Consider the following 288358-nt stretch of genomic DNA (forward strand, 5'->3'; position numbering starts at 1 on the left):
ATGGTGGAATCCCACGTGGGGCCCATCTTATATATAATATATATTTACTTATTAGATATTTAAAAAAAAAAAAAAAAACTTGCCATCATCGGCCTGGATGCAAGGCATATTCATCACGTGTGGGTTTCCACACGGATGAACGGTTTGGATACAAAACATGCCTCATAATCGGGGCCCACAGATCTTGTTAACGTGGATGCAACAGTTGTCCACCTACTGGACTGCTGGGCTGCTGGCCCAGCATCCAGCAGATGGACGGCCCAGATATGACATATATCACGGTCAGCCTCACAGATTTTGCTGGCGGATAGAGGAGATATAAGGGATATGCATTAGGTGGGTCCCATTGTGGGCAACAAGGTGGCTGCCACTAATGGACGGTGTGGATCTAATCCGTTCATCAGGGTGGGCCGCAAAAAGAAGAGAGAGAGAGAGAGAGAGAGAGAGAGAGAGAGAACGATGATGATGGGAGGAGCTTCACCACTATGAGCTCCTTTATGATACAATGCATACATCAAGATGGGCCTCACCACAAGTGGGCCCTCAAATCATCAAATCCAAGCAAAACATATAAACTTAACCCTAAGAAAGCACACACCTTTAATCTCATCGTCCTTCTTCCACCTATAGCCTCTAGAGCTTCAAGGGAACAATTTCAATGGTCGAGATGATCTTTGGATGGTGGAGATGAGAGGTAGGAAGTGGGCCACACTAGCTTGTTTGGGGAGCTTCGACATTCCTCACATGGAGTTACTTGAAAAATGAAGAGAGAGAATAAGAGAGAGAGAGAGAGAGATGATGGGAGAGAAGTGATGGGAGAGAGGGATGGTGAGTGATGGATGTACCTGTTGTAAGAGAAAGTTGACTTTGGGGAGGGTGGTTGTACTTGGGGATGGGTGTGAGTGATGGGAGTGATGTGTACTTGATTGATGGGATTGATGAGATTGATGTGATATTCTCTTGGGTTTTGCAAATGCGCGGCGTTTTTCTCAAACTGAACACGAGCGCACATCTCCTGTCCTGGGTATCACCTCGGCACGCAAGACGTGGCGTCGGAACCGCAGTGATGGCGCGGTTGCAAGGGTACAAGTTTCGAGTCGATCCGACTCTAATATATGAGACACGACTCAGGATCGTGCACAAACACCGATAACAAATCGTGGGTCACCGAAATTTGACCGGGAGGACCGCAGAGGCCTATGGAACGGTACAGGCTATGATACGGGTCATACAGCTCTCCCCACCTAATAAAAATTTCATCCTCAAAATTTATAGAATAGACAAGGGGAGACGAAACATCATCAAGTCAAGGCACAATCAATCTACAAAAGGATAAAGCTAGCGCTCTCTAATCTCAACATCGCCCTCCCAAGATGCATCATCAACACTATGGTGATCCTACTGAACTTTAGATCCTGAATCAGAAACGATTGAAACTAGGATACCTTGCAGCTTCAAAATTTTAACAAACTATTAATCTAACAAGATGATCCCATAGCCTAGTCGCGCAAATCATCGATGATTCCTTCTGACGACTGAGGGTCCTGCTGAGCTGCATAAAGTCTACCCTGTGCCTATTGGGGAGGTGTGTGTCTTCTCTGTGGTTGTCATTGTTGCGATTGCTGCTCGGGTCCCGATGCTAGGAGCTTCTGTTCGCTGCTACTGGTGTTGAATAGCTGTTGGAAAGTTGAATGGTTATTGCAGATAAGGTGCATGAAGTGCCAAGGCAAGTCTGAGAAGCATGAACGGATGATGGATCTAACTGTTAAGATACATGGGGATATTGGAACTCTTGAAGAAGCACTTGTACAATTTATGACTATTGAAATCTTAGATAGAAACAATAAATACCACTGTAGTAGTTATTTGGTGCTTGTCTGTTTTGACTTAAGATGTATATTGCAGTCAATAGGTGCTAAGAATGACATAATGCCAATCATCATTGTCTAAAGATTTATGTTATAAGTTATAGGTTTAGGTTAAGGTTTAGGTTTAGGTTATAGGTTTTGGGATTTGAGAATAGGTTCGGGTTTAGGTTATAGGTTTAAGGATTTGAGAATACACTTAGGTTATAGGTTTAGGTTTAGGTTATAGGTTTTGGGATTTGAGAATGGGTTCGGGTTTAGGTTATAGGTTTTGGTTTTGGTTTTGGTTATAGGTTTTGAAATTTGAGAATGAGTTCGGGTTTAGGTTATAAGTTTGGGTTTTGGTTTAGGTTTAAGTTATAGGTTTTTGGATTTGAGAATGGGTTATGGTTTAGGTTTAGGAAATCGGGTTTAGGTTATAGGTTTAGGTTTAGGTCTAGGTCTAGGTTTAGGGAATTAAGTTTAGGTTATAGGTTTAGGGAAAGGTTAGGTTTAGGTTATAGGTTTTGGGATTTGAGAATAGTTTTAGGTTATAAGTATAGGTTTAGGTTAGGTTATAAGTTAAGGTTTAGGGATTTGAGTTTAGGTTATAGGATTAGGTTTAGTTTTAGGTTTAGGGATTTGAGTTTAGGTTATAGGTTTAGGTTTAGGTTTAGGTTTAGGTTTAGGTTTTGGGATTTGGTTTTGATTATATGTTTTGATTTAGGTTATAGATTATAGGTTTAGGTTTTAGGTTTTGGTTTTAGGTTTAGGTTTGGTTTAGGTTATAGGTTTTGATTTAGGTTATAGGTTAACGGTTTAGGTTATAGGTTTTTGGATTTGAGAATGGGTTCGGGTTTAGGCTATAGGTTTTGGCTTTGGTTTAGGTTATAGGTTTTGGTTTTGGTTATAGGTTATAGGTTTAGGTTTAGATTATGGGTTATAAGATTTGAGAATGCGTTTGGGTTTAGGATATAGGTTTTGGTTTTGGTTATATGTTTAGGTTATAGGTTTAGGTTATAGGTTAAGGTTATAGGTTTAGGTTAAGGTTTAGGTTTAGGTTTAGGTTAAGGTTATAGGTATAGGTTAAGGTTTAGGTTTAGGTTTAGGCTATAAGATATAGGTTTAGGGAATTAAGAATAGGTTAAGGTTAAGGTTTAGGTTCGAGTTTGGAATTGGGTTTATGTTTGGGTTTTCAAGTTTAGGTATAGGTTTAGGTTAGGGAGTTGAGATTAGGATTAAGTGTAGGTTTAGGTTTAGGGATTTGAGAATACATTTAGGTTTTAGGTTTAGGTTTAGGTTTTAGGTTAAGGTTTAGGTTTAGGTTAAGGTTGAGGTTTAGGTTATAGGTTAAGGTTTTAGGTCATAGGTTTTGGTTTAGGTTAAGGGTATGGTCCCTGCAAATAAAGACATAAACACGGCCATCCGGCGCAAATGGCCAGGCCCTTCCAATGTCGTCCATAGAAATGGATTCCTTCATCATGGTCATAATAGCGGTTCCCTCTTTCCAGGGAACCCCGCTCTTCGAATAGCTCCGACGCATATTCGGGTTTGCTCCATTAATTTTGATCAAATATATAAACACGGCATGTCCAAATGGCCGGGCCACTCCAATGTTGGTCCATAGGAAATGGACCACTTCATCATGGTCATAACAATGTTCCCACCTTCCAGGGACCCCCGCTCAACATCCGGATAGCTCCGACGCACATCCGGGTCTGCTCTTTTAAATAAAATGGATTATCAAGATCATTTAAATGAAATCAGGTCCAATCAACAATCTGACCTGGAGGATTCTATTAGTATTGTTGAGTATTGTTGATGACACCTCAAACCTTGTTTAAATCCAAGTTGCAATCTGTGGCCACTGATGTTATTTGTCTTTTTGTGAAGTTGGCAACGATTTCTGCATCAAACCCGGCGAAAGCAGCCCAAATGATAAAGAACATTTCTTTTCAGGAATTCATTATCTCTCTCTCTCTCTCTCTCTTTTAATTTTTTAACTTTTCATTACAATAATAACTACCTAAAATCATGGCATTTTCTCAAGATAGAAGTCCAATCCATCCCAACTTGTGCACCTATTAGGACAAGTAATTCAAACAACATCCTGCAACACATTTAAATGCCTAATCAGTCTCACTCTAGTCTTATATATTGAATGCCTAATGTACAGTCTCTTGAATTGGTGCAAACCATACCTGAATTGTTGTACACATCATTTGATTTCCAACCTCCCCAGGGAGTAGATTGATCAGATTAAACGGGCTGCTTCATTGCTTACTTCTTTTTCATCAGCATCTGCACCTAGACATTCATTGCTTACTTCTTTTTCACTAGAAATGGTGCTTACCAAATGGAGGAAATCATACACATCTGTTACGACATCTAGATTTGATGCCACCTAGCAAAAAGAAGAAAGAAGGTGATTCATATTTATGCTTATGAAACAAAGTCTAATAGTTTACATAGCTAGGTTATTAAACTAATAAATTCTAAGAAAAATAGCAAGTGCCAAGACCTATGGCATAAAAAAATAATCGTTGCATGGATTAACAATCAAACAACAATGGTAAAGGGAAGAAAACTAACTTCTTTCTTGCTCCACATAATCTAGTTGGGGCGTCGTATTAGTTCATGTAAGATCCGCGGACACCACATGCATATAAATTAGTTCATGTAAGACCTGAGGACACCACATGCATATAAATACAATCATTAAAATCTGAAAAACATTAAAATCAATCAATGTGCATCAGATAACTAGAAAAAGCCCCTAATTACCTTAGTTCCAATCAAAACACCTGAAAACAAGTACCCGGCATCCTCAACTCCCATTGATTTTCATCAAATAAACACAAACTTCAAAAACTAATAAACAGAAAAGTATCTACATGACCACTCCATTTTTTAGATAATCCAAGTATGAAGAACATTTGGGTCAATACATATGCATCAAATTGCTTGAGAACATCCCAAGTTCCCTTTATTTTGGTCCCAAAAAAAAAAACCCTGGAAACAGGTACCCATCATCCTAAGTTCCCATCAATTAATATAACATGATCACATAAACTTCAAAAACTGCCAAATGCAAAAGTACCCACATGAGCTTCGCTTACATGTAACATAAATGATGTGTACAACACTCCATTAATTATGCCAAGTCCAAATAACTTGAAAGTGCCCCAAATTCCATTGGTTTCAGTCCAAGAACACCCAAAAGCAACTACTAATCATCAAAAACTCCCATTGATTCACATCAAGTAATCCCACAAATTTTAAGAATTGATAAATGCAAAAGCACCCACACAAGATTCCATCATCTAAACCACAAAAAATTATAATAAATCTGCAGAACACTTCATTTTTCAACCAATATGCATCAAACTGCTTAAGAACATCCCAAATTTCATTGGTTTTTCATCCCAAAACAATTGAAAACTGCCCACACATCATCCTAAAGTCACATTGATTTTCACCAAATCAAAGAAAGTTCAAAAGGAGAGATACCCATATGAGATTTCCTTCTTGACAATAGAAAAATTATTATAGTAGAATCCAAATGGATTCACATCAAATGATTACACAGACTTGAAGAACTGATAAATGCAAAAGCACTCAAATGAGATTCTATTACATATAATGGAAAAAACCCACATAATACTCCTTTTTTAAACTAATCCAAATCTGATGAACTTCAAAATCGAAAAATATGCATAAATTGCTTCAAAACATCCCAAATGTCCCTGATTTTCCAAAAAGAAAAAAAAAAAACAACTACACATCTACTAAAATCAAATTGATTTTCACAAAAAAAAAAAGGCATGTAGAATTTTGTCAATCTTGTCTATACCCTTTGCAGGACCCTCAAAAGAGATGGAATATCAGTAGGCAAGTTGCTGCTACTACCAAAAAAGAAAATAAAAAAGGGAAGCAAGGAAGCAGATGGAGAATGCCCATCCACTTGAAGGGCATGTTTGGATGAACCTCCAAATCGGTATTGGATCAGCATCATTAGTGAAACCCATCCACTTTATGCTTGAGGTGACACAGAAAATGGAAACCGCATTAAGCAGGTTATCATCTCCAACGACTCCTAAATTAGTCCTACAAAGAAATGATGAACTATTCAATCCAGCAAACTGAGATGTGTAGAATCAAGATTTAGAAATGCATATGTTTAGGACTAATATCAGGAAAAATAAACAAATAAATAAACAAAAGAAAGAAAAATATAGAACCTCAAAAAAATCATGCTGGTCCACCCATATTTATCAGCTTGATATCCCAGAAACCTTTTTAAAAAATACAAATCATTATAAAAACTATATAAAGAAGAAAGAAAAAGCTACTTGGAATCAATAGTAAAGCAACATAGGAAGGGAAAAATTAGCTTTGTTTCATGCATAAAACCTTTGTGATTGTCCAATTTCAGGCTTGGATATCATCTCCTGCAGTCAAATAGAACAAATGAAAATAAGGTTAAATAGATGTATCTAAAGAATCTCTTAGTTCCAACACAATTCAAAGCAAATAGGAAAAGGAGTAGAAACTTTTGAGAGGTAGGATCTTTGGTAGGGCAAATTTTGGAAGCATGGTCCATCCACGATGAAAACCCATCTCAACAGTCTAGATCACCAAGCAATGGGCCTTTCTAACTCATCGGCTATTTGAAAATCAAAGTGTAAATGTGTAGGAAATAGAAATGATCCTATTCATCAGCAATATACTAAGATTTGGTATGAAGCCCCGTATACCATCCAATCAACATCCTCATTGACTCCAATTGTCCAATCAATGGGTTACCTCTATGATGGGTTAAAACACAAAAATCACGCACAAAGTTAATTGTGAAATTTCACTTTATTAATCTATAGGAATGGGCAAAAGTAATCGACATTTTCTAGAATTCATGATGAGGAAGCAACCCACAAAATTGGTAGTTATTTTTTATTCAAGTCCAACTTGGAAGCAACATAACCACAATTTGGAGCCCAAACAGTTGCTGAGGAAATCACAACTTGTCTAATTTCCACTCTATTAGACTAATAGCTGCAATTCAGTTCAATAATGCATCTAAACACACCTTATATGTTCCTAACCACAACGAATTATTTTATTTTATTTTAAATGAAATACAGCACTTTGGAATTCTTATGATGCAATTGCTTCATCATGTTTCATGAAATTTCATTTCCAATCAGCTAAAGTATCACAATCTCTCTAAAGGAAGATAAATATTTTACCTGATCAATACATATCTGAAACTTTCTAGATGACATTTTCTTTTGGTTTTGCATAAGAACACATCACAAAACACATTAGATAAGTTTAAATATTTGCAGCTGTCAGTGTATAACAAGCTTTGCCTGTCTGGCATCTATATTATGAACTAATACTAGAGAATCCACACGCCAATATTACATCAAAGATTACGACTAATTCAATGCATAAATACTGCTGATGTCCAAATCTCTGATCTTTACATTCCATCTTAAAGCCAGTGGCCACATCAACAGAGTTCTAAGAATTTTTAATTTCAGAAAAAATCTGCTACTTGAAAGATGTTTGTGTACATGTGTATCATTCACTAAACTCTGCCAGAGTATCAAACCCCTTTCGTGGAACAGGCCTGCAAAAGAGAAACTTTGATACTCTCATAAGCATGCATGGCCATCTCACACATGTCCTCCAAAAGGCTTTCCGAGTGAGATAAAGCCCTAAAATGATCTGTAAAAATAGATGAATGGCATGGATAAAATATATACATCATGGTGGGGCCATAGATCATGGTGATGCTGCAGAGGAAATCGGATTGCATACTGAGTTACTCAGTACGCTCTTATTGTACTGAGTAAACTCAGTAGGGCCCACCTTAATCCCTAAATCCCTAAATCCCCAAATCCCTAAATCCCCAAATCGTTTCAATCGGTATTGAGATTGAGAGAGATTGAGAGAGAGAGAGAGTGAGAGAGAGAGAGAGATACCTCGTGTGGATGCATGAGAGAGAGAGCACCGAGAGAGACAGAGAAACAGAGAGAGGGCGCGGTGAAGAGAGGACCGAGAGAGAGAGAGAGGATGCGCGAGAGTGAGAGAGGGCGGCGAAGGAGGGCAGGGGTGAGAGAGAGAGAGGGAAGGGAGCGTGCCGAGTGAGAGAAGGGCGCGCGTGGCTCTGTTTTGAGCGCGCGCCCAAATTTGGGCTAGCTGCTGGTCGGTGCTCTGTGGGCCCTACCATGATGTATGTGTTTCATCCATTCCGTTCATCCATTTTTAAAGATCATTTTAAAGCTTTATGCCAAAAATTAGAGGAATATAAATCTCAGGTGGTCCACACCACATGAGAACAATAGTGATTGGATATCCACCATTAAAATCCTCCTAAGGCCCACTGTACTGTTTATTTGACATCCAATCTGTTGATTTGGTCATACAGGACCAGATGAAGGGAAAAAACAAAAATCAGCTTGATCCAAAACTTTTATGGCTGCCAAAATGTTTTTAATGGTCGACGCTCATTCAACACTGTTTCCTATAATGTGGTCCACTTGAGATTTGGATATATCTCATTTTTGGTCTCATATTGTAAAATTATCTGTAAAAATATATGGACGGCATGGATGAAACACATACATCATGGTGGGGGCCACAAAGCACCCACCACCAGCCATTGGCTAGTGTCTGGGGAGTAGTCAATCCGTTCCCAAGCATACTAAGTAAATCCTTTGGGGCCCACCATGATTTTTTCATTTTATCCACTCCATCCATCCATTTTAACATATAATTTTATTACATAAGCTCAAAAATGAAGCCTATAAAAATCTGAAGTGGACCACATCATAGGAAATAATATAAACTAAACGTCTACCATTGAAAATTTTTGGGAGGCCACTGAAGTTTTGGATCAAGTTGATATTTTAGTTTTTCCCTTCATCCATGTATTTGTAAAAATACATCATGGTTGGGCCCACACAGCACCAACCACAAGCCATTGGATGGTGTAGGGGAGGAGCCAATTCGTTCCCCTTATTTGTGGTGTGGTCCATTTAATCTTTGGATATGATTCATTTTTTGGATAATTCTATAAAATGATCTCGAAAAATAGATGAACGGTGTGGGTTGATCCCAAATTTTTGGTAAATCCATAATTCAAGTGGACCATGCCACACAAAACGGTGTGGAATAATGATTTCCACCGTTGATACCTTCCTTGGGCCCACAGTAATGTTTATTTGTCATCCAACATGTTCATAATATCAAAAAATATATATATATGAATGAAGGGAAAACACAAACATCAACCTAAATGTGGGCCACACCACATAATATAATGGAGGGGTTTCCTTAGAACATTCATAATCATATATTGGGCCTGCCTAAATGTGATTCACATATCCAACCCACTCATTATGTGTGTCCCACTTGGATGAGGGGTCAGACCAATTTTCAACTCCATGTCTGTATTAACTTATAAACAGGTTGGATCTCAAATAAACATCGCGACGGGCCCTAAGAAGGTTTCAATAGTGGGTGTCACTATCCCACTCTTTTCTATGGTGGGCCCACTTGAACTTTGGATTTGTCCTGTTAGTCAGATGCACCATTCCATGGTGGCCACGACCTTAAAAATAAAGTCAATCCATGACTTGGGTGGGCCACACCACATACTATAGTTGAGAGGGCTACCCTCCCATTAAAACATTCATAATCATTTATTGGGCCCACCTAGATGTGGTTCATAGATCCAACCATTCATTATATACGTGTGTCCCACTTGGATGAGGAGTCAGCCCAAGTTTCACACACATCCAAAACTCATGTGGGCCCCACTAATTGAATGCTTTTATATGTTTTAGGGATGTCTTCACATAGTTTTAGATGCTATGGCTCACCTGAGTTTTATATACGACTGATTTTTGGACTTAAATGGGACATATCAAATGCATGGTGTTGATGTTCTACATACATCATGGTGGGGTGCACACAGATTAACCTCATGAGAAGTTCCCAAGAGGTGACCTTATAGTACCATTTCACTATTTAGATAACTCCTTCATGGGTGTTACTCTAACCGTGTATGGCCCACCTTGATATATTTTATGTATATCGACATCGTCCATATATTTTTCCATCATATAATTAGGAAGTGATTTCGAATCATAAGAACTCAATAATCTCAGGTGGGTTATGAAATCGCTCTTATGATGATTTTTTCACCTTTGAATTTTGTTGTTTTGATGAGGCTGTATGTTGAATTCCAGGGGTTGTAGGGTTTGATTTTGTTTTCTTGTTAAAGATTGTTCGATTCTACTAGTGGTGTTTGGAAACTAACCTCTGATATTAATTTGATTCCATTTGAAAAAAATTTTGTTTGTGTCAATGTCTTGTGTTTCTGCAAGTTCTAGGGTTTCTAGTGAGACTTATGTGTTGTGTTTTACTGTTTTAGAGTCCTTGGAGCTAATATGTGGGGGCCGACTATGGATGGGTGGAGAGCTGAGAATGCCTTTCATGGAACAATCTCTGCCACCTGATTGGTGGACTTGGTATGATTGGATGGATGTCGGTCGTCTTTTTTTTTTCTTTTTTTGAGATTCCATTTGGCTTAATTAACTATATTCCAGTTCCTTTTTAATTAACAAGCAGCTTAAACTATATCTAAGTTGTGCAAGTTTACATCTCATTGCTTTGGAGACGAGTTAATAGCCGAAAAATGATAACATGAGAATGGCTTATACTAATGTATGCATTTGGTACCAATTCTTAATGTTGGCAACACCTGGCATACCTGTACCCTCTCCAAAGCTCACACTGATTGGATGATCTTAACTGTCTGAAATTGCCGTTGGATTAATTTGGACCATTTTCTTTTTGACTATCCTGAGGAACATTGACTTGTACTATTCTTTTTAAACATCTATATGATTCAATCTTCTTTGGTCTGCACTTGGGTTGAAGGGCACAACTATTCTGTTGGGTAGAACACTTATTTTAATATCACAATGATTGGATAATCTCAACCATCTGATATTACCGTTGAATTTAGACCATTTTCTTTTTTACCAAGGTATTGAGGAACTTTGATTTGCACTCCTCTTTCTTAAACGTGTATATTTTTTTAACCTCGAGTTAACACTCTTCTTCTTCTTTTTCTTTTTTCCTTTCACGTTACATGTTTTTAATCCCACCTTGTGTATTGTAGGCCACATCCATTCAATTTGGTATAGATCCTTTTTTTTTCAATTTTTCTTGTTAAAATACAAAATCTAGTTTTCTTTTTTAAAAATACATTTTTTACATTTTTCAAAATTTTCACAATTTTGTTTAATTTCTTATTTTTGTCAAAATATCATTTTTAATCTCACTTTTGTTATATAACCTTTTAATTTTTGTTGTCAAAATACAAAATCTAGTTTTCTTTTTGAAAAAAATATTTTTTTACAATTTGTCTATTTTTCACAATTTCATTTAATTTTTTAAATTTTCTTTTTCAAAATATCATTTTTTATCGAAATCTTGTTATATAACTTTTTAATTTTTCTTTTCAAAATACAAAATCTAGTTTTCTTTATATATATATATATATATATATATTTCACAATTTTGTTTAATTTTTTAATTTTCTTTTTCAAAATATCACTTTTTAAATATCACTTTTGTTACATAACTTTTCAATTTTTCTTGTCAAAATGCAAAATATAGAATTCTATTATAAAATATATATTTTTTTCAATGTGTTAAATTTTTCACAATTTTGTTTAATTTTTTAAATTTTCTTTTTCAAAATATCATTTTTTAAATATCATTTTTGTTATATAACTTTTTAATTTTTCTTTTCAAAATACAAAATCTAGTTTTCTTTTTTAAAATATATATTTTTTTACAATTTGTCAATTTTTTCACAATTTTGTTTAATTTTTAAAATTTTCTTTTTCAAAATATCATTTTTAAATATCACTTTTGTTATACAACTTTTTAATTTTTCTTTTCAAAATACAAAATCTAGTTTTATTTTTTTAAATATATATTTTTTTTGCAATTTGACAATTTTTTTACAATTTTGTTTAATTTTTAAAATTTTCTTTTTCAAAATATCATTTTTTAAATATCACTTTTGTTATACAACTTTTTAATTTTTCTTTTCAAAATACAAAATCTAGTTTTCTTTTGCAATTTGACAATTTTTTTACAATTTTGTTTAATTTTTAAAATTTTCTTTTTCTAAATATCATTTTCTTATCGATTTTTTTTTTTTTAATTATCAACATTATTAAAAGTTCTTAATTTTTATTTAAAAATCTAGATTTTTTCTTAAACATTGTTAGTTATTTTTCTAAGCTTTTTAACTTTTTTTTTTTTTTTTTCGAAATTCATAATTTCTTTTATTCTTAATGTTTGACTTGAGCATTAGAGACGGTTTAGGACTGTCTCTAATGCAGACGGTCCTTAACAGTCTCCAATAACCATAATAAGACGGCTAAGGACCGTCTCTAATAGAGACGGTCATTGACAGTCTCAAATAGAGACTGTTAAGGACCGTCCCTAATACAAGCTATTTTTGACTGTCTAACGAAGCTTGTAAAAGACGGCCGATGACTGTCTATAATTGAGACGGTCAATGACAGTCTCAGATTACCAATACAAGATGGTCAATGACCGTCTTTAATAGAGACGATCCTTGACAGTCTCAAACAGAGACAGCTAAGAACCGTCCCTAATACAGAGTCTCTTTGACAGTCCCAAATTATAGGAAAAGACGGTCAACGACCGATTAGTGTAGGGGAGCTGAAAAAATTATCCGTATTTTCGGTAAAAAATAATTTAAGTACTTAATAATTTGGATTTGCCAATTGATTTGAATGGTATACAATTATTGTAAATATCAAATTTCAGTGATAAGCATTGAAAATAAGTTTTTATCAATTCGCTGTTCAATATTTTGTGCCCCAAACTACTCCGCATGGGCACAAATCCATCGCATGGGCTTTAGGCTTTGGTTTCCCATCAATTTGATTGGATGACCCTAATGTAAACATTGTCCTTAAATGTGGACCATTCGTGGCACCTGTGTCCAGACAGTGACTCATCGGCGGTTTGGATCCACGTGATGAGCACTGGTGTGGCCTACAAGGTTGTGGTCGCAAAAATGATTTTATAAGCTTTAATTGTACCATAGTCTTTACATGTGGGGAGTTAGAGGTAGTGTGGATACTCTCTCTCTCTTACGAGAGGTGGGGAGGAAAATCACAGGGTGTTTGTTTATGGGTAGGACACTACCACATTTTCTTTAAAATCTAGCTCTTGGTTCCCTACTTTGATCGCAATCTAGCATATATGGCTTTTCACATGATGGGTGCATCTGGGTGATGGAGGAGAAGGAAGACTAAAGTAGCTCCATTATTATTCCCTTGGGAAAGCATTAACAATGGCAGATCACAAAGGTTTATTTAGTTTCCCTTTTTCAACCTGATCGGATCACATAAATCTTGGAGGATACGGCTTACATTTGATTAAAGAGCCAATTGTACTCCAACAAAAGTGAAAAGGGACATGTTAATATATATATATATATAGATATATTTCCTCTTGACGATTGTTGTCAATGCAACACAAACCTACATGTGCGAAAGAATTGTTTATTCATGATAACAGAAAGTTAATTGATGCCTTTATATTGCACTAATTCTATGCATTTCACTCTCTCTCTCTCTCTCTCTCTCTCTCTCTCTCTCTCTCTCTCTCTCTCTCTCTCTCTCTCTCTCTCTCTCTCTCTGTTTTTTTCTTTCTTTCTTTCGTTCTTTCTTTCTTTTTTTTTCTTTTTTTTGTTACAACATTGGAGTTGTGAACGCCCATTTATGTAGGTTAACGAAGGGATTCATGGTAATAATTTTTCTCTTGATTCCAATGTGATTATATTACTCGGTCATAGATTTTGGTGTGCAATTGGTTCCCGTTTCATAATTGTTCCAAATCTCTTAAAATCCTGATTGAGAAAATAACCATGATAAGATCCAAATCAGTCAAAGATGATGAGAGGCTGATCTTAGCCATGGATGTTTCTTTCAACAACATGAGGCACACATGGACCTGTGTCCAGACTATGGGCTTGGACAGTTTGGTGATAAGCATCTGGTAAGGCCCATGAGGTTATGATAGCGCACATAGTTTTATAGGCCTTAAGTGCACCATACTCTCCACATTTGAGGAGTTAGAGGCCGCCTTCTCTCTCTCTCTCTCTCTCTCTCTCTCTCTCTCTCTAGGTGTGGAGAAGCAAGTCGTGGGGTGTTTATTTATTGAGGTGTGGAAAGGTAAGTGGTGAGATGTTTATTTATGGGTACGACACTACCATTTTTTCTATAAATTTTATCTCTTAGTCCCAACTTCGTTCTCAATTTGGCATACATGGATTTTCCATATGAGCGGTGCATCCGGGTGGTAGTTGAGAAGGAAGACAAAAGTAACTTTGTCATCATTACCTTCCACAAGCACTATCAATGACAGATCATGTAGGTATGTTTAGTTTTCATTTTCATTATGATTGGATCACAGAGATCTTCCATATTACAGATACTAAAAAAGGTCTCCAAATTATCACCATTATGTAGAGAAACCTTATGTTCCTTTAAGAGAATTACTATGATCTAGCAATCCAAATCATCTAATTAGTAGCTAAAAACTTAATGGCCCAAACTTGGATTATTTATCATGTAGACCCGCCATCTATTTCTCATGAATGTCAAGAATCACTTTGAGTGTTATTTCTATTCATCTCATCAATGGCAAAGAAAATATGATATCTTGATTGATGATAGGACTATTTGTCGTGTCATCGTTCAAGACAATCTATCATGTCAGCTACTCATTTTATCATCCATGCCCATTGAATACTACTTTGATCATATGATCTTCCATCTAATCAATGCCATAAAATGGACAGACGTGATTGATCATATTGAAAAGGTCCAATCATCCACCTACTCTGTCCATCTTGTGTGTCCTACCTCTGTTTGGGTATAAATATTATAAATCAATTTAATTATACCATGTAAACTATCATGTTGGTAGCTAAGAAAATGGATAATTCAAATTGGTAGCTAGACCATCCATCATTTGGGCCCTATTTTCAGGTCTCCTAAAACAAAACAAAAATTATCACTTCGATTGAATAACCATAGCACTCTGTTTAATGGCCGAGAAAATGATTCGTCTGCTTTGGTTATATTGATAATGTTGTGATTATTTATTTGGACCATCTATAATGTAAGGTTCAACTCTGATATGACTGCCTCTTAAGAATCAATTGATCCAATAATCCTTTAAAACATCTCACTCTAGGAATATGGATGATCGAGTTTGATTAATGTACAAAAGGTTTGGTCATCAACCGCCATTGTGTGGGTCCTACCTTTGATTTCCCGCTAATCTCAAAATCAATCAGATGATCAAGAAATCTATGCAATGGCTTGGAAAGTAGGCGTTTCAGAATAATTTTATTTAAAAGTTTCTATTGATATAGACCATCTATCAGTGGTGCATAGCTTTCATTATTTGTATCTCATAGAAATGATAGTGACCAGATTAACTTATCCTTATGATCAATTCATAGAGAAAATGGATGATCTAAATTTATTATACTATAAGAGTTATACTCACGTCCATCATTCAGGCCCTCTATTTGATAGAACATAACTCACAAGAATCACTGTATGAAACGATTTTGATCACCCCCATCAATCCATATTTGCTTTTAGGGCCTGTTTGGGCGGTGGGATTAGAAGGGTGGGATGGGATTAAAAAAACGTAATTATTACACGGCGTGCCAAACAGACCCAATGAACTTTTCCCGGATATAAGCAATCCCATGGATCTTAAGACAATCCATTGACACCACCATCATTACCTTAAAATTGATCCCATCCCTCCTAATACCATGGGATCTACTCACCCAAACAGGAGTTATACTCACGTCCATCATTCAGGCCCTCTATTTGATAGAACATAACTCACAAGAATCACTGTATGAAACGATTTTGATCACCCCCATCAATCCATATTTGCTTTTAGGGCCTGTTTGGGCGGTGGGATTAGAAGGGTGGGATGGGATTAAAAAAACGTAATTATTACCCAGGGCTGGGATTGTCCCGTGTTGCCATGGGATAAGATTAATGCCATGCTTTGTTGGTAATACGGTGGTACATTGAATGGATATACCCACCATCATTTGAAATTACTGAGAGTAACACACGTGTTATATCTGAACCGTTCATTTGTTTTGTAACCTCATTTTATGGCATGGGCCTAAAAATGAGGTAGATCCAAAACTTATGTGGCCCCAAAGAAGTTTTCAACGGTAAGTATTCAATTCCCATTGCTTTCGATGATGGGGTCCACCTGAGCTTTAAATTTACCTGATTTTTTGGCCCATGCTCTAAAATAATTTCAAAATGGGTGAACGGTGTGGATATAGCCCACACATCATGGTGGGACCTACAAAACTTGCTAACATTAAGTGAAATTGGCACGAGACCCAATGCAATTTCATCTAATCTAATTCCAAGCTTCTCCATTCTTCCCAAACATGGAATGGAATTGGCACCGGACCAGATGAATCCCATCCCACCTAATCCCTTCTAATCTCACCGCCCAAATTCGTTCATTGACATGCATTGCTATTCATTACATGCTCTTGTTCGGCAGTTGATTGCGCATGGCCCTTAAGAGTCAAATCATGTAATTATCCAAGTCGTATGACCAGCGTCCAGGAAAATAGGTGTCCAAATCAATCATGTGGGCCCTACTTGCAAGCCATCCATCATTGGTAATATAAATTTCATAGTTCTAAAACTTGTTGGCTCAACTCAGAATTCGGCTTAGTCGGCTTAACTAAGAGAATCCGAGTGATTTACTCCGAAACACACTGGCCTATGCGACTCGGTCTAGAATGGACAAGAGTCATTCAGTCACGATTTCCAAGTCAAGTCAGTTGAGCGAAAACATGAGCTGTGAGTTTGAGTCACAACTTTCGCGGCTAATGTATTCACCTGTATGCACCGCAATGACGACCACATGAACGTTTTGTTATTTTTCACGTTTTATTTCAGTTTTAAATGCTTTTAACTATTTTAAATATACCTAATTTAATTATTATATACTGAGTTGTGACAATTAGACTTGATCAATTCTACCAGTGAATTGACCTAGTTCTGGATCTGAGTCTAGTCAAGTTATTGAAATACACAGCTCATTCAATAGGATGGACTCGGAGTGATTTATGGGGATTTGCTATTTTTTTATTTTATTTTTTTAGACATCTGATAGTAAGATATTATAACGCTTTGGATTTTAAAGGAATTCAAAATCTTCATAAAGGCTCTTTTTAAACTTCCACCTCAAAGCTACAATTTTAAATGCACACGATTCTGTATAAACTAAAATCCACTCAATCCCATCAAATTTCAAATCCATTCTGCTAAAAGATAGCGATCTCATACAGGTATTATGCTCCTTTCAAACTCAAATTTAATTTGAACTTCGTAAATTTAGGTCGATGAACTGTTAGTCATGCCTTGGGTCTATTCCATTTGGCATGACGCTATAGTGGCTGTAAGATTTGGCCTGCATCTATGAATGAGATCACAATCATCCATCTACCTTAAATGCTAACTCGTTAACTGCTTTGATAATCTGATTCCTTGCTTGGCAGGAAAGGAAATGTATTATATCACGTGGGTCTTGCAATTCTTGACGCTACTTCTTGGGTACATGGGATTCATCCTTCTTGGAGGCAGAGCTCTCAAGGTATGGCTTTTTAGGTATGGATTTTTTTTTTTTTCCACATGGTGTGGATTTTCACCACCATGGGTACTCGAACCCATGACCTCATGTTAAAACTCTTGTGAGTCCACCATTGAGGCATGAGTAAGGACGTGCAAACCCACTTACAGACGCCTGTACACATACACGGTCAAGTCTAGCATCACATGAGCATACACATAACATGCAACTTAAGTTATCACATGTCTTACATGAGCTAAAAAGACCTTACCCATATCCATGTATCTACACGTTGACATGCATAAACAAATAAAGAGAAATAGTCATACATAATAGGGGATCAGTGCCACTTGCAATGCACATGAAGAGGCAGAGAAAATTTGAGAAGAACAATAAGAGGTGAGAGAAAAAAACCAAAGGAAAGGATGTGAAACGTGGGAGAAGCATGATATTTGTGCACAAGTTATATATTGTTGGAATTAGTGCTATGGAATCACACAGATATGGATCTAAGATAGTAATCCAAGAGCACCAAGCAAATACAAAAGAACACAAAGATTTAACGTGAAAAACCTTTACGAGAAAAAACCACAGTACAAAGCAATAGAAATTCTACTATGAAAGCACAGATTACAAAGATGGAGGACTCACCCGACTTGAGCAATCATCAAACCTCAACTTCTTTCCACCCCTTGAAACCCTAGAATCCTTTTAAAAATACTTAAAACCTCTTAGAAAAGCTCCTTGTCCCATATACATCCCTATTTATAGGTTTAGAAATAAACCTAAACAAAATCAGAAACAATATTTGCAGAATCTGCGATTTTACAAACAAATCTGCGTAAACCTTTGATGACATCGAACTAGCTTCGATGTCATCGAAGAAGGACAAAAACTGTCCAACAACCATAGCCTAAAAATACCAAAAAAATTGATGACATCGAGTTTTCTTCGATGTCATCGAGCTGGCTTCGATGACATCGAAGCTTACTTGGAGACATTTCTGACAACAACAATCTCCACCATGTCTTCAATCTTCAAATATATAACTTTTTCTCCTCTTCTTTTACTTTACCTCACATAGCTTCATCAACGCTTCTTGTGCACACTCCGTCCTTCTATTATGTCATCGCTAAGCCTAGAGAAGTTACATAGAACTTGAACTTCTCTGTAGGAATAACTTTGGTAAGCATGTCTACTGGATTCATGCTGGTGCGAATCTTGTCTAGCATTACGTCTCCTTCCTCAAGCACCTATTGGATAAAATGGTGATGAACATCAATGTGTTTAGTACGTGAGTGATAAATAGAATTTTTAGCCAAATTGACAGCGGTCTCGCTATCACAGTTAACAGGCACAACCTTTTGCTGAAGTCTCAACTGATTTATCATGACTCTAAGCCAAACACCTTCTTTAAATACTTCGATCATTACCATATATTCTGCTTCAGTTGTGAAAAGAGTCACCACGGACTAGAGCTTCAACATCCAACTGACTGCTCTACCCGCTAGTACAAATGAGTAACCTGAAGTTGACTTTTTAAAATCCACACTGCCTGCGTAGTTTGAATCCGCATACCCTACCAACTTTGCCCATGTCTTCTCAAAAGTTAAGACGTAGTCTTTCGTACCTCGAATGTATCAAGTAGTCATTTCACTGCTTCTCAATGTTGCTTGCCGAGGTTTGATATGTATTTACTCACAACACTGACTGCCTATTAAATATCAGGTCTTGTACAGAGCATGACATACATTAAACCGTCAATTGCATTCGAATAAGGCACATGAGACATAACCTGCTTTTCCTCATTTGATTTAAGACATTATTCTGAGAAAAGCTTGAAGTGAGTCGCATGGAGAATGTTCACTAGCTTTGCCTGGTACATCTCATACTTGATCAATACCTTTTTAAGGTATTCTGCCTGTGATAACCAAAGCCTGCTCATCTTCATATCTCTATAAATATCTATCCGAGAACTCTCTTTGCATCCCCCAGATCTTTCATCTCGAATGTCCCTGATAACTAAGTCTTCAGTATGTTGATTTCAGACATATAATGATTGGCGATCAATATATCATCAACATACAATACTAGGATGATAAATCTGCCATCACTCAGTATCTTGTAATAGACACAGTGATCATATTCAGTCTGAGTATATTTCTGACTTGATATAAAAGAATCATTTTTTTATATCACTGCCTAGGCGACTGTTTCAGGTCGTACAATGACCTCATTAACCTGCAAACATTTTTCTCTGACCCTTTAATTTCGTAGCCCTCTGGTTCTTCATATAGATCTTCTCTTCTAACTCCTCGTGAAAGAATGCAATCTTGATATCCAGTTTTTCCAGCTCGAGATCGTATTGGGCAACCGGCGCCAACACGAATTTGATAGATACCTGCTTAACCACTGGCGTGAATATCTCTGTGAAGTTAATTCATTCTCTTTGAGCATAACCCTTCGCTACCAATCTATCTTTATATTTATCATGTTTTCTTTTGAATAATCACTTGCATCCGATCGCTTTTCGACCCACTAGAAGATCCACCAGCTCCCATATGTGATTTTTGTGCAACGAGTCCATCTCATCGTCCATAGTCACCTTCCACTGTTATGCATCGGGCTCACTAAGAGCCTCCTGAATAGTAGATGGGTCCCCCTCATCTATAATAAGGGCATATGTAATATTAGAGTCGTCTTTGTATCTTGTTGGTAACCTACAATCACATGCTAGGTTCCTTCTCACAGGTGGCAGCTCCACCTGATCATGTACCTTTGTCTGCACATTTGTTTCTGCCTGAGTATCATTTGTGTCAATCTGGACGTCTATGATTAACCTTTCTGGTTCCTCTTGCTCCTCTTGATCATTTTTACGGAATAGAGAACTTTCATCGAATCTGACGTCATGGCTAGTGATGGCGTTGCATGTGACCTTATCAAATAACTTGTAACCTTTCACACTAACACCGTAGCCAACAAAAATATAATTTTTTTTCTCTATGGTCTAACTTATCTCTCTCAAGGGACAGTACATGAGAGTAAGCTTTACAACCAAATATGTGCAAATCTGAGTAGTCCAGCTTATGACCAAACCATACTTCCTCTGCGATTTTACATTTAATCGTCGTAGACGTGGATTGATTCACTAAATAGCAAGCCGTGTTAACGTCCTCTATCCATAGGTCTTTGCCTAACGCAGCATTACTTAACATGCATCGGGCCCTCTTCAAGAGAGTCTGATTCATTCACTCAGCCATACCATTTTGTTCGGGTGTGTAGCGCACGTATTGTGTCTAATGATTCCTTCATCCTTGCAATATTCATTAAACTCAGTGAAAGTGAATTCTCCACAATTGTTAGTCCTTAAAACCTTTATTTTTGCGCTGGCTATTTTTCCACCATTGTCTTCCATTATTTAAATATGGTGAAAACTTCGGATTTACGTTTCATGAAGTAAACCCAAACTTTTATGGAGTAGTTGTCAATGAATGAAACAAACCATGATGACCCCCTAATAGAAACTTCTGTTGATGGCCCTCATATGTTAAAGTGTACATAATCAAGCACTCCCTTACAATATATTTTCCAGTTTTAAAGGATAATTTAGATTGTTTACCAAATATACAATGCTCGCATATATCTAAATCAGAATTTTTAAAGATAGAATTAAACAACGATCAGATAATACCTTCATGCCTCACTCGCTCATGTGGCCCAAACGAGCATGCCACATACATGCAGACGTGGAATCTGCAATATTCACTGCCGCTCCACCCTTTGAAGTGCTTCCGATCATCCTGTAAATGTTTGTATACCTTTGCGCTCTCATAACCACAAGTGCCCCTTTTGAAACTTTAAGGACACTATCAATACCAGTGAACTTGTACCCTATAGCCTCGAGTGTACCAAGAGAAATCAGATTTTTCTTCATATCAGGAACACGCTTGACATAGTCAAGGTACGCTCCATCCCATCAAACATCTTGATGCTCACTATACCAATAACCACAACATTACAAGCATTATCATTGCCCACAAAAACATGTTCACCATTGCATTCCTTGTAACTAGTAAACCAACTCCGATGAGGAGTCATGTGATATGATGCTCCCGTATCAAGTATCTACTCGTCTTTATGATTGTCGTATAAGTGACCAATCATGGAAATAGATAGAACATCACCACCACTTGTCTCTTCATCAGATGTGATAATATTGACTTCCTTTGAAGAAGCCGCTGAATTTTCTTTCTTCGCTTTAGAATTTTTACAATCCTTTTTCATGTGCCCAGACATCCCACAGTTCCAACACTTTAATTTTCCTTCGCCCTTACCCTTGGATTTGGATCTAGGTCTAGAAAATTATGTACCTCGCTCAGAATCTCTGCCCCTTGTAATTAGTGCATCAGAACATATCCCCATGTCGCCGTTTAGCTTTCTCATGGCCTTCTCTTGAAGTACTGAAATAACAGTGTCGACACTTAGTGTTTTATTTGCAGTGCACATTGTGTCCTTGAATGACTCATAAGATGTAGGAAGAGAATTCAACAATATACATGCATGTTCCTCATCTTTGACCGCTTCCTCCATATCTAGCAATTTGCACATCAATTTATTAAAGTTGCTGATATGGGCTTCTAAATCTCCACCATCTATCACCTTAAAGGTATAACACTGTAACTTCAAGTGTATGTGATTTTCAGAGGACTTTTTCGCATAAATGTTCTCTAAGTTCGCCCACAAACTAGTTGCAGTTTTCACCTTCAAAACATTACAGCGAACCACATTCGTGAGACATAAATGGATGGAGGCTAAAGCATTACTATCAAGGGTTTCTCATTCTTTGTCTTTCATAGTAAATTTTCGCTCCTCAAGAGCCTTAATCTCGCCTTAATTGGTTAATAAGTTAATCATCTTAACCTTCCATAACTCAAAATTATTTTTATCTGAGTACTTTTCAATATTAAACTTGGCATTACCCATTATTGTTAATCCTTTAGATTCAGATTTGTGCCCCAACGATTGCTCTGATACCACTTGTTGGGATTTGTGTTGCAGAATCACATAGATATGGATCTAGGATAGTAATCAAGAGCACTAAGCAAACACAAAGATTTAATATGGAAAACCTTTATGAGAAAAGAGCATAGCACAAACACTACGTGAAAAATGGAAAAAAATAACGGATTTAGAGATGGTTCTGGACCGTCTCTAAAATTGCTTGGTTTAAAGACGCTTTAGAGACGGCCGTAGACCGTCTCTAAAATTTTAGACGGCCCTTGACCGTCCTTAATATTATCTTAAAAATTTGAACGTCCACATATCATTTAAGACGGTCATTGACCATCTTATATGGGTCATCTGAGACGATCATTGGCTGTCCGCATTAGAGATGGTCCTTGACCATCTTATATACGGTCATCCGAGACTGTCATTGGCCGTCTCTATTAGAGACGGTCATTGGCCGTCTTTTACTTGTAATCTGAGACTGTCAAAGACCGTCTCTATTAGAGACGGTCCTTAGCCGTCTTACAGACTTGTCAAACACCGTTTCTATTAGAGACTGTCAAAGATCGTCTCTATTGGAGACGGTCAAGGACCGTCTTTATTAGAGACGGCCCTAGACCATCTCTATTAGAGACTGTCAAGGACCGTCTCTATTAGAGACTATCAAGGACCGTCTCATAGCCTTGTCAAAGACCGTCTCTATTAGAGACTGTCAAAGACTGTCTCTATTAGATGCTCAGGTCAAAAATGAAAAAACTCAAAAAAATTATGAATTTCGAAAAAAAAAAATTTAGTTGAGAAGCTTGGAAAAATAATTAAAAATGTTTATGAAAAATTTAAATTTTGAAAAAAAAGACTGAATTTTATAAAAATCTAGATATTGAAAAAAAAATTAAGAACTTTGAATAATGTTGATAATTTTGAAAAAAAATCGATAAAAATATGATATTTTGAAAAAGAAAATTTAAAAAATTAAACAAAATTGGGAAAAAATTGATAAAATGTAAAAGAAAAATATATATTTTAAAAAAAGAAAAGTAGATTTTGTATTTTGACAACAAAAATTGAATAGTTATATAACAAAAGTGAGATGAAAAAAATGATATTTTGAAAAAGGAAATTTAAGAAATTAAACAAAATTGTGAAAAAAATTGACAAATTGTAAAAAAATATATTTTTTAAAAAAGAAAACTAGATTTTGTATTTTGACAATAAAAATTGAAAAGTTAGATAGCAAAAGTGAGATTTGGATGATTTGTTATATATCCTTACCACCCATATGTTTCTCCAACTCATTTTTGGGCCAGGTATAAAAAATTGTGTAGATTTAAATCTAAGTAGACCACACCATTGGAAATAATGATAATATAGTACCTCGCCATTAAAAATTATAAAGAGCCCATCGTAAGGTTTTAGTAATATTTATTTGCAATCCAACTTGTTGATAATGTAAAGGAGATCTAGATGAAGGTAAACTACAAAGATCAAATTGATCCAAAACTTTTGTGGCCTTCAAAAGGTTTTTAATGGTTATTCATCATTGTTTTGATTGGTATGGCCCACCTGAGATTATTGAGTTCTTGTGATTTGAAATCACATCCTAAAATATGATGGAAAAATATATGGACAGTGTCGATATACATAAAATATATCAAGGTGGGCCCTAAACGGTTAGAGTAACACCCATGAAGGATTTACCTAATTAGTGAAATGGTACTATAAGGTCACCTCATGGGAACTTCCCATGAGGTTAATCTGTGTAGGCCCCACCATGATGTGTGTAGAACATTAACACCATGCATTTGATGTGTCCCCTTTAAGTCCAAAAATCAGTCGTATACGAGAGTACTTAGGTGGGCCATAGCATCTAAAACTATGTGAAGACATCCCTAAAACATATAAAAGCATTTGGTGGGGCCCACATGAGTTTTAGATGTGTATTAAACTTGGTCTGACTCCTCATCCAAGTGGGACACACATAATGAATTAATGGGCTAGATCTATGAACCACATCTAGGTGGGCCCAATAAATGATTATGAATGTTTTAATGGGAGGGTAACCCTCTCAACTATAGTATGTGGTGTGGCCCACCCAAGTCATGGATTGACTTTATTTTTAAGCTTATGGCCTACCATGGAATGGTGCATCTGATTGACAGGGTAGATCCAAAGTTCAAGTGGACCCACCATAGAAAAGAGTGGGACAGTGACACCCACTATTGAAACCTTCTTAGGGCCCGCCATGATGTTTATTTGAGATCCAATCTGTTTTTAAGTTAATACAGACATGGATGTGGTTGAAACTTGGTCTGATCCCTCATCCAAGTGGGACACACATAATGAGTGGGTTGGATATGTGAATCACATTTAGACAAGCCCAATATATGATTATAAATGTTTTGAGGAAACCCTTCTCTATTACATTTAGGTGAGTTACTCGTTACCCTTACTAGAGTAAACTCTATGGGGTCCACTGTTATTTATTTATTTTATCCACTCCATTCATCCATGTTAACAGATAATTTGAGGTCTAAAGAACAAAAAGGAAGCATATCCAAAACTCAAGTGGACCACACCACAGGAAATAGTGTGATTGAACCTCTACCATTTAAAATTTCTTGGAGGCCATAGAAGTTTTGGATCAAGCTGAAGTTTGTGTTTTTTATTCATTCATATATTTTTGATATTATGAACAACCTTTAACCATTTTTGGATAGTCTGATCAATCCAGATTGAAGAGTAATAACTTCAGATGTTTAAATCAAAATTCACTCAAATTGTTGATCAATCTTGTTTGCCCAGTATCTTTCTCATATGTAACATGATCAGGGCGAGTAACTAGTCAATTTGAGGGTAATGATCAGTAAAATACAGTGAATGGACCAGACATGTAAAATGGGTTAAATATTCTAGTCAAAATTGTGACCCAACTTATTGACACCCTGAGACTAAGAATTAATGTTAGTAAGTTTTGTAGGGCCCATCATGATGTGTGTCGAACATCAACACCGTGCATTTGATAGAAGTTTTGGATCAAGTTGATGTTTGTGTTTTCCCTTCATTCATATCTTTTTGATATTATGAACATGTTGGATGGCAAACATTGTTGTGGGCCCAAGGAAGGTATCAACGGTGGAAATCATTATTCCACATTGTTTTCTGTGACATGGTCCACTTGAGTTTTGGATTTACCCAAAATTTGGGATCAACACACATCGTTCATCCATTTTCAAGATCATTTTATAAAATTATCTAAAAAATGAATCATATTCAAAATTTAAGTGGACCACACCACAAATAAGGGGAACAGATTGCTACTCCCCCTACACCATCCAATGGCTGACTAAAAGCATTTGGTGGGGCCCACATGAGTTTTGGATGTGTATGTGTAATGCCCTGAAATTCGGGGGTCGAGCATAACTCAGCTCCCGAGTTCCAAAACATCACTTATGCAACATATTTAATGATGGATGTATGTTGACTATATTAGTGCATAAAACATGGAATAGATTAAGCCAAAACATAGATATGATTTAGGGATAAGTGAATAAAGCAAGCGGAAGACTTATTAGAAAACTAGGTGTACAAGTGTAAATCCCTAAAGTACATATATAAGCCAGGTCGCATGAAAGTGTTTCTTAACAAAATTATAAGTATTAAGTTACATCATTTAAGTTCCCAAAAATAATCCCGTAATCCCGCACATCAGACCGAGGCTCGCTAGAACCCGTCTGAAAACTGCATATAAGAGAAGGCAGCCTCATCATCATCCATCTCCCGCTCTGCCTCAGAAGTCGCATCCACATCTGCAACATCAGAACCTAAGACAGAGTCTGGTGGGTGTTTAACACCGCCCCAGAACGTGGGAGTGAGTGATCAACTCAGTGGAACAATAAGGCACTGGTTAACATGTTATCAGTTCAATCAAGCAGTAATGATAAAGCAGAACAATTAAATAAATCCTAAGTACTCTTATTAATGCAAGGATGTATGCAAAATGATGCGTGCCCTCACGCGTACACCCTCAGCGTCTTCATCTTACGTTACGCATGACATCGCCTCAAAGTGCACCACATCTACAAAGCACATGCAAATGCGGTGCATGGATATGATTACCAAGTTGTTATTAGTCCATTTCCACACAGCAGGATTGGGAAGCTAAGATACCTTCCTCATATCACCATCCAAACAGTGATCCATATTAGGGTCGTCAATCCTAGACATCTCATACGATCATATGTTTGAGGTCGTAGCAAAGGGCTCGTCACCAATCAATGCACGCCTTTCATACCTTTACAACCACAGTTTGGCTCGTCACCTCCTTGCGGTATCCAGGTATGCTCGAGGTCACTACAAAGGGCTCATCACCAATCAATGTAGGCCGACAGCATGAATATAGTGTCCCATACCACCATAATCGGCTCACGAGTTTAGTTACTCACTGGTCACTACGGGGAGGCTCGTCACCCCAGCGTAGGCCGACAGCTCGACCACGGTGTCCCATACCACCATGTCCGGCTCATGAGTCTTAGCAGATCAAGTACCATAATTAATAGGATTTCACTGGTAAGTTCGGTACCCTAGATTCAAACAGTAGCGTCCATACATGGTGAACATACATCGGACAATCGGGTTACTTGACGAAATCGACTAGCACGAGCGCACGTTGAATTGAGCGACATAGAGTGCGCAAACACTCCGCGTGGCCAAACCACTGCCGACAACTCTAATACGGCTCGGGTTCGTCTAATACGTCCTACGTGGCGAAAGCAATCTCAGCCACGAACATAGGGTCAATTACCGATTTCCTGGACTAAGGCATAGTCCCAAACACCTTACACTACAACAGATATTCATGTTGAATGTAAAACAGTAATAGAACAACAACTTAAATCATGGTACATGCGCATCTGAAGAATATCAACTTAACATAAATGTAAGCATATGGAATGCTTGAATTTAAATAACATGGAATGTAATTGGCATAAAGGAAATCATGCACATCAAAGGGAGTGTTGAGAATCACTTCTCAACGCCCGCAATTAGTGTAAGAAGTTACACTTTAGATCATTCATGCATTTCTACAAACACTTAGCATACATGGAACAACATACATGACGTATGTTGAAATACATGCATTTAGACAATTCTTTTTACCAAGGAGTTGTCATACATGCATCTAGCATACATACATGACAAATAATCATGGCAAACACAAGTGCATATTTTATACGTATACGGTACTTTATACATACACATAGAATACACAAATCTCAATATAACACATGCATATCAGGAAAGCAACGTAAACACAACATTTGGCATATAAAATCTCATCCATAACAAGGATAAATCATTCACTGACATTGAAAGCCTTGAAAACCATATCCTATACACTTAAAGTCTGCACCTTAAGCAAGGAAAGAAACACCGAATTGATTTAGACGAGTTGTCTTCGTCAACGGCGATAAAATACCCTAAAACAAGGATAGAAATGAGATACAACAACACCAAGACTAACCTAAGCTCTAACACAGATTAGGGTTAGATTAACTTACCCCAAAATGAACTCAGAACCGTCAGAATGACGATTCAAAGTGAAGGTTCAAAGATGAAGAAGAACAAGGAAGAATCCAAGATGATTCACCAACTTATCTCTCTCGCTTTCTCTCTCTTTTCCACTCTCTTTCCAAGCTAGGGTTAGAGAAAATTCGTATGGAAAAGAGGGCTAGGGTTTAAGGACTATAAATAGGCCTAACTTTGACGGAAATAACCCCAGGGACAAGGTATACTTAGGTTATAACCAAAGTAAGCCTCTCTCGATCCAACGAAGCACTTCTGGTGGGCCAAAGACCACGAAAGGTCGGACTTAAGCTCATTGACCATGGATCTAGGTCAGGCTGAGTTTTCGTACCGACCGACTCTTCAGATCAGCCGTGGCGGACCACACTCAATTCAACAGTCACTGAATCTCGATCAGGTCCACAAGCACTAGGATATGCCTGGGCCACCTTCCCTGATCAGAGGGTGAAATTGAGTCAGAATCCAATAGTCAGAATGCTTACAATCATCGCCCAAGCGACACGACTTAGATTTCATAAAATCTTAATAAATATCCAACCGTTCTCACACTCTTCACTCCGAACTCAATCAAATCGACCCAGAACATCACATGGACTTGATTTTCGAGGTGATGGTCAAGCCCAACATGGTAACCGCAACAGCCTAAGATCATCGCCATCGGACTTTCGACGCGCGGTCTAGGTCCGATCCAGATCTTCCAAAAATTCCCCAGAACAACTGGATTTAGCGATAGATCCCAGATTTCAGAGTAACGTAGTGCTAACTAATCTACAAGTTTTGAGCCATGCAGATACAATTTAAAGTGATTGATGCGAATTTCACAAGCAATCGAGTATAGCACTAATTATTCCAAAAACAACTACTTAAGGAAAGATTAGCACAAAAATTCCAAGGTCGTTACAGTATGAAACTTGGTCTGACTCCTCATCCAAGTGGGACACACATAATGAATTAATGGGCTGGATCTATGAACAACATCTAGGTGGGCCCAATAAATGATTATGAATGTTTTAATGGGAGGGTAACCCTCTCAACTATAGTATGTGGTGTGGCCCACCCAAGTCATGGATTGACTTTATTTTTAAGCTCATGGCCCACCATGGAATGGTGCATCTGACTGACGGGGCAGATCCAAAGCTCAAGTGGACCCACCATAGAAAAGAGTGGCCACATTTCACCTAAACAGTGTGGAAACAGTGTTGAAAGATCATCTTATGGTATGATTATAAATGTTTTAAGGAAACCCTTCTCCACTAAGTTTAGGTGAGTTACTCGTTACCCTTGGCAGAGTAAATTCTATGGGGTCTACCATGATGGGTGTCGAACATCTACCTAATTAGTCAGATGCACCATTCCATGGTGGGCCCGGGGCTTAAAAATCTAGTCAATCCATGACATTTTTGGGTCACAACACATACAAAAGTTGAGAGGGGTTACCGTCCATTAAAATATTCATAATCATTTGTTGGGACCCACCATGATGTATGTGTTTCATCCATTCTATTTCATCCATTTTTACAGATCATTTTATGGCTTGATCCTAAAAATGAGAGGGATATAAATCTCAGGTGGACCACACCATTTGAAAACAATAGTGATTTGATATCCACCATTAAAATCCTCATAAAGCCCACTGTACTATTTATTTGACATCCAACATGTTAATTAGGTCATAGAGGCCTAGATGAAGGGAAAAAACAAAAATCAGCTTGATCCAAAACTTTTATGGCTCCCAAAATATTTTTAATGGTCGACACTCATTCAACACTGTTTCTTGTAATGTGGTCCACTTGAGATTGGGATATACCCTATTTTTCGTCTCATGCCATAAAATCATTTATAAAAATAGATGGATGGCATGGATGCAACACATACATCATGGTGGGTCCCACAGAGCATCGACCACCGTTTCCCAAAATCGGGCGCGCGCTCAAAACAGAGCCGCGCCCAAAAATCCCTCCATTTCTCTCTCTCTCTCTCTCTCTCTCTCTCTCTCCCGATCTTTCTCCAGCTCTCCTCTTTATCTCTCTCTCTCTGTTCCCCAATCTATCCCTCCCTCTCCGTCTCTTGCGGTCGGTTGCCGAACGCCCTACCCACTCACGCCCTACCCGTGTGGACGCTGGAAGATGGAAGATGAAGGACAACATCTGCATATTTTTCGGTGATACGCGACTTGGTGATTGGCTGGAATCTCCAGTAGGACGCCGATTAATGGAAGAGAGGGAAGATCAAGAAGAGGGTGGTCAGGCCTAAGATCGAGCTCATGTTTTCTCTATCTCAGTCGAATATCAGTGGCAACAGAGGATGTAGGTTCGAGTAAGATCTGGAATCCCTAATGCTGAGATTGGAGTTTGATAATGGCAGTCGGCTCCCACAATCGCAGGTAAGGGCAAGCTGAATATACCGATTTCGAAACCCCTAATCTTTGGATTTGGGGTTTGAAGATCCCTAATTGGCATCTGGATTTGGGGATCTAAATTCAAAATCCCTGATTTCACAATATGGGATTCGAATCCGAAATCCCTAACAGCTGATTTGGGATGAAAATCCCTAATTCCTAATATGGGGATTCAAATCCCTAATACCTAATTTGGGGATTATGGATTACGAAATCCCTAATTGAGTGATTTAAATCCCTAATCCATGAACGAATATAGGGGATTAAGGATCTAAAATCCTAATTACAACTGGATTAGGGATCTGGGTTCCGAAATCCCTAATCGGAATTTAGAATTGGGAATGGGGATCTGAACTTCCCAATTTGGGATTTGGGATTCGAAATCCCTAATTACTGTATCTGGGATTTAAATCCCTAATTTTCTCAATTTGGGGATTTGGGGATATAGGGCGTGTTTGGGCAGTGGGATTAGAAGGGATTAGGTGGGATGGAATTGCAATTGGTCCTGTGCCTAACACTAGTTCCACACACGTGTAAGATCTCAGCCGTTCATTTGGTAGGTGGTCAAGTGGTGAATGTGCAGGTCCACATTCAACTGGACTACCTGATGAACTAACCATCAAGATTTTATTTTATTTTTTTTGTGGTAGGGAACATACCCATGATGGCCCACCTAGTGAAAGACTAGGATCTCACGCCATTTCCCCTTGAGGGTTTAAGCAAAGCCTGCAGTCGCAAATTGGTGAATGCTGCTAACAGAGAGGAGAAATGATCAGATACAACAGCTGAATGTGAACTTCCACAGCCATTTCTTTCACTCATTGGGTGGTCTACAATGTCAAAATCTATCGGCAGCTGATGGAAGGGATGAATGTACTGTTGTGATCTACATCATATAAATCTGAGATGTTGGTGATAAGGAAACAGTTGGATCAGATACAGATGTTGTATCTGACCATTTCTCCACATAAAAAAGGAAAGTGTATGCTACTGCCCATGTATGCATGCATATGCATATGAATGCATGTATACATACATACATACATATATATACATGCATAGAGGTGTGTATCTATACATACATACATGTATGTATGTATATCTGAATTGGAGAAGGTTACTAAAAGCGAGAAGGTTAGCTTATCTGGAAACTTATGTGATAATCGTATTTGTAAGTTAGATAATTAGTTACTCGTTTGAGGATGATGAATGTTTCAATTTCTTGGATGGATGATTAATGTATTTGTGAATGTAAATGAAAATAAAAAACTTATAATATATATATATATATATATATATGTTATCAATGGAGGATACCTTGCTTAGGGGGACATGAAATTCTTGTAGCTTATGGTATGGTGCCCCAATATTGGTTGTATATTACTAGTATGTAGTAGATAATAATAGGTTCAATAGTAAATAATACTAGAGAATACCTAAACCTGATCCAAACTCGAAACCAAACCTGATTCCCTAAACCTAGACCTAAACCTATAGCTTAAACCTAAACCTAAACCTAAACCTATGACCTATAACCTAAACCTAAACCTAAACCTATAACCTAAACCTATAACCTTAACCTAAAACCTAAACCTAAAACCTAAATGTATTCTCAAATCCCTAAACCTATAACCTATAACCTAAACCCAAACCTAAACCTATAACATAAACATAAACCTAAACCTAAACCTAAACCTATAACCTAAATGTATTCTCAAATCCCTAAACCTATAACCTATAACCTATTCTCAATTCCCTAAACCTATAACTTATAACCTAAACCTATACTTTAACCTAAACCTAAACTTAAACCTAAACCTATAACCTTAACCTAAACCAAAACCTATGACCTAAAACCTTAACCTATAACCTATAACCTAAACTTATAACCTATAACCTAAAACCTATTTGGTTTTCATGTTTTGACAAGATCAAGTTGACCCAAGTCTATTTTTTTGGGTTTATGCATAATGGAAATCAATGAATTTAATTCCCACACTGGTTTCTACTGAAATCAGTGGGAATTCTCTTTTCACGCTGGAAAGCCAAAGCAGTTTGATATAAATGACTGTAGAAAGAATTCATTTATAGAACAAGCCTAAACCCGATGATTATGGCCTCAAACAAATGTGACCTCAAATGAGTTCCTTCTTGGATTATATTTTTTATTATAAAAAAGGTCATGGTGAATCTAACTGGGATAAGGGGGATGTGTGCATGGGCACTCCACCTTCTTCATCTTCTTTTTTTTTTTGCAATGATTCAGGTAGGGGTGCCGTCACTTGTGTGCTTTCTGAATAAGGTTGATGCTGTTGATGATCCAGATCTAGTGGAACTTGTAGAGATGGAACTCCGTGGTATGTACTATGACTGTTGTCATTCATTAATTTATTTATTAATGTTTTGGTTGTGAGACATCCTATTATGCTTGTTTGAGAGAAACTACTTTGTTTGTTAAACAGTAGTAGCTACTTGTAATATATGATTTTGTTGATGGTTGTTGCCACATATTTAAAGATCTGTTGTATTGTATTTATATGTGGCGTCCTCAGGTCTTACTTGAACTAATTGATGACTTCAATTGGACATGCCAAATTTGGATGATTAATGATTAATATACTATCCTATCAAGCATTTCTCAAAGCACTTGCATCCATTAGTAGCTATCTATTATCCTTAGCTTTTAAGCCCTTCCAGTGGGGTTGCAATTGGTTTTGTTCCACAATAAACCAAACTTTACAACTAAGCTATCAATGAGCTTCTTTCAAAGGATCAAAATTGATAGCACTCTAACCTAAAAAGTATTGAAGGTCTTTAAAGTCCTTTATCTTAAAATTTTGAAAGAGATTTTTCAAAAATTTCACATATCCTACAACACCACTTGTGATGATCAAATTATCTATGTCAACAATACAAAGTTTCATTTATATATTTCTTCACAAAAGTGCATGTATTAGTAAAAGGGAAAATAAAATCACTTGAAGAAAGTATTCTCTAACCTTTGTAACCAAACTTTAGATGCTTGTTTTAGATTATGGAGTGCCTTTTTTGGTTTGCATGCATGCCTCAGCTTCATATGATCATAAAATTCCATTGGTTGATCAATATATATGAGAATAACAGCACTCCAGATATGTATATCTTTTATCTTTCTTGTATGTAGTTACGTGTCAAAACTCTTTTTGTAAAAAAAATGATTTCATTTAATTATTTTGGTATGGATGCATCATGCATGGTTTTATGATAAAACACATGTATGTATGTGTGTATATGTATGCATGCACACATGGATGGATGAAATGTATGCATGCATGCATGGATGGACAGATTATGCATGTGTGTATGCATGCATACATGCATGGATGAATTTATGTGTGTGTATATGTATGTATGTATGCATGCATGGATGGAAGACTGGATGGATGGATCATCACGCATGTGTGTGTATGTGTGTATGCATGCATGGATAGATGGATGGATTGTTATATCATGGATGGATGGATCATCATGCATGTGTTTATGTATGTATGCATGCATGGATGGATGGATGTATCATCATGCATGTATGTATGTATGCATGATCCCAAACCTAAACCCGACCCCAAACCCGAACCCGATTTTTTAAACCTAAACCTTAACTTATCCTCAATTCCCTAAAGCTATAACCTATAACCTAAAACCTACACCTAATCATGTGCATATTTTTGCGTATATATATAGATCTATGTATCAGTTGCATGGATCTATATATAGGTTGCATTATAGGGAACATTTAATGATGTGTCATACAGGTTGTGGCTATCAAAGATATAATATCACCTCCTTATAGGGAAATATCTAATGATGTGTACAGGTAAATTCATTTTTTTATTCCTTATATTATTTCCCAGTTATATTTGTGTTGGTTTCAGAGTACAGGTAGCAATAGAAAGTGTTGGTCGATTGTGGCTTATAGACAAAGGGATGAGTAACCAACAATACGAATATGGGAGGCCTTCCCCAGGTATCCAATTGCTTTTAGATACAATTATGTTGTTTTTAAATGTATTAGATCGAAATTGATAGAGTAGACCCGGATGTGCGTTGGAGCTATCCGGATGTTGAGCGGGGGTCCTTGGAAGGTGAGAATCGCAGTTATGACCATGATGAAGCTGTCCATTTCCTATGGACAACATTGGAGTGGCCTGACCATTTGGACAGGCCATGTTTATGTATTAACTCGAAATTGATGAAGCAGACCCGGATGTGCGTCGGAGCTATCCGGATGTTGAGCGAGGGTCTTTGAAAGGTGGGAACCGCTGTTATGACCATGATGAAGCTATCCATTTCCTATGGACAACATTGGAGGGGCCTGGCCATTTGGACATGTCGTGTTTATGTATTTGATCGAAATTAATGGAGCAGACCCGGATGTGTGTCGGAGCTATTTGGAAGAGCGGGGTTCCTTGGAAAGAGGGAACCGCTATTATGACCATGATGAAGCTGTCCATTTTTTATAGACAGCATTGGAAGGGCTTGGCCATTTGCGCCGGATGGCCGTATTTATATCTGTATTTGCAGGGACCATACCCTTAACCTAAACCAAAACCTGTGACTTAAAACCTTAACTTATAACCTAAACCTCAACCTTAACCTAAACTTAAACCTTAACTTAAAACCTAAAGCTAAACCTAAAACCTAAATGTATTCTCAAATCCCTAAACCTAAACCTACACTTAATCCTAATCTTAACTCTCTAACCTAAACCTATACCTAAACTTGAAAACCCAAACATAAACCCAATCCCGAACCCAAACCTAAATTTTAACCTATTCTCAATTCCCTAAACCTATATCTTATAACCTAAACCTAAACCTTAACCTATACCTATAACCTTAACCTAAACCTAAACCTAAACCTTAACCTAAACCTATAACCTTAACCTAAAACCTAAACCTATAACCTAAACCTAAATCAAAACATGTAACCAAAACCAAAACCTATATCCTAAACCCAAATGCATTCTCAAATCCTATAACCCATAATCTAAACCTAAACCTAAACCTAAACCTAAACCTAAACCTATAACCTATAACCAAAACCAAAACCTATAACCTAAACCAAAGCCAAAACCTATAGCCTAAACCCGAACCCATTCTCAAATCCAAAAACCTATAACCTAAACCGTTAACCTATAACCTAAATCAAAACCTATAACCTAAACCAAACCTAAACCTAAAACCTAAACCTATAATCTATAACCTAAATTAAAACATATACTCAAAACCAAATCCCAAAACCCAAACCTAAACCTAAACGTAAACCTAAAACCTAAAGCTAAACCTATAACCTAAACTCAAATCCCTAAACCTAAACCTAAACCTAATCCTATAACCTAAACTCAAATCCCTAAACCTTAACTTATAACCTAACCTAAACCTATACTTATAACCTAAAACTATTCTCAAATCCCAAAACCTATAACTTAAACCTAACCTTTCCCTAAACCTATAACCTAAACTCAATTCCCTAAACCTAAATCTAGACCTAAACCTAAACCTATAGCCTAAACTCAAATCCCTTAACCTTAACCTATAACCTAACTTAAACCTATACTTATAACTTAAAAGTATTCTCAAATCCCAAAACCTATAACCTAAACATAAACCTTAACCTAAACCTATAACCTATAACCAAAACCTATAACCTAAACCCGAACCCATTCTCAAATCCCAAAACCTATAACCTAAACCTAAACCTTAACCGAAACCTATAACTTATAACATAAATCAAAACCTAAACCTAGACCTAAAACCTAAACCTATAACCTAAAACCTAAATCAAAACCTATTACCTTTCCCTAAACCTTAACCTAAACCTATAACCTATAACCTAAATCAAAACCAAAACCAAACCTAAACCTAAACCTAAAACCTAATGTATTCTCAAATCTCTAAACCTAAACCTACACCTAATCCTAATCTCAACTCCCTAACCTTAACTTAAACCTAAACTTGAAAACCCAAACCTAAACCCGATCCTGAACCCGAACCCGATTTCCTAAACCTAAACCTCAACCTATTCTCAATTCCTTAAACCTTAACCTATAACCTAACCTAAACCTAAATCTATAACCTAAACCTAAACCTATAACCTAAGTGTATTCTCCAATCCTTAAACGTAAACCTACACCTAATCCTAATATCAACTCCTTAACCTAAAACCTAAACCTATAACCTAAACCTAAATCAAAACATGTAACCAAAACCAAAACCTATATCCTAAACCCAAATGCATTCTCAAATCCTATAACCCATAATCTAAACCTAAACCTAAACCTAAACCTAAACCTAAACCTATAACCTATAACCAAAACCAAAACCTATAACCTAAACCAAAGCCAAAACCTATAGCCTAAACCCGAACCCATTCTCAATTCCAAAAACCTATAACCTAAACCGTTAACCTATAACCTAAATCAAAACCTATAACCTAAACCAAACCTAAACCTAAAACCTAAACCTATAATCTATAACCTAAATTAAAACATATACTCAAAACCAAATCCCAAAACCCAAACCTAAACCTAAACGTAAACCTAAAACTTAAAGCTAAACCTATAACCTAAACTCAAATCCCTAAACCTAAACCTAAACCTAATCCTATAACCTAAACTCAAATCCCTAAACCTTAACTTATAACCTAACCTAAACCTATACTTATAACCTAAAACTATTCTCAAATCCCAAAACCTATAACCTAAACCTAACCTTTCCCTAAACCTATAACCTAAACTCAATTCCCTAAACCTAAATCTAGACCTAAACCTAAACCTATAGCCTAAACTCAAATCCCTTAACCTTAACCTATAACCTAACTTAAACCTATACTTATAACTTAAAAGTATTCTCAAATCCCAAAACCTATAACCTAAACATAAACCTTAACCTAAACCTATAACCTATAACCAAAACCTATAACCTAAACCCGAACCCATTCTCAAATCCCAAAACCTATAACCTAAACCTAAACCTTAACCGAAACCTATAACTTATAACATAAATCAAAACCTAAACCTAGACCTAAAACCTAAACCTATAACCTAAAACCTAAATCAAAACCTATTACCTTTCCCTAAACCTTAACCTAAACCTATAACCTATAACCTAAATCAAAACCAAAACCAAACCTAAACCTAAACCTAAAACCTAATGTATTCTCAAATCTCTAAACCTAAACCTACACCTAATCCTAATCTCAACTCCCTAACCTAAACTTAAACCTAAACTTGAAAACCCAAACCTAAACCCGATCCTGAACCCGAACCCGATTTCCTAAACCTAAACCTCAACCTATTCTCAATTCCTTAAACCTTAACCTATAACCTAACCTAAACCTAAATCTATAACCTAAACCTAAACCTATAACCTAAGTGTATTCTCCAATCCTTAAACGTAAACCTACACCTAATCCTAATATCAACTCCTTAACCTAAACCTAAACCCGATCCCGAACCCGATCTCGATTTCCTAAACCTAAACATTAACATATTCTCAATTCCCTAAACCTATATCATATAACCTAAACCATAACCTAAATTATCACCTAAACCTATAACCTATAACCTTAACTTAAACCTAAACTTAAACCTGTAACCTATAACCTAAACCTAAACCTAAAACCTAAATGTAGTCTCAAATCCCTAAACCTAAAGCTACACCTAATCCTAATCTTAACTCCCTAACCTAAACCTAAACCTAAACTTGAAAACCCAAACCTAAACCCGATCCTGAACCCGAACCCAATTTCCTAAACCTAAACCTTAACCTATTCTCAATTCCCTAAACCTATAGCTTATAACCGAAACCGAAACCTAAACCTATACCTAAACCTAAACCTAAACCTATAACCTATAACCTAAACATAAACCTAAAACCTAAACGTATTCTCAAATCCCTAAACCAAAACCTACACCTAATCATAATCTCAACTCCCTAACCTAAACCTAAACCTAAACTTGAAAACCCAAACCTAAACCTGATCTTGAACCCGAACCCGATTTCCTAAACCTAAACCTCAACCTATTCTCAATTCCCTAAGCCTTAACCTATAACCTAACCTAAACCTAAATCGATAACCTAAATCTAAACCTATAACCTAAGTGTATTCTCAAATCCTTAAACCTAAACCTACACCTAATCCTAATCTCAACTCCTTAACCTAAACCTAAACCCGATCCCGAACCCGATCCCGATTTCCTAAACCTAAACCTATAACCTAAGTGTATTCTCAAATCCTTAAACCTAAACCTACACCTAATCCTAATCTCAACTCCTTAACCTAACCCTAAACCCGATCCCGAACCCGATCCCGATTTCCTAAACCTCAACATTAACCTATTCTCAATTCCTTAAACCTATATCTTATAACCTAAACCTAATCCTAAACCTAAACCTAAAACCTATAACCTTAACCTAAACCTAAACTTAAACCTGTAACCTATAACCTAAACCTAAACCTAAAACCTAAATCTATTCTCAAATCCCTAAACCTAAACCTACACCTAATCTTAATCTCAACTCCCTAACCTAAACCTAAACCTAAACTTGAAAATCCAAACCTAAACCCGATCCCGAACCCGAACCCGATTTCCTAAACCCAAACCTTAACCTATTCTCAATTCCCTAAACCTATAGCTTATAACCTAAACCGAAACTTAAACCTATACCTAAACGTAAACCTAAACCTATAACCTATAACCTAAACATAAACCTAAAATCTAAATGTATTCTCAAATCCCTAAAGTTAAACCTACACCTAATCCTAATCTCAACTCCCTAACCTAAACCTAAACCTAAACTTGATAACCCAAACCTAAACCCGATCCTGAACTCGAACCCGATTTCCTAAACCTAAACCTTAACCTATTCTCAATTCTCTAAACCTTAACCTATAACCTAACCTAAACCTAAATCTATAACCTAAACCTAAACCTAAAACCTAAGGGTATTCTCAAATCCTTAAACCTAAACATACACCTAATCCTAATCTCAACTCCTTAACCTAAACTTCAACCTAAATTTGAAAACCCAAACCTAAACTCGATCCCGAACCCGAACCCAATTTCCTAAACCTAAACATTAACTTATTCTCAATTCCCTAAACCTATATCTTATAACCTATACCTAAACCTAAATCTTAACCTAAACCTATAACCTATAACCTATAACCTTGAACTAAAAGTAAACCTAAACTTGTAACCTATAACCTAAACATAAACCTAAAACCCAAATGTATTCTCAAATCCCTAAACCTAAACCTACACATAATCCTAATCTCAACTCTGTAACCTAAACATAAACCTAAACTTAAAAACCAAAACCTAAACCCGATCCCGAACCCGAACCCAATTTCCTAAACCTAAACATTAACCTATTCTCAATTCCCTAAACCTATATCTTATAACCTAAACCTACACCTAAACCATCACCTAAACCTAAACCTATAACCTATAACCTTGACCTAAACCTAAACCTAAACCTGTAACCTATAACCTAAACTTAAACCAAAAACCTAAATGTATTCTCAAATCCCTAAACCTATAGCTACACCTAATCCTAATCTCAACTCCCTAACCTAAACCTAAATCTAAACTTGAAAACCCAAACCTAAACCCGATCCCAAACCCGAACCCGATTTCCTAAACCTAAACCTTAACCTATTCTCAATTCCCTAAACCTATAGCTTATAACCTAAACTGAAACCTAAACCTATACGTAAACCTAAACCCATAACTTATAACTTAAACATAAACCTAAAACCTAAATGTATTCTTAAATCCCTAAACCTAAACCTGCACCTAATACTAATCTCAACTCTCTAACCTAAACCTAAACCTGAACTTGAAAACCCAAACCTAAACCTGATCCTGAACCCAAACCCGATTTCCTAAACCTAAACCTCAACCTATTCTCAATTCCCTAAACCTTAACCTATAACCTAACCTAGACCTAAATTGATAACCTTAACCTAAACCTAAACCTATAACCTAAGTGTATTCTCAAATCCTTAAACCTAAACCTACACCTAATCCTAATCTCAACTCCTTAACCAAAACCTAAACCCGATCCCAAACCCGATCCCGATTTCCTAAACCTAAACATTAACCTATTCTCAATTCCCTAAACCTATATCTCATAACCTAAACCTAAACCTATAACCTATAACCTTAACCTTAACCTAAACTTAAACCTGTAACCTATAACCTAACCCTAAACCTAAAACCTAAATGTATTCTCAAATTCCTAAACCTAAACCTACACCTAATCCTAATCTCAACTCCCTAACCTAAACCTAAACCTAAACTTGAAAACCCAAACTTAAACCTGATCCCGAACCCGAACCCAATTTCTTAAACCTAAACCTTAACCTATTCTCAATTCCCTAAACCTATATCTTATAACCTAAGCCGAAACCTAAACCTATACCTAAACCTAAACTTAAACCTATAACCTATAACCTAAACATAAACCTAAAACCTAAATGTATTCTCAAATCCCAAAAGTTAAACCTACACCTAATCCTAATCTCAACTCCCTAACCTAAACCAAAACCTAAACTTGATAACCAAACCTAAACTCGATTCTGAACCCGAACCCGATTTCCTAAACCTAAACCTTAACCTATTCTCAATTCCCTAAACCCATAGCTTATAACCTAAACCTATACCTAAACCTAAACCAGTAACCAAAACCTAAAACCTAAATGTATTCTTAAATCCCTAAACCTAAACCTACACCTAATCCTAATCTCAACTCCCTAACCTAAACCTAAACCCGATCCCGAACCTAAACCCAATTTCTTAAACCTAAACCTTAACCTATTCTCAATTCCCTAAACCTATTGCTTATAACCTAAACCGAAACCTAAACCTATACCTTAACCTAAACTTATACCTTAACCTATAACATATAACTTAACCATAAACCTAAAACTTAAATGTATTCTCAAATTCCTAAACCTAAACCTACACATAATCCTAATCTCAACTCCCTAACCTAAACCTAAACCTAAACTTGAAAACCCAAACCTAAACCCGATCCCGAACCCGAACCCGATTTCTTAAACGTAAACCTAAACGTATTCTCAAATCCCTAAACCTAAACCAACATCTAATCTTAATCTCAACTCCCTAACCTAAACCTAAACTTAAACTTGAAAACCCAAACAAAACCCGATCCCAAACCCGAACCCGATTTCCTAATCCTAAACCTTATGCTATTCTCAATTCCCTAAACCTATAGCTTATAACCTAAACCTAAACCTAAACCTATAACCTAAACCTAAACCTAAGCCTGTAACCTATAACTTAAACCTAAACCTAACACCTAAATGTATTCTCAAATCCTTAAATCTAAACCTACACTTAATCCTAATCTCAACCCCCTAACCAAAACCTAAACTTGAAAATCCAAACCTAAACCCGATCTCGAACCCGAACCCGATTTCCCAAACCTAAACCTTAACCTATTCTCAATTCCCTAAACCTATAGCTTATAACCTATACCTAAACCTAAACCTAAACCTATAACATATAACCCAAACCTAAACCTAAAACCTAATATATTCTCAAATCCCTAAACCTAAACCTACACCTAATCCTAATCTCAACTCCTTAACCTAAACCTAAACCCGATCCCAATTTCCTAAACCTAAACATTAACCTATTCTCAATTCCCTAAACCTATATCTCATAACCTAAACCTAAACCTATAACCTATAACCTTAACCTTAACCTTAACCTAAACTTAAACTTGAAACCTATAACCTAAACCTAAACCTAAAACCTAAATGTATTCTCAAATCCCTAAACCTAAACCTACACCTAATCCTAATCTCAACTCCCTAACCTAAACCTAAACCTAAACATGAAAACCCAAACTTAAACCTGATCCCGAACCCGAACCCAATTTCTTAAACCTAAACCTTAACCTATTCTCAATTCCCTAAACCTATAGCTTATAACCTAAACCAAAACCTAAACCTATACCTAAACCTAAACTTAAACCTATAACCTATAACCTAAATATAAACCTAAAACCTAAATGTATTCTCAAATCCCTAAACTTAAACCTACACCTAATCCGAATCTCAACTCCCTAACCTAAACCTAAACCTAAACTTGATAACCCAAACCTAAACCCGATTCTGAACCCGAACCCGATTTCCTAAACCTAAACCTTAACCTATTCTCAATTCCCTAAACCTATAGCTTATAACCTAAACCTATACCGAAACCTAAACCTGTAACCTAAACCTAAAACCTAAATGTATTCTTAAATCCCTAAACCTAAACCTACACCTAATCCTAATCTCAACTCCCTAACCTAAACCTAAACCCGATCCCGAACCTAAACCCGATTTCCTAAACCTAAACCTTAACCTATTCTCAATTCCCTAAACCTATTGCTTATAACCTAAACCTATACCTTAACCTAAACTTATACCTTAACCTATAACATATAACTTAAACATAAACCTAAAACTTAAATGTATTCTCAAATCCCTAAACCTAAACCTACACATAATCCTAATCTCAACTCCCTAACCTACACCTAAACCTAAACTTGAAAACCCAAACCTAAACCCGATCCCGAAGCCAAACCCGATTTCTTAAACGTAAACCTAAATGTATTCTCAAATCCCTAAACCTAAACCAACACCTAATCTTAATCTCAACTCCCTAACCTAAACCTAAACTTAAACTTGAAAACCCAAACAAAACCCGATCCTGTACCCGAACCCGATTTCCTAATCCTAAACCTTATGCTATTCTCAATTCCCTAAACCTATAGCTTATAACCTAAACCTAAACCTAAACCTATAACCTAAACCTAAACCTAAACCTGTAACCTATAACTTAAACCTAAATCTAACACCTAAATGTATTCTCAAATCCCTAAACCTAAACCTACACTTAATCCTAATCTCAACTCCCTAATCTAAACCTAAACTTGAAATTCCAAACCTAAACCCGATCTCGACCCCGAACCCGATTTCCTAAACCTAAACCTTAACCTATTCTCAATTCCCTAAACCTATAGCTTATAACCTATACCTAAACCTAAACCTAAACCTATAACATATAACCTAAAGCTAAACCTAAAACCTAATATATTCTCAAATCCCTAAACCTAAACCTACACCTAATCCTAATCTCAACTCCCTAACCTAAACCTAAACCTAAACTTGAAAATCCAAACCTAAACCCGATCCCGAACCCGAACCCGAACCCAATTTCCTAAACCTAAACCTTAACCTATTCTCAATTCCCTAAACCTATAGCTTATAACCTAAACCTAAACCTAAATCTAAACTTAAACTTTAATCTAAACCAATAACCTATAACCTAAACCTAAACCTAAACCTAAAACCTAAATGTATTCTCAAATCCCCAAACCTAAACCTACACCTAATCCTAATCTCAACTCCTTAACTTAAATCTAAACCTAAACTTGAAAACCCAAACCTAAACCCGATCCCGAACCCGTACCCAATTTCCTAAACCTAAACATTAACATAATCTCAATTCCTTAAACCTATAGCTTATCACGTAAACCTAAAGCTTAACCTAAACCAAAACCAAAACCTATAACCTATAACCTAAACCTAAACATAAAACCTAAATGTATTCTCAAATCCCTAAACCTAAACCTACACCTAATCCTAATCTCAACTCCCTAACCTAAACCTAAACCTAAACTTGAAAATCCAAACCTAAACCCGATCCCGAACCCGAACCCGATTTCCTAAACCTAAACCTTAACCTATTCTCAATTCCTTAAACCTATAGCTTATAACCTATACCTAAACTTAAACCTAAACCTATAACATATAACCTAAAGCTAAACCTAAAACCTAATATATTCTCAAATCTCTAAACCTAAACCTACACCTAATCCTAATCTCAACTCCCTAACCTAAACCTAAACCTAAACTTGAAAATCCAAACCTAAACCCGATCCCGAACCCGAACCCGAACCCAATTTCCTAAACCTAAACCTTAACCTATTCTCAATTCCCTAAACCTATAGCTTATAACCTAAACCTAAACCTAAATCTAAACTTAAACTTTAATCTAAACCAATAACCTATAACCTAAACCTAAACCTAAACCTAAAACCTAAATGTATTCTCAAATCCCCAAACCTAAACCTACACCTAATCCTAATCTCAACTCCTTAACTTAAATCTAAACCTAAACTTGAAAACCCAAACCTAAACCCGATCCCGAACCCGTACCCAATTTCCTAAACCTAAACATTAACATAATCTCAATTCCTTAAACCTATAGCTTATCACGTAAACCTAAAGCTTAACCTAAACCAAAACCAAAACCTATAACCTATAACCTAAACCTAAACATAAAACCTAAATGTATTCTCAAATCCCTAAACCTAAACCTACACCTAATCCTAATCTCAACTCCCTAACCTAAACCTAAACCTAAACTTGAAAATCCAAACCTAAACCCGATCCCGAACCCAAACCCGATTTCCTAAACCTAAACCTTAACCTATAACCTAACCTAAACCTAAACCTATAACCTAAACATATGCCTAAAACCTAAACCTAAACCTAAAATCGAAATGTATTCTCAAATCCCTAAACCTAAACTTACACCTAATCCTAATCATAACTCCCTAACCTAAACCTAAACCTAAACTTGAAAACCCAAACCTAAACCCGATCTCGAACCCGAACCCGATTTCCTAAACATAAACCTTAACCTATTCTCAATTCCTTAAACCTATAGCTTATAACCTATACCTAAACCTAAACCTAAACATATAACTTATAACCTAAACCTAAACCTAAAACCTAATGTATTCTCAAATCTCTAAACCTAAACCTACACCTAATCCTAATCTCAACTCCCTAACCTAAACCTAAACCTAAACTTGAAAATCCAAACCTAAACCCGATCCCGAACCCGAACCTGAACTTGATTTCCTAAACCTAAACCTTAACCTATTCTCAATTCCCTAAACCTATAGCTTATAACTTAAACCTAAACCTAAACCTAAACTTAAACTTTAACCTAAACCAATAACCTATAACCTAAACCTAAACCCAAACCTAAAACCTAAATGTATTCTCAAATCCCTAAACCTAAACCAACACCTAATCCTAATCTCAACTCCTTAACCTAAACCTAAACCTAAACTTGAAAACCCAAACCTAAACCCGATCTCGAACCCGTACCCAATTTCCTAAACCTAAACATTAACATATTCTCAATTCCCTAAACCTATAGCTTATGACCTAAACTTAAAGCTTAACCTAAACCTAAACCTAAACCTATAACTTATAACCTAAACCTAAACTTAAAACCTAAATGTATTCTCAAATCCCTAAACCTAAAGCTACACCTAATCCTAATCTCAACTCCCTAACCTAAACCTAAACCTAAACTTGAAAATCTAAACCTAAACCCGTTCCCGAACCCGAACCCGATTTCCTAAACCTAAACCTTAACCTATAACCTAACCTAAACCTAAACCTATAACCTAAACCTATAACCTAAACATATGCCTAAAACTTAAACCTAAATCTAAAATCGAAATATATTCTCAAATCCCTAAACCTAAACCTACACCTAATCCTAATCTCAACTCCCTAACCTAAACCTAAACCTAAACTTGAAAACCCAAACCTAAACCCGATCCCGAACCCGAACCCGAACCCAATTTCCTAAACCTAAACCTTAACCTAAATCTATAACCTAAACCTAAACCTATTACCTGCACTTATAACATAAACCTATAACCTAAACATAAGCCTAAAACCTAAATCTAAACTTAAAATCGAAATGTATTCTCAAATCCTTGAACCTAAACCTACACTTAATCCTAATCTCAACTCCTTAACCTAAACTTAAACCTAAACTTGATAACCCAAACCTAAACCTGATCCCGAACTAGGACCCCATTTTGCTAAACCTTAACCTTAACCTATTCTCAATTCTCTAAAGCTATAACCTATATACTGTAACCTATAACTAAAACCTAAACCTTAACTTAAACCTAAAACCTAAGCCTAAACCTTAACCTAAACCTAAACCTAAACCAAAACCTATAACCTAAACCTTAACCTATAACCTATAACTTATAACCTATAACCCAAACTTATAACCTAAAACCTAAAACCTAATCCTAAACCTAAACCTAAACCTAAAACCTAAAACCTAAACGTAAACCTATTTTAATGATCAGTTTTATTTTTAAAAAGTGCCCACTTTTTTGGAAGAAGTTTATGCAATTCTTTATGATTCTGAATTATAATGTTTTGTTGGTTTAATATTTTTTTTTTCAGGTGAAAGACACAAAAAGAAAATTATTGTTGATTTTTTTTTCTTTTTTTATTTATGATGTTAAACCTATATGTATTTATGTGTGGATGAATGTAATGTAGATAAGATTTCTTGTGTTTGGATAGATGTAGTTTATGTTTGGATGAATGTAGTTTATGTTGGATTTACGTAGTTTGGGTTGTTTAGATGGATGTGAATGTGAATATGATGAAATATATTATATAACAGGTGTATATTAGGAAGAATACGATGGAATATATTGTAACAGGTGTATAGTGACCCTCTTATAAAGGACGGTTCATGACAGTCCTTTTTAAGGACAGTCCATGGCCGTCCTTTTAAAGGACGGTCGATGGCCGTCCTTTGAAGGCCCATAAGAGACGGTCCATGACAGTCCTTTTTAAGGACGGCCCATGACCGTCCTTTTAAAGGACGGTCTATAGTTGTCCTTTGAAGACTTATCAGAAATGGTCTACGATAGTCTTTTTTAAGGACGGTCCATGACCGTCCTTTTAAAGGACGGTCGATGGCCGTCCTTTAAAGGCTTATAAGAGACGGTCCAAGACCGTGCTTTTTAAGGACGGTTCATGACCGTCCTTTTTTAGGACGGTCCATGACTATCTTTTTTTCGTCAATAAAAATGACGGTTTTCGACCGTCCTTTAAGTAATATGACACGTCAAAATTTGACGGCCCTTGCGACGATCCATGACCGTCCTTTTTGGTCATTTCAGACGGTTTTGGACCATCCTTTTTTCACAGTTTTGCCGTAGTGAAAGCAACAGAAATTTCACTATGAAAGCACAGATTATAAAGATGGAGGACTTACCCGGCTTGAGCAATCCTCAAACCTCACCTTCTTTCAACCCCTTGAAACCCTAGAACCCTTTTAGAAATACTTAGAACCTCTTAGAATAACTCTTAATTCTGTATATATCCCTATTTATAGCTTTAGAAAGAAGCTTAAACAAAATTGGAAATAAAATTTACAGAATCTGCTATTCTGTAAATGAATTTGCGTAAACCTTCGATAACATCGAACTAGCTTCGATGTCATCAAAGAAGGAAAAAAATCGTCCAGCAACTGGAGCCTAAAAATACCAAAAAATTCGATGTCATCGAGCTAAAAATCAGATCGGAGACATCCCTGAAAAGAACATATTTATGGGTCTAAACAGGGTTGGATTCTAAGTGTTTCTAAATTGTCCTAGGATTTCAAAGGGTGTAACAAGGGAGAGATTTGGGGTTGTTCGAATCAAGTAAGCTCTTTCTCTTTGTAATTTCTTCTTTCATAGTGATCATCTATCATTTGTGCCATGGTTTTTTTTTTTTTTCTGAAAGGTTTTTTTCCACATTAAAATCGTTGTGTTCTCTTTGTGTTTGCTTGGTGCTATTAGATTACTATCCTAGATTTTTCTCTATGTGCTTCGGCGGTCCCCCACATTCAAGGCATATTTTCATAGAAAGAATTGAAAGGTTATTGTGAAAGATAAAACTCTTGAACCTATGGAGTTCATTTACGTTAATGTGTGTAGACTGATTAAAGGAAAGCAAAGTAAATGCACAAAGAATGGTGCTATAAGGAGTTTACAACTTCTCAAATTAATACTCAGATATTTGTTGTGCTTTTCCTAACACATGCTACGGTGGATGTGAAAGTACTTCAGAACATTATAAATAATGATTCACGCTTTAGGTATGTCTACCTATTACATTAGAAATTTGATACTCTTAAAGTCCTTAAAAGTATTCAAGGTTGAAGTGTAAAATCAACTTGATCAAAATATCACTGTTGTAAGATTGGATAGGGGTAGTGAATTCTACAGTAGATTCAATTAGATCATCTGTAATCCAAGGCCATTTGCTAGATTTCAAAAAGAATATGGCATAGTTGCTTAGTACGTGATATTAGGAATGCCACAACAGAATGGTATAGCCAAAAGGCGTAATTGTACATTGCTAGATATGGTTGGGAGTATCATTAGTAACTCCACACTACTCAAATCGATGTGGTGTGAAGCTCCTTTGACAGGTGCATATATCCTAAATAGGATTCCTTGTAAGGCCATTCCTAAAACTCCTTTCAAGTTGTGGAAATGTAATAAACCTAGCTTATTATATTTACATATTTGTGGGGATGCCCAACTAAGGCTAGACTTTACAACCCACATGAAGTAAAATTGGACTTTAGAACCTTGGTGGATATTTCATTGAATATTCATAAAGATCCAAAGATGTATGTTTTGTTATCTTACCCATATTATGAGAATCATTGAAATTGAAAATGCCAAAAATCCTTGAAAGTGGATAGATTAGTGAGAGTGATGAATCATGTAAAGTGGTGCTTAAAGAAATATGAGCTTTAGTGTTGTTACTTGTAAATTTAAGGAATGTTAAAGCCTCACGACTAGTTGATTATATAACTCCAACAACTGGAACATCCACACATGATTGTCACTAATCTACCCAGTTAGAATGCACCTCTTCTGAAGTTTTAAGATGATCTCAAAGACCATGAAGACCGACCATTCTAGATGATTAGGCAGTGCATGTATACAAACATGAAATTGAGATGAGAAGTATATAATGTGTGAAAACATTTTCACAAGCGATAAAATGTCGAGATTCTTCTAAGTGGATCAATATTATGAAAAAGAGTTCAAATCTATGAGCCAGAATAGATTTGGGATCTCGTCTAGTTACCTAAGGGTTATGAATTTTTCGGTTGTACATGGGTCTATAAGACCAAATGCAATACCAAAGGTGACATCAAACGATTCAAGGTCAAAGAAGGATGAGTGGCTGGAATGCAAGATCGACAAGGTAAAAGAAGGATGAGTGGCTGGAATGCAAGATCGACAAGGTAGAAAGAAGGATGAGTGGCTGGAATGCAAGATTCATATCCCAAGCTGGCAGGACAACACTGACAAACACATTCTCAGCAGCATTCCCCTCAATGTCTTCGCTGCTACTCATGTTCCATGTCAAGTTCTTCAAAATCTAGAGAAGAGTTTTAATCATTTCTTTTGGGGAAGAGCCTACGGGAGAAGGAAATTCCGCTGGTTAGCCTGGAATAAAATCTCCTCCCCTATGGACAAAGGAGGTCTAGGCATTAGAAAACTGTCAGAAGTTATGTTGGTCCTCTGCATGAAGATGACGTGGGCATTTTCCTTTGGCAAGAATGTAGGTCCGTGGGTAAGCCTCATTCAATTCAAGCACCAAGCTGAACTGAATGACCAGAATGGGAATCACGTGTCTACTAAAGCCTCTCAAATTTGGAAGAAAATTCGTCTCCTCCCTACTCTGTCAGAGCAAACTCAATGGGATGTGGAAAAGGGGGACCTATCCTTCTGGCAGACCAACTCTTGGCCCCCTCCAGCGTCTGGCTTCCTCACCTATCCTAACTGCTATGATGTCCACCAAGATTAAAGACAGTCTGGGACCATCTGGCCCTCTTCCCCCGTCCTCTGTTTGGTCCTTCCTCCCCCATTCATTGGTGAACCTCATCTTCAAGGGAAGTTTTGCCACATCGGATGAAGATTCAGTCACCTTCTGGCTGCTCCATCCTTCAGGTTCTTTCTCTGTTAAATCAGCATGGACTGTGCTCAGACATCGTTGCCCCTCCTCAGCATGGTCTAGTTGGATTTGGCACAAGTCGCTCCCCCTAAAGATCTCCAATTTTATATGGAAATTACTGTAAGGTGTTATTCCAGTGGACTGCAGGGTCCAATCAAAAGGGATCCACATTGCTCCCAGATGCAACTGTTGTGAAGGTGAGTAGCCTAATCGCCCCAAGGTCGAGTCCATTTCGCATCTCTTCCTCTATGGACAGCATGCCTCCATGGTTTGGCGTCATTCCAGCTCCTTCAGAATTCCCATCACTCAACTTCAGATCGTTGAAGCAAGACTAGCCCAATAGAATTGTGTAGATGCCCCTGGGAACGCCCCTTCTTGCCTCCGTAAGATGCTACCCTTACTGATCTTGTGGGATATATGGAGATCCAGAAACGGTGCAAGGTATGACAATAGGCCTATACAGGTGCTAAACTCCATATCTCGCATCAAGGGGACCCTTAATTTGCTGCCCATAGTTAAGTCCCTACCACTTCCCCCTCGCCTTCGCTTATGGGATGGCTTGGGCAGATCGTCTCCCCCCAACGTACAATCTAGGCAGAGATCATTAGGTGGTCTAAACCTCTTGCGGGCTGGGCCGAGCTCAATGTGGACGGTTCGGCTAGAGGGAACCCGGGCCTATCTGGAGGATGTGGGGTGTGCAGAAGGAATAATGGGAACCTAATCTTCGCGTTCGCGACTGGCTATGGAGTGGGATCTAATAACTTTGCTAAAATCCGCGCTATCCACGATGGTATCTTGAAGTGCCTGGAGTTGGGACTTCAGAAGGTTGAAATGGAATCTGATTCTCAGGTGGTGATTGATCTACTGCTAGGGAAATCCTCCACTCATTGGCATTGGAAACCTTGGGTCCTTAGGATTTGGAAGCTGCAAAACAAGGGAACTTTTGTCTTCTCCCATACCAAGAGAGAAGGGATGGCCCGGCTGACGATATGGCCCGGTTGGGTAGCGATCGCCAAATGCCATCCTATTTTGATAATGTTAACGACCTCCCTAGGAAGATGACGGGGATGTTGTTTCTGGACAAAGTTGGTATGGGGTCCCTCAAATCTCTCCATTCAGAGTCCTAAGCCATTGTTTTTTGTTTTCTTTCTCTATTTTTAAGTCTATATGATAGGTGTGGCCAGATGTCTTTTTGTTTAGTGCCCACCTAAAATCCAGAGCTTTATATCCCCTATTCATATCATCAATGGAAAGCTTCTCTTTTCAAAAAAAAAAGAAAAAAAAAAGAGAGATTCAAGGTCAAAGTAATGACAACCCAACGTAAGAGATTGACTAAAGAGTATTTTCTTTTATTTCTAAAAAGAGTTCGATTAGAATAGTAGCTCATTTTTACATTGAGTTTCACCATATGGATGTGAAGACAACTTTTTTTTTTTTTTATAGCAAGAATCTAAATGAAGTAGTCTACTTGGAAAATTTTGAAGGATTTTCAATAGATGAACAGGAACATCTAGGGCATTTTTGGAACTCGAGATTACATGGTATTGAATTGCATGAGGTGTAATTGACGCCATTATTACACAATGATAATATGTATGGAAATACCATGGTATTTCGACCATTGAATCCAACATTTGGGATCAAAATTTTTCTTTGGAAAAAAATATTATATCACATGAAACCTACATTTGGTGGACTATGGAATTGTGATCAATGAAACAAATTCACAACTGATGTCGGTCACTCGTATGCATATTCAACTTGATCATCATATGTAAAGGGCACATATTGATGGACGAAGTGGATAAAACATATACATCAACATGGGGTCCATAGATGTAGTGGATTTAGAAATTCACCAGAAATCCTATCGCATCTCCTATTGGGATTGGATGATATGATACTTGAAAATTAATCCAATTCTTCCCATTGTTTACTAACACTAGATGGAATTTACATTGGACCAAATACAATTCCATACCACCTAATCCCACGTTCCAAATAGGCCCTAGTGTCTAGGCTTAAGAAATTCATATATGGAATTCAATAAGCCTCTTAACAATAGTAATTTAAGTCGAAGGATATCATTATATCCTTTAGATTTAAGAAAAATATTGTTGATAGATATCCACACACACATGCGCGTATGCACACTCACTGACTCAGGTTAATGAAAGTAAGCTTATATTCCTAATATTATATATGGATGACATCCTACTAACTACTAATCACTTTGGATTATTGTTTGAGACTAAATCATTTCTTTCTAAGTACTTGGAAATGAAAGATATAGATGAGGCAGCTTTTATGGTTAGCATGGATACGTGTCATGATAGATCACAAGGACTAGTAAGATTTTATTAAAAGGCCTATATCAAGAGAGTTTTAAAGAGATATGGAATGTGAAATTGTTTATCCATAAATGCAATCAAAAGAGGTGATAAGTTTAGCATGTTTCGATGTCCAAGATATGACTTAGAACCAAGTAAATGAAACAGATGTCATATGCTTTCGCAGTTGAGAGTCTGATGTATACTCAGACAAGCATGCATCCTTAACATTAACTTTGCATTTGTTATGTTGGGAATATAACATAATGATCCCATTATAAATCATTGAAAAGTTGCAAAAAAAGTAATCTGATATTTACAATTAAGAAAATATTATAAGCTCACATATAAAAGAACTAGAGAATAAGAGATGACTTGATTTTCATATTCTGATTTTGTTGATTGCAAATATAAGAGGAAGTCCACCTCAGGCGTTTTGTTCCTCCTAGTTCGCGGAGTGATCTCCTGAAGAAGTGTAAAGAAATAATTATAACTGCTTCAGCTATAGAGGCTAAGTTTATGGCATGTTTTGAGACTTAGAGCAATGTTATGTTGCTGTAGAATTTTATCTAAAGACTTCGTGTTTTCGGCTCTATTGTTAAGCTACTAAGAATGTATTGTGATAATGCCAGAACAATTTTCTTCTCTAAGAATGACCGGTACTTGAGTGGTTCAAAGCTCATAGAAGTGTGAGACCTACCTTAGATTTATAGTTACGCATGGATCCCACCTTTAGTGGACATAGGAACACATGTGACCCACCTTAGATGCACCATCAAGGAATAAGGTTGAAAATCACTCTCCACCAGTGTAGAATTTTTTTTTTCCTTCTAAAAGGATAAACTTCAAAAGGCATGGGACCCATGTTGTGATATTATAAATGGATGCATGTGTAGGCATAGATGTCCATGCATGTTATGGAGATGCATGTGTAAGCATGTGCTTGTGGTGTGTCCAAGGTGGGCATGGATGTCCAAATGTGTGTGGGCAAGCACATAGAAGTGATGAATAGATGCACATGCAAGTGTAGGGCCTACCTTGGATAAATGCATAATTACGCATGGACCCAACCTTGGTCAAACACCCAAGCACGTGTTTGCGCCACCTTTGACCCACTATCAAGGGATCACACTCAAAATCACTATTTTATGGTCACACAAAAGTTTTTCTCAAAAGATAATTAATATCACTTGGCATGAACCCATGTTCTTATGTCTTTGACCAACCACAACGATGACACCTTCATTTTAAAATCTTATCTCTCAACCACACATAAGAAATAAAGATCGTTTGGCTATGGGAATACATGTATGGTGGGTCCATGATAATTTGTAAATAATAATGCATGAATGATTAGGACATCTGGCCAAGGCACACGGTCCACCGATATGGCATTTGGAGAGTCCGAACATTAGAGTCATGGAATAAAAATGACATCTATCAGATTGGTTAATAGATTATGATGGGTGAGTGGACACCATTGATCAATTGCTCTCAGTATCTTGTTTATGGGCCACAAATAAGAACTTTATGTCTGTTTGATGAGTACGAGTTCTGCACCTTTCCGCCATCATGGGATGGGTGGTCCCACTAATGCCACTATCATGTTGAGAATCCAATGGATCATGCATGTTGGGCCTATATCAAGAAACTTAATTGATTGACGGCGTGATGGAGCCCATAGAAAAGGGAAAGGAAAAGGCAACATAGGTGGCCCCATGGATCAATTAGGAGACAAAGCAGAGGGTGTGTGGGCAAACCTAAGAGTCAAAGGGACTGTGCTAGCAAGATTGACAAAGAATAACGAAATCTTTTAGGGAGGAATTTTGTCATTTTGTGTGTAAAATGACTATTGATTTTAATTGGGAGATATGTGAATAAAAAAAGTAAAAATGACCAAAGAATTGAGCAATTATTTAGATTGTAGACACATTCTAATAATATATACTAGATTATAGAGGCATTTGGTAGTTTTTTTCCTTTCCCATATGTGTGTATTGTTTATATAAGTCACAAGAAGCTTCAATTCCATTTAAGGAAACATAATGCAATTGATTCATCCATTTGTATGTATGTACAAGTGGATGCAGATGGCCGACATGTCCAAATGAATAATCAATAGTATTATATTTTCATTAGGCTCCATCCCGCAAAGCTACAGGTGGCCCAATCAAACCTGCCATGTCAAGACACCACGGATATTTGTGGTGGCAAGGTAACAATGCAATCCAAGTCTTGCACAAGTTACTCAAAAGTGAGCCCCCATCTCTTATTGATGGATGCCACCTAACCACCAGGTGGTCCCATTGTAGATGTGCTATATAGAACTTATCGTAATTGTGAGCATAAACATACAACATTGAAATTAAAAGCAGTGGTCCAAAAAATGTGCATATAACCTAATAAAAAATGGTAAGGATATCAAGTCAAATTATTTATTTATTTTTTTCACGAGGGTCAATATAATGTGGAACGCTCACTAGGTAAATAGTATTGATCAACACTATGCTGTGCAAAAAGAAAACCTCCTAAGAATTTTTATGGAGATAAAAACATGTTATCAATTTGATAGCGTAATAAATTATGGTATCATCTCTTAATGAAATATAAACAAAAAAATAATGTATTGTGTGAGAAAGCAAGTAAATATATTTTTATATAATAACTTAAGTTTTATTTTTTCCACAAGAGATCTTCATAAAATCTCGAGAAGAATTTAGACTGATCACATGTGCACAGACGATATGAGTAGTGGGTTGCTTGGATGCCTTCAGCACCTTGTGCATGAGCATCATTTGTACAGAAGCTTGAGTCGAAGTTTTAGTAAGTTATTCAGATGCATCTGAGCAATGGTGCTATGTTAATAAGTGATTGGATGCTTAGCACATGGCATGCACATGGCATGGTTAGGCTTGCTAGAATCTAGGTGACAATGACGTGGTGTTACCTTTCTACAATTAAAATAATTGCGCTATCAAAATCAATATAGAAATAATTATCCATGTTTAAAAGAGAATGAAATTATGACCCAAGTGAAAGGCATAGTGTGGACAGTTTACTGGGTAAATGGTATAGATCAACACTAGGCTGTGCAGAAAGTAAACCTCCTAAGAATTTTTATGAAGATGAAATTGAAAGTGCCATTGTTTGTCAATATATGTGAATGTTGAGTTCGTGTGTCAATTGAGCCCCATATGAAGCCTACAAGACCAAGACTCATCAAGCTGAAGAAGTTTGAGTGCACTTTACAGGTATATTAAGCCTCACTTCCCAAACCAAACCCTATCAAGTAAAAGACCCACTTGGAATATATTTAAACTTGCCCAAAACCATTTTTGCAAAACCCTTGGTAAGCTTATATTAGAAATTTTTTAAAGCTTACGGAGACAGAAGCAAAATAGGATACTTTCATGTTCTATCAATTGCAATCGAAGTGCAATCGAGACAACTTCAATGACATTAAACACATGTTCAATGGCATTGAATCAGAACCTTACAAGTCTAGCAACCAATTGTGAAAAACCTAAATATATTCAATGGAATCAAGGGTAGTTCGATGCGATTAAAACTTAAGTTTTGATGGCATCGAATGCATTTCGATGACATCAATATAATGCCTAATATCTCCAGGAATATTTGAAATACTCTAAGTATACTCGATGCAATCAAATCACTTTCGATGGCATTGAAGTAAGTTAGTCAATGGCATCGAACATACTTTGATAGCATCGAAAAGAGGACCAGTTTGTCCAGCAAGCTTACAAAGAAAATCATATATTCTCAATGGCATCGAAGACCATTCGATGACATAGAAATTCAAATTTTGATGACATCAAAAGTCTGTTTGATGGCATCAAAATATGGACCAAACTATCTAGAGTGTTTTCACTCGAAGGCATCGAAAATAGTGCTTAATATGTCTAGCAACCAAGTGGTATCTTCAAAGGAAAATCCTGATGGTATCGAGCCATCACTCGATCACATCAAAGGGCCCTTTGTTGGCATCGAAGGATGTTTGAAGGAATTGGACAGAATCTGTCCTGCACTTATTTAAAAATCATAGTGCAGAGAGTCGATGCAATCGAAGATGGTTAGCTGGCATTGACAATGACAGATTTCTGCCTGTTTTTTTACCATTGGGATTTGACTCTATATAAATACTTGGTTACTTCTTGGATATTTGAGTGAGTAATGAAGAGAACTTTGAGAGAGTTATTACCCTTACTCTCAAGTCCTACTTCCCATAGGAGCTCATCATTTAATCCATGGCCTAAAGGTATTTATTGGTATATTCATAGCTTGGATTGAAGAATGAACTCCGGCCTTCATTGATCATCCAATAGCACTTTTTAATGGCAAATCATTGTGTTACGATATTTAAAGGCTTAACTCATGGGAATCTTCTCTACATCTTAAATGCATATCATTAACTAGAGTAGAATAACTATACCTTAACCCATCAACCTCAGTACCTCTATTAAAGTATCTATAAGCAGTTGCAGTTTAAGGGAACTAAAGACTCTTCACCACTAGGAAGATCTTCAGCAATATGTGCTGAAATATGGCTCACTCACTTATAAGTAAGTCTAAGAGTCCATTAAGTCTGAAGCCATTTCCTTGTATAGGATTGAGATTCAGAGTTTGAGTTGTCAAACTCATTAAGACCTTTTGTAGGCCTCTGACAGGAGAATACGTGTAGTGTCCTTCTATAGGACATACTGCCTTGTGTAGGCATATAGGTCCCTTGTGTAGGCTCTAAAAGTTTTCTTGTGTAGGACACATTGCCTTGTGTGGGTATAAAATTGCCTTGTGTAGGCACCTAAGATTGTCTCGTGTAGGCTCCGTAGTTTAACATTGTGTAGGTTGTAGAGGTTCATGGTTAACCTAATTTAAAACCATTGGATAGTAAAATCCGGTACACTCATGGTTTGAGTGCGTCCACCGGGAGTGGAGTAAGCATGTAGTCGAACCACTATATATGATCCTATTTAGGATTGTCTTTGTGCATTTGTTAATTATGCTTATATGATTTAAATGCTTAATTATAATGTATGATTAGATAAATGTTTAGGATTGATAGGAATCACATCCCACACACTCATATACACTATCTCTATAAGCTAGTTGCTTATTTGCATATTTTTCATAATCTATGTGATTGGCCCACTATTGGCTTTAAAGTCATAGATTTAAATTGCTTTGATTAATTTCATTTGTAAATAGTTTAAGTTAGGCAATTTAAGTTTTTAACAGAAATATTTTTAAAAGTCCTATTCAACCCCCTTTAGGACACTTGGGCACAATTTCGTACTTCAGTGGGTTACTGCAATTTCAGAAATCATGAACTTCTCAATTTAATAGTGTAAAAAATTGCGGCATCATCTCTTAATGAAAAATAAATTATAAAATAATGTATTGTTTGAGAAAGTAAGTATATATATTTTTTATATAATAAGAGATCTTCATTAAATCTCAGGAAGATTTACACTGAGCACACATGCACACGCAATATGAGTAGTGGGATGCTTGGGTGCCTTTAGCACCTTGCACGTGAGCATGATTTGTAGAGAAGCTTGAGTAGGATTATAGTTTTGGCAAGTGGTTCGAACGCATCTGAGCCATGGTGCTATGTTAATTAGTGATTAGATGACTAGCACATGGCATACACATGGCATGGTTAGGCTTACTAGAGTCTAGATGGCAGTAACATGGTGTTACCTTTTGTAATTAAAATAATTGTGATATCAAAATCAATATAAAAATAATTATCCATGTTCAAAAGAGACAATGAAATTATGACCCATGTGAAAAGCATAGTGTGGAACGTTCACTAGATAAATGGTATTGATCAACACTAGGTTGTGCAGAAAGGAAACCTCCTAAGAATTTTTATGGAGAAGAAAACATGGACTTCTCAATTTGATAGCATAATAAATCGTGGTATCATCTCTTAATGAAATATAAACGAAAAAAATAATGTATTGTTTGAGAAAGCAAGTAAATATATTTCTATTAATAACTTAAGTTATGTTTTTACCACTAGAGATCTTCATTAAATCTGGAGAAGAATTTGCACTTAGAACACATGCACACACAATATGAGTAGTGGGCTGCTTGGGTTCCTTCAGCACCTTGCACGTGAGCATCATTTGTAGAGAAGTTTGAGTAGGATTATAGTTTTGGCAAGATTCATGCGCATTTGAGCCATGGTGTTATGTTAATCAGTGATTAAATGCTTAGCACATGGCATACATGGGGCATAGTTAGGCTTACTAGAATTTAGGTGGTAATGACATGGTGTTACCTTTTTACAATAAAATAACTGCGCTATCAAAATCAATATAGAAATAATTATCCATGTTCAAAAGAGAGTGAAATTATGACTCATGTGAAAGGCATAAATTTTGAAATAACATGTGGCCTAGACATATAGTTGTGTGAATATAATGTGATTATGTTAAGGACAAAAGTGACTTTTCAAAATACCCACTTAAGTGTATAATTCCAAGACATCTTATCCAAGAGAATTTATTAAGAACACATTATTCCCATACCCTTTAAACCCTTAGTTCAATTCATTCCCACCCTAAAAACGTGCACTTGAGAGTGTCTTTCCTGCGTATCAATGTTCAATTCTTAAAGTTCAACTTGACACTTGGAAGTGCAAATATTTGAATTGAAATATCCAAAAGTGTGAGTTCATTGTACCTAAGAAAATTTGTACATTTCCATTTATTCACTTGCTCGAATATCCCGAAAAAGGATACCAAATTCATCTTAAGATATTAAATAAATAAGTCATGGTTTAACTAACTCACAAATAGTTTATTTTTATACACATAATATACTTGCTTCCTCCATTGTGTACTCCCTAATTTCTCCTCCATAACTATCACTAATCTATTTTGAATCTACACAGGAGATCAATTCAGAATTTAGTCCCTCCCTATTGAGGCTTCAGGTGTTCATCATCATAACAGGAATAGTCTTCTTTATTTTTTCTTTTGTGGTTCTAAACATATCTGCAATGAAAAGTTGGTTATTGGCATCAACCATCCTTACATTCACCTACATTGCTACCCTCCTTGGAATTCTAATAAAAGATGGTACATATCTTCCTCCTAGCTACATTACATTATAAGTTTGGATATAGAGCATTCTAGGCCCACATGTTTGTACAAGATGCACCATTTACATGCCACCACATGCCAGCATAGTAGATTAGTACATTTTCCAATTCATCCATCAAGTAGGTTCTATTGTGTAGTTGTTCACTCTAAATAGTAAAGTTATTCCGCTTACCAAGTTAGTAATGAAAAAAGTAAAAAGACTAAAATTTCATCATTTTTTCTCATTTGTGCACTTATTTCATAAATTATGGTGAAACTAACTAGAAAACTAAATTGATTCTCTAGTGAGGGCATGCATTAACACCTCTGATAGATGGATTAGAACTGATTCATATTTTCTATCATAGCACATGTATTATGTTCATTAGCTTCCTTATATACATGTGGGCTTAACAAAGATCATTACATGCACACATATATACAAATATACATAAAGAGAGAGAGAGAGAGAGAGAGAGAGAGAGAGAGAGAGAGAGAGAGAGAGAGAGAGAGAGAGAGAGAGAAGGTATTGTGTTGAGTTTATGGTGCATTCAAATTGCCAAGGGGCCATCGTGATTTGTATGTGGGATCTTAACCATACAACGAGTGCTAACCACTAGGAATATGGGACCCTAAGAATTAGTTGGATCCAAAATTCATGTAGACCACACTATTGGGTATAGTGCCAAATTATGTGTAAAACCTCTAAAACCATAAGGTTTAAGTTTTGGAATTGGTTGATTTACAACACATCAAAGTGGGGCCCAAACTACTAGTCATTACTAAAATTATGATATGGATGTCATTTGTGTCCACACACAAAGATGTAATGGTTGATAAATAGGAACTAAGAAGTTGCACAAATGGAACAAGGTACCTTAACTATCCATTATTCTTATTGCAAATTTAGCTATCCTATAAACCAAATTTTACACTTATTTAAATTATTAAATGGTTGATTAGCAAACACTCAATGGATGGTCAAAAAGACAATAATCAATGGTCATAATTGAATAAAATAATACTTATTAATTATATGGTATGATCATTTGATGAATACAAATTTTGAACAAATATCTACTTATTTTATTCTTACGCTTGAGATTATTTACTTTTTGTAAAAAATTAAAATTAACTATTCTATTTTGTATGTTAGAAAAATAAAATAGTACATAATAGCAGAAATTAAGAAACTTGAAATAAAAACACTTGGTTTATCGGTTCAAATCTTAACTTGAATAGCCAATATTTGAACAAGAAAGATTGTTGCCCTTTTTTGAATACTTCAACAAGCTTAAAAGAAGAAAATGACAAATTATCTTCAAGATATAATGAACTCATAAATCTATAATTCGACATAAAGATTTGCACATCTAATGTTAAATAGATCTCCAAGTGTTAACACTAATATGCCTCACTAAAATGTTCTTAAAAGGACAAGAGTAAGAGGGCAAAGATTGAAATTGCGTGAAATAGTCTACCACGGCATACGAAAGCTTGGCGGAGCTAAGAAATGAATAGTTATGTCCTGCAGGGGGATGCTTGAGACCAAATAAATTTTATGCATTTTAACATTTAATTACTTAAAATAATATTTCAATTTAAACTAAGACAATTAACACTAATGATTCTAAGCCAAAGTGGGTCCAATCACATAGACTACAATACATGCAACATATTAAGTAACTAGTCTAAATAAGATAGTGTGCATGTGTGTGTGAGATGTAATAATTATCAACTCTTAGCATTCATCTAATAATCCATGCATATAATTCATAAATTAAATTCACATGCATAATTAAAAATGTGCTCAATTGACAATCTCAAACATAAGATGTATAGTGGTTCGGTTTCCTTACTCCACTCTTGGGGAGTCAAACTCTCTCTTAGACTGTATTAGAATTCATTGCTAGAGGTTTTAAATTAGGTTTATCTCTAACCTTTACAACCTACACAAGGTTTACACGTACACTACCATCGGATGCTCTTGTAAGAGATTTTAGTTGGTTTTCTATCAGCTAACTAACAACCTTGGTCTTAGTACAAGGACTTACGTTTACTCTCATCGAAGAGTGCCATGGAGACTAACACGTACACACTCATGTCTGATGAATTCGACCCTACACAAGAGGCCAGGTCCTACACAAGAACCTATTGAGTTTATGTCACAAACATTTACCCTTAATCCTACATAAGGAAACAGAGTATAGACTCACTAATTCACACTTATTTCTTGAACTACTTGATCAATGCTCTCCTATGCTTTAATTTGCTCTCCTTTTTCTCACCCGATCAATGATGACGATGCTTTGCTAATGCTTCAGCTCTAAGATCAAATATGTTGCTTGAAATGCTCCATTGAGGTGAGCAAGGTGATGGGAAGTTGGGTGAATCTCTTACAACACATGAGAATGCTGTAACTCATTCAAGATTCACCTAGATGGGTGTTCTACAGGATTTAAACAATGATTTTAATATGAGTTCAAGTCAAATCTTTAGAACAAGTTGGAGATCAAGTTCATCTTCTTCAGTAAGGTTGGAATCCTCTTTCAAGTGATTAATCACAAAAAAAAAAAGATGAGTTAAATCTCATGAACTTAGAGGCTAGGAATGTGGGATATGAGTATGGAATTGTATAAGCTTCTGTTACACCAAAAACTCGTTCAAATGCCTAAAGATCGGATGCTCTATATAAAGAATCAAGTTCCAATAGTTATAAAACGGACAAAAAATGACACCGCCGATTGATTGATTGAGGGCCATCGATCGATCGAAACTTATGGAATTAGTCTAGAGAACTCGCTAGACATATTTGACAGAGTTTAATTAATCGAGTCTGATTGCTCAAGATCGATTAAGGATTGCTCAACTAATTAATCGATCAATCGAACTCACTCTAAGTTAGTTGGTTTTGAGTAATTTATTTTTCAGCCACTTGAAACTTATATAGCTTATCTAAGCATGTTCAATTGGTGCTCCTAATTCTCATGGATGATCAATCAAAGCTTTATATATTAGGCCATGATCATCTAGAGGTTCAAAGGTTATGTTGGGTCAAGGTCAGGGTCACCAAGGTACCTCATTTCCCTGTTCTTCACTTCCTTGATACTACTGTCTTTGTCTGTCTTCGATCTTTAGCTTCCAAGGGCTCAACTGATTCCTTGACACATAGACAAACGTGATTGATAAATAAGGTATTCAAATAAGTGCACCAACAATCTCCCCCTTTTGTCAATTATGTGATAAAAATCTAACCAAAATCTTGTCATGGTCTTTACCAATGACAAATCAAAACAACTCAAAATAGTACATGTCAAATTATAAATGATTTAAACGTGATACAAATAACACATGTAATACTTTCATGCTCCCCCTATCTTTATCTATCCCTGAAAGAATTAGAACCTGCAAAACAGAATTCACATTGCTTTCGTGGGACTTGATCTTTCCCACCATTTTTCTCAATATTTTAGAAAGAGTTAATTCCAATAGATATACCAATAAAAATATAGCATGGACCAACTCTATAAATCATGGATTTACCAATTAGAAGGCACATACTAACAAGGAAATAAATTCTTCATATAACTATTAAAACATTGAGCATGCTTATTATGGTCATTCAAAAGATATATCAATCAAAATAGGAATGACTAATGATAGTCAAAGATAAAAATATATTGTACTAAAATTAAGCAATTTTAAAGCTTAAACTACAGAGATGAAAGAGGCTTAATCCTCAAATTTAACTATTAAGCACATGATGAGGCTAACATCATCTGATTTACCTATGGTGCTCACATTTGGGACTAGAATCCTCTTATTTAACTATTAATCACAAAAATGAGGTTTAATTCTCAAATATAATCATACAGCTCATAGGGACCTTTTAAGGTCACCCATCTAAGGTGTTATTGTCTCATGATTCTCTGGAGAGGAAACTAGTGGTGGAGGCCCTTAAGACACATAAGTTACTAAGGTCTTCAACCCTAAAGAAATATCCTGAATAGAATTTAGACTCCTCTGTATCATCCCATGTTGTTGTTGTAGCCTTGCATTTGGATCTTACTTTGACAGTGCAATTAGTAGCAATTTGTACATAACCCTTACAATTGTAATATTGGACTTATGTTGTTTAACAGATTTACCTTTACGATTATCAACCATATTTATCATCTTATCACAACTCTTCCCTCTATTCAATTTGAGAAATTTCTTTAATTTTCTTTTAAAATCATCATCCTTATTAGTACTATTGTTTGCCCCATTTCAGTCGTACCCTGTCGTGACCAATCAGAGCAGTCTATGTGTTATTTGCACCCCAAGTGTACGGCCGTGATGTAGTAACAATCTCGGTGGTCGTATCCTGTCGTGACTAATCAAATTAGTCTATGTGTTATCTGTACGGGTGTTCACAACCCCAAGTGTAGGGTCATGATGTAGTAATAATCTCGATGAGACCGAGGTCGATTCCACAGGGAATGAACTTGTACGCTTCTGAATTTAACTAGAATTAAAACTAGGAGAAGAGAAATCTAGAATAACATTAATAATTGTGATTAAGGTGAAAGCTATCAATTAAAAGGAACTAGGGTACCAAGGATCCACTTATACCTTCTCAGGATGCTACCTTGCTTGATTTAGGAAATTCAACTGGAATTGGAGTCCTATCCTATCTAATTGTAAAAGAGAGATAATTGAATCTCTGAACTTCTCATGAACCTAATCTCAACGGATGAGAATTGTGAGGATTGGAGTGATTCCATCATCCAACCATGCCCAGGAGACAATGGAAAACAATAGGATATACCAATCCCACAACCAATGATAGGAGAATTATGAAGATTAGGAAGGATTCCATCATCCTACCATGCTGAAGGGACGATGGTGAACAACGGGACTTACTAATTTCACAATCTCAAATTAGGAAAAGTTGATATTCAAAGCAATTGCAGATCTATTGTAATTTGTTGCAACAAACTATTAAAAACTAAAAATATTCCTTAAATAAGAACTAAAATCCATAAGGTTCAATAAAAATACGAATCAAAGAAAAACAAACATCCCAATCACATTATAAGCTTCACCTCTTGGCCCTAGTTAAGAGGTTTAGCCTATCATAGACATGATTAAATTAAAATCTCTTATAAAAAGCAACTTAGGAAGACAAAGAAAGACTCTTAGTGGCAGCTCTCCATGCTTTTTCTCTACTCCTTAAACCCTAGAAGATGCCTAGGAACATCCTAGGGACTCCTATTTATAGTTGTGCCACACCCTCTTACGAACCGACCTTGAAAATTCGCAAACCGACCTTGAAACCGCCTTAAATTTACGTAATCCATACGATGTCTACATAACCTTCAACAAGTTGAGGATCACGGGAATTTAGAGGATAATATTGCTGGAGTTCAAGCTGAAGTTCCTTCAACTAGTCGAGCTAGAGCTTAGACTGGTCGAAGCAGGGCTTAGACTAGTTGAGAATCACACAAATTCACTTCAAATCTTCGATTTTCTTCATTCTTCACTTGGTTTTCTTGGATCTTTGGCATGTGAATTCTTCATTTTTGGTCTTCCAAGATCCAACCTTTAGCTTGGTGATTTTAGAGCATTAAATCCATGCTTTTAGCATTCTTTTCAATCCAAGCTCTCAGATTCACCTTGCAACATAAATATGTATAAAATATACCATTAAGCAGTATCATGTTTATAAAATCAAGATATAAATGGGGAAAAATATGTAATATTTGACACTCAACAATGGGCATGCATGGTGCGCTTAGAGATCTGCTTGCAGATATGTACAGAGATCTCTCAGGAAGTTAAGTCACAACGTCTCAGTTAGTGCCATATAGAACAAGAGTGGTCCAAAGTAGAGGGGTCAAATTCGAATGATCGAATAACAAATGGTGTAAGGAGAAGCGACCGATCTCGAGTAGTCACATGATAGATGGTGAAAGGAGAGGCAAAGAAAACATAACGTGGGAAGCATCCAAAAGCCAAGTAGTGGAGAGCGGTTACCATGACCATTAGAATGTAGGAAGGATCTAGAACAACTAGATCAGAAGTATAAATGGAAGAAGATTACAACAGGAAAAATCGTCTCATACCAAACATAAACAAACCAAATATATCTTTCAATTACCTTTCAAGTTATCAATCAAGTTACATTATGTAGTGTAATCTTTTACCATTCCTGTAAAGAAAATTACATTTCTTAGTTTAATCCTTTATTTTCTAGCCTACTGTATACATTTCGTAGTGTAATTTGTAGTAGTAATCAAGTAGCTGGTAGCGTTTAGCTATAATTTGAGTTCACGCTCGTGCTTTGGATTCAGTTCATCTATCGGAAATGAGTTTTTTCAATTGTTCTTCACGACCAACTGTAATGATTTCTTTCTCTTTTAATTTTATCTGTATTGAAAAGTCCTTTTATATGGAAGGCAAAGGTAACCCATCATTAGAGGATGAACCCCACCCTCCAAAAATCGCCTGATCTAATTTACACATCAAGCGAGTACCTGAATAGGTGATTGATCTCCTCGGACCTCGGTTATATATAAACGTGTCCGCCTACCTCGGCGCTCGAGGTCATTGTTGTTCTGTTCGAAATGGTGCTAAAAATCTAATTCTGGCATGCACGCATACATAGTGTGAGAAAATAATGTCTAACAATTTTTTGACACGCTCGACGAGGCCCTGTCTATTAACTATCTATCTGATTTTTGCCAAAAATGCAAAGTGTCTGTATTGCCGGGGTCAAATCCTCAACACCAACCGCACCACCTCCAGGTGAGGATGTGCCAGTCCATGTTCCCCCTGAGGCATCAAATATGAATAATAACCTGACTACAGATCAGACTAGGCTGTCCACATCCCAAGTCATACTGCCGAATGAGGTATCCATTGTGCTTCAGGATGTTCAGACGAGCATCCAGATAGTGCAGGAATATGGAAGAACCCAAGCCAAGCAATTCCCTATCCAGGCTAAGAGCACCAATCGCTTCATGGCTACTCAGATCGAAGCCATGCAACAATTATTGGTTAAAATAACGAAATGAACATCGTTGACACCACAACATAATATTAATGGAAGCTCAGATGACAATGCAATTCCTTATCCTCCTATACCACCTTTACAACATAACTTGCCTCCGATTACTCCTCTAGAGGTTAGGACTGTGCCACCTCCTATAAAAGATAGGTGACTTGAGAGGGAGGTTAGGAATTTTGTACCTGAAAATAAAAATCATGAACTACCAGTCAGATTCAATCAGTAGCATGGCCTTAGATTCCAAGATAATCTTAAATGGTTTGGTTTGGATCACCCACCAATTGTAGAACCTCAGCGAGTTGACTGTGACCAGATAATACAACTTGTTTAATAAGTTGTTGGTTAAGTGCTTAGCCGTAACACCATCCCCGTAATCACAAACCATACCCCAAGTGGGTAGATCAGCAACATCCATTGCTGAGAAATTATCGATCGGATTTCACTCTGTTCTCGGGTGAGCCTGGTCATTCAACTATTAAGCACATCTGCCGGTTCACCATGTAGTGTGGCGAATTGGCCAATAATGATTATCATAAGTTACAATTATTCGCTCACTCGTTGACTGATACGGCCTTCACTTAGTACTCAAATCTACTAATAGACTCAATACATAATTGGCAAGAATTGGAAGAGAAGTTCTATGCTCAATTCTTTTTCAAAAATAATGAGATAACCATGGCCAACCTCGCACAATTCCAACAATTGCCTAGGGAATCATGCGAGAGTTATATTATGCGATTCAAGCGGGCGAGAGCCGCTGTAAAGTATTCATGACTGAGGCTGAATCTGTGTAAGATAGACTGGATTATAAGCTCCGTAAAAAGTTCATAAGCACTGAGTTTTTTCATCTATATGACCTACCTAAAAAGGTTTCTCGTTATGGGGAATTCCTATAGGAAAGGGCTAAGCGAACAAATTCATCATTGGGGACGTATTACAACGACCCTAATTACGAAATTGTAATTGTTAAAGTAGTGGCTAAGAAGCCATTGGTATGTTCAGCATTGGTTAAAGCGGAGTTGACTGCCCCGACCACACAAAAGGCTCAGAAGGTGTGCACCTTTGATATCACTAGACTCGAAGAAATATTTGATATCTTATTGGTGGGATAATTTATTAAAGTTCATATCAATCATAAAGTACCTCCAGCCGATGAATTACAGAAGATTGAGTACTGCAAATGGCATGAAACTCGGTCCCACTCGACTATCAAATGTGTGGTTTTCAAGAACGTCATTTAGGACCACATCGACCGTGGGCTACTGAAGTTCCCAAAAAAGGGTGAAGAGGTGATGTTGATCGAACTTGATCCATTCCCAATTAATATTGAGGTGAACATGAGCACCGCCAATTTGAGGGATCACCTGAGACCAAAGATCAATCCTAACTCGGATGATCCACAAAGAATGTCCGGCCGACCTGCGTGAGGACGCCGCTGGACTCCTCATCCTCAATATGATCGGTCGATCGCCATAAGAAGAAGGCACCAATGTCCTTGAATATGCAACTAGTGTGCTCAAAAAATTGTGTCCAAGTAGAAAACTCTCTAGAGAGGGGAAATGGGGATCACAATAACGGTCAAGACCATTACTAGTTGATACAGTCAGCCTCCAATCGTCGTTCACGATGGGGACCACCCTTGTCAAGGATGGTCAAACCTCTTACCATACAAGAGGGGATATAGAAATGAATTGTTCGTCCAAACTTTTCAACGATACCGAAAGCTTTAACAATGACCCAAAAGTGTTGATGGCAAAGATAGATGGTTGTTACAAGAAGGGAAATGGAAGAGGAAGGGACACTCCCTCAACTAGAAGCTAAAATGCCTGCACTTTTTGGAAGGCGCTTGTTCTTGATAAGTAGTTGGCGATAAACACAATCAAAGCAGTACTAATAGTCATGATATAGAAAGACCCAGATGCCCTCAACAATATGGCTCGGTCGAGGGACCTCAAAGAGCAAGATAGTTGTGGTAACTTGTCAGAGTATCTCACCGAAGACTACTTTTAAACAAAGGAGTGGATAGCCAACAAATTCTTGTCGACTACCAACACTCTGAAGATTTCCTCGCCCATCGACTTCTCGGTCAAACCTGTGGCTGATGAATACCCTAGTCAGATCGAGGAGATCGAATCTGAAACACTAGGGGGGCAAAGTTCAAGTGGTAAAATTGTGTTTGGTTCGTTGTTGCCCGTAACGTTTCTTTATAATATGGTTTTCACATTGTCGTCCAGCTTTCAGGCAAGGCCCACTCAACCAAACAAAATGGTGGAAGACGTAAAAGAATATGCTTCTCCAATAATCATGCAACATGCTTCTTTCCATTTAAAGAAGGCAAGAAAAATGAAGCCAAGGTTAACAAAGCACCACATGTCGATACAATTACTGTCGCGACCAGGAGTGCATCCGAAAGGGTGATTTTCGACAAACCCACCAACAATATGACACAACACCTTAAGCCATTGTACATATCGGCTCATCCGGATGGATGCCTTATTACCAGAATTCTGGTCGATAATGGGGTTGCAGTGAATTTGTTACCAAGGAGAATGATGGTCAGGTCAGGGAAGACAACGGCTGATTTGATCCCCTTAGAAGTAACTGTTAGCAATTTTGTCAACCACATCACGTACACGCATGAGGTCTTTCCAGTTAATCTGACCATTGGTACCAAGACATTTCTAGCACCATTTTTTGTGGTAGACACTTCGTCAAGCTATAATGCGTTATTGGGAAGAGATTGGATCCATTCTTTTGCATGCATCCCATCTTCTCTCCACTAGCTTGTGATTTTTTGGAACCAGGACAAGGTCGAGCTAGTCTTGGCTGACAATAAACCTTTCTTGGCCACGTTGAATGCCAATGAAGCTTATTATTATGGTGAAGAAGTAGGACCTATTAGATTCACCAAGAGAAATAAGCTTGGTCGCCCTACTTGGATCACAGTAAGAAAGAACCCAGACAACACTGTGTGGGATATTTTGGAAGCTACTTGAGCTAATGGCGCCTGGCCGAAGGATATTGTCCTCTATCAGCTGGCCTCTCACTATATCAGTGAGGAGGTCCCATGATCAAGACATCAAGAAATAAAGCAAATGGGGCCGATTTCACTGCCACAATAAAGAGGCTCGAAAAGAGCCTGAATGAAATCGATGAATCTTGTTTTATAAATTTGGCCGAGTTGGAAGAATCGGTCTAGGGAGACAGTAGCATCAGAAGAAAAAGAATATACTTGACTGCAAGTCCAACATCCGTTGGTTGAGATCAATCTGGGGACAGATCAAGATCCAAAGCCAATGTTCACAAGCGACTTGTTACAACCTCCTAAGAACGAGTTAATAAAGTTGCTTTTAGAATTTGTTGACTATTTTATGTGAGATTACCATAAAATTTTAGGGCTTGATCAATCCCTGGTTAGGCATAGATTACCCACAAAAGAAGGGTATCGGCCATACAAATAGCCATTAAGGCGGATGACGGCCGAAGTCACCCTTAAGATCAAATAGGAGATTGTCTGACACCTGAAAGTTAGGTTCATCTGACCTATCAAATATGCGGAATGAATGCCAAACATGGTCCTGGTGATGAAAAAGAATTGTAAACTAAGGATGTGTATTGACTTTAGAAATCTAAACCTGGCTACACTAAAGGACGAATACCCCATGTCAGTAGCTGATCAACTCATTGATCGGGCCGCTAGACATGGGTTTGTATCTTTTATGGACAAGTATTCTGGATATAATCAGATCTATGTAGCATTTGATGATGTGTTGAAAATGGCATTGAGGTGTCCAGGCCCATTTGGAACTAATTGATGGGTATTGATGCCCTTTGGATTAAAAAATGCAGGGGCCACATATCAAAGGGCAATGATACAATCTTCCATGATATGATCAGCCACTTCATGGAAGTCTATGTGGATGATATAGTAGTCAAATCGACTAATGCAAATGAGCATCTAGCCCACTTGCGCAAGTCCATTGAGCGGATGAGGCTCCATAAATTCAAGATGAACCCTTTAAAATTTGCCTTCAGGGTCATGGCCGGTAATTCTTGGGATTCCTGGTACATCAAAGATGAATAGAAGTCAGCTAAAACAAGGCCCATGCCATGATTAATGCTTGGCCGCCAAGAAACGAAGCTGAACTATAAAAATCCTTTTGCCATCTGAATTTCTTAAGGAGATTTCTATCTAACTGCGCTAGCGAAACTAACATCTTCCCTCCATTGTTGAAACTGAAACAGGGATCTAAATTTGTTTGGGAAGCGGAACAGAAGATGGCTTTTGACAAGATTAAAGAATATCTAATGAAGTGGCCTATGTTAATGTTGACAATCAAAGATCGACCACTCAAGCTATATGTTGCAACTTCAACAGAGTTGGTCGAAGCCCTTTTAGCGCAGGATGATGACATTCGAAAGGAGCGAACGATTTACTATCTAAGTAGGACGCTACTCAATGCTGAAAGACGGTATTTTGCCATGGAAAAGTTATAATTGTCTTTGTATTTTTGCGGCCACTAAGTTAAGGCATTACTTATTGGCTGAGAGAGTGAATGTAATAGCAGTTACTAACTTAAGAAAATATATGTTGAATTGATCAATTTTAAGCGGATGAATTGGTAAATGGTGTTCGCTTTATCTGAGTTTGATCTCCATTATATACCACAAAAAGTATTGAATGGTCGAGCCATAGCTGACTTCTTGGCCAACTACCCTTCGGATCTTGAGGAACAAGTTCCCCCGAGTATCCTTGACCTATATTGTGTACAACTTACACCATGGAAATTAATCTTCGATGAATCAAGGACACATGACATGTCCGAAGCTGGGGTGATCTCCATTGCTCCTAATGAGAATCGGCTGGAATATGACTTCTAATTAGAGTATGATTGCACTAAAAATTAGGCTAAATATGAAGCCATGATAACCGGCCTAGAGTTGTTATTAAAATTACACGCAAGAATTGTGACTATTATTAAAGATTCACGATTGGTGATAAATCAAATGGCGGGATTGTTTAAATGCACTCTTGAGGGTTGAATATTGCATATCAGACCCCGATTACTACCTGATTTTACGTACATGATATTGCCTAATATTATAATTTAATCGTGTTTTTGTTGCAGGATGTAATAAGGAGCTTTGATTGAAAAAGAGTATTAAAAGCATGGATTTAACACTCCGAAGTCACCAGAGCAAGGAATGGACTCCAGGGAATCGAGATCGATGGATATACACGCCAAAGATTCGAGAAAATTGAGAAACTGAAGCTTAAGTGGCCTGAAAGTTAGTCAGAATGCAAGATCACAGGGTTTTCACCATCCACTCGGCTCGAAACTTCATACATGGCCTGAGGACCATAAATTAACCGTACACGTCAAATTTCAGCAATTAGATCCTCATAGAAGTGGCCCAACAGAGAGATCAGAGGACAATAACCATTAAGAAAGCATCTTGGACATCCTTGGGAGATCTGGACCCAAACTGAACTGATGGAAAGAGCACGAAAAACGGTGGATATTTACCAAATTTCACTTCTTTTGGATGGTGCAGTAGGGAGGAACGACCGACGGACGTTTCTAGAAGGCAGAGTGGCAATTCTATAAATATAACGAAATCCATATGCATGCATGCACGTAAGCTAGAGGTTTGCTTCAACGTCCGGCATCGACTCATCACAGGTTGATTGTGTGGCCCACCTAGAGTTTGGATCTACTTCATACTTTGACTCATAGGCTCATACTTTATTAAGAAAATGATGAGCGGAGTAGATCTTCGAAAATACCATCAGAAGTGGGCTCCACCTATTTTTTACAAACTTTCCAAATAGAGCCGTGCGAAACGTCCAGTGACGGATGTGACCTCCACTGGGTTTTTACAGTGGGCCCTGCCCATTAGTCTGATCACTGATCCAGACCGTCCATGTGACTCATGTGGTTTATCTTCACTAAGAACTAGGTGACAGAATTTCACAAGGGAACGAGTATGGGTTCTCGGCTGTTCAAACGCAGGTTGGACGGTGGCATAAAATATCCCATGGGCCACGTGAATCCAAGTCCAAACGGACCATTCTCAACTGAAATTCTGAGAGGAATCTGGTGGACGGAGTGGATTTCCCAAAAGTCATCTTAAGTGGGCCCCACCGAGAGTTCAGTATCGGCTCGTGTATAGAGCCTGCGTCCGTGAAAGACGGCCGTTGTGGGCCGGTTCCGTGATCCCGATCACGGTCGGATTAATAATCCAAACCATCCAATGTGTATCTCATCCAACAACTCCCCCCAAACGTTGTGTTTTTAGAAGGATATCAAGGAAAATGGTGTTGTTTTGGCATGGTTTTTTGGGCTGTGTAAATAGAATTACACAAGGAATATTTGTGGTGCGCTTCAAAGTCGGTTGCTGTGTATTCCACTGACTACTTTACGCACAGACTCTCCACCGACTCCAGCGACGGATTGCAACACTTATAAAAAGGAGAAGAAAAGAGAGAGTTAGGGAGAGCTGGGAGCTTGGATGTGAAGCACAGGACAGAGTTTATTTTTTTTTGTTTTTATTTTTTTTCCTTTTCTTTTCTTTTGAGATTTAGTTATTCAAAATTATGCTGGGCTAAACCTCTTAGCTAGGGCTAAGAGGTGAAGCTTGTAGGGAGATGGGTCCTGTATTTTATGCTTTTAATTTAATTTAAAGTTATGAACCGAATTTGATTTTAGTTTGATTATTAAGGAATGTTTTTAGTCTTTAATGGTCTGTTGTGACTGAAATTACAACGGGTCTGCAATGGCTTTGACCGTGTTCCTTTTCCTTATTTTGATTTTGACATCAGGAAGCCCTGTTGTTCGCCATCGTCTCCTGGGTATGGTTGGATGTCAGTTCCCTTCCTAACCCTCATATCATGTTGATTGGTTTTTAATTAGTTTAATTCTGTTATTTACTTTGTCTCCTGGGCAGGGTTTGGTGATGGAATCCATTCTAATTCATATACCTTTCATCTCGTGAAAACTAGATCAAGTAAGTTCAGTTAATTTTCATGATGCAGGCATAAGATCTCTCTGATCTCTACAAGTGGATCCTCTGAATCCCTAGTTTCCTTCCTCTGAATCTCTAGTTTCCTATCTTTGATTTCTCTTAAGTTTTAGATTAATCTCTCACCATTATTCATCACTTTATATTAGATTTAGATTTTATCTTAAGCTAGTTCTATTTCTACCTAGTTTCAGATAACGTATAAGTTTCAGTCCCTTGGGATTCGACCTCAGTCTCACCGAGTTTATTACTACATCATAACCCTATAGTTGGGGAGTGAACAAGTTTTTGGCGCCGTTGCCGGGGATTGACGGTTATGTTTTTCTGAAATTAATTAGTTTTAGAATTAGGTTAGGATTAGGATTTTATTAACTTTGGGTTAAAGGTTTTTATTTTATTTTATTTTATTTTTAGGAACTAACCTGTTTTCCTGTTTTGTAGGATCCTGAAATAACTTCTAAATTGGTAATCCCTTTCTAATTCCTCCACTTTTTCTATTTTTAGAATTAGTTTATTTTTAGAAACTTTCATCTTTTGTTTTTATAGAATTAGTTAATTATTTCCCTTTATAGAAATTCTTTCTAATTTTAGAAACTAACTCATCTTTCATTTATTTTATTTTTAGGCTTAGATTTTCTATTTTAGAAACTTTCTAATTCTAGGTCTTCTTTTTAGAAACTAACTTAGCTTCTAGGTTTAGAGAACTTTCCTTTTTAGAAACTAACTTTCTATTTCAATTGTAGGAACTTTCTAACTTTAGACTTTCTATTTTAGAAACTAATCTCTTTTGTTTTCTTTTACAGGATCGTAACATAGGAACTTCTCATTTGGAACCTTCTTTCTAACTTCTCCTCCTCTTACTTTACACATTACTGTAGGATCTTTTCTTCTATTTTTCTTAGGATTAAATTCAGATTAAGGGTTTCATCATGTATATGCACGAGTGGGAACGTCAGTATGCTGAGAAGAATAACCTATTTTGGGATGATGAAGATATAAATCAACCTATGTCTCAAAACTTTTCTGAAACTATCAGTGAGAACCGATCAGAATATAAAGATCCACCGGCTAAGAAGTCCTTACGTGATTATATGTAGGAGAACAATTACACCCTACAGATTAACAAAACAGTAAGTGAGTGTTGGGGTTATCATAATTATGGTTGTGAGAATTATTATCACCCATCTGATAAAAAGAAAATAATGCGTGATTATATCATGAGTGATAATAAGTATTACCAACCAACAGATTCTCCCACCTATGATCAGTATGACTATAACCGGTGGGAACATCAAAATTGGGTAAATGAACCATCAACATGTTATAATAATTCTCTTGGATCCCATACCTTTGAAATCCAACCAGAAACGACCCAAGAGGATTCACTTCAACATGACATGGCCTGTCTTGCAGAAATTAGAAAAGCAATGGAAACACTCACTTCGCGCCTCGAAAGGATAGCGGAAGCTTTCTCATCCCAACCACAACCCAATCCAAAAATACAATACAAAGAAAGTGATCCTCACTCACTTTTGAAGGAATCTGGAATTTGGAATGAGGAGTTGGATTCCATAAATGAGCATGCGGTTCAATCTCCTGATGAAAAGATCTCGATGACTGTTCAAAGGTATGGTGAAGATACATGGGTGTCTTTTAAATATAGTGATGATGACACACCTTCCTTACATGACACACAGGATTTCAATGATGAGGTAAAGGTTAGTTTTGAACCTCAACCGAATTTAGGAATAGAATGTGAGGAAGGCGATCCCATCCCAAATGTGCACTGCACTGAACTAGAATATGATGAATATTGGGACGGCGATCCTGAATGTGCAGCCACAGTTCCCTTGGAATCTATCTCAAGTTTGGTCCAGGTCAATGATCAAGATGTACACAAAGTGGTCGGTCATAATGAGTCACTCCCCTTACCTGACATGTCTGATTTAAAGGTAGAGGATGAGCACCTTACAAACAACCCTTCTAACTCTTGTAAAACATGTTTAGACCACACCTCTGAATCGAATGATGATGTGATTCAGGAGAAGGACAAGTTACTCGCTACGACCCTGGAATTTGAAACCACTCAATTGAGGCCATCATCTGAGTTGTACACGTTTAACAATTCAACGCCTCGATTAAGTAGTCTCAATAAATAAAGTGATCACATCGATGCTTACCCTATTGATTTTCAATCTGTCTATGTAGGACTAGAGGAAGAAAGCGTACATCTGGTTACTTTCAAGGATGATGGTTTCCTTAGGCAGATCATCGTGAGCTACAATGTGAAAAATAAGTCACACTCAGCTGAACTTCTCAACTTTTTGGATGATTGCTTGGCATACCTTGCAGATTCAAACGATCCCATGTCAAAAGATAAAGTGGATGCCTTGCAAGACGACATCTCGGTAGTCATCACTGACCGAGAGAACCCTTAAACGTCTACAAGTAAAGGAAGAGGAGCTAAAAATTGAACCGAAGTTTGAAACTTCGGAATGTGTTGAGACTACATCACTTCTTAAGAAGTTTTCTAAACTTTATTTACTTGTAGTCTTTGATTCACCATGGGATACTAACGTTGAAACTTCTTCTGTCACAGGTGAATCGTATATACTCTGGATACCTCAAGCAATTCAATGGAAAATTTCTTATGAGGTACATAAGTTTCTCTGGAAAGTCATGCTCCAGAGCGTCCAAGCCTATTGCAAAAAGGGCTTTTGGATGATCCTGTTGAGGAATTTACTAAGAAACTTATCAAGATATTAGCCGAAAGAGGAACCATGCGGTATGATCGAGTAGTTTTTCCCTGCATTCATAGGACCAGGGTAGTTTTCTTCATGCTGTTCTAGGTTAATTTGTTGTCTGGCTGAAGGCTTAAACTTAGCGCTCCTGGGAGGCAACCGAGCTTTTCATTCCATTTCATTTTCCTAGTTAGTTAGTTCAATGTTTGTAGGTAACATTGCTGCAAACCCTCATGAGACTACAACTCGTCCACTAGGGGTAACTTAGGGGTTTAAAGGGTTGTTGCATACACTAAATGCAATCGAGAGCGCCTGCGAAAGTGGTGTAGGTAGGATTTTATTTTTATTATTTTTATTTTTCTTCCGTTGGTTTCTCTCTTGTGTTGACCTGCTCTTACGTAGATATCTTTGGAAAGCCTCTTGATTCTTTCGTTCAGGTACTATCTTTCCATCACTCCTCTTATATTTTCGTTGTCCCATGTGCATTGCATGCTTATTTCTTTTACATTAAGGACAATGTAGATTTTTAGTTGGGGGTGAGAGATTAGGCTACCTAATCAGTGTTTTCTTGGTCTTGAGCAAAAATTGTGAAAATTTTTAAATTTTTCTGGAATTTCGTAGGAATTCGAAGTGATTTTGATGGCCATCTTGGATTTAGAATTACAAGATAAGTGATGTTGGTAATTTATGACTCTTGGATTCAGTATCTTTTAGATTTCACAGTTAAGTTTGAATTGTTAATCCATGATTAGAGGTTTTAAACATTGATTGAGTCATGATTTCACAAGACACATCTTGCTTTCACATAAAGGTTTCAGTTTGATATGGAAGGGTTAATTTGGTAATCACTAAGATGTAAGGAACCAGCCTGAAAAATTTGCCCGTCATGATCAATTGAAGAAAAAGAAAATACCTATAAAAAAACAGATACCTTTGTAAAGGGTTGTACAAATAATCTTCACCATAAGTTTGCTCCCTATAGGTGTAGATTTAATTCCCCATGGATGATATGTGAAAAGGGTTGGGTGTACGATCTTTACCATAGGTTTGCTCCTTATAGGTGCGCATTCGATTCTCCTATCCCTCGATGGAAAAATCAAAAGCAAGAAGAATGAAAAGAAAGAATTGTAAGGCAAGTTCTGGTTTAGGTTTTGAGTGTCCTGAATGCTCTTTTGATTATCAATGTTATCATAGAAATTATCTATTGGATTTCTTAATGATGATAAGCCGAGATTTCATTATACACTCATGGTACTCATTATTTAAAATTGCTCTAATTAATGCATAAATACTTTAAACTTAATTATGAAATTTATTGTGCGCTTGATTCCAGGAGGAAGTAATGCCCAACAGTCATGCATCTTAGAATGTTCATATCTAGATTGCTTTTCAAAAATCACTTGAGTTCATAGAGATTGTCCTATAATTCTCGACTTATTTTTCGTATACTTTGCTTGGGACTAGCAAAATGCTGGTTGGGGGTTGTGTTGAGGGTCAAATATTGCATACCAGACCCCGATTACTGCCTGATTTTACGTACACGATAATGCCTAAAATTATAATTTAATCGTGTTTTTGTTGCAGGATGTAATAAGGAGCTTTGATTGAAAAAGAGTATTAAAAGCATGGATTTAATGCTCCGAAGTCACCAGAGCAAGGAATGGACTCCAGGGGACCGAGATCGATGGATATACACACCAAAGATCCGAGAAAATTGAGAAACTGAAGCTTAAGTGGCCTGAAAGTTAGTTAGAATGCAAGATCACAGGGTTTCCACCATCTACTCGGCTCGAAACTTCATACATGGCCTGAGGACTATAAATTAACCGTATATGTCAAATTTCAACAATTAGATCCTCCTGGAAGTGGCCCAACAGAGAGATCAGAAGACAATAACCATTAAGAAAGCATCTTGGACATCCTTGGGAGATCTGGACCCAAACTGAACTGATGGAAAGAGCACGAAAAACGGTGGATATTTGCCAAATTTTACTTCTTTTGGATGGTGCAGTAGGGAGGAACGACGGACGTTTCTAAAAGGCAGAGTGGCAATTCTATAAATGTAACGAAATTCATATGCATGCATGCACGTAAGCTAGAGGTTTGCTTCAACGTTCGGCATCGACTCATCACAGGTTAATTGTGTGGCCCACCTAGAGTTTGGATCTACTTCATACTTTGACCCATAGGCTTATACTTTATTAAGAAAATGATGAGTAGAGTAGATCTTCGACAATACCATCAGAAGTGGGCTCCACCAATTTTTTGCAAACTTTCCAAATAGAGCCGTGCGAAACGTCCAGTGACGGACGTGACATCCACTGGGTTTTTACAATGGGCCCTGCCCATTAGTCTGATCACTGATCCAGACCGTCCATGTGACTCATGTGGTTTATCTTCACTAAGAACTAGGTGACGGAATTTCAAAAGGGAACGAGTATGGGTTCTCGGCTGTTCAAATGCAGGTTGGACGGTGGCATAAAATATCCCATGGGCCACGTGAATGCAAGTCCAAACGGACCATTCTCAACTGAAATTCTGAGAGGAATCTGGTGGACGGAGTGGATTTGCCAAAAGTCATCTTAAGTGGGCCCCACCGAGAGTTCAGCGTCGGCTCGCGTATAGAGCCTGCGTCCGTGAAAGACGGCCGTTGTGGGCCGGTTCTGTGATCCCGATCACGGTCAGATTAATAATCCAATCCATCCAATGTGTATCTCATCCAAAAACTCCCCCCGAACGTTGTGTTTTTGGAAGGATATCAAGGAAAATGGTGCTGTTTTGGCATGGTTTTTTGGGCTGCGTAAATAGAATTACACAAGGAATATTTGTGGTGCGCTTCAAAGTCGATTGCTGTGCATTCCACCAACTGCTTTACGCACAGACTCTCCACCGACTCCAGCGACAGATTGCAACACTTATAAAAAGGAGAAGAAAAGAGAGTTAGGGAGAGCTGGGAGCTTGGACGTGAAGCATAGGACAGAGTTTGTTTTTTTTTTTTTGTTTTTTTTCCTTTTCTTTTCTTTTGAGATTTAGTTAATCAAAATTATGCTGGGCTAAACCTCTTAGCTAGGGCTAAGAGGTGAAGCTTGTAGCGAGATGGGTCCTGTATTTTATGCTTTTAATTTAATTTAAAGTTATGAACTGAATTTGATTTTAGTTTGATTATTAAGGTAATGTTTTTAGTCTTTAATGGTCTGTTGTGACTGAAATTACAACGGGTCTGCAATGGCTTTGAGCGTGTTCCTTTTCCTTATTTTGATTTTGACGTCAGGAAGCCCTATTGTTCGCCATCGTCTCCTAGGCATGGTTGGATGTCGGTTCCCTTCCTAACCCTCATATCATGTTGATTGATTTTTAATTAGTTTAATTCTATTATTTACTTTGTCTCCTAGGCAGGGTTTGGTGATGGAATCCATTCTAATTCATATACCTTTCATCTCGTGAAAACTAGATCAAGTAAGTTCAGTTAATTTTCATGATGCAGGCATAAGATCTCTCTGATCTCTACAAGTGGATCCTCTGAATCCCTAGTTTCCTTCCTCTGAATCTCTAGTTTCCTATCTCTAATTTCTCTTAAGTTTTAGATTAATCTCTCACCATTATTCATCACTTTATATTAGATTTAGATTTCATCTTAAGCTAGTTCTATTTCTACCTAGTTTCAGATAACGTACAAGCTTCAGTCCCTTGGGATTCAACTTCGGTCTCACCGAGTTTATTACTACATCACAACCCTATACTTGGGGAGTGAACATGCACTAGCCCATCATTATTGCCATATTATGCCCTAGCAGTTCTGTTACTCGACTTATTTGAAGAGGTTGAGTTAATACATGTTACTAGGGAGCATAATACAGACGCAAATGAAATGACACAGTTAATTACAGGACTCGATGCCTTGGGAGGGTCAGCTAAGCGATTGATCACAGTTTAAAGGAGGTTCTTGCCCTTTGTTTTTTCGAGATAAAGTACAATGGAAGTCTACTATTTGCATAGTCCCTGTACCAAGACTAACAGATACATACGGAGATTGGCTGTGAATTACATAATGGTTAACAACAAGCTGTACCGAAAGGGGGTTGATGGAGTTTTACTTTTGTGCTTGTTGAAGAAAGAAGCCATGATAGCCATAGAGGAGGTCCACAAAGGGGTATGTGTGGCTCACCACTCTTGGAGGAAAATGAAACTCACACTCAGGTATTATGGATATTTTTGGCCAAAGATAATGGCCGATTGCTTCTAGTACATGAAGGGTTGTGAAGCTTGCTAAAAGACCGGACCGGTCCAGCATGTGCCTGCGATCGAAATACATCCCATAATAAAGCCATGGCCACTTTGAGGATGGGCGATCGATTTAATTGGCCAGATCCACCCACCTTCAACCTGCATGGACTCATTCATGATCGTAGCGACTGATTACTTTACCAAGTGGGTAGAAGCAAAACCCATGAAGGGAATCGGCCACAGATAAATCATTGGGTTCATTAAAACTAATAGTATCCATTGTTTTGGGATACTAGAGTCCATTACCATGGACAAAAGTGCAACTTTCTTGGCCAATGAAGTGCGGGCAATGGCCGATAGATACGACATAAAAATTCTGCATTCGACCCCGTACTATGCCCAGGCTAATGGCCAGGCCAAGTCCAACAATAAGGTAATCAAGAACATCCTGAAGAAGATGATCAAAGAAAACTGTCTGAGGCTCTCGGTGCCTATAGAACGTCACCTCAAACTAGTACCGACGTGAACCTAGTTGTGTTAACTTATGTACATGATGCAATCATGCCCCTAGAAATAATGGTACCATCACTACAAACTGCATATCAGGGCAAGTTAACTCGTCTAGAGTTCACAGAGGCAATGTTGGCTGACCTCGAGGATTTGGACGAGGTCCGTATTAGAGCTCTGGACTCGATCGTGGCCAACAAAGCGGTCGTGACACGTGCATATAACAAAAGAGTGAAATGAAAATCTTTTGAGATAAGCAATATAGTCTGGAAAATGATATTGCCAATTGGTCAGAAAGACCGATCCTTAAGCAAGAAGTGGTCACCCACATTGGAAGGGTCGTATGTCATTGAGCAAGTCCTCAAGGGAGAGGCATATGTCCTCAGGGACATGGACAGAAAGGTTGCAAGGGCCCCTATAAATAGCAGATTTTTAAAAACTCGCTTCTCTTCACTATGGAAAGTTTTTAAAGATTGGATGAATGAGTTAGAAAAATAAATATTTCATTTGAATAAAACCCTGGAATAAGGGCCAATTATTTATAGGATATATATATATATAAGAGAGAGAGAAGGGTAAGAGAAAAGATTTGGAAGATTAAACGGTCGAGTTACAAGTGGGCCGACTTGAGTTCTTCAAATCTTTTTGTAGTCAAGGCTTTTGGCTCCTTCATTATCTTTTGCCTCTCAGTCCACAAGGCATGTTGGCTCACGAGCTTTGTGGAGGAGTGGTCGATAAATGTGAGACCTCAGTCGAGGGCCATGTACTCCAAATTAGTCAACTTCTTTTCCGCTTCACTGGATTCTACACAACCCCAATAAAGTGCTATCTGGGACTCGATGAATGTAACCAGCTCTTTATTTTCAGGTCGATCATGGTCTAGGTAAAGCTGATGGATCTCTACCAAAACGACAGACAAATTGTTCCACGCGATATTCATCGACCGCAACCTCTCCTCATTAAAGTGATGTTCAAGCCTCCATATGGAAGGTCACAACTGAGGATATAACTATCCCAGGCCTGATGCATTTGATCAGCCACCACCTCATCATCCTGCTCAAACTGGCCAATGAGTTAGCCAGTCTATACACTTCTCCCTCAGAGAAAGGCATGAAAGTCTAGTTGTTCTTGGTTTTATGGAGGATGAAGAAGCCTTGGAGGTAAGACTCGATCGTGAGATTCTCCAAGAGGCAATTGAGAATTTGATCACCAAAAGAGGAATAGGGCTTTCCTTCCTGCATGTCATGGTGAAACAGAGAAGGGAAAAAATAAGTATAGAGCCAGATCTACAGGAGCCACAGTGGCCCTCCTGCAAAATGCAGTCCTTTGTTGATGGTCTCGTAGAGACCTTAATACAAGTAGCCAAGGACGAAGGGTGCTAGGGCGACCTTAATGCCCTGGGCAAGATCCTAGGCAAAGAGACGTATTATGTGGTGCCTTCTTAAGCGCTCACACATAGAAGATAACGACATATCCAGAGGAGTAGAAACATTGTATGCTCATCCTCATCTATCAAGCCTTTGAGTTTGCGGTAGGCCTTCATAAAATGGGTGTAGGCCTTGACAGACTTGCTTGAAAATTTTTTGCATTGTTTGGAACAGAGCCTGGAAAGAAGGTTATGCCAAAGGGTGGAAACTTGGTCATGTGGGAGATATCTTTAATGGTTGGGCTCATCGGACTGTAACCAAACAAAAATGAGTTGGTTTGCGTGCTCCATAATGCTAATAATGCAAGCAAAAGGGGCAGATTCGCCAGATACTCTCAAATGGAGAGTTTGATGCATTTGTAGATGCCAAGTTCCTTCAATATCTCCCCATGTTGTGAGGATACCCACATGCACCAGGCATCCCAATCTTGAAGGGACTTCAGCCAAATCCATGGAGTTTTTAAGGTGTATATTAGGTCAGGAATGGAGTCAGATCGAATCAGGATTCTCTCCCTAGGGCAGATGGGAAGGAATGGATCTAATGACATGATTTCCTCCTCTTCTACCTTGGTGGAGAATGTCGGTCCCAAGTAGACATATTCGCTGCCCAGTGGCAATTCAAATATCAATTTTTTCAGCACATTTCTTGCAAGAAGATCCACCACTGCCATGATATCCATCTGGTTAAAGGAAGGGGTGGCTAAAGAAGAAGTAGCCATTGCAGATTGAGCAGGAGGAGAAGAAGGTTTTCACGAAGAAAATTAAAGTTATGAGAAGAAATTGAGAGTGTAAGAAGAGGAAGTAATCAAGTAGCCTATAGCTTTTAACTGTAACTTGAGTTTACGCTCGTGCGCTAGATTCAGTTCATCTATCGGAAAGGGGTTTTTAGCTATTCTTTGTGACCGATTGTAAGAATTTCTTTCTCTTTTAAATTTATCTGTATTGAAAAGTTCCTTCGTAGGGAAGGCAAATGAGTAAACCATCATCAGAGGATGAACCCCTTGTGGAACTCACCTAATCCAATTTACACATCAAGCGAGTGGCTGAATAGGCGGCCAATCTCTTCAAACCTCGGTCATACGCTAATGTGTTTACCTACCTTGGCACTCAGGGTCATTATTGTTCAGTTCAAATTGGAGCCGTAAATCCAATTATGGCATGCCCGCATACACGGTGTGAGAAAACAATGTCGAACAACTATCACCATCAAATTCAATAATCTTAAATTGATGTGAATGCCAATGAGATGTTTTAATGATGGCTTATTTCTTCATGCTAGAGGGGCCCTTAAAGTGTAGTTCATAAGTTTATAGGGAACCTAAGAGTTCTTTTACATTCATCCCATCTATATTCCTACACTTATCTATTGAGGTTATTGTAGAAGTGAACCCATCTATAAGGAATCTAAGAATTTTCTTACATATATGATCATCTAGGATCCTCTTTCCTAAACACCGCATGCAGTGGCAAATACCATTAAGTTTACAATAAAACTCCATGAAAGTTTCATACTCTTTCATTTTAATATTTTCAAATTAGGTCATTAAGAGCTGAAGATTTAATCTCTTTACTACGCTAGTTCCCTGGTGTGTGATTTCTAATATGTCTCATACTTCTTTATGCATTTCATATGTGCAAATACGTTTAAATTCATTGAGAAAAATTACATAATAAATAGCATTGAAAGCTTTAACATCATAGGTATACTATGCTCTCTTATTAGCACTCAATTTGGATTTATCTTTGAAGGCATTAATGGTTTCACCATCAACCACAATTTGTTCTATAGACATAGTTCATCCTTGTTTGACAATAACCTAAACCATACGGTCAAGGGATCGTAGAAAGACCATCATCCTAGCTTTTTAATAGGCATATATAGACCCGTTAAAATAAGATGGTCATGTGATGGCACACCCATCTTAGGCAGACATCATTTCAAAGCTTATTGGATCAACTCAAGGTGGTTAAATCCTTCAAGAGTTACCTACTCTGATACCAATTAGAAAAGTCTATCATAGCACGTAGAAGCTTGGTGCAAATAATGAATGAATGGTTGTCCTGGAAGGGGGCAATTAGGATCAAACAAAATTTATGCCTTTTAACACACAAGTGCTTACTTAAACTAATATTCTAATTTAAACTAAGTAAGAAAATTATCACTAAGGCTTCTGAGACAAAGTCAGTCCAATCACTTCAACTACAATAGATGTAACATGTTAAGAAACTAGTTTAAACAATATAGTGTACATGTGTGTGTGATGTGCTAATTATCAACTCCTAGCATTCATCTAATTATGCATACATATAATTCACAAGCATAATTAGAAATGTGCCCAATTAACAATCCCAAACACAAGCATGTATAGTTGTTCGGTTTTGTCATACCCCAAATTTGAGAACCAGGCTCACAAAATTCTCGATCACCAAATTCAGTGCTGACAACCTCCGTAGTACCCCATTCTTGGCTCCCAGCGCACATACGCCATATTTCGATCCTAGGATCCTACAAGGAGGATTCTCAGTATGATTTTTTATTGTAAAGGATCATAACCACAAGCATAACCAAGTCACAACAAGATCATCACCACATATCCACTAATAAAATTATTTGAGTACAATGCTAAAAAAAATACATATATATGAAACAAAACTCCAAAGTTTTAGCACCTGCTCCTGTCTCAACGCTGCTACGACCTAATCATTACCTGTACGCAACAGTCATGCATAAGCTTACTATGAAGCTTAGAGAATGGTGTACGTATGTGCACAAAGCATGTGCCAAGCATATAATACCAGCGTAAGCGGAATCCTAGCGAGTCTATAAGTCATACAATACCAGAGTATGCAATGCAGATCGGCTACGCAATGCGGAGTCATAGTGAGCCAAATATTAAATGCCGAGGATGCAATGCAATATGCAATTCCTGACGAACCACGAATACCATCAGCCTCATCTAGGCTATATAAATGCAGAAATATAGCAACCCAAATTCTATATGCCGCGGATGTAAAACAACATGTAGATCCTAGTGACTCCATAATTGTAAGGCCCATATCCTAGTCCGTACCATTCCGTAGCTTCCGCAGTCCTTCCGGTCAAATTCCGGCAACCTTCGCACCGTATCTGACGATTGCACGTGATCCTAAACTAGGTCCCACATACTAAATTCAGCTCAAACCGAAACTTGCATCATAGCGACCGCGCCGTCGCCGCGGTTCCAACGCCGTAACTTGCGCACCGAACCGATACCCAGACCAGGAGATGTGGACCTGCGTTCATTCTGAAGAAATGCCGCATATTGCGAATTATGAGGTTATCTCTACCACATGTCCCATCCATCAATCAATCAATCAATCAATTAAGTATACTCCATACCTCAAGTACAAGTCAAGTACATGCAACCCATCTCTCTCTTTTTCATAAGTCAACTCTCTCTCTCTCCCTACCCATCCCTCTTTTACCAATTTTCAAACTAAACCATACCTCCCATCACCTCTCCTTACATCACCCATCACTCCATCACCTCTTATCACGCATCACTTCTCTCTCTCTCTCTCATTTCTCAAATCTCCTAAACAACAAAAAATTTCACACGTCCAACCCCTCTGTCCCAAACCACAAGTGTGGTCCACTTTCTCATCTTCCATCTACACTCTCTCATCTTTCATCCACACCATCAATCTCCCATCAACCTCCATCAAAAGGCAAGCTAAGGAGCATTGAAGTCTAAGGGACCAAGAAGAAGGAAGATAAGGTGGGTGATCTTTGAGTTTTCACCATTCATTTCCTGATTTAGGGGCCCACTTGTTGGTGGGACCCATTTTGATGTATGTGATTAAACCAAGAGGGGCCCATAGTGGTGGGGTCCCTCCACTCTACCGATCTCTCTCTATTGTTCTCTTTTTGTCTCTCTCTCTCTCTCTCTCTCTCTCTCTCTCTCTCTTTCTTTGTGATGGTGTGGATCCCACCAATATGTGTTATATCTACCCATCCATCTACATCAGACGGTGTGGCCCACCCTATTGCAGGTGATGATCCACACTATCCACTGTTTGGATGGGCCCAATACATCCTTCTTTATATATGTTATATTTTATATAATATATATATATATATAATATATAATATAATATGTATTGTATATATATAATATAAGATATATATTATATGTATATATGTTGGTGGGCCACATTCACATGGGACCCACCACAATGATGTGTTTATGTATGTCCAGTGTCCAGGGGACGCTGGACGTTGGCAAACAGTGAAATGTAAATTGACATGGGAGTGTACTACTGAGCTAGCCAAAAGAGAAGGGAGAGGCGGGCCACTCATACAGGCCCCACCTTGATATTTTTATATAATCCAAGCTGACCATCCTATTTCCCAGATCATTTTAGGCGTTGAGCCGAAAAATGATCTCAATCCGAATTTATGGTGGGCCATAGCATAGCAAACAAGTTTCTTACCATTGAAATACATTCTGATGTTGCTGTACATCAAAAAACATTCAATATTGGTCTCGATAGGTTTGTATCGAGCCACAGGGGCCAATGGTTGGTGTGGATCTTGCTGATGCGGGCCCCGCCTGTGAAAAACCACAGAAAAATAATAATTTAAAAAAAAATAAAAGAAAAACAGCAGCAGCAACTGCTGCCGCTGACAGAAGGCGCAGGCAGCGCCTACGCTGGCTGCTTGACAGATGGACCGGCTAGGCCTCACGGCTCCAGCTGTGGGCCCCACGTGATGCGTTTCGAACATCAGCACCTTGCATTTGATGGGTCCCCTTTGTCCACGGGACGTCCCCAAAAATCAGCCGTAAACGAAATTCAGGTGGGCCATATGTCACGCCCCAGACTCGGTAACCGGACTCACAAGGAACCCGATGGCCGGTTCTGGCCGCAACAGCCTCCGTAGTACCCCATTCTCGGCTCCTGAGGTAGGTTCCGATCCTGGGATCCTACAAGGAGGATTTTCATAACAATATAATCACTTCCAATGCGAGCATACCCAAGTTCACAGCAAGTACATCTGAGAATAACAAAGGCACACATCACAAAATCCACTAAAAATTTGAACTTTTACAATCATCCAAAAGGTCCAAAAGGACATACATGAGAATAAAAGGAAAAGAGAGAGAAATCAGCAACACTAGAGTCCTCACTGCTCAACTCTACTCCACGCTCTGCTGCTACGGCGCCTACCTAGAGTCTCCTGCATGTATCAATCGTGCATAAGCTTATAGAAGCTTAGAGGGTGGTGTAAGTGTGTGACAATGGTGCACAGAAGAATAGTAGAAGGTATAAGGAGAGAAGCATAATCAATGAACATATCACTAGTCTTACCAAGGCTTATCATGAATGTGATGCAATAAGTAATGGGTGCCATACCAAGGCAATGTATGAAAGGGGGGCTTGTACAGCCAATGCTAATGCGATGTAAGTGATATCAGTGCTCATGTCCAAACCATAAGTCAAGTACATTTTCAATCATAAGGAAATCACCGGGGTCCATTACACTGCTGAATGACTGCCGCTCTGCAGACCCCGCACAGTCAAACGAGCGTAAGAGACCTCACTACCCGCCTGTGGACAACCAATCACCAACAAGGCCTGAAGGTAGCGGACCCATTTACGAGCTGGTCAGACTCAGCCTAGCAATGCCTCCTCACACCAGGCAGGTAAGGCCACACCCCTATCCAACCGACTACACGACAGTGGGAGTCGCGGCCTAACGGTATAAGGCCCTCGTGCGCTCATGTATTCCACCCGGTCACGGCGTTGGAGCAGATCCTTGGTACCATGGAAGTTTTGGAAATCTCACCCATGGGCATCCTATGCACCCAGTATGCTCAAGTAATATTTCCGGTGTCCACACATGCAGCCATCCACAAATGTCCCCGTGGTGGCATGGCCCTGATGAAGCAAGGGCGGTATCCTCATGAAATGCGATGCCAATGCATGAGTCGCACACACAGATCATGCACAAGTTTCAGGCACTCAATGTGCAAAAGGGGAGAAACTCCATCCCTGAATGACCACTATACAATGCAATCAATTCATACAGATGATGCATATGGGTCGCAACAATGTAAGTGTGCTACCTGAGGAATATGAAATCGTCTGTCCCAAGGAGGGTCAAGATCTAGGCACATCGACAGGTATTCTAAGAAGAAGAGAAGTCCTCTAGTGGGAGCCCAGTACTTTGGGATGACCCACAAACTAAGAGAGTCAAAATCCTAAGGAGGAACAGTCCTAGCCAGGCCTAAGGTGGGCCTTTAACCACCTATAAGGGCCTCTATGGGCCTACCTTAGGGCCACCAAGGAGGACATCCAACCTCAACTGGGTCCCAAAAGGTAGCCTACTACATATGCAAAGAGAGGTCCAAGGCACAATCAACCCATGGCCTAGTGGGCCATACACTAAGCCCAAAAACAAAGGCAACCTGGTGGGCCCTTAAGCAAGGTTAGGGCCCAACCATGAGGGTCATAGGTTCATTCATTGTGGTGGGCCTAATGGGCAGCCCAGTATCCCAACATATGGGAAATTCTTAAATTTTTAACACATGTAAGTTGGGCCTCACATCTCGGCCCAAGTATGGATTTATTATAGTGGGCAAACAAGGGCCCAACTACTTGAGTATTTGGCCCATAAGGCCCATCACAATGACATGGTAAATATAGGACCCAAAGGTTCAATGGGCCTATCAAAAGTTCCAGCCCAACCAAGGCTATAAGGCCCATACTTAACTGAGAGACTAGCCCAATAAGAATCCTATTTGGGATGGGCCTTTAATTATACACTAATTAAGCCCAAAAAAAAATAAAAAAAATAAGATGATAAGATACTGACATAAATCCTCCTCAAATCTAGTGGGCCATATTGCCCCAAAGAACATCTATAGGCAACAGTTATTGGGCTCAATGCCAAATTCCAGCCCACCCAAATTTCTGGGTTGGTTGGAGTTCAACATTAGAAGTATTTCTTAGTATAATTAATCCTGGATGGCTCACACACATCACTGTGGGCCCCACCAGATGAGAGAAGATATACAATACATATATGAAATGGGCCAGACCGTTAGAATGCAAACCCAGCAGTAGCCTAAGGCAGGGATGTCCCATGTGTAGGCAGCCCTATGGGCCTGGGGTATATGGCCCAAAAATCCACCTAATGTGTTCTAATTGAATAAAAAGGGGAAAAGTATGATCAATCCCCTAAGTACCCTACATGGATGGGTGGTGGGACATTCAACACATCGAGGTGGGCCCACGAAGAAGGCTAGATGCCCCAGCCTGGGCGTCCCTGCCTAGCAGACCACTTCCAGCCATACCACGGACAACTCAAATGTATTTTGGATCTGAAATTTTACAGAGTGATACTTCCATAGGTGACCTACACCCCCACAAAATTTCAAGATTTTTGGACACTTAGAAATATTTTAATTTATTTAAATAAAATAGACTGTCCAGAAAATCGGACTGACCTGGAAGTCCCAACGTGGTGGGCCAGTCCGGCCCTTGCCACGGTGTACACAGAGGTCCATTGGCCCTGAAATTTGGTAAGTAGGTCCTATAATGGGCGGAACATATCTCTACAAAATTTCAAAATTTTAAGACATATATAAATATTTTAATTTATTTAAAGAAATCAATCTGTCCTAAAAATCGGACTGATCTGGACACCATATTGTAATGGGCCAGTCCAGCCACCACCATGGTGTGTACAGGTGTCCATTGGCCCCAAAATTTTGTAGGTGGGTCCTACCATAAGTAAAACACCTCTCTATAAAATTTTATGATTTTTGGATACTCATAAATATTTTAATTAAATTAGGAATTTCAATCTGTCCAGGAAGGGATGTTGCTGTCCATGCATGCATTGTTTACCCAATAAGGTGGGCCCAACCTTCATCCAAGAGGGGAAAAATGGAGGTTTAGTATTTTCTTCATAAAATAAAGTAAGGTGGGGTCCATAAAAGTGGCCCATCCTTCAGAGAAACCAAGCTGAAGTGTATGTTTTCCCTCCATACATGTGGGTTGGACAGCCTAACAAGGTGGACCGCCCACCCCTATGGGCCTCCTTTTTGGGTACCATATCATGGACCATCTGAGGTATGACCCATCACACCTCATGGTGGGGTCCACACCTTCTCATTACACTCCATACTTATAAAGAAAATAATGACAATCATGATCCAAAAATCCATGCCAAAGATTGAACATGACAATCCATGCAACAGTCCAAGTTTTTGGACAACAATACATGGCTGGACACATCAGCCTATATCTCAATAATCCCAGCCATAAAAAGGGTGTGTGGCCTTCCTCATTGGGCCCCACATAAGTCCAGATCACATACTAGAACTAGGACACTTGCATGCATTTGATTAAGGTGTCCGATGATCATGGAGTTAGGTGATAAGAGCATCCCACCTTGCTGGATTTTTATTTTTATTTATTTTGGGACATCCAAGGCCCACTATAAATGGGCCACACACACACTATCATCCATACATCAGAGAAAGAAAAGAAGGAAAGAGAGTAATCCGGCCATGGGGGTAGGGCCCCGCCACTAGTGGGCCCTCCCAAGAGTGAATCATACCTATACAACTACATTGATTTTACATGCAACATAAAATCACTACATGCATGATATATAATTGTTATGGATGGTTGGGATGCCATCCCAACATGATCCTTAGGGTTTAGATGACCTTAAGATGGAGTGGATTATAAAATACATCATGATGGGGTCCATGGAGAATGGCCCCATCATGGATCATGACATGCATGTAGGATGGGCCAAAGGGCCACATCCATGGGATCAAATGGGATCCCCACCATGGATTAGTGGGTCCCATATGATCCATCTAGAAAGAAAAAAAAGATCAAAGGGTAGAAAATAAGATCAACAATTATAATCACCCACCTTGAATCTTCAAGCTACCACCAACACTAGGTACTCCAAGCTCCAAGCTTAAAGGTTCAATGGTCAAGATGAGTTTGTGGTGGCTAGATGGAGGAAGAAAGGAAGGGGAAGTTGCTGGAAATTGGGAGAGGGAGGGCTGGAAATTCTTCCATGGAAGAGGAAAATGAGAGAATGAAGGAGGAGAGAGAGGAAGGGAAGGTTGTAGGAGAGTCATCATTACTCTCTCTCCTTGGTTAGAGAAAGAAATCATGACCTATGGTGATACAAACAATGCTTGCTAGGGTAGGTTAGGTGTGGGTAGTGTTTAAGATGGGTAGTGTTTATTCCATGGAAATTGTAGTGTGTGTGGGTGGTGTGCATGGGAACTTGTGCCTGAGAGTGGTCCATATGCTTTTGTACAAAAAGTGGGCCACATGATGAAATGCTCACAACTTTTGATCTATAAGTCGGATGAATGCACAAGACGCGTCGTTGGAATCGCAACGACGATGCGGTCACAATGGTATAGGTCTCAACTCGATCCGAGTCGGGTCTTCATGACTGGGCTCACGGATGACCGCAAACACTATCCAAGGGTCACGGGTCACCGGGATTCGACCGGTAGGATCGCGGGATCAAGATGGACGGAATGCATACTCACACACACATGCACACATGCGAACTCGGGTCGGGTCTCACACCATACTATCTAAAATCATGTGAAGACATGCCTAAACATATAAAATCATTTGGTGGGGCCTACCTGAGTTTTGGATGTTGCTGAAACTTGGTCTGGACTGTCAGCCAAGTGGGACTCACATAATGGGTGGGCTAGATTTGTGAACCACGTTTTGGTGGGCCCCACGCCCACCCCCAGGTCCAAGTGACCTTATAAACAGGTTGGACGGCATATAAATATCACGGTGGGCTCCTGCTCACGTGACCAGTCAACAGATTGGTGGAAAATAAATATTTTAGTGGGCCCTACCCCCAGTCCACGTGGCCTTGTGAATAGGTTGGATGTAAATAAACGTTATGGCGGGCCCTGGTCCACATGACCTTATGTACAGGTTGGATGTAAATAAATATTACAAGTGGGCCCAGGTGGGTGGAAAATAAATATTACAGTGGGCCCTACCTTGGTCCACGTGGCCTCATGAACAGTTGGGTGGAAAATAAACATTATGGTAGGCCCCACATGGGACCCACTTATGTATGTATTGTAAACCACACCCTCCATTAGAGTGGGCTCCATCATGATGCATGTGTTTCATCCAACTGTCCAATCATTTTTGGAGATAATTTAAGGCCCATTGTTGAGGCCCATCTTGATGTATTGGTGGTCCTTATTGAGGCCTACCTTGACTCGTATAAGGCCCATATTATGAGACTCACCGTGAAGTATGTAAGGCTCGTGTGATTAGGCCCAGCTTGATGTATTTATGGCCTACCCACTAAGGCCCACTTGAGATATATGAACCCATGGTTTGAGGCCCATTTGATGTATTTGGGCCCTTGGGTCGGGCCCAACAGGATCTATATAAGGCCTATTACAACGTGATTCTACCATGGTTCATGTGTTGACTATTGTAGTGGGCTATGCCTTGGGAACAATGTTGGTTTGACGTCCACATTGCAAGTACAATGTTGGTTAAATGTCCGCATTGTCACTCTCCCTAAGGCCCACTGATAGGCTCATACTTGTAGTAAGTAGGCCGTCTAGGCCCATCTCCATTATACACAGAGCCCATCTCTTGTAACGACCTTGGAATTTTTTTGTGCTAATCTTTCCTTAAGTAGTTGTTTTTGGGGTAATTAGCGCTTTACTCGATTACTTGTGAAATTCGCATCAATCACTTTAAATTGTATCTGCATGGCTCTAAACGTGTAGATTAGTGAGCGCTACGTTACTCTGAAATCTGGGATCCATCGTTAAATCCAGTTGTTCTGGAGAATTTTTGGAAGATCTGGATCGGACCTGGACCGCGCGTCGAAAGTCCGATGGCGATGATCTTAGGCTGTTGCGGTCACCGAGTTGGGCTTGATCTTCACCTCGAAAATCAAGTCGATCTGATGTTCTGGGTCGATTTGATTGAGTTCGGAGTGAAGAGTGTGAGAACGGTTGGAATTTATTAAGCTTTTATTGAAATCTGAGTCGTGTCGCTTGCGCGATGATTTTAAGCTATCTGACCGTTGAATTCTGACCCAATTTCACCCTCTGATCAGGATAGTTAGCCCAGGCATATCCTAGTACTTGTGGACCTGATCGAGTTTCCGTGACCGTTGAATTGAGTGTGGTCCGCCACGGCTGATCTGAAGAGCCGGTCGGTATGAAAACTCTGCTTGACCTAGATCCATGGTCAAGGAGCTTAAGTCCAACCTTTCGTGGTTATAGGCCCACCAGAAGTGCTTCGTTGGATCGAGAAAGGCTTACTTTGGTTATAACCTAAGTATACCTTGTCCCTAGGGTTATTTTCATCAAGAATAGGCCTATTTATAGTCCTTAAACCCTAGTCCTCTTTTCCATACGATTTTCTCTAACCCTAGCTTGGAAAGAGAGTGGAAAAGAGAGAGGAAGTGAGAGAGATAAGTTGGTGAATCATCTTGGTTTCTTTCTTGTTCTGCTTCATCTTTGAACCTTCACTTTGAATCGTTCTTCTGACGGTTCTGAGTTCTTTTGGGGTAAGTTAACCTAACCCTAATCTGTGTTAGAGCTTAGATTAGACTTGGTGTTGTTGTATCTCATGTCTATCCTTGTTTTAGGGTTTTCCATCGCCGTTGACGAAGATAACTCGTCTAATCAGTTCGGTGGTTCTTTCTTTGCTTAAGGTGCTGACTTTAAGTGTATAGGTTATGGTTTTCAAGGCTTTCAATGCCAGTGAATGATTTATTCTTGTTATGGATGAGATTTCACATGTCAAATGTTGTGTTTACATAACTTTCCTGATATGCATGTGCTATATTGAGATTTGTGTATTCTATGTGTATTTATAAAGTACCGTATACGTATAAAATATGCACTTATGTTTGCCATGATTATTTGTCATGTATGTATGCTTAATGCATGTATGACAACTCCTTGGTAAAAGGAATTGTCAAAGTGCATGTATTTCAACATACGTCATGTATGTCGTCCCATGTATGCTAAGTGTTTGTAGAAATGCATGAATGATCTAAGTGTAACTTATTACACTTATTGTGGGCGTTGAGAAGTGATTCTCAATACTCCTATTGATGCGCATGATTTCCTTTATGCAAGTTACATTCCAAGTCATTTAAATTCAAGTATTTCCTATGCTTACATTTATGTTAAGTTAATATTCTTCAGATGCGTATGTATCATGATTTGAGTCGTCGTTCCATTACTGTTCTACATTCCATATGACTATCTGTAGTAGTGTAAGGTATTTGGGACTATGCCTTAGTCCAGGAAATCAGTAATTGACCCTATATTCGTGGTTGAGATTGCTTTCGCCACGTAGGACGTATTAGACGAACCCGAGCGTATTAGAGTTGGCGGCAGTGGTTTGGCCACGCGGAGTGTTTGCGCACTCTATGTCGTTCAATTCAACGTGCGCTCATGCTAGTCGAGTTCATCAAGTAACCCGATTGTCCGATGTATGTTAACCTTGTGTGGACGCTACTGCTTGAATCTAGGGTACCGAACTTACCAGTGAAATCCTATTAACTATGGTACTTGATCCACTAAGACTCATGAGCCGGACATGGTGGTATGGGACACCGTGGTCGAGCTGTCGGCCTACGCTGGGGTGACGAGCCTCCCCGTAGTGACAAGTGAGCAACTAAACTCGTGAGCCGATTATGGTGGTATGGGACACTATATTCGTGCTGTCGGCCTACATTGATTGGTGACGAGCCCTTTGTAGTGACCTCGAGCATACCTGGATACCGCAAGGAGGTGACGAGCCGAACTGTGGTAGTAAGGGCATGAAAGGCGTGCATTGATTGGTGACGAGCCCTTTGCTACGACCTCAACTATATGATCGTATGAGATGTCTAGGATTGACGACCCTAGTATGGATCACTATTTGGATGGTGATATGAGGAAGGTATCTTAGCTTCTCAATCCTGCTGTGTGAAATGGACTAATAACAACTTGGTAATCATGTCCATGCACCGTATTTGCATGTGCTTTGTAGATGTGGCGCACTTTGAGGCGATGTCATGTGTAACGTAAGATGAAGACGCTGAGGGTGTACGCATGAGGGCACGCATCATACCGCATTCATACTTGCATTAACAAGAGTACTTAGGATTTATTTAATTGTCCTGCTTTATCATTACTGTTTGATTGAACTGATAACATGTTAACCAGTGCCTTATTGTTCCACTGAGTTGATCACTCACTCTCACGTTTCTGGGGCGGTGTTAAACACCCACCAGACTCTGTCTTAGGCCCTGATGTTGCAGATGTGGATGCGACGTCTGAGGCAGAGCGGGAGCTGGATGACGACGAGGCTGCCTTCTCCTATATATAGTTTTCAGACGGGTTCTAGCGAGCCTCGGTCTGATGTGCTGGATCATGGGATTATTTTTGGGAACTGAAATGATGTAATTTGCTACTTATAATTTTGTTAAATAACACTTTCATGCGATCTAGCTTGTATATGTAATTCAGGGGTTTACACTTGTACACATATTTTCCTATAAGTCTTCCACTTGCTTTATTCACTTATCCCTGAATCATATCTGTGTTTTGGCTTAATCTATTCCATGTTTTATGCACTAATATAGTCAACATACATCCTTCATTACATATGTTGCATAAGTGATGTTTTGGAACTCGGGAGCTGAGTTATGCTCGACCCCCGAATTTCAGGGCGTTACATCTCTTTATACATATTTAGTATAGATCCATGATCATACGCATCATATGTATGCCTGATATGAGGAGTGACCGATCATAGTATATGCCTTTGGGCAGACTGTTTATGGGCTCCCTGATAGGCGGAGTTGCCCCATATAAGTGCATGGTATACGCAGGACTGTTGCATGACTGGTAGTGTGACTCATGCACTTGCATTTGTGTGATTGTAGTTACTGCATGCCCTAGTAACATCAGGACCATAGCCTCCACAGACACATCGTGGATGGCATGATTGGATACCAAAAATATTTAGTTTTAGCATACGAGCATCATAGATGTCCCTGTGTGAAAATCCCTAAACCCGATGGTATTAGAGGATGACTCCAACGTCGAGACCGAGTGGATACACGAGCGCGCGAGGGCTGTATACCAGTAGACGGCGTCTCCCACTGTGTCGTGGTTGGTTGGAAATGGGTGTGACCTTACCCGCCTGAGTGAGGGGGCAATTTCTAGGTTGAGTTTGACCAGCTTGAGGAATCAGTCCGCTATCGACGAGCCGGGCCCGATATTGGCAGGCAGATAGTGAGGTCTCTTCCACCATCCCAGTTGTGCATCCGAATAGGGGCGGCAAGCTGGCGTAGAGTGTACTTAACCCCAGTGATTATCCATACTGAGAACCGCACTGATTTGATGCTCTAGTAAGGAGCTGCATTGATATGTGGATGAGGATTGACATGTTTGACTTGTATTCTGCATCGCATGGCCTTGATGTGGCCAATCGTATTCATGATTTGCACCGCATGGCCTTAGTATGGCTGATTGTATACATGTGTTCATCAGCATGATCCCGCATTTCTCTGACCTTGCATCCAGAGCACACTCATATTGCACACACGCATACACCACCCTCTAAGCTTTCTATAAGCTTATGTACGATTGATGCGTGCAGGTGACACTAGGTCGCAGCCGTAGCGTAGCAGCAGAAGGAGTGTGTGGTCAAGCCTTTGGGGTTTTTGTTACTCGCACTATCTTGTATTTCCCTTCAGACACATTGTACTTAAAGTTTTTTTTATCATAGTGGATTTTGTTATGGTGTTCTTGAGGTTATTGTTCGTGGGTTATGCTTTTGGTTATGCTCATTATAATTGAACTGATGATTTAAAATCCTCCTTGCAGCATCCCAGGATCTGAACCTAGTATATAGGTGCTGGGAGCCGAGAATGGGGTACTGCGGAGGTTGTCGGTGCCAGATTCGGCGATCGAAAATTTTGTGAGTCAAGTTTCCGAGTTTGGGGCGTGAAAATAATACCATCAACCTTATTCAGGCTATGTAATATAGAAGCGTAGTAAACCAAATGCTATGTGCTAAGGATGCAATCCAATATGCGGTGCGAAAGAAATGACCAAGATGGAATGTGAAGTCGAGATGATAGTACGTAGTATCGCAAGCTGTGGGGTCCATCACAAGGGACTTTTATCCAAACGGGTCCCATACCCAAATTTGGATAGCTAGACTCAATGTTGTAAAGTCCTGATCTCAGGTTGGTCATGCACCCAACCGAAATCTTGGCCATTGCGAAGGTACATATAATGATTTGGTTGTGCACCACCAGCCCGAGTGGATAGTGAATGAATGGATGAATGAGTCAAATGCTGAGTATGCAACTTCTGCTCAGTAAGTCCACATATAACTACCACAACACTTCTGATGTGGGATAAGGTTCTGTCCCACAGCATGCATAGTAGCCTCCCAGCGTAGTAGCCTACCAACCACTGGTAGCTCACCCAGGCCCTTAGGCCCCACCCACATCAGCGTCCGCCTACGTATGCCCACCCACGTGTGCAATAGATGAGCCATTACAATATTAGTACTATACATCTCTGGGATTATCACCAGGATCTAATACACTCTATACCAGCTTACCGCCCCATCTAAGCACGCAACTTGGTAAGTGGAAGAGACCTCAATATTTGCCTGCCAACATCAGCCTGGCTCATCAATAACGGACCCATTCCTCAAGTTGGGTCAAATTTAGCCTAGTCATTGCCCCCTCCCTCGGGCAGGTAAGGCCATACTCTCTTCCAATGGACCAAGACATAATAGGAGACGTGGCCTACTGGTATATGGCCCTCGTGTGCTCATGTATCCACCCGGTCTCAATGTCAGAGCATCCTCCTAATACCATAAGGGTTTGGAGAATTTCACCCGGTGACATGTATGGCACCCCAATGCTAGAACCAAACATTTCTAGTGTCCCATTTGGCCATTCACGATATACTTGTGGAGGTTACAATCCTAATGTCGCTAGGGCACAAAGTGATCATGTCACACAAATGTGAGATGCATGAGTCATACCATCTAGTCATGTATTAATCCTGCACATATCGTGCACTCACATGGGGCAACTCTGTCTCACAAGGAGTCCCAGAATAAACCAACCCAATGGCATATATTATGATTAATCACTCCTCATAACAAGCTTACATATGATACGTATTGGCATGTATCATGATGGAATAAAGTACATAGGCATGATTATCTGATAGGTCAGACAACAATAATCCACAATCGACCATCACCGGCATGTCACATACTAAGAGTATAAATTGAACGATGTGCTCCTTCTACAACTATAGGAGCCCATGCAATATGTCTTACATTAGCTTTCCAAGGCTCTAATGATCCAAGACGGGGACGACGGGTCTAGTCCATACATCAAGATAGGTTCTACATAATGGATATACCAAACCTATTACTACATATTCTTTCATCTACAATAAGGGAGGTGATGATGATGTACTAATATCAAAGATAGGCCTCACACTCGTCCTAAGAAGGTAAATGGACAGTGTGGATGATACATACACAACACGAGGTCCTAGCAATTGATTACAAGGTAGGATACATCTCACGAGGTGAGTCAAGCAAGTATACAACAAGTGGGGCTTTCTCTTTATCACGAACAACTGGGCTTTCCTATGAGGGCCCGATACGAATACGAGGTGGGTCTTGGTAGGATCCACACATCCGCGACTATATAACCCTATAAACGATCCTGCTCATCATCTAAGTGGGCCTTGGGTTTGGGTCACTAAGCTTGGGCAAACACATGTATCTAGGTGGACCACATTTGTTATGGAAGGCCTAGTAAGAACACAAGGAGGCTCCAAGGTTTGGGTATTTCTAAAGGGTCTGGTGCAGAGCATCATTATCAAATGGGGCCCAACTACTTGGGTTAGCCCAATAAGGTAAAGTGGAAATCGCTACATCAATGTGGGCCCAATGTTTGAGATAGCTCAATAAGGGAAAAAGATGGGTATCACTAGCATTAATGGGGGCCCAACGATTTGAGATAGCCCAATAAGGATAGGGTGGAAATTGACGTAACAATGGGCCTTAGGGAGGTTTACAACGTGGACATTTAACCACCATTGCTCCTAAGGTGCGGCCCATTTGGAATATGGAATCTAACTTATAATGATAGCCCATGGCCCTAATACTATCTAGAAAGTGGATGGACAACGTATACATATCACTCACACATGGTGGGCCTCACAAGGCAACCCCTAACATGGGCATAAAACATATACATCACTATGGGCCTCTCATGGCAGCCCATAGCCTAGGGAATGTATGGATTTGATAAATATAATCATATCTATCAAGGTGAGCTTCTTGACAAGGGGGCCCATGGCCCTGAAACAATGAGTGGGCTGCGTGTGCATTATGGTGGGCCTCACAGGCCAGCCCTATGGCCTTGAAAATGGGTGGACAATGTGCTTACAATATGCACATCAAAGTGGGCCTCACAACTACACAATGGGCCACAAAACATACAACAAGTGGGGCCCTTGCACATCATAAATAGGCCCTACTAAAAGGTGGCCAGCGCGGACATGGTACATACAACATGGTGGACCTTACACACAATCACAATGGGCCACATACATCTCAATGGGCCTTATCACAATGGGCCACATATATCTCAATGGGCCTCATCACAGTGACCTCACATACATCTCAATGGGCCTCATGCAATCACAATAGGCCTCATACAACACAATGGTCCTCAAACCATCCCAATGGGCCTGACACAACAAATGGGCCTCATATAGATCTCAATGGGCTTCATATAAGGGCCTCATATACATCATATTGGGCCTCATCTATAATGCCTCGACTTTTCAGGACCCGAATACACTTCCCGTTTACCAAAAACCCGAGTGTTATCTTATGGAGAACCAAATTCCATACTTTTTTTCAACTATCAGAGTAAGCAGATGAGCGTAGAATGGACAAATCAGCATAAGAAAAATTGCATCATCATTTAAATATACAAGAAGCTGCCCATAATGACTTATACAAACCAATGTCTCAACGTAAACAATTACAAGATTACATACATGAGAAATATAAAAGAAAATATATAAATGAAAGCCGCAAGATCGCGCAGCTTCCTTGACAAGTACAACCACACACCCTTTGCCATCATAACGGCTCCTCATCAGTCTGAACCTGCCTATCACTTAAGCCACTTATACTACTTGTACGGTTGTATATTTGATGGATGAGTGGCCAACTCAGTGTGAATTCCCCTCAAGATCACACACCGCCGTATTAGGTAAGCATAGTTATGAAAACATACAGGGCATGCAAAATAATACATGATGCAGTCTTATTAAATGTATGGATGTATGAGTGCACATCAACTGGGGATGCTCATCTAATTGGCTTTTGTGCAAAACCCATGCAATGTGGCCAGTCATTAATGAAAGTACATAATACATGCGTAGTGCCAAACTCACCAAAAGCGGGTCGATAGTCGATGGTCTGGGAGCTAGCAAAATGATACCCTAATTAAATCCTATTAAGCACGTGCTACAACATCCAGAATTAGCCGCCCGTCATCGCCCGAATGTTATGAATGCATGATTAGCGCAACCATTATCAATATGTTTAGAACCAGCAGGTTTAATAAGCTCAAAGGTCAGTACGGGGAGCTCAATGCCAAGCGTAGGCTGACAGCTTGAGCATAGGTCCCATACCACCATCCCCGGCTTATGAGACTACCATCTTAGGATGTTTAATGGAAGCCTATCGACTAGTGGCCAATCATAATCTAGTATGTGAGGCTTACCATCATATGGTTGCACAAGGTAAAACATCGAACCCATCTAGGGCAAGTACAAAGATAAAACCACGTAGAGCAAATATCCAAATACTAAGCCACATAGGAGGATTAGTAAAACTAAGCCACGTAGGGCCAATATCGAAACCGTGCGATAAGAAACCATCCTTAAAACCATTGGACGTAACAACCTTGGATGGTAGGTCCACATCATTAATCAATTTAAACCACCACTCACAAATCACTAAGTCGAAGGTCCATTACAATCACAACCAGTCAGGTTACATCCCAAGTATGGGAGTACATTTATAGGTGGGGATTTCTCACTGATGTACTGGTTTGAGTTCCATAAGCAATCCACAAATAATCCACAAGTATGAGATAATACGCAAGATAAACATTAAGCATGAAATCTAGCAATTTGATTCCAACAAATACACATGTGATTATAAGATGGAGATATCAAGTATCAATTTAAATTAAAATAAAACTATACTTAAGCTAATGGTAAAATGGAAAGCTCAAGGGGAAGAATCATCACCTTATACTTTGAATTGCCTACCAGTGTTACTAGAGAGTGCATGTTTCCTTAGAATCAAACCCTATCATGAATTGTAAAGTTATACAGTTAGGTCCAAGCTTACACACTATTTAAGGTTAGGGTTTTAACCTAGGGTTTGGATCACTTAGGTTTAGGGTTTCACCCTAGGGTTTAGGCTTAGGCTAGTTTTTTAGGTTTTGGTTATGGGATTTGAACCCCATTTTGTGTGGCCATTTATGATACTATCAACGGAAGAAATTAAATGAATAAAATTAATCAAGTGAATTGGTTATTAATTTTAGGAATATTAACAATGGCTACTATTATATTAAATTATCTAGTACAACCCACAAATAATAATATTAATAATTTCAAAATAATTACTAGTATTAATAATATACTTAACAATTAGCCAATGTGATACTAATAGTCATTTTGATGTAAATAAATTGTATGTTCTAACGTTAACAATAATATTTTAAAAATGACAAGGCACAATATTAATATTTTAATAATGTATTAACTAATATCTGTATGGGAAAAATTTACTAATGATTAATCATATCTAAATTTAAAAATCTAAAAAATGATAATAACAATTATAGTGAAAAATTAAATCTGGGAAGAATGGGGACTCACTTAGGATGGGACTCAAACTCGACCCCAACAAAGCCTAAGCGCGGCCCAAGCATGACCTGGCCCAGCTGGACTTGGTCCCAACCGAGTTGACTCAGTTCCAGTTGAGTTGACTCGGCGAGTCAAATAATCTTCTCAGCTTCCTCTCCTTCTTCTTCCCTTTTTCTTTCTTTTTCTCTTTCTCTTGCTAGAATGTCCAGCCACACTTGGACTAGACCCAAGCTTGGCTTAACTCAGCTAAACTCGATGGGTTCCAGCCGAGTCGACTTGGCAACAACCAAACTCGGCTCAACTCCCTTACTTCTTCCTTCTCCTTTCTTCCTCATTTCTTCCTTTTCTTTTCTTGCTTTCTTTCTTACATTCCTTGTTGGAACAACAACTCAGCCTAAGCATTGAGCCCAACTCAGACTGGGACTTGGACCACTTCGAGTTCATGATTTGCCAGCGAGTTAGAATCACGTATGGACTCGGTAAGCATGGATCGACAACAACTCTCCCTTTGATTCCCTTCTTTCTTCTTCTTCTCTGATTCATAGTAGTCCAGACACAGCCAGACTCAATCTAGACACACCCCAAACTCACCAGACCCGGTTCGACTGGGCGCACGACTTGGTGCAACTTAAGTTCGGGTCTTGCACCCGACTCACAACAACTACTCCCTCCCTCTCTATCTATTCTTCTCTCTCTATTTCTTCCCATCTTTTCTTCCTTCCCTCTCTACTAGAAACACCTAGCAATGGACGCCTGACTCGCCCTGTCTTGGGATAGACTTGGCAGCTCGGTGTAGCATGACCCGCACTCAAACTCACGCTCCCCCCTTCTTCTCTTATTTCTCTCTTTTTCTATTTGTTTTTTCTCTCTTTTCTTCTCTTTCTGTCCCAAAACCATCACCAGATGGTGGGAGCCCAAAAACAGCATCCCGAACCAAGCCTGGCTCGGTTTGGAACTGTGGAGAGGATGAATGCCATTAATGGCAGATTCTCCCCCATTGTTTCTTTCTTCATTCCGCCAGCATGGGAGGGTTCTGGGCTTGTAATAGGGCTAGGTGAATGGTTAGAATGAAGCTTGGATGTCGTTTGGTTAGCGGGTTGGAGTTTGGAAAGAAAGAACTATTATCTCTCTCATTCCCTTTTCTTTCTAAAAACCTAGCTAGGATGGATTTGCGTTTTACGAATGACTGATATGGAGGGATTTCACCTCATTTGGATTACCAAGCTAGCAACGAGGAGCAGTTCCCATTTTTGGAAAACATGGTTTTATAAGGCCTATTTTCGCCGGAGATTGTGCTCGCACATGTGTGATTGGTCGAGTAAAACTTTGGTGGTTTGGACGCACGCGGACCCTCTACCAAATGGACGATTTGGATCGTGCACGTGGGTACAATGGTGGGCCACATTTGCAGCAAAAAGGATGTTCGTCCGTCGGTTGGTAAAACAGAGAGAGAGAGAGAGACCCTATTTTTCGCTAAGCACGGGTTAGCCCGTGCTGACCGTTCTGACTTGTCTGGTGCACAGCGGGTGTGCACCAGCTGTGTACACGCACCCCACCACGTGGGGCCCACCAAGATGTTTGTGATAAATCCACTATGTCCATTCTTCTATACACGTCATCTTAAGGCGCTTGGCCAAAGATGAGGTGGATCCAAAGCTTTGGTGGGCCATACGAGTCGATTCCTAACTCTAGCAGTGGCTTTCCATTGCCTAGTAGTCGGATCATCTTGAAGTTGGACGTTAATGGTTAAAAGATAATAATGGGCCATTTGTAAGGCTTGCATCATTTATTATTAACCCATACTAATATTTATATAGATTTCATTACCTTTGTATATTACTTATAATTGAAATAATTAAAATTTCATACACATGTATAAATATAACTTTTTTAATATTAACATACTACCATATACATGCCATTGGTCACATATTTATTAATATGTAATTCACAATACACGATATCATATTACACATCTATATGAATTGAAATTTGTACAATATCATATTTAAAATCATGTTGTTAAATAATATACTATCTTATTAAAATGCTTAGTAATTTTTGTATACATATTTAAAAATGTTTAATACTACGTTAATATTTATAATTCAATTATATATTGTAAAATTATTATTCATTATTATTATTATCATTAGCCTTGTTACCACATATATACATCGTTATCTATTTAATTAATTATTTATTTATTACTATTATAAATTGAAATTGCAGGGCCCGCCTCTAATGGGAAATATTTCTCTACGTGATCCGACCACTTGGAGTTATATGCCTCATTTTCCAACTAATTTGACAATTAAGTGAGCCACACCAAGTGAGCATCCACTTATCAACTCCTGACATCCTAATGATTCAAAAATTCGACGGTTGAATTTGACTTATCTTAGTTAGTAATAGTCCTAGAAGCCCTAAGAATTATTTAGGTGTGATTTGCAGTCAAATGGATTGGGACTATTTTCAAGGGTTGAATTTTAGCTAGAATGAACGTGAAGGTTCATTTAAACTAGGCTTGTATTTATTTCTAAATTTGGTTACACGGTAACACTCGAGTACTGGAAGTATGGGGTGTTACATCGTCACATGGGCCTCACATAAATCACAATGGGCCTCACATATGGGCCTCATACATCATATGGCATCATAGATAAACAAGTGGGCCTCATTATAGCAGGTGGGCCCTACACATAAAACAGGTGGGCCCTGCACAATAGGTGGGCCTACTGGGCCACTGTCCCCAATGGGCTAGATGGCGAGGATGAAACACATGTATCATGGTGGGTCCCACCATCCTAGCTGGACGGTGTGGACACCACACGTGGAGTAGCCGCCCCCACCCCCCAGGCCTGGACTATGTGGAGATATAACATATACATCAATGTGGGACCCACCGTCCACGGACAGACGGTGGATGAAACGTATACATCAGGTGGATCCCACACAAAATGGATGGTGTAGATATAATATATACATCACTGGTGGGGCCACGGAACCACTGGACGGACGTCCGTGGACAGTGAGGATAAAACCCATCCATTAAGGTGGTCCCACGTCCCATGTGTGGACGGTGGATATACAACACATATATCTGGTGGGTCCCATGTCCCATGTGGCCCACAACATTTGGATCAAGGCAAATATTTATGTTTTGCCTTCATTTACAACGCTTGCTGTTGGACAGCAGGCAGTCCAGCAGCTCACGACCCCCTCATGGCCCGCTGGGCTCCCCATAGACAAACGGAGCAGATATAATACATCATCAAGGTGGGGTCCATGTCAATGTGGCCCACCAGATTTTGGATCAAAGATGATATTTGTATTTTTCCCATCAAACAACCCTGCATGACTAGTTGGTCATGTAGGCTCTGTGACAGTAGTAAGGTGGGCCCACTAGGTGGACAGCAAGGTCGCTGCCACTAGTGGATAGCGTGGATCAAATACATCCATCAAGGCAGGCCGCAAATAGGGAAGAGAGAGAGATAGAGAGAGAGAGAACATGTGATGGAGGGCTCCGCCACCATGAGCCCTCATAGGATTACAATACATACATCAAGTGGATGTCCCAAAATAGGTGGGCCTCAATCAAATTTTTTTTGTGGAAAACCCTATCCCCACCACAAAGATCAAGGCCTAGATGGCCACTACAAGATGGATAATAAATAAAATTCATGGTGGGGTCCATGGAGAATAGACCCCTCATGGAATAAACATATGAATCATGGTGGGCCATTGGCCACACCTTGGGTCCAAAGTGAGATCCATACCATCAATCGGTAGGCCCCACTTGGCCCATTATCAAAATCACAAACCTAGTCCTATAAACACCCACCGATTACACTTCTTCTTGGTTTCTTGGAATGCTAAGCTCCTTGGCTTCTTCTTTCATGAAGGATGATGAAGATTGAAGGGTTAAGATGAGAGATTAGGGGTAGGAAGTGGGCCACACACTTGGCTCTTTCCTCTCCTTAGAATTTTTCTCTCTTGGTTGCTTGGGATTTAGGTGGAGAAATGAGATGGGATGGAGTGAAATGAGAGAGGAGTGGTGTTCTGTAAGAGGGATGGGATGAGAGGAATGAGTGTGTAAGAAGAATGACACGAGAGGTATGGGTTGTGTTGACTTTTGGGTGAGAGAGGGGTGGGTGCCATGTCTTGTTGGTAAGAGAGGGATGGTCTACGTATGAGTTGTACTTGACTTGTACTTGATTGATTGATATGATAGATTGAGTAGAGATTCTCTTGGGATTCACAATGCACGACGTTTCTTGAAATATACATAGGCCCACAACTCTTAGCGTAGGTATCGCATTGGTTCGCAAGTCGTGGCATTGGAACCGCAATGACGGCGCGGTCGCTAGGGTACAAGTTTCGAGTCAAGCCGACTCAGATTTATGGGATGCGACTTAGGGTTGCATGCAAATGCTGTGTACAGGTCGCGGGTCATCAAAATTTGACGAGGAGGATCGCGTAAGCCTAAGGAACGGTACGAACTAGGATACGGGCCTTACAGGTTTTCTACTCCACTACTGATAGATGGACTCTCTCCTAAAGTGTACTGATATTCACTACCAGATGTTTATAAATTAGGTTACCTCTAACATTTAAAGCCTGCATAAGTTTTTATCGGCTAACAAACAACCCCAATCCTAGTCCAATGACTAACATTTACTCCTGCCGGAGCTTCCCACAGAGACTAACACATACACACCCATATTCGAAGAATTCAGACCTACACAAGAGCCTAGGTTTTACATAAGAACCTATCGAGTTTGGGTCACAAACTCTTACCCTCTTAATCCTACATAAGAAAAGAGAGTATGGACTAAATAATTAATACTTACTTGTCAAGTTAAGCCCCATTAACATGCCTTCTTGGGTTACTTGATTGATGCTCTCCCATGCTTCAATTAGTTCCTCTTTTGCTACCATGATCGTTGATGTCAACACTTTGCCAATTCTTCAACTCAAAGATCAAACACTTTGCATGCAATTCTCCATTAAGGTGACCAAAGTGATGGGAGGTTGGGAGAATCTCTTATAATACATGAAAATATTTTAATTCTTAAAGGAATTACTTAGATGGGTCCTCTAAAAGATTTAGACAAATATTTTATTATGGGTTCAAGTCTAATATCTAATAAAAGGTGGATATCAAGTTCATATTCTTTAATGAGGTTGGAATCCTCTTTCAAGTGTTGAATTACAAGGAATGTGACTTAAATATCATGAACATAGAGGCTAGGAATTTGGGATATGAATGGAAAATCTAATATTCTTCTATTACACTAAAAACCCATGCATATAAATGCCCAAAGATTATATGCTCTATATAAAGAAATCTAGTTCCAATGGTCATAAAACAGGTAAAAAAATAGAACCATCAATCAATTGACTAAGGGCCATCGATCGATTGAAACCAACCGAATTAGTCCAAAGAACTCGTTGGACATATTTGGCAGAGTTCAATCGATCGAGTCCGATTGCGCGAGGATTGCTCGATCGATCGATCAATCGAATTCAATTTGAGTTGGCTGGTTTTGAGCAGTTTATTTTTCAGCCACTTGGAACCTCTATAGCCTATCTAAGCATGTTCAATTAGGGCTCTTAAGGTTAGTGGATGATCAATCAAAGGTTTACCTATTAGGCCATGATCGTCTAGAAGCTCAAGGGTTATTTTGGGTCAAGGTCAGGGTTACCAAGGTACCTCATTTACATTTTCTTCACTTGATGCTTCAGTTGTAATGTGTCTTTGGTCTTCATCTTCGAAGGGCTCAACCGACTCCTTAACACAAACACATGTGATGAACAAATAATGTGCATAAATAAATGCACTAATAGAGATAAATGTACATGGCTTTCAGATACTTCGTAAGCCTAAAAACTACATCCCAATGTTCTTATATTAGATTGTTAGTATACCTTCTTGCCATTCCTATTATGAATACTATATTAAGTCTAGTGCAATTCATCATATATATTAAACTTCCGATAACTCTAGCATGTTCCTATTCTGCTTTACATTTACTAGTATTTTTAACCAATTCAATTCTTGAATCAAATGGGACTAAAACCAAATTATGATCATAGTGATCAAACTTCTTTAATACTTTTTTCTAATTTTTGTTACGGCTACTCCATCATCATAATTATGAATCTTAATTCTTAATATTCTATTGGCTTACATGTCCTTCATATCAAATTTGGTACTTATAAACTTTTAGTTTCTTTCACATTATTCATATTTGGTCCAAATATTAATATATTATCAATATGCAAGTAAATGATTATTTAATCTTATATTGTAAGTGGACTTATCTACTTAGTTTACTCTAAAATCATTAAATTGTACTACTAATCAAACTTCTCGTTCCATAACCTAAAAGGTTACTTGACTGCATAAAAATAATTAATCAGTTTACAAAATTTTTTCTCTTACTCAGGTTGAATAAATCCATTAGGGTGCTCCATATAGACTTCTTCATCTACACCACCTTTTAAGAATGACATCTTGATATTCATTTGCTGGATTATCATATAGTAAATTACAACAAGAGCAATAAATGTTATAATGGTAGATATATGGATAACATGAGTATATATGTTAAAAAATTCAATACCTTCCTTTTGTCTAAAGTCTTTGGCCATTAGCCGAGTTTTAAACTTATGTATGGTTTCATCATAATTGAGTTTTCTTTTAAAAATTTACTTATATTTTTTATATTTTGAAATATGCAGAAGATTGACCAAATACCAAGTGTTATTGGAATCTATAGAATCCATTTCATTTTCAATATTTTTCCACCAAAATTGTGCATCAAGATATGGGTGAGCTTTACTTAGTATTAAATCGTCACTTTCAAAAGTTAATAGTAAATAGATCTCCTTTATTATTTCATTTCTATTTAGTTCTATAAGAAATAGATAGAAATTTAGGTTAAAAATATTTCTTTTCTATGTTTGTATCTTCTTGCTCATTTCCTTCTAAACGAACTTTGTATTTATAACAAATCCCCCCTCCCCCCAGTGAAAATTTTATTCATAGGTTACACTTCATTTCCATCAATTTAAATTTTTATACTATCAATCATATAGTCCTTATATACTATATTTATACTATATTTTTACAAAACTATAGCATCTCTAGTCTCTATAATTATGTTTTTATCGGTATAGGTAAATTCTTTAAGAATTAGAAATCTATATATGTGATATGGATCCCATAGCTCACAAAGGCACACTTGTTTCCTCTAGGATTTGAATTCGATCTCTTAAAATCAATTATATTAACTTTTTCTATACTTTTCCATACTTTGAAGTAATGAAGATTAGATTTCTTCTTTTTTTACGATTCATATGAGGAGGCGTCTAATTTTTGTGTGAGATAGCATTTAAAATATGGTTTGTGATTAACAATGCTTTCCTCTACAAACTCAATGGCAATTCAAATTTTGATATAATACACTTAATCACTGTAACTAAAGTTTTATTTCTATTTTCTACCAGGCCATTTTCTTCAGGTGTATAAGAGGCCACTAATTCATGCATTATACCATTCAATTCACAGAAATCATTGAATTTATTAGAAGAGTACTCACCTCATTTTATTACTTTTAAGTGCTTAAATGCTTAATGTTTAGATCTAACTAATTTTGTAGTTTAACCTTATAAAGCTCAAATATTTCAAAATCTTCATCTTTATATTTAATTAAGTAAAAATAGAAAAATCTAGTGAAATCATTGATAAATGTCATAAAATGCATTTTCTCACCATGAATTAAGGTATTATTTATTCACAAATATCAAAATGAATTAACTCTAAGGGTTGCAATTTTCTAATGCCACTTAAAAAGAGTTTTCTGGTTATTTTTAAATGGGCGCATACATCATATGTCCCTTCTATTTTAATTTTATGCTTTGATTTAAGTTTTAAGTTTATCATTTTTTCATTGAATGATAATTAATATAATCTAGCCTAACTTGCCACAAATATACAAAATCTACCACATAAATGGGAACATTATTATATTATTAATTTTTAGTTTAATCATATTGTTACAAGAATATCATTTTCCTACAAAGAGTCCATTCTTTTCGATCACCAACTTGTCAGACTTCTATACTACTCTAAATTTTCTCTTATTAAAAAGAACACCTAATACTACCTTTTCAAACATGTCAAGTATATGCAATACATCTATTACCAATCTTTTTTAACAACCTTCACTCAAATATTATTACCCATCTTCACTATTAATCCATTGGGAATGACCTCATAGGTTTTGAAGATGTTTCAACAGTTCAATATGTAAATGGTTGCACCAGTGTTAAACCACCATCTATCATCGGATTCCACCATGTCGGTTTCACTCTCCATTACTACAAACCACTATTTTATCATGTTCATTAGAGCCTTCAATTCCTACTTCTTATGTTGGCATTTTTTCATATAATATCCTAGCTTGTTACATAATCGATACTTTCCATTCTTTTTGTCATTTTCTTAAACTTTGTATCTTTCTTTAAAGGTATGGATTTATAGTTCTAGGATTTGGGCTTGTCTTCTTCCACTAGATTTATTTTTAATAGTTTTTCAAAGTATCTTATCTTTTATGTCTGTTTTTGAACTCTTCTTATATACAAACATATCATTGAATACCTTTAAGAATGTATTTCTTTCATAATGTTTCACTTTCTTTTTATAATTTAATGGGAATAATTTTGAAATTACTACATAGATTAATAATTTGTCAGAAAGATCTATACAATCAATCTTCAAATTGTCCACCAAGTTTTGCAGTTCACTTACTTAGGAGAGAACTAAGTGATCATTCTTTAAATTAAAATGAACATAGTTATGGATATAAGAAAATAGCATTATCTTCTTAGATTTTATAATTTTTATCTAAATTTGTTCACGGTTCTTTGGCATTGTATATTATATGATATAAATTAAAACAAAGGGAGGGCATTAATGATACGACATTTTATACATGAGACCTCCTTTCTTTTCTTCTGCTCCACCTTGACTTTTACTAAATCGGCATCTTTTGGCCCAAGTAGAGAAGAAAATTTGTTATTTAGGATGTAGGACAACTTAAAAGTTAACAAAAAGAAAATGAACTTATTTTACTACCTTGAAAAAAATTGATCATCAAAATGATCTAGTTATGCAAAGTCATGATTCATAACTCGAATGGAATGAATTGCTTTATTTCAACTAAAGAATAAATATATCTTGATTATTAAAAAATAAAATAGTAAACAATCGAGAAAATAAAGAAGCTTGAAATAAAAATAGTATATTTATAGGGTCCAAATCTTGACTCAATAGTCAATATCTTAAGAAATATCTACTGCCCTTTTTTGAATATTCCAACAAGTACAAAACAAGAAAATAACAAATTCTCTTCAAGATACAATGAACTCGCAATTTGTAATTCAATATGAAGATTTACAACTCGATGTGTTGAACAAATCTTCAAATATTGGCATTAATATGCCTCACAAAAATGATTTCAAAAGAATAAGAGCAAGATGGCAGAGATAAAAGTGCAAGGCCATGCATGGATGAATTGATTAGGGGATGTTCTTTTATTTTTAAAATATAACATCCAATATATATAAGACTTGAAGGGATATCGTGTCCTTCTCATAGAGAGACTTTTGTATCTTTAGGACATCCACATACTCATTTATAAACAATAGTCACTTTACCATGAATGAACTTGACCTTATACCATGTGCGAATGGTGTTACTCAATGCCTTCATGGAGATTTGGACCCAAGTTCCTATGGATAAAACATCTCTTGTTACCATTAATGCATATGGGTATCTGTGAGACCTGACCCGAGTTCGCATGTGTGCATGTGTGTGTGTGAATATGTATCTCATGTATTTTGGTCCCGCGGTCCTACCGGTCAAATTTCGGCGTCCCGCGACCTTTGGATAGTGATTGCGGTCACCCTCGAGTTTGGTCACGTAGACCCGACTCGGATTGACCCAAGACCTATGCCATTGCGACTGCATCATCGCCGCGGTTCCAGCGTCGTGTCTCATGCGTAAATCCGGCGTGTCCATCAAAAGTTATGGGCCGCACATTATTTGGACCGTTGATTGCATTTTTGGTGGGACCCACCTGATTGCACATTTCCCCATGTGCACTATTCCCCATGTAAGCCACCTTTAGCCTAGCAATGATGGCTTCTTTTCTCAAAAAAACCATGATGAGATTAGCTTCTCTAGGCAATGATGAGCCACCCTATCCCATGAGCAATGATTATTTTCTCTTTTCAAAAATCATCTTTTTCTAAGAAAGCAATCATTTCAACCTTAGAAACTCTCTCATCTCCCTCTCCATTTCTTCATTTTTCTCTTCTCCTTGCAAATGCTCTCCAATGTCCTCCATTGCTGAACTTTTCCAGCCATCTTTCCTCTTCTTTACCCCTAGATCTAACCATCAAAGATTCATCATCACCATTGAACCTTCTTCCTTGAAGCTTAAGGAGCATGGTGGTTGAAGAATCTTGAAGATCCAACAAGTGGGTGAGCATGTAGGATAGATTGCATGGTTCTTATTTTTCATAGATCTTTTGTTGCTTCATATGTAGAGTGTAGGACTCACCACATCAATGGTGAAGGTCCACCACTCCTTGGATAAGGTCTTTTAGGCCATCACTTGCATGCATGTGATCTTGATGGGGCCATTCTCCATGGACCCCATCTTGATGAGATTTCCTTTATTCCTCTCTTCTCCACTTTCTATGGTTTAGATGTAATGATTATGTGGCCCACCTGATGTGCCATGCAACCAGAATTTTTAAATTTTTGGGACATCCAGGCCCAAGTTGTTGGACACCCAGGCCCAACTGTACTGCCTAGTTTTGCTGCTTGATTTGGACAGCCTTTGGGCCTGATTTTATGAATTTTCTTGGGGAGGGGCTGGGCCTAGGAGTTGTGTGACACATCAGGGTGGACCCCACCTTGTGGAATCTATGATTTATTTCCCATTTATTAAATTTTTGGGCTGATCTAGACAGCAACATGTTGCTGTCCAGATTGCTGAAATTTTTTTATGCTGTAATGTATGTGTTGTAGGCCTTGTTTGTAGTCTCCTTTTTCCTGATTTCTTAGACTTCTCTTTGAGGTATAGACCCCACCTAAAATTATGCTAAACCTCAGCTTCAAATGTCCCTATTTGATCACCCAAAAGGGTGGGCCAAGGAGGGTGGACGGTCCAGATTTTTCTGGACTGTCCAGCTACACTGTTTGCTGGAAACTCATAAATATCAGCCTGATTTTGAAATGTTGGGCCACCTTTGTGGACCCCACCTTACTGTATACTTGTATAGGAAGGTTGGTCTTGCATTTTTCCAAATTTACATAGACCTGGGCCCACTCAAATGGGGTGCTAAAGTCAGGGATAGCAGCATTGCTGCAGCAGGAAAATAAAAATCTGGACCTTGCTGTCCATGAATTTCATGAGTTAAATAAAATATTTCTACTATCCCAAAAATCCTAAATTTTTGTAGGGAGGTGTCCCACATATGGTAGGACCTATCCACACAATTTCAGGGCCAAAGGATCCTATTTGGGCATCCAAAAGGGTGGGCCAACATACTGGACTGCCAGAAATTTCTGCTGTGCAGTCCAGCAGCATAGTCCCATAAAAATAATATTAAAAAAATTAATTTCTAAGAAGGTGGGCCATATTTATGGATCCTACCTTATTTTAGGCTTGATGAGGGACCTTGGGTCCAAATTTCAGGAATTTTGGAGGCCCAGAACCCACCCATTGGATGGCTCAAATTGAGGACAATTATATTCCAGCAATATTTCACCCCGGATAGATTGTATTATTTAAATTAATTTAAATACTTTTGAGTATCATAAAATCATGAAAATTTACAGGGAGGTGGTCCACCCATGGTGGGACTCACCTACAAATTTTTGGGGCCAATAGAGCCCTGTGTACACCGTGAAAAGTGCTGGACTAGCTCACCACGTTCAGGTGTCCTGATTCACCAGATTTTCTTGATGGTCTGTATTGTTTAAATTAATTAAAATACTTCTGACCGTCCAAAAATCACAAAATTTTGAAGATTCGTGGTCCACCTATGGGAGGACCATCTTGTAAATTTTCATGGCCATCGGGCCCCTGTACTGACCGTGGTGTGGCCTACAAACTTGGGTCAGTTTTTGGGCCAGATACTCAGGCCCGTAGGACTACCCACCACGGGACGCCCCTACATTGGGCTGTTGTTGGGCCTGTATTCCAGCGGCATGGCCCACTTCTAATGTGTGTTGTGCATTCCCCTCTCATCCGGTGGGACCCACTGTGATATGTGTGGGTAACCGTGGGCCAGTAACCCATCTAAATTAAATAAATTTCTGGATTCCAGCAGGCCCAGGAAGTGGGTGGGCTGGAATTCCAACAAGGGGCCCAAATTTGCTCCATAGTGGATTGTTTTGGAGCTGTTGTGGCCCACCAGATTTAAGGGAGTATTGCACACACTCCTTGCCTTATTTCCTTAGATATTTTTGGGCATAATTAGTGGCTCTTAAGGCTCACCTTTGTGGTGATGTTGTGGGTTAGCCTTAACCAGATTTTTGGTAGTTTATAGGCCCAATGGGCTGGAAACCTATTTCTTGAGCCCAAGATTGTGTAGGGCTTGACCTTATTGTTTCACGGGCCCAACGGGCCGTCTACAGGCTGACCGTGTGTATTTATTAGCCGTGATGCCCTCATGAAATGCTTAATTATGGGCTGACTTGCGGGGCCCACATAAATGTAAGTGTGGAGGGCCTTGCTAAGTCTTTGGGCTGATGTGATAAGGCCCACACTGTCAGTATATGCCTTGCATATGTGTATTCTTGGGTTTATGGGCTACCCTCAAGCCTACCATAATGTATGAATTGGATGACTTTTGTTTTGGGCCATTTCTTTAGGGCCCATTATGTGATATAGTATATGCATGTTTGTGTTAGCAAGTAGGCCTTGTGGACTCGGTTCTTTTGGATAGGCCCATTGATCTTGAGCCTATACTCTCCTATCTATTGTGAGGGGCTTAGGGGCAATGATATACAAGAAGTCGGGCCCTTGGCTGCCCATTAAACTGACCCTGTACTTAGGCCAAAAGTGAAGCCCAACTCACTTGTGTTAAATGTGAAACTTGCCCGTGTAAATGAATTACTGGGCTGCCCATGAAGCCCACCACAATATGTGGAATTACGACCTTTGTGGTTGGGCCCAAACCTTACTTGAGGGCCCACTATATGGCTTATGAGTTGGGCTTGGTGTATGGCCTACTAGTCCACACATTGCTTAGGCCTTAGATCTTTCATTATATGGGTAGTGGCGAGCTACCTCTTGGAAACCAGTTGAGGTTGGATGTCCTCCTGGGTGATCCTAAGGTAAGCTCATAGGTTTCTCTATGGGTGGTTAAAGGCCCACCATAGACCTTAGGCCATTTATTTAAGGCTCAATGTGCATGTATCTGGAATCTACCTTAATGCATGTTTGGTCCTGACCGTCCAAGCCTTGGATCACCCGATTGTGGAAGCACTCTCTGCCTTAGGTTGCTGTTGGACTCACAATCCAGTAGCAGGCCCACTTGATCTTTTCATTATATATACACACTCTCCATCTGGTAGGGTCCCCCAGTGAGTATAGTTGGCCTTCATGAGATTATTTCCACATACTCAACTAATTTCTGGACCTTAGCAGGCCTAGGAAGTCAAACGGGCCAAAAGTTTATCAAAGGGCCTTCGATGTACAATTTTATGGTTACAACTTTATTTGGCTGTGGGGCTCACCTTATTGAGAACTTGTGTACGTGTTACTTGCTTATGCTTTCTTATAATCTTTGGGCTTAATCAGTGCATTCTTTTGGGTCACTTTTAGTGATCTTATGAGGACCCCATCTTAAGATCAGAATTTTGGGACATCCAGTGAGCCCAGATTGGGCAGGGACATCCCAGCATGGCCCAACCATACATTGGGCCGACTTCCACCATTTTGATGGACTTGTGGGCTGGGGTAAGGATAGTATTGGGCCCTCGGTTGCCTACTTAAATTGCTAGTTATTGGGCTGATGTAGTGGGGCCCATTTCATCCAAACTTAAACCTATTTTTGGGTCGTATATTGTGTACGCGGGCTGCCCACCAAGTCCAACTTAATGCATGGATTCTATGGCCATTGAGAATTGGGCCTTGGGCCTTAATTCTCCTCTTAGAGCCCATGTTGTTAAAAGTGGTATTATATCTTTTTATGGCCTATTATGAGGAATATATGTATGTGGTTACTTTTATTTTTATCTTAAATGTAGGCCTTGGGCCTTTTATCCATATAGTTCATGGTAGATATGCCTTTTTGGGGAATGGTGGTTAAATGTCCCCATTATGGACCCCTCTAGGTCCGGTTGTATTTAAAAGTGATTGGATACTTATCTTAGATAGTTGCTAGGCTTATTTCTATATTACTTAGACCCGTAGTTGTATGCTTAGTCTCGTAGGCTACCCCAGGTAAATGGGCCCCCACTAGAGGTGGGATTCCTTATGGATATCGTCTAAGTACCTAGTCTTGATTCCTTCTTGGATAGGAAGAATGTAATTTACTTTGTATATCACCGCATAATGCGCCTAGACCCATCTTCATGGCCCATGTGCATCATTGTATGCTTGGATGACACTGTGTGTGTGGTTATGATTGTGCCATTGGGCATTGCATGCTGTCTTCCCGAGGGACGTAATATTCCCTCTTGAGCATGTTGGATGCTTGGAATTGATGCATAGTTGATTGTGTGATTCATGCATCTGGCATTGCATAATATGAGCATTATCACCCTTGCTTCATCAGGGTTGTAGCCTCCATAGATACATCATGGATGGCCATGTTTGGACACCGGAAATGTTACTTGAGCATACTGGGTGCATAGGATGCCCATGGGTGAAATTCCCAAAACTTCCATGGTACCAAGGATCTGCTCCAACGCCGTGACCGGGTGGAATATATGAGCGCACGAGGGCCTTATACCATTAGGCCGCGACTCCCACTGTCGTGTAGTCGGTTGGATAGGGGTGTGGCCTTACTCGCCTGATGTAAGAGGGCATTGCTAGGCTGAGTCTGACCAGCTCGTGAATGGGTCCGCTACCGTCAGGCCTTGCTGGTGATTGGTTGTCCACAGGCGGGTAGTGAGGTCTTTTACGCTCGTTTGACTGTGCGGGGTCTGTAGAGCGGCAGTCATCCAGCAGTGTAATGGACCCCGGTGATTTCCTTATGATTGGAAATATACTTGACATATGGTTTGGTTATGAGCACTGGCATTACTTGCATCGCATTAGTATTGGTTATGTAAGCCCCTTCATGCATTGCCTTGGTATGGCGTCCAGTACTCATTGCATCATATTCATGATAAGCCTTGGTAAGGCTAGTGATATTCTCATTGAGCATGTCTCCTTCCTGTATCTCCTATTATTCTTCTGTGCATTATTATCACACACTTACACCACCCTCTAAGCTTCTATAAGCTTATGTACGATTGATGCGTGCAGAAGATCCTAGGCAGGTGTCGCAGTGGCAGAGTTTGGATTAGAGCTGAGCTTGAGGACCCAGTATTGCATCCTTCCTTTCTTTCTTCTATCATCTTATGTATGTCCTTTTCGACCTTATGTAAGCTTGTAAAAGTTCAAATTCATAGTGGATTTTGTGATTTGTGCCTTTTTTATTCTCAGATTTACTTGTTATGATCTTGGGTATGCTCGTATTGGAAATGGTTATATTATTATGAAAATCCTCCTTGTAGGATCCCAGGATCGGAACTTGCTTCAGGAGCCGAGAATGGGGTACTACGGAGGCTGTTGCGGCCAGAACCGGCCATCGGGTTCCTTGTGAATTCGGTTACCGAGTCTGGGGCGTGACAGTATCTTTAAGAAAGGTTTCATATATAATATATTTATTTAATTTCTAAAAATAAATATTTTAATTTAGAATTTATTTTTCTTATAAAAATGGAACATCTTAGGCATCATTTAGATGTATTGACCATTCAATTAAGATAATTTTACCCCTATATAAGTAGCATGGTTAGCTCTCTCCTTTCTTTTCTTTATAAACATAAAAGAATATGATGGCCTGGAGGACTACCAAAATAAAATATAAACTATTCCATTCAATTTACAATCCAACACAAGGTGGGCCTAGTTTTATGAGAGAACATATTGACATTTTAACCCCACACTTACTATAAGGTTGGAGTCTTACACATGTGTCCCTTATGCATGCACACTAGTGGCATGTTCAATGTATGCTCCTATGGTGCACTTTCTAAGAAAATATTTGAAATGGCCAAGCTACATGTCCTAGAGGGGGGTTGGTGAATAGGACAATGCCAAATTTAAGCAATAATAGCAGAATATAAATGAATAAAAGATAGTACTATTAATAAATCACTATATAAGAATGTAAAGCAACCTCAAAAAGAGAGATTGATATCAATGTTATTCTAAGGACAACCTTACACCATACAAACCAAAGGTTTATGGCAGGACAACCTTATTTCTAAAACAAATTGAATATCAAAAACTCAAACAGAAAGGAAACAAATGAAATAGCAAGAAATAAATTCCAAACTATTAGAACATTCCCCACAATGCTTGAAATGTAAATATTACAACATTCATATTCACATATACATCCCACAAATTTGAATGATCAAAGATAGAAAATATAAATCACACATCCACAAAACACAAAGAGTTATAGTGGTTCACCTCTGTGTACACCAACTGTTAAAAAACAACCACACAGATTGCTACTCCACTCCTAATATCCTTACACAGGGGATATTAGCGTTCACTAACAAAATAGGTTTTCACAGGTTCACCCAAAACCGTCACAATTGTGTTTTTTTAGAAATGGGCTTACACAATTCAAAAATCCTCACTTCTGAGTTTTCTGGCTCTCCTCAGATAACTAACACAATGAGATTTTTCTAGCTTAATCTTAAATAAAACCAAAATAAAAATTTACATAAATATAAAATACCTGGATTTCTCCTTTTGTTACAGCTTGGAAGAACCAATCGGAGTAGAAGATCAAATGTTCAAGTTCAAAGTCCAATACTCACTTTTAAATGGTTATAGGTTCTAATTGATTTTAAATTAAACCAGTTGGACTAGCTATATTTGATTTTGATTCCAAGAAGAAGGAATATCACAATTCTTTTTTTCAATTAAGATAGGAATGTAGAAACAAAATTAAATTAATAAAGCTAACAAAAGAGAATATAAATTATGCACAAAGTAGCTTAAAATGAACACAAACTTATCTCTGAGTGATCCCTTGATTTTACTTGAATTGAGTTATCAATCTCTGAAATTTGTGCTCTATTTATAGTTGCAGAAACTCAGCTACGACTGGTCCTGAGGACACTATGACTGGTCGTAGGAGAAACAGATTTTTGAATTTTTGAGTGCAATCAGATAAAATCATTCTACGACTGGTCATAGGGTGTCTACGACTGGTCGTAGGCCCTCTACAACTTGTCGTAGCATACCCATGACTGGTCGTAGGACTCAAAGATTGGTTATTGTAGTTTGAGTCATAAAACCAGGACTGGTCGTAGGACGAGTCGACACTGTTTACACGACTGGTCGAAAAGTGTCCAGGACTGGTCATAAACGAACAAAAAATTCTGAAAAATTGCAACCAACTTAGGACTGGTCTTGAAATTTCTTGGACTGGTCGAGGCAGTGCTAAGACTAGTCGAAAAAGGTTCGGGACTAGTCTTAGAATAGTCTAATTCCATATAAAATGATTCAATTGAATTATGTATTCAAAATGACTTACCCTAAGGACAATCTAAGATCAATCATACCTTGAAAGTGAGGTATGAACATTGGGACTTCATATCTTCAGATGATAGATGACCTTTGAAGATTGTAAAGCTTGAGATCTCTGAACTTGATGTAGCACTGAACATGAGATCTTTTATAGCTTGAATAACAATTCATCTTGTGTTGTACACTGACTTGAGTCATGAACAAGATCACTTCTACTGTTGTAGCTTGTACTTGCATTCTACTGTAGTAGCTTGTACTTGCATTTCGTGAAGTTGTTTGAAGTAGTTCTTCGTTCTTGACTTGAAGTAAAGTGCTTAGAGTGGTGATGCAATGTCTTGAACATTTATAACAATGAACTATGCAAGACATAGATTGAGGTTTTGACACCACAAAATTTGACAACCAAAGGACCATAAAACCATAGTACTTACAAGATTATCTAATATGTATCATGAAAATGCAAAAGCATTAACACATATGGACAACCTCCACCACATACACAAATATTATATATAAAAGACCATCTCCAAGAAATATGGGAATATTTGTCTTGAGGAGTGAGTTGTCCACACATGCAATAACCCCTTATTATATATCAACCATCACAATCTTCCCTAATGTTAGATAACAACTCTTATTAACGATAATATATGTAACCATGAAGGTAGGGCTGACATAACAAAAGACTATAAGATTAAAGGAAGCAAAGAAGATAAAGTTTTCAGTTCCTTTGGCGCAATGCTGCAATTCTCGTTTGCAATACAGCGGGCTTACTCCCAGAGATACATGTATTGTGTGATTTACTATCTTTATAGAGATCAAGACTTCTTTTTTGTACTAATCGCTATTAATTTCACAATCATCAATGGAACCACATGATGTGATTTTTCATACGTATGGTTTGCATATAACATGTAAAATATGGCAAGTGTACTGTCTCTAAATTTAAAATGATCAAATATTGGTGGGCTCCACGACGTGCTTAAAACCTTGAGATCAATGGTTCAATTGATTCAGATTCCCAAGAAATCTAGCGATCAATGTAGCCTATGACTAAGCCAATGCTAACTTGGTCCACATGCATTACTGTTACTTTAGAATAGTTTTACTTTAAAAAAAAAAAAAAAACAAAAACAAAAGAAAAAAATCTCAAATCGGATATGTTCAAATCCATATACATGCAAACCTTAAGATTTAAACAATATTGTTCAAATATTTAAAATATGAGCAATACTTTAAAGATACAGTCCATTAAGTTTGGTAACATCGAACTATTGTAGTTCATGTAATCTTCAATGAAGTGAGACCATGCACTATTATAAGGACATAGATCCGATACATCCTCAAAGGCATAGGTCCAACACATAGGATGTGTTGTATAGAAATTACATGTCAAATGTGATCATGCAAACGTATTCAAAGTGATTAACCTATCTCTTCTAAGAAAAACCTTACATTTCAAACTAAACCTCATAGCCTCTTGTCATGTAGGTGGCATTTTGGTCCAATTATCATTTGTTGTCAACTTTTGTCTAGCTACATTTAAACCATTTAAAAGTCTGAGTTACAATGAAAATATGAGCATATTATCATTCACGATCCTAGTGGGCCAAACATTGATATATATAACCGTTATTGGCTTTTTTAGAAGTAGTTATGCTTATCCTTATTAAGAGATCAAAATCATAACAATAGAAGATAACCCATCCCCTCCATACATCATTCAACATAACATGAAGAAAACCGAATCATAGTTTTTATCTATTACTACTAGTATTACTACTTAGCTAGCTCCTCTAATTGCATATGAAGTATAACTGTCGCACATGTGGTAAGAGATCCTCCATTTGACCCACCATAGCCATGTTCATGTCTGCCATTATGATTATAACTCGTCCCCCCAAATAACCATCACTATCATGGTGCCAACCACTATGGAATCAACCTTTATTTTCCACGATGCTTCCCTTAGACCGAGCCTCGTTGACAGTGATACTCCTCCCATTAAGGTTCTATCTATTCAACCCTTCAACAACATCTCACAATGACTATTCATTATTTAATGTACGAATTTAAAGACCTTCAATCAGCCTACCTCATAGCCACTAATGATCTTAGATTCAAGGACTTCCTCGAATGGGCTAAAGGCCCTATTGACAGAGCAGTCATTGGTGCCCTATTCCAGCCCTCTAAAAAGTACCAATATTCCACATCAGTAGATACCATCTCCGCCCACAACACAAGATAGAGATAGAGATAGAATGAAAGGTAAAAAAAGAGGGGAATGGAGACAAAAACCCTCCCTTAAGATTGTTCACATCACAGTTACCGGCTCATTCAACGGCATAATTAAGAAGTGAAATCTACCTACAACCAATGGAGCCCACTGCTCTTAGAATGGGAGAAGCCTACATGTTAGGAAACTTCTTCCATATCCCAGGCCTAACTAGTCCCATAATGGTATAAGCATTGAGAGATGGATGCATTTTAAGCCATGCTGATCAAGATCCTATCTCTACTATAAGAACAAGTTCAAAATGAGGTGTGATTGGTTTGTGTAGAAAATGATCATGGCCAATGGAGACCCTGAATATGTGTACATGTTGAGGGTTGAATATTGCATATCAGACACCAGTTATTGCCAGGATTTACAAACATAGTACTGTTTAACGGCCTGATTTAATCATGTTTGTGATGCAGGGCGTATTCATGAGCCTGGACTGGGAAAGGGTACTAAAAGCATGGATTTAACGGTCTGAAGTCACCAAGGCAAGCGACGGACCCTAGGAGACCAAGATCGACAGATTTGCACGCCAAGGATCCAAGAAAATCGAGAAATTGAAGCTCAAGTGGCCTGAAAAGTGTTCAGAATGCAAGATCATAGGGTTCCCACAATCTGATCAGTTCAAAACTCCATATGTGGCCTGAGGACTATAAATGAACCGTACACGTAAAATTTCATCCATTGGATCGCTGTGGAAGTGGCCCAACGGACAGATCAGCCCACAATTTACTGATCTGGGGCCCACCTGATCTCTGGATACACCTCATCTTCGGTCTCAATGCCTTAAATCATGTGAAGAACCAGATGGACGGAGTAGATTTCTCACAAACATCTCGGTGGGACCCATACAGGTAGTGTATGTACAAGTTATGCAGGTGCACCGGGCGCACACCAAATATCCAAAAGTCGGTCAGCAAGCGCTGACCGACTCTTCTTCTTAAATCTGGATTCCGCTCACAGCGGCGAACGTGGGTCCATCGGTTCCTCTCAGGGGGGCCCACTCCTCTTTCAAAGTATTAATTGTGACCGTCCATTGCATGCATAGGTGGGGTATTTACCTCACCAAGGTGGCCTCTTGAGACCATGTAAGATGTTGCAGAATCCTAATCGTTAAATACACGATGAACGGCGGAGTAGAAGATATTGTGGGCCACATAGAATTTGATCCAAAAACAGTGATTCCCGCCTAGTTTTTTTAGAGGAAACCAATGGACGGTGTAGATTTCTTTGTAAAATCTGATAATGACCTCCACCGATCTTCGCAGAGGCCTCTATTCCATAGGCCTTTTCGTCCGTGAAAAACGGCCGCTGTAGGCCAGTTCCGTGATCTCGATCACGGTCGGATTGATAATCCAGACCGTCCATCAGGATCCCACGGTCTCTATCATGAAAGCCTAGGTGACAGAATTTCAGAAGACAACTAATATCGGTTTTCAATCGTTCAAAAGAAAGACGAACGGCGTAAGAAGAACTCTGTGGACCACACTGTAATCAGTCAAGAACCATCCTTTCCCAACTAGTTTCTCGCCACGCTTCCAATAAACGGAGTAGATTTCTCCGTTAACTTCAATAATAGGCCCCACCAATCAATCAGCGCAAACACAGTTATGCAAAGATCAGCGCCTACGTAAGAAACTTACGCATGAAGTTTTTTTCACCCGACCATCCTACCTCTATAAAAGAAAGAAAAGAAAAGTGGGAGAGGGACTTTTGCTGGGAGAGGGACTTCTGCTGGGAGAGAGGCTTTGAACTTAAGCTTTGGATCTGGAGCAGGGAGAGAGATAGAGAGTAAAAGGTTTTTTTTTTCCTTTTTATCTTTGTTTAAGGGTTAGCCGCATCATGACCGGCTAAACCTCATAGCTGGGGCTAAGAGGTGAAGTTTGTAGCCTGATGGGAGTTTTTTTTACTTATGCTTTTTTTGTTTAAACTGAACTAATGTTGTTTTTAGTTTAATTAAAGGAATATTTTTTTGTCTTTAATGGTCTGTTGTGATCGAAATTACAATGGATCTGCAATGGCCTTAAATATCTCCTTTTTTCCTTTTGATGTATATGACGTCAGGAAGCCTTGTTGTTCACCATCGTCTCCTGGGCATGGTCGGATGATGATACCCTTCCTAACTTTCATGCATTGTTGACTGGTTGGTAATTAGTTTAATTCTATTGTTTGCTTTGCCTCCTGGGCATGGATTGATGATGGAATCCATTCTAATTCATATACTTTTCATCTCTTTAAAAACTATATTAAAAGAAGTTCAGTTTAGTTTACATGATGATGGCATAAGATCTCCCTGATCTCTACAAGTGGATCCTCTGAATCCCCAGTTTCCTTTCCTCTGAATTCATTAAGTTTAGATTAATCTCTCACCATTATTCATCAATTTACATTGGATTTAGATTACATCTTTTGCTAGTTCTATATCTAGTTAGTTTCAGATCACGTACAAGTTTCAGTCCCTGTGGATTCGACCTCGGTCTTACTGAGTTTATTACTACATCACAACCCTATACTTGGGGAGTGAACAAGTTTTTGGCGCCGTTGTCGGGGATTGACGGCTACGTTTTTCTAAAATTAATTAGTTTCAGAATTAGGTTAGGATTAGGATTTTACTAACTTTAGTTTTAGGTTTTTAATTGATTTCTAGAACTAACTTGTTTCCATGTTTTGTAGGATCCTAACATAAGTTCCTAAATTGGTAATTCCTTCCTAATTTCTCTACTTTTTCTACTTTTAAAATTAGGGTTTAAATTTTAGAAATCTTCTATTTTCTAGTATTCTCTCTATTTTTAGGAACTAGTTTATTTTTAGAAACTTTCCTCTTTTATTTCTAGAAACTAGGTTAGTTATTTCCCTCTTTAGAGATTCTTTCCTTTTTAGAAACTAACTTTTTTACTATGTAGGCTTTTAAGGTAGAAATTTCTAATTTGGTAAGTTTTCTCTCTACTTTCTATTTTTTTAGTTCTCTTTTAGTAATTTACTTTCTAGTTTAGACTTTTCTTCTTTTAGAAAATGACTTGTTTGTTTTCTTTTGCAAGTCCTTAACTTAAGGGCTTCAATTTGGTAATTTCTTTCCAACTCTCCCTCTCTTTCTTTTTAGATTTTCTTTTCCTTTCTTAGGATTAGACTTTGAATTTGATTGAGGGATATGAGTGTTTCATGCCCAAGTAGGCCCGTGACAACACTCGACGTCTCTTGACTGAAGGAGGATTGGTTGAGGGGTTGACTATCCATCGCAGGACTAGACACCACTCGAAACCCCCTGAGTTAATTGAAGTTATGGCTGAAGACCAACCTCCTCTACTTCCACCCAGGGTGGAGGATACCCAAGATGAGAATGAGGTGCATCAGGCACCCCCGCCTCGTACTTTACGAGATTATCTACAACCGGCGGGAGTGAGTACGCCCTCATGCATGATTTTTCCTGAAAACACAGGACAAATGGACATTAAGCCAGGAGTTATCCAACTCCTTCCCAAATTCCATGGAGTTGAATCAGAAAGTCCATATTTACATTTGAAAGAGTTCGATGAGATTATAGCTATATTATGTTTTCCTAATGTATCGGAGGATACAATCAGGCTGAAACTCTTTCCTTTTTCCTTAAAAGAGAAAGCTAAGACGTGGTTACATTCACTGCGTCCTAGATCCATTGGCACATGGAACGACATGTAGAGGGAATTCATAAAAAAATTCTTCCCACATTATAAAATGATTACCCTCAGAAAAGCAATCATGAACTTTGCCCAAAAGGAAGATGAAACATTCTTCCAATGTTGGGAAAGGTTCAAAGATTTGGTCAGTTCATGCCCACAATACGGATTTGAAACGTGGTGCATTACAAATTTTTTCTATGATGGACTGACATCTTCCATGCGCCAAATGGTCGAGACAATGTGTAATGGAGAGTTCATTAATAAAGATGTTGACGAGGTATGGGATTACCTCGATAGTCTTGCTGAAAAAACACAATCATGGGACTATTACCCAAAGTCGAACACCACGTCTAGGCCGACTCAATTAAAGGAGAAAGGTGGATTATATCTCTTGAAAGAAGAGGATGATCTCAAGTGTAAAGTGACTACTCTCATAAGGAAAGTTGAGGCCATGGAAGGAAAGAAGGATAAGGTTAATGAAATTGTTTGCGGCATCTGTGATTGCAACATTCATACAACTGAAAATTGTCCTACAATACCCGCCTTTCGAGGAGTGTTGAATGAACAAGCTAATGCCATAAACAACTATCAAAGACCTTTTACTGGACCTAACTCCAATACGTATAATCCTAGTTGGAAAAATCATCCAAACTTTAGTTGGAGGAATGGACAAATGGCTACCCCTCAAGGTTTCTTCAATCAAAATCCAAATCAAGTGAAACCTCAAGAGGAACCGGTTCAAAATTCCATACAAGAGCTGGCTCAAGCAATGCGGGGAATTACAGATTTTATGCAAAAGATAGATTCTCGTATGATGGTTATAGAAAAGGGGATGCTTCCTGCACAACCTCTCCCCAATCCTAAACCGCAGTACGAGATTAATGATCCCAGCTCTTCAAATCAGATGGGGCACACTAAATCCATCACCACTCTTAGGAGTGGAAAGATCATTGATAAAACTCTTCCGGTTAGGCCTGAAAAGCCTCAAGAGCCAGAAGAGGACAACAATGATGGATCCAATGATGCCCCACAAAAATTAGAACCGGAACTTCTAGAGAAGCCAGTTGCTCCGTTCCCCCAACGGTTGGTTTCACCAAAACCTCTCTCTAACTCTCAGGATATCCTAGAGGTGTTGAAACAAGTGAAAGTCAACATTCCTCTACTTGATGTCGTGAAACAGATACCTTCATATGCCAAATTCCTGAAAGACTTATGCACGACCAAACGACGACAGAGTATTCAAAAGAAGATCTTCTTGACCGAGAAAGTGAGTGACATCCTAAAGCAAGACGTGCCACAGAAATTCAAGGATCCCGGTAGCCCAACCATATCATGTGTAATCGGAGACCATCGAATTGATCATGCACTTCTTGACTTAGGAGCGAGCGTCAATCTGATTCCCTACGCGGTATACAAACAGTTAGATTTGGGTGAATTAAAACCCACCCTAACCACACTACAACTTGCTAATCGCTCTGTTCGTGTACTAAGAGGGATAATTGAGGATGTGTTGGTCCAAGTTGATAGATTTTACTACCCTGTAGATTTTATCATCCTAGACACCGAACCCATCAATAACATAAGCACTCAGATCCCCGTCATTCTTGGCCGCCCATTCCTTGCCACTTCAAATGCAATTATCAATTACAGGAATGGTGTCATGACTATGTCTTTTGGGAATATGACATTGGAGTCAAACATCTTTTTCAATAACGGCAGAAACTTAGAGGAGGATAACGATTTCCACGACATTAACATGATTGACTCTTTCGTGGAAGATACGACACCTCTAACCTTATCCTCCGACCATCTAGAGACGTGCCTGGCCCACTCCCATGATTTTGATGATGACATGATTAGGGAGACGTGCGCCTTGCTTGATACTACACCGGTACTTGAAGTTAACCGGTGGAGGCCACAATTTGAAGAATTGCCACAAACCGATGTAATGCCTCTACCGTCTAACCTTAAGCTACCGAAGCTTGACCTAAAACCTTTGCCCTCTGATTTGAAATATGCCTATTTAGGTCAAGATGAGACATACCCGGTGGTAATCTCTGCCCACATGGAGAAAGAACAGGAGAGTATGCTCATATCTACTCTCACTGAGCATAAAGGAGCCCTGGGATGGACGATAGCGGACCTCAAGGAAATCGATCCCTCGATTTGTACTCACCGCATATATCTTAAGGATAATGCAAAAACCGCTCGGCAACCACAACGTAGACTAAATCCAAACATGAAGGAAGTGGTTAAGGCCGAGGTTCTTAAACTATTGGACGTGGGTATCATATACCCTATATCTGATAGTCAATGGGTGAGTCCAACTCAAGTGGTCCCTAAGAAGTCCGGAATCACCATCGTAGCCAATGCTAATAATGAACTCGTGCCAATTAGAGTCACTACTGGTTGGAGAATGTGCATTGACTATAAGAAGTTGAATACCGTCATGAGAAAAGATCACTTTCCTTTACCATTCATTGATCAAATCCTGAAAAGGTTAGCTGGTCATTCCTATTATAGTTTCCTTGACGGGTATTCGGGCTACAACCAGATAGAGATAGCCCCTGAAGACCAGGAAAAGACCACATTTATATGTCCCTACGGCACCTTTGCCTACCGAAGGATGCCATTCGGACTATGTAATGCCCCTGCCATCTTTCAGCGATGTATGCTTAGTATCTTTTCTGATATGGTGGGGCAATATCTAGAGGTCTTCATGGACGACTTCTCTATTTATGGTCCATCTTTCAGCAAGTGCTTGGAAAGTCTTAAATGTGTGCTGAAAAGATGTGAAGAAAAGAACTTGGTACTTAATTGGGAGAAGTGACATTTCATGGTTCGGAAGGGAATTGTCCTTGGGCATATCATCTCGTCCAAGGGAATCGAGGTAGATAAAGCAAAAATCGATCTTATCTCTAACATACCTCCACTCAAGAACATCAGAGACGTGCGATCCTTCTTAGGACACGCAGAATTTTACAGGCGATTCATAAAGGACTTTAGTCTCCTCTCTCGTCCTTTATGTAATCTTATTCAAAAGGATGCTCCGTATGAGTAGACTGTGAAATGCCAGGAAGCTTTCACCAAGCTTAAGGGCACGTTAACCACTGCACCTATCATGCAGCCACCCGACTGGAGCCTTCCTTTTGAGCTTATGTGCGACGCTTCTGATTATGCTCTTGGAGCGGTTCTAGGCCAGAGAAAGGATAAGAGACCCTACGTCATCCATTACGCGAGTAGGACTCTAAATCTTGCCCAAGTGAACTACTCGACTACGGAAAAGGAACTCTTAGCTGTAGTGTTCGCCTTGGATAAATTTAGGTCCTACCTGATCGGATCTAAGATCATTATCTATACAGATCATGCGACACTGAAGTATCTTCTTTCTAAGAATGATTCTAAGCCCCGCCTGATACGATGGATTCTTCTACTCTAAGAATTTGATTTGGAAATTAAAGATAAAATGGGAGTAGAAAATGTTGTGGCTGATCACCTTTCTCACCTTAATACATCTGATCCTCTTGAGACGACCCATATCAACGACATGTTCCTTGATGAACAACTGTTCAGAGTCTCTCATTCACCTTGGTTCACTGATATTGCTAATTATCTTGCTACAGGTGCCATACCGACACAATGGACTGCGCAAGATAAGAAGAAATTCTTCACCGAGGTGCGTAACTTTTTTTGGGATGACCCTTATTTATTTAAATATTGCCCAGATTAAATCCTAAGGAGATGTGTACCAGACGATGAGCATCAGAGCATTATCTCCTTCTGTCACTCACAGGCCTGTGGTGGTCACTTTTTTACTAAAAAGACCACGCCCAAGATTCTGCAGTGTGGCTTTTACTGGCCCACTATGTTTAAGGACACTCATGAGTTTTGCAAAGCTTATGAGCGTTGTCAAAAATTGGGAGCATTGTCCCGTCGAAATATGATGCCTTTGAATCCCATCCTTATCATTGAAGCATTTGATTGCTGGGGCATCGATTTCATGGGACCATTCCCCCAATCGTTTGGAAATCTGTATATTTTGCTCGCCGTGGATTATGTCACTAAATGGGTCGAAGCGATTCCGTGTCAAACTAATGACCATCGCACGGTCATTAAATTCTTAAAAGAAAACATCCTTTCTCGATTCGGAACACCTCGAGCCATCATTAGTGATGGGGGCTCACACTTTTGTAATAAACTATTTGAGAGCTTAATGAAGAAATACGGTATCTCTCACAGGGTGAGCACCTCGTACCACCCACAGACAAGTGGGCAAGCTGAGATTTCTAATAGGAAAATTAAACACATTTTGGAGAAAACGGTTAACCCTGATCATAAGGATTGGTCAATCCGATTGACCGATGCCTTATGGGCATACCGTACTGCCTTTAAAACCCCTATTGGAATGTCTCCCTTTAGACTTGTCTATGGGAAAGCTTGTCACTTACCTGTGGAGCTGGAACATGCACTACGTGAAAAATGGGAAAAAATGACGGATTTAGAGACGGTTCTGGACCGTCTCTAAAATTGCTTGGTTTAAAGACGCTTTAGAGACGACCGTAAACCGTCTCTAAACTTTTAGACGGCCCCTGACCGTCCTTATTATTGTCTTAAAAATTTGAACGTCCACAAATCATTTGAGACGGTCGAAAACCGTCGTTAACTGCAGATAAAAGACGGCCATTAACCGTCTGGAATAAGAGACGATCCCTGACCATCTTATATGCCGGAATTCGAGATGGTCAAAGACCGTCCCTATTAGAGACGGTCATTGGCCGTCTCTTACTGGTAATTTGACTGTCAAGGACCGTCTCAATTAGAGACGGTCGTTGGCCGTCTTTTCCTGTAATTTAGGACTGTTAAAAATAGTCTGTATTAGGGACGGTTCTTAGCTGTCTCTGTTTGAGACTGTTAAGGACCGTCTCTATTAGAGACGGTCATTGACCGTCTTGTATTGGTAATCTGAGACTGTCATGGACCGTCTCAATTATAGATGGTCAACGACCGTCTTTTACTACTTTTGCAAGGTAGTAAAAAATAACCTGCATTAGGGACGGTCCTTAGCAGTCCCTATTTGAGACTGTCAATGGCCGTCTCTATTAGAGACGGTCCTTAGCCGTCTTATTGTGGTTATTTGTGACTGTCAAAGACTGTCTGCATTAGAGATGGTCTTAAACCGTCTCTAATGCTCTAGTAAAAAATTAAGAACAAAAAAAAAATTATAAATTTCGAAAAAAAAAAAGTTAAAAAGCTTAGAAAAATAACTAACAATGTTTAAGAAAAAGATTTAGATTTTGAAATAAAAATTAAGAACTTTTAATAAAGTTGATAATTTTGAAAAAAAAAAATTCGATAAGAAAATGATATTTTGAAAAAGAAAATTTTAAAAATTAAACAAAATTGTAAAAAAAGTGTCAAATTGTAAAAAAATATATTTTTAAAAAAAGAAAACTAGATTTTTTATTTTGAAAAGAAAATTTAAAAAGTTGTATAACAAAAGTGATATTTAAAAAATGATATTCTGAAAAAGAAAATTTTAAAAATTAAACAAAATTGTGAAAAAATTGACAAATTGTAAAAAAATATATATATTTTAAGAAAGAAAACTAGATTTTGTATTTTGAAAAGAAAAATTAAAAATTTATATAACAAAAATGATAATTTTAAAAAGAAAATTTAAAAAATTAAACAAAATTGTGAAAAAATTGACAATTTGTAAAAAAAATATATTTTTTAAAAAGAAAACTAGATTTGGTATTTTGACAAGAAAAATTAAAAAGTTATATAACAAAAGTGATATTGAAAAAATGATATTTTGAAAAAGAAAATTTAAAAAATTAAACAAAATTGTGAAAAAATTGACAAATTGTAATATATATATATATATATATATATATATATATATATATAATATATTAAAAAAGAAAACTAGATCTTGTATTTTGAAAAGAAAAATTAAAAAGTTATATAACAAGATTTCAATAAAAAAAATGATATTTTGAAAAAGAAAATTTAAAAAATTAAACGAAATTGTGAAAAAATTGACAAATTGTAAAAAAAAATATATTTTTTTTTAGAAAAAGAAAACTAGATTTTCTATTTTGACAACAAAAATTAAAAAGTTATATAACAAAAGTAAGATTAAAAAAATGATATTTTGAAAAAAAAATAAGAAATTAAACAAAATTGTGAAAAAATTGAAAAATGTAAATATATATATATATATTAAAAAAGAAAACTAGATTTTGTATTTTGACAAGAAAAATTGAATAAAAAAAAGGATATATACCAAATTAAATGGATGTGGCCTACAATACACAAGGTGGGATTAAAAACATGTAGACGTGAAAAGAAAAAAGAAAAAGAAGAAGAAGAAGAGTGTTAACTCGAGGTTAAAAAAAAATATACACGTTTAAGAAAGAGGAGTGCAAATCAAAGTTCCTCAATACCTTGGTAAAAAAGAAAATGGTCGAAATTCAACGGTAATATCAGATGGTTGAGATTATCCAATCATTGTGATATTAAAATAAGTGTTCTACCCAATATAATAGATGTGCCCTTCAACACAAGTGCAGACCAAAGGAGATTGAAGCATATAGATGTTTAAAAAGAATAGTACAAGTCAATGTTCTTCAGGATAGTTAAAAAGAAAATGGTCCAAATTAATCCAACGGCAATTTTAGACAGTTAAGATCATTCAATCAGTGTGACCTTTGGAGAGGTACAGGTATGCTAGGTGTTGCCAACATTAAGAATTGGTACCAAATGCATACATTAGTATAGGCCATTCTTATGTTATCATTTTTCGGCTATTAACTCGTCTCCAAAGCAATGAGATGTAAACTTGCACAGCTTAGATATAGTTTAAGCTGCTTGTTAATTAAAAAGGAATTGGAATATAGTTTAAGCCAAATGGAATCTAAAAAGAAAAAGAAAAAAAAAGAAGATGACTGACATCCATCAAATCATACCAAGTCCACCAATCAGATTTTGTATTTTGACAAGAAAAATTAAAAAGTTATAACAAAAGTGAGATTTAAAAAATGATATTTTGAAAATTAAATTTTAAAAAATTAAACAAATTTGTGAAAAAATTGACAAATTGTAAAAGAAAAAATATTTTTTTAAAAAAGAAAACTAAATTTTGTAAAAAAGAAAAATGTTAAATTTATTTATAATAAAAATGATATTTAGTTAAAAGAGTAAAAAAATATATACATTTTGAAAAAAAAAATGTTAAATTTATTTGTGAAAAATAAAATTACTAAATTATTAGGCACATCCACTAATTGAACCTTTAATCATTTTTGGACAATCTAATTAGTTCAAATTGAAGAGTAAATAACTTCAGATGTTTAAATCAAATTTCACTGAAATTGTTGGTCAATCTTGTATGCCCAATATCTTTCTCATATATATGTAGCCTGATTGAGGCGAGTAATTAGTCAAATTGAGAATTAATTAGTAAAATAGAGTGAATGAACTAGACATGTGAAATGGGCCAAATATTCTGGTTAAAATTGTGACCCAACTTATAACTGACCTTGTGAGAACTTAAGAATTGATGTTAGTAAGTTTTGTGGGCCTCATCATGATGTGTGTCAAACATCAACATCGTGGATTTGATGTGTCCCATTTATAGTTATGAGATATCTCAAAAATCATCGGTAAACGAAACTCGAGTGGGCCATACCATTTAAAACTATGTGAAGACATCGTAAAAAATATAAAAGCACTTGGTGGGGCCCACATGAGTTTTGGATGCGGTTGAAACTTGGTCTGACCCCTCATCCAAGTGGGACACACATAATGAGTGGGTTGGATATGTGAATCACATTTAGGCAGGCCCAATATATGATTATGAATGTTTTAAGGAAACCTTTCTCCACTACATTTAAGTGAATTACTCGTAACCTTTATCAAAGTAAACTCTGTGGGGTTCACCGTTATTTATTTATTTTATCCACTCCATTCATCCATGTTAACAGATAATTTGAGGTCTAAAGAACAAACAGGAAGCATATCCAAAGCTCAAGTGGACCACACCATAGGAAATAGTGTGATTGAACCTCTACCATTTAAAATTTCTTGGCGGCTATAGAAGTTTTGGATCAAGCTGATGTTTGTGTTTTCTATTCATTTATATATTTTTGATATTATGAACAACCTTTAACTGTTTTTGGACAATCTGATCAGTCCAAACATGAAAAGTAAATAACTTCAGATGTTTAAATCAAAATTCACTCAAATTGTTAATCAATCTTGTTTGCCCAATATCTTTCTCATACGAAATATGTTCGAGGCGAGTAACCGTTTTTGGATGTTGGTCGGTGCTCTATGGGTCCCACCATGATGTATGTGTTTCATCCATGCTGTCCATCCATTTTTACAAATCATATTAGGGCAAAATACTAAAAATGAAAGGGATATAAATCTCAGGTGGACCACACCACATGAAAACAATAGTGATTGGATATCCACCATTAAAACCCTCCTAAGGCTCACTGTACCTTTTATTTGACATCCTATCTGTTGATTAGGTCATATAGGCCCAGATGAAGGGAAAAAAATATCAGATAGATCCATAACTTTTTATGGCCCCCAAAAGGTTTTTAATGGTCGACACTCATTCAACACTGTTTCTTATAATGTGGTCCAGTTGAGATTGGGATATACCTCATTTTTTGTCTCATCCATAAAATAAAATGAAAAATAGATGGATGACAAGGATGAAACATGCACATACATCATGGTGGGGCCCATAGAGCACAGACCATGTGACCCATGACCGCTCGTAAGAGAGACTCACTCTCTGTCCTCTCTCACTCTCTCTCTCTCTCTCTCTCTCTCTCTCTCAGATGGATGACGTGGACATCATGGACCATACCATAGGAACACATTAGGAATAATGATTTCCACCGTTGAAATCTTCCTATGGCCTACAATGATTTTTATTTGTCATCCAACCTGTTCAATAGATCACAAATACATGGATGAAGGGAAAACTAAAGTATCAACTTGATCCAAAACTTCGGTGGCCTTACAAATTATTTTAATGGTAGACGTTTAGTTTATACTATTTCTTATGATGTTGTCCACTTCAGATTTTTTTAGGCTTCATTTTTGAACTTATGTAATAAAATTATATGTGAAAATGGATAGATGGAGTGGATAAAATAAATAAATTATGGTGGCCCCCATAGGATTTACTCTGTACGGTTGAGAACGGATTGACTACTCCCCTGACACTAACCAATGACTAGTGTTCAGTGCTCTATGGCTCCCACCACGATGTATGTGTTTCATCCATGCTGTCCATATATTTTTACAGATAATTTTACATTATGAGACCAAAAATGAGATATATGCAAATCTCAAGTGGACCACATTACAGGAAATGTGTTGAATGAGCGTCGACCATTAAAAATATGATCAATAGGCATAAAAGTTTTGGATCAAGTTTATTTTTATTTTTTCCCTTCATCTGGTCCTGGATGACCAAATCAACAGATTTGATGTCAAATAAACAGTACAGTGGGCCTTAGGAGGATTTTAATGGTGGATATCCAATCACTATTGTTCTCATGTGGTGTGGACCACCTGAGATTTATTTCCCTTTAATTTTCAGCATAGAGCCTAATATGATTTGTAAAAATGGATGGATGGCATGGATGAAAATCATACATCATGGTGGGGTCCACAGAGCACCGTCCAATCTCGCCCAAATTTGGGCGCGCGCGGCTCTTTTGAGCGCGCGCCCACATTCCCTCGTCTCTCTCTCTCTGTCTCTCTGTCTCTCTCTCTCACCCCTGCCCTCCCTCGGCGAGGGCTCTCTCTCTCTCCCTTCCTCGCCGCCCTCCCTTCCTCACCGCCCTCTCTCACTCACGCGCATCCTCTCTCTCTCTCAGTCCGCTCTCCACCACGCCCTCTCTCTCTCTCAGTCCGCTCTCCACCGCGCCCTCTCTCTGTTTCTGTCTCTCTCGGTGCTCTCTCTCTCGTACATCCACATGAGGTATCTCTCTCTCTCTCTCAATCTCAAGACCGATTGAAACGATTTGGTGATTTAGGGATTTGGGGATTTAGGGATTTAGGGATTGGGGATTTAGGGATTTTGGGATATGGGGATTTAGGAATTTTGAGATTAAGGTGGGCCCTACTGAGTTTACTCAGTACAATAAGAGCGTACTGAGTAACTCAGTATGCAATCCGATTTCGTCTGCAGCATCACCATGATCTATGGCCCCACCATGATGTATATATTTTATCCATGCCATTCATCCATTTTTATAGATCATTTTAGGGCTTTATCCCAGAAATTAGAGCTGGTGCTTTTGATCAGTTGAAGCAGAATGCAACTAAGGGCCTGTTTAGATGCTTGTAACTTTTCTAAAATGTAAGTAAGTTACAGGTGACTTAGTTATAGTTGGCGTTTGGGGGAGGAAAGTCACCTGTTTGGGGTGAGAGGATTTTAATACACCAAAAAAAAAAAAAAATAGTTGCCAGCAATTTTATGTGCATAGATGGTTCTCCTGCACAATAGGAAAAAGACTAAAGGATTTTTTGAATGTAAATTCTAAGGACCTGTTTGGGTTCCACTTTAAAATGAATTCATATCTTTTTAGTCGATCTCTAATTCATATCTTATAATTACATGAACTTGGATTACACTCTAAAATTCAGTTTATGTAATTCACATTTCGGATCTGACATTAATAGAGATGCAGAACTTGTACAAGCACTTCTGCAGAAATTTGTCTGATATGTGCTCATGCATAGTATCTTTGAGCTGACTGTTCCAAGATTGTATTCCTCCTGCCTGTTCTTGGCAATGCTGGGAGCAATACATTGAAATCATACATGATCAACAGGGTATACTATTTGCTGGAAATTCATTGAAGCGGAAGTGGCAGTGAGTTTCGCGACATTGTTTCAATGCAATCTGCAAAACACTGTAACAAGAAGCATACACAGATTTAGTGTACTAGGTCTTAACCAATCAGACATTTTGAGAACTGTACAATGTTTGTTTTGTTATTCATCCCTTAAGAATGAAATAAAAATACATATAAAATCTTATTGGGTGCAAAGAGAAAAACAAGGCCCATTGGACCAGTGATGCAATCAGCTGATGTAGCATGCCACATTAGCATGTACTTCCTACATTGCTTTTTCTTTACCACTATTTCCAAGGATTTTGTTGTAGGAAATGAGGATTTGCAAATGATATTGATTTTCTGCTGTTGTATACTCGTTCCTTGCTCATTCTATTGCCTTGGTTAAGGAAATGAGTACAGATTTTGCTGATTGGTTTCACTTGTGTTAATATCTTGATTGATTTTGGTTAAAAAATGAACTGTGTTTCTCTTAATACGCTGTTTTTCTTGTTAGTTATTCATGTTTTCCCTGATATGATTGGATTTTGTTGTAAGCAAGGAGATTTGAGCTGTTTTTAGTCCCCATGAAGAACAGCTGAATCAAACTGTAGAATCTTGAATTAGCTCTTCTTCTTCTTCTTCTTCTCTTTTTTCTAATCAGCAATGAAAATTTCATTTCTCAAAAAGAAAGAAAAAGGAGGTACCTATCCATTGAGGCAACTGATAGGACAGCAGAAATGGATCGAACATGACCAGTCATAGCATTGTTTACAATACAACCTTCCACCACAATACTGAAAAGAATGGGAAAGAGGATCTCATTTCCTCAGACCCCTAGAATTATCGAATGTTCAGTCAAATGTTTAAATGGACCTGAGATCTCATTGCTTTTTAGAGGCATTGGGTAGATTTTGGTATAAAACAGTCACCAAACTCATCAGTGTACATGTTCATTTAATGTGGACTGGGCAATTTTTGACACCATCAATTGCTTTATCACTCTACCTGATGATTTGACCCACTTGATCACCAAACATCAGGCACCCCTGATGGTTTTCTCAGATGACCTAGACATGTGACTGTGCGTTGCCTTCGCAAAGCTCTGTAAATACAAGAAAAATTGCATGGCTATCTGCATTCTTACAAAGTGCTCTGTAAATACAAGAAAAAAAAATTGCATGGTTGTCCTGTTCAAGATGCTATTTTCTGGATACATACAAATGTGATGCAATCAGCAGTTGCAGGATTTTTCTTGACATCACAGTGTGACTTTTTCTTCCTTCATCAAACTGATTTGAATCCGATTGGTTCATGGAGATCCTGGTCAAGTGTCTTTATTTTCAAGTTCTTTAGCTTTACTGTACATTCTGTCTGGAACACTGTTAGGAACTGAAAAAAAAAGGCCCTTGTTTGCTTTAAATGAAATGTTTAACCCGGCCTGGATCCCAAGAAAAATAGCTGGAAAGTTATGGGGATCTTTGAGAGCTACTGTGCTTGCATGTTGTACATGTGAAGCTACAATTCTCTTGATCCTTTGATGTTTGATTTTTTAGGGATCCAAGTGTTGCGGTTGTGCATAGAGGTCTATTTTTTTTCATTATATAGCTTTGTATTGAGGGGTTAGTTAGGGCCATCCCCTATCTAGGTGTATCTATTTTGTTTCATGAAATATACACAGCAGTGGCAGTGTGGTATTATTATTTATTATCATGACTCCCTTATAAAAATTGAATGTGATTTTTTTTTTCGGTGCTGATGCCTCAAAAATTTTGAATCATAGGTATGAGTTCAAAAGCAACCATGGAGAATGGGTCATCACAGTGAAACCTGATTTAGGTCCTGGAATATCTGAACGAGTTCCAAATTTGTACATTAGTTCCAAATTTGTTAATGCTGCCAGTGCTGCTTGTCTTTTGGTCAGATAAAATATGTTTATGTCTACATAACAGTGCTTGTTTCATTCTGTGCTTTCCCTAACATTTTCACATAAAAAGTCATTTGTGCTGTATCCACGGCTACATGGAGTCAGACCCTGTAAAAATTGCAGCAGAAGGTGTAGAACGGTTTAAGAAGGAAAATTGTGATCTGATAATTGTAGACACAAGTGGACACCACAAACAGGAAGCGGCACTGTTTGAAGAAATGCACCAAGTGTCTGAAGCAACGGTATTCATTTCTTATTCTAAAGGTTTATCACTCTTATTCATTTATGTTGGTTGCCAACATGCTATCTATATCACATTAAGTTCCTTGATGTTGTAGAAACCAGATCTTGTTATATTCGTTATGGATAGCAGTATTGGCTAAGCAGCATTTGACCAAGCTCAAGGTTTTAAACAAAGTGCCGCGGTTGGTGCTAAGATTGTTACTAAAATGGATGGCCATGCAAAAGGAGGCGGTGCACTTAGCGCGTTAAGTGTTGTTTTGAAATCCACTACACATATGGGCCCCACATTGATGCATGCGTTTATCCCTAAGGTACTAGATAGTCTTCTACTTGCAGTACTGGCACTAAAAGACACCAAAGTACACAAACAAGGTAAGAAAGACAGGGCAATACTTGAACAGAAATAGGTAGCTTTGTTAATACAGATGAGTAAATAGAAAGTACGTATAGTGAGTAAGGGGCTTGGAATTGTTAGGCAGGAATGGTCCATTAGGTAAGAGTGTCACTTAGTGAGCACACCTCTCCATGTATCAACATGGGTATATGCATCAGATTAGATGTGTTGATGCATTGAAATGGATGATCAATCTTAATGGGACAATCATTCTCCTTATTAGTGTCTCAAGATTTACCGGCAAGCTTTGTAGGCCATGCAGTTGCACAAATTGCCTAACTTGGTAGACATGATTAATGTGTCAGTTATGCATTGATGTGTATTGTGTTTATGTTGTAAGTTAAAGTTGTAACAAACTTATGGTATGCATTGATGTGTATTGTGTTTATGTTGTAAGTTAAAGTTATAACAAATTTATGGTATGTAAGCCATGCAGTTACAACTTTTTTCTCCTTTGAATTGTAACAAACTGTATTGGTTGCATATTTTTCTATCATATAGGTTGTGGCTATCAAAGATATAATATCCCCTCCTTATAGGGAAACATTTAATGATGTGTACAGATAAATTCATTTTTTCTTATTCCTTATATTATTTCCCAGTTATATTCCAAATGTATCGGTTGCATTTTTCTCTGTTATATAGGTTGTGGCTATTAAAGATATAATATCACCTCCTTATAGGGAAACATTTAATGATGTGTACAGGTAAATTCATTTTTTCTTATTTCTTATATTGTTTCCCAGTTATATTTGTGTTGGTTTCAGAGTACAGGTAGCAATAGAAAGTGTTGGTCGATTGTGGCTTATAGACAAAGGGATGAGTAACTAACAATACGAATATGGGAGGCCTTCCCCAGGTATCCAGATGCTTTTAGATATAATTATGTTGTTTTTAAATGTATTAGCTCGAAATTGATGGAGCAAACCCAGATGTGCGTCGGAGCTATCCGGATGTTGAGCGGGGGTCCCTAGAAGGTGGGAACCACCATTATGACCATGATGAAGTTGTCCATTTCCTATGGACAGCATTGGAGGGGCCTGGCCATTTGGACATGCCGTGTTTATGTACTTGATCGAAATTAATGGAGCATACCCGGATGTGCGTCGGAGCTATTCGGAAGAGCGGGGTTCCCTGGAAAGAGGGAACCGCTATTATGACCATGATGAAGCTGTCCATTTTTTATGGACAGCATTGGAAGGGCCTGGCTATTTGCGCCGGATGGCCGTGTTTATATCTGTATTTGCAGGGACCATACCCTTAACCTAAACTAAAACCTATGACCTAAAACCTTAACTTATAACCTAAACCTCAACCTAAACCTAAACCTAAAACCTAAATGTATTCTCAAATCCCTAAACCTAAACCTACACTTAATCATAATCTTAACTTCCTAACCTAAACCTAACCTAAACTTGAAAACCCAAACATAAACCCAATCCCGAACCCGAACCTAAACCTTAACCTTAACCTATTCTCAATTCCCTAAACTTATATCTTATAACCTAAACCTAAACCTAAACCTAAACCTTAACCTATACCTATAACCTAAACCTAAACCTTAACCTAAACCTATAACCTTAACCTAAAACTTAAACCTATAACCTAAACCTAAATCAAAACATATAACCAAAACCAAAACCAAAACCAAAACCTATATCCTAAACCCAAACGCATTCTCAAATCCTATAACCCATAATCTAAACCTAAACCTAAACCTAAACCTATAACCTATAACCAAAACCAAAACCTATAACCTAAACCAAAGCCAAAACCTATAGCCTAAACCCGAACCCATTCTCAAATCCAAAAACCTATAACCTAAACCGTTAACCTATAACCTAAATCAAAACCTATAACCTAAACCAAACCTAAACCTAAAACCAAAACCTAAAACCTAAACCTATAATCTGTAACCTAAATCAAAACATATAATCAAAACCAAATCCCAAAACCCAAACCTAAACCTAAACCTAAACCTAAACCTAAAACCTAAACCTAAACCTATAACCTAAAGTCAAATCCCTAAACCTAAACCTAAACCTAATCCTATAACCTAAACTCAAATCCCTAAACCTTAACTTATAACCTAACCTAAACTTATACTTATAACCTAAAACTATTCTCAAATCCCAAAACCTATAACCTAAACCTAACCTTTCCCTAAACCTATAACCTAAACTCAATTCCCTAAACCTAAACCTAGACCTAAACCTAAACCTATAGCCTAAACTCAAATCTCTAAACCTTAACCTATAACCTAACCTAAACCTATACTTATAACTTAAAACTATTCCCAAATCCCAAAACCTATAACCTAAACCTAAGCTTTTCCTAAACCTATAAGCTAAACTCAATTCCCTAAAGCTAAACCTACACCTAATCCTAATCTCAACTCCCTAACCTAAACCTAAACATAAACTTGAAAACTCAAACTTAAACCCAATCCCGAACCTGAACCCGATTTCCTAAACCTAAACCATAACCCATTCTCAAATCCAAAAACCTATAACCTAAACCAAAACCAAAACCAAAACTTATAACCTAAACCCGAACCCATTCTCAAATCTCAAAACTTATAACCTAAACCAAAACCAAAACCTATAACCTAAACCCAAACCCATTCTCAAATCCCAAAACCTATAACCTAAATATAAACCTTAACCTAAACCTATAACCTATAACCAAAACCTATAACCTAAACCCGAACCCATTCTCAAATCCCAAAACCTATAACCTAAACCTAAACCTATAACCTATAACATAAATCAAAACCTAAACCTAAACCTAAAACCTAAACCTATAACCTAAACCAAAACCTATTGACTTTCTCTAAACCTTAACCTAAACCTATAACCTATAAACTAAATCAAAACCAAAACCAAACCTAAACCTAAAACTAAACCTAAACCTATAACCTATAACCTAAACCTAAACCTAAAACCTAATGTATTCTCAAATCTCTAAACCTAAACCTGCACCTAATCCTAATCTCAACTCCCTAACCTAAACTTAAACCTAAACTTGAAAACCCAAACCTAAACCCGATCCTGAACCCGAACCTGATTTCCTAAACCTAAACCTTAACCTATAACCTAACCTAAACCTATACTTATAACCTAAACCTATTCCCAAATCCCAAAACCTATAACTATAACTTAAACCTTAACCAAAAACCTATAACCTAACCTAAACCTAAACATATAACCTAAACCTAAACCTAAACCTATTACCTTAACCTTAACATATAACTTTAACCAAAACCTATAACCTAAACCTATTCTCAAATCCCGAACCCGATTTTCTAAACCTAAACCTTAACCTATTCTCAATTCGCTAAACCTATAGCTTATAACCTAAACCGAAACCTAAACCTATACCTTAACCTAAACCTCTAACCTAAAACCTAAACATAAACCTAAAACATAAATGTATTCTCAAATCCCTAAAGCTAAACCTACACCTAATCCTAATCTCAACTCCCTAACCTAAACCTAAACCTAAACTTGAAAACCCAAAGCTAAACCTGATCCTGAACCCGAACTTGATTTCCTAAACCTAAACCTCAACCTATTCTCAATTCCCTAAACCTTAACCTATAACCTAACCTAAACCTAAATCTATAACCTAAACCGAAACCTATAACCTAAGTGTATACTCAAATCCTTAAACCTAAACCTACACCTAATCCTAATCTCAACTCCTTAACCTAAACCTAAACCCGATCCCGAACCCGATCTCAATTTCCTAAACCTAAACATTAACCTATTCTCAATTCCCTAAACCTATATCTTATAACCTAAACCTAAACCATAACCTAAACCTAAACCGATAACCTATAACCTTAACCTAAACCTAAACTTAAACCTGTAACCTATAACCTAAACCTAAACCTAAAACTTAAATGTATTCTCAAATCCTTAAACCTAAACCTACACCTAATCCTAATCTCAACTCCTTAACCTAAACTTAAACCTAAATTTGAAAATCCAAGCCTAAACTCGATCCCGAACTTGAACCCGATTTCCTAAACCTAAACATTAACCTATTCTCAATTCCCTGAACCTATATCTTATAACTTATACCTAAACCTAAACCTTAACCTAAACCTATAACCTATAACCTTGACCTAAACCTAAACCTAAACCTGTAACCTATAACCTAAACCTAAACCTAAAACCTAAATGTATTCTCAAATCCATAAACCTAAACCTACACCTAATCCTAATCTCAACTCCCTAACCTAAACCCAAACCTAAACTTGAAAACCAAAACCTAAACCCGATCCCGAACCCGAACCCGATTTCCTAAACCTAAACCTTAACCTGTTCTTAATTCCCTAAACCTATAGCTTATAACCTAAACCGAAACCTAAACCTAAACCTAAACCTAAACCTAAACTTATAACCTATAACCTAAACATAAACCTAAAACCTAAATGTATTCTCAAATTCCTAAACCTAAACCTACACCTAATCCTAATCTCAACTTCCTAACTTAAACCCGATCTGAACCCGAACCCGATTTCCTAAACCTAAACCTTAACCTATAACCTAACCTATACCTAAATCTATAACCTAAACCTAAACCTAAAACCTAAGTGTATTCTCAAATCCTCAAACCTAAACCTACACCTAGTCCTAATCTCAACTCCCTAACCTAAACCTAAACCTAAACTTGAAAACCCAAACCTAAACTCGATCCCGAACCCGAACTCGATTTTCTAAACCTAAACATTAACCTATTCTCAATTCCCTAAACCTATATCTTATAACTTAAACCTAAACTTAAACCTAAACCTATAACCTATAACTTTAACCTAAACCTGTAACTTATAACCTAAACCTAAATCTAAAACCTAAATGTATTCTCAAATCTTTAAACCTAAACCTACACCTAATCCTAATCTCAACTCCCTAACGTAAACCTAAACTTAAACTTGAAAACCCAAACCTAAACCCGATCCCGAACCCGAACCCGATTTCCTAAACTTAAACCTTAACCTTTTCTCAATTCCCTAACCTATATCTTATAACCTAAACCTAAGCCTAAACCTAAACCTTAACCTAAACCTAAACCTGTAACCTATAACCTAAACCTAAACCTATAACCTAAATGTATTCTGAAATCCCTAAACCTAAACCTACACCTAATCCTAATCTTAACTCCCTAACCTAAACCTAAACCTAAACTTGAAAACCAAAACCTAAACCCGATCCCGAACCCCAACCCGATTTCCTAAACCTAAACCTTAACCTATTCTCAATTCCCTAAACCTATAGCTTATAACCTTAACCTAAACCTTAGCCTAAACCTAAACCTAAACCTAAACCTGTAACCTAAACCTAAAACCTAAAGGTATTCTCAAATCCCTAAACCTAAACCTACACCTAATCCTAATCTCAACTCCCGAACCTAAACATAAACCCGATCCCGAACCCGAACCCGAACCCAATTTCCTAAACCTAAACCTTAACCTATTCTCAATTCCCTAAACCTATTGCTTATAACTTAAACCGAAACCTAAACCTATACCTTAACCTAAACTTAAACCTAAACCTATAATATATAACTTAAACATAAACCTAAAACTTAAATATATTATCAAATCTCTAAACCTAAACCTACACATAATCCTAATCTTAACTTCCTAACCTAAACCTATACCTAAACTTGAAAACCCAAACCTAAACCAGATCCCGAACCCGATTTCTTAAATGTAAACCTAAATGTATTCTCAAATCCCTAAACCTAAACCAACACCTAATCCTAATCTCAACTCCCTAACCTAAACCTAAACTTAAACTTGAAAACCCAAACCAAAACCTGAACCCGAACCCGATTTCCTAAACCTAAACCTTAACCTATTCTCAATTCCCTAAACCTATTGCTTATAACTTAAACCGAAACCTAAACCTATACCTTAACCTAAACTTAAACCTAAACCTATAATATATAACTTAAACATAAACCTAAAACTTAAATATATTATCAAATCTCTAAACCTAAACCTACACATAATCCTAATCTTAACTTCCTAACCTAAACCTATACCTAAACTTGAAAACCCAAACCTAAACCAGATCCCGAACCCGATTTCTTAAATGTAAACCTAAATGTATTCTCAAATCCCTAAACCTAAACCAACACCTAATCCTAATCTCAACTCCCTAACCTAAACCTAAACTTAAACTTGAAAACCCAAACCAAAACCTGAACCCGAACCCGATTTCCTAATCCTAAACCTTAACCTATTCTCAATTCCTTAAACCTATAGCTTATAACCTAAACCTAAACCTAAACCTAAAACCTTAACCTAAACCTAAACCTAAACCTAAACCTGTAACCTATAACCTAAACCTAAACCTAAAACCTAAATGTATTCTCAAATCCCTAAACCTAAACCTACACCTAATTCTAATCTCAACTCCTTAACCTAAACCTAAACTTGAAAACCCAAACCTAAACCCGATCTCGAACCCGAACCCGATTTCCTAAACCTAAACCTTAACCTATTCTCAATTCCCTACACCTATAGCTTATATAACCTATACCTAAACCTAAACCTAAACCTAAACCTAAACCTAAAACCTAATATATTCTCAAATCCCTAAACCTAAACCTACACCTAATCCTAATCTCAACTCCCTAACCTAAACCTAAACCTGAACTTGAAAATCCAAACCTAAACCCAATCCCGAACCCGAACCCGATTTCCTAAACCTAAACCTTAAGCTATTCTCAATTCCATAAACCTATAGCTTATAACCTAAACCTAAACCTAAACCTAAACTTAAACTTTAATCTAAACCAATAACCTATAACCTAAACTTAAACCTAAAGCTAAAACCTAAATGTATTCTCAAATCCCTAAACCTAAACCTACACCTAATCATAATCTCAACTCCTTAACCTAAACCTAAACTTAAACTTGAAAACCCAAACCTAAACCCGATCCCGAACCCGTACCCAATTTCCTAAACCTAAATATTAACATATTCTCAATTCCCTAAACCTATAGCTTATGATCTAAACCTAAAGCTTAACCTAAACCTAAACCTAAACCTAAAACCTATAACCTAAACCTAAACCTAAAACCTAAATGTATTCTCAAATCCCTAAACCTAAACCTACACCTAATCCTAATCTCAACTCCCTAACCTAAATCTAAACCTAAACTTGAAAACCCAAACCTAAACCCGATCCCGAACCCGAACCCGATTTCCTATACCTAAACCTTAACCTGTAACCTAACCTAAACCTAAACCTATAACCTAAACCTGTAACTTAAACATAAGTCTAAAACCTAAACCTAAAATCGAAATGTATTCTCAAATCCCTAAACCTAAACCTACACCTAATCCTAATCTCAACTCCCTAACCTAAACCTAAACCTAAACTTGAAAACCCAAACCTAAACCAGATCCCGAACCCGAACCCGATTTCCTAAACCTAAACCTTAACCTATAACCTAACATAAACCTAAACCTATTACCTGCACTTATAACCTAAACATAAGCCTAAAACCTAAACCTAAACCTAAAATCGAAATGTATTCTCAAATCCTTGAACCTAAACCTACACCTAATCCTAATCTCAACTCCCTAACCTAAACTTAAACCTAAACTTGATAACCCAAACCTAAACCTGATCCCGAACTCGGACCCGATTTCCTAAACCTAAACCTTAACCTTAACCTATTCTCAATTCTCTAAAGCTATAACCTATAACTAAAACCTAAACCTTAACTTAAACCTATAACCTAAGCCTAAACCTTAACCTAACCTAAACCTAAACCAAAACCTATAACCTAAACCTTAACCTATAACCTATAACCTAAACTTATAACCTATAACCTAAAACCTAATCCTAAACCTAAACCTAAACCTATGTTAATGATCAGTTTTATTTTTAAAAAGTGCTCACTTTTTTGGAAGAAGTTTATGCAATTTTTCATGATTCTGAATTATAATGTTTTGTTGGTTTAATATTTTTTTTTCAGGTAAAAGACACAAAAGAAAATTGTTGCTGATTTTTTTCTTTTTTTATTTATGATGTTAAACCTATATGTATTTATGTGTGGATGAATGTAATGTGGATAAGATTGCTTGTGTTTGGATGGATGTAGTTTATGTTTGGATGAATGTAGTTTATGTTGGATTTACGTAGTTTGGGTTGTTTAGATGGATGTGAATGTGAATATGATGAAATATATTATATAACAGGTGTATATCAGGAAGAATACGATGAAATATATTGTAACAAGTGTATATTGACCCTCTTATAAAGGACGGTCTATGGCCGTCCTTTTAAAGGACGGTCCATGGCCGTCCTTTAAAGGCCCATAAGAGACGATCCATGATAGTCCTTTTTAAGGACGGCCCATGACCGTCCTTTAAAAGGACGGTCTATGGCAGTCCTTTGAAGGCTTATTAGACACGGTCTACGATAATCTTTTTTAAGGATGGTCCATGACCGTCCTTTTAAAGGACGGTCGATGGCCGTCCTTTAAAGGCCTATAAGAGACGGTCCAAGACCGTCCTTTTTAAGGACGGTTCACGACCGTCCTTTTTTAGGATGGTCCATGACCGTCTTTTTTTCGTCAATAAAAATGACGGTTTTCGACCGTCCTTTAAGTAATACGACACGTCAAAATTTAACGGCCCTTGTGACGGTCCATGACCGTCCTTTTTGGTCATTTGAGACGGTTTTGGACCGTCCTTTTTTCATAGTTTTGGCATAGTGATAAAGCGTACTGGGCGATCAAAAATCTTAATTTCAATTTGGACAACGCTGGCTCGCTACGCAAACTTCAATTGAATGAACTTGAGGAAATCCGGAATGATGTGTACGATAATTCGAGAATTTACAAGGACAAGATGAAAGCATTTCATGGCCAACACATTTTGTGAAAATCATTCACGCCTGGTCAGAAGGTCCTTTTGTACAATTCTCGATTACATCTCTTTCCAGGTAAGCTTCGATCTCGTTGGACAGGCCCTTATATTCTTGTTACTATTTTTCCTCATGGGGCTATTAAGATAAGAGATCCCGACAATGGCAAGGAGTTTAAAGTCAATGGACATCGATTGAAACCATTTGTCGAGAAATTTAATTCAGAGGACATGTCCATGACCCTGACTGCTCCTGTTTACCAGGATTGATCTCCTAGTCTGATGGAGGTATAGGTAGGTTTATCGCTTTCATAGGACTAGGGTAGTTGCTTTATTTATCTGGCTAAAGACTGTAAACTTAGTGCTCCTGGGAGGCAACCCAGCTCTTCATTTCATTTCTATCATTAGTTAGTTCAATGTTTGTGGGTAACATTACTGCAAACCCTCACGAGACTACAACTCGTCCACTAGGGCAACCTAGGGGTTTAAAGGCTTGTTGCATATGCTAAATGCAATCGAGAGCACCTACAAAAGTGGTATAGGTAGGATTTTATTTTTTGTTATTTTTATGTTGCCTTCTTTTTCGTGCTGACCGACACCCATGCTGCGATCTCTTGGAAAGTGTCTCTCGATTCATCATCCAGGTACTATCTTTCCATCACTTCATATTTACTTTTCGTTGTCCCAAGTGCATTGCACGCTCATATCTTTTACATTGAGGACAATGTAGATTATAGGTTGGGGGTGGGAGATTAGGTGACCTAATCAGCATTTTCTTGGTCTTGAACAAAAATTGTGAAATTTTTTAATTTTTCTGGACTTTCTTGTGAATTCGAAGGGACTTTGACAGCAATCTAGGACACTTGGAATTTCAAGATACATGATGTTGGAAATCTAAGACACCTAGATTCAGTATCTATTGGATTGCATAATTAAGCTTGAACTGTTAATCCAGAATTAGAAGTTGTACACATTGATTGAGTTATGATCTCACATGTCACATCTCGCTTTCACATTAAGGTTTCAGTTTGATATTGAAGGATTTTCTTGGTACTCACTAAGCATGAAAGGAACCGGCCTGACAAAATTGAAAGGATTGGGTGAATAATCTTCACCATAGGTTTGCTCCCTATAGGTGAAGGTTCAATTTCCCAAAGTAGCAGGCGGAAAGGGGTGGGCAATGGTCTTCATCATAGGTTTGCTCCCTATAGGTGAAGATTTGATTCCTCCCCTTGGCGGTATTTTAATGAATATATATATATATATATATATATATATATATATATATATATATATATATCAAAGGTCGATTAATGAAAAGATGATCCGTGAGGAAAGTTTGAGTTACTATGAATTATCTTAGTGTTTACCGATAATATCATGAAATTAAGAAGTGAACCTTAATGATAAGCCGAGACTACACGATACACCCATGGAACTCAATATTTAGAATCATGCTAATTAATGGATTAATATTTGAGCTTAATTATGAAGTTTACCGTGAGCTTGATTTCAGGAGAAAGTAATGCCAACATTCATGAATCTTAGAATTCGAGTATCTGAATTGTTTTTCATAAATCTCTTGAGTTTGTAGAAATTATCCTGTAATTCTCAATTTATTTTTCGCTTACCTTGCTCGGGACTAGCAAGATGCTGGTTGGGGGTTGTGTTGAGGGTCGAATATTGCATATCAGACCCCAGTTATTGCCAGGATTTACAAACATAGTACTGTTTAACGGCCTGATTTAATCATGTTTGTGATGCAGGGCGTATTCACGAGCCTGGACTGGGAAATGGTACTAAAAGCATGGATTTAACGGTCTGAAGTCACCAAGGCAAGCGATGGACCCTAGGAGACCTAGATCGACAGATTTGCATGCCAAGGATCCAAGAAAATCGAGAAATTGAAGCTCAAGTGGCCTGAAAAGTGTCCAGAATGCAAGATCATAGGGTTCCCACCATCTGATCAGTTCGAAACTCCATACGTAGCCTGAGGACCATAAATGAACCGTACATGTAAAATTTCATCCATTGGATCGCTGTGGAAGTGGCCCAACGAACAGATCAGCCCACAATTTACTAATCTGGGGCCCACCTGATCTCTGGATACACCTCATCTTCGGTCTCAACGCCTTAAATCATGTGAAGAACCAGATGGACGGAGTAAATTTCTCACAAACATCTCTGTGGGACCCATACAGGTAGTGCATGTACAAGTTATGCAGGTGCACCGGGCGCATACCAAATATCCAAAAGTCGGTCAGCAAGCGCTGACCGACTCTTCTTCTCAAATCTGGATTTCGCTCACAGCGGCGAACGTGGGTCCGCCGGTTCCTCTCAGTGGGGCCCACTCCTCTTCTAAAGTATCAATCCAGACCGTCCATTGTGTGCATAGGTAGGGTATTTACCTCACCAAGGTGGCCTCTTGAGACCATGTAAGATGTTGTAGAATCTTAACCGTTAAATGCACGATGAATGGTGGAGTAGAAGATATTGTGGGCCACATAGAATTTGATCCAAAAACAGTGATTCCCACCTGGTTTTTCGAGAGGAAACCAATGGACGGTGTAGATTTCTTTGTAAAATTTGATAATGACCTCCACCGATCTTCGCAAAGGCCTCTATTCTGCAGGCCTTTTCGTCCGTGAAAAACGACCACTGTAGGCCAGTTCTGTGATCTCGATCACGGTCGGATTGATAATCCAGACCGTCCATCAGGATCCCGCGGTCTTTATCATGAAAGCCTAGGTGACAGAATTTCAGAAGACAACGAATATCGGTTTTCAACCGTTCAAAAGGAAGACGAACTGCGCAAGAAGAACTCTGTGGACCACACTATAATCAGTCAAGAACCATCCTTTCCCGACTAGTTTCTCGCCACGCTTCCAATGAACGGAGTAGATTTCTCTGTTAACTTCAATAATAGGCCCCACCAATCAATCAGCGCAAACACAGTTACGTAAAGATCAGCGCCTGCATACGAAACTTACGCATGAAGTTTTTTTCACCCGACCATCCTATCTCTATAAAAGAAAGAAAAGAAAAGTGGGAGAGGGACTTTTGCTGGGAGAGGGACTTCTACTGGGAGAGAGGCTTTGGACTTGAGCTTTGGATCTGGAGCAGGGAGAGAGATAGAGAGTAAAAGGTTTTTTCTTTCCTTTTTATCTTTGTTTAAGGGTTAGCCGCATCATGACGGGCTAAACCTCTTAGCTGGGGCTAAGAGGTGAAGCTTGTAGCCTGATGGGAGTTTTTTTACTTATGTTTTTTTTGTTTAAACTGAACTAATGTTGTTTTTAGTTTAATTAAAGGAATGTTTTTTTTTTGTCTTTAATGGTCTGTTGTGACTAAAATTACAATGGATCTGTAATGGCCTTAAATATCTCCTTTTCCCTTTTGATGTATATGGCGTCAGGAAGCCCTGTTGTTCACCATCGTCTCCTGGGCATGGTCGGATGATGATACCCTTTCTAACTTTTATGCATTGTTGACTGGTTGGTAATTAGTTTAATTCTGTTGTTTGCTTTGCCTCCTAGGCATGGATTGATGATGGAATCCATTCTAATTCATATACTTTTCATCTCTTTAAAAACTATATTAAAAGAAGTTCAGTTTAGTTTACATGATGATGGCATAAGATCTCCCTGATCTCTACAAGTGGATCCTCTGAATCCCCAATTTCCCTTCCTCTGAATTCATTAAGTTTAGATTAATTTCTCACCATTATTCATCAATTTACATTGGATTTAGATTACATCTTTTGCTAGTTCTATATCTAGTTAGTTTCAGATCACGTACAAGTTTCAGTCCCTGTGGATTCGACCTCGGTCTTACCGAGTTTATTACTACATCACAACCCTATACTTGGGGAGTGAATAGTACACCTTATACTAAGTCCTTCAATGGATTGAGGGATGAAAATGAATTGAATAACTTCTTATAAGAAATGTGGTACTTGGAAGCTATTTTGTTGGAGGATTAAATGGTAAAAGTGTGGAATGAAACAATGCACTTCACTGATGTAATGACCTTATGGTGGAGTACGCATCATACAGACATCATGCAAGTCACTTACATGATCAACACTTAGAAGGTGATTCAATGTCATCTTGGGCATAGATTTCTTATACAAGACAAAGGTGATTCCAATGTCCCACTTTGGGGCGGTGAGTATCATAGAAAAATGGCATACATACATGTTATCGATGTGTTAAAAGAAATGCCAAGGTTAAGATCATCTAAGCTTTGTAACTGATTAAGGGTGATGAGGATAAGCCAACGACTATGAAGGATCATTGCAAGAGATCGATGAGAGCATTGTCATATTAAGTAGGGGAGATTGTCACAGACCAATCATTCTCATGGGGCCAAGTCATAGACTTAGCCAATTTTGATAATACTTGTACACTAAAAGCAATGTGCATAGTAGTAAGAGTTGTGTAGAGTCTTATGGAATAGGCCAGCAGTAAGTGAAAATTTTATAAATGATTTTTTTTTTTTTTTAAAGGTGTAGAAGAGTGTGGATATCTTTATAATCTTCTAGAGTTCTCTAGGAGAATTTTATAAAGGGTAGTGTATAAAGTTCTATAAAAGTTCTAAAGTATTCTAAACCATTGAATGGTGACCACATGTGATGCCATCCTAGTCATTCATGTAAAGTAGCTAGAATCTTTCTTAGTCTATGTAAGGAGTCCTCGTGTATAACCATCCACAAGAATTTTCAACCTTTGAAGCTTTTGCGTAGCACAAACCATTCTTCTATTTTTCTTATATTTCTTGTATCATATTACATTCAGTGTACAACACCTAGGGTTTGCAGTTGTGGTACAACATCTTATGTATGTTGAACATCTAAACCATTCATTAAGTAAGCCTCACTGCGCATACCATAATTCTAAAACTTGGTGGCTTGACTCAAAACTCACCCAAGTTAACTCGGCTAGAGGAGATTTCGAGCCAAGACTCTTGGAAACTTGCTGACAAGCATAACTCACCCAAGTCAACTCAGGAATTTTACTTTGTTTTAAAGATCATGGAATTTTTAACTATGATGGATGATTCCTTTGGATGCTCCGTGTCGGGGGAGTTCCTGGTGTCCGCTGTGAGATACGGGGATCTTCAAGAAGCCAAGGCTCTCTTGGAATATAATCCTTACCTTGCAAGGTACTCAACTCTCGGTATTCGTAATTCTCATCTCCATTATTCTACAGCGTAGGGCCACTACGAGGTGATTCATTTAGTTTTTGTTTCCCATTTGATCCTAACTATTTATTAAATTCATGGGCCTTTGTAGATTTTCTAAACTAATTGTATTGGCCTTTTCCTTTACATTTTATCTCAATTGGTTGATGCTGGAGTTGATGTTAATCTTAAGAATTATCATGGGAAGGTAATAGCAATCTTTTTTATTTATGCAAATTAGACGATTTTCTTCTGTTTTTTCAATTTGTTCTTTTTTAGCATTCACTACTTAGAAGTAACCCTTCAACAACAACCAAAAAGAAAAACATAGAAGTTGGAAGTAAAAATATTTTGGTATCAATTTATACTTCATTTTGAATTGCCCATCACCTACATTTTCCATTCATCAGTCAGTAATAAGAGGATTGCTACTGTGACAAAAAATTCATGTCTAAGTCTGTGTTAATTGTCAGAAAATAAAACCTGAAGCTAATTCTATGCAAGTCTAGCAAAGCATGATTTGATTGACAAAACAGAATTCATACTGAATCAGTGGAAACATTATAATTTAGGGACCAGCAAGACAGATTCTAACAAGCAAACAGAGGATCCATCTTTAATTTTTATGTGGGCTGAAGGTTTTTAGAGATGTCAACTCACCAGAGAAGGAGTGGCATGGACTGCAAGTCCATTAATGATGTGATTTTGAAAGAAAGATAAATTAGTAGATCCAATTCCACTTTTATGCAAGTGAGCTTAATTCGGATGTATTCATGGCTTTTCAAATGACATTCTCCATTTATTTATTTTCTACTTAGAAATGGTGTTTGTATTTTGATTATTATTGTCATTATTTTCTTAAAGCAATTTCTTCATGGGTGTTGAGTTTTTGTGAAGTGTAGAATGCTTTTATTGTGAAATTAGATGCATAAACTGGATATCAAAGAGAAGAAGCTGTATTGGATTTTCTTTAATTTTGCAGTTGAGGTAAGCCTTGTTGTTTCTTGGATTTTTAAACAGGGGGATTTCTAACCTGGTACAGGACATGAATTTACTTCCTGTGCGTAGCTCAAGAATGGGATACCTTGCATAATGATCCGGTGATCCTTGCAGTTCACTATGTTTTAAAGATGCAATGGTCATAATACTGAGGTCATGGTTTTTTCCTCATTGCACTATGTTATAATATCTGTACTTCTTTGTTCTTTGAGAGAATTTTGAGTGGAAATGGAATCGCTGTGGGCCCCCTGGAACTCCATTACCTCTGCACTAGTCTTAAGTGATAGTGGCCGTACATCCATGTGTTCTTTTAGCTATGGTTTGAGCATGGTAGGCCAGCAGTTGCATCTTGGAACATAAGGCTCCAATTTATCCAGCTCCAAATAATGGTGACATGCTAGTGAGGTAAAATAGATCATTTTAAATTCTATAACACATGGCTATATGGTGACTGCGAGTTGATAAGGCTTGGACTCTGATTTCTCCTTTCTTTCCCATAGTAATGATTTTTTTTTGGAGTTCTTCTTCTTTGTTTTTGCAATGGTATGTTGATTTCTCTTAAGTCGACATCCTGATGGTTTAAGTGTTTGGAACTGTGACTGGTGTTTTCTCTCAGGTTCTCATCATGTTTAGGAATTGGGCTCCTTGAGCTGGTTGTGTTGGGGGTCTTACTATCCAAGGGACGGTTTGTGTACAGCTACTGTTTCTTTTAGTTCATTTTCGTTCTCTATTTTGTTGTATTTTCTTTTCTTTTGGTAGTCTGTTCTCTCTCTCTCTCTCTCTCTCTCTCTCTCTCTCTCTCTCTCTCTCTCTCTCTCTCTCTCTCTCTCTCTTGCTTTGTTCAGGCTGGTGCTAAACATGTTTATGCGGTGGAGGCATCTAAAATGGCAGAATACACACGCAGGCTTATTGCTGGGAATCCATCATTGAGAGAATGGATTACGGTGTGATTTTATTTTGTAGTTTAAAATTAATACCCGACTTTTTTGAGTTCTTTGCCAAACTCACCTGGTTGCTACATTGTTCTCATTTTCGTGAGGGTTTTTGTTCTTTATATTACAGGTGATCAAAGGTAAAGTTGAGGATGTTGAATTGCCTGAGAAAGCAGGCATTCTAATTTCTAGGGCTATATGATTCAGAAGGGTGTTGAGGGAAGCACAAATCCATTGCCAAAATATCAGATCTGAAGCAACATGATTGTGTTCAGATTTCCATCTTATTTCCATGGTTTCTCTGTTTGTGTTGAGATTTCAAGTCTCTTGGACTGAGGGAAAAACCCATCTCTGTTTTTCTTCTTTCCTTTTCTTTTCTTTATGTTTTTTCATGTTTTATGGATTGGGATTCCAAGTCTATTTGACTGAGAATTGAAGACTCTTTCTAGGTTTTCTTGGGCTTTATTTGAGAGGAAAAACCCATTAAAATATTGTAGCTAATGTTGTGGATCTGACTGGCTATACACAGGTTTATGAATGGGTTAAAATAAATGATTTAGTCTTAGTTATTGAGAACTGAGGTTAAAAGTGAATTTAGCCTCAGTTGATGCCAACAAACGCTAAATCCATCTTTAGTCTCAGTTTTGCCTCAGTTACCTAAGCTGAAATTACAACTCCCGTGGCTAAAGGCTTTAGCCTCGGTTGTTGAGAACCGGGGTTAAAAATAGATTTAGCCTCGGTTGTTGAGAACTGGGGTTAAAAATAGATTTAGCTTCAATTGGAGGCAATTGAGGCTAAAATTTTGATTTAGTCTCATTTCAAGAAAACTGGAGCTAAAAACGTTCTTTTAGCCTCACTTGAAGAACCGAGGCTATAAAAGTTACTTTAGCCTCGGTTGCTAAAACTGAAGCTAAAGCCTTTAGCCACGGGGGTTTCAACCTCGGTTTGAACAACTGAGGCAAAACTGAGGCTAAAGGCTTTAACCTCAGTTTTTAACCTTTTTAGCCACAGTTTTGAACTGAGGCTAAAGCCCCCTTTTCTTGTAGTGTGAGTAGTGTAGCATGGTCTATGCTAATAGATCTATGAACCCAATTGATCCACTAACTTGATCTCTCTTTCCTGATTTGAAAACCTAGATCCAATGTCTATAATCCCGTGTCCTACAGACTCAGGCAAAGCACAAACATGGCTGCATGTAAAAGTGTAGATAGGGATGCAGACCTCTTTAAATCTACTCTGCCACGCACCAGTGACTATACGTGCAATATACATACCATTCATTAGGTGGGTGAGACTGTATGCGCCTGTCTGGTCGTCATGTTGACCGCATGCAGATTCAATTATACACATACAACACAACTGATGATTGGACTAGCCCATTTTTTGTGCTATAGGACATGAAGGATTAGATGCACCTGAAATAGAAAATGGGACATGCGTGTAAGAGAAATGGGTGGTTATAAAAAACAATTTGCCTACTCAATGTATGCACATGATCACCTACCCAATAAGTGACCGTACCTGACTTTCGGGCCTCGCAGTGCACCTTCACTGATGAGTGGACCAGATCTCATACAAGTGTGGCACGAATGCAAGTGTGCTGACAAGCCCCAACTCGACTCCGCAAGATTCAACTCAACCTGGTTTTAGAGAGACTCATTAAGCCAACTTGAAATCTCAGTTGACTCAATGCGACTTGCAACTTGAGGAGTAACTTGCCCACTCAAGCCCCATTTTTCTTTTAATAAAATATGATATGGTGGGTGATTCAAACACCTAATCTCTGATTAGAGAACAAAGCTATGAACATTACAACAAACATGATTTGTTATTACCTTTTATTATTTTATACTATTTATGATATTGCAATACTTAAAAATATGCCTGCTATTTTAATGTTATTAATAAATATCGAACCGAGTCACATAAAGACTCAATCCACTCTTCGAGTCAACCTGACCCAGCTCTACATTAATTCTAGTCAAGTTTTCGGGTTTTCATACTATGCTATAGCCCTTGGATCTGCTGGGGAACTTTCCAATAATAGGAACTGTTCATACTATGGGTTTCATTGTAGATGGGAATATATATATATATAACATCTGAGATTGGAATATTTATAACATTTGATCAGTTGACTCTTTTCCTTTAAACACGGATCATTGCTTTAACCACTGTTCTTGCTAACAATGTAAAGTTTAAGATTTTCCAATCTTAATGATTTAGAAAGCAGCCACTATCTGGTTATATGAATGGTTTTGACCATAGAAGCCTACAACTCCTTTAGCCATATCCAGAACCATTTTTTGTGAGCCATAGATCTAAATGTTAGGATGTTCCATTCTTGAAGAATGTTGAGTCAACCAATATTCACGATATGGCCCATCATCTAAATGGTTTGGATCAGTGAACCATGAACCCATATCCAATGGCTATGGCCCATAGTGCCTATGGCAATGGATGGGATCATAGAAAACCTCTTCACAAATGCTAACGACGTTGTATGGGAAAGGGTCGTGTTCCCACCTGCGTAGCTAGCATGTGCATTTTTTGTTATTTAAAATGCTGACTCAACATGAAACTCAGCCGAGTTAACTCGAATCAACGTCACATTGCACGATTCTACACTAGTAAGGCAAATTTTGCAAACCAGAAAAGTAATTGAGAACAATTTTTTTGCTCTGACATCTCTCATCATTAGTAGATATGAAGGGCATGCACTTCAATCCGAGAGCCAGCACGTCCATTATCTATTTTCATTTAAAGATGGTTTGATAGGAATCTAAGACCATTTTTAAATTTAAAATTTCAAAAGTCCATTTTGAAATGCAACTAAGAATATTCCCACACATTTTGTAGATTGCTGTAGACAAGGGTACATATTTAGTGTACGCTTGGCGAATGGGATCTTTTCCCTTTAAATAAAAGTCTGAAATTGGTAATCTGTCAAATAATATATGTTTTGCATGATTTTCTTGTAGTCGACTCTTCGGAAACCTGCAATAAAGAACATGAGGAAAGCTCTGTATGCACAGTTTTCAGTGGGTCTTGCATTTTACTATGGAGTGAGCATAGTTGGATATTGGGCATATGGTTCATCTGTATCGGAATATCTCCCCAAAGAGCTGAGTGGGCCTAAGTGGGTTAAGGTCTTTATCAATGCAACAGTCTTTATCCAGTCCATAATCTCTCAACATGTAAGTTCCATTATTTCCTTTCACCCCCATTTTCATAGCATTGCTATTTATTATTATTATTATTATTATTTTGAAATTTAAGAGATCACTGAAATACATTTTTCCACAAATAGATGAAAATATAGAAAAAGGAATCTTTTGAGAATTTTAATTTCCTTAGAAAGTATTGTATCAAATCATGAAGTCATATGTTTGAAAATTTTCAGAAGGTGAAACCCAGCATTGAAATTTACAGTCCATCTTAGGGAAGGCACTTTATGCCAAAATCCCAAGTATCGTCCCTTGTAATAACATTGGTCTCATTCCCTGGGAGCTTGTTTTGGACAGTAGGAATGAAAAGAAAAGAAAAGAAAATGGATGACTTTTTCTATCATAGGATGTATCACTTTGGGAAGATAACTGATGCAGAGTGGGTCGCGGACAGTTTTATGGCCAAGATGGATCAGAAAAGGCCCGGTCGACGACAGAAGTGATCCGGATCGTCGGACCTTAGATCGGACGTATCTCACAATCCGGAATGAGTTACCTGACGTAAAATATATGATTTTGGGGTAGAATGAGCTACTTTAGCGAACCAACCTGCTACCACTATGTCAAAACTGTAAAAAAAGGACGGTCCAAAACCGTCTCAAATGACCAAAAAGGATGGTCATGAACCGTTGCAAGGGCCGTCAAATTTTGACGTGTCGTATTACTTAAAGGACGGTCGAAAACCATCATTTTTATTGACGAAAAAAGGATGGTCTCGGACAGTCTCTTATGAGCCTTTAAAGGACAGCCATCGACCGTCCTTTAAAAGGACGGTCATGGACCGTCCTTAAAAAAGACTGTCGTAGACCGTCTCTGATGAGTCTTCAAAGGACGGCCATAGACTGTCCTTAAAAAGGACTGTCATGGTCCGTCTCTTATGAGCCTTCAAAGGACCGCCACAGACCGTCCTTAAAAAGGACTGTCATGGTCCATCTCTTATGGGCCTTCAAAGGACGGCCACAGATCGTCATTTAAAAGGACGATCAAGGACCGTCCTTAAAAAGGACTGTCATGGACCGTCCCTTATAAGAGGGTCAATATACACCTGTTACATCATCATATTCTTCCTGATATATACCTGTTATATAATATATTTCATCATATTCACATTACATCCATCTAAACCTAAACTACGTAAATCCAACATAAACTACATCCATCTAAACATAAACTACATCCATCTAAACCCAAACTACGTAAATCCAACATAAACTACATCCATCTAAACCCAAACTACGTAAATCCAACATAAACTACATTCATCCAAACATAAACTACATCCATCCAAACACAAGCAATCTTATCCACATTACATTCATCCACACATAAATACATATAAGTTTAACATCATAAATAAAAAAAGAAAAAAAAATCAGCAACAAGTTTCTTTTTGTCTTTCACCTGAAAAAAAAAAATATTAAACCAACAAAACATTATAATTCAGAATCATGAAAAATTGCATAAACTTCTTCGAAAAAGGTGAGCACTTTTCAAAAATAAAACTGATCATTAAAATAGGTTTAGGTTTAGGTTTTAGGTTTTAGGTGTTAGGTTTTAGGTTTAGGTTTAGGTTTAGGATTTGGTTTTAAGTTATAGGTTATAAGTTTAGGTTATAGGTTATAGGTTATAGGTTAAGGTTTAGGTTATAGGTTTTGGTTTTGGTTTAGGTTAAGGTTTAGGCTTAGGTTATAGGTTTAGGTTAAGGTTTAGGTTTTAGTTATAGGTTATAGTATATAGGTTATCACTTTAGGGAATTGAGAATAAGTTAAGGTTAAGGTTTAGGTTTAGGAAATCGGGTCCGAGTTCGGGATCAGGTTTAGGTTAGGGTTATCATGTTTAGGTTTAAGTTTAGGTTAGGGAGTTGAGATTAGGATTAGGTGTAGGTTTAGGTTCAAGGATTTGAAAATACATTTCGATTTTAGGTTTAGGTTTAGGTTTTAGGCTTATGTTTAGGTTATAGGTTTAGGTTATAAGTGCAGGTAATAGGTTTAGGTTTATGTTAGGTTATAGGTTAAGGTTTAGGTTTAGGAAATAGGGTTCGGGTTCGGGATCGGGTTTAGGTTTGGATTAGGGAGTTGAGATTAGGATTATGTGTAGGTTTAGGTTTAGGGATTTGAGAATACATTTAGGTTTAGGTTAAGGTTTAGGTTTAAGTTTAGCTTATAAGCAATAGGTTTTAGGTTTATGTTTAAGTTATAGGTTACAGGTTTAGGTATAGCTCTAGGCTTAGGTTTAGGTTACAAGATAAAGGTTTAGGGAATTGAGAATAGGTTAAGGTTTAGGTTTAGGAAATCGGGTTCGGGTTCGAGATCAGGTTTAGGTTTGAGTTTTTAAGTTTAAGTTTAGGTTTAGGTTAGGGAGTTGAGATTAGGATTAGGTGTAGGTTTAGGTTTAGGGATTCGAGAATACATTTAGGTTTTAGGTTTAGGTTAAGGTTTAGGTTTAGGTTTAGGTTAAGGTTTAGGTTTAGGTTTAGGTTTAGGTTTAGGTTATAAGCTATAAGTTTAGGAAATTGAGAATAGGTTAAGGTTTCGGTTTACGAAATCGGGTACGGGTTCGGGATCGGGTTTAGGTTTTGGTTTTCAAGTTTAGGATTAGGTTTAAGTTAGGGAGTTGAGATTAGGATTAGGTGTAGATTTAGGTTTAGGGATTTGAGAATACATTAAGGTTTAGGTTGAGGAAATCGGGTTCGGGTTCGGGATTGGGTTTAGGTTTGAGTTTTCAAGTTTAGGTTTAGGTTTAGGTTAGGGAGTTAAGATTAGGATTAGGTGTAGGTTTAGGTTTAGGGATTTGAGAATACATTTAGGTTTTATGTTTATGTTTAGGTTATAAGTTATAGGTTTAGGTTAAGGTATAGGTTTAGGTTTCGGTTTAGGTTAAAAGCAATGGGTTTAGGGAATTGAGAATAGGTTAAGGTTTAGGTTTAGGAAATCGGGTTCGGGTTCGGGATTGGGTTTAGGTTTGAGTTTTCAAGTTTAGGTTTAGGTTTAGGTTAGGGAGTTGAGATTAGGATTAGGTGTAGGTTTAAGTTTAGGGATTTGAGAATACATTTATGTTTTAGGTTTATGTTTAGGTTATAGGTTATAGGTTTAGGTTAAGGTATAGGTTTACATTATAAGCAATAGGTTTAGGGAATTGAGAATAGGTTAAGGTTTAGGTTTAAGAAATCGGGTTCGGGTTCGGGATCGGGTTTAGGTTTTGGTTTTCAAGTTTAGGTTTAGATTTAGGTTAGGGAGTTGAGATTAGGATTAGGTGTAGGTTTAGGTTTAGGTTTAGGGATTTGAGAATACATTTAGGTTTTAGGTTATAGGTTATAGGTTTAGGTTTAGGTTTAGGTATAGGTTTAGGTTTAGGTTTCGGTTTAGGTTATAAGCAATAGGTTTAGGGAATTGAGAATAGGTTAAGGTTTAGGTTTAGGAAATCGGGTTTGGGTTCAGGATCGGGTTTAGGTTTGAGTTTTCAAGTTTAGGTTTAGGTTTAGGTTAGGGAGTTGAGATTAAGATTAGGTGTAAGTTTAGGTTTAGGGATTTGAGAATACATTTAGATTTTAGGTTTAGGTTTAGGTTTAGGTTATAGGCTATAGGTTATAAGTTTAGGTTTAGGTTAAGGTTTAGGTTTAGGTTTCGGTTTAGGTTATAAGCAATAAGTTTAGGGAATTGATAATAGGTTAAGGTTTAGGTTTAAGAAATCGGGTTCCGGTTTGGGATCGGGTTTAGGTTTGGATTTTGAAGTTCAGGTTTAAGTTTAGGTTAGGGAGTTGGATTAGGATTAGGTGTAGGTTTAGGTTTAGGTTTAGGGATTTGAGAATACATTAATGTTTAGGTTTAGAAAATCGGGTTTGGGTTCGGGATCGGGTTTAAGTTTGAATTTTCAAGTTTAGGTTTAGGTTTAGGTTAGGGAGTTGAGATTAGGATTAGGTGTAGGTTTGGGTTTAGGGATTTGAGAATACATTTAGGTTTTAGGTTTAGGTTTAGGTTATAGGTTATAGGTTTAGGTTTAGGTATAGGTATAGGTTTAGGTTTCGGTTTAGGTTATAAGCAATAGGTTTAGGGAATTGAGAATAGGTTAAGGTTTAGGTTTAGGAAATCGGGTTCGGGTTCGGGATCGGGTTTAGGTTTGGGTTATCAAGTTTAGGTTTAGGTTTAGGTTAGGAAGTTTAGATTAGGATTAGGTGTAGGTTTAGCTTTAGGGATTTGAGAATACATTTAGGTTATAGGTTTATGTTTAGGTTATAGGTTATAGGTTTAGGTTTAGGTTTAGGTTTAAGTATAGGTTTAGGTTATAAGCAATATGTTTAGGGAATTGAGAATAGGTTAAGGTTTAGGTTTAAGAAATCGGGTTCGGGTTCCAGATCGGGTTTAGGTTTGGATTTTCAAGTTTATGTTTAGGTTTAGGTTAGGGAGTTGAGATTAGGATTAGGTATAGGTTTAGGTTTAGGGATTTGAGAATACATTTAGGTTTTAGGTTATAGGTTACATGTTTAGGTTAAGGCTATAGGTTATAGGTTTAGGTTAAGGTTTAGGTTAAGGCTTAGGTTTAGGTTTAAGGATTTGAGAATACAGTTAGGTTTTAGGTTTAGGTTTAGGTTATAGGTTACAGGTTTAGGTTTATGTTTAGGTTTATGCTATAGGTTATAGGTTTAGGTTAAGGTTTAGGTTTAGGTTTAAGTTTAGGTTATAAGCTATAGGTTTAGGGAATTGAGAATAGGTCAAGGTTTAGGTTTAGGAAATCGGGTTCAGGTTCGGGATCGGGTTTAGGTTTTGGTTTTCAAGTTTAGGTTTAGGTTTAGGTTAGGGAGTTGAGATTAGGATTAAGTGTAGGTTTAGGTTTAGGGATTTGACAATACATTTAGGTTTTAGGTTTATCTTTAGGTTATAGGTTACATGTTTAGGTTAAGGTTATAGATTATAGGTTTAGGTTAAGGTTTAGGTTAAGGTTTAGATTTAGGTTTAAGGATTTGAGAATACATTTAGGTTTTGGGTTTAGGTTTAGGTTATAGGTTACAGGTTTAGGTTTAGGTTTAGGTTTATGCTATAAGTTATAGGTTTAGGTTAAGGTTTAGGTTAAGGTTTAGGTTTAAGTTTAGGTTATAAGCTATAGGTTTAGGGAATTGAGAATAGGTTAAGGTTTAGGTTTAGGAAATCGGGTTCAGGTTCGGGATCGGGTTTAGGTTTGAGTTTTCAAGTTTAGGTTTAGGTTTAGGTTCGGGAGTTGAGATTACGATTAGGTGTAGGTTTAGGTTTAGGGATTTGAGAATACATTTTTGAGAATACATTTAGGTTTTAGGTTTATGTTTAGGTTATAGGTTATAGGTTTAGGTTAGGGTATAAGTTTAGGTTTCGGTTTAGGTTATAAGCAATTGGTTTACGGAATTGAGAATAGGTTAATGTTTAGGTTTAGGAAATCGGGTTCGGGTTCGGGATCGGGTTTAGGTTTTGGTTTTCAAGTTTAGGTTTAGGTTTAGGTTAGGGAGTTGAGATTAGGATTAGGTGTAGGTTTAGGTTTAGGGATTTGAGAATACATTTAGGTTTTAGGTTTATGTTTAGGTTATAGGTTATAGTTTTAGGTTAAGGCTATAGGTTATAGGTTTAGATTAAGGTTTAGGTTTAGGTTTAAGGATTTGAGAATACATTTAGGTTTTAGGTTTAGGTTTAGGTTATAGGTTACAAGTTCAGGTTTAGGTTTAGGTTTAGGTTTAGGTTTATGCTATAGGTTATAGGTTTAGGTTAAGGTTTAGGTTAAGGTTTAGGTTTAAGTTTAAGTTATAAGCTATAGGTTTAGGGAATTGAGAATAGATTAAGGTTTAGGTTTAGGAAATCGAGTTCGGGTTCGGAATCGGGTTTAGGTTTGAGTTTTCAAGTTTAGGTTTAGGTTTAGGTTAAAGAGTTGAGATTAGGATTAGGTGTAGGTTTAGGTTTAGGGATTTGATAATACATTTAGGTTTTAGGTTTATGTTTAGGTTATAGGTTATAGGTTTAGGTTAAGGTATAAGTTTAGGTTTCGGTTTAGGTTATAACCAATTGGTTTAAGGAATTGAGAATAGGTTAAGGTTTAGGTTTAGGAAATCGGGTTCGGGTTCGGGATCGGGTTTAGGTTTTGATTTTCATGTTTATGTTTAGGTTTAGGTTAGGGAGTTGAGATTAGGATCAGGTGTAGGTTTAGGTTTAGGGATTTGAGAATACATTTAGGCTTTAGGTTTATGTTTAGGTTATAGGTTTTAGGTTTAGGTTAAAGCTATAGGTTATAGGTTTAGGTTAAGGTTTAGGTTTAGGTTTAGATTTAGGTTTAAGGATTTGAGAATACAATTAGGTTATAGGTTTAGGTTTAGGTTATAGGTTACAGGTTTAGGTTTAGGTTTAGGTTTATGCTATAGGTTATAGGTTTAGGTTAAGGTTTAGGTTAAGGTTTAGGTTTAGGTTTAAGTTTAGGTTATAAGGAACTGAGAATAGGTTAAGGTTTAGGTTTAGGAAATCAGGTTCAGGTTCGGGATCGGGTTTAGGTTTGTGTTTTCAAGTTTAGGTTTAGGTTTAGGCTCGGGAGTTGAGATTAGGATTAGGTGTAGGTTTAGGTTTAGGGATTTGAGAATACATTTAGGTTTTAGGTTTATGTTTAGGTTATAGGTTATAGGTTTAGGTTAGGGTATAAGTTTAGGTTTCGGTTTAGGTTATAAGCAATTGGTTTAAGGAATTGAGAATAGGTTGAGGTTTAGGTTTAGGAAATCGGGTTCGGGTTTGGGATCGGGTTTAGGTTTTGGTTTTCAAGTTTAGGTTTAGGTTTAGGTTTGGGAGTTGAGATTAGGATTAGGTGTAGGTTTAGGTTTAGGGATTTGAGAATACATTTAGGTTTTAGGTTATAGGTTATAGGTTATAGGTTTAGGTTTAGGTTTAGGTATAGGTTTTGGTTTCGGTTTAGGTTATAAGCAATAGGTTTAGGGAATTGAGAATAGGTTAAGGTTTAGGTTTAGGAAATCGGGTTCGGGTTCGGGATCGGGTTTAGGTTTGCGTTTTCAAGTTTAGGTTTAGGTTTAGGTTAGGGAGTTGAGATTAGGATTAGGTGTAAGTTTAGGTTTAGGGATTTGAGAATACATTTAGGTTTTAGGTTTAGGTTTAGGTTTTAGGTTTAGGTTTAGGTTATAGGCTATAGGTTATAAGTTTAGGTTTAGGTTAATGTATAGGTTTAGGTTTCGGTTTAGGTTATAAGCAATAAGTTTAGGGAATTGATAATAGGTTAAGGTTTAGGTTTAAGAAATCGGGTTCGGGTTTGGGATCGGGTTTAGGTTTGGATTTTGAAGTTTAGGTTTAAGTGTAGGTTAGGGAGTTGAGATTAGGATTAGGTGTAGGTTTAGGTTTAGGGATTTGAGAATACATTAATGTTTAGGTTTAGGAAATCGGGTTTGGGTTCGGGATCGAGTTTAGGTTTGAATTTTCAAGTTTAGGTTTAGGTTTAGGTTAGGGAGTTGAGATTAGGATTAGGTGTAGGTTTGGGTTTAGGGATTTGAGAATACATTTAGGTTTTAGGTTTATGTTTAGGTTATAGGTTATAGGTTTAGGTTTAGGTTTAGGTATAGGTTTAGGTTTCGGTTTAGGTTATAAGCAATAGGTTTAGGGAATTGAGAATAGGTTAAGGTTTAGGTTTAGGAAATCGGGTTCGGGTTCTGGATCGGGTTTAGGTTTGGGTTATCAAGTTTAGGTTTCGGTTTAGGTTAGGGAGTTTAGATTAGGATTAGGTGTAGGTTTAGCTTTAGGGATTTGAGAATACATTTATGTTTTAGGTTTATGTTTAGGTTATAGGTTATAGGTTTAGGTTTAGGTTTAGGTTTAAGTATAGGTTTAGGTTATAAGCAATAAGTTTAGGGAATTGAGAATAGGTTAAGGTTTAGGTTTAGGAAATCGGGTTCGGGTTCGGGATCGGGTTTAGGTTTGCGTTTTCAAGTTTAGGTTTAGGTTTAGGTTAGGGAGTTGAGATTAGGATTAGGTGTAAGTTTAGGTTTAGGGATTTGAGAATACATTTAGGTTTTAGGTTTAGGTTTAGGTTTTAGGTTTAGGTTTAGGTTATAGGCTATAGGTTATAAGTTTAGGTTTAGGTTAATGTATAGGTTTAGGTTTCGGTTTAGGTTATAAGCAATAAGTTTAGGGAATTGATAATAGGTTAAGGTTTAGGTTTAAGAAATCGGGTTCGGGTTTGGGATCGGGTTTAGGTTTGGATTTTGAAGTTTAGGTTTAAGTTTAGGTTAGGGAGTTGAGATTAGGATTAGGTGTAGGTTTAGGTTTAGGGATTTGAGAATACATTAATGTTTAGGTTTAGGAAATCGGGTTTGGGTTCGGGATCGAGTTTAGGTTTGAATTTTCAAGTTTAGGTTTAGGTTTAGGTTAGGGAGTTGAGATTAGGATTAGGTGTAGGTTTGGGTTTAGGGATTTGAGAATACATTTAGGTTTTAGGTTTATGTTTAGTTTATAGGTTATAGGTTTAGGTTTAGGTTTAGGTATAGGTTTAGGTTTCGGTTTAGGTTATAAGCAATAGGTTTAGGGAATTGAGAATAGGTTAAGGTTTAGGTTTAGGAAATCGGGTTCGGGTTCGGGATCGGGTTTAGGTTTGGGTTATCAAGTTTAGGTTTCGGTTTAGGTTAGGGAGTTTAGATTAGGATTAGGTGTAGGTTTAGTTTTAGGGATTTGAGAATACATTTATGTTTTAGGTTTATGTTTAGGTTATAGGTTATAGGTTTAGGTTTAGGTTTTGGTTTAAGTATAGATTTAGGTTATAAGCAATAGGTTTAGGGAATTGAGAATAGGTTAAGGTTTAGGTTTAGGAAATCGGGTTCGGGTTCGGGATCGGGTTTAGGTTTGGGTTATCAAGTTTAGGTTTCGGTTTAGGTTAGGGAGTTTAGATTAGGATTAGGTGTAGGTTTAGCTTTAGGGATTTGAGAATACATTTATGTTTTAGGTTTATGTTTAGGTTATAGGTTATAGGTTTAGGTTTAGGTTTAGGTTTAAGTATAGGTTTAGGTTATAAGCAATAAGTTTAGGGAATTGAGAATAGGTTAAGGTTTAGGTTTAGGAAATCGGGTTCGGGTTCGAGATCGGGTTTAGGTTTGGATTTTCAAGTTTAGGTTTAGGTTTAGGTTAGGGAGTTGATATTAGGATTAGGTATAGGTTTAGGTTTAGGGATTTGAGAATACATTTAGGTTTTACGTTATAGGTTACATGTTTAGGTTAAGGCTATAGGTTATAGGTTTAGGTTAAGGTTTAGGTTTAGGTTTAAGGATTTGAGAATACATTTAGGTTTTAGGTTTAAGTTTAGGTTATAGGTTACAGGTTTAGGTTTATGTTTAGGTTTATGCTATAGGTCATAGGTTTAGGTTAAGGTTTAGGTTTAGGTTTAAGTTTAGGTTATAAGCTATAGGTTTAGGGAATTGAGAATAGGTCAAGGTTAAGGTTTAGGAAATCGGGTTCGGGTTCGGGATCGGGTTTAGGTTTTGGTTTTCAAATTTAGGTTTAGGTTTAGGTTAGGGAGTTGAGATTAGGATTAGGTGTAGGTTTAGGTTTAGGGTTTTGAGAATACATTTAGGTTTTAGGTTTATATTTAGGTTATAGGCTACATGTTTAGGTTAAGGTTGTAGATTATAGGTTTAGGTTAAGGTTTAGGTTAAGGTTTAGATTTAGGTTTAAGGATTTTGAGAATACATTTAGGTTTTGGGTTTAGGTTTAGGTTATAGGTTACAGGTTTAGGTTTAGGTTTAGGTATATGCTATAGGTTATAGGTTTAGGTTAAGGTTTAGGTTAAGGTTTAGGTTTAAGTTTAGGTTATAAGCTATAGGTTTAGGGAATTGAGAATAGGTTAAGGTTTACGTTTAGGAAATCGAGTTCAGGTTCGGGATCGGGTTTATGTTTGAGTTTTCAAGTTTAGGTTTAGGTTTAGGTTCGGGAGTTGAGATTAGGATTAGGTGTAGGTTTAGGTTTAGGGATTTGAGAATACATTTAGGTTTTAGGTTTATGTTTTGGTTATAGGTTATAGGTTTAGGTTAGGGTATAAGTTTAGGTTTCGGTTTAGGTTATAAGCAATTGGTTTAAGGAATTGAGAATAGGTTAATGTTTAGGTTTAGGAAATCGGGTTCGGGTTCGGGATCGGGTTTAGGTTTTGGTTTTCAAGTTTAGGTTTAGGTTTAGGTTAGGGAGTTGAGATTAGGATTAGGTGTAGGTTTAGGTTTAGGGATTTGAGAATATATTTAGGTTTTAGGTTTATGTTTAGGTTATAGGTTATAGTTTTAGGTTAAGGCTATAGGTTATAGGTTTAGATTAAGGTTTAGGTTTAGGTTTAAGGATTCGAGAATTCATTTAGGTTTTAGGTTTAGGTTTAGGTTATAGGTTACAAGTTCAGGTTTAGGTTTAGGTTTAGGTTTAGGTTTATGATATAGGTTATAGGTTTAGGTTAAGGTTTATGTTAAGGTTTAGGTTTAAGTTTAAGTTATAAGCTATAGGTTTAGGGAATTGAGAATAGATTAAGGTTTAGGTTTAGGAAATCGGGTTCGGGTTCGGAATTGGGTTTAAGTTTGAGTTTTCAAGTTTAGGTTTAGGTTTAAGTTAAAGAGTTGAGATTAGGATTAGTTGTAGGTTTAGGTTTAGGGATTTGAGAATACATTTAGGTTTTAGGTTTATGTTTAGGTTATAGGTTATAGGTTTAGGTTAAGGTATGAGTTTTGGTTTCGGTTTAGGTTATAACCAATTGGTTTAAGGAATTGAGAATAGGTTAAGGTTTAGGTTTAGGAAATCGGGTTCGGGTTAGGGATCGGGTTTAGGTTTTGATTTTCAAGTTTATTATTAGGTTTAGGTTAGGGTGTTGAGATTAGGATTAGGTGTAGGTTTAGGTTTAGGGATTTGAGAATACATTTAGGTTTTAGGTTTATGTTTAAGTTATAAGTTATAGGTTTAGGTTAAAGCTATAGGTTATAGGTTTAGGTTAAGGTTTAGGTTTAGGTTTAGATTTAGGTTTAAGGATTTGAGAATACATTTAGGTTTTAGGTTTAGGTTTAGGTTATAGGTTACAGGTTTAGGTTTAGGTTTAGGTTTATGCTATTGGTTATAGGTTTAGTTTAAGGTTTAGGTTACGGTTTAGGTTTAGGTTTAAGTTTAGGTTATAAGCTATAGGTTTAGGGAATTGAGAATAGGTTAAGGTTTAGGTTTAGGAAATCGAGTTCGGGTTCGGGATCAGGTTTTGGTTTTGGTTTTCAAGTTTAGGTTTAGGTTTAGGTGAGGGAGTTGAGATTAGGATTAAGTGTAAGTTTAGGTTTAGGGATTTGAGAATACATTTAGGTTTTATGTTTATGTTTAGGTTATAGGTTACAGGTTTAGGTTAAGGCTATAGGTTATAGGTTTAGGTTAAGGTTTAGGTTAAGGTTTAGATTTAGGTTTAAGGATTTTAGAATACATTTAGGTTTTAGGTTTTGGTTTAGGTTATAGGTTACAGGTTTAGGTTTATGTTTAGGTTTAGGTTATAGGTTATAGGTTTAGGTTAAGGTTTAGGTTTAGGTTTAAGTTTAGGTTATAAGCTATAGGTTTAGGGAATTAAGAATAGGTTAAGGTTTAGGTTTAGGAAATCGGGTTCGGGTTCGGGTTCGGGATCGGGTTTAGGTTTGAGTTTTCAAGTTTAGGTTTAGGTTTATGTTAGGGAGTTGAGATTAGGATTAGGTATAGGTTTAGGTTTAGAGATTTAAGAATACATTTAGGTTTTAGTTTTAGGTTTAGGTTATAGGTTACATGTTTAGGTTAAGGCTATAAGTTATAGGTTTAGGTTATAGGTTACATGTTTAGGTTAAGGCTATAAGTTATAGGTTTAGGTTAAGGTTTAGGTTGAGGTTTGGGTTTAGGTTTAAGGATTTGAGAATACATTAGGTTTTAGGTTTAGGTTTAGGTTTAGGTTTAGGTTTAGGTTATAAGCTTTAAGTTTAGAGAATTGAGAATAGGTTAAGGTTTAGGTTTAGGAAATCGAGTTCGGGTTCGGGATCGGGTTTAGGTTTGAGTTTTCAAGTTTAGGTTTAGGTTTAGGTTAGGGAGTTGAGATTAGGATTAGGTGCAGTTTTAGATTTAGGGATTTGAGAATACATTTAGGTTTTAGGTTTATGTTTAGGTTATAGGTTATAGGTTTAGGTTTAGGTTTAGGTCAAGGTATAAGTTTTGGTTTCGGTTTAGGTTATAAGCAATAGGTTTAGGGAATTGAGAATAGGTTAAGGTTTAGGTTTAGGAAATCGGGTTTGGGTTCAGGATCGGGTTTAGGTTTGGGTTATCAAGTTTAGGTTTAGGTTTAGGTTAGGGAGTTTAGAATAGGATTAGGTGTAGGTTTAGGTTTAGGGATTTGAGAATACATTAGGTTTTAGGTTTAGGTTTAAGTTATAGGTTATAGGTTTAGGTTTGTTTTCGGTTTTGATTTAGGTTATAGGTTATAGGTTTAGGTTAAGGTTTAGGGAAAGGTAATAGGTTTTGATTTAGGTTATAGGTTATAGGTTTAGGTTTAGGTTTTGATTTATATTATAGGTTATAGGTTTAGGTTATAGGTTTTGGGATTTAAGAATGGGTTCGGGTTTAGGTTATAGGTTTTGGTTATAGGTTATAGGTTTAGGTTAAAGTTTATGTTTAGGTTATAGGTTTTGGGATTTGAGAATGGGTTCGGGTTTAGGTTATAGGTTTTGGTTTTGATTTAGGTTATAGGTTTTGGGATTTGAGAATGGGTTCGGGTTTAGGTTATAAGTTTTGGTTTTGGTTTAGGTTTAGGTTATAGGTTTTTGGATTTGAGAATGGGTTATGGTTTAGGTTTAGGAAATTGGGTTCAGGTTCGGGATTGGGTTTAAGTTTGAGTTTTCAAGTTTATGTTTAGGTTTAGGTTAGGGAGTTGAGATTAGGATTAGGTGTAGATTTAGCTTTAGGGAATTGAGTTTAGCTTATAGGTTTAGGGAAAGCTTAGGTTTAGGTTATAGGTTTTGGGATTTGGGAATAGTTTTAGGTTATAAGTATAGGTTTAGGTTAGGTTATAGGTTAAGGTTTAGGGATTTGAGTTTAGGCTATAGGTTTAGGTTTATGTCTAGGTTTAGGTTTAGGGAATTGAGTTTAGGTTATAGGTTTAGGGAAAGGTTAGGTATAGGTTATAGGTTTTGGGATTTGAGAATAGTTTTAGGTTATAAGTATAGGTTTAGGTTAGGTTATAAGTTAAGGTTTAGGGATTTGAGTTTAGATTATAGGATTAGGTTTAGGTTTAAGTTTAGGGATTTGAGTTTAGGTTATAGGTTTAGGTTTAGGTTTTAGGTTTAGGTTTAAGTTTAGGTTTGGGTTTTGGGATTTGGTTTTGATTATATGTTTTGATTTAGGTTATAGATTATAGGTTTAGGTTATAGGTTTTGGTTTTAGGTTTAGATTTGGTTTAGGTTATAGGTTTTGATTTAGGTTATAGGTTAACGGTTTAGGTTATAGGTTTTTGGATTTGAGAATGGGTTCGGGTTTAGGCTATAGGTTTTGGCTTTGGTTTAGGTTATAGGTTTTGGTTTAGGTTATAGGTTATAGGTTTAGGTTTAGGTTTAGATTATGGATTATAGGATTTGAGAATGCGTTCGGGTTTAGGATATAGGTTTTGTTTTTGGTTTTGGTTATATGTTTTGATTTAGGTTTAGGTTTTAGGTTAAGGTTATAGGTTTAGGTTAAGGTTTAGGTTTAGGTTAAGGTTATAAGTATAGGTTAAGGTTTAGGTTTGGGTTTAGGTTTAGGTTATAAGATATAGGTTTAGGGAATTGAGAATAGGTTAAGGTTAAGGTTTAGGTTCGGGTTCGGGATTGGGTTTATGTTTGGGTTTTCAAGTTTAGGTATAGGTTTAGGTTAGGGAGTTAAGATTAGGATTAAGTGTAGGTTTAGGTTTAGGGATTTGAGAATACATTTAGGTTTTAGGTTTAGGTTTAGGTTTTAGGTTGAGGTTTAGGTTTAGGTTTTAGGTTAAGGGTTTAGGTCATAGGTTTTGGTTTAGGTTAAGGGTATGGTCCCTACAAATACAGATATAAACAAGGCCATCCGGCGCAAATGGCCAGGCCCTTCTAATGCTGTCCATAAAAAATGGACAGCTTCATCATGGTCATAATAGCGGTTCCCTCTTTCTAGGGATGCCCGCTCTTCCGAATAGCTCCAATGCACATCCGAGTCTACTCCATTAATTTCGATCAAATACATAAACACGGCATGTTCAAATGGCCAGGCACCTCCAATGTTGTCCATAGGAAATGGACAGCTTCATCATGGTCATAATAGCGGTTCCCACCTTCCAGGGACCCCCGCTCAACATCCGGATAGCTCCGACGCACATCCGGGTCTGCTCCATCAATTTCGAGTTAATACATAAACATGGCCTGTCCAAATGGTCAGGCTACTCCAATGCTGTCCATAGGAAATGGACAGCTTCATCATGGTCATAGTAGCGGTTCCCACCTTCCAGGGACCCCCGCTCAACATCCGGATAGCTCCAACGCTCATCCGAGTCTGCTCCATCAATTTCGATCTAATATATTTTAAAACAATATAATTATATCTAAAAGCATTTGGATACCTGGGGAAGGCCTCCCATATTCGTATTGTTGGTTACTCATCCCTTTGTCTATAAGCCACAATCGACCAACACTTTCTATTGCTACCTGTAATCTGAAACCAACACAAATATAACTGGGAAACAGTATAAGGAATAAAAAAATGAATTTACCTGTACACATCATTAAATGTTTCCCTATAAGGAGGTGATATTATATCTTTGATAGCCACAACCTATATTAAAGAGAAAAATGCAATCGATATAGTCTGTTATAATTCAAAGGTGAAAAAAGATTTGTCACAACATGCCACACATGTTGTCACCAATCACAAAAAAATAAAGAATTATGATTTTAACCTCACATTGCACATCTTACATAGTAACTGATATGAAATAAGGTCGGACTGCAAGAATTATGATTTAATAATTGGATCTTTCTTAATTCTCTGTCCATAGAAGTTCAGCTGATGCTGGGCAAAAACCAGACATGTCTTGTCAAAGCAAAAACTGATCTGATTATCTTTAAAAAAAAAGGACACCAGAAAAAAACAAAGACAAGCTGAGAAGCATCGTGGTGCTTAGAGGGAAAAGGCACCAGAGCAATATTAAACCAATTTGATATTGACTTGTTAGCCCAAGAATGTGAGGGTTGAAATTGTTTTGGGTTTATAAGGTGGTAAATACAGTCTTAGGTAGCTATTTTGGATAGGCTTTCTTTTGCAATTCTGTTGAAGTAGTGAGTTATTGGATATGCTCTTGAATTCAGGAGAACGTGTATAAAACATCATACTTAGTAGGTATGGATGGAAGAATGCTTTGAAATTTTAATAGGTATGTAACAGCTATACTAGGATGTTGCTGCATTGAAAGAGAAAACAAGTGATAAACTATCATAATGGGCACAATTAACTGGCTTACCTGTCCCTCTTCCTTACGAGACATCCAGAACTTTCAGTTTTGCTCAAAGAATTTGCATGTTAACCATAAAAAGTCTAAACAATCCCTTAAGGTCACCAATATACAGGAAATTTTTTTTTTTACTGTGATTATGGGAGTTCAAAGCATACTTCACTTAGTCACAATTAGTCAAGATGTATTAGCCCCAACTCTTTAGGCCAGATTTATGTGACTCCAACTGACTTGATTTCCAGATATTGCACAAGAAAGTTAAGTGTTGGATTTATGTGACTCCAACTGACTTGATTTCCAGATATTCATATGCTAAAGTGAAAATCACCTTGTTACTTTCTATTATCTGGGTTAGCCTAAAAATTATTAACAATGCAGGTGCAACCAAGGAAGCACATGTCAAGTACCTAACACAAAGGGGCTGCCTCATGCCCATTGGATATCAAGCTATCAGCTTCATGTACAGGAAATGAAAAATGCATTGCTTTTCATGGTTCACACTTGGTAACATATGCTTGCATATGCATTTCATGGTTTGCACTTGGTAAACTCAAACTAAACCATCCATGCTATGAATTCGAATGTATATAGGTGGTATCCCAAAAATCGGACTTGTATAATGGATTTATACTTTGATTCTTGAACCCTTTTGTTGAATTAGGTCCAAACCGTCGAATCTCCTAAGCGTAGGTGGGTTCATTGGCCCGTTGTTCTTCTGTCTTGGGAGGGATCTAAAAATTTGATATTCCCATTAGTGGTCATGCTCAGCAGAGTCCATGTCATTAGTATTCAGGCTTTAAGTCCGGTTGGGTCAGGTCTGTCTTGACTGCAGCCCTAGTGCCCAGCTCAATCTATAACGCTGTCAGTGTCATGGGCATGCACCTCTCCCATGGCCAATTCCAATGCCAGGTAAATGAGAGAGCCACTACATAGTTCTTTTTAATTAACCAAGTTACTAAAGGTCATAAATTTCATATTTAATAAAGTATCATTGAACGTCGTCTCAAATCGTTTCTGGTTGGTGCATTTAAAAAAATTCAAATACACAATCAATGCATATTCTTGTTACACAATCAATGTATGGCACAAAACAAATACTAAGCATGAAGGAAAAAACAGAATCTTTTAAAGAATAACCAAATGAGAGGCCAAAAAATACATAATCCACATAAATCCATCACATGAATATATAAGAATCAGATCATTGACACACAAATGGTTAAAGGTATGTGGTACTTGCATTTTACCCAATGAGAAGTGAAAATAAAACCAAGCCACGGATGGAAATGAGAACCACAAAGCAAATCTCCCAAACATAAGTACTTGTTTCCACTTGATTAAATTTTGCCAATTCAATTCAAAGTCTGATACAAATGTCCCTAGGATAAGCTGAACATACAAATTGACGTGAAGGGCCTATTGAGATGTTTTAATGACATTCAATCCTTCCATCAATTCAGTTTGAAACAAAGGTCTCTAGAATGCACTCTAAAACAAAGAAAGAACTAAAGGTGCTTTCAAGAGAACCATTTAAATTAACATGGAATAGGGACCACCAAATGCTAACATGGAATGAAATGTGTAAGATCTCACTTGACCGGATTGCCAACTACAACCTCGCTAACAGCTCGAGCCACTCCTCATCCTGAAAAAGCACTAGCCCCAGATATGTAAACCTGCAACCACTCCGCTGATTCATACTATGCATCAGTCCTATACAAAAATCAGCCAAGTTTTGCATTGACTTGGCCAATCCACCGGGCCATGAAAACTTAGCCGAGTCAATATTTGTCTTATAAAATTAGTTAATAAGAACCATTTTTTTTAGGTGAACACCTTTTCTTTACTTCAAATCAACAAATTACCTAGAAACCAAAAAAGAGGGGAGTTCTTACGGCTAAATTACTAAAGAAAACAAATCTAGGAAAATCTAATGTTACCACAAGGAGATTATTATAAATTTGGAAGAAAGATGCCCAAAAATTGGTCCAAACGATAATGACCAGCAAAACCTTATTGCTACATCCAGATTCAAAAAATCTAAAAGAAAAACAATCCAAAAAAATCTGAAGAATATGAAAGTTCAGCAAATCAAAATTAGTAAACCTGTTTTTAATCCAACCAAAGGGAACAAATCAGTTTAGAATTCCCAATAAGACCCTACTATTGTTTCTGGTAAAACACAACAGCCTTAAATATTCAAAGACTTTCCAACAAAAACTTCAACAAGATCTCCAAGACACCACAACCGCAGGACCACCCCTCACAAATGACATACAATCAGTGATTGAAAGGTTAAGACTCTCAAACCAAGAAAGATTATATGAAAAGAAAATAAGAGGAGATTAGAAGAGATCAAAATATAAGACTCAAGATATAAGAAACCTTACGGACCTTCTTCCTCTGATACCATGTTTAGGAAAGAACGAACTTGGGAAGAAAAGAAACTTAGAGAGAACTGAATGTCTAGCCCTCTCTCTTTCTATATTAAGTGAATAACAAAAACTAACCTTAGAAAAAATGGTAAAAAACAAACGAAAGAAAAGGAAATAAAGGACAACTAATAAAATGAAAATAAGAGGCCCATGGCCCAAGGGATATGGCCCAATTATGTCAACAAGACACACACACACACACACACACACACACAGAGGGAGAGAGCCCAACATGCACAAAGCTTCAATTGACAAGTGGCATGGCTAATTAATGATCTAGACAATCCATTCACTCACTCCACTAAGGACAAGCCAATGTGCAAAAATCACACTAACCAAATAGACATTAGATCAATCGCATGAAAAATGGATAATCTAGATCGAGCAAATAAACAAAATAGTTACATATGATACTATTCTAACATCCATTCAGTAGACCCCACCATGTACTCCACTAAGGACAAGACAATGTACAAAAATCACACTAACCAAATAGACATGCAAAGGGACAATTGAAAATAGTATAAATTGAATTTATTGGGGAAACATACTAGACTATTTCATCCCATGACATCGGAAACAAAGTAAAACATGGCATTTTCATATTAACAAGAGTTAAGGAAGAATTTCCATTCTTTATAGACAGTTGGAAACACAATAGCAAATACATACATGTGCAGAAGGGGTTGTTGTGCAAATGCTCCAAAAGAAAATATATACTTCAAGGACAATTCTCCACTAGCTTTTGCAGCCAAAGTATGATACACATAATCCTCCGTTGAAACACATTAAGTCAGGATTCATAAAACACATTAAGTTGTAGTCTCCCACTGTACATTGAGTACATGTTCATCCAGTGGGCTCATGTACTACAGACAATCACAACTAATTCATATACTGAAGATTAGACAATGGGCCACACAACTGATAGATATTAGTTTATGATTCAAAATATAATAATAAAAGCCAAGCAACAAAAGTATCCCATATGGAATCCTACCAAGAGTACAAGTGGATTTAGGGAAGACTAGTTCCTAGCAAGGCAAGACATTTCTTATAGAAATGCAGTTTGGGAAGCAATTTAACTACTTTCTCACTTTAACAAAGACCCAAATTTCTTATCAATATCCCATATGGAAATTGACAAAAGGTTCGGATTAATTTAAGGAACTTCTGCAACATTTTAATCAAAATCTCTATTTCTTTCACGCTGTAAGACATACCTCTTCAGTAGGTGGACCAGGTGGTCTGTGTGGACGATAGGTTTGCTGGCTATAATCGCCAGAAAGAGGCGAAGGCCTTACAGGGTTCTGAGCAAAGAAAGTTATTAGAACTGGCAAAATGAAATATAAGTGCAAATCTTCTTCCAAAATAATTAGATGGGAAAGATGCTGATGAATGTGGAACTGCTAATCAATATTAATAGCAGGTCTATGCAAAAAATGCAAACAGAATACACTCTTCTCACATATCAAGAGAAGCTGTAATTAAAGGACATGGTAGAGAGAATGGGACAAGTAAATGAAATAATATTAAGGAGGCAATGACAACAGCAATTTCTGCATGGAATATATTACTTCATCATGAATATCACAACAACACTGAGGCTGAAGTCCTAATCACAATGTGAATATAATTTCACGAAATGCATGCCTCACTAAGTAAAGCCCTCATCTATGCATACACATCTAGCATTTGCTTGATAATCACCTATGTCATTTCTGATAATTTTGGAAAGGTTCCAAAGGTCGATATGTTAGAATTAGAATTCTATTGATGTTGGATACACTTAAAGGACATGAGATGAGATGAGACAAACCTGGTTATACACATCTAGCATTTTCATGCCACCAACCATACAGAATCTTCTATAAATAAATAAAAACTTCCTGGTTATAAAATTATATATATAAACAAAACTGAAAAATACACTCAAAACCCATATAAAATGAAAAGAAAAAAAAAACAAATTCCTAAAAACCCAACAAATCTCACGTCAGATTTAACAATACCCATATCCCCAAATCTAACAAAAATCAAAACCTATATACCAAAATCCCACAAAAACCATTCCAGACCCTAAAAACCCCAATCTGGAGAAAAAATGGGAGGGAGAGAGAGTACCATTCCGCAAACCGATGCTGGATTCATCGGTGTTGATGTTGTAGAGGATGTCTTCGTATCTGATTTCGCATTTGGATGTCAAGCTAATCACGCTGCTGATGTAGGAATCTGCGGATCCTCCTCCACCGCTAGATCCTGAAGAAGCTTCTCCTGCAGCTGTTGTTGCTGCTGCTGCCGCCATGGCTTTTAACAACAGATAGAGAAAGAGAGAGGGTTTCTCGTCAATGGAAGATGAGGAAAAGAGGGAAAATAGGAAATGAGGAGCGGGCGTTTGATCGTTTTCGTCTTTTGAAGAAGATAAAAATTTCAAATCCGTATATTGTGAGTTTACCATTTGTCACGCCCCAGACTCGGTAACCAGATTCACAAGGAACCCGATGGCCGGTTCTGACTGCAACAGCCTCCGTAGTACCCCATTCTCGGCTCCTGAAACAGGTTCCGATCCTGGGATCCTACAAGGAGAATTTCCATAACAATATAACCATTTCCAATACGAGCATACCCAAGATCATAACAAGTAAATCTGAGAATAAAAAAAGGCACATATCACAAAATCCACTAAGAATTTGAACTTTTACAAGTTTACATGAGGTCCAAAGGACATACATAAGATAATAGAAGAAAGAAATGAAGGATGCAATACTGGGTCCTCAAGCTCAGCTCTAATCCAAACTCTTTCACTGCGACACCTGCCTAGGATCTCCTGCACGCATCAATCGTGCATAAGCTTATAGAAGCTTAGAGGGTGGTGTAAGTGTGTGATAATAGTGCACAGAAGAATAATAGGAGATACAGGAAGGAGACATGCTCAATGAGAATATCACTAGCCTTACCAAGGCTTATCATGAATATGATGCAATGAGTACTGGATGCCATACCAAGGCAATGCATGAAGGGGCTTACATAACCAATACTAATGCGATGCAAGTAATGCCAGTGCTCATAACCAAACCGTATGTTAAGTATATTTCCAATCATAAGGAAATCACCGGGGTCCATTACACTGATGGATGACTGCCGCTCTACAGACCCCGCATAGTCAAACGAGCGTAAGAGACCTCACTACCCGCCTGTGGACAACCAATCACCAACAAGGCCTGAAGGTAGCGGACCCATTTACGAGCTGGTCATACTCGGCCTAACAATGCCTCCTCACACCAGGCAGGTAAGGCCACACCCCTATCCAACCGACTACACGACAGTGGGAGTCACGGCCTAATGGTATAAGGCCCTCGTACGCTCATATATTCCACCCGGTCACAGCGTTGGAGCAGATCCTTGGTACCATGGAAGTTTTGGGAATTTCACCCATGGGCATCCTATGCACCCGGTATGCTCAAGTAACATTTCCAGTGTCCAAACATGGCCATCCACGATGTATCTGTGGAGGCTACAACCCTGATGAAGTAAAGGTGATAATGCTCATATATTATGCAATGCCAGATGCATGACTCACACAATCAACTATGCATCAATTCCAAGCATCCAACATGCTCAAGAGGGAATATTACGTCCCTCGAGAAGACAGCATGCAATGCTCAATGGCACAATCATAACCACACACACAGTGTTATCCAAGCATACAATGATGCACCTGGGTCATGTAAGACCCGTGTCCTAATCCTTACTGTTCCGTTGGCTTCCGCGGTCCTTCCGGTCAAATTCCGGCAACCTTCGCACCATATCCGGTGTTTACGCACGATCTTAAGCCGGGTCCCGCACACCGACGTCGGCTCAATCCGAAACTTATGTCTTGGCGATCGCGTCATCGCCGCGGTTCCAACGCCGTGACTTGCGCACCGAACCGATACCCAGGTAAGAAGATGCCGATCAGCGTTTATTCCGAAGAAACACCGCGCGTTGCGGATTTCGAGGGAATCTCTACACAATTATTCCCATCAATCAACCATAAATGCATCCCATACATCAAGTACAACAACCCATCCCTCTTTCTCCAAAGTCAACTCTCTCTCTCTCTTCACCCATCCCTCTTTTACACACTTTTCAAACAAACCCATGCTTCATTAATTACACCCATCACTCCATCACCTCATATCACTCCCATCCTCTCATTTTCTCTCTCATTTTCTCATATCTCTCCCAAGCAACTCTACCCCCCTCACGTCCAAGCTTTCTCTCCCTCTCAAGTGTGGCCCACCTTCCATCTTCCATCTACACCCTCCCATCTCTCATCCACACCATTAATCCCCCATCATCCTCCATTAAAAGTGAAGGTAAGGAGCTAAGGAGTCCAAGGGAGCAAGGAAAAGGAAGATAAGGTGGGTGATTTGCCATTATTTTAAACTTTAGGGTCCACTTGTTGGTGGGACCCCTTTTGGATGTATGTGATTTAATTAAGAGGGCTCATAGTGGCGGGGTTCCTCTATCTCACCGTATATCTCTCTCTATCTCTCTCTTTCTCTCTTTCTTTGTAATGGTGTGGATCCCACCAATATGTGTTACATCTACCCCGTCCATCTACATCAGACGGTGTGGCCCACTCTATTGCAGGTGATGATCCACACCATCCATTGCTTGGATGAACCAATGCTTTTTTTTAATATATATATATATATGTATATACATATATGTTATATTTTATATAATATATATATAATATAATATGTATCATATATATTATATGCATATATGATGGTGGGCCACTTCTACGTGGGACCCATCATAGCAATGTGTTTGGGTGTGGTGTCCAGCGTCCAGGGGACGCTGGACTTTAGCAAGAGAAGTGTGTGCACTGGCAATGGGTGTGCATATAAAAAAAAAAAGAGAGAGTAGGGAGAGGTGGGCCACTCATGCAGGCCCCACCTTGATGCTTTCATGCAATCCAAGCCGACCACCCTATTTTTCAGATCATTTTAGGCGTTGAGCCGAAAAATGATCTCAATCTGAACTTATGGTGGGCCATAGCATAGCAAACGAGTTCCTACCTTTGATTTACTCCCTAATGCTCCTGTATATCTGAAACAGCCCAATATTAGACTCTATGGGTTTGTATCGAGCCACAGGGACTAATGGCTGGTGTGGATCGTACTGAAGCGGGCCCCACCTAGGAAAAACCGTAGAAAAACCGATTTTCAAAAAAAAAAAAAAGAAAGCAAGCAGCAGCCGCTGCCACTGACAACAGACGCAGGCAGCGCCTGCGCTGCCGCTGACGGACGGACGGGCGACCGGGCTGGGGCTCACGGCCCCAGCTGTGGGCCCCACCTTGATCCTTCCAACCATCAACACCGTGCATTCTCTGGGTCCCCACGGACCGGCCGTCCACTCGAAAAATCAGCCACAGACGGAACTCAGGCGGGCCACACCATCTAAAATCATGTAAAGACATGTCGAATCATACAAAAACCCTTGGTGGGGCCTACCTGAAATTTGGATGCGACTGAAACTTGGTCTGTACCCTCAGCCAAGTGGGACACACAAAATGAGTGGGCTGGATTGCGGACCACATCACGGTGAGCTCCCTATCCATGTGTAAAATAAAATAAAATAAAATAAAATAAAATAAAATAAAATAAAATAAAACATAACGGTGGGCTCCCTGACCGTGTACTGGGGATGCAAGAATAACGGTGGGCCCCACCCACGGTCCGTGTGACCTTATGAGTAGTTTGGGTGGGAAATAAACATTCCAGTGGGCCCAGTCCAGTGGGCCCTACCTTGGTTCAAGTGGTTTTATGAACAGTTGGGTGGGAAATAAACATTATGTTGAGCCTTAAGTTGGGTGGAAAATAAACATTATATTGGGCCTTAAGCTGAGTGAAAAATGAGTATTTTGGTGGGCCCCACTTACGTAAGTATTGTAAACCACACCCTCTATTAGTGTGGGCTCCATCATGATGCCTGTGTTTCCCTCCATTAGACTGGGCTCCATCATGATGCATGTGTTTCATCCAACTGTCCATCCATTTTTGGAGATAATTTAAGGCCCATTTTATGAGGCCCACTGTGATGTATGCAGGCCCATGTGACTAGGCCCACGTGGATGCATTTGTGGCCCGTCATTGAGGCCTACCTTGATATATGTATACGAGACCCATGCATGAGGCCCATTCGATGTATTAGAGGCCCAATGGGATGTACATGAGGCCCATTTCTTGATTTATGTGTTGACCCCTATAGCGATAGTGCCTTGGGAGCAATGTTGGTTTGATGTCCACATTGAACGGATAATGTTGGTTAAATGTCCGCATTATAACTCTCCCTAAGGCCCACTGATAGGCCCAAAATTATGGTGAGAAGGCCGCCTAGGGCCATCTCCATTATATCTAGAGCCCATCTCTTTATACATGTTTAGTATAGATCCATGATTCATGATCATTCGCACCATATGTATGCCTGATGTGAGGGTGACCGATCATAGCATATATCTTTGGATAGACTATTTATGGGCTCCCTGATAGGCGGAGTTGCCTCATATAAGTGCATGGTATATACAGGACTGTTGCATGACTGATAGTGTGACTCATGCATTTGCATTTGTGTGATTGTAGTTACTGTATGCCCTAACGACATCAGGGCCATAGCCTCCATAGACACATCGTGGATGGCTGGGTTGGATACCGGAAATATTTGGTTCTAGCATACGGGCGCCATAGACGTCCCTGGGTGAAAATCTCTAAACCCGATGGTACTAGAGGATGACTCTAATGTCGAGACCGAGTGGATGTACGAGCGCATGAGGGCCGAATACCAGGAGGCCGCGTCTCCCACTGTGTCGTGGTCGGTTGGAAAGGAGTGTGGCCTTACTCGCCCGAGGGTAGGGGGCAATACTAGGCTGAGTTTGACCAGCTCGCGAATGGGTCCGCTATCGACGTGCCGGATAGGTATTGGCAGACTATTGATCAGGCGGATAGTGAGGTTTCTTACGCTCACTTGGACTGTGCGGCTAGGAGAGCGACAGTGCCATTTGGAGTGTATTGAACCCCGGTGATTATCCAGAATGAGAACTGTACTGATACATGATGAGGATTGGCATGCTTGAGTTGCATCTTGCATCGCATGGCCGTGTTATGGCCGACAGCATTCATATCTTGCACCGCATAGCCTTGGTACGGCTGATTGCATTCATGTGCTCATTACCATGTTTCCGCATCACTCTGACCTTGCATTTTGAGCACGTTTATATTGCGCACACACACTTACACCACCCTCTAAGCTTTCCACAAGCTTATGCACGATTGATGCGTGCAGGTGACGCCAGGACGCAGCCGCAGCCATAGTCTCGCTGTAGTTGGAGCGTGCAGCTGAGCTTCTGGAGTTTTGCTTCTTTTGTTACATTGTATTTCCCCTTTCTGTCGCATTGTACTAAAAAGCTTTTGATCATAGTAGATTTTGTAGTGGTGTTCTTGTGCTTATTGTTTGTGGGTTATGCTTTTGTTATGCTCATTATAAATCAGACTAATGATTTGAAACCCTCCTTGTAGTATCCCAGGATCGGAACCTGGTAAATGGGTGTCGGGATCCGAGAATGGGGTTCTACGGAGGCTGTCGGCGCCGGATTCGGCGATCGGGAATTTTGTGAACCCGGTTTCCGAGTTCGGGGCGTGACAGGTCATGAAGATGGGTCTAGGCGAATCATGTGGCGATATACAAAGTAAATTACATTCTTCCTATCCAAGAAGGAACCAAGACTAGGTACTTAGACAATATCCATAAGGAATCCCATCTCTAGTGGGGGCCCATTTACCTGGGGTAGCCCACGAGATTAAGCATATAACTACGGGTCTAAGTAATATAGAAATGAGCCTAGCAACTGTCTAAGATAAGTATCCAATCACTCTTAAATACAACCGGACCTAGAGGGGTCCATAATGGGGACATTTAACCATCATTCCCCAAAAAGGCATATCAACAATGAACTATATGGATAAAAGGCCCAAGGCCTACATTTAAGATAGAAATAAAAGTAACCACATACATATATTCCTCATAATAGGCCATAAAAGATATAATACCACTTTTAACAACATGGGCTCTAAGAAGGGAATTAAGGCCCAAGGTCCAATTCTCAATGGCCATAGAATCCATGCATTAAGTTGGACTTGGTGGGCAGCCCGCGTATACAATATACGACCCAAAAAAAAAGTTTAAGTTTGGATGAAATGGGCCCCACTACATCAGCCCAATAACTAGCAATTTAAGTAGGCAACCGAGGGCCCAATACTATCCTTACCCCAGCCCACAAGTCCATCAAAATGGTGGAAGTCGGCCCAATGTATGGTTGGGCCATGCTGGGATGTCCCTGCCCAATCTGGGCTCACTGGATGTCCCAAAATTCTGATCTTAAGATGGGGTCCTCATAAGATCACTAAAAGTGACCCAAAAGAATGCACTGATTAAGCCCAAAGATTATAAGAAAGCATAAGTAAGTAACACGTACACAAGTTCTCAATAAGGTGAGCCCCACAACCAAATAAAGTTGTAACCATAAAATTGTACATCGAAGGCCCTTTGATAAACTTTTGGCCCGTTTGACTTCCTGGGCCTGCTAAGGTCCAGAAATTAGTTGAGTATGTGGAAATAATCTCATGAAGGCCAACTATACTCACTGGGGGACCCCACCAGATGGAGAGTGTGTATATATCATGAAAAGATCAAGTGGGCCTGCTACTGGATTGTGAGTCCAGCAGCAACCCAAGGCAGAGAGTGCTTCCACAATCAGGTGATCCAAGGCTTGGACGGCCAGGACCAAACATGCATTAAGGTAGATTCCACATACATGCACGAGCCTTAAATAAATGGCCTAAGGTCTATGGTGGGCCTTTAACCACCCATAGAGAAACCTATGAGCTTACCTTAGGATCACCCAGGAGGACATCCAACCTCAACTGGTTTCCAAGAGGTAGCTCGCCACTACCCATATAATGAAAGATCTAAGGCCTAAGCAATGTGTGGACTAGTAGGCCATACACCAAGCCCAACTCATAAGCCATATAGTGGGCCCTCAAGTAAGGTTTGGGCCCAACCACAAAGGTCGTAATTCCACATATTGTGGTGGGCTTCATGGGCAGCCCAGTAATTCATTTACACGGGCAAGTTTCACATTTAACACAAGTGAGTTGGGCCTCACTTTTGGCCTAAGTACAGGGTCAGTTTAATGGGCAGCCATGGGCCCGACTTCTTGTGTATCATTACCCCTAAGCCCATCATAATAGATAGGAGAGTATAGGCTCAAGGTCAATGGGCCTATCCAAACGAACTGAGTCCACAAGGCCTACTTGCTAACACAAACATGCATATACTATATCACATAATGGGCCCTAAAGAAATGGCCCAAAACAAAAGTCATCCAATTCACACATTACGGTGGGCTTGAGGGCAGCCCATAAGCCCAAGAATACACATGGGCAAGGCCTATACTGACAGTGTGGGCCTTGCCACATCAGTCCAAAGACTTAGTAAGGCCCTCCACAATATACATTTATGTGGGCCCGCAAGTCAGCTCATAATTAAGCATTTCATGAGGGCATCACGGCTAATAAATACACATGGTCAGCCTGTAGACGGCCCGTTAGGCCCGTGAAATAATAAGGTCTGGCCCTGCACGATCTTGGGCTCAAGAAATAGGTTTCCAGCCCATTGGGCCTATAAACTACCAAAAAGCTGGTTAAGGCTAACCCCCAACATCACCACAAAGGTGAGCCTTAAGAGCCACTAATTATGCCCAAAAATGTCTAAGGAAATAAGGCAAGGAGTATGTGCAATACTCCCTTAAATCTGGTGGGCCACAACAGCTCCAAAACAATCAACTATGGAGCAAATTTGGGCCCCTTACTGGAATTCCAGCCCACCCACTTCCTGGGCCTGCTGGAATCTAGAAATTTATGTAATTCAGATGGGTTACTAGCCCATGGTGACCCAAACATATCACAGTGGGTCCCACCAGATGAGAGGGTAATGCACAACACACATTAGAAGTGGGCCATGCTGCTGGAATACAGGCCCAGCAACAGCCCAAGGTAGGGGCGTCCCATGGGCCTGAGTACCTGGCCCAAAACTGACCCAAGTTTGCAGGCCACACCACGGTCAGTACAGGGGCCCTATGGCCATGAAAATTTACAAGATGGTCCTCCCATAGGTGGACCACGAACCCTCAAAATTTTGTGATTTTTGGACGGTCAGAAGTATTTTAATTAATTTAAATAAAACAGACCATCAAGAAAATCTGGTGAATCGGGACACCTAAACGTGGTGAGCCATTCCAGAACTTGCCACGGTGTGTACAGGGCTTCATTAGCCCCAAAAATTTGTAGGTGAGTCCCACCATGGGTGGATCACCTCCCTATAAATTTTCATAATTTTAAGATACTCAAAAGTATTTAAATTAATTTAAAGAATACAATCTATCCAGGGTGAAATATTGCTGGAATATAACTGTCCTGAATTTGGGCCATCCAATGGGTGGGTTCTGGGCCTCCAAAATTCCTAAAATTTGAACCCAAGGTCCCTCATCAAGCCTAAAACAAGTTGGGATCTAGAAATATGGCCCACCTTCTTAGAAATTATTTTTTTAATATTATTTTTATGGGACTATGCTGCTGGACTGCACAGCAGAAATTTCTGGCAGTCCAGTATGTTGGCCCACCCTTTTGGATGCCCAAATAGGATTCCTTCGCCCTGAAATTGTGTGGATAGGTCCTACCATGGGTGGGACACCTCCCTACAAAAATTTAGGATTTTTGGGATAGTAAAAATATTTTATTTAACTCATGCAATTTATGGACAGCAAGGTCCAGATTTTTATTTTCCTGCTGCAGCAATGCTGCTGTCCCTGACTTTAGCACCTCATTTGAGTGGGCCCAGGTCTATGTAAATTTGGAAAAATGCAAGGCCAACCTTCCTATACAAGTATACAGTAAGGTGGGGTCCACAAAGGTGGCCCACCATTTCAAAATCAGGCTGATATTTATGATTTTCCAGCAAACAGTGTGGCTGGACAGTCCAGAAAAATCTGGATCATCCACCCTCCTTGGCCCACCCTTTTGGGTGATCAAATAGGGACATTTGAAGGTGAGGTTTAGCATACTTTTAGGTGGGGTCCACACCTCAAAGAGAAGTCTAAGAAATCAGGAAAAAGGAGACCACAAACAAGGCCTACAACCCATACATTACAGCATAAAAAATTTCCAGCAATCTGGACAGCAACATGTTGCTGTCTAGATCAGCCCAAAAAATTAATAAATGGGAAATAAATCATAGATTCCACAAGGTGGGGTCCACCCTGATGTGTCACACAACTCCCAAGTCCAGCCCCTCCCCAAGAAAATCTATAAAATCAGACCCAAAGGCTTTCCAAATCAAGCAGCAAAACTAGGCAGCACAGTTGGGCTTGGGTGTCCAACAACTTGGGCCTGGATGTCCCAAAATTTTAAAAATTTTGGTTGCATGGCACATCAGGTGGGCCACATAATCCTTACATCCAAACCACAAAAAGGAGAGAAGAGAAGAATAAGGAAAATCTCATCAAGATGGGGTCCATGGAGAATGGCCCCATCAAGATCACATGCATGCAAGTGATGGCTAAAAAAAAAACTTATCTAAGGAGTGGTGGACCTTCACCATTGATGTGGTGAGTCTTACACTCTCCATATGAAGCAACAAAAGATCTATGAAAATAAGAATCATGCAATCTATCCTACATGCTCACCCACTTGTTGGATCTTCAAGATTCTTCAACCACCATGCTCCTTAAGCTTCAAGGAAAGAGGTTCAATGGTGATGATGGATCTTTGATGGTTAGATCTAGGGGAGAAGAAGAGGATAGAGGGCTGGAAAAATTCAGCAATGGAGGACATTTGTAAAGAGGAGAAGAGAGAAATGAAGAAAGAGAGAGGGAGATGAGAGAGTTTCTAAGGTTGAAATGATTACTTTCTTAGAAAAGATGAGTTTTGAAAAGAGAAAATAATCATTGCTCATGGGATAGGGTGGCTCATCATTGCCTAGAGAAGCCAATCTCATCATGGTTTTCTTGAGAAAAGAAGCCATCATTGCTAGGCTAAAGGTGGCTTACATGGGGAATAGTGCACATGGGGAAATGTGCAATCAGGTGGGTCCCACCAAAAATGCAATCAACGGTCCAAATAATGCGCGGCCCATAACTTTCGATGGACACGCCGGATTTATGCATGAGATGCGGCGCTAGAACCGCGGCGACGATGCGGTCGCAATGGCATAGGTCTTGGGTCAATCCGAGTTGGGTCTACGTGACCAAACTCAAGGGTGACCGCAATCACTATCCGAAAGTCGCGGGTCACCGAAATTTGACCGGTAAGACCGCGGGACCAAAATACATGAGATGCATACTCACACACACACATGCACACATGCGAACTCGGGTCAGGTCTCACAATCCTCCCCACCAACAAAGAAATTTCGTCCTCGAAATTGACAAAACTGAGACAACAAAATGCATAAGCATCCTCATATATATCAATTGTCAATTAAAAGAAGGAAATGTAAGAAATACAAGCAATCAATCATCGAACAAATAGGGATAACGCTCTTTAATCTCGGCCCAACACTAGGAGATCTGCACGGTCTACCATAACGTGCCTCAAAAGGAGCCAAGCAGTCTCACTATCTCCTCAATAAACACCTTGCAAACCAATCCATAGACCAAGAAGCACGCACTAGAATGAAATGAGCCGACTTCTTCAGACGATCAACGATAACCTAGATGGTATCGTGCCCGTGCTGAGTCCTCGGCAAACCTGCGATGAAATCCATCGATATATGCTCCCATTTCCATTCTGAAACACTCAATAGCTGTAAGGGACTAGGGGTCTCAGATGATTGGCCTTAACATGTTGGCAAGCATCACACTCGGCCACAAAACTAGCGACTGGGAAAAAAATACTGCTTGACAACAAAACAAGCCAACAAGCTCAACATCGGCAATACAAAACTATTCAGCGGGCAAGAACATCTCACCAACCAAAATGGAACACGATAATATCATCGGCCTAACACAGCGATCTTTCCAAAAAGTCGATACTGAGAATCCTCTATAGCAGACTCTAATAGAAATCTGATCAAACAAAAGCCACAAAAGGGGTACGATGCACCAAAACACAAGACATACATACGGAGACAAGAAAAATACTCATAACGACTCCCCTAATAACTAAGGGTCCTGCGAAGTCGCACAAAATCAAGCATGAGGTGGCTAGGGAGGTGTCTGTCCCCTCTGCATTTGCGGTCTCTGCTGTTGTGGAGGTCTACACTACAGTCTCGGCTGCTGTCGAGGTCTTAGTGGCGGGAGCCACTGTCGCTGCCGTAAGGGAAGAGGGCACTCGCGCCTCTGATGCCCTGTCTGCCCACATCCATAGCAAATGCCAGTAAATGCCCTAGAAGAAGAAGTTGCTGCATGTAATGCTGATACTATGGCGGCTCGATAGGCTATGTACCTCTGCTGCTGTCGACGCTGCCGGGAGCTACTGGAGGGGGCCTGCCTCTTCCGACCTCTCCTCTGATCACGATCCCTCTGTGAACTAGTCCACTTGGCCTCGCCCTGAAGTAGAAATATCGCTAACGGAGCTCGCTGCAGAGTCGAATCTCGCAAAAGGGGACTCGCACGCTCCTGTTCTGCCTGACCAGGCATCTGCATCAACTGCTGGAGATGCTCGGCTCCTACAGGAATCGATAGATAAGCCTGGAGATGCTCAGCTCCTACAGGAATCGTCAGATAAGCGGGGGTAGCACTAGCCTCTGGCGGAGGCACAGGTATGGCGGGAGCCTCAGGAATGAGTTCGATGGGCTCCAGAGGGGAAACAGGAATCTCAGGTGGTGGAGAAAAAGTCACTCGGACCGCTGGAGCAGAATGAGAACCATGTCCATGGGCACCACAGCCACGGGCGTCACAATCATGGGCACCTCGACTAGACGGCATGGTCTACAGAAGGAACAAAGGTAATGGAAACCTAGGAATTAGAATCCTTGAAGGCTCAAACGGAATGAGGGAAATGCACTCGGGACACTACTTGTCCTAAGATTACAGCAGATATGTGATGTTATCCTTAGTTATTTCAAAATTACTTGCTATGCTCTGATACCAACTCCTGTCACGCCCCATACTCGGTAACCGGATTCACAAGGAACCCGATGGCCGGTTCTGACCGCAACAGCCTCCGTAGTACCCCATTCTCGGCTCCTGAAACAGGTTCCGATCCTGGAATCCTACAAGGAGAATTTCCATAACAATATAACCATTTCTAATACGAGCATACCCAAGATCATAACAAGTAAATCTCAGAATAAAAAAAGGCACATATCACAAAATCCACTAAGAATTTAAACTTTTACAAGTTTACATGAGGTCCAAAGGACATACATAAGATAATAGAAGAAAGAAATGAAGGATGCAATACTAGGTCCTCAAGCTCAGCTCTACTCCACGCTCTGCTACTTTGGCGCCTACCTAGGATCTCCTGCACGCATCAATCGTGCATAAGCTTATAGAAGCTTAGAGGGTGGTGTAAGTGTGTGATAATAGTGCACAGAAGAATAATAGGAGATACAGGAAGGAGACATGCTCAATGAGAATATCACTAGCCTTACCAAGGCTTATCATGAATATGATGCAATGAGTACTGGACGCCATACCAAGGCAATGCATGAAGGGGCTTACATAACCAATACTAATGCGATGCAAGTAATGCTAGTGCTCATAACCAAACCGTATGTCAAGTATATTTCCAATCATAAGGAAATCACCGGGGTCCATTACACTGCTGGATGACTGCCGCTCTACAGACCCCGCACAGTCAAACGAGCGTAAGAGACCTCACTACTAGCCTGTGGACAACCAATCACCAACAAGGCCTGAAGGTAGCGGACCCATTTACAAGCTGGTCAGACTCGGCCTAGCAATGCCTCCTCACATCAGGCAGGTAAGGCCACACCCCTATCCAACTGACTACACGACAGTGGGAGTAGCGGCCTAATGGTATAAGGCCCTCGTGCGCTCATATATTCCACCCGGTCACGGCGTTGGAGCAGATCCTTGGTACCATGGAAGTTTTGGGAATTTCACCCATGGGCATCCTATGCACCCGGTATGCTCAAGTAACATTTCCGGTGTCCAAACATGGCCATCCACGATGTATCTGTGGAGGCTACAACCCTGATGAAGTAAAGGTGATAATGCTCATATATTATGGAATGCCAGATGCATGAATCACACAATCAACTATGCATCAATTCCAAGCATCCAACATGCTCAAGAGGGAATATTACGTCCCTCGGGAAGACAGCATGCAATGCTCAATGCCACAATCATAACCACACACATAGTGTTATCCAAGCATACAATGATGCACATGGGTCATGAAGATGGGTCTAGGCGAATCATGCGGCGATATACAAAGTAAATTACATTCTTCCTATCCAAGAAGGAACCAAGACTAGGTACTTAGACAATATCCATAAGGAATCCCATCTCTAGTGGGGGCCCATTTACCTAGGGTAGCCCACGAGATTAAGCATATAACTACGGGTCTAAGTAATATAGAAATGAGCCTAGCAACTGTCTAAGATAAGTATCCAATCACTCTTAAATACAACCGGACCTAGAGGGGTCCATAATGGGGACATTTAACCACCATTCCCCAAAAAGGCATATCAATAATGAACTATATGGATAAAAGGCCCAAGGCCTACATTTAAGATAGAAATAAAAGTAACGACATACATATATTCCTCATAATAGGCCATAAAAAGATATAATACCACTTTTAACAACATGGGCTCTAAGAAGGGAATTAAGGCCCAAGGCCCAATTCTCAATGGCCATAGAATCCATGCATTAAGTTGGACTTGGTGGGCAGCCCGCGCATACAATATACGACCCAAAAAAAGGTTTAAGTTTGGATGAAATGGGCCCCACTACATCAGCCCAATAACTAGCAATTTAAGTAGGCAACCGAGGGCCCAATACTATCCTTACCTCAGCCTACAAGTCCATCAAAATGGTGGAAGTCGGCCCAATGTATGGTTGGGCCATGCTGGGATGTCCCTGCCCAATCTGGGCTCACTGGATGTCCCAAAATTCTGATCTTAAGATGGGGTCCTCATAAGATCACTAAAAGTGACCCAAAAGAATGCACTGATTAAGCCCAAAGATTATAAGAAAGCATAAGCAAGTAACACGTACACAAGTTCTCAATAAGGTGAGCCCCACAGCCAAATAAAGTTGTAACCATAAAATTGTACATCGAAGGCCCTTTGATAAACTTTTGGCCCGTTTGACTTCCTGGGCCTGCTAAGGTCCAGAAATTAGTTGAGTATGTGGAAATAATCTCATGAAGGCCAACTATACTCACTGGGGGACCCTACCAGATGGAGAGTGTGTATATATCATGAAAAGATCAAGTGGGCCTGCTACTGGATTGTGAGTCCAACAACAACCCAAGGCAGAGAGTGCTTCCACAATCGGGTGATCCAAGGCTTGGACGGCCAGGACCAAACATGCATTAAGGTAGATTCCACATACATGCACATTGAGCCTTAAATAAATGGCCTAAGGTCTATGGTGGGCCTTTAACCACCCATAGAGAAACCTATGAGCTTACCTTAGGATCACCCAGGAGGACATCCAACCTCAACTGGTTTCCAAGAGGTAGCTCGCCACTACCCATATAATGAAAGATCTAAGGCCTAAGCAATGTGTGGACTAGTAGGCCATACACCAAGCCCAACTCATAAGCCATATAGTGGGCCCTCAAGTAAGGTTTGGGCCCAACCACAAAGGTCGTAATTCCACATATTGTGGTGGGCTTCATGGGCAGCCCAGTAATTCATTTACACGGGCAAGTTTCACATTTAACACAAGTGAGTTGGGCCTCACTTTTGGCCTAAGTACAGGGTCAGTTTAATGGGCAGCCATGGGCCCGACTTCTTGTGTATCATTGCCCCTAAGCCCATCATAATAGATAGGAGAGTATAGGCTCAAGATCAATGGGCCTATCCAAAAGAACTGAGTCCACAAGGCCTACTTGCTAACACAAACATGCATATACTATATCACATAATGGGCCCTAAAGAAATGGCCCAAAACAAAAGCCATCTAATTCATACATTATGGTAGACTTGAGGGCAGCCTATGAGCCCAAGAATACACATGGGCAAGGTCTATACTGACAGTGTAGGCCTTGCCACATCAGCCCAAAGACTTAGTAAGGCCCTCCACAATATACATTTATGTGGGCCCCGCAAGTCAGCCCATAATTAAGCATTTCATGAGGGCATCATGGCTAATAAATACACACGGTCAGCCTGTAGACGGCCCGTTAGGCCCGTGAAATAATAAGGTCTGGCCCTGCACGATCTTGGGCTCAAGAAATAGGTTTCCAGCCCATTGGGCCTATAAACTACCAAAAAGCTGGTTAAGGCTAACCCCCAACATCACCACAAAGGTGAGCCTTAAGAGCCACTAATTATGCCCAAAAATGTCTAAGGAAATAAGGCAAGGAGTATGTGCAATACTCCCTTAAATCTGGTGGGCCACAACAGCTCCAAAACAATCAACTATGGAGCAAATTTGGGCCCCTTACTGGAATTCCAGCCCACCCACTTCCTGGGCCTGCTGGAATCCAGAAATTTATGTAATTCAGACGGGTTACTAGCCCATGGTGACCCAAACATATCACAGTGGGTCCCACCGGATGAGAGGGTAATGCACAACACACATTAGAAGTGGGCCATGCTGCTGGAATACAGGCCCAGCAACAGCCCAAGGTAGGGGCGTCCCGTGGTGGGTAGTCCTACGGGCCTGAGTATCTGGCCCAAAAACTGACCCAAGTTTGTAGGCCACACCACGGTCAGTACAGGGGCCCTATGGCCATGAAAATTTACAAGATGGTCCTCCCATAGGTGGACCACGAACCCTCAAAATTTTGTAATTTTTGGATGGTCAGAAGTATTTTAATTAATTTAAATAAAACAGACCATCAAGAAAATCTGGTGAATCGGGATGCCTGAACGTGGTGAGCCATTCCAGCACTTTCCACGGTGTGTACAGGGCTCCATTAACCCGAAAAATTTGTAGGTGAGTCATACCATGGGTGGACCACCTCTCTGTAAATTTTTATGATTTTAGGATACTCAAAAGTATTTAAATTAATTTAAAGAATACAATCTATCCAGGGTGAAATATTGCTGGAATATAACTGTCCTGAATTTGGGCCATCCAATGGGTGGGTTCTGGGCCTCCAAAATTCCTAAAATTTGAACCCAAGGTCCCTCATCAAGCTTAAAACAAGTTGGGATCCAAAAATATTGCTCACCTTCTTAGAAATTATTTTTTTAATATTATTTTTATGGGACTATGCTGCTGGACTGCACAGCAGAAATTTCTGGCAGTCCAGTATGTTGGCCCACCCTTTTGGATGCCCAAATAGGATTCCTTCACCCTGAAATTGTGTGGATAGGTCCTACCATGGGTGGGACACCTCCCTAAAAAAATTTAGGATTTTTGGGATAGTAAAAATATTTTATTTAACTCATGCAATTTATGGACAGCAAGGTCTAGATTTTTATTTTCCTGCTGCAGCAATGCTGCTATCCCTGACTTTCGCACCTCATTTGAGTGGACCCAGGTCTATGTAAATTTGGAAAAATGCAAGGCCAACCTTCCTATACAAGTATACAGTAAGGTGGGGTCCACAAAGGTGGCCCACCATTTCAAAATCAGGCTGATATTTATGATTTTCCAGCAAACAGTGTGGCTGGACAGTCCAGAAAAATCTGGATCATCCACCCTCCTTGGCCCACCCTTTTGGGTGATCAAATAGGGACATTTGAAGGTGAGGTTTAGCATACTTTTAGGTGGGGTCCACACCTCAAAGAGAAGTCTAAGAAATTAGGAAAAAGGAGACCACAAACATGGCCTACAACCCATACATTACAGCATAAAAAATTTCCAGCAATCTGGACAGCAACATGTTGCTGTCTAGATCAGCCCAAAAAATTAATAAATGGGAAATAAATCATAGATTCCACAAGGTGGGGTCCACCCTGATGTGTCACACAACTCCCAGGTCCAGCCCCTCCCCAAGAAAATCCATAAAATCAGACCCAAAGGCTTTCCAAATCAAGCAGCAAAACTAGGCAGCACAGTTGGGCTTGGGTGTCCAACAACTTGGGCCTGGATGTCCCAAAAATTTAAAAATTCTGGTTGCATGGCACATCAGGTGGGCCACATAATCCTTACATCCAAACCACAAAAAGGAGAGAAGAGAAGAATAAGGAAAATCTCATCAAGATGGGGTCCATGGAGAATGGCCCCATCAAGATCACATGCATGCAAGTGATGGCTAAAAAAAAAAACTTATCTAAGGCGTGGTGGACCTTCACCATTGATGTGGTGAGTCTTAGACTCTCCATATGAAGCAACAAAAGATCTATGAAAATAAGAATCATGCAATCTATCCTACATGCTCACCCACTTGTTTGATCTTCAAGATTCTTCAACCACCATGCTCCTTAAGCTTCAAGGAAAGAGGTTCAATGGTGATGATGGATCTTTGATGGTTAGATCTAGGGGAGAAGAAGAGGATAAAGGGATGGAAAAATTCAGCAATGGAGGACATTTGCAAAGAGGAGAAGAGAGAAATGAAGAAAGAGAGAGGGAGATGAGAGAGTTTCTAAGGTTGAAATGATTACTTTCTTAGAAAAAGATGAGTTTTGAAAAGAGAAAATAATCATTGCTCATGGGATAGGGTGGCTCATCATTGCCTAGAGATGCCAATCTCATCATGGTTTTCTTGAGAAAAGAAGCCATCATTGCTAGGCTAAAGGTGGCTTACATGGGGAATAGTGCACATGGGGAAATGTGCAACCAGGTGGGTCCCACCAAAAATGCAATCAACGGTCCAAATAATGCACGGCCCATAACTTTCGATGGACACGCCGGATTTATGCATGAGATGCGGCGCTAGAACCGCGGCGACGATGCGGTTGCAATGGCATAGGTCTTGGGTCAATCCGAGTCGGGTCTACGTGACCAAACACAAGGGTGACTGCAATCACTATCCGAAAGTCGCGGGTCGCCGAAATTTGACCGGTAGGACCGCGGGACCAAAATACATGAGATGCATACTCACACACACACATGCACACATGCGAACTCGGGTCAGGTCTCACACCATTAGTTATAACACCAAATGTATTAACGGTCGTACATGCATGGGACCATTTTCTGGATGGTTAAAATTGTTTTACAAAATAATTAAAATTATAAATATTTACTATTTACAACTAGACCGGTTATTTCTATGGTCTGGATAACTCTATATCTTAACCACTATTGTTATGAACAAGTCAACACCATTTTACATAAAATGCAAGACTCACAATGAAAAACCTGTAGCCTGAAAACGTTAACTTGAACTTTGGACCTGGTATCGCTCTATGGGCCCCACCATGATCGATTTGTTTCATCCACGCCGTCCATACATTTCATAAAATCATTTTGTGTACTATTACAAAAAATTAGACTGAAATAAATCTTAGGTGGACCACACAATCAGAAAACACTATTGAGCGTCAACCATTAAAAACATTTTGGGGGCCATAGAAGTTTTAGATCAAGCTGATTTTTGTTTTTTCCCTTAATCTAGGCCTCTATGACCTAATCAACAGATGGATGTCAAATAAACAATACATTGCACCTTAGGAGGATTTTAATGGTGGATATCCAATCACTATTAGTTTCATGTGGTGTGGTCCACCTGAGATTTCTATCCCTCTAATTTTCTGGATCAAGACCTAAATTATCAGTAAAAATGGATGAACGGAATGGATGAAATACATACATCATGGTGGGGCCCACAGATGGCTAGTGGTAGGGGGAGTAGCCAATCCGTTTCAGAGAGGGAGAGAGGGCGCTGACACTCCTCGAGCTCTAACTTGCAGGAACGGTTTAAAGGAGATCAAAGTTAAATGGGCCTCACAATGATGCATTTATCATATCTACACCGTTCATCACTTTGGAGAGATCATTTTAGATCGTGATCCCAAACATGAATAATTTACAATTATTAAATGGACCACACTAGCATTACTATCCCACTGTTTTCTATCTGGGGTCCACTGGAACTTTGGATTTAACTCGTTCTTCGTTCATTGCCATAAAATGATCTCTCCAAGTGGATGGAGGGTGTGGATACAAAACATACATCATGGTAGGGTCCAAAAATGAGAGGTATAAAGATCTCAAGTGGACCACACCACATGAAAACAATAGTGATTGGATATCCATCATTAAAATCCTCCTAAGGCCCACTATACTATTTATTTGACATCCAATTTGTTTATTAGGTCAAACAGGCCCCATCAGAACTCCTTGTTGCCCAGCTCCTTTAGCCTGACCTCAACCAACCTGATGCTAGACTTGACCTTGGGCCTACTTTGATTTACATATTATATATCCATTTTGTGTGTCCCACTTGGATGAGGAGTCAGACCAAGTTTCACATGCATTAAAATTTCAGGTGGGCCCCACCAAGTGCTTTTATATGTTTTAGGCATTTCTTCACATGATTTTAGATGGTATGGTCCATCTTGAGGGGCTTCATGGGGCCCATTGAAATATTTGTGTTTGATTTAAATCGCCCATCAATTCTGATATATAATTCAGTGGATGAGCTAAAAAATTATATAGATTAAAGGTCTAAGTGGACCACACCATAAGAAATAATAAAAAATAAATTTCTATCGTTAATATGTTATGTAGTTTTCAACCAAGCTAATATATATGTTTTCCCTTATTCCATGTCTGTATTAACTTGTAAACAGGTTAGATCTCAAATAAACATCACAGCGAGCCCTAAGAAGGTTTCAATAGTGGGCGTCACTATCCCACTCTTTTCTATGGTGGGTCCACTTGAACTTTGGATCTGCCCTGTCAGTCAGATGTACCATTCCATGGTGGGCCACGAACTTAAAAAAAAAGTCAATCCATGACTTGGGTGGGCCACACCACATACTATAGTTGAGAGGGTTACCCTCCCATTAAAACATTCATAATCATTTATTGGGCCCACCTAGATGTGGTTCATAGATCCAGCCCATTCATTATGTGTGTCCACTTGGATGAGGAGTCAGACCAAGTTTCATACACATCCAAAACTCATGTGGGCCCCACCAAATGCTTTTATATGTTTTAGGGATGTCTTCACATAGTTTTAGATGCTACAGCCCACCTGAGTTTCACATACGACTGATTTTTAAACTTAAAGGGGGACACATCAAATGACAGGGCTATAAGACCCAGATGAAGGGAAAAAAAAATATCAGCTTGATCGAAAACTGTTATGGCCCCCAAAACATTTTTAATGGTCAAAATTCATTCAACACTATTTCCTGTAATGTGGTCCACTTGAGATTGAGATATAACTCATTTTTTTTATCATCTCATAAAATGATATATAAAAATAGATGGACGGCATGGATGATACACATACATCATGGTGGGCCCCACAGAGCACCGACCACCAGCCATTGGCCGATGTCAGAGGGAGTAGCCAATCTGTTCCCCACCATAGCAAATACATGTGATTTAATCTCTATGTTTCCTACCGTATGGTCCACTTTAGCCTTCGATCTAGATGATTTTTGGTTTCATGCCCTATAATAATATTTTAAAATATATAGACGGCTTAGATAAGACACATATTTTAGGCCCTATAGGGCCCCTTATACCCTAAGCATCCTTTGGGGCCCACTATGATTTATTCAATTTATCCACTCCATCCATCCATTTTAACATATAATTTTATTACGTAAGGTCAAAATTGAAGCCTATAAAAATCTGAAGTGGACCACATCATAGGAAACAGTATAAATTGAACGTCTAGCATTGAAAATTTTTGGGAGGCCACTAAAGTTTTGGATCAAGTTGATATTTTAGTTTTCCCTTCATCCATGTATTTGTGATCTATTGAACATGTTGGATGACAAATCAAAATCACTGTAGGCCATAGGAAGATTTCAACGGTGGAAATCATTATTCCCACTGTTTCTGTGGTATGGTCCACTTGAGCTTTAGATATACTTTAATTGTGGACTCAACCACTAAGGGCTTGTTTGGATGGGTGGATTGGAAGGGATTGAATGGTTTTAGGGTGGATGGCATGGATTTCAAGGTAATGATGGCGTCGCCAATGGATTGTCTTAAGATCCATGGAATTGCTATATTCCCCCAGATTGCTATATCAAGTCTGTTTGGCACACTTGGCCAATCCCGGGATTAAACCTTCCCATCCCTTCCAATCCCTCGAACCAAACATGTCCCAGGAAAATTTGACTGGATTAGGGTGGATTGGATGGGATTTAAAGGTAATGATGGTGTTATCAGTAGATTGTCTTAAGATCCATGGGATTACTATATATCCCAGGATTAGATCACCTAGTTTGTTTGGCATGCCTTGCCAATCTAGGGATTTAACTTCCAATCCCTTCCAATCTACCTGTCCAAATGGGCCCTAAAATGATCTGGAAAAATGGATTAACGATGTGGATATCATAAACCGTGACTTTGGGCCACGAGCTTAAAAATAAAGTCAATCCATGACTTGGGTGGGCCACACCACATACTATAGTTGAGAGGGTTACCCTCCCATTAAAACATTCATAATCATTTATTGGGCCCACCTAGATGTGGTTCATAGATCCAGCCCATTCACTATAGTTAAGAGGAGTCAACCCAAGTTTCACACACATCCAAAACTCATGTGGGCCCCACCAATTGAATGCTTTTATATGTTTTAGTGATGTCTTCACATAGTTTTAGATGCTATGGCTCACCTGAGTTTTGTATACGACTGATTTTTGGACTTAAATGGGACACATCAAATGCACGGTGTTGATGTTCTACATACATCATGGTGGGGTGCACACAGATTAACCTCATGAGAAGTTCCCAAGAGGTGACCTTATAGTACCATTTCACTATTTAGATAACTCCTTCATGGGTGTTACTCTAACCGTGTATGGCCCACCTTGATCTATTTTATGTATATCGACATCGTCCATATATTTTTCCATCATATATTTAGGATGTGATTTCGAATCATAAGAACTCAATAATCTAGGTGGGTCATGAAATCACTCTTATGATGATTTTTTCACCTTTGGATTTTGCTGTTTTGATGAGACTGTATGTTGAATTCTAGGGGTTGTAGGGTTTGATTTTGTTTTCTTGTTAAAGATTGTTCGATTCTACTAGTGGTGTTTGGAAACTAACCTCTGATATTAATTTGATTCCAATTGGAAAAAATTCTGTTTGTGTCATTGTCTTGTGTTTCTGTAAGTTCTAGAGTTTTTAGTGAGACTTATGTGTTGTGTTTTGCTGTTTTGGAGTCCTTGGAGCTAATATGTAGGGGCCGATTGTGGATGGGTGGAGAGCAGGGAATGCCTTTCATGGAACAATCTCTGCCACCTGATTGGTGGACTTGGTACGATTAGATGGATGTCGGTCGTCTTTTTTTTTTTTTTTGAGATTCCATTTGACTTAAACTATATTCCAGTTCCTTTTTAAATTAATAAGCAGCTTAAACTATATCTAAGCTGTGCAAGTTTACATCTCATTGCTTTTGAGACGAGTTAATAGCCGAAAAATGATAACATGAGAATAGCCTATACTAATGTATGCATTTGGTACCAATTCTTAATGTTGGCAACACCTGGCATACCTGTACCTCTCCAAAGGTCACACTGATTGGATGATCTTAACTGTCTGAAATTGCCGTTGGATTAATTTGGACCATTTTCTTTTTTACTATCCTGATGAATAATATTGACTTGTACTATTCTTTTTAAACATCTATATGCTTCAATCTCCTTTGGTCTGCACTTGTTGAAGGGTCCATATATTCTGTTGGGTAGAACACTTATTTTAATATCACAATGATTGGATAATCTCAACCATCTGATATTACCGTTGAATTTAGACTATTTTCTTTTTTACCAAGGTATTGAGGAACTTTGATTTGCACTCTTGTTTCTTAAACGTGTATAATTTTTTTTTTAACCTCAAGTTAACACTCTTCTTCTTCTTCTTCTTCTTTTTCTTTTTTCTATTCACGTTTACATGTTTTTAATCCCACCTTGTGTATTGTAGGTCACATCCATTCAATTTGGTATAGATCCTTTTTTTTTCAATTTTTCTTGTCAAAATACAAAATCTAGTTTTCTTTTTTAAAATATATATTTTTTTACATTTTTTTAATTTTTTCACAATTTTGTTTAATTTCGTTTTTTTTTTTCAAAATATCATTTTTTTTAATCACACTTTTGTTATATAACTTTTTAATTTTTGTTGTCAAAATACAAAATCTAGTTTTCTTTTTTAATATATATATATATAGATATATAGATATATATTTACAATTTGTCAATTTTTTCACAATTTCATTTAATTTTTTAAATTTTCTTTTTCACAATATCATTTTTTTTATCGAAATCTTGTTATTTAACTTTTTAATTTTTCTTTTCAAAATACAAAATCTAATTTTCTTTCTATATATATATATATATATATATATATAGATATATATATATATATATATATATATATATATATATATATATATATATATATTATATTTACAATTTATCAATTTTTTCACAATTTTGTTTAATTTTTTAAATTTTCTTTTCCAAAATATCATTTTTTAAATATCACTTTTGTTAAATAACTTTTTAATTTTTCTTGTCAAAATACAAAATCTACTTTTCTTTTTTTAAAATATATATTTTTTTACAATTTGTCAATTTTTTCACAATTTTGTTTAATTTTTAAAATTTTCTTTTTCAAAATATCATTTTTTAAATACATTTTTGTTATATAACTTTTTAATTTTTCTTTTCAAAATACAAAATCTAGTTTTCTTTTTTAAAATATATATTTTTTTACAATTTGTCAATTTTTTCACAATTTTGTTTAATTTTTTAAATTTTCTTTTTCAAAATATCATTTTTTAAATATCACTTTTGTTATACAACTTTTTAATTTTTCTTTTCAAAATACAAAATCTAGTTTTCTTTTTTAAAATATATATTTTTTTACAATTTGACAATTTTTTTACAATTTTGTTTAATTTTTAAAATTTTCTTTTTCAAAATATCATTTTCTTATCAAATTTTTTTTTTTTTTTCAAAATTATCAACATTGTTAAAGGTTCTTAATTTTTATTTCAAAATCTAGATTTTTATAGAATTACATTTTTTTTCAAAATCTAAATTTTTTTCTTAAACTTTGTTAGTTATTTTTCTAAGTTTTTTAACTTTTTTTTTCGTAATTCATAAATTTTTTTATTTTTAATGTTTTACTTGAGAATTAGAGACGGTTTAGGACCGTCTCTAATAGAGACGGTCATTGACAGTCTCAAATAGGGACTACTAACGACCGTCCCTAACGCAGGCTATTTTTATTGGCTGGAAAAGACGGCCATCAGCCGTCTATAATTGAGACGGTCAATGACAGTCTCTGATTACCAATACGAGATGGTCAATGACTGTCCCTAATAGAGACGGTCCTTGACAGTATTAAACAGAGCAGTTAAAAACCATCCCTAATACAGACTAAAGCTTAGCAGTCCCTGACTATAGGAAAAGACGGCCAACGACCGTCTCTAATTGAGACGGTCCTCGACAGTCTCAAATTACCAGTAAGAGATGGCCAATGACCGTCTATAATAGGGATAGTCTTTTACCGTCTCAAATTCCGTCATATAAGACGGTCCGAGACCGTCTCTTATTCCAGACGGTCAATGGCCGTCTTTTATCTGCAGTTAACGATTGTTTTTTACCATCTTAAATGATTTGTGGACGTTCAAATTTTTAAGACAATAATAAGGACGGTCAAGGGCCGTCTAAAAATTTAGAGACAGTTTACGGCCGTCTCTAAAGCGTCTTTAAACCAAGCAATTTTAGAGACGGTCCAAAACCGTCTCTAAATCCGTCATTTTTTCCCATTTTTCATGTAGTGTACACCGTGTTGCACAGCCCGGAATTGCGAAATACCCCTAGATCGACTGTCGTTTCCCTATTTTAATTTCGTTTTTACTATAAATAGTAAGTTTTAGTTTGATTGTAACTCTTCATCTGTCGGGCTTTAGGAGTTGCGCCCAACGTGGAAAGAGCTTAGAATAATTAGGAGAACGGTTTGGCGAAGCCAAATAAGACACTTATTATTTTTGGCCGAAAACCTTGCGTACTAGTAGACATCACGACTGTCTATAAATAGTAAGTTTACTATTTATAGTAAGTCACGGATTCTAGGAGTTTGAGTTGTAGTTTGATTCTGATTTCTTTCCCATTGCTTGGTACCCCTATTTAAAGGGTTGTGAATTCGTTTTTATTCATCCATTAATCAATTTCGAATTTATTAGAATTTATTTCTATTTTCTGATTTCTTTTCTCGTGGATTCAAGAAGTATTTATGAGGAGTCTAAAAAAGCTCCGTGGATTCGGAGTAGTTATCCTCATCACGTTCATCCCTGCGTCAATAACAAAGGCAATATTGAATTTTAAACACTAATCAGTACCAAAATAGTCTAATTCTTGTGCAGAAAATACAATGTGATCATTGTGAGAGCTTTATGAAATTTCCACTTGCTATCTAAATTAGAACCTGAAAAATAAAATATGGGAATTAATGTTTCATAGTACACATGCAAATCCTGAGAAATCATCATGGGATGATTATTACAATTTTCTTTTCAACCATGCAAACAGGCCTTAAAAGATGCATTTAGATTTCTTTCTCATCTATTTCCATAAGTAGGGCAAATGACATCAAATGGTTGAATCATCATTTAAACAGGCTAGAGAGAAATGGAAATGATTGAATCCAATTTTCTGGCAGAACATAAACTATGGAATTGGAAATTGTCTTCAATCTCTTCACATGCTAATGGCTTCAGCATCTCTCTATTAATGACACTTATACTAAACATTTAACTGCGATTAGTAATTTTCCCTGTGGACTTTAGGTGTTCTGTGCACCAATACATGAGGCTCTTGATACCAAATACTCAAAACTAGATGAAAGCATGCACTCCACAGATAATATGAAGTGTCGGTTCATCTTGCGTGCACTTCTCTTAGGGGCAAACGCGTTCGTGACAACCATGTTCCCTTTCATGGGAGATTTTGTCAACTTGTTCGGATCATTCACACTCTTTCCCCTTACATTTGTATTCCCAAGCATGATTTTTGTCAAGGTAAGGGGCTCATTGATGTCTAATGAAACTACTGGGATAAGTGGAAGTGGACAATTAAGCTGAAGTTGTGTTTACCTTGCCACAGGTGAAAGCAAAAACAGCTAGAAACGAAGAAAAGGCATGGCACTGGGCCAACATTATTTTTTTCTCTCTTCTAGTCGTGATAACAACAACAGCCGCCATCGGATTGATTGTAAAGAATGCAAGGGTTTACCATTTTTTTGCCGACACATGAGGATACACATATCCACTTATTACTGGTTTTCTCCTGAGCATTATTTCATAGGGGGACTTGATATCTACAACCAACATGATTTCAGATCATATATGTTGGGTTCCGTGGTCATGACAGCCAATCTTAGACCGGAACCATCATAAATGTAATATTTTGTTATCTCAATTGTCATTTAACATCGTATGGGTTATGCTTAAGTGCATGCTTTTACTGAAGTCAACGAGTCTGCTGATGATTTTGTGGCAAGCCAAGTGAATCAGTTTGGCCAATGGCATGGAGGGATTTGGCTTGTAGGTTCTTTGACATCAAAAACATGCTTGCAACCACTGACGCATTTAGGGGACACGCCTTCCAAAGGCCTAATAGTTGTTTTGATCCAAACAACATTTAATGATGGTTCGCAACTTTTTGTTTGGACCCTCCCAAAACCTTGTAAAGGTCTCAGTTCAATGAATTCAAGGGCTCATGCCTCCTTTATAAAAAATAAAAAAATAAAAAAAATAAAAAAACCATTTAATGGTGTGCGTTTCGATATACTTTGTAGACGCTTGTCTCATCTTGTGCTCGACAAATAGGAACTAAAACACCAGCTCAGAAAAAACCAATCGAAAGCTAACCAAAAAAGTAGGCTTGATACCCCAGTTTTCAGAAACCCCCCCTTGAGCAACTGCATCCAAATGAGCCTTTAGGTAGCACATCAATAAACTTGACATGTGATGTGGGCAAAATCTAAGTCAAACTTTTCTCCACCAATGATTTCAGCATACCTCATAATCCAACCACTTAAAGGCTCATGTTAAATGCAAACATGGGGTTATCATCATTGACAAGAATACTGCTATTTGGATAGTTTAAATTGAACCAAATGGCAAAAACATTGGCACTTCACTAAGATAATAGTGAAGGCATTTTATGCCAAAATCCCAAGTATCGTCCCTTGTAATAACATTGGTCTCATTCCCTGGGAGCTTGTTTTGGACAGTAGGAAAGAAAGAAAAGAAAAGAAAATGGATGACTTTTTCTATCATAGGATTTTTCACTCTATGAAGATAACTGATGTAGAGCAGGTCACGGATAGTTTCATGGCCAAGATGGATTAGAAAAGGCCCGGTCGATGACAAAAGTGATCCGGACCGTTGGACTTTAGTTCGGGCATAACTCGTAATTCGGAATGGGTTACCTGACATAAAATATATGATTTTAGGGTAGAATGAGCTACTTTAGCCAACCAACCTGCTACGGTGGGTTGCGCAGCCCGGAATTGCGAAACACCCCTAGATCGACGGTCGTTTCCCTGTTTGAATTTCATTTTTACTATAAATAGTAAGTTTTAGTTTGATTATAACTCTTCATTCGTCAGGCTTTAGGAGTTGCGCCCAACATGAAAAGAGCTTAGAATAATTAGGAGAACGGTTTGGTGAAGCCAAATAGGACACTTACTATTTTTGGCCGAAAACCTTGCGCACTAGTAGACATCACGACCGTCTATAAATAGTAAGTTTACTATTTATAGTAAGTCGCGGATTCTAGGAGTTTGAGTTGTAGTTTGATTCTAATTTCTTTCCCATTGTTTGGTACCCCTATTTAAAGGATTGTGACTCGTTTTTATTCATCAATTAATTAATTTCAAATTTATTAGAATTTATTTCTATTTTCTACTTTCTTTCCTCGTGGATTCGAGAAGGTTCTGTGAGGAGTCTAGAGAAGCTCCGTGGATTCGGAGTAGTTATCCTCATCACGTTCATCCCTGCGTCAATTGGTATCAGAGCGGGGATTCCCCTTGGGCCGATGGCAAACAACAAAGGTACGAATCAAAATCCTGTGGACGGTGATCTAGAGATTCGTTATCTTTTGGAAAGAATGGAAGCTTTCCACCGGGAGAGTCAGTTAACGATGCAAGGACTGCAGGCAACTCTCGACCGTCTTGCAGATGCGTTACTTCTGCCCCGAGCCTTAGGCGGTGCTCCACCACCCATGGTGGCTCCACCACCCATGGTTGCTATATAAAGCAACCCTAATTTTCGTAGAGCACTACCAGTGGCAAACCATAGGGCTACTCCAGATGATTCAAGTTCCAGCGACGAGGACCTTAATGAGGGTTTTGCCCGATGACCAATCCATGAAGGTAATCATCTAGATCGTGCTAAAAGAGACTATCGAGGTAAGGTTGAACTTCGTAGTTTTAATGGTTTATTACGTATAGAAGATTTTCTCGATTGGCTAACCAAAGTAGAGAGATATTTTGATTACATGGACATGCCAGATCATAAAAGGGTAAAATTGGTAGTGTTTAAATTAAAATATGGTGCTTCTGCATGGTAGGAACAATTACAACTCTCACGAGCCCGCCAGAACAAGGCGCCCATCTCATCATGGCCACGGATGAGATGTCTTCTTCGATCACGATTTCTCCCTAGTGATTATGAGCAGATATTATTCCAGCAATATCAAAATTGCAGACAAGAAAATCGAACTATCACAGATTACACTGAAAAATTAAAATTACAACAGTTGGCTACACGAAACGATCTGTCAGAATCTGAGTCACAGAAGGTGACACGATTTATAGGTGGGTTGCGACTAACAATTCAAGACCGAGTTCAGATGTACCCAGTCGGGACCATGGATGAAGCAGTTCAATTGGTGGGTAGGGCAGAAACACAACTTGCAATCCTCCGACATCCAGTGTCCTCTAAAGAACTTTTCTTTTTTTCTTTTTATTTATTTATTATTTTTTTACATGCACTCACACCCACACATACTCACACCTTAGTGGAATTTCACCGCAATGGGTACTCGAACCCATGACCTTATGATGAAACTCTTGTAAGTCTACCACTAAGGCATGAGTAAGGACCCCACCTTAACCTCTTTCCAACATATGATCATTGTATCCACATCTGGCCCCAAGCTTTTCCTTAATCTTAACAAAGCTCGATCAGAAGGTAGCTTGCCCCTTCGAATTAATCAGAATCTCAGCTCTGGGTTTACAAGCAGGCCATCACATGAATGTTGGAATGGTGACTAAACGACAAGTATCAAACACTTCTTTTCGGGAGACAAATTGGGAGAATTTATGGTTGATCTATCCCCCTTCTTTGATAAAGAACAGGGTAACTCAGTCCCTCAGATCGAGGCGGCCTCAAAAGTTAGTCAATTGTCGAACGAGCAGTTGGGTCATCTATCCCCAACCCGACCTCCAACTCCTCCCACAGGGAATAGAAAATCCAAAAAGCAGATTATCAGACTTCAGCCTAGTCGACAATCTTCGGGAGAATGGTACAGTAGGTTAAGGAAACTAAAGCGACAGGCAGTGAATTCTGGCTATGTTATGGATGGATAAGGCAATTGTTTGGAATGCGCGCAGAGTCGGCAATGCGCCTACAGTTAAATCCCTCAAACAAATGGTAAAAAAGTTTAATCCCTGTCTTCTAGCAATCCTGGAACCCATGCTCCTCGACACTAGAAGGGCTACTTTGGGCCTCAAGCTTGGCTTTCACTGCTCAGTTTCCAACAATGCTCAGGGAGGAAAGATCTGGATTTTCTTTAAGAATCAGTTGAGAGCCGCGACCACCATGGTTACGAACCAACTAATCTCCTTATCCTTACTTCCTCCCACCAGGAGTGAATTGATTTCATTCTCAATTGTGTATGCTAGATGCTGTAAAATCCAAAGGAAAGAGCTATGGAAGGACATTGAAGCGATTGGCAAATCGGTTCAGGGGGCGTGGGCCATTGCAGGTGATTTCAATGTGGTGGCAACTATTGATGAAAGATGAGGCAGTCGTGCTATTGATTTCTCAAGCATTGCAGATTTTGTACAAATAATCCGTAACTCTGGGCTGATCGACGCTGATTTCGTGGGAAACCAGTTTACCTGGTGTAACAACCATGATGGCAATGCATTAGTCTGGGCAAGACTGGACATGGTGCTCTTAAACTCCAGTTGGGTGTCCACCTTCCCTCTTTTCTGCGTTGAACATCTTCCCAGAATCAATTTCGACCATGCGCTGCTGAGGCTCGCTTTCCCTTCGTATGATCCCCTAAAGGTCAGACCTTTCAAATTTCTCAGAATGTGGACTATGCATGACCCCTTCTTGCAGCTTATCCAGAAGGCTTAGACGAGAGAATGCTCCCCTCAACTGATGACCAACATTCAACTGAAGTTAAAGAAAATAAAACAACTGTTAAAGGTGTGGAACAAGGAAACATTCGGTAATATTTTCGTTCAGATTCAAAAAACTGAAGAGGAGATTGAAGGTATCGATTTCAACATGCAATCCGACCCTCAGAAGCCCTCTCCCGTCGTTTCAATGACGCGAAACACAAGCTCCATCAGCTTCACCTTATGGAAGAGATATTTTGGAAACAAAAATCTAGAAATTTGTGGCTCCTTGAGGGAGATAAAAGCACCTCTTTCTTTCACTCGTCGGCCAATGAAAGAGTGAGGAGGGCTACTATTTCCTCGGTTAAGAATGCAACTGGTGACATGGTGTCGGATATCCAAGATATTAAAACCAAAGTGATCAAATTCTTCGAGGACCTTTTTCAAGAGGATCCCATCTCTCTCAATGAAGAGTTCCTATAACGTCTTGGAAAAATCCGTACAAGGACCCGAGTACCACCTCAGGCAGAAATTACCCAGGACCAAAACATTTAGAAATTAGATTAATATTAGCAAGTGCTAAACTAGAGTCCTATGAAATTAGCACTAATCACTTTAAATATGATCTGCAACACCCAAAATGTGTAGAATCATTGACGCTACGTTACCTTGAAATCTAGAATCCATCGCTAAACCCGGTTGCTCTCAGGAGCATCCTGAAACTTCGCATCGGACCTAGACCGCACGTCGAAAGTCCGATTATCCCGAAACTAAACGGATGTGACCGCATTACTGGACTTAACAACCCCTTCGAAAATCAAGTCCTGACTGTGTCTAGAAATGCACAACTTGAGCCTGGGGCAAAGTGTGTGAGAAATGTGAAAATATTTAGAAAAAAAATCTGAATTTAAGTAATCTGAGTCATGTCGCTTGTGGGCCAAATATAAGGATTCGGACCGTCAGAATCTGACCCAAAACACCCTCGGATCAGGAGAAATGTCCCATACATGCCGGTGTACTTGTGACCCTGATCGAGTGACCGTGACCGTTGAACTGAAACTGGTCCGCCACGGTTGATTTGTAAATTCAATTGGAACAAAAACTCAGCCTGACCTAAATCCATGGTCAAGGAGCTTAAGTCCGACCACACGTGGAAAAGAGGCCACCAGAAGTGCTCCATTGGACCGGAACAGTCCGTATTTGGATATAACCTAAGTATACCTTGGCCGTGGGGCTATTTCCATCAAACCTGGGCCTATATGAGGACCTTAAACCCTCTCTCTCTCACCCTATATGAATTTGAGAAACCCTAGGAGAGAGAGAAGATAAAAGAGAGAGGAAAAGAGAGGAAGTGAGAGAGTGAGTTGGAAGTTCTTCCTGGGATTCGATCCCGTTACTCCACGCACTTAGCCACCCCCTTTGTATCACAAATCTAGCATTTTCGACAATGTACTTGGGTAAGAAAACCTAACCCTAATCTGTTTTAGGGTTTCAGATAGTGTAAGTTATGAAATAGCTAACCTAATTTATGTTATAGGTTGCCAATCTGCCGTAGACAAAGACTTAGCTTTAAAACTGAGTTCGTTACGAGTCTACTGGCGAAAGTTGCGGACTATAAACAGGCTATGGTTTTCAAGGCTTTCAATGTCGGTTAATGGTCTATTACTGATGTGGGTGCTATTTCACATGCCAAATGCGATGTTTGTTTCGCGTTTCAGATATATATGACCTATATGGAGTTTAGTGTATCCCATGTATTTGTAGAAAGGGTCGTATACGTATGGAATTTGAACGTGTGTTTGCCATGATTAATTGTCGTGTGGTTATGCTAATTGTTGTGTAACAACTCCTCGGCGAAAGGATTTGGCCCAGTATGTGTTACGGCCAACATACGTCATGTATGTTGAAGTGTGTAGACTAAGTGTTTGTTGAAATGTCTGAGTGAACATGGAATCATGATTAATACTTATTATGATAGATGTTTGTTAATACATGATTGTTGTATGTGTCGCAACTCCTATGCGAAGGGATTTGCTATAATATGCGTTTTAAGTAAATAAATCTATGTATGTTGGAATATGTAGTCTAAGTGGTTGTAGAAATGTCTGAATGATCAGGCATTTGGTATTTGTACTTTACATGGGTGTTGAGATAAGATTCTCAACTACCTTAACGATGTGTATGATTTCCTCCATGTAATTTGTATTCTTTGTCTGCTTTACTTAGACACTGCATATGCGTGAATTCATGTTTTAGTTGAAATCCATCAAATGCTCACATGCTTGTATGATTGGAATTGTTGATTCATTACTGTTTTGATTAGCTTATACGATTATCTGTTATAATTGAATGTGTTTGGGACTACGAAATAGTCCAAGCAATCGGTAACAGGTACTGAATAGGTGGCTGAGGTTGTCTCGCCACATAGGACGTGTTCGATGAACCCGAGTCGTACCTTAGTTGTCGACAGTGGTTAGGCCACACGGAGTGCTCGTGCACTTCATGTCGGTCAATTCAACATGCGCTCATACTAGTCGAGCTCGTCAAGTAACCTGATTAACCCGATATATGTTCACCATGTATAGACGCTACTGCTTGAATCTAGGGTACTAAACTCACCAATGAAAACCCCTTTAAACCTTAGTACCTCGATCCGCTAAGACTCATGAGCTGGGCATGGTGGTATGGGACACTGTGGTCAAGCTGTCAGCCTACGCTGGAGTGACAAGCATCCCCGTAGTGACCAGTGAGCAACCCAGACTCATGAGCCGAATACGGTGGTATGGGACACTGTATTCAAGCTGTCGGCCTACAGTGATAAGGTGACGAGCCCTTTGTAGTGACCTCGAGCGTACGCTGAGACTGCGTAGAGGCGATGATCCCTTACATAGTAACAGGAGTACACTAGGCCTGCACTAATAAGGCGATGAGCCCTTTGCAGCGACCTAGAACTACAACATCGTATGAGAATTGCTAGGATTGACGACCCTGGAATGGATCATTGTTTGGGAATTGATATAAGGGAGGTACCTTAGCTTCCCAATCTTGCTGTATGAAAAGGACTAATAAGAACTTAGTAATCACGCTCATGCACCACATTGCATGTGTCGTTTGACGATGTGTAGAGAGCACGAGGAAGTGACTGACATGCGCGACCGTTAGATGAAGATCACTGAGGAAGTGCAGGCGAGAGCATGCATCATTTATTCATACCATCCTGCATTAATCAGAGTATCTAGGGATGTTCGATTGTATTGCTTTATCATTACTACTTGACTGAATTGATAACATGTTAACCTTTGCTTTATTGTTCCACTGAGTTGATCACTCACTCCCACATTACAGGTTGGTGTTTTAAACACCAACCAGACCCTGTTGTAGGTTCAGACGATGGCGTAGCCTGCGAGGTGGAGCCGGACTTTGAGGATGATCAGGAGGCATTCTCATATATGTAGTATTCAGGCAGGTTCTCGTAGACCGTTCTGAATCGATGGGGCCTTTAGGGTTATACTTGTAGTGAACTATTACATTTTCATATTTTATATTTTGAAACAATACAAGTAATTATTGACCTGGCAATGTATATATACTTTGGGGACCTATACTAGTTTATCAAGTTATACATGTTTATTTTCGTCTTCTGCTGGCATATTACAACTGTCTCTGGATTATGTATTGCTGATTTGGCTTAATCTTATTCATGTTTTATGCACTAATACAGACAACATTTATTCATCATTTAATATGTTGCATAAGTGATGCGGAGGAACTCGGGAGTTGGACTTCTACTCGACCCCTGATTTTCAGGGCGTTACAGTTCCTCCAGGCTATCCCCCACATTATTAATGTCATGGATAATGATTCCTTATTGGCTCCCCCGTCCATGGAAGAGGTCAAAGCGGCGGCATTCGATCTATTCCTGGTGACGGAGTTGCGGGTCCCGATGGATTCTCGGCGGCCTTCTACACTACCTGTTAGGACATCGTTGGCAACGACATCCTTTGTGTGGCTAGAGCCTTCTTGGATGGGCATGCTCTCCCTAGAGCCTTTACTTCAAACCTCATCTGCCTCATCCCAAAGGCTTAGACAACGACTTCTTTTGCAGAGTTTCGTCCTATTAGCTTGTGTAACGTTATGTATAAAATTTTTACAAAATTATTAGTTAATAGATTACGCCCGCTTTTGCCTAAGTTGATTTCACAGGAACAAGGAGCCTTCGTCCAAGGGACATCGATAATGGGAAACATTGTTCTAGCCCAAGAGCTAGTTCAGGACATCGACAGGAAAGTTCGGGGGGGCAATCTCATTCTCAAACTCGACCTCGAGAAAGGTTATGATAGGGTGAGTTGGGTTTATCTCAAACATGTGCTCGCCAAATTCGGCTTCAGTCAGCAATAGATTCAGCTCATGGAGAGTTGTTGGGGTAATAACTGGTTCTCTATCCTTATCAGTGGTGAACCAGCGGGCTTCTTCAAATCCAACAGGGGTCTGCGACAAGGGGACCCCCTCTCCCCTGCCCTTTTCCTCATGGCGATGGAGACCTTTTTCGTTAACTTAAACCTCATGATTGCATATGGCGGTTGTCAGCCGTTTGCCTTGCGTCGGGGCAGCTCCTTCCCATCCCATTTACTCTTCGCCGATGATATCCTTCTCTTCACCAACAGAAAAAAGGATTCTCTCCTGCAACTCAAGCTATTTCTGGGTTTATTTTAGGTAGTTACAGGCTAGAAAATTAGTTTGTGCAAGAGCAGATTCATTTGCGCTAGTGCCCTATCCCCTGCCAGGATCAAATCCATTGAGCGTATTCTCAGGTTCCAGAAAGTTAGGGGCGATATAACCTATTTGGGGGCCCCTCTATGCGTAGGCAAAGTTAAATCTTCGGCATTCCAGTTCTTAGTGGACAAGGTAAACAGGAGGACGTCAGGATGGGCGGGTAGGCTGATCTCTCAAGCTAGTCGGGCCACGCTGATCCGCCATGTTTTGAGCAGTATTCCCATCCATATCATGTCTGTGATGCATACCCCCCACCAGCTAATCGATAAAATTGAAAAAAGCTTCTCTAATTTCTTCTGGGGATGGATCGATGGGAAGAAAAAACTTCATTGGCTAGCTTGGAAGAAGATTGCTAGACCCACGGAGGAGGGCGGGCTGGGTATCAAAAGGCTGAGAGAGGTCCTGGAAGCTCATCATCTGAAGCTTGCTTGGGTCGTCAAATACAGGGAGCCAGCTGGCCCTTAGGCCAATCTTATGAGAAGCAAACACTGCAAGGATGTATTCCCCAATGCGTTGACCAGCTCTTCGCCAAACCCTTCCTGGCTTTAGAAGAGTGTCAGGTCACTGTTCCCTATTCTTTCAAAGTCTATCCAGTGGCTGATCGATAATAGAGAGCTTAATTTTTAGATTGAAAACTGGCTAGGCAAGGGCCCTATACAACGTCTGCTTAAAGATCCTATTCCCCCTGAACTTCAGGACCAAAAACTGAAAGATGTTTTCGGTTGTACAGGCCCCCTCCCTCCAGCCCGGGTTTTCTCCATCTTGCCTCAGCAGGTAATCAATGAAAATTTCAATGGTGGTTTCTCTATTTCTGATGATCCCCCTGTATGCTTCTGGCCCCTCGAATCGTCAGGTCAATTTTCCATCCGCTCCGCTTGGCGGCTGCTGAGAACTCCTCGTCAGCCCGTCCTTTGGGGTAAGTGGATCTGGCCGCACCCTCTCCCTCCTAAAATTTCTGTCTTCAAGTGCTGATTACTGCATAATGCGCTCCCCTTCAATAGCAGCATTCAATCAAAATGCGTAGCCCTTGCATCGAGATGTAATTGTTGCCAGGATGATTCAAACAGAGCTCCTCAATCGGAATCAATCGCTCATCTTTTTCTATTTAGTCACCATGCTCAATCCCTTTGGCACCTTTTCGGAAGGATGTGCGGGGTCCCTCCTCTGGTCCACAGCTCAGGTGCAGGTAAGCTGAGTCACTGGAGGAACGTTGCAGTGCAGGGAGCAGCTCCAATCTCAGTTAGAAGTGTGCTGCCGATCCTAATCTTTTGGGAGATTTGGCGCGCCAGAAACGGTGCCATCTTCGATAACTCCCCTATGATCTTCAGCAAGTCGGTGGCCCGAGTCAGATGGTGGGCTAACCTAGTTATTGGAGAGGATGTTGTGGACAACATTCGATGGCCTTGTGGGCTTAGACAAAGGAATCCGACAGTTATACATAGGCGCCCTTCCTCAGTGCTAGTGAAATGGAGGCATCCTTCTCCGGGATGGATAAAATTAAATACAAAAGGTTCAGGGATTGCTAATCTTGGCCCCTCTGGTGGGGGCGGTATATGTAGGAATGACAAAGGTGACTTTATTTTCCTATGGGGTAGGCTCTAACAATATGGTGGAACTTCGCGCTATCCATGATGGAATGCTGCTTTGTTTGGAGAAAGGTTTGAACAGGGTAATGATCGAATCTAATTCAAATCTGATGGTTCTCAGTATCTCCACTCAATCTAAGACCCCTTGGAAGTGGAACCTTGGCTATCTCGAATCCACCAGTTGCGTAGCCTGGGCAACTTCTCTTTCGTTCACGTTCTTCGCGAAGGAAATGGGTCGACTGATGGTTTGGCGCGTGAAGGGAGCCTCCTCCAGCAGTCTACGATTTATCTCCAGTATCGGGCCCTTCCCCCTCTCGTCCGCAGTAGGACTTTTTTGGATAAGGTAGGGCTGGGATCTCTCAGAGCATGTTCCTAGCAGGTTTTTTCAGTCCTTTCTTTTGGCTGTTCCTTCGTGGTCGGTGGGCGCTGCCGCCCTGTTTTTTTGTTGTGAGGGGCACGTTCGTTTCTTCTCTTTTCTGTGCAGATCCTTGTAAATCTTATACCTTTTAATGATATGAACTGATAGTTTTTTTGAAAAAAAAAAAAAAAGATCATTGTATCCACATCAATATCATAGTTTTTGGGAAACAGGGAGTAGAGCAAGAAGCCTAGTTTCAACTCAATATGAAAATGATCATAGCTGATTTTGATAAACTAACATGCTGTCCTCCATGGCATTCCTTTGATTTCACTTCGGGTAGACGTTTTCAGCTGTCATTGTGCATTATTTCACACCTTGTGATTGTGTACACATCTCAATACCCTTCCATGTGTTGTAATCACAAGCGGCTGCTGTATTCTTTGACAACCTCCCTTGCTTATGGAGTGCAAGGTAGGGTCGTTGCCCACTTTATTTTTTAATAGCTTCCACGATTTGTCATTTTAGAGCACATCCACCTTGATGTTAACTAGGGATGGTGCCATCTTGACCCTCTAAAGCTTCCCTTTATTGCAATGCTTGACGATAATATCCACCTTCTCTTTTGCCTGCTTGCTTATATCATAATGTCAAATTAGATATGGGCAACATAAACATTGCTTGCTTTCTCCTGCTTCTATGTGAACACCTTGCTCTAGCCACGATCCAACTTCTTCTCATCAGCAGTAGCCCATGCCAACCAATCTTTACCCTAAAGGAGTGCATGGACGCTTCTCAAATTTTGGTGAGAATTGAAAAACCACTGCTTCCATTGCCCATTCGATAACAAGTAGCATCATAAGTGAGTCACTGTAAGAAATTTATGCTGGATGGATGATTGTGACCATTACTATTTGTGGATAGATTTGGAACATTTGAAAGAAAATTTCCATTGGCTCACGTTCAACTCTAAGAATCAATGGTCAGGATTATTATTGAAACACAAATATGGGACAATAGCTTGTTTCTGGCAGAAGTGAGAATATTAACGGTTCGAACCATGAAATCATCTCATCATGTGGAAGTTAGTGGGCAGAGACACATCCAACCGGCAAAACAAACTCCAACATACCTCAGGAATAGATTTAGTGCTCTTACTGCCAGATCTCTGTCCATTGAGTGTGGGTGAGAATTCCCAAGCATGTTTCTTTCCTAACAAAATTTATGGAGGGAATCAAAGATTCAAATGTGGATATGATCCCTATCCACCAGAAATGGGCTATGGGAGATATTAGTACACAAGAGATTTTGTAGTAAAGAAAAAACGTGAGCATATTGCTCTGTGATAAAAGGATCCTTTTTGGATTGGTCAAAATACCAAATGTTTCTTCACATGAAAAGCCAAACTGTTTCACTTGGTGAGAGTAAATCATGAGTTATTATTATACATCTATCAAAAAAGGATCATGAGGTATCATATAATGTTCAGGCTGAGTGATTGTATGGTATGTCTAGGCTTTTAATTTTTACAAGTAGGTCCATGGTTTCATCATTCAAAATGTTGATAAAATGGGACTCAATGGACATGGCCCATGCACCAAAAATCCCTCCATTGGAAATCCTAATAATGGAATATTTAGCCTCTTATTGGTTGAATGAGAACTTTTGGCTACCTATTATTGATGGGTTTATGAATCTCCATCTGTGTGATTTTTGGAGTACAAATGTAACATATATTTCAATTATTTGAAACTTTCGAGTTAAAATCACATTCTCTTTTCAAGTGTAAAATTTTGTCCCACAATGGAAAGAGAGGAGTGCATCACATTCTCACTTTTCAAGTGTAAAATTTTGTCCCACAATGGAAAGAGAGGAGTGCATCATAAATCATACTTTGTTAACAAATATTATTGTAACAAATACCTAGAGAGAAACGAAGAGATAGAGTTGTCTCAAAAATTATCATACATTTTTTTTCTAGGAAAATGCATCATATGTAGAATATTTGATCCAAAAGTTAGGACAATCTACTCTGCGGGTGGGTTACACGAGTTCGTTGAGTCATGCCATTGGCTGTACATTGATTTTGACGTTGTGTCTAACTCGATGAATGGACCGGTCTAGTTTACATATTAGTTGATGGTCAATACATGGCCTATTACCTATCAGTTGATGATCAAGATATGGCCTACTGCATATGACCTTATAGGAGAACCTAAGGTCATTTTTAGGTAGTGGCAACTCATTTTGATTAGATAGTTATTTGATACCCTTGTAAGACTGATGGTTAGTGTGTAGACACTTGGAAACTATATAGATGGGCTACTTCAAATTCAACCATTCAAATTGTAGGACCTGTGGCACACCTACGTGGACCAATGAGATGCCACTACATGTCAATAGTATGAGCTAAATAATGGTCAAAATCTTACTTGTATACCGAGTATATTGTTTACACATGGCCTGGCCCAGCCAGATCAAATGATCCAGAAGATGTCATATGGCAACAATGATATGTGTGGTGCAGATCAACTTCAAGAGGAGTTTGATAAATGTACATGAGAGAGCATTACATGTTAGAGTTCTATCAAAAGCATTCTCTACAAAAGTAAGAGTCTCTCTTTCTCAGCATTAAATGCCCAAATCTTATCAAAATATATTTCTATCTAGCTTTAAATGTTAGGGTTATGCTAAAAGCACCATCTACAGATGTCAAAGCCAAGTAAGATAAAGGCTCCAACAACCTTTCTATGTGGGCGTCCATTGATGGAAAATTCTGGCCAATGCACGGTTTGAAGAAGCGAGAGTCTCTCTCTTGTACATATGCAATAGCCTACGATGTCGTGAAAGAATCAATGTGATTTATATAGCTGATCGTGTAAATCCTTCACGATGTTGAAGAGTACACAAGACCATCATATCCTAAAAGCCAATAAAAGCAGCAATCAACAAAAAGCTTCGGACCCACATGAAACATAATCTATTTTCTTTTTACATTTATCTTTACTTTTATCCTAGCATAGCATAGCCTAGTCTGATCATAAATCGTTACCATCTAGCGCTATTGATATAGTACCGTAGAATAGATTAAATGTCCATAACCCTAAGTTGTTGAATCGCGATCAACTAAGTTCTTACTTAGAACATCATTTTTCTGGTCAAATCCTGCTAAGCATCTTCCTCCATCATTTGTTCTTACAGACAGATCATGTATTTATCATTATCGGTGTTTATTTCTCTAGGTTATTTGTTATTTTGTTGATTGTTATGGCCATATACATATATTAATGAAATTCATATTATTTTAGCTATTTTAGTTTAATCGTTCATCTTTATTCCTTTTTAAAAAATACATTGAATGTTAGTAGTGGTAAAAGAAAAGTACTGAAGTTGTAAGGTGAAAAGAATCTATAAGGACTAAACCCTATCCTTTTGCAAATCGCCTTATTGCTAATTACAACAGGTGACTGACTTGATTGCTAAATTTTTGAATCCAGTCCAACGTATTCATTTCGGTACGGGGGTAACTATGGTTCAATTAAACATTGAGTTGACTAGACTTTGGCACGTCTGCACATCAGACACACACCCAAATCCGAATACAGGCCCTCGAACACGTGCGGCCTTGTGTTTGATTGAATTTTGCCAACATGACCTAAATTATAATTAATGGACATTTCTAAATTATGATTGGTTAGATTATTTGTTGAGGGTCAAATATTGCATATTAGACCCCAGTTATTGCCTGGATTTACGAACATGGTACTGTTTAATGGCCCGATTTAATCGTGTTGTGATGCAGGGCATATTTATGAGCCTGGACTAGAAAAGGGTACTAAAAGTATAGATTTAATGCTCTGAAGTCACCAAGGCAAGCGACGGACTCCAGGGGACCAAGATCAACAGATTTACATGCCAGAAATCCACGAAAATTGAGAAACTGAAGCTCAAACGAGCCTAAAAGTCAGCCAGGATGCAAGATCACAGGATTTTCACCATCCATTCAATTCAAAACTTCATATATGGCCTGAGGACCACAAGTCAACCGTACACATTGAAATTCAACCGTTGGATCCTTATGGAAGTGTCCCAACGGACAAATCAGCCCCTTAAATCCTTAAGTGGGGCCCACCTGATCTTTGGATATGCTTCAATTTTGGTCTCAACCCATTAAATTATAAGAGAAATAAGATGGATGGTGTGGATTTCTCATATATATCACCATGAGACCCACCTGTACATTTCACGTGTACAACGTGAATGCTCCAGCCACACACCATTTTTACCAAGGTCGGTCAGCGGGCGCTGACTGATGAATTTCCAAAAAAAAATGAAGATGCAACAGCGTCCTTCATCCGATCGCCGGTTTGTGCTTGTGGGCCCCACTAATCATGTAATTTGAGGATCTGGACCGTCTATTAGGTTTCTAAAGGGCGTATGATCCAAGCCTAGGTGGCTAAATTTCAAAATACATCGAAGATTGGTTTTTGATCGTCCAAACAGAAGATGGACGGTGGAATAAAATAGTTTGCGGGCCATATCGAAATTAAACCCGAATTGGCCTTCCTGTGTGTTTTTTCGGTTGGAATACAATGGGCGGTATGGATCGTCCATCTGACTGTAATCAGTGGGCCATCACACTTCATAGAGTTGATGTGCGTTGACTTTGTTTCGGAACTGAGGCTGCGTCCATTCGTTGTGGGCCATCATCATGCAGTAAAGGCTTGATCCGAGTCATCCATCAAGTAGAGGAAGCAAAACCTATCAAATTGATGCTGATCTTTGGCGGCCATGTACATTTACAGGATCATTACAGCGATCGCAAGAAGACCATTTAGCTGCCATTGTAGCCTGATTGTCTCAGTGGGCCGCATCAACGGACAACCATAACTCTCCATATCTGGTCAAAATTTCGAGGAGAAGATGATAGACGGCGTGGATTTCGCAAACGTCATATAAGACAGACCCCACCAGCAGAACGCGCAAGAGCTTTCGCGTTGTTCTCTACAAGTGGATCCTCTGAATCCCTAGTTTCCTACCTTTGAATTCTACATATTTTAGTTTATTATTTCATCATTATTCCTCAAATCCACCTGATTTAGATTTCATCTTTTTCTAGTTCTAGTTCTAGTTATTTTCAGAGTACGTACAGGTTTCAGTCCCTTGGGATTCGACCTCGGTCTTACCGAGTTTATTACTACATCACAACCCTATACTTGGGGAGTGAACAAGTTTTTGGCGCCATTGCCGGGGAGTGACGATTTCGTTTTCTAAAATTAACTAGTTTTAGGAATAGTTTAATATTAGAATTTTTCTAACTTTAGGTTTAGGTTTTTCTGATTTCTAAAAACGAACATGTTTTCCTGTTTTGTAAGACCCTGACATAAACTTCTAAATTGGTAATCCCTATCTAATTCTGGCTCTTTTAGAATCTAACTTTGTTTCTTAATTTATTTTTAGAATTTTTGTTTAGAAACTAACTTTCCTATTTTGTAGGCCTTTAAGATAGAAATTTCTAATTCGGTAAGTTCTTTCTCGACTTTCAATTTTTCAGATCTCTTTTAGTAACTTACTTTCTAGTTTAGGATTTTCCTAATTTATTTTAGAAATTTCCACTTTCTTTTAGGAATTCCTTCTTTTAGAAATTAATTTACTGCTATCTTTCTTTTTAAGGATTTTTCCTCTTTTTAGAATCTAACTTATTTTATTTTATTTTGCAGGTTTTTAACTTAGGGACTCCAATTTGGTAACTTCTTTCCAACCCTCTCTTTCTTTTTAGATTTTCTTTTCCTTTTTTAGGATTAAGTTTTGAATTTGATTGAGGGCTGTGAGTGTTTCATGCCCAAGTGGGTCCGTGACTACACTCGACGTCTCTTGACTGAAGGAGGATTGGTTGAGGGGTTGACTATCCATCACAGGACTAGACACCACTCGAAATCCCCTAAGTTAATTGAAGTGATGGCTGAGAACCAACTTCTTCTACCTCAACCCAGGGTGGAGGACATTCAGGATGAGAATGAGGTGCATCAAGCACCCCCGCCACGTACTTTATGAGATTATTTACAACCAGCGAGGGTGAGTACGCCCTCATGCATGATTTTTCCTGAAAATATAGGACATATGGACATCAAGCTAGGGGTTATCCAACTCCTTCCTAAGTTCCATAGGCTTAAATCTGAAGAACCATATCTACATTTGAAAGAGTTTGATGAGATCATTGCCACTTTATATTTTCAAAATATGTTTGAGGACATTGTCAGGCTGAGACTCTTTCCTTTTTCCTTAAAGGAGAAGGCTAAGACGTGGTTACATTCACTGCGTCCTAGATCCATTGGCACATGGAATGATATGCAAAGGGAATTTATAAAGAAATTTTTTCCACATCATAAAATGATTACCCTTAGAAAAGCAATCATGAACTTCACCCAAAAGGAGCATGAAACATTTTACCAATGTTGGGAAAGGTTCAAGGATTTGGTCAGTTCATGCCCACAACACGGCTTTGAAACGTGGCGCATTACAAACTTTTTCTATGATGGACTGACATCTTCCATGCGCCAAATGGTCGAGACAATGTGTAATGGAGAATTCATTAATAAAAATGTCGACGAGGTATGGGATTACCTCGATAGTCTTGCTGAAAAAACACAATCATGAGATTATTACCCAAAATCGAACACCACGTCTAGGCCGACTCAATTAAAGGAGAAAGGTGGATTGTATCTCTTGAAAGAAGAGGATGATCTCAAGTATAAAGTGACTACGCTCATAAGAAAAGTTGAGGCCATGGAAGGAAAGAAGGATAAGGTTAATGAAAGTGTTTGCAGCATCTGTGATTGCAACATTCATACAACTAAAAATTGTCCTACAATACCCGCTTTTCGAGAAGTGTTGAATGAACAATCGAATGCCGTAAATAATTATCAAAGACCTTTCAATGGACCAACCTCTAATACATACAATCCTGGTTGGAAAAATCATCCAAACTTTAGTTGGAGAAATGGACAAACTGCTACCCCTCAAGGTTTCTTCAATCAAAATCCAAATCAGGGGAAACCTCAAGAAGAACCGGTTCAAAATTCCATGCAAGAGCTGACCCAGGCAATGCGAGACTTTATGCAAAAGATGGATTCACGTATGACGGTTATAGAAAAGGGGATGCTTCCTGCACAACCGCTCCCCAATCCTAAACCACAATACGAGACAAGTGATCCCAGCTCTTCAAATCAAATGGGGCACGCTAAATCCATCACCACTCTTAGGAGTGGGAAGATCATTGATAAAACCCTTCCGGTTAGGCCCGAAAAGCCTCAAGAACCAGAAGAGGACAACAATAATGGATCTAGTGAGGCCCCACAAAAATTAGAACCGGAGCTTTTAGAAAAGCCAGTTGCTCCATTTCCCCAACGGTTGGTCGCACCAAAACCTCTCTCTAACTCTCAGGATATCCTAGAGGTGTTGAAACAAGTGAAAGTCAACATTCCTCTACTTGATGTCGTAAAACAGATACCTTCATATGCCAAATTCCTAAAAGACTTATGCACGACCAAACGACGGCAGAGTATTCAAAAGAAGATCTTCTTGACTGAGAAAGTGAGTGCCATCCTAAAGCAAGACGTGCCACAGAAATTCAAGGATCCCAGTAGCCCAACCATATCATGTGTAATCGGAGACCATCAAATTAATCATGCACTTCTTGACTTAGGAGCAAGCGTCAATCTGATTCCCTACTCGGTATACAAACAGTTAGGTTTAGGTGAATTAAAACCCACCCTAACCACACTACAACTTGCTGATCGCTCTGTTCGTGTACCAAGAGGGATAATCGAGGATGTGTTGGTCCAAATTGATAGATTTTACTACCCTTATCATCCTGGACACCGAACCCATTAATAACATGAGCACTCAGATTGCCGCCAATTCCTTGCCACTTCAAATGCATTATCAATTGCGGGAATGGTGTCATGACTATGTCCTTTGGGAATATGACAATGGAGTAAAATATTTTTTTCAATAACGAAACTTAGAGGATGATGACGATTTCCACAACTTAACATGATTGACTCTTTAATGGAAGATACGAAACCTCTGACCTATGCTCTGACCCTCTAGAGATGTACCTAGCCCACTCCCATGATTTTGATGATGACATGATTAGGGAGATGTGTGCCTTGCTTGATACTGCACTGGTACTTGAAGTTAACCGGGAGGCCACAATTTGAAGAGTTGCCCCAAACCAATGTAGTGCCTCTACCGTCTAACCTCAAGCCACCGAAGCTTGACCTAAAACCTTTGCGCTTTAAATATGTTATTTAGGTCAAGATGAGACATACCGGTGGTGATCTCTGCCCACTGGAGAAAGAACAGGAGAGTATGCTCATATCTACTCTCATTGAGCATAAGCGAACCCTTGGATGGACGATAACGGACCTCGAGGGAATAAGGAATCGACCCCTCGATTTGTACTCACCGCATTTATCTTGAGGATAATGCGAAGATCGCTCGACAATCACAACATAGACTAAATCCAAACATGAGGGAAGTGGTTAAGGCTGAGGTTCTTAAACTATTAGATGTGGGTATCATATACCCCATATCCGATAATCAATGGTGGTTCCTAAGAAGTCTGGGATCACCATCGTAGCCAATGCCAATAATGAACTCGTGCCAATTAGAGTTACTACTGGTTGGAGAATGTGCATTAACTATAGGAAGCTGAATACCGTCACGATGAAAGACCACTTCCCTTTGCCCTTCATCGATCAAATCTTGTAAAGGCTAGCTGGTCATTCCTATTACTGTTTCCTTGACGGGTATTCGGGCTACAATCAGATTGAAATCGCCCCTGAGGATCAGGAAAAGACCACATTTATATGTCCTTACGGCACCTTTGCCTACAGAAGGATGCCATTCGGATTATGTAATGCCCCTGCCACCTTTCAACATTGTATGATGAGTATCTTTTCTGACATGGTGGGGAAATATCTAGAGGTCTTCATAGACAATTTCTCTGTTTTTGGTTCATCTTTCAGCAAGTGTTTAGAAAGTCTTAAATGTGTACTGAAAAGATGTGAAGAGAAGAACTTGGTACTTAATTGGGGGAAGTGTCATTTCATGGTTTATAAGGGAATTGTCCTTGGACATATTATCTCATCCAAAGGAATCGAGGTGGATAAGGCAAAAATCGATCTTATCTCTAACCTACCTCCACCCAAGAACATCAGAGATGTGCGATCTTTCTTAGGACACACAAGGTTTTACAGACGATTCGTAAAGGACTTTAGTCTCCTCTCTCGTCCCTTATGTAATCTTCTGTAAAAGGATGCACCATACGAGTGGGCTGAGCAATGCCAAGAAGCTTTTACTAAGCTTAAGGGCATGTTAACCACTGCACTTATCATGCAGCCACCCGATTGGAGCCTTCCTTTTGAGCTTATGTGCGACGCTTCTGATTATGCTCTTGGAGCGGTTCTAGGCCAAAGAAAAGATAAGAGGCCCTACGTCATTCATTACGAAAGTAGAACTTTAAATTCTGCTCAAGTGAACTAATCGACTACGGAAAAGGAACTCCTAGCCGTAGTGTTCGCTTTGAATAAATTTAGGTCCTACTTGATCGGATCCAAGATCATTATCTATACAGATCATGCGGAACTTAAGTATCTTCTTTCTAAGAATGATTCTAAGCCTCGCCTGATACGATGGATCATTCTACTCCAAGAGTTTGATTTGGAGATTAAAGATAAAAAGGGAGTAGAGAACGTAGTGGCCGACCACCTTTCTAGCCTTAATAACTCTGATTCCCTTGAGGCGACCCATATCAATGACATGTTCCCTGATGAACAACTGTTTAGAGTTTCTCATTCACCTTGGTTTGTTGTATTGCTAATTATCTTGCTACAGGTTCCATGCCGACACCGTGGACTGCACAAGATAAGAAGAAATTCTTTACCGAGGTGCACAACTTTTTCTAGGATGATCCATATTTGTTTAAATATTGCCCAGACCAGATCCTAAGGAGATGTGTGCCAGACGATGAGCATCAGAGTGTCATCTCCTTCTGTCACTCACAGGCCTGTGGTGGTCACTTTTCTGCTAAAAAGACCACGGCCAAGATTTTACAGTGTGGCTTTTATTGGCCCACTATGTTCAGAGACACTCATGAGTTTTGCAAGGCTTGTGAGTGTTGTCAAAAATTGGGAGCATTGTCCCGTCAAAATATGATGCCTTTGAATCACATCCTTATCATAGAAGCATTTAACTGCTGGGGCATTGATTTCATGGGACCATTCCCCCAATCTTTTGAAAATCTATATATTTTGCTCGCTGTAGACTATGTCACTAAATGGGTTGAAGCGATTCCGTGTCAGAATAATGACCATCACACGGTCATTAAATTCCTAAAAAAGAATATCCTTTCTCGATTCGGAATGCCTCGAGCTATCATTAGTGATGGGGGCTCACACTTTTGTAATAGGCCATTCGAGAGTTTAATGAAGAAATACGATATCTCTCATAAGGTGAGCACCTCATATCACCCACAGACAAGTGGACAAGTTGAGATTTCCAATAGGGAGATCAAACACATTTTGGAGAAAACGGTTAATCCTGACCGTAAGGATTGGTCAATCCGATTGATTGATGCCTTATGGGCTTACCGTACTGCGTTTAAAACCCCTATTGGAATGTCTCCGACTTGTCTATGGGAAGGCTTGCCACTTGCATGTGGAGTTGGAACATAGAGCCTACTGGGCAATCAAAAAATTGAATTTCAATCTGGACAACGCTGGCTCACTATGTAAACTTCAATTAAATGAACTTGAAGAAATCCGGAACGATGCATACGAGAACTCGAGAATTTACACAGACAAAATCAAGGCGTTTCATGACCAACGTATTCTACGGAAATCATTCGCACCTAGTCAGAAAGTCCTTTTATATAATTCTCAATTACATCTCTTTCCAGGTAAGCTTCGATCTCGTTGGACTGGCCCTTACATTGTGGTCACTGCGTATCCTCATGGGGCCGTTGAGATAAGAGATCCTGCCAATGGCAAGGAGTTTAAAGTAAATGGACATCGCTTAAAGCCATTTGTCAAGAAATTTGATTCAGAGGACATGTCCATACCTCTGACTAATCCTGTTTACCAGGATTGATCTCTTAGTCTGATGGAGGTATAGGTAGGTTTCCTGTTTTCACAGGGCTAGGATAGTTTCCTTTATGTTGTTTTAGGATAGACGGTAAACTTAGCGCTCCTGAGAGCCAACTCAACTCTTTATTCTGTTTCATTTTCCTAGTTAGTTAGTTTAATGTTTGTGCATAACACTGCTGTAAACCCTCGAAGCCTCTTGATTCTTTCGTCTAGGTACTATCTCTCCATCACTCCTCTTATATTTCCGTTGTCCCATGTGCATTACATGCTTATTTCTTTTACATTGAGGACAATGTAGATTTTAGGTTGGGGGTGGGAGATTAGGTTTCCTAATCAATGTTTTCTTAGCCTTGGGCAAAAATTGTGAAATTTTTTAAAATTTTTCTAGGATTTCGTATGAATTCGAAGTGATTTTGACGGCCATCTTGGATTTAGAATTACAAGATAAGTGATGTTGGAATTTATGACTCTTGGATTCAACTGTTTGTTAGATTTCACAGTTAAGTTAGAATTATTAATCCATGATTAGAAGTTTTAAACATTGATTGAATCATAATTTTAAATGTCACATCTCGCTTACACATTAAGGTTTCATTCGATATTGAAGGAGTAATTTGGTGATCACTAAGCTTGAAAGGAACCAACCTGAGAAATTGAAAGGATTGGGCGAATGGTCTACACCATAGGTTTGCTCCCTATAGGTGTAGATTTAATTCCCTATGAATGATATGTGAAAAAATTTGGGTGTACAGTCTTCATCATAGGTTTGCTCCCTGTAAGTGAGGATTTGATTCCCCTTCTTGGCATTACTTTTAATGAAAAAATCAAAAGTTGGAGGAATGAAAAGATGATTGGTGAAGCAAGTTTTAGTTATCATGAATTCTCTTGTTATTTACCAATGATATCCTGAAATAGAGAAGTGAATTTTAATAAAGATAAGTCAAGATTAGACTATACACCCATGGAACTTGATGTTCAGAATTGTTCTGGTTGATGGATTAATACTTTGAACTTGACCATGAAATTTACTGTGCGCTAGAGTCCAGGAGATAGTAATGCCCAAGATTCATGAGTCTAAGAATTCTCATATCTGGATTATTTTGCAAAATTCACTCGAGTATATAGAAATTGTCTTGTAGTTCTCAACTTATCTTTCGCATATTTTGCTCGGGACTAGCAAGATGCTGGTTGGGGGTTGTGTTGAGGGTCAAATATTGCATATCAGACCTCAGTTATTGCCTGGATTTACGAACATGGTACTGTTTAATGGCTTGATTTAATCGTGTTGTGATGCAGGGCGTATTTACGAGCCTGGACTAGAAAAGGGTACTAAAAGCATAGATTTAACGCTTTGAAGTCACCAAGGCAAGCGACGGACTCCAGGGGACCAAGATCAACAGATTTACATGCCAGAGATCCACAAAAATTGAGAAACTGAAGCTCAAACGAACCTGAAAGTCAGCCAGGATGCAAGATCACAGGATTTTCACCATCCGTTCAACTCAAAACTTCATATATGGCCTGATGACCACAAGTCAACCGTACACATCGAAATTCAACGTTGGATCCTTATAGAAGTGTCCCAACAGACAGATCAGCCCCTTAAATCCTTAAGTGGGGCCCACCTGATCTTTGGATATGCTTCAATTTTGGTCTCAACCCATTAAAGTATAAGAGAAACAAGATGGATGGTGTGGATTTCTCATATACATCACCATGAGACCCACCTGTACATTTCACGTGTACAACGTGAATGCTCCAACCGCGCACCGTTTTTACCAAGGTCGGTCAGCGGGCGCTGACCGACAAATTTCCAAAAAACATGAAGACGCAACAGTGTCCTTCATCCGATCACCGGTTTGTGCTTGTGGGCCCCATTAATCATGTAATTTGAGGATCTGGACCGTCTATTAGGTTTTTAAAGGGCGTATGATCCAAGCCTAGGTGGCTGAATTTCAAAATACATCGAAGATTGGTTTTTGATCGTCCAAATGGAAGATGGACGGTGGAATAAAATGGTTTGTGGGCCATACCGAAATCAAACCCGAATTGGCCTTCCTGTGTGTTTTCCGGTTGGAATACAATGGGCGGTATGGATCTTCCATCTGACTGCAATCAGTGGGCCATCACACTTCACAGAGTTGACGTGCATTGACTCTGTTTTGTAACTGAGGCTGCGTCCATTCGTTGTGGGCCATCATCATGCAATAAAGGCTTGATCCGAGTCCTCCATCAGGTAGAGGAAGAAAAACCTATCAAATTCATGCTGATCTTTGGCGACTATGTACATTCACAGGATCGTTACAGCGATCGCAAGAAGACCGTTTAGCTGTCATTGCAGCCTGATTGTCTCAGTGGGCTGCATCAACGGACAACCATAACTCTCCATATCTAGTCGAAACTTCGAGGAGAAGATGATAGACGGCGTGGATTTCGCAAACGTCATATAATACGGACCCCACTAGCAAAACGCGCAAGAGCTTCCGCGTTGTGCTGCGCACGTAGCTGCGAAAGGAGCTGCGGAAGCTTCACCGACTCCAGTTACGCACTCCCAGCCAACCTCCAGCGTCTATATAAGAAAGAGGGAGGAGAGAGTTAAGGGGGAGTTTTCTTTTTGGGAATCGGATAGGGAACGTGGAGCAAAGAGAGAGAGAGAGTGGAGGTCAGCCGGTTTTACTCTTTCTTAATTTTCTTGGTTTCCTTTCTTTTTCTTTAAGATATTCAGCCTAATGATGTCTATGTTGAGAATTAGCCTAATCATGGTCGGCTAAACCTCTTAGCTAGGGCTAAGAGGTGAAGCTTGTAGCGTGATGGGGGACTTTTAGCTTGTGTTTTTTATTAACACTGAATTGAATTTGATATTAGTTTGATTTTAATGGAATCTTTTTAGTCTTTACTGGTCTGTTGTGACTAAAATTACAATAGGTCCGCGATAGCTTTGAGCATGTTCTTTTCCTTTTATGTTTATGATGTTAGGAAGCCCTGTTGTTCACCATCGTCTCCTGGGCATGGTCGGATGATGGTACACTTCTTAACCTTTATACGTCAATGATTGGTTGTAAATTAGTTTAATTCTATTGGTTGCTTTGTCTCCTAGGCATGGTTTGGTGATGGAATCCATTCTAATTCATATACCTTTCATCTCTTTAAAATTATATTAAAGGATGTTCAGTTTAATTTTGATGATTCTTGAAGCAGGCATAAGATCTCCCTGATCTCTACAAGTGGATCCTCTGAATCCCTAGTTTCCTACCTTTGAATTCTACATATTTTAGTTTATTATTTCATCATTATTCGTCAAATCCACCTGATTTAGATTTCATCTTTTTCTAGTTCTAGTTCTAGTTATTTTCAGAGTACGTACAGGTTTCAGTCCCTTGGGATTCGACCTCGGTCTTACCGAGTTTATTACTACATCACAACCCTATACTTGGGGAGTGAACATTATTCTAAATTATGATTACAGGACATTTCTAAATTATTCTAAATTATGCATCTAAATAATTATATTATCATTATTTAATAATTGAAATCTAAATAAGAAAAATTTCAAAGCATCATAAATCCCTTTTTTAGATTAAGACAGAAATTGGAGCAACATTGGACTAAAATGGTCTGTGATAAGCAAGAAAGAAATTATATTATCATGTATACTACCCAAACGGATATAAGATTACAACAAAGTTGAATGAAAGACAAAAGATAGCGGCCCACATCTCGGGCTAAGAGAGAAGAGAAAGATACACACTAAAATGCCCACATCCCGAAAGCCCATATGCTGGCCTAGTGAGAGAAAGCTCCCACTCGAGCCAGGGAAAAGCAAAACAGTAGAAGCCTACAAAAGTAATCCTCAAACTAGAAGGACTCTCATTCATGGAGAATGCTTAGCATCTCAAGTGATTGTTGAAGACATATAAGGGGAGTGGATAATGGAACATAACTAAGATTTTCAATCGTTTTCTTCTATCTTGAGTCAATAACTCTTGAGATGATACCAAGACAATTGATATTTGAATTTAAATGACGAGTGAAGAGTTGCATTTGCCAAGAGAAGCAATCTGAGTATTGAATAGTAGCAAGCGTCTTCATATTATAAACTTCAAAGATACATATACCTGAGGAGACAACAAAGCAGAGGTTAGATAAACCAAAAAGGAGAATTCTAACACTCTGGTCTACAGTGCTTGCATGACCCTTTACGGACACAAGCATCCTAAAGGGCTTCTCCAGTGGAGAAAATATGAACACAACCAATCCTAAAATCTCAAAGAGTCGCATTATATACACAATCCCCATCACAGGGTTGAAGGGCCTTCACTACCCTCTCTCTGCATAGCATAAGACACTTGAACATGAATATAAGAGGTGAAGAGGTACCAAGTGATACATAGAGTGTACAAAGATTAATTTGCAAGGATTGGGCTGATAATGGAAATATCTATACTCCTAACATGATGAAGAATCCTTCTTAGAATACTTTCCTTTTAGAGAGATTTCTTGGAAACAATGCAATTACTTTTTTTCTCTCTAAACATGCCAAGCAAGAATGATATGGAATGCACAAGAGTGATATAAATCAGTCATATGGAATTCACTTGGGGCTATTACAAATGAAATGAAATTTTGGTTGCACAATAGGCCCAAGGCCTTGGCCCTTCAGCCACGATTGAAGAATGCATAGATTCAAAACTGGTCCCTTGGATTCCATTTGTTGGAGCCAATATGACTATTAGATAATCAATCAAATGTAATATTTGATCGGTGATACATGTAAACTGGGATCCATTTTTAACTTTCCTATGTGTATGCTATGAGTGTACAATTTCTTGATACCTTCGTATCTTCCATCGGTCGTCTTCATCATCCGGCAGTACCTGTGCATCATCCATGGGTACATAAACATTAGCTTAAGTCTGATATGCATTGTATTCCAACCCAAATGATGATAATAATAATAACATAAATGGAAATCAAGAGGCTAGCTCAAGCCGTAGGTATGGAGACAGACACCCTGCCATAAACATGCAGCCACATGGGCTATGATAGTTTGTTTGACATTATGATCTAGCCATTTCACTCTTCAGATGTGCCACAATGTAGAAACAATAATACTAAAATAGTCTTTGAGGCATCAGAGGAAATTAGAACATGTAAGAATGTGGCATTAGCATATATACCATAGGAAGAAAGAAAGCAGGAAGATAAAAAGAGATTGGCTAATTCCACATAAACGTGGGAACCATACACAACTGTATGTGTCGCAATGTGAGAAATGTGTGACCGAACCTTCCATCAAGCGTGCTGCACTGGTTAGATATTGTGACATAAAATCCAGGTTGTTTCACACCTCAGGTGGGCCACCTAAAGAAACCGTCAATTTACTGTGTACGTTGTGCGACACCTAAAGAGTGAGATTCTCTGACGTTTTAGTAAGATGGATGTTAAGAATTATTTCTAATCTTACGGAAAGCTCCTATCTCAAACATGTGCTCTCTACTTGCACGTGTTCCCGCAAGTAGAAATGTACGGTTCGACACGCTTGTGCAATAAGCAATCCTCAAAAGAAAGAGAATACCTTAAGTCCAACCGGTTGAACTGTAGGTTATGGTCCATCCATCAAACAAATTCTAACTAAAAACGTTCATTTCTCACATTGTGACACATACAGTTCAATGGATTGGAACCACCAGGATGAACATTTTTTAAAAAAATCATCTCTATCTACTTATTAAGTTAACCACACTTTTATTTTGCATTTTATAAATGGATACATGCTATTATATGTTGTGGCTCATTGAATTGTGGATAGGGCTGATGTTTGCATTAATTGATTCTCATGTTGGGTCCAACCTGTTAGTAGGTTTGGATTTAAAAAGCACTAAATAGTTTGGAAGTTATCAATTAGATGGATTTTAAAACTGTGGTCCAACCAGTTGGACACATTATATATACCAATATAATACGATACCTCTTTGAACAGGGAATGGAATTGGGAGATGGCACTATCGTCTCCTTCCCAATCTAACCCCTTCCACCAATTCCTTTCTCCATTTATGTCTTGAAGCGACGGCACACTGTCGGCCCCACCTTGCAGAGGCTGCAAGTTTTTAAGCTTGGGACATCCATACACATAAATTGTTTTGAATGAATGCCAATCCAATTGCGGTGGTGGAGCAGCCACTCCTCCTCCATAGATTCGCACCAATTCCGGTAGAGAGGATAATCTTAGAATTTCTAGTTTAGGTAGGAGACCTTCATTATCCACCACATCTGAAATGATCTCTTCTACTCCTCCGCAATCATCCACCATGAGGCTGACGAGATTAGGGAGCCCACCCTTCATCTGAACGGACGACATAACGGTCTTCTTAAAGAAATGGCACCTCCAAAGCACGAGAGTAGTCAGGTTATGGAGATCTTTAAGTTTGAAAAACACATCATTGGGCGGTCCATCAAATACATGCTCCATTCCTCCACAACTCACCACTCGTATTTGTTCCAGTGAATTCCAATCCAGTTCCAGCAGGGGATCAGCCTCTCCTCCACATATGCGCACCAATTTCGGTAGATCACTTAATTTTAGAATTCTTAGTTTAGGTGTGAGACCCTCAGTATCCACCACATCTGAAATGATCTCCTCCACTCCTTTGCAATTATCCACATTGAGCTTGACGAGATTAGGGAGCCCACCCTTAATCTGCATCGCCGACACAACGCTCTGCTTCAAGCCATGGCAACCCAAAACATCCAGAGTAGCGAGATTTTGGAGCTTCACCACTAACCCCATCGGCCAGATACTTGTCATGCTCCTGAGATTTGAAAGAACTAAGGTTTCGAGTTTGGAGAGCACATCATTGCGTTGCTCCACCGTGGGTGGTCCATCAAATAAATGCTCCATTCCTCCACAATAAGACACACTGACATCGGTTAAATTATCCATTCCTTGCAATAAAACGGATGGGAGTAGATGCTTTAGTTCAGGACATTCATTCACTTCCACCTTCTTAAGGTTATGAAGTAAAAGGGTGGGAAGCAATCCCTCTTCATACGTAGCGACGACTTTCTTTAGATTTGGCAGCTTTCTTAACTTTAAACTCCGTAGATTACCGAATGCATTTTCAGGAGACTCCTTTGCACTGACAACAAATTCCACATCATCACATTTTTCAACTGTAAGATATTTCACACTTGGGAATCCTGTACCGCGATTAAGTGCCTCTTGACCCTCGCAATATATTAACTTTAAATGGGTGGTCTGTGGTAAAAGCATTAGCGCCCATTCGGGGATGGGACTACAACCAACCAACTCCATATATTTCAACTCATCAGGGTTCGATACTGGATACTCATGGGCTACAACACCATCATTAGGCCTTTGGCATATACAGAAGCAAAAGTTCTTCAACTTTGTTAGATGTTTAATCAGAGGATACTCTTGTGGGAAACGTTCCACTTCCACAATACAGAGATGTAAATTAGATAATTCTTTCAAAGATGCCACTTCACTCAAAGAGGCGTTGATGCTGCTACTACTGCTGCTTGCATCATTTTCTTCAGCCTTCCACTCCTGGAAACTATTCCACATCTTCAATTCTTCCAGGAGAGTCAACCTTGATATAACACCACTCGGAACAATTTTAAGATGAGTAGTATTGGTCAAGTCCAAGTTCCGCAGATTGACCAATTCTCCGATTTCTTTTGGCAACTTGATTAACCAGTAGTTAAATGACAGATCGAGAAATTCAAGCTGCTTCAGTCCCCCAAGTGCTGACAAACAAATCCCTTTTTCAAACTTGCACCTCCTCAGACAAAGCACCCGTAGATTCACCAGGTTTGACAATGGTATCTTTCTGATAGCTGTTTTGCTTAGATCCAGAACCCGAAGTTCTTTTGTTGCTTCCCAAAACCCACCTTGAATTTCAATCGGCTGCTTATTTTCTCGCATCATCAATGTCAGCAATTTAGGACAATGCATCCCTTCTGGCAGTTTATTAATTCCACATTGCCAGAGAGAAATTCTCTTATATTCCTCCCAGTTTTTTCCATGTGACAAACCTTTATGTGGGATTCCCACAAAAGATTTGTAGTCCTTGCATTCGTTTGACGAAATCCAAATGCCAACATCCCTAACGATGTCATGCATCTTTACATGTCCTTCCTCTGAACTTGCTAATAACAAACAAGAAGATATGAGTTTCCCAACCCAAGTATGCCCTCTATTTATCGCTTCCTCCAAACTTTCAAGGTCATCTAAAAAGCCTTCACCCTTCCACATATGAATCATCTGGTCCACAGGAATATCATAATCTTCAGGAAACAGGCAGCAGAACAAGAACAACGGTTTTAGCTCATCTTGCAAACGATCGTAGCTGAATTTGATAGACTGGTACACTGCTTTCTCCATGTCTTCGATATCTCTTGGTGCTGACATCTTCATCTGTGATAGTGCATCCTCCCACACTCTAGGATTTTTTTCATCCTTCAATGCCCATCCTAGTGCTGTAATTGCAAGTGGAAGACCAGCGCATTCCTTCAAAACCTCCATTGCCTTGGTATGTAAAGAAGGATAATCAACAACGTCACCAGCTTTCTCTTTGAATAGTTTCTCTGATTCCTTTTCCGAGAGCACATTTACTAGTACATTAACTTTGCTTTCCATTCTATTGCACACATTTTTACTCCGTGTTGTGAATATGATCTTACAATCCTTGAGGCTGGTAGGAGAGGGAATCCCTACCTCGGCCAAAACAAGCGGCTCCCACAAATCATCCAAGATGATGAGGAATGTCTCCTCTTTCATTAATCTGCTCCTCAGGTCACTTGCTCGCGAGGACTCGGTCCCATCAGGGAGTGTGAAACCCAATCTCTTTGCAATGTCGCCCTGGATCTTCTTGATGTCCACGTCCTTTGAAACAGTTACCATTATGACTTTTTTGAATTGTCGTGTCCCATCTAACTCATTGTTCACATTTTTCACGAGGGTAGTTTTGCCCACACCACCCATGCCCCATACTCCAATTATTTTGGTCTTTTCATCATGTAAAGCACTCATGACTTCGTGGAGAGATGATTCTACTGATGGTAGACCCTGGATTGATGGGGCTTCCTCGTTTATGACGGACGGAAGGGATGGGGGCATTGTCATCTTCATCTTCTCGGGATTCCCATCATCATAGTGCCTAACAATGCGCTCCGTCATCTGTTTCGCCTGCTTGCTTATACTGTAACGCCATCTCAAATTCAGACAATGTAGACATCCCTTGTTTTCTGCCACTTTTTGCTCTATCATAGCTGCTGCTTGTTTCATTTCGACAGCTTGTGTTAGCCATAGACTAACTTCTGGGGTTTTTTCTTCACCATTGGAGTGGTCCGGGCTTACCAATCGATCTATGTGCTCCTTCCTGGCCACCAGATATTGTACGCGGTCTTTCAGATCCTTAACGTTGTTATGAAAATGAGTAAGATAGCCGGCGTGTTCCTTAAGAGAAGCACATGCGCACTTTCCCACGTCGACTGCAGCTGAACCCACCACCTTTTCCATTGCCTATTCAACACAAATAGCATCATAAACAACAAAAATGAGTAGTAATAAAACTTGCCATAGTCAACTAGATTTGGATACCCGTTCCCTGGCTGTATTTATGGAAGTAGCTTATGATACAATGTAGTGTGTATGGCCCACATCCAATCCATCTATAACCTAAAATCAGGTAAATCCAAAGCACAGGAGCATCACACCACAGGGAAGAGTTGGGATGAGACACCCAGCATTAAAACCACTCATATTTTGTTTTTTGGGCTCAACTTGTTGTATATTCTATCTAATCCATTAAGATGATGAGCTCCATCAGGATGCACGAACACCCCCGACATTCAAAATTTAATCAAACCATTCCAACACTCAAGTGGGCTACAGCATATGATTTTAGAGGTTTTAGGCATGATTCCATGGGGTGACCTGAATTTTGGATCAGCCAGATTTTTGGGCTCGAAGAAGAATATAAATGTGTTGGGTCTAAAACCCAGCTTCCTGCTGACGTGTGGCTGCAGCCACCATGAAACAAAAATCAGCAACTTTTGGAAGAAGAAGAAGAGAGAACAGCAACTGTCTTTATTGGAATGAGAAAATCGTATTACACTGCTGCCTATTTATAGGCTTTCTTATTGTGTGAAATTACTAAACTATCCCTGTCTAGATTCATCCTAGGGGTAGCTAAATAAAGAAAAAATAATTCAGAGAAATCTAGAAAGAAATCTACATAACTAGCAATCTAATCTTAGAAGAAAAAAAAAAATCTAATCTAACAGCTTGCTGCACACGGTTTTTGGATTTGCAAATATCACCGTATCTAACACTCCCCTTCAAACCAAAACCGGCTTCATTCCAAGCATTGATCTAAGTCTCCTGAATGTGTCAGTTGGCAATGCTTTGGTGAATATATCTGCCACTTGCTCAGTGGTGTGACAGTATTCCAGCTTTACCAATTTCTGCTTTACTTGATCTCTAAGAAAGTGATATCTTGTGTCGATGTGCTTGCTCCTTCCATGCTGAACTGGATTTTTGGCAAGTTCGATTGCCGACTTGTTGTCCACATATATAACAGTGGATTCCTCCTGTAGATGCTTCAGCTCCTTTAGCAGATTCCTTAGCCAGATCGCCTCACATACAGTGGATGAAGCTGCTACGTACTCAGCTTCACATGTGGACAGGGCGACCACACTCTGCTTCTTTGAATTCCATGTAAATGCTGTCGACCCAAGATAGAAAGCATAGCCTGTGGTACTTTTTCTTTCATCTTGGTCACCACCCCAATCACTATCAGAGTATCCATACAATATCGCTTCATCATCGTATGGATAAAAGAGACCGAATTCAATAGTCCCTTTGATATACCTCAGTACTCGTTTTGCAGCTAGCCAGTGTGACTCTTTTGGGGCTTCCATATACCGGCTTAGAAGCCCAACACTATAGACTATATCTGGCCTAGTGATTGTGAGGTACCTTAAGCTTCCGATTAGGCTCTTAAATAGGGTTGAGTCGACGTTTCTTCCTTCTCCATCTCTTGTGAGCTTCAGGCCTGTTGTTACAGGTGTATTTACGGCTTTACAATCGACCATCTGAAACTTCTCAAGAAGTTCCTTTGTGTACTTCTTCTGGGATATGTAAATGCCGTCGACTTGTTGCTTCACTTCAATGCCCAAGAAGAAAGACATCAATCCACCATCAGTCATCTCAAACTCTTTGAACATAGCCTGCTTGAATTCTTCAAACATCGCCTGGTTGTTCCCAGTGAACAGGAGATCATCAACATATAAACAAGCGATAAGGATATCACCACGGGCATTCTTCTTTGTGTAGACTGCATGCTCATACGGACATTTGACGAAGCCATTCTCTTGAAGATAACCGTCAATCCGTGCATTCCAAGCACGGGGAGCTTGCTTCAACCCATACAGGGCTTTCTTCAGCCGATACACCTTGTGTTCCTCCTTGCATGACAAAGCCTTCGTAGTCAACGTATACTTCTTCTTCGAGTACCCATTTAGGAATGCAGATTTCACATCCAGTTGGTAGATCATCCAACTGTGATGAGCTGCAAGGGAGATAATCATTCTTACAGTGTCAAGGCGAGCAACTGGGGCGAAAACTTCTTCATAGTCTACCCCATATTTCTGTTTGTAGCCTTTTGCTACGAGCCTTGCCTTATATCGTTCGATCTTACCATCGGCATTCCGCTTGATTTTGTACACCCATTTGAAACCAATGGTCTTCTGGCTTTTGGGGAGTGAGGTCAACTCCCATGTTCGATTCTTCTCGATGGCATGAATCTCTTCTTCCATAGCCTTTCTCCAACATTCTTCATTCATAGCCTCCTCGAATGTGAGAGGCTCGTGGTCCGCATACAGGCAGAGTAAATTCACTTCCTCAGTTTCTGCATAGATGTCGTTGAGGCTTTTCATTTTAATTGGAGCCAAGGGTGAAGGAGAATCGGATGAAGATGTGCTGGATGAATTCTGATTTGATGAAGTACTTCCAGGAGAGATGGAGCGTACTCCTGGACTTCTGTGATCCGAAGGGGGTGATGTGGGTGTCTGCTCTTGCTTCTCATGTCTCTCTTCTTCATATTCTTCGACCTCGATTTGCTTTTCTTTGGCTGAGTTTCCCTCGTTCCATTTCCATGCTTCTTCCTCACAAAATACCACATCTTTACTCACCACCAGCTTATTGGTTAGTGGGTTGTAGAGCTTGTATGCCTTTGATTCTTCGCTGTAGCCGATGAAGATGCACTTCTCGCCACGATCATCAAGCTTTTTTCTTCTTGCTTCTGGAACTTGAGCGTAGGCAACACACCCATAGATCTTAAGGTGTGCCACGCTCGGTTTGTATCCACTCCATGCTTCTTGCGGTGTCTGGAATCTGACACTCTTAGTCGGACACCTATTGAGCAGATAGGCAGTACATGCAACTGCCTCTGCCCAAAAATTCTTTGGCAGACTTTTCTCCTTCAGCATGGTCCTCGTCATATCGAGGATGGTGCAGTTCTTCCGTTCCGCAATTCCATTTTGTTGTGGCGTGTACGCTGCAGTATGTTGTTACTTAATACCATGTTCCCTGCAATATTCTCGAAAAATATTTGAGGTGTACTCCCCACCTCTGTCAGATCGAAGAGTTTTGATTTTAAGACCACTTTCTTTTTCAACAAGGGCCTTAAAATTTTTAAAAATAGTAAAAGCAGCAGACTTCTCTTTGATTACATACACCCATAATTTTCTACTGAAATCATCAATGAAGGTAATAAAGTATTTATTACCTCCAAGAGAGATTGGATCTAATGGTCCACAGATGTCAGTGTGAACCAACTGCAACGGTTCTCTTGCTCTTCGGGATACTCCACTCGGAAAGGAGTTCCTTTGTTGTTTCCCAAGTGTGCACGCCTCACACACATGTTCTAAAGCTTCAATAGTAGGCAAACCATGCACCATGCTTGATGAGGACAGAAGTTTCAAGCCACTAAAATTTAGATGGCCAAAGCGAAGATGCCACATCCAGGAATCATTCTTTACTTTTCCATAAAAACACTTCTCAAGCATTGTGTTTATATGGAGAGGAAACATACGGTTCTTCGCCATCTGGACTTTTACAATCAAACGTCCATGCATATCTCTAATGGAAAGAGAAGAGTTCTCCATGTGTATGACATACCTTTTTTCGAGGAGTTGTCCGAGACTCAGTATGTTACTTTTCATGTTAGGCACATAGTACACATTGGAGATATAGTTTGGAACACCATTCTTCTGAAAGATTTGAATTTTACCTTTACCTTTCACAGGTGTTTTTGATGAGTCTCCAAACGTTACATCGCCATGAACTCCTTCTGTGAGTTCCACAAAGAGTTTTTTGTCGCCGCACATGTGATTACTTGCACCCATGTCGAGATACCATACATCATGCTGATCACTACCTTTCTCTTGTGCAAGGAGAAGTGTGGAGCTTTCTTGTTCATGGCTTGATGCTTCGGCATAGTTGGATAGCTCGTCTTGAGTCACCGGCTTGCTCCAGCAATCAGATGCATAGTGGCCAAGCTTGTTGCAATTGTAGCATTGGATGTTCTTTGTACTTCCTCGTCCATGCATAGATCTACCTCTACCATTTCCTCTTCCACGGAAATTGGTATTTTTCTGCTGGTTTTGGCCATGGCTTTGTTGGTATCCGCGCCCTCTGCCTCTTGCGCGATTGTTAGCAAAACGTCTACCACGTTGTGAACTTCCACGTCCACCATTGTTATTATTCAGAGTCAATCTTGACTCTAAAGCTTGTTCCATCGGCATGGAACTGACATTCTTCTGCATTCGTTGCTCATGAACTTGCAACGATCCCATCAACTCCTCAATGGAGAGTTTCTCAATATCTTTTGATTCTTCGATCGCCACAACCACATGCTCAAACTTGGTTGTGAGGGATCGAAGTATCTTTTCAATAACTCGGACATCTTCAATCTTTTCACCATTTCTTTTCAAATTATTAACAATTACAAGCAAACGTGAAAAATAATCAGTAATATTCTCACCTTCCTTCATGTGAGTTGCTTCAAACTCGGCTCTTAATGTTTGAAGGCGAATCCGCTTCACTCGATCTACACCCTTGAAGATGGTGCCAAGGGTATCCCATGCTTGCTTGCTTGATATTGCTTCGGCAATCTTTTCGAAGGTGGATTCATCCAACCCTTGATAGAGGAGAAACAAAGCTTTATTGTCTCTCTTTCTCTGATTTTTTAGAGTGATCTTTTCTTCATTGGTGAAGACGGCTTCTTCTTCCATAGTGGGTTCTTCATACCCATCCGTGATGATTTCTCATAATTCTTGCGACCCGAACAATGCCTTCATTTGGATGCACCATTTTTCATAGTTGTCCTTTGACAACTTAGGAACCTTCTGCTGGATTGTGCTAGCCATTTTTTCTATTTTTTAAAGGAATGGCTGTTTTTTTTTTTTGAAAAAAAATGAAGGGAGATGGATGAGATAGAAATATGATTTTTTTTATTTATAAAAACAGATTTTTTTTTGGCTAAAATCTGATTTTTTTGTTGCAATCTGATTTTTTTTGAAAAAGCAGATTTTTTTCAATCTGATTTTTTTGAAAACAGATTTTTGCTACAATCTGATTTTTTTGAAAAAACAGATTTTTTTGCTGCAATCTGATTTTTTTTCAATCTGATTTTTTTTAAAACAGATTTTTGCTGGAAACTTTTTCTAAAAAAATGGGACCTGTGGGTTATGGGCCCACCACAACTAACGTTTCAAACAAAACCTAAATAGTAGGCTTGATAGATTTTACAAGCAAAAAATCTGGACGTTTCAAACACAATCTGGACAGAAAAAACAAAGATGAAGAAGGAATGCAGTTCAGCCTCCTCACGGCTGATTTGTTGTTGGGTATTTGCAGACCCAAAACTGGTAGTGCAAGACCTACTTTTTTCTGATGAGGCCCAAGGATCAGTAGCTCTGATACCACTTTGTTGGGTCTAAAACCCAGCTTTCTGCTGACGTGTGGTTACAGCCACCATGAAACAAAAATCAGCAACTTTTGGAAGAAGAAGAATAGAGAACAGCAGCTGTATTTATTGGAATGAATTGAAAATCGTATTACACTGCTGCCTATTTATAGGCTTTCTTATTGTGTGAAATTACTAAACTATCCCTGTCTAGATTCATCCTAGGGGTAGCTAAATAAAGAAAAAATAATTCAGAGAAATCTAGAAAGAAATCTACATAACTAGCAATCTAATCTTAGAAGAAAAAAAAAAAAATCTAATCTAACAGCTTGCTGCACACGGTTTTTGGATTTGCAAATATCACCGTATCTAACAAAATGAGGGGTTTCACATGATGGAAGGATTGGATGCCTGGAACACATGCATCCCGATGGGCCCCATACACCATTGTAGAGTAAGCCTCTTCTACAGACATTGTAGATGAACAGCACCGACAGTTCTGTTAGAAATGCAAGTTCAAATTGTTTATCTTCTTAAGAACAGATAGTCGAGGCTGGATCCTTGCTAAAGGAGGTAGAATTAAGCTTTTCACCAATGCTTATTCACCTACGTGGAACATATTCACTTGTGTAGAAAACTTATTCATCTATGCATGGAAGTTATTCAACTACATGTTTCGACCCACCGTGTCAAATGTATGCTACCCAACCGATGCAGCAAGTGAGCCCTACTATAATAATAAATGCCCTAAAAATCAAGCCCATCCATCAGTAGGTGGACCACGGATAGAAAAATATAGGCAACCAGCCAAAAGCCTCCAAATTTCTTATGATTTTTAGGGTGTCCTGTTCTCATAGTGTGGCGAACCTGATAAGGCCATATACATACAATGGTGGCTCTACACAACATTATAAAATAAGCTTATTCGAAAAAAGTTTTAGAAGATCCGTATAGGAAATCATAAGAAACTACACATCGACAGGCCAAATAGATTATGTAAAATGGTTTTTTTTTTAAAAAAAAAAAAAAAAAAAAAAACTTTTATGCAACTTATTGAGAGGTCCACGCTTTTATCATTTGAAGATTTTGTTGCTGAACAAAAAATCTCCCTTGTACAAATTTAAAACCTAAACAATGCAAATCAATTTCTTGATACAGCGTTGTATAATACCTTAAAATAGAGTTTTGCTTAGCCCTGCAAACTTATTTACACAACACACCTGTCATCATAGAACATTACTAGGAGGGGTGATCTCTTATTTGCATTTTTCAGTGGCAATGGCTTGTGATGAGGACATCACTTCACGTTCTTTTTTCTTCTTTTTTTTTGCCACTTATTGAGAGGTCCATGGTTTTATCATCTGAAGATTTTGGTCCTGAACAAAAAATCTCCTTACACAAATTTAAAACTAAAACAATGCAATTCAATTTCTTGACACAACATTGTATAATACCTTAAAATAGAGTTTTGCTTAGCCCTGCAAATTTATGTGCACAACACACCTATCATCATAGAACATTAATAGGAGAGGTGATCTCTTATTTACATTTTTCTGTGGCTATGGCTTGTGACGAGGACATCACTTCACGTAGACCTTTGCGTACATATCATAGGAGGAGGTGGGCCACACCGATTTTCCTGTGGTTAGGTGAGTACTCTTGATCATGTGAAGACCACATGTGCATGTGCGAGTTTTTGGAAGATCCCATAGTGAGAAGATGCACATGGACTGCTTTAGGGAGCGGTTCGGACCGTCAGATTCGAAGGATGTGACGACTGGGCCGTTGGATCGCATGTATCACATGATCGTACCATTTATCATTAATCATCTTCATCAGTTTTTAGACTTTATCATCTTTTAGAATATTTAATTTATAATTATTTTACATTTGGACACCTTATGAGTGATTTTAGTTTATGTTTTTTTAGACTATGGCAATTTTCATCAAATTTCATAAAACTTTGGGGGAAACTTTGGGGGGGGGGGGGGGGATGATATCTCTTCATTAGGTTTTTTGAGAAAAAGCATAAAAAAAAATAAAATATCCTTACTTCTTCTTCTTTCATCTTCATGTGATTTGAAGGTGACTTCCATGTGATTTGGAAGAAAGATTGGTGTGAAGCTAATCTTCACTAACAGAGGTGCGATGTCTCCATCTATCACTCACATTATCATCCCTTCATTAACCATCGAGGTATTCTTCAAGTTATTTAATTTTCTCTATCCCAAACCTTCCCCATTCTTCTAATCCTTCACCTTTCCACACTTATCGACAAACCAAACCCTCACAACCTAGCCGACACGTGTGGCCATATGGCCAGACGTGTGAATCTATAGGGTTGGTCGTGCGGCCACTCTCTTGTCCCATTGGTTTTCCATTACCATTACATCAAAACCTTACTCTCGCTTTTCCTAACCCTAACTCTAAACCTATAAATCCCTAATTTTTCTATTTTTCCAAATTACTAAACTTTAAGTATACACATCCTTCAATTAAGTTTAAATATTTATTGTTATGAGTAAAAATGGACTGGTTAAGGAGAAGAAGCCAGCTCGGACATCTACACTTGTCGCAAAATCAGCTAGTGCTGAGCATGACCAAGGAGATCCTTAATGACCAGAAAGCAGTAATCCATTATTGGAAAACACGTATATTCCTCGAGCTTGACTATCAGGAGATGAAGTATCCCCACTTTCATCAGACACCCATCTCTTCCTCGGCCCCATACATTTTCGAGCTGTTACTCGGATCATTTCTTGGTAAGAGCCCCGAAGTATGACTCAGTACGGAACAAGACTCCGAGTTGCTACACTCAGAGAAGCCCTACACCATACAAGAAGATGAAGAGGATGGTTGTCCCTAATTTCATCTGTATTTTATTAAGGAAGGGAGCTCAGTCTCAGTGCTCCAATACGACATCCAAGGGAAGATCGGCAGATCAGTGATCTGCATAACGACAATGAAAAATTCGACCATGACTCACTAGAGAATTCAGGTCGACAAACTACTCCTTGGGAAGGCTATGTAGGCCACCTCGGATGCTTGACCTCGGTCTCTTACTACATGTTTCGTTTGATTCTAACCTCTCAAGATCTTATCAAAGAGATCTGTCCAAGATCTTTGCCGAAGATCTCGGAAGATAATCATGACACGTTTGGGATGCGATTCTCTCTACAATATGCACCTACTAAATATAGAGATTGACATCTACGTCATGGCACCTCTCAGCTATAAATAAGAGCATCTCTAATGGTAAAAGGTACACATAAATCTCACCTAAAAACCCTACGTTCTACTTGACCTAGCTTGCCTATCTGACTTTAGTATCGGAGGGTCCTTTGTAGTAACCAGGGTCTCCATATTTGTCTTCTCTTTTAGGTATCAATGGTCTAAGGAGGATGTTCAGATGTTTGTATCAGCAGTTTGGTGTCCTCTGTGGTAAATGATATTGAAACTCATTCCCATCATCTACAGTGATCTGACAATGGCGAAAGGGAGAAAGAAAGCCCAGACCACTACTGTTGCACCCAATCCTGCGTTGGTAGAACAATCTGAGGACCATCGGGACTCAACCTCCCAACTCTAGGCTTATTCTGTACCCATAGGTCTAGTGCAGTGGTCCCGAATCTAAGGAGGCTGGCTTGTCTCTCTAGAGCATCAAGTTGAAGGATAGACCATAACATTGATAAAATAAGGCAGATGTTAGAGCGACAGAACCCTCCTCCTGACCAAATGGTTAAGCGATAGAACTCTCCTTCTGCACCATCTAAAGTAATCGTAGACTCGTAAAGGGACAAACAGGCTTGTGATGCACCAAGATGTGCACCCTGCCATGCTTTGGGCATTGCCGCACTGGCTACCTTCGACCTACATCATGCGTTGGAGGAAAGATGTGGTAAGGCTCCTTAAACTTTGGCTAAGAATGAGGACCTCTGGGAGGCTGAACTTAATGAGCTACGAGGTCAGATCTACGACATACAACAAGCATACCGCACACACGTTTTGAGCTCAATAGAAGCAATGTTGGAGGAAATTGAGTCACCGTTCACCAACAAAATCATGTAAGCTCAACTCCCATCTAGATTCAGGATGCCGCATATTACTCCTTATTTTGGGTCCACCGACCTGGTTGAGCATTTAGACTCTTTCAGGGCGTGGATGGAGCTTCATGGTGCCTCAATCATGGTGATGTGCCGAGCGTTCTCCTTAACTCTGTTAGGAGCAGCTCGAAAATGGTATTGACAGTTGAAACCAAAGTCCGTCAGTTCATTCTCTCAACTGAGCAAGGCCTTCATTACCAACTTCATCGGAGGAAAAGAAAGGAGAAAGCCAACAACTCACCTCCTCACTATCACTCAGAAAGAGGACGAGCTACTGAAGGAGTACTATATCAAACGCTTCAACCTAGAAGCAATGCAAGTGGAGGGCTATTAAGATCAAATTGCCCTAACCGCTATGATGGCCGGCCTGAAGGAGGGGAGATTCCTCTTCTCACTCGGTAAGAATCCTTCAACAGCATTAGCCGATCTACTCAACCGATCTCATAAGTACTCTAATGGCAAATAGCTTTTTAGCTCGTGAAAAGCCACCAGGAATGGAAGAAGCTCGACTAAGGAGAAACAACCTAAGTAGGAATAAGCATTGACTCCAAGCAACAAGCGTAGAAGAGATGATGATCCAACCAGGGGTCAACGTTTGAGTAAACGACCTGAGAGCATATTCCACTCTTACATTCCCCTCAATGATACGCCTAAGAAAGTCCTTATGGAAGTTCGGGACAAACGACTCCTTAAATGGTCAAACCGGATGAGAAGTGACACTGACAAGCGAGGTAAACAGAAGTATTGCCACTTCCATCGCAACTATAACCATTCTACTAGCGATTGCTTTGACCTTAAAGAAGAGATCGAAGCCCTCATCCACAATGGATATTTGCGGGAGTATGTCAGTAGGAGGGAAGAACAGTTGGATCGGAAGAATGAGCAGCCCAGTAATAGCAACAACAACGAGGCTATAGGAGAAATTTGCACAATCTTCGGCAGCTCTATGGGAGGAGGATATTCAAACCGAGCATCGACCACAACAGTTTAGAACATTAGGTCCACCTTACCTATGGATCTCTAAAAGAACAGAAAGTGGTCTCTTGCGAATTGACATTCACCGAGGAGGATGCCTAAGGAGTCCACCATCCCCATGTCGATGTCTTAATGGTGGCCATGACCACAGCCAACCATAAAGAGTTCCAGATTTTGGTGGACATCCTCTTCGTCGACACCTTTGATAAAATGCGGATCAGAAGATCCTGACTCCGACCTATCAAAACTCATCTGCTCGGATTTGCATGGGACAAAATCACCTCTGAGGGATCTATACAGCTTCTGGTCACTATGGGAGAGGGACAAAACCAAACGACGATGATGATTGACTTTCTTGCGGTCGATTGCCCTTCCGTCTACAATGTCATCCTCGGACAATCGTCCCTTAACGCTCTACGAGCAGTAGTATCAACCTACCACCTCACAATGAAGTTTTTGACCAAGCACGGCGTCAGGTAGGTCAGAGGAGATCAACAGGAAGCTCACCAATGCTAATCCAGGATTTAAGGACATCGCATGATGGCTATCACTTACCTTGATCCTCGAGAAGAGTCGGTTGAGAGAGGGTCTCTAGTGGAAGATCTCGTAGCCATCCCCCTTAGTAATTCAAACCCGACCGATACTATACAGGTCAACTCATCGCTAGCTCTAGGATTGCAGGACGAGATCATGGACCTCCTCCAATGCCATGCCGACATTTTCACTTGGTCCCACCAAGACATGCCCGACATTAGCCCAGAAGTGATGGTCCACAACCTGAATGTTAATCCTGACCACCGACCAGTAAGACAGAAACGACAAGCATTCAAATCAGAACAATATGCCATCATTAGGGAGGAGGTCAGTTAGCTCATAAAAGCCGAATTCATCGAAGAGATCTATTATCCCGACTAGATCGCTAACGTCGTTTTAGTGAAAAAATCCAATGAAAAATTGCTGGTCTGTGTCGACTACACAGACTTGAACAAAGCTTGTCCTAAGGATAGTTTTCCTCTTCCAAGGATTGACTAGCTAATCGACAGCACTGCAAGGCATGAGCTTTTAAGCTTTATAGATGCATACTTAGGTTACAATTAGATCTCCATGCATCCAGACGATGGGCTCTACTGTTACAAAGTGATGCCTTTCGGGCTGAAGAACACTAGATCTATGAACCAGAGGCTAGTCAACAAAATGTTTTCTTGGCAGATCAAGCACTCCATGAAAGTTTACGTTGACGACATGCTCGTCAAGAGCATCAAAGATACAGTACCACTGACCTCGAGGAGATGTTCACAATCCTTCAAAAATATTAAATGAAGCTAAACCCAACCAAGTGCGTCTTTGGTGTCAGCTTGGAAGAATTTCTTGATTTTCTGATTAGCAAAAGAGGAATTGAGGCAAACCCCAATAAGATCTGAGCCCTGCTGGACATGAGCTCACCTAAGACAACGTAAGAGATTCAGTGCCTCATAGAAGGGTCGCTTCCCTCAATCGCTTTGTCCCGAACCACTAACAAGTGCCTTCTTCCACTAGTTGAAAGAAAAACATAAGGTGGAAGGACCGAGGTCTATGAGCTGGCCTTCCAACAGCTGAAAAAATACTTAGGATTACCTCTGCTACTTTCCAAGCCTGAGGAAGGAGAGCCACTACTGCTATACCTGGCAGTATCGGCCGCAGTAGTCAACTCAGCCCTTATCCGGGAGCAAGGGGGGAAGCAACTCCCAATGTACTACATCCGTAAGGCCTTGCTCCCGGTCGAGACTAGGTACCCAGATACCAAGAAGCTCACCGTAGCTTTGGTTGTGTCGTCTTGTCACCTCTGTCCTTACTTTCAGGCCCACACAATCATAGTCCCGACCAACCAGCCTTAATGTCAAGTACTCCAAAGGCTTGAGGTGTCGGGGAGACACACAAAATGAGTAATCAAGCTCAGCGAATTTGACAGTAAATATCAACCCTAGATGGATATTAAATGTCAAGCGATGACCAATTTCATTGTCGAGTTCGCTTGCGGCTAGAACCTGGAAGCTAGTCTGAGTAGGAAAACTAAGCAACTGGCCAAAGCTGATTAGGTGGTCGAGCCTGATCCAGCGACCTAGACATTACATGTCGATGGCTCATCCAATTCTAAAGGTAGCAGGGTCGGGGTAGTCCTCAAGGCACCTGACCAGACCTGCACGCAATATCCCTTAAGATTTAGATTTCAAACATCGAATAACATGACAGAGTATCAAGCACTGCTTGTTGAGCTCAGGTTGGCAGCAGCAATGAGGGCCCAAATTATAAAAGTCCATAGTGATTCACAACTCATTGTCAACCAGATCGTCAGCAAGTATCAGGCCAAGAAAGAAACAACGATCGCTTATTTTTAGAAGGCCCATGAACTCATCAGCAAATTCCAAAAATGTGAAGTCGCCCTAGTCCCCAGAGTAGAGAATTCCAAAACTGACGCACTGGCGAAGTTGGCCACAACAATTGAGGATGACATCCTGAACTCAATTCCCATCGAGTTCTTGTCCGTCCCGAGCATCAGTGAGTCTGACCCGAAAGTCGCCTGCCTCATCAGCTCGGCCCCAAGCTGGATGGATCCAATTATCGAGTATCTCCGAGAAGGTTCCTTGCCTGAAAACAAGCTTGAGGCACGCATATTTTGAGTCGGGTCAGCTCAGTATACCATAGTAGGGGACATCCTCTACAAAAAAGGGTTCTCCTTGCCCTACCTACAATGCCATTGAGTTGAAGAAGCTGATTATGTTCGAAAGGAGATTCACAAGGGGATCTGTAGCAACCACTCTAGCAGTCGTGCTCTTGCCCATACGGTCATCCGACATGGATACTTTTGGCCAAGCATTCAAAAAGAGGCCAAACAGTATACTTGGAAATGCGACAAGTGCCAAAGATTCGCGACAATACCTTATCAACCTCCCAAGCAGCTAAGCCCTATTACTAGACCATGGTTGTTTGCCCAATGGGGGACAAACATCATTGGTCCACTACCCACAGGTAAAGGTCAGACCAAGTACATCGTCATCGCGGTTGACTACTTCACCAAATGGGCCAAGGCTGAACCACTAGCCCAGATTACCGAGCAGAAAATCACTGACTTCATCTAGAAAAACATCATTTGCCGGTATGGAATCATGCATACGATCGCCTCAAACAATGGTTGGCAGTTCGACAATGATCAGTTCTGAGGCATGTGTGAGAGGCTTGAAGTCTGCAACGCTTACTTGTCTCCTCAGCACCCTCAAGCTAACGGCCAGGTAGAAGTGGTTAACAAAATCACCTCAAAACCAGGTTCGAGAAAGCCAAAGGAGCATGAGCTAAGGAGCTCTCTTATGTACTTTGGGCATTACAAACTACTGCTCAGACGTCAACAGGAGAAACCCTTTTTTCCCTAGCTTTTGGGGCAGAGGTCGTCATCCTAATCGAGATGGGGCTCTTTGCAGCATGGGTTCGGTCCTATAATGAAGCTCATAATACCGAGCAGATGGCTCTCAGCCTTGATTCACTCGAAAAGAGGAGGGAACAAGCTCGACTCAAGGCCCCGACCCGACAGTAGCTGGTCGCTCGATTCTATAATTCCTAAGAAAGGGTGAGAAAGTTTTGAGCATGAGATTTAGTCTTCTACAGAACCTTTCAAAACACCAAGTAGCCCAATTTGGGGAACCTGGGGCTAAACTAGGAAGGACCATACAAGATAATGGGCACAACTAGACCTGGGACCTATTGATTTGAAAACATGGACGGACGACCTCTACTACATCCATGGAGATGAGGCTAACTCAGACATCTGTGCTCATCCCATGATCAGCTAATGCTGATCATGAATAAGGAGCTCCTTAATGGCCAGAAAGCAGTAACCCACTGCTGGGAAACACGCCTATTCCTCGAGCTCAATCATCAGAAGATGAAGTATCCCTACTTCCATCAGACACTGAGCTCTTTCACGGTCCCATACATTTCCAAGTTGTTGCTCGGATCATTTCTTGGTAAGAGCCCTCAAAGTATGACTTAGTAAAGAGAAAGACACTGAGCTACTACACTCAAGGAAGCCCTACACCATATGAGAAGATGAAGAGGATGGTTATCCCCAATTTTGTCTGCATTCTACTAAGGAAGGGAGCTTGGTCTCAGTGCTCCAATATGATGTGCAAGGGTAGGTCAGTAGATCAGTGATCTGCTCAACGACAAGGAAAAACTCGACCACGACTCACTAGAAAATCTAGGTCGGCAAACTAATCCTTGGGACGGCTATGTAGGCCACCTTGGATGCTCGACCTCGGCCTCCTACTACATTTTTCTTCTTATTCCGACCTCTCAAGATTTTATCAAAGAGATCTGTCCGAGATCTTTACTAAAGATCTCATAAGATAATCGCGATACGTTCGGGATACGATTCTCTTTACAATACGCACCTACTCAATAAAGAGATTGCCATCTATGCCATGACACCTCCCAAGTATAAATAAGAGCATCTCCAATGGTAAAAGGTACGCATAAATCTTACCTAAAAACCCTACGTTCTACTAGACCTAGCTTGCTTGTCTGACTTTAACATCGGAGGGTCCCCTGCAGCAACCAGGGTCTCCATCTCTATCTTCTCTTACAGGTATCAAGTGGTCTAATGAGGATGTTTAGATTTCTGCATCAACATTTACAATCCTTCCTTCCAAAATCCTAATTCCTTTATCCTAGTACCAAAACCTTTAACCCCTCTACCCAATTACCAACTTGCCTTCCTGTGATAAGATTCCTTCAATTCCGATATATGAGGCATCATACTCAACTTCAAAAACTTGTCAAAACTAGGAAGAACCAAGATCAGTGTTATAGATAATCAATGTTTGATTTTAGGAAATCTTTTATCAGCCTCATCAGTGCACTGAAACGATCTTTTTTTATCATGCAATCTATAATGGGTGCAACTATAGTATTGTAATTCTACATGAATCGATGATAAAATGTCGTTGATCCATGGAAACTCCTCACTTCATGAGTGTTTATCAGAATCAGCCATTCCCCGATAGCTCGCACCTTTTCATAGTCCACAGGGATGCCTGTGGACGTCATAATATATCCTAGGAATAATAGGCTATTCATTAAAAAACTACACTTCTTCAAGTTGAGGTATAAGTTATTAATTGTCAGGACCTATAGCACTTACCTGAGATGTTCCATGTGCTCTGTCTCATTTTAGCTATATATTAGGATATAATCAAAATATACTACCACAAACTGGCTAATGAACGACCTTAACACTTGATTCATCAGACGTATAAAAGTGCTCGGTGCGTTTAATAGACTGAAGGGCATGACCATTCACCCACACAACCCTTCACCGGGCCGTGTATGAATCTGATGGTACCCGCTCCTCATATCTATTTTAGAAAACACCTTGGCACCTTCTAGCATATCAAGCATGGCGTCCAACCACAGCATCGAAAACCAATATTTAATGGTAATCTTGTTAATTACCCTACTGTTGACACACATGCGCCAGCTCCCATCTTTACTCGGCGTTAAAAATGTTGGCACGTCGCATGGGCTCATGCCCTCTTAGAGCACCCATATGGATCAATTCCTCCACCTAGCCCTAAAGTATCACATACTCTTTCAGATTCATTCGATAGTGAGGCTGGTTGGACAAGCTAGCCCTAAGGACGAGGTGTATGTGATGTTGAATGTCCCGCATGGAAGGAAATCCATCGGGTAACTCTTTGGGTCATATTTCTTTAAAATTGTTCAACAATGGCCTTAAACTTGGAGGAATGTTTAAGGGCTCAGATTCTTCACCCTTTACCACTATGGTGTACACCTCATGCGATTTCCTTGGATTCCGCCATAAGGGAAAGGATTGTCTTGCGACCATCCCTGACGAAGACGTAGACATTGAATCGAACTCGGTGGGTCGTATTATGGTTTGATTGCCAAGGTCAACCGAGCAACATATGACATATATCCATGTTGATCACATTACAAAGTACTTGATCCTTATAATTCATACCAATTAAAAAGGAGACAATGCATTGTTCAGTTACCTTGGTTTCATTCACATTTTTTTATCCAGCCAATCGAGCAAGGGGAATGATGCTCTGTTGTAGGTAGCTGCAATGTGTCTACCATCACCTTCACGATGATGTTCTCACTACTGCCATTATCTATGATTACATCACAGACATTGTCTTTAACAGTACACCGCGTGTGGAATATATTGTGTCGTTGTGGGTGCACCTCCTTCCTTGGAGTGTATAATAACCGCCTCACGACCAAGGATTCACAATGATCATCAGTCAACCATTCTTCATCACAAGCTCTTTTTTTAGCAGCTTGTTCATTCTCATTAAATCCAAGGCCTTCTTCCACTTCTTCACCTTTAGCACCCCCTTCGTTAACAGCTAAGTGGGTTGTGGGGTGTTGAAGGTAGGTGTTCAAAAGGTGGCTCGATTGGCCGCAACAGAAACAATGGTCCGGCCTTGGCTGACCATAAGGATTTGGAATCATGTTTGGACCGCTATTGTGGACATTGCACATTGAGGCGTAAACAAAGCTCTTCTTATGTCATGGTTTGTGATTATAAGAGGTCGAGGATGCCTTCCTACTAGTTTCTTTCCTTTGGCTAGCACTAAATCTTGTGTGGGACCCGTCATGGGGGCCCGAGTCGAAGGATAAGGCCAAGTAGGAACTCTTGTCGGCTGCATTTCTGTCCTACCCACCAACTAAACCACTTCATCCACGATCCTAACTGGGTGCATTTGAACTCGGGCCTAAATTGAAAGTCATAAATCGTCTATAAACCAGGCTACCGTCTATGATTCGGTTCTTGAAAAATCATTCCATATTGCTAACCGCTAAAATTCGTTGGTGTAATCTATAATCGTCTAATTCCTTTGGCGACAATTTTGGTATTGTTGAAACAACCCATGCTCATAATTACTAGGTAGGAATTGTAATCGAAAAAGCCGTCTCAAGCCATCCCACCATGTAGAAGCACTGGATTTCAATTTGTATGCAACCAACTTCACTTTCTTTTCTCTCAGCACCATATAATTAAATTACCTCTCTAGTTCAACTAACCAATTGAGAAAGTCTTCTATACATAATAAGCCATTAAAACTGAAAAGTTTAGCTTTACCTCGATAGTCTCTTTTAGTATGATCTAGTTGATTGTCCCTATGAACCGCTGTCGGGCAACGACGCCACCAACGTCTTCATCACTAAAGCTCGACTCATCTAGGATAGCCCTATGATTTGCCTCTAGAAGCACTATACGGAAAACGGGGATATGTCGTATAACAATCACGGGCGATGAAACATCACATTGAGCTCAAAGAGGAATTAGTGCATCCGCAATACAGTCAAGGGTTGCCTACAGCCCTTGTATGGTCAACTGACTATTTTGGTGAAAATCTTTCATTCTTTCCAATAGATAATGAATCCCCAAATCACCGTCCATAAGATTATTGCCCATTCCGTCGTTAGTTGCCATCAGTCCAAAGGGAGTTCTCACTCTGATACCACTTGATGTAGGGAAGGATGTGATGAGGTCGATCACCATCTTCCTCAAAGGATAACTACTCCAAATCCATGGAACTCTTTGGACTCCTCATAAAGCTTCCTTGAATCCATGAGGAATTAAAACATGAATAATTCCTGATAAATTCAAAATGATTTTATTAATGATAGAAACTGAAATTACAACTCTTTAAATAATGAGCTCAACAATAAGACGGAGTTGTAGACTTAGACCCTAACTCAAATACCCTAAAAATGTGACTTACTATAAATATTGAACTTACTATTTATAGATGACCTCTATTCCACTAGACTTTGTGGTTTTCGACCAAAAATATCAAGTATCCAATTTAGCCCAATCACGTTATTCTCCTAACTTTTCTAAGCCCTTTTCATGTTGAGCACGACTTCTAAAACTCAGAGGATCAAGAGTTATACTCGAACTAAAACTTACTATTTATATTAAAAAAGAAATTAAATGAGACTTTTGACTGTCGATTTGATGGAATCTTGTAAATCTAGCATGTGCAACCAGGTATAGCAGGTTGGTTGGCTTAAGTAGGTTTTCCTACCCTAAAATCATATATGATATGTCAAAAAACTCATATTAGTTTGTGAGATACGACCGATTTAAGGTCCTGACAGTCTAGATCACTTCTGCCTCAGATCGGGCCTTCTCTGGTCCATATTTGCCTTGTAAGTGTCTATGATCCGCTTTACATCAGCTACCACATAAAACTATACCTAAAACTACTAAATAGAGGTAGTATGGTCCTCACATTTCTCCTTGTGGTGTGTCCAACCTGCATTTTGGATCAGGATGTTACTTGGTATTTATAGTGGAAATAAAGGCATTTGAACGGTTTTGATTCCACATAAACCATACAGGTGGCCCAATGGGTGACCATTACTGTGAATGCAAGATCACCCTTACATTTTTTACCCGTCACATTTAAAGTCGAATCGAATTTTGTAGCCAATGTAACAAAAAGTTAGTTGGGTCCACCGCGCTTGATATCTGTGTGACATCCACTTCGTCCATAATTTTTGTCATATCATGTTACGCTTGGAAACTAAAAATCAGTGATATTTAGAAGTCAAATGGATCCACCACAGGAATCAGTAAGATGGAAATGCCCACCATCGAAAACCTTCCTATCATCCACCGTGATGCTTATATGCCATCTAGCCTATTTATAAAGTTAATCACATCAGGCTGAAGGCAAAACACAAATATTAGCTTGATCCAAAGTTCTGCCCATCTAAGAAGGTTTCAATAGTAGCCACTCAGTAACAACTATTTCATGTGGTGTGGTGCCCAAATGATTATTGTATCTGACTCATTTTTTAGCTCACATCCTAATAGGAAAAGCTAATGGATAGAGTAGATGCCACAAGGATATGATGGTGGGGCTCACAGAGCTTTTTGTTACATAGTGGTGCCCCTGGAAGAAACAATTGGTCAATTATGTTTAGCTCAAAATTCAGTCATTGATACTATGTGTAGTGTCGTGTGTACCAAAGCATGATACAACTCAATATGAATCAAACACCTTTGACCCCAAGCATGAAGATAGACTAAGAGATCGATAACTTAGCAGTTCGATCGTTCATTCAACTACTTTGTAATAAAGACTGGATGACTTACAAAGGAGATTGTTAATCCTTCTAATGAGTTCTTTCATGCCTTTTAGCCAAAAGGACTACTTCACACCATGATAGTAGTTATCGATCAATCAACAAAGCATGAGAATGATTAGAAAAGAAAATTTGTATTTGTCGAAGATAAACACTTATAAATAAAAGAAAAAAAAAATCCTTACTAATCAAGCAGCTTAGGCGTAGATGGCAAGGTCCTAAAACTAAGGACTTCGTTGGTCCATTGACATAGGCATCGATGAAGAGAATTACACTACGAGCTAAACTAAAGTTGGTCCAACATAGCAATGTAAACAAAATGGATTACACTACTTCTAAGCTAAAGTTGGTCCAACATAACAACATAAACGGACTAGATTACACTAAGATCTAAATTAGGCTAAGCTACTATATAAAATAGGATAAGAAGCATCACACTTTATAGTTATGTTGGGTTGGGTACACAAGGACCAAGAGCTTTTTTATCTTCCTCCTATTTATAAAAATTTTAGGCGGTAGCTAGAGAGAGATTTTCATAGCCACCTCTCACATTTACTCATGTAGAAATAACCATTTGGGCCAGCAAACAGTTGTAGTTTATAATGTAATGCCATGTGTGTTAGTCATTTGTTGTGGGTTAGCAATTTTTTTGTGGACATCTCTTGAGTCCATTATGTAGTAGGCAAAATTTCATCATAGGATGCCCCATGCAGATGATCGTTATCCCTTATTCTACTTGAATGTTTATTGTGTGCCATGAAAATCGGCCAACTTGGCATTACCTTTACATTGCTTCATAGCTCCTTGAGCAGTTTCGGCCATAAGGACCTCTTCTATATGAAATTATGATACATTGGTTAAATCCGTCACTAGCCATGACCGTATTTTGGTCGTCACCCATAATTAGCCATGAGGCCATTAAGTGAGTAACTAGTTCTGTCACATGAGCAAGATATGTGACATGCCTCTCATGATAGTAATCAATTAGACTTACCCTTTTTGGGTCACTTGTGATTTTTCGAATTCCGATCAAATTTGATCAACTGAAAAGATTTTTCATTTGTCTCTTCTTGAGAATTTGTTGTCATATGGCATCATCTAAGTCATTAGATATTACATGGTTAGATCAATGAGTAAACAATACCCCCCACATCTCTTCACATTCAACCAAAATGTGAAGAAACATAGCCGCATTTTATAGAGAGTCGTATCGATGTCTCCCATGTGGTAGCACTCGATTGATTTATGGTCTGCAAGATTGACGAAACGTTGGATCTCTTACATATGATGACAAATCGATAGTCCCAAGTGGCGTCACCCCATTGATTCATCGATTGCCTGCACTGTATATGCTTTGAGGGTTGCTTATCGCCATGATGATGCATTAAAGCTGAGCACAATCTCACAACAATATTCTTCTATTTAAGGTCTCCTTCTCCTTCTTTCCTTCATCCCTCCTACTTGCTCGTTTACAGACTACTCTATCCATAATACTTCTCCCTTAACAATAACAAGTAATTGTCTCCTCTGAATTAGTCCAAGCTTGATACTTGTTGTTGGATTAGTTTTTTTTTTTTTTTTACAATGGATCTAACCATTTCAAGGAGGCCTCGTCATTGATTAATCGCCTTTAAAATTTTACAATTGCAAATGCTAATCCACAAATTGCGTTGCAAACTTTAAATAAGATCATAGTAACTATTAGGGAGTTTGAAGGTACAAAGAGAGAACATGCTCAGTTAAGGGATCTACTATTTGAGCACGGGACTCACATGAATTAAAAAGGCAAGAAGTTACAACTAAAATATGATGAATGGAAAGAGAAGATAGAGTATTTATGTGGTAAGCTTGTATGGGTCAAGAATCAACTTTGTGAGCTTCACCAACATAGGGAGGCAGTGAAGGAGGAACTATGCCTTTAGGAAAAAAGGCCTATTGAATTATAAAACCAACCTAATAAGGTGTATAACTTTCTTCAATAAGCTATACATGAAAGTTGTTCTTGGAAGAGGATTCACTAAAAAAAACCTTTCAAGACATGAAACAAGCTTTGTTACCGTTTCTTCCAAGATCCATGATGAATAAACCTAGAGCCGATTACAATATCCTTCTTCTTTTTTGTTTTAATCAGCCTTTGAGGCTGTTAGTGTTTCTCTATACCTGATTTTGTGAACATGTAAATGTCTTTTATGATTTTACCAATCATTTACAAACCATCTTTTGTAAGATATTTTGGCCTTTTTTGTTTGTGTATAGCCAACTTTTGACAACAATTGGTCGTTTTCTAGATGATCGGCAAGACATTCTTGTGTTTAAAAGGCACGTGCATTTTAGGAATCAACCATTGATGGCCATCTTATACACTCATCTATTAAGATATTATAATATATATGCTTCTCCGTGAAGCATCTCTTGACCCTTTATGGACCATCCCAGGTTGGGGACTACTTTCCATACTCGTGATTCTGTGTTCGTGGCTTTCAAAATAAGAGATCCTTCACTAAATAATTTTCCTTTAATCATTTTATTATATGCTCTAGCCACTTTTAACTTATGAAGCTTAAGTGAATCTAAAGCCCTAAGCCTAGTCTCATCAATTTCTTCTAATTCAATTAGCGTGACCTCAGTGAATTCAGCCAAGGTCAATTGGACTAAAATGTCACTCGAAACGAAGGTACATTTACTTCCATTGGTAGCATGACATCATGCCCAGACATTAAGGCAAATGGACTAGCACCAGTGATTGCCCTTTATGAAGTCTAATAGGCCCATTGAACTTCTGATAAAGTATAGTTTTATGACTGTGAGTTATCCTCAATCATCCTCTTTAGCATATTCTTGAGGATCTTATTGGTAGACTAGGCTTGTCCATTAGCATGAGCATAATGCGGGGTTAAATTAAGGTACTTGAACATGTATTCTTCAGCAAAAGCTTAAGCTTGAGCTCTTGAAAATACAAAACCTTTATCGACCGTAATAGTTTCTGGAATGTTGAATATGTGAATAATGCTTTCTCTAATAAACTCAATCACTTTGGCTTATCTCACTCCTCTCATTGGTGTAGCCTCTACCCACTTTGTGAAGCAATCAATCACCATTATTGTGAAGTTGTCCAAATTCGATTGAGGATATATTTTCCCAATTAAATCAATGATACATCCCCAAAATTACCCTGCTTTAACAATAGGGTGGAATTCTATGGCCGGTACATTTTATAACGGTCCATGGCTTTCACAAGCTTTACACCCTTTGCAAATTGTATACAATCATTCATGATTTTTTGGCTAGTAATAGTCATAGTGCTAAATCAAGGCTCTCATTTTTAGTCCAGCTTGATGAGTTTGACATATTCTCTCGTAAAACTTCTCCCACAATTATCATTGCCTCAGTTTGGCTAATGTACCTTAAAAGAAGGCTATCAAACTCTTTTTTTTTAAAGGTCGTCATTGTATAGAACTTAGCTCAGCATGATCCTCCTAATTGTTAGGTCTTTTACCCTTCTAGGGCATTTTAAGTACTTAATGATTGGATATCATCAATCGTATTCATGTGCATCTCGGTAATAAATTTCTAATGTTGCTGGTTCTCTTTGAAAAATCAATGGTAAAGGGCGTTTCTACATTGATATGAACCTTTTGTCTATTCCTTCATGTAAATGGAGTCTCATTGCAAGTTGGGCCATCTCATTGGCATCTTCACTAAGCTCTCGAGGATATCGAAATTATCTATCAGTTGGATTGTCATGACATAATATGACATCAAAGATAAACTTGTGCATTTATAAAAATCTCTAATTTGGTTAATTAGCAACTAGGAGTCTCCCATTAGTTTGCCCGTTATGACTCCTACTATTGATAAAATCTCAATGCCAATAATTAAGGACTCATATTCTGCTTGGTTGTTGGTGCATTCAAACTCTAGTTGAAATACATATTCAACTTTTTAGCAAGATAAAGTAAGATTACCCCTACTCTGAGTGTTCGGTCACTTCATGATCTGTTAAAAATCAATTTTCAGGGTATGATCTAAATTGTACAAAGCTTGACCATATCTTGAAGGATCTGTCTACCAACACTCAAAGGGCAATTGACCAAGAAATTTGCTATGACGTGCCCTTTTATAGCCCTTTGGGGAACATATTTAAAGTAAAACTTAGATAATACCAAGATCCATTTGCCAATATAGCCTCTCGAAATCAATCATTCTAGCATGTATTATATTAGATGTCATAAAGTAATTATATGGACCATGTTGGATAATAAGTAATGCTACAACTTTACTGCTAAAAAGTACAATGACAAGTGTTATGTGGAAAACCGAATTGGTCCCTCACATGGGAAGAACGATCGTCTAACTAAATATGATATACCTTTGAGCGAAGGTAGACTACGAGTTGGGGTGACCAAAGTCCAAGTAGAAGGGTCATCGACAGAGGATGAGAAGTTCCTATGACATAGAGATGAGGCCTCGAGCTGAGCTATTTGAGGACAAAGCTCGATGGGAGAAGACTCGCCTCACCAAGAATGTTGCAGGAAAGAGACCCACAAGGGAAGGAGCTCGAGCCACCCATGAGGGAAGGAGCTTGAGCCATGAGCTCCCCAGCACCTCAGCTGACCAGGTCGACCACCGCAATATTCGATATGAGGAATCCAGAGGGGATCTCGCCTTAGACCCATAAGAGGACCTGACTGATCTCAACCGAAGATTACGCCAACAAAGGATGGCTCAGCAACATCTTCAGAGGCAGTTTCCCATCATAACATGGACTCTTTAGCATATCACACTAATACACGACAGTTTCAAAAATTCCTCTGGAACCCTATATATACAACCATCCTAGACCAGAAGTGAGAGGTAAGATCAAAACCCTAGTTTACACTTTGATCATCATCCACAAGCGTAACTTAGGCATCAGGGGGTCGAAAGCCAGTCACTGGCACCCCCCTCGCTATCCACATATTCTCTATGTTTTGTAGATCCATCAGAGGGCACAGTTCCTTTTCGGTCTATATCTGTTGGTCAGAATCCGACAATAATAAGCATAGCTTTTCAATTAGCAAATATCACCTTTTAGTGTCACGTAGCATCCTACTTAGATAGTAGACCGCTTGCTTCTTTTGTTCATCATTTTCTTTGCACTAATAATTCTCTAACTGAGTCTTCAACCTGTTAAATGTATAGCTTAAAATACTTAACTTTAAGGGGGCCATCATGTTGTATATGTAAAATCAACTATGTCCATTAAATAGAATCATTATTTGGACCATACAGACATAAAATGATCTGGGTTAAAAACTAGGGATCTTTTTTTTTACTACTTTGGTATATGAACAAGAAGCTATTACTTTTAAGTTATTTCTCCAAATTCACCTACTATTTCTATATATGGAACTTTTATTGCCCGACAACTTTTTGTTAGGGATGAAAGTCGGGCGAGTTCAACCCGACCAACCCGACATTGGGTTGGGCTCGGACATGATGTATCAGGTTCGGTCTCGGGCTTGGGCTATACAAACACCAGCCCGATAAAACTTGGGTCGGTCTCGGGTTGCCCGACCCAATCCGAACTGATTGATACATAAGATACTTATAAATTATAATTGAGTGCGGTTCATATATATCAAAGGCACATGCAATTCCAATGTCGTCGGGTCTCATTGGTCCACGTTATATCCCATGACTCAAGCTAACGAGATACGCTAGACTTCTCTCTCCCAAATAGATTACGTGCTACACAACACGTCTTTTAAAGGAGTAGTTGTCCTGTTTTTTTGTTTGTTTGTTTAGAAAAAATGAAGTTCTTTATGATAAATAATTACATTATAATTAATAAAATCATAAGTATAAAAAATAAGACCTATAATGGAATATAATAGATTAGTATGTATCCACCCAACCAACCTAATGAGCCTGCTTGGGTTGGGCTTGCGTTGAGAATTCCTAACTTGAGGCTTGGTTGGGTTAGGGTTGAGGGGATTGGGCTACGGTTCAGCATCAACCGGACCCAACTGCGTTACTTTCCGTCCTACTTTTTATTTTAGTGGAAAGTTTATGTTAAGCGAGAAAATGACCAATTTGCCCTCCTCAAAAGTAAATAACTATGGTCTCGCCGTATTCAATATCCAGAGCCGGTTTGTACTTGTTTACACGGGTTTGGAACGTGTTTGCTTTGCGGTGTGAGTGTGTCGTATTTGGTTGTGATCATGGGGCCCACAGTGTTATTTGTGAAATATTCGAGCCATCCACCATTTCTCTCATATGATTTTATGATTTGGACCCTAAAATAATCTAGATCAAAAGCTCGAATGTGCCACAAGGCAAGCAAAAGGGTATATTGAATGCATGCCCTTCAAGCCATCATGGGTCATGAATATTTTATGGTTACCTTCAGCCTGCCAGGAATGACATTCTGAGGGGTTAGGAATGTCGTTTCAATGATTTACATGGCCTACAAACATTTAACTTTTAAAAAACAATAATAAATAAATAAAAACCATTGATAGTTTCAATGGTGGTAACCAACCAACTTTTCTTATCTTGGAATCCACCTGTGCATGGGATTCACTTAGATTTTGAACCCACACTGGCTAAAATTAAAATGGTAGATAGTTTGGATTTACAGCCATCGGAGCTTGGGCCATGTCGTGACATCACAATGGATGGACGGCCATCAGAGCCTGGGCCATGCCGTGCTTGAGGCATATTCCCTGTGACATGCGCGGTAGGCAATGTGCGTCCGCACATCAGCGATATATCTGGTGTGGATACGTATCGTGCGAAGACGAGCATTGCAGGTCCTCGACCTCGCAGTTATACGAACGGTTTAAAGGAAATCAAAGTTATATGGCCCCAGCCCCAGCACGCGGTCCCATACCTCAACTGATGGACTGAGTGGAGATGCCTCGTTTCAACACTTGAGGTCTTAGGATCGATTCGCTGGTGGGGGTGGCTAACAGTGGAGTGTGTACTCACGGAAACGAATTGGCTACTCCCCTGACACCAGCCCCGTGGCTGGTGGTCGGTGCTCTGTGGGCTCCATAATGATTTATGTGTTTCATCCACTCCGTTCATCCATTTTTAAAGATCATGTTAGGGCTTTATACCAAAAATGAGAGATATCTAAGTGTCCCGTGAACCACACCACATGAAAACAATTGATATTAGATATCCACCATTAAAATCCTCCCAAGGCCTAATGTATTGTTTATTTGATATCCAATCTGTTGATTAGGTCATACAGGCTCAGATAAAGGGAAAAAACAATAATCAGCTTGATTCAAAACTTTTATGGCTCTCAAAATATTTTTAATGGTCCACGCTTATTCAACACTATTTCCTGCAATATGGTCCACTTGAGATTGTAATATACCTCTCATCTCCACTTGAGATTGAAATATACCTCTCATACCGTAAAATGATACGTAGAAATAGGGGGAGTAGCCAATCCGTTTCCTGTAGTTACAGTACGTTAACCTTAAAAAGAAAAAAGTTATATGACCCCAACATGATGTAATTATTATATCCACACCGTTCATCCAAAACACCTAAAGACTTTAAATGTAGACACCAAAAGGCTTTAAATGTAGACGTTAAATCCCCACAGCTTTTTGCAGTGTGGTTCACCTGATCTTTGGCTATGTCTTATTTTTAGGTTCAAACCTTACGACGAACTCACTAAATCAAAAGACGGTTGGGATATAACACATACATTATGATGGGACCCACAAACTTGGTGACGTCCACACAGCCATATTGCTAGTGTGCGGTACACCTGCCCATCCGCTTCTCCAGACGTACATTGCCTGGTTGCAAAGTAACTCAATAATGCAGGCAGGCAGACACCCTTTGCTAAGACCTACATTGCTTGGTTGTAGAGCAATTTAGTGATGCAGCGGCCCTCTTCTGTTACCGAAGAGACTCGATGTGGGATATAGCGGCGGCTAAGAGCATCATTTTGAAACCTGTTTCTGTCTTTATTATCGGTGCTATCACCTCAATATCAAGCTTTTTCATGCCCATATGAACCCATACAGCCATATCATTACGCATACGTATTAGGTGATGTTCCAATTTTAGACAACAAGTCAAATAATAGCCAGGAAATTAGATGCTAATTTACTTTTGAGCTTAATTTCAGTTGGTGCAGGTTGTACCACCATTCAATGATCCAAAACGTCCACAGTGTAGACTAGCCTGATTGTCTTTTGGCCTAATGGTCCAGAATATCAGCGTCTGACACTTTGGCATGTTGGTTAAACAACCATCTAAATGAATATGGTTGATGCAGTTTTCTGATAGATCCTTTTTAGACCCTTGTATACCTGCACAAGAAACAAATAAGGAAGACCCTGGCTATTGCAGGGGACCCTGCGATGCTAAAGTCAGGAATTTAGGTCTTTGTAAAAACGGTCTTGATAGAAAGTGTTATTAGTGCGTACCTTTCACCATTCGTGGAGCCTCTATTTGTAATACAGGGGATATCTCAACGTAGAGGAATCCTTATCCCTATTTGGTAGGTGCGTGTTATAGTTGAGTTGGAATTCCTAATGGACCAGGATCTTTCCGGGATCTTCGGGATGCTACACTTATCTCTCCGGGATCCTCGGAGAATACTTTGGACCGTTCCCTTAGATAATGTCGGACATAATCTGAGGTTGATAGACTTGTTCGACCTATAGGTAAGGTCGAACGATAGAGGTAATGACACCTCAAAGATACACTAGCCGAGCTATCCGAAGGTCGACATTGTTCTGATGATTAAACCGACCAAGCAAACTTGTGATGTCCTTGTGATCACTAACTTCAGTAGCCTTTAACTTCTTTCTCAGGCCTGATAGCTCTACTAAGCTATTCCTTCGGGAAGTTCGTTGAGGGTCATGCCAACCTATAATGTACCGACCTTAGCTGTCGTCGGATGGTTGGCTTTTTCCTCGCCATTAGCTTATTGGGTCGTGCTAGTTGTTGGTACAACCTCATCTTGTGGATCGGCCCATTTTTCTCATAACAGTAAGCCCCCCTACTTTCGAGTTGGTAGCATAGACTTGAAAAGTAGGTTGGATTTTCTCAGGTTAGACTATTCAACCATAAATGCTGAGTATGGCGGCCAGCCTAGGAGTTGAGGCATGTCAGTAATCATGTACGGCGTGATCGAGGTGACTTGTCATGGCTCGAGGGCATGTGACCTGTCAGGCCGCCTTTCCGGTATTAGACCAATGAAGAAGCAACACATGGTCATTTCTCAGAAATGGAGTCAGACGACGAGCGAGGTCAGGCCATGTGTCGAGATGAGATAGTCGAGGGGGCATTTGTACAACCACATATTGATGAGGGCATTAAAGCCCGTCCACATGTCTTCCCTATATAAGGGAAACCCTAACAAGGGGGGCCGACTCATTTGCATATCTTCCCTTTTGTCGTTTCCTGCTTCCGGCACATAACAGCTTTGGAGAAGAGATTTTCGGCGATCTGCTAGCGATTTCAAGCGGTCTACTAATACCAGTACACTGGTGTTGCTACAATCCAGTGAGCTTTGCTCCCCCTCCCTTTCCCCTTCTTTCTTTTTGGTTCGTTTCCAACATTTTCGAGCTTGTTGCTATGCTGGAAACATCAAGTTCTTGGGAGGGGGCCTCCAGCGTTGATAGTGGGACGAGTGAGCTTCGTCCGATGTCTAACCCTCCATCCCCGCTGATGGTGATGAGCGACATCAAATTTCGAACGTCGCAGACATCACGGGTATTGCAGAGGTCTCCGATAGAGCGTCCAATGGAGGCCGTGGAAGACCAATTCGACGAGGAAGGATTGGTCAGATCTTCTAACGACGGGCGAGGAAGTAGAAAAGGGTGGGGTACCACGTACCCGATTATGTGGTTCTCCGAGCTCCCTCACCGGGCAAACTTCCAAACAATCCTCCCTCACTGGGCAAGCTTCTAAACAATCCTCCCTCACCGGAGAGGTGGCTATCTTTCAGGTCTCTCTCTAGTGCGGCCTAAGGCTTCCCCTTTAGAGAATTGTGAGACAGGTGCTTGCATACCTGAAGATGGTTCCGGGGCAGCTGATTTTGAACGTATGGAGGGCATTGGTCGGCTGCTATGTCATCTGGTCCGATCTTGAGTAGCCCAAACTCACTGTAGAGGAGTTCCTTAATATGTACCAAGTGAAGGTCAACCCTCTTCATGATGGTTGGTACTATTTTTCTTCTTGGAGGGGGACCAGGAAGGGCATGGTAGCGGATGCCCCGACCTTGAACAAAAATTGGAAGAACCGATGGTTCTGGGTTCTGGGAGTTGGGAAGTACCGGGACTAATCCAGAGCCGAGCTTGGGTCCCCAATGCCTTCATTGTACTAGGTCGGTGCTGCCTGAATTTAGATTTTTTTTTAATTTCTTAGCTCGGCTTCAACCATCTTCTTTTTACAGATCTTTCCTAGCCTCGTCCTGAGCTCAGCTCTGAATCTCATGCTCGAATTGTAGGGGCAAGGTCAGTGAGTGTCGATGGGAGATCATGGAGAAAGCTCATTCAGCCTAAGCTTTTACTTAAGTCGGGCCTCGATTCCTAGCTAATAGGTATCAATTTTAGACAACTTTGATACTTAGAAGATTGCTAACTGCTAAACTCTTCCTCGCTCTGACTGTCATAGAAATGCCTGAAGCTCGACCCACCATCAAGCCTGCTTCGAAATGCAAGGCTCCCCTTCCTGGGGAATTGGCTTCGGCACCAAAGAAGGCTAAGTCGAAGACCAAGACGAAGGTGACCTCCAAGAGCCAAGGAAAGGTTGGTCCCTCGGCCTGTACAATCGTGGAGGTCGAGGATGAGGTAACAGCCTCAGAATCTATCCCCACTGCTAATGAGGCGGCGATCGAAACGACCTCTAAGATGGGGGAGGAAGAACCCTTCTTTGTATAAGACGTCATTGACCATGGTGTAGCGAGCTTCCCTAGTTCGTAGCCTGTGCACTTTAGAGTGATCTTCGAGCAGCTTATCCTCCTTAAGGAAATCGATAATCAGATCTATCTAAGTCAGTTCCAAGCTTGTCAAAAGAGTTATGGCGTGGTCGGATTCGCTAATGCTTGGTTTGGTGAGGAATTCAACCAGAATTAACCTTGGGATATCATCTTCAACCGCAGTGGCCAATTTTGCTTACATATCAACCTTGGTTCTCTGCTTGGGGGATCAGGTCGACATTACACCTCTGAAACCCGTCGATTAAATCTTTATCCTTCAGTAGATATGTTTTCATCCGTTCCTTCTTAGCTTGATATTCCTCAGCTATTTAATTAACGACCAACTGTGAATTGCTGAAAACTTTCAGGTGTTAGGCTCCCATGGCGGCTGCCAACCTAAGTCTGGTGAGCAAAGCTTCATAGTCTGCTACATTGTTAGAGGCTTGGAATCCAAATCTCAAAGCATATTGAACACATACACGATCTGGAGTCTCCAAGACTATCCCGTCCCCACTGGCTTTAAAGTTGGATGAGTCATCAACATATAACGTCCACCTCGGTAGGTCGAGATCAACTTGATGATTGGTGTTGGCTCGGGCAGAACACTCGGAACCAGTTCTAGCTTAGATTGAATGTTCGGGTCAGCCTAAATGGTCACATTGAAGCTCAGCTCGTATCCTTATCCATGTGCTGGGGTGAGCTCGATAATAAAGTCGGCCACCACTTGACCCTTAATTGTTGTTCGGGGTCGGTACTTGATGTCAAACTCATTTAGTTCGATCGCTCACTTGGTCAGCCTTTTTAAAGCTTCAGGCTTCTGCAGCACTTAGCAGAGAGGTTGATCGGTCGGGATGATGATGATGTGGGCTTAAAAGTACAGTCGCAAAACGTCGAGACGAAACAACCAATGTCAATGCCCGTTTTTCTAAGTCTGGATACCTTGTTTCAGCTGAGGCCAAGGCCTTGCTTACGTAGTATACCGGGAGTTGCTTCCCTCCATGTTCCCTAATCGAGGCCAAACTTATTTCCGCATCTGAAACTGCCAAATACAACAACAACGATTCTCCTTGGTCAGGTTTGGAGAGCAATGGTGGCGACCCTAGGTTTCTCTTGAGTTCTTGAAATTTCATCTGGCATTCCTCTGTTCAGTCTATGACTTGTTTCCCTTTCAATTGTTTAAAGAAGGGGAGATACTTGTCTGTAGCCCGAGATACAAAGCAATTGAGAGCGGCGATGCTTCCTGTAAGGCGTTGTACATCTTTAGTTATTTTTGGCGAATTCATGTCGAGTAGAGCTTTATTTTTTAAGAGTTTGCTTCGATTTCCCCATTGGCTGACCAAGAAGCCGAGGAACTTTCCCGAGCTAACCTTGAAAACACATTTATTTGGGCTTAACTTCATCTAATATTCCCGAAGAATCAAGAACATTTCCTCGAGATCGAATACATGATCCGTGGCTCTAATGCTTTTGACAAGCATGTCGTCCATGTATACTTCCATTGTTCGCCTGATCTGATGGGCAAACATCTTGTTAACGAGCTGCTGATAGGTAGCTCCAGCATTTTTCAGTCCAAAGGGCATAACCCTGTAACAGTAAAGACCTTTGTCAGTGACAAAGGTTGTTTTTGACTTATCATATGAATATAATACAATTTGATTGTAACCAGAATAAGCATCCATAAAAATCAACAGCCCATGTCCTGCCATATTGTCGACGAGTTGATCAATTTGGGGAAGAGGAAAACTATCTTTGGGATAGGCTTTATCAGGTCAGTGTAATCAACACAGACCCACCAATTTCCATTGGACTTCCCAACCAAAACAACGTTGGCTATACAATTCGGACAGTAAATTTCTATTATAAACCCAACTTTTAGGAGCTTGTCTACTTCTTCTCCAATCACTACGTATCGCTCGGGACCGAGCGGTCTGCGCTTCTGTCGAATCAGTCGGTGATCGGGGTCAACATTTAGTCAATGAAAAATGACCTTTAGGTCAATGTCGAGCATATCTTCATGAGACCATGCGAAGACATCTGCATATTATTGATGGTGGTTCACGATTTTGTCCTGTAGCGGAGACGTTAGAGATGACCTAACCTAGATCGTTCTAAATGGGTCAGAGCTGTCGAATGGAAGGGGAATGAGGTCCTCTACAGCACAACCCCTATCTCTGTAATCTCCTCGGGGGTCAAGAGAGGTGATGGTCATCATCTGATGCTGAGCTCTTAGCGTCATCGTATAGTACTGTCGAGCTTCATATTGGTCTCCTCTGATCAACCCAATGCCTTACTTAGTCAAAAACTTCATTGCCAAGTGATAGGTTGAGACTACAGCCTGTAGGGCGTTGAGGGAGGGTCGGCTGAGGATTACGTTGTAGACAAACGGGCAGTCCACCACTAAAAAGTCTATCATCGTGGTTACTTAGTTATGTCCATCTTCGGTGGTGAGTGGAAGTTGTATTGATCCTTTGGGTATAACTTTGCCTCCTGAGAATCCGAGCAAGGGAGTCTTGATGGCTTGGAGGCGGGACCGACCGACCCCCATCTTGTCGAACGCATACGCGAAGAGGATGTCGGCCGAGGATCCGATATCCACGAGGATTCGGAATACCTTACGGTTATTTATGGTCATTGTGACCACAAACGCATCGTCGTGCATATGATGGACTCCTCGGGCATCCTATTCGGTGAAGGTTAGGCTGCAAGTTGCTATTTTTTGTTCTTTTGAAGGTCTGCTAGTGGTGAGGATTTCTCCTTCTGAGTCGGAGTGACTGATGCTCCTTGTGTGGGCTCTCCGAGCTCGGTTCAAATCCCCTCCACTGGTAGGATCTCCGAAGATGGTGGAAATCTTTTCGGTTGGTTCATTATTCATGATGTAAGACCTGTATCTTAGTCCGTACCATTTTGTTAGCTTCCGCGGTCCTTCCGATCAAATTTCGGCAACCTTAGCACCATATCTGACGTTTGCACGCGATATTAAGCCAGGTCCCGCACATCAATGTCGGCTCGATCCAAAACCTATATCTTGGCGACCGCGCCGTCGCCGTAGTTCCAACGCCGTGACTTGCGCACTGAACCGATACCTAGGCTAGAAGATGTCGATCTGCGTTTGTTTCGAAGAAACGTCGTGCGTTACAAATATCGAGGGAATCTCTACGATATGTCCAATCAATCAATCAATCAATCAATGTCAAGTACAAGTCAAGTCACACCTTACCCAAGTACAACAACACATCCCTCTTTCTCCACAAAGTCAACTCTCTCTCTCTTCACCCATTCCTCTTTTTCAAAATTTCAACCCAACCCATACTTTTCCTTACATCACCCATCACCCATCACACCTCACCCATCCATATCACTCCCATCCTCTCATTCTCTCTCTCATTTCTCAAAATCTCCCAAGCAACTCAAGCATCCCATGTCCAAGCTTCCTCTCTCCCAAACCACAAGTGTGGCCCACCCTCTCATCTCTCATCCACACCATCAATCTCCCATCAACCTCCATTAAAAGGGAAGCTAAGGAGCATTGGAGTCTAAGGGACCAAGAAGAAGGAAGATAAGGTGGGTGATTTACCATTATTTTAAATTTTAGGGCCCACTTGTTGGTGGGACCCATTTGGATGTATGTGATTTAATCAAGAGGGCCCATAGTGGCGGGGTTCCTCTATCTCACCGTATCTCTCTATCTCTCTCTCTTTCTTTGTGATGGTGTGGATTCCACCAATATGTGTTATATCTACCCGTCTATTTACATCAGACGGTGTGGCCCACCCTATTGCAGGTGATGATCCGCACCATCCACTGTTTGGATGGGCCCAATACATCCCTCCTTCCATGTGTTATATAATATAGATATAATATATATAATATAATATGTATTATATATATAATATATAAGATATATATTATATGTATATGTTTATATATTGGTGGGCCACGTCCACGTGGGACCCACCACAAAGATGTGTTAATGGAAGCGGTCCAGCGTCCCCTGGACGCTGGACGTTGCCAAACAGTGAAGTGTTAACTGACATGGGAGTGTACTACCAAGCTAGCCAAGGAGAAGGGAGAGGTGGGCCACTCATGCAAGCCCCACCTTGATGTTTTTATGCAATCCAAGCCATCCATCCCCTTTCACAGATCATTTTAGGCGTTGAGCCGAAAAATGATCTCAATCTGAACTTATGGTGGGCCATAGCATAGCGAACAAGTTCTCTACCATTGAAATACACCCCGATGTTGTTGTACATCAGAAAACTATTCAATATTGGTCTCGATAGATTTGTATCGAGCCACAGGGGCCAATGGCTGGTGTGGATCTTGCTGAAGCGGGCCCCACCTGGGAAAAACTACATTTTCAAAAAAAAAAAAAACAAAGCAGCAGCAGCAACTGCTGCCACTGGCGGAACCTGACGGATGGACCGAGCAGGGCACTCACGGCCCAACTGTGGGCCCCACGTTGATGCTTTTCGGCCATCAACACCATGCATTTGATGGGTCCCCTCATACCACGTGTCCAACCCAAAAATCAGCCTTATACGAAACTCATGTGGGCCACACCATTTAAAATCATGTGAAGACATGCCCAAACATATAAAATCACTTGGTGGAGCCTACCTGAGTTTTGGATGTTGCTGAAATTTGTTCTGGACCGTCAGCCAGGTGGGACACATATAATGGGTGGGCTTGATTTGTGAACCACATTTTCGTGGGCCCCACATCCACCGTCCAGGTGACTTTATAAACAGGTTGGACGTAAAAAAAAAAATAAAATAAAAAATAAAAATAAAAATGTCACGGTGGGCTCCCTGCCCACGTGACATCATCAACAGGTTAGATGAAAAATAGACATTACGGTGCGCCCCTCCCTGACCGCGTGGCCTTGTGAACGGGTTGGGTGCAAATAAACATTCCAGTGGGCCCCTGGTCCACACGGCCCTATCAACAGGTTGTATGGAGAATAAACATTATGGTAGGCTCACTTGGGACCCACTTAAGTATGTATTGTAATCCACACCCTCCATTAGGGTGGGCCTCACCATGATGCATGTGTTTCATCCAAACCATCCAATCATTTGGAAAATATTTTTATGCCATTTGCTAAGGCCAATCTTGGTATGTTTGTGGGCCATCCATTGAGGCCCACCTTGATACATACAAGGCCCACCTTGATTTGTATAAGGCCCATATTATGAGGCCCATTGTGACGTATGTAAGGCCCATATGACTAGGCCCATGTTGATGCATTTGTGGCCCATCATTGAGGCCCACCTTGATATATGTATACGAGACCTATGCATGAGGCCCATGGGTCAAGGCCCAATAGGACGTACATAAGGCCCAATGTAGTGTAATTCCACCATGGTATATGTATTGATTTTGTAGTAGGCTACGCCTTGAGAGCAATGATGGTTTGACGTTCACATTGATAATGTTGGTTAAACGTCCGCATTATAACTCTCCCTAAGGCCCACTGACAGGCCCATACTTGTGGTAAGTAGGCCGTCTAGGCCCATCTCCATTATACACAAAGCCCATCTCTTTATACATGTTTAGTATAGATCCATGATTTATGATCATTCGCATCATATGTATGCCTGATGTGAGGAGTGACCGATCATAGCATATGCCTTCGGGCGGACTGTTTATGGGCTCCCTGATAGGCGGAGTTGCCCCATATAAGTGCATGGTACACGCAGGACTGTTGCATGACTGATAGTGTGACACATGCACTTACATTTGTGTGATTGTAGTTACTGTATGCCCTAGCGACATCAGGGCCATAGCCTCCACAGACACATCGTGGATATCAGGATTGGATACCGAAAATATTTGGTTCTATCATACGGGCGCCATAGATGTCCCTGGGTGAAAATCCCTAAACCCAATGGTACCAGAGGATGACTCCAATGTCGAGACCGAGTGGATATATGAGCGCACGAGGGCCGAATACCAGGAGGCCGCGTCTCCCACTGTGTCGTGGTCGGTTGGAAAGGGGTGTGGCCTTACTCGCCCGATGGTAGGGGGCAATACTAGGCTGAGTTTGACCAGCTCGTGAATGGGTCCGCTATCGACGTGCCGAATAGGTATTGACAGACTATTGGCCAGGCGGATAGTGAGGTTTCTTACGCTCATTTGGACTGTGCGGCTTGGAGAGCGGCAGTGCCTCTTGGAGTGTACTAAACTCCGGTGATTATCCATACTGAGAACCGTACTGATTTGATGCTCTAGTGAGGAGCTGCATTGATATGTGAATGAGGATTTACATGTTTGATTTGCATTCTGCATCGCATGGCCTTGGTATGGCTGATTGCATACATGTGTTCATCAGCATGATTCCGCATTAGTGTGACCTTGCATTCTGAGTACGCTTATATTGCGCACACACTTACACCACCCTCTAAGCTTTCTATAAGCTTATGCACGATTGATGCGTACAGGTGACGCCAGGACGCAGTCGCAGCCATAGTCTCGCCGTAGCTGGAGCGTGCAACCGAGCTTCTGGAGTTTTGTTTCTTTCGTTATATTGTATTTTCCCTTTCAGACGCATTGTACGTAAAAGTTTTTTATCATAGTGGATTTTGTGGTGGTGTTCTTGTGGTTATTGTTCGTGGGATATGCTTTTGATTATGCTCATTATGAATTAGACTGATGATTATAAATCCTCCTTGTAGTATCCCAGAATCGAAACCTGGTGAATGGGTGACGGGATCCGAGAATGGGGTTCTACGGAACCAAAAATATCAAGTATCCAATTTAGCCCAATCACGTTATTCTCATCACTTTTCTAAGCCCTTTTCATGTTGAGCACGACTTCTAAAACTCAAAGGATCAAGAGTTATACTCGAACTAAAACTTACTATTTATATTAAAAAAGAAATTAAATGAGACTTTTGACTGTCGATCTGATGGAATCTTGTAAATCTAGCATGTGCAACCAGGTATAGCAAGTTGGTTGGCTTAAGTAGGTTTTCCTATGCTAAAATCATATATGATATGTCGAAAAACTCATATTAGTTTGTGAGATACGACCGATTTAAGGTCCTGACAGTCCAGATCACTTCTGCCTCAGATCGGGCCTTCTCTGGTCCATATTTGCCTTGAAAGTGTCTATGATCCGCTTTACATCAGCTACCACATAAAACTGTACCTAAAACTACTAAATAGATGTAGTATGGTCCTAACATTTCTCCTTGTGGTGTGTCCAACCTGCATTTTGGATCAGGATGTTACTTGGCATTTATAGTGGAAATAAAGGCATTTGAACGGTTTTGATTCCACATAAACCATACAGGTGGCCCAATGGGTGACCGTTACTGTGAATGCAAGATCACCCTTACATTTTTTACCCGTCACATTTAAAGTCGAATCGAATTTTGTAGCTAATGTAACAAAAAGTTAGTTGGGTCCACCGCGCTTGATAGCTGTGTGACATCCACTTCGTCCATAATTTTTGTCATATCATGTTACGCTTAGAAACTAAAAATCAGTGATATTTAGAAGTCAAATGGATCCACCACAAGAATCACTAAGATGGAAATGCCCACCATTGAAAACCTTCCTATCATCCACCGTGATGCTTATATGCCATCTAGCCTATTTATAAAGTTAATCACATCAGGCTGAAGGCAAAACACAAATATTAGCTTGATCCAAAGTTCTGTCCATCTAAGAAGGTTTCAATAGTAGCCACTCAGTAACAACTATTTCATGTGGTGTGGTGCCCAAATGATTATTGTATCTGACTCATTTTTTAGCTCACATCTTAATAGGAAAGCTAATGGATAGAGTAGATGCCACAAGGATATGATGGTGGGGCTCACAGAGCTTTTTGTTACATAGCGGTGTCCCTGGAAGAAACAATTGGTCAATTATGTTTAGCTCAAAATTCAGTCATTGATACTATGTGTAGTGTCGTGTGTACCAAAGCATGATACAACTCGATATGAATCGAACACCTTTGACCCCAAGCATGAAGATAGACTAAGAGATCGATAACTTAGCAGTTCGATCGTTTATTCAACTACTTTGTAATAAAGACTGGATGACTTACAAAGGAGATTGTTAATCCTTCTAATGAGTTCTTTCATGCCTTTTAGCCAAAAGGACTACTTCACACCATGATAGTAGTTATCGATCAATCAACAAAGCATGAGAATGATTAGAAAAGAAAATTTGTATTTGTCGAAGATAAACACTTATAAATAAAAGAAAAAAAAAATCCTTACTAATCAAGCAGCTTAGGCGTAGATGGCAAGGTCCTAAAACTAAGGACTTCCTTGGTCCATTGACATAGGCATCGATGAAGAGAATTACACTACGAGCTAAACTAAAGTTGGTCCAACATAGCAATGTAAACAAAATGGATTACACTACTTCTAAGCTAAAGTTGGTCCAACATAACAACATAAATGGACTGGATTACACTAAGATCTAAATTAGGCTAAGCTACTATATAAAATAGGATAAGAAGCATCACACTTTATAGTTATGTTGGGTTGGGTACACAAGGACCAAGAGCTTTTTTATCTTCCTCCTATTTATAAAAATTTTAGGCGGTAGCTAGAGAGAGATTTTCATAGCCACCTCTCACATTTACTCATGTAGAAATAAGCATTTGGGTCGGCAAACAGTTGTAGTTTATAATGTAATGCCATGTGTGTTAGTCATTTGTTGTGGGTTAGCAATTTTTTTGTGGACATCTCTTGAGTCCATTATGTAGTAGGCAAAATTTCATTATAGGATGCCCCATGCAGATGATCGTTATCCCATATTCTACTTGAATGTTTATTGTGTGCCGTGAAAATCGGCCAACTTGGCGTTACCTTTACATTGCTTCATAGCTCCTTGAGCAGTTTCGGCCATAAGGACCTCTTCTATATGAAATTATGATACATTGGTTAAATCCGTCACTAGCCATGACTGTATTTTGGTCGTCACCCATAATTAGCCATGAGGCCATTAAGTGAGTAACTAGGTCTGTCACATGAGCAAGATATGTGACATGCCTCTCATGATAGTAATCAATTAGACTTACCCTTTTTGGGTCACTTGTGATTTTTTGAATTCCGATCAAATTTGATCAACTGAAAAGATTTTTCATTTGTCTCTTCTTGAGATTTTGTTGTCATATGGCATCATCTAAGTCATTAGATATTACATGGTTAGATCAATGAGTAAACAATACCCCCCACATCTCTTCACATCCAACCAAAATGTGAAGAAACATAGCCGCATTTTATAGAGAGTCGTATCGACGTCTCCCATGTGGTAGCATTCGATTGATTTATGGTCTGCAAGATTGACGAAACATTGGATCTCTTACATATGATGACAAATCGATAGTCCCAAGTGGCGTCACCCCATTGATTCATCGATTGCCTGCACTATATATGCTTCTAGGGTTGCTTATCGCCATGATGACGCATTAAAGCTGAGCACAATCTCACAACAATATTCTTCTATTTAAGGTCTCCTTCTCCTTCTTTCCTTCATCCCTCCTACTTGCTCGTTTACAGACTACTCTATCCATAATACTTCTCCCTTAACAATAACAAGTAATTGTCTCCTCTGAATTAGTCTAAGCTTGATACTTGTTGGATTAGTTTTTTTTTTTTTTTTTACAATGGATCTAACCATTTCAAGGAGGCCTCGTCATTGATTAATCGCCTTTAAAATTTTACAATTGCAAATGCTAATCCACAAATTGCGTTGCAAACTTTAAATAAGATCATAGTAACTATTAGGGAGTTTGAAGGTACAAAGAGAGAACATGCTCAGTTGAGGGATCTACTATTTGAGCACGGGACTCACATGAATTAAAAAGGCAAGAAGTTAAAACTAAAATATGATGAATGGAAAGAGAAGATAAACTATTTCTGTGGTAAGCTTGTATGGGTCAAGAATCAACTTTGTGAGCTTCACCAACATAGGGAGGCAGTGAAGGAGGAACTATGCCTTTAGGAAAAAAGACCTATTGAATTAGAAAACCAACCTAATAAGGTGTATAACTTTCTTCAATAAGCTATACATGAAAGTTGTTCTTGGAAGAGGATTCACTAAAAAAAACCTTTCAAGACATGATACAAGCTTTGTTACCGTTTCTTCCAAGATCCATGATGAATAAACCTAGAGCGGATTACAATATCCTTCTTCTTTTTTATTTTAATCAGCCTTTGAGGCTGTTAGTGTTTCTCTATACCTGATTTTGTGAACATGTAAATGTCTTTTATGATTTTACCAATCATTTACAAACCATCTTTTGTAAGATATTTTGGCCTTTTTTGTTTGTGTATAGCCAACTTTTGACAACAATTGGTCGTTTTCTAGATGATCGGCAAGACATTCTTGTGTTTAAAAGGCACGTGCATTTTAGGAATCGACCATTGATGGCCATCTTATACACTCATCTGTTAAGATATTATAATATATATGCTTCTCCGTGAAGCATCTCTTGACCCTTTATGGACCATCCCAGGTTGGGGACTACTTTCCATACTCGTGATTCTGTGTTCGTGGCTTTCAAAATAAGAGATCCTTCACTAAATAATTTTCCTTTAATCATTTTATTATATGCTCTGGCCACTTTTAACTTATGAAGCTTAAGTGAATCTAAAGCCCTAAGCCTAGTCTCATCAATTTCTTCTAATTCAATTAGCGTGACCTCAATGAATTCAGCCAAGGTCAATTGGACTAAAATGTCACTCAAAACGAAGGTACATTTACTTCCATTAGTAGCATGACATCATGCCCAAACATTGAGGCAAATGGACTAGCACCAGTGATTGCCCTTTATGAAGTCTAATAGGCCCATTGAACTTCCGATAAAGTATAGTTTTATGACTGTGAGTTATCCTCAATCATCCTCTTTAGCATATTCTTGAGGATCTTATTGGTAGACTAGGCTTGTCCATTAGCCTGAGCATAATGCGGGGTTAAATTAAGGTACTTGAACATGTATTCTTCAGCAAAAGCTTAAACTTGAGCTCTTGAAAATACAAAACCTTTATCGACCGTAATAGTTTCTGGAATGTTGAATATGTGAATAATGCTTTCTCTAATAAACTCAATCACTTTGGCTTATCTCACTCCTCTCATTGGTGTAGCCTCTACCCACTATGTGAAGCAATCAATCACCATTATTATGAAGTTGTCCAAATTCGATTGAGGATATATTTTCCCAATTAAATCAATGATACATCCCCAAAATTACCCTGCTTTGACAATAGGGTGGAATTCTATGGCCGGTACATTTTATAACGGTCCATGGCTTTCACAAGCTTCACACCCTTTGCAAATTGTATACAATCATTCATGATTTTTTAGCTAGTAATAGTCATAGTGCTAAATCAAGGCTCTCATTTTTAGTCTAACTTGATGAGTTTGACATATTCTCTCATAAAACTTCTCCCACAATTATCATTGCCTCAGTTTGGCCAATGTACCTTAAAAGAAGGCTATCAAACTCTTTTTTATTTAAAGGTCGTCATTGCATAGAACTTAGTTCAGCATGATCCTCCTAATTGTTAGGTCTTTTACCCTTCTAGGGCATTTTAAGTACTTAATGATTGGATATCATCAAACGTATTCACGTGCATCTCGGTAATAAATTTCTAATGTTGCTGGTTCTCTTTGAAAAATCAATGGTAAAGGGCGCTTCTAAATTGATATGAACCTTTTGTCTATTCCTTCATGTAAATGGAGTCTCATTGCAAGTTGGGCCATCTCATTGGCATCTTCACTAAGCTCTCGAGGATATCGAAATTATCTATCAGTTGGACTGTCATGACATTATATGACATCAAAGATAAACTTTGCATTTATAAAAATCTCTAATTTGGTTAATTAGCAACTAGGAGTCTCCCATTAGTTTGCCTGTTATGACTCCTACTTTTGATAAAATCTCAATGCCAATAATTAAGGACTCATATTCTGCTTGGTTGTCGGTGCATTCAAACTCTAGTTGAAATACATATTCAACTTTTTAGCAAGATAAAAATAAGATTACCCCTACTCTGAGTGTTCGGTCACTTCATGATCTGTTAAAAATCAATTTTCAGGGTATGATCTAAATTGTACAAAGCTTGACCATATCTTGAAGGATCTGTCTACCAACACTCAAAGGGCAATCGACCAAGAAATTTGCTATGACGTGCCCTTTTATAGCCCTTTGGGGAACATATTTAAAGTAAAACTTAGATAATACCAAGATCCATTTGCCAATATAGCCTCTCGAAATCAATCATTCTAGCATGTATTATATTAGATGTCATAAAGTAATTATATGGACCATGTTGGATAATAAGTAATGCTACAACTTTACTGCTAAAAAGTACAATGACAAGTGTTGTGTGGAAAACCGAATTGGTCCCTCACATGGGAAGAACGATCGTCTAACTAAATATGATATACCTTTGAGCGAAGGTAGACCACGAGTTGGGGTGACCAAAGTCCAAGTAGAAGGGTCATCGACACAGGATGAGAAGTTCCTATGACATAGAGATGAGGCCTCGAGCTGAGCTATTTGAGGACAAAGCTCGATGGGAGAAGACTCGCCTCACCAAGAATGTTGCAGGAAAGAGACCCATAAGGGAAGGAGCTCAAGCCACCCATGAGGGAAGGAGCTTGAGCCATGATCTCCCCAGCACCTCAGCTGACCAGGTCGACCACCGCAATATTCGATATGAGGAATCCAGAGGGGATCTCGCCTTAGACCCATAAGAGGACCTGACTGATCTCAACCGAAGATTACGCCGACAAAGGATGGCTCAGCGACATCTTCAGAGGCAGTTTCCCATCAGAACATCGACTCTCTAACATATCATACTAATACACGACAATTTCAAAAATTCCTCTGGAACCCTATATATACAACCATCCTAGACCAGAAGTGAGAGGTAAGATCAAAACCCTAGTTTACACCTTTGATCATCATCCACAAGCGTAACTTAGGCATCAGAGGGTCGAAAGCCAGTCACTGGCACCCCCCTCGCTATCCACATATTCTCTATGTTTTGTAGATCCATCAGAGGGCACAGTTCCTTTTCGGTCTATATCTGTTGGTCAGAATCCGACAACAATAAGCATAGCTTTTCAATTAGCAAATATCACCTTTTAGTGTCACGTAGCATCCTACTTAGATAGTAGACCGCTTACTTCTTTTGTTCATCATTTTCTTTGCACTAATAATTCTCTAACTGAGTCTTCAACCTGTTAAATGTATAGCTTAAAATACTTAACTTTAAGGGGGCCATCATGTTGTATATGTAAAATCAACTATGTCCATTAAATAGAATCATTATTTGGACCATACAGACATAAAATGATCCGGGTTAAAAACTAGGGATCTTTTTTTTTTTCTACTTTGGTATATGAACAAGAAGCTATTACTTTTAAGTTATTTCTCCAAATTCACCTACTATTTCTATATATGGAACTTTTATTGCCCGACAACTTTTTGTTAGGGATGAAAGTCGGGCGAGTTCAACCCGACCAACCCGACATTGGGTTGGGCTCGGACATGATGTATCAGGTTCGGTCTCGGGCTTGGGCTATACAAACACCAACCCGATAAAACTTGGGTCGGTCTCGGGTTGCCCGACCCAATCCAAACTGATTGATACATAAGATACTTATAAATTATAATTGAGTGCGGTTCATATATATCAAAGGCACATGCAATTCCAATGTCGTCGGGTCTCATTGGTCCACGTTATATCCCATGACTCAAGCTAACAAGATACGCTAGACTTCTCTCTCCCAAATAGATTACGTGCTACACAACACGTCTTTTAAAGGAGTAGTTGTCCTGTATTTTTGTTTGTTTGTTTAGAAAAAATGAAGTTCTTTATGATAAATAATTACATTATAATTAATAAAATCATAAGTATAAAAAAAAAGACCTATAATGGAATATAATAGATTAGTATGTATCCACCCAACCAACCTAATGAGCCTGCTTGGGTTGGGCTTGCGTTGAGAATTCCTAGCTTGAGGCTTGGTTGGGTTAGGGTTGAGGGGATTGGGCTAGGGTTCAGCATCAACCGGACCCAACCTGCGTTACTTTCCGTCCTACTTTTTATTTTAGTGGAAAGTTTATGTTAAGCGAGAAAATGACAAATTTGCCCTCATCAAAAGTAAATAACTATGGTCTCGCCGTATTCAATATCCAGAGCCGGTTTGTACTTGTTTACACGGGTTTGGAACGTGTTTGCTTTGTGGTGTGAGTGTGTTGTATTTGGTTGTGATCATGGGGCCCACAGTGTTATTTGTGAAATATTCGAGCCATCCACCATTTCTCTCATATGATTTTATGATTTGGACCCTAAAATAATCTAGATCAAAAGCTCGAATGTGCCACAAGGCAAGCAAAAGGGTATATTGAATGCATGCCCTTCAAGCCATCATGGGTCATGAATATTTTATGGTTACCTTCAGCCTACCAGGAATGACATTCTGAGGGGTTAGGAATGTCGTTTCAACGATTACATGGCCTACAAACATTTAACTTTTAAAAAACAATAATAAATAAATAAAAACCATTGATAGTTTCAATGGTGGTAACCAACCAACTTTTCTTATCTTGGAATCCACCTGTGCATGGGATTCACTTAGATTTTGAACCCACACTGGCTAAAATTAAAATGGTAGATAGTTTGGATTTACAGCCATCGGAGCTTGGGCCATGTCGTGACATCACAATGGATGGACGGCCATCAGAGCCTGGGCCATGCCGTGCTTGAGGCATATTCCCTGCGACATGCGCGGTAGGCAATGTGCGTCCGCACATCAGCGATATATCTGGTGTGGATACGTATCGTGCGAAGACGAGCGTTGCAGGTCCTCGACCTCGCAGTTGTACGAACGGTTTAAAGGAAATCAAAGTTATATGGCCCTAGCCCCAGCACCCGGTCCCATACGGTGGACTGAGTGGAGATGCCTCGTTTCAACACTTGAGGTCTTGGGATCGATTCGCTGGTGGGGGTGGCTAACAGTGGAGTGTGTACTCACGGAAACGGATTGGCTACTCCCCTGACACCAGCCCCGCGGCTGGTGGTCGGTGCTCTGTGGGCTCCATAATGATTTATGTGTTTCATCCATTCCGTTCATCCATTTTTAAAGATCATGTTAGGGCTTTATACCAAAAATGAGAGATATCTAAGTGTCCCGTGAACCACACCACATGAAAACAATAGATATTAGGTATCCACCATTAAAATCCTCCCAAGGCCTAATGTATTGTTTATTTGACATCCAATCTGTTGATTAGGTCATACACGCTCAGATGAAGGGAAAAAACAAAAATCAGCTTGATTCAAAACTTTTATGGCTCCCAAAATATTTTTAATGGTCCACGCCTATTCAACACTATTTCTTGCAATATGGTCCACTTGAGATTGTAATATACCTCTCATACCGTAAAATGATACGTAGAAATAGGGGGAGTAGCCAAGTCCACTTGAGATTGTAATATACCTCTCATACCGTAAAATGATACGTAGAAATAGGGGGAGTAGCCAATCCGTTTCCTGTAGTTACAGTACGCTAACCTTAAAAAGAAAAAAGTTATATGACACCAACATGATGTAATTATTATATCCACACCGTTCATCCAAAACACCTAAAGGCTTTAAATGTAGACACCAAAAGGCTTTAAATGTAGACGTTAAATCCCCACAGCTTTTTGCAGTGTGGTTCACCTGATCTTTGGCTATGTCTTATTTTTAGGTTCAAACCTTACGACGAGCTCACTAAATCAAAAGACGGTTGGGATATAACACATACATTATGATGGGACCCACAAACTTGGTGACGTCCACACAGCCATATTGCTAGTGTGCGGTACACCTGCCCATCCGCTTCTGCAGACGTACATTGCCTGGCTGCAAAGTAACTCAATAATGCAGGCAGGCGGACACCCTTTGCTAAGACCTACATTGCTTGGTTGTAGAGCAATTTAGTGATGCAGCGGCCCTCTTCTGTTACCGAAGAGACTCGATGTGGGATATAGCGGCGGCTAAGAGCATCATTTTGAAACCTGTTTCTGTCTTTATTATCGGTGCTATCACCTCAACATCAGGCTTTTTCATGCCCATATGAACCCATACAGCCATATCATTACGCATACGTATTAGGTGATGTTCCAATTTTAGACAACAAGTCAAACAATAGCCAGGAAATTAGATGCTAATTTACTTTTGAGCTTAATTTCAGTTGGTGCAGGTTGTACCACCATTCAATGATCCAAAACGTCCACAGTGTAGACTAGCCTGATTGTCTTTTGGCCTAATGGTCCAGAATATCAGCGTCTGACACTTTGGCATGTTGGTTAAACAACCATCTAAATGAATATGGTTGATGCAGTTTTCTGATAGATCCTTTTTAGACCCTTGTATACATGCACAAGAAACAAATAAGGAAGACCCTGGCTATTGCAGGGGACCCTGCGATGCTAAAGTCAGGAATTTAGGTCTTTGTAAAAACGGTCTTGATAGAAAGTGTTATTAGTGCGTACCTTTCACCATTCGTGGAGCCTCTATTTATAATACAGGGGATATCTCAACGTAGAGGGATCCTTATCCCTATTTGGTAGGTGCGTGTTATAGTTGAGTTGGAATTCCTAATGGACCAGGATCTTTCCGGGATCTTCGGGATGCTACACTTATCTCTCCGGGATCCTCGGAGAATACTTTGGACCGTTCCCTTAGATAATGTCGGACATAGTCTGAGGTTGATAGACTTGTTCGACCTATAGGTAAGGTCGAACGATAGAGGTAATGACACCTCAAAGATACACTAGCCGAGCTATCCGAAGGTCGACATTGTTCTGATGATTAAACCGACCAAGCAAACTTGTGATGTCCTTGTGATCACTAACTTCAGTAGCCTTTAACTTCTTCGTGAGGCCTGATAGCTCTACTAAGCTATTCCTTCGAGAAGTTCGTTGAGGGTCGTGCCAACCTATAATGTGCTGACCTATAATGTACCGACCTTAGCTGTCGTCGGATGGTTGGCTTTTTCCTTGCCATTAGCTTATTGGGTCGTGCTAGTTGTTGGTACAACCTCATCTTGTGGATTGGCCCATTTTTCTCATAACAGTAAGCCCCCCTACTTTCGAGTTGGTAGCATAGACTTGAAAAGTAGGTTGGATTTTCTCAGGTTAGACTATTCAACCATAAATGCTGAGTATGGCGGCCAGCCTGGGAGTTGAGGCATGTCAGTAATCATGTACGGCGTGATCGAGGTGACTTGTCATGGCTCGAGGGCATGTGACCTGTCAGGCCGCCTTTCCGGTATTAGACCAATGAAGAAGCAACACGTGGCCATTTCTCAGAAATGGAGTCAGACGACGAGCGAGGTCAGGCCATGTGTCGAGATGAGATAGTCGAGGGGGCATTTGTACAACCACATATTGATGAGGGCATTAAAGCCCGTCCACATGTCTTCCCTATATAAGGGAAACCCTAACAAGGGGGGCCGACTCATTTGCATATCTTCCCTTTTGTCGTTTCCTGCTTCCGGCACATAACAGCTTTGGAGAAGAGATTTTCGGCGATCTGCTAGCGATTTCAAGCGGTCTACTAATACCAGTACACTGGTGTTGCTACAATCCAGTGAGCTTTGCTCCCCCTCCCTTTCCCCTTCTTTCTTTTTGGTTCGTTTCCAACATTTTCGAACTTGCTGCTATGCTGGAAACATCAAGTTCTTGGGAGGGGGCCTCCAGCGTTGATAGTGGGACGAGTGATCTTCGTCTGATGTCTAACCCTCCGTCCCCGCTGATGGTGATGAGCGACATCGAATTCCGAACGTCGCAGACATCACGGGTATTGCAGAGGTCTCCGATAGAGCGTCCAATGGAGGCCGTGGAAGACCAATTCGATGAGGAAGGATTGGTCAGATCTTCTGATGACGGGCGAGGAAGTAGAAAAGGGCGGGGTACCACGTACCCGATTATGTGGTTCTCCAAGCTCCCTCACCGGGCAAACTTCCAAACAATCCTCCCTCACTGGGCAAGCTTCTAAACAATCCTCCCTCACCGGAGAGGTGGCTCTCTTCCAGGTCTCTCTCTAGTGCGGCCTAAGGCTTCCCCTTTAGAGAATTGTGAGACAGGTGCTTGCACACCTGAAGATGGTTCCGGGGCAGCTGATTTTGAACGTATGGAGGGCATTGGTCGGCTGCTATGTCATCTGGTCTGGTCTTGAGTAGCCCAAAATCACTATATAGGAGTTCCTTAATATGTACCAAGTGAAGGTCAACCCTCTTCATGATGGTTGGTACTATTTTTCTTCTTCGAGGGGGACCAGGAAGGGCATGGTAGCGGACGCCCCGACCTTGAACAAAAATTGGAAGAACCGATGGTTCTGGGTTCTGGGAGTTGGGAAGTACCGGGACTAATCCAGAGCCGAGCTTGGGTCCCCAATGCCTTCATTGTACTAGGTCAGTGCTGCCTGAATTTAGATTTTTTTTTTTTAATTTCTTAGCTCGGCTTCAACCATCTTCTTTTTACAGATCTTTCCTAGCCTCGTCCCGGGCTCAGCTCTGAATCTCGTGCTCGAATTGTAGGGGCAAGGTCAGTGAGTGTCGATGGGAGATCATGGAGAAAGCTCATTCAGCCCAAGCTTTTACTTAAGTCGGGCCTCGATTCCTAGCTAATAGGTATGAATTTTAGACAGCTTTGATACTTAGAAGATTGCTAACTGATAAACTCTTCCTCGCTCTGACTGTCATAGAAATGCCTGAAGCTTGACCCGCCATCAAGCTTGCTTCGAAATGCAAGGCTCCCCTTCCTAGGGAATTGGCTCCGGCACCGAAGAAGGCTAAGTCGAAGACCAAGACGAAGGCAACCTCCAAGAGCCAAGGAAAGGTTGGTCCCTCGGCCCGTACGATCGTGGAGGTCGAGGATGAGGTAACAGCCTCAGAATCTATCCCCACTGCTAATGAGGCGGCGATCGAAACGACCTCTAAGATGGGGGAGGAAGAACCCTTCTTTGTATAAGACGTCATTGACCACGGTGTAGCGAGCTTCCCTAGTTCGTAGCCTGTGCACTTTAGAGTGATCTTCGGGTAGCTTATCCTCCTTAAGGAAATCGATAATCAGATCTATCTAAGTCAGTTCCAAGCTTGTCGAAAGAGTTATGGCGTGGTTGGATTCGCTAATGCTTGGTTTGGTGAGGAATTCAATCAGAATTAACCTTGGGATATCATCTTCGACTGCAGTGGCCAATTTTGCTTACATATCAGCCTTGGTTCTCTGCTTGGGGGATCAGGTCGACATTACACCTCTGAAACCCGTCGATTAAATCTTTATCCTTCAGTAGATATGTTTTCATCCGTTCCTTCTTAGCTTGATATTCCTCAGCTATTTGATTAACGACCAACTGTGAATTGTTGAAAACTTCCAGGTGTTAGGCTCCCATGGCGGCTGCCAACCTAAGTCTGGTGAGCAGAGCTTCATAGTCTGCTACATTGTTAGAGGCTTGGAATCCAAATCTCAAAGCATATTGAACACATACACGATCTGGAGTCTCCAAGACTATCCCGTCCCCACTGGCTTTAAAGTTGGATGAGTCATCAACATATAACGTCCACCTCGGTAGGTCGAGATCAACTTGATGATCAGTGTTGGCTCGGGCATAACACTCGGAACCAGTTCTAGCATAGATTGAATGTTCAGGTCAGCCTAAATGGTCACATTGAAGCTCATCTCGTATCCTTATCCATGTGCTGGGGTGAGCTCGATAATAAAGTCAGCCACCACTTGACCCTTAATTGTTGTTCGGGGTCGGTACTTGATGTCAAACTCATTTAGTTCGATCGCTCACTTGGTCAGCCTTTCTAAAGCTTCAGGCTTCTGCAGCACTTAGCAGAGAGGTTGATCGGTCGAGATGATGATGATGTGGGCTTAAAAGTACGGTCGCAAAATGTCGAGACGAAACAACCAATGCCAACGCCAGTTTTTCTAAGTCTGGATACCTTGTTTCAGCTGAGGCCAAGGCCTTGCTTACGTAGTATACCGGGAGTTGCTTCCCTCCATGTTCCCTAATCGAGGCCGAACTTATTTCCGCATCTGAAACTGCCAAATACAACAACAACGATTCTCCTTGGTCAGGTTTGGAGAGCAATGGTGGCGACCCTAGGTATCTCTTGAGTTCTTGAAAAGTCATCCGGCATTCCTCTGTTCAGTCTATGACTTATTTCCCTTTCAATTGTTTAAAGAAGGGGAGATACTTGTCTGTAGCCCGAGATACAAAGCGATTGAGAGCGGCGATCCTTCCTGTAAGGCGTTGTACATCTTTAGT

General features: G+C 39.2%; 1 protein-coding gene, 2 long non-coding RNA genes, 2 other non-coding genes and 1 pseudogene across 5 annotated transcripts; 2 read left to right on the forward strand and 4 right to left on the reverse strand.

Moving 5' to 3' along the window:
- Nucleotides 1-3823: 3823 nt before the first annotated feature.
- Nucleotides 3824-4725, reverse strand: LOC131241524 (uncharacterized). Its single transcript, XR_009169092.1, has 3 exons — nt 4437-4725; nt 4046-4248; nt 3824-3954 (listed from the first exon to the last, which is right to left on the reverse strand). It is a non-coding gene; the product is annotated as an uncharacterized LOC131241524 (long non-coding RNA).
- A 9515-nt stretch (nt 4726-14240) lies between these two features.
- On the forward strand, nt 14241-205923 carry LOC131238862 (probable proline transporter 2; annotated as a pseudogene).
- On the reverse strand, nt 126827-126933 carry LOC131241659 (small nucleolar RNA R71). Its single transcript, XR_009169218.1, has one exon. It is a non-coding gene; the product is annotated as a small nucleolar RNA R71 (small nucleolar RNA).
- LOC131239831 (uncharacterized) lies at nt 155043-156645 on the forward strand. The gene is made up of 2 exons (XR_009168421.1): nt 155043-156215; nt 156334-156645. It is a non-coding gene; the product is annotated as an uncharacterized LOC131239831 (long non-coding RNA).
- Nucleotides 205924-223141: 17218 nt separating the features above from the next.
- On the reverse strand, nt 223142-223248 carry LOC131241764 (small nucleolar RNA R71). The gene has a single exon (XR_009169329.1). It is a non-coding gene; the product is annotated as a small nucleolar RNA R71 (small nucleolar RNA).
- Nucleotides 223249-232159: 8911 nt separating this feature from the next.
- Nucleotides 232160-237436, reverse strand: LOC131238863 (probable disease resistance protein At4g27220). The gene is made up of 3 exons (XM_058236455.1): nt 233864-237436; nt 232729-232769; nt 232160-232223 (listed from the first exon to the last, which is right to left on the reverse strand). The coding sequence occupies exons 1-3, from the start codon at nt 237434-237436 to the stop codon at nt 232160-232162; spliced, it is 3678 nt and encodes a 1225-aa protein (XP_058092438.1).
- Nucleotides 237437-288358: the final 50922 nt, after the last annotated feature.

Source organism: Magnolia sinica, chromosome 3 (assembly GCF_029962835.1).
Source record: "Magnolia sinica isolate HGM2019 chromosome 3, MsV1, whole genome shotgun sequence".
NCBI classification, from domain to species: domain Eukaryota; kingdom Viridiplantae; phylum Streptophyta; class Magnoliopsida; order Magnoliales; family Magnoliaceae; genus Magnolia; species Magnolia sinica.

What these genes read in the sequence shown, in the direction of transcription:
- LOC131238863 (XM_058236455.1), bottom strand. Translation starts at nt 237,436, where the DNA reads ATGGAAAAGGTGGTGGGTTCAGCTGCAGTCGACGTGGGAAAGTGCGCA. An exon ending in TCCATTCCCTGTTCAAAGAG is followed by an intron (nt 232,770 to 233,863) that starts GTATCGTATTAT and finishes GATGATGCACAG; the next exon opens with GTACTGCCGGATGATGAAGA. An exon ending in GACCGATGGAAGATACGAAG is followed by an intron (nt 232,224 to 232,728) that starts GTATCAAGAAAT and finishes TATGCTATGCAG; the next exon opens with AGAGAGGGTAGTGAAGGCCC.